The sequence below is a fragment of the Aphelocoma coerulescens genome, chromosome 21 (genome assembly GCF_041296385.1).
Source record: "Aphelocoma coerulescens isolate FSJ_1873_10779 chromosome 21, UR_Acoe_1.0, whole genome shotgun sequence".
Taxonomy (NCBI): domain Eukaryota; kingdom Metazoa; phylum Chordata; class Aves; order Passeriformes; family Corvidae; genus Aphelocoma; species Aphelocoma coerulescens.
In genome coordinates this window covers 2,101,929-2,383,257 of record NC_091034.1, presented here as the reverse complement: position 1 = coordinate 2,383,257, position 281,329 = coordinate 2,101,929, and the positions used below count along the sequence as shown (strand labels likewise).

General features: G+C 53.3%; 5 protein-coding genes and 1 non-coding gene across 11 annotated transcripts; 5 read left to right on the top strand and 1 right to left on the bottom strand.

Moving 5' to 3' along the window:
* Positions 1–23,111: 23,111 nt before the first annotated feature.
* On the top strand, positions 23,112–25,209 carry C1QA (complement C1q A chain). Its single transcript, XM_069034772.1, has 3 exons — positions 23,112–23,189; positions 23,937–24,107; positions 24,237–25,209. The coding sequence occupies exons 2-3, from the start codon at positions 23,945–23,947 to the stop codon at positions 24,803–24,805; spliced, it is 732 nt and encodes a 243-aa protein (XP_068890873.1). The 5' UTR covers positions 23,112–23,189; positions 23,937–23,944; the 3' UTR covers positions 24,806–25,209.
* A 1,111-nt stretch (positions 25,210–26,320) lies between these two features.
* On the top strand, positions 26,321–28,439 carry C1QC (complement C1q C chain). Its single transcript, XM_069034726.1, has 3 exons — positions 26,321–26,414; positions 27,064–27,253; positions 27,471–28,439. The coding sequence occupies exons 2-3, from the start codon at positions 27,073–27,075 to the stop codon at positions 28,025–28,027; spliced, it is 738 nt and encodes a 245-aa protein (XP_068890827.1). The 5' UTR covers positions 26,321–26,414; positions 27,064–27,072; the 3' UTR covers positions 28,028–28,439.
* Positions 28,440–29,407: 968 nt separating this feature from the next.
* Positions 29,408–31,811, top strand: C1QB (complement C1q B chain). Of its 4 annotated transcripts, none has more exons than XM_069034732.1 (3): positions 29,408–29,492; positions 30,647–30,806; positions 31,108–31,811. In XM_069034732.1, exons 2-3 carry the CDS (start codon positions 30,647–30,649, stop codon positions 31,674–31,676), a joined length of 729 nt encoding a protein of 242 aa, XP_068890833.1. In that variant the 5' UTR covers positions 29,408–29,492; the 3' UTR covers positions 31,677–31,811. The 4 variants fall into 4 exon arrangements, with proteins under 4 accessions (XP_068890833.1, XP_068890834.1, XP_068890835.1 ...); XM_069034733.1 differs by having other exon boundaries at positions 29,414–29,492; positions 30,573–30,806; XM_069034734.1 differs by having other exon boundaries at positions 29,433–29,492; positions 30,559–30,806.
* Positions 31,812–57,220: 25,409 nt separating this feature from the next.
* Positions 57,221–187,280, top strand: EPHB2 (EPH receptor B2). 3 transcript variants are annotated; one of them, XM_069034626.1, is made up of 16 exons: positions 57,223–57,413; positions 97,046–97,110; positions 101,292–101,976; positions 141,897–142,052; positions 142,847–143,182; positions 161,935–162,059; positions 169,663–169,825; positions 170,413–170,521; positions 170,679–170,743; positions 173,263–173,385; positions 173,743–173,990; positions 174,633–174,848; positions 177,410–177,559; positions 181,507–181,700; positions 182,524–182,679; positions 186,007–187,280. In XM_069034626.1, exons 1-16 carry the CDS (start codon positions 57,329–57,331, stop codon positions 186,113–186,115), a joined length of 2,985 nt encoding a protein of 994 aa, XP_068890727.1. In that variant the 5' UTR covers positions 57,223–57,328; the 3' UTR covers positions 186,116–187,280. The 3 variants fall into 3 exon arrangements, with proteins under 3 accessions (XP_068890728.1, XP_068890727.1, XP_068890726.1); XM_069034625.1 differs by having other exon boundaries at positions 170,676–170,743; XM_069034627.1 differs by lacking the exons at positions 169,663–169,825; positions 170,413–170,521; positions 170,679–170,743; ... (5 more) ...; positions 182,524–182,679; positions 186,007–187,280 and adding an exon at positions 162,497–162,849 and having other exon boundaries at positions 57,221–57,413.
* A 77,920-nt stretch (positions 187,281–265,200) lies between these two features.
* LACTBL1 (lactamase beta like 1) lies at positions 265,201–278,147 on the top strand. The gene is made up of 7 exons (XM_069035015.1): positions 265,201–265,236; positions 265,345–265,489; positions 267,784–267,893; positions 270,295–270,452; positions 271,828–272,075; positions 275,169–275,274; positions 277,105–278,147. Exons 2-7 carry the CDS (start codon positions 265,384–265,386, stop codon positions 278,081–278,083), a joined length of 1,707 nt encoding a protein of 568 aa, XP_068891116.1. The 5' UTR covers positions 265,201–265,236; positions 265,345–265,383; the 3' UTR covers positions 278,084–278,147.
* Positions 271,288–271,361, bottom strand: TRNAN-GUU (transfer RNA asparagine (anticodon GUU)). Its single transcript has one exon. It is a non-coding gene; the product is annotated as a tRNA-Asn (tRNA).
* Positions 278,148–281,329: the final 3,182 nt, after the last annotated feature.

Below are 281,329 nucleotides of genomic sequence, written 5' to 3'. Positions count from 1 at the left end.
TCTCTTTGTCAGGTCCTGCTGGCCACCTGCAGGGCCAGAAACCTTCTTTGCCTTTATATTATCTTTCTTTCCCCTAACACAGTCTCCGGGTTCTTTTCCCTGCTGAAGCCCTGAAACAGCTGGAATGATGCACAGGTTAAGATCAGTCAGGCCTGACATATCTGTCATCGTAACTGAGGTCTGGATGAAGCTCCCCCAGCCAGAGATGCTGTTATTTTCCCTCTGTACTATAGGTTTTGTCCACTTTCTCCTGGGATTAGCTGGAATTTTCCCCAGAGAAATTGCCTGCTGTCAGTTCTTTTCCATGATACCTGTCAGGCACTGCAAAAATATCTTCTTTGCCTTAATATTTTACAAGTCCATGTGCAGTGAGTGTGCTTTTGGAGCAAACATCCATGAGGAGCAGCCTGGTCTAGTGGAAGGTGTCCCTGCCCATTGTAGGGGGGTGGAAGGAGATGATCTGTAAGGTCCCTTCCAGCCTAACCCATTCTGGTATTCAGTGATTGCCATGACTGCAGAGAGCTGGGCTTAGCTCAGGTGGTCCAGTCTCTCCTTAACCCCTGGTTTCTTGTGCCTTGACCCCTTGACCCCTTGGTTTTTAGGCAGTTTTTGGTGGAGGAACCTCTGAGGGTAAAGGATGACTTTGGGGGGCCTGGATGAAGCAACCAGGGATGAATAGGTGGACAACAAGAGGGGAGAAGTCACATCCACAGGTGGAATAGGGTGGAGCTGCAGCCAGTGTCCTTAGGGATAGCTTCTGCAATCCAAAATGTGGAAGATGTTTAAGGCCTAAAGAAGAGGAAAGGTGCCACAGGAGAAGCTGGAGAAGTGCAGGACTTGGCTGGGCACACTGAAACTCCAGCCAGCTCCTCTCTGCACCCCACACCTTCATTAGACACCAAAATAAGCCCACAAGACCAGGAAGGATCCCCCTGATACTGCTGGGGAAACCTTACCAAAGGAACATTAAGAAATTAGGGTGACCCAAAGACCCACTTTGTCTAAAAGGGTCTCCACCAAGCGTGGGACAAGACCACAGATTGTCCCCTGGAGACTGATGGAAACCAGGGGACTCCTGAACCTTTCTTCTCACCCATGGGAGTGGTCCAGGCGTGGAGCTGCTGTACTGGGAAGGCTCCCAGAGTGCAGTGGAGATGACCCAGAGCAGCTTTGTGCCTGCAAAGGCTCCTCTGATGGACGAGTGCCGGGAGGGGGCTGGGGTAGGTCCTTGGCACTGGTGGAAGGGGAAAGCTGTGTTGAAATTCAGTGCAGCACACCTGAGTGCTTCTTCTTAAATTCTCAATTTAGCAGCACCCACATCCCAGCAAATGATATGAAAGCCACAGAGAGCAGTTCTGCAAGGGGAGTATTGATGGGCTGTCAGGACACAGGGGTCTGTGCATCAGCCCTGCTGCAGGGACTCCCTCTACAGCCTGAAACACGGGCAACTCAAAGCATGGAGAAAGATAAAATCACAGAATCCCAGACAGGGTTGGGTCAGAAGGGACCTTAAAGATCATCTCGCTCCAACCTCTTGCCATGGTCAGGAGCACTGCAAATGTGACAGCACCCACTAGTACACAGCGGGGGTCCTCCAGCTTCCAAGGAGTGCCTGGCAGTGGAGCAGCAGGACTCAGCACCTGTGTTTGGGCCAGGAAGTCCCACCATCTGTTTGTGACTGATGGATGGTGGCCATGGCACAGCTCTTCTGGAGGTCTGCTGTGTTCACCTTCATGGGGAAGGCATTTTTTTCTCTGAGCACTGGAATAAATTAATATAAATCCAAGTGTCCACGCTCAGTAGCATCTGTCTCCTGTGAGAGCCCCAAGGGACACAGGACATATGTCAGCACAGGTTGCAGAGGTGACTTGCTGCTGCCCTGGCTCACAGCAGGGCATGGCAGAGTATAAAAAATCATAAAGAATCACAGAGTCAGTAAGGTTGGAAAAGCCCCCTAAGATCGAGTCCAGCCATTAACTCAGCATCGATGTGTTCACCACTAAACCACGTCCCCAGGTGCCACATCCACATGGTTTTTGAACACTTGCAGGGATGGTGACTCCACCACTGCCCTGGGCAGCCTGTGCCAGTGCCTGAACACCCTTTCTTAGATCCAACCTGAGCCTCCGCTGGCCCAGCCTGAGGCCGTTCCCTCTCCTCCTGTCCCTGTTCCCTGGGAGCAGAGCCCGACCCCCCTGGCTGCCCCCTCCTGTCAGGGACTTGTGCAGAGCCACAAGGTCCCCCCTGAGCCTCCTCTTCTCCAGGCTGAGCTCCCTCAGTGGCTGCTAGTGCTCCAGACCCTTCCCCAGCTCTGTTCCCATCTCCGGACATGCTCCAGCAGACAGAGCTTTTGCTGGGAGAGCTGACAGCATCTCAGAGAAGCACTTTCCAAAGGCAGTAGAGATAGGAGGAGTGGGAGAAATACTCCAGCCTCTAAAGAGGATCCAGAGATGAGCTTGCTCTGGCAGCAGGTGGTTCAGTCCATGTGTCATAGAGCACGCCAAAGACTGCTGGAGACTCTCAGAGGCCACATGAGAAATGCTCTGGCTCTTCTCAGCCTTGTTCACAGTCACAGGCAGTGATGTGCTTTGACAGAAGATGTGTCACACCATTGCCTTCCAGGTGTTTCCTGGTGTTTGTGTCCCAGCAAAAACTGCAGAGCCTGAGGGAATGACAAGCAGCCACCATGCTGGGAGAAGTGGAGTGGGGTCTCATGGAATCCATCCTGGAGAGGCCAAACACCCGGGAGGAATGCAATGGCACAGTGAGAGCCGTCCCTTTGCCTTCCCTGCTTCAAGACACACTGCCCAGCCCACTGCAAAGTCCCCACAGGCCTCCAGCAGTCATGGAGGGCCCAGGATCTGCGTGAGGACCAGCCCGTCTCTTTTGATTACCAGCAGATGGAAGATGCATGCAAGAGAGAGATAATTAATTAATTGCAACTTTCCCAGCCTCCAGACTTTGGTTTCTATTGATCTCAGTTTTATCTGGAGTAATAGAGACAATTAGGAGGGAACACAGCAGCAGAAGTTAATTACCAATGGAATGGAAACTGTGTCTTTCAATTTGCCAAAGTTTTATCACAAAGCAGCGCTGCTGCAGGAGCACAGGCAGAGGCAGCCTGTCTCCCTGCGTCCTCCATGTCCTGCAGAGCACTCCCCACCCCTGACAATCAATAATAAATTACAAACCCGTCCTGCCCTGTGCAGGGCCCCAGGGAGCCAAGCCCCGAGGAGAACACCCGGGCTGTCGGGGCTGCGCTGGCTCTTGTCCCTCTGCGGGGCCGGGGACAAGGCATGGCTGTTCCTGTCCCGAGGCTCCGTGGGAGGCAGCCCCGCCTGCAGGCACAGCCCTGCGTGCTGGAAGGGATGCTGAGGGCAGAGAGGCAGTACAGACAGCTGGGGAGGGACCGGCCACCTCTGAGAGTGTTGCTGCTCACAGCAGGGTCGAGATGTGCTCTTGGTGTTTCGAGAGCCTCAGGGACACATCCCCCTTCTAGACTTACAGAATCATGGAATCCCAGAATGGTTTGCATTGGAAAGGGACCTTAAACCTCATCTCATTCCAACCCACCTTGGCACAGGGACACCTTCCACCAGACCAGGCTACTCAGAGCCCTCAACAAGAGGCAGCCAGGAGAGGTCCTACCTCTGCCCCTTTGTGCCATCATTACTGACCTCCTTCCCTTGGCAGGAGGCTGGGATGTCAGTTAGGGATCAGGGATGGACCTCCCTTCCTTCTCTCCACCTGCCCACCTTCATCCCACCCTCCCCTCTGCTCCCTTCTTGGTGCTTGGACTCAATGATCTCAGAGGTCTTGTCCAGCCTGAGTGATTCTGTGATTCTCCTGCACATCCTGGCCCAAGTCCAGCTCAGAAATGCCAGCCCACATTCCCTGAGAGACCCTCTGCACCTGTGCAGTTGAGATCACTGAGCACTGGGTCACTCAGAACCTTGGTGAGGGTTCTCAGAGAGCCCATAACTCACAGCCAGTTCCTGCTGCTGTGTAGCCGTGGACAGGGCAGGGCTGCTGTGACAGTCCTCTGTCACTCACTGTCCCATGGCACACAGCACTGAGCATCCCCCAGAGCTGGCCTGGGGATTGCAGAGCAGCAGCTGGCTCAGAGGCTGAGTTCACTCTGCTCTTTCCACAAAACATGGAAGGAAATGATTTGTTCAATATCACGCAGGTCTCTGAAGGTGATAGCACAAGTGATGGGACACAACAGCTCTGGCTTGGGCCCATTTTTGGTAGTACCAGCCTACAAAAAACTGTGCCTCTCTCCTCCTCTCCATGCCTGTCTCCTGCCTGCTGTCCCCACAATGTCCTGCCCTTGAGGTTTTGACTGGATGATCCTTGTGAGTCCCTCCCAGCTCAGGATATTCTGTGATTCTTTTAAATGAGTCTCTACTGCTGGTGCAGGAGCAGTAACTAGATTGCTGGTTTGCTCTTGTCTGTCTGTCCAACTATTCCAAAGACTGTGTTTGCCTTGCACTCCCCCACAGAGCTGGAGGTAGCCCACCTAAGGACAGCCCTCACTGCTGGCTCAGTCCAACCCAACCTGACCCACACAGCCTTGCCCAAACTGGAGATTTCAGCAGAAAACTTTCTCTGATCCTTTATGAACACATGGTTGCTCACACGCTGGAGTGGACCCAGTCAGTAACCTCTCTGATGAAAAATGACTGTTTAATTGCATTTATTTAATTTGGTTCATTTTCTTTAAGATTCTTTTTTGAAGCATCATGTCAGAAGATTTTGACATGGCATCACTGACTGCTTCACTGGGGTCACAGGTTTAGGATTCATGGTCCCAGTCCTAATGTGAGGTGACACTGCACTGGACTGCAAAGGGAAAGGGCACTCTGGAATATCTCCTGTCTGATGGCTGAGTGTGCAAGCTATTAGAAATTAGGCAGTTGTGAGTCTGACCAGTGCTTGAACAGGACACAGGTTTTAAATCCCTTGTATGGTAGGCACAAGCCACTTAGTCATGCTTAAATACTTGGGAGATTGCTGGAGCCCTGAGCCTCAGTGAGCTGTGAGGCTCAGCCCTGCCCTGCCAGTGAACTGATTCACAGGGAAGGAAGGAAGGAAGGAGATATTTTCCCACGGTGAAATGGATGTTCTTGGAGGATATGTGGTTTTAGCGTTAGATGCTTGGCAGATTGACTCCCCAGCCTTGGTTAGCCCTGCTCTGGCATTCCCAGATGAAAAGAAACAATCTATGATCACAGAGATTTGCAAAATGTGACTTGCTGTGGCAGCTTAACCAGTTTGGATGCTCATAGAATCACAGAATCCCGGACTGGTTTGGGTTGGGAAGGACCTTAAGCTCATCCTGTTCCACCCCTTCCATGGGCAGGGACACCTTCCACTGTCCCAGCTTGCTCCAAGCCCCATCTAACCTGGCCTTGGACACTGCCAGAGAGGTGCAATGTGATGCTGCAATGCAGCCTGTAGGAAAGAGAGCCAAAGTGGAGGCAGGGCAGAGGTAAGGCCACCCAGGCCAAACCTGTACCAGGCTTTGCACCAAATTCCTGTCATCCCCACTCCTGCCCAGTGTGGGGTCTGGCTGCATGCCTCAGGTGGGTAGGTCCAGCCTGGATACCTGTCCCTTACATCCACTTTTGCCAGACCTTTCCAGGGGAATCTGCTCAGCAGCCTTGTCCCTCCCAGCCCAGCCAGGCTGGGGCATCTCTCATTTCCATCACAGCACATCCTCCTGCTTACCCACAAGTCCTAAATTCAATCTGATTTCAGTCTGATTACTTTCCCCTCCACTTGAGAGAATTAATTAATATCCGGCTCTACTCCAGTTTTTTTTTCCCAATCGATAAAAGGAGGAAGGAAAAGGTGGTGTACCTGTCATTAATCATCATTAAATTAGTGACTCCAGAATTAGCTCGCCATGAAAGTTTGTGCAGGAGCAGAGCTGTGCTGTATCCCCGTGCACAGAGACCTGGAGCTCTGCACAGCTCAGGCAGCAAGAAACAGGAGAGAGAGGAGAGACCTGCACGTGGGTGTCACATGAGGGAAGGGATGCAGATCCTCCTTGGTGGCACAGGAGGGACTCCACCTCTGTATGGACAGGTGCTTGCAGCTCCAGGTGCCTCAAGCCAACGCTCAGGCCAAGCCAGAGCTTCCCAGTCACTGACCAGTGTCACCCACGTCTCCCTGCAGGTGACATCCTGATCCTAAGTGCTGGCTCCATGCCCAAAGAGCCACATCGATGGTTTCCCTGCACCTAGCACAGCAAGGGGCCTCCAGCTGCACAGGCAAGATAAAGGGTTAGGAAGGAGCTTCCCTGCATGGCCTGCATCCCTGCATCCATCCAGCCATGGGGATCAAGTGATGCTGTCCCCTGCCCTTGCTCTTGCCTCTTTGGTTTTCCCTCACCCATCCTGTCCACTCTCTGCTCTGACCTGGAGCAGGAATCACAGAATCCCAGACTGGTTTGGGTTGAAAGGACCTTAAAGCTCATCCAGTCCCACCCCCTGCCATTTGCAGGGACACCTTCCACTGTCCCAGGCTGCTCCAAGCCCCATCCAACCTGGCCTTGGACACTGCCAGGGATCCAGGGGCAGCCACAGCTGCTCTGGGCACCCTGTGCCAGGGCCTCCCCACCCTCGCAGGGAACAATTCCTTCCCAATCTCCCATCCATCCCTGCCCTCTGGCAGTGGGAAGCCATTCCCTGTGTCCTGTCCCTCCATGCCTTGTTCCCAGTCCCTCTCCAGCTCTCCTGGAGTCCCTTTAGTCTCTGGAAGGGGCTCTGAGGTCTCCCTAGAGCCTTCTCTTGTACAGGTGAGCACCTCCAGCTCTCCCAGCCTGGCTCCAGAGCAGAGGGGCTCCAGGACCCTGAACATCTTTGTGGCCTTTCTCCGGGCCTTTCTCTTTCTCCAACAGTTCGATAACCTCCTTTTACTGGGGGCCCCAGTACCCCTCGAACTGTTATGGTGGCAGCACGTGGAGCAAGAGTAGTGGGGTCAGAAGAAGAAGGTCACATCACCTGTGGCAGTGGGTGAGTAGCACACAGTGGTTTGTAGGAGTAAATGGATCTGAAGATAAGAATATCCATATTTACATGGTATGTTTTGTTCCCCTGGGCACATTTTAGTTCCAGGTCCTTGAGCCTCTTCCTGACTGTGTTTCGATACCATTTTATGAATGAGCACCTTCTTTGCTCTGGCTGTGCTGTGGATGAGGTGCTGGTGGTGGTGGGACAGCTGGGCAGCGGGTCTCAGATCACACCTCTGTGGACCTGGTGTCTAAGTGACACCTCAGGGAATATGCCCGGGTCTGGAGGGTCTGTCTTTATAACAAAGTCACTCATACCTGACTTTCACCAGCCCATCTGCCTGCAGCGCCCAGCACAGCACCAGAAACATCCTCTGCTGGACACTGAGAAAGCCATCGGCCACATCACATCTTTCCAGGAGCGCAGTCAGACATGAGGACAGGGAGGTCACCCCCTTCTGTGGCACCTCTTGCTCACACCAGCTCCTCATTTGCCCTGGTGGCCACACCAACAGCACCTTTGTGATGGGTGCTGTGCCCTGCAGTCCTCTTCCACAGGCCCTGCTCTCCAGGACACAGCCCCTGGGACAGGTGTGACCTCCCCTCCCCACGTGTGACCTTGCCTCTGGCCCTGTTGAAATGCCGCTTGTGAAGCCGAGCGCACTCGGCTCTCTGCTGTAAATAATGGATCTCAACACTGAGCACGCAGCAGCAGCCCCCCCAACAGACACCGCCATGCTGAGGAGACGCCTTCACTGCTGCTGTGCCTCAAAGCACTTCATTAGTACCTCAGCAAAGGCCAGAAAAACAAAGCAAATATTCCAATCAGCCTGTGCTGTCGGGTTTGTCATCCCCACAGCCTGGCTCTGCTGGGTCCAGAGCATCTCCTTGTGCCCAGTGCTGCTGCAGCTGCAGGTCTGAGCCTTTCTGACCAACTTCCCTCCTCTTTGAGATCCCTCTCACAGGGCCCATGCCCGTTCCCAAAGCCCTGTGTCTATGGGGCTGCAGGTTTAAGCCCCAGTGGAATGCAGGAGGTTTCCCACTCCCTCCTTCTTCTCCTCCCTTCCTCCTTAGCTGCATCACTCTGGTCTTGGCTGGGATCAGCTGTCCCTCCCCTGTGACAGCTCTGGTGTCACTCAACCAACCCTTGGGGAAATCTTCCAGAAGCTGCTCCCTTTTCCTATGCAGTGCTGGTGTTGCTGCTGGCAGTGGGGGACCAGGCTGGATCATCCCCCCTGCTGCTGGGGTGATACTCCAGGCAAAAAGAGCAAAGCATGGAGCACATGGGAGGTGCCGTCCAGGGCTGGCCTGGAGAGATTGGGCATGGACACCCTGCTGCTACTATCCAAAATCCTGCCCCTCTCCAAATTCCGGTGTCGGGAAGCTGGTGTCCCTGGGTTGCCATTAAATTTTCTCTCCAAGGCCTGTCCATCAAGGCTTGCTGGCAGAGCAGTCTGGAATCAGGCAGGAAGACAAGCTGTGGGTCAGCTGCCGAAATACCTGCGCCAAACACGCTCAGGGTCGTGGGCACATTTCCCCTGGGCACATTTTGTGTTAAAAGTACAAAAGCTCACTCTGTTTTGAGTTATAACCGTCAGTGACAAATCCAGAGAACAGTCAGTGGTATATCTCTGCACGGGAGCAGGGGCCTGTCCGTTCTGTACCTGTATTTATCCTGTTTGCGTGTCTGGGTGCCGCAGCTCCTCCCACGCCGCCTGCTCCCATCACACATGTGCAGCCTTCCTGCTGTGCCCTGCACTCGTCCCTTAGTCAAGGGACAAGGGATTGGGGTCAGCACAGGGCCAGGATCCATCCATGGTACCAGGAAGCCCTACCTATGGAGTGGGAATCTCCATGCAGCCTCCACAGGATGGGGGGCTGGGCTGGGGGGCACGCCAGTGTTTAACAACCCTTTTTTATGTGCTGCAATCCGTGAAATGAGAGCTGAAGGAGGCTGAAAAGGCTGGAGGAGATGATCTGAGATGTTCTGTGAATATCCATGTCCGTGAGCCATCCCTGCCTACAGGGTCACAATGACTCCACCTCTGTGCCCAGTAACTGCAAACTGTGGGATGCAAAGGCCACCATCCCTGCCAGGGTCCCAGTCAAACCAGTACCACTCCACTCTGGCTGTGCAGGCCAAGCCTGGAGCTGCACTCACTAAGCTCCTTCCCACAAGCCTCTGTCCCCTTGCACCAAGTGCCTAAAGCAGCCGAATTTGCCACAATTGAAGGTATTCTTCCAATGAATGTGAGCAGGAATTAATAATGGCACTTTGAAGGCTCTCTCTGTGCTTGCTGCATCCCTCCTGCTGCATCCCCGGCTCAGAGCTGCTGAGGAGCCGCATCCACGCTGATTCATTTTGCACTAATAACAGCCTTCCCCCTAAGAGGGATAAACAGCACGCTGAAGTTTCTGCTGGCAAAACACATCTCCAAATGAACTGCTAAAAATGGTTAACAAAAGGCTATTTCCAGCTCCTCCACCCAGCTGGAGCTGGCTCTCCTCCCTGGCTGGTGTTGTCTGCATCTGTCACAGGAGGTACTGTGTGGGGAAGGGAGGCAGGGAGGGGTGCAGGCACCAGGTGAGGAGGTTTGGGAGAGACAGGAAGGGGCTGCAGGCAGGTGCCTCAGTGCCCACGCAGCAGGCACAGAGAGGGGACACAGCCCTGTTGTGCACATCACCAAACAGCATTGCCAGCACAGCCCATCCAGGCTGGGAGCAGTGTGCAGGTGTCCTGGGCACCATCCTCATCCTCCAGCTGCTCCCTGGTGCTGCCAAGTCCTGGGGTCTGCAGGGAAAGCCAGTCCCAGCAGTGCCTTTCCCCACTGTGGCTGCTCATTCACACAGGAGTCCTTTACTTCTGGCTGACTCACAGTAAGCACTTGTCAGACACTTCTCTAATCTCAGGTATAATAAAACCTCCCTGGCTCCCTGACTCCCGGATCTGTCATGTGAGCCAGCTGTGCACAAGGAAAGCACTTTGCATGCAGATGATTTATCTGTCCTCAATATGATCCAAAAGCAGCCCCTGAGCACGATCTGGCAGCAGCAGCTCCTCCTCCCAGAGCCTGGTTCCAGGACACTGGGGGGAAGAGCTTGCATTTGCAGGGATCACAGAATCCCAGACTGGTTTGGGCTTAAAGCTCATCCAGTCCCACCCCTGCCATGTGCAGGGACACCTTCCACTGTCCCAGGCTGCTCCAATCCCTGTTCAGCCTGGCCTTGGACACTGCCAGGGATCCAGGGGCAGCCACAGCTTCTCTGGGCATCCTGTGCCGGGGCCTCCCCACCCTCGCAGGGAACAATTCCTTCCCAATCTCCCATCCATCCCTGCCCTCTGGCAGTGGGAAGCCATTCCCTGTGTCCTGTCCCTCCATGCCTTGTTCCCAGTCCCTCTCCAGCTCTCCTGGAGCCCCTTTAGGCCCTGGAAGGGGCTCTGAGGTCTCCCTTCACTTCTTCAGACTGAACAGCCTGATCCATGATGATCCCATGTTCCTCTCATGGTTCCATCCCATGAAGGACCATTTAGGACAGCAGCCTTCCTGCAGGGCTCTGGTGGGTGCACACAGCAGGGCCGCCTGAGAGCACAGGGCAGTGAAAATCTGCCATGACCAGTAATGAAAAGGGAGGTGTCTGGTGAAGGCAGATACCTCAGAGTGCTTCCCTGCAGCCTGCAGTCTGGCCAGCTTTCCCCTGCACGTTGCAGTCATGGTTCCCATCTGCTGCTACCCTGCAGACACCCTGTAGAGCTGGGTGAGAAAGCAGCAAGAGTGTAAATTTAGATTAAATACTGGGGAGGAATTGTTCCCTGCGAGGGTGGGGAGGCCCTGGCACAGAGTGCCCAGAGCAGCTGTGGCTGCCCCTGGATCCCTGGCAGTGTCCCAGGCCAGGCTGGATGGGGCTTGGAGCAGCCTGGGATAGTGGAAGGAGTCCCTGCCCATGGCAGGGGTGGAATGGGATGAGCTTTAATTTTGCCTCCAGCCCAAACCAGTCTGGCATTCTGTGACTGTCTGATAGCTCTGCTGAGGGCACAGCTGAGGCACACGGGCACAGCAGAAATGCCACCTCAGAGGTGCCAGGGACACAGGATCCTCAGCAGTGCAGCCCTGGGGGCTTGGAGACAGCCACTGTCAAACAGGTTTGATTAGAAATTAATCAGCATCCGAAGCAAAGTGTGATATTTAATAAAGGGTGAGGAGCTGCAGCAGAGCCCAGGGGCCAGGCTGTCAGAGTTCCCAGGCTGTGCCCTGAGGCACAGCATGAGGGAAAGGTCCCCATCCCCACCCAGCTGAAGGACAGGGCTGACAAAAGGTCACAGCTGCTGCTCAGGACACGTCTGGACCCCAGAGGCACCAGGGGAATGCTGCCACCCTACATGACATCCATAGTCGAGTGTCCCTAAGTCTCCCAGAAATTTAGTAAGGCTTCTCAGTGTCACCCTGGGGGTGCTGGTAAACCACGTGCTCTGCCCCAAACCTATTCCAGCTTCAGATCAGGTCTGAATTAAAAACCCATTATTGATTTTGGATTGTCACTCCCAGCTTTTGATGTCTAAACTGGCAGTAGCCTTTTAATAATGTTTTTGAGGTTCTTCCTTCACCAGATGGGAAAAAAATACACCTCTTTTAGGCAGAAACTGAGTATTATGCTTAATGTCATCACTCAGGGAAGTGGAGCTTTTAAAAATACATTTTTATCAGAGTTCCTGAAAGCAAGGGAGCATCCCTTCCTGATTCTTGTCTGGCCAGCGAGGGAATAAGAACTTTGCTGCTGAGGAGCCAGGTATCAGTGAAAACTCAGGCAGGTACCACTGCAGTTCTGCAGACAGCGGTGTCTCACCTCCAGCTCCAACCCACAGAGTAACTGGGATGCTGAGAGAGGCTTTGCGTGTCATGCACTGAGCTGGTGCCATCCCAGAGGAGCAGCAGGATGCTCATCTCCTGGAAGAGCAACATCGGGGCAGAGTTTCTTGGTCTTCTTTCCAAAAAGGTTCTTTTTTCCTCCTCCTGTCTGCACACCCAGAGATGCAGCACTTCAGGGTCTGCAGCAGGGACACAGCAGAGACAAGCATGGGTAGTTCCTTTGCTGATTCCCAATCCTTAGTCACTAAATTGTTGTCTTCAGTGTTTTTTGTTAGTGGGAGCACATTGTGCTGGATCCAGCAGCTGAGGGACGTGAGGCTGCTGCAGCTGCCTGTCCCCAGGTCTGTCAGTAGTGAGGCTGAAGATGTGTGTTCCCAGCTGCTGGGAGAGCTCTGGAAGGGGCCATGGACAGGGTGGTTGTTCCTCGGGAGTCCTCAATCTGGATTCCCACCCGGCACCCTGTGCTCCCCACGGCTTCTGGACATTTGATGGGCTGATGGTTCTCCTTTGGGGAGTCTCAGGGTAGCCCCAGGGTAGTGTTTGGGCTCCCCCTCCTGCTATTGTCTCTTCGCGCCTTTGTGGATGTGCAAACGAGCTTTTATCACATCCTCTGGTCTCTAAATTGATAGTTATCTCTACCCTAATGCCCCAGGAGCTGGATGGGGGGACGCTTTGGCACAGCTCCTCCAGCAGGCAGAGAGCAGGCAGGGTGCAGCGTCCACGTTCAGACTCAGCAGCAGCTTTTTGGCAATGCAGGAGGCTCATCCCCCCTTAATTCACGTTTCCATGAGCAGCTGCACAGCTCCACTTGTGCATCTGATGGAAGGTCTTCCCTCAGCATCTCAGCACTGGGAAATGCTCCTGGTGCCACCTCAGGTGCGATGGCACTGAACACTCTTTGTGTCCCCCGGGCTGTCCAAGCCCTGCAGGGATGTGCATGGTGCTTTGCAGGGGCCTGAAGTGCAATTTCTTGCCCACTTAGCCAAGTTCTTCCCTCTAGTGGTCTGCAAAGCCTGTTTTCCACCAGCCCTGGCTTTTGGCACAGAGTTTAAATTCAGGGGAGTTGTCCTGTCTAGCACAAGAATTGCCACTCATTCACTTTCTGATAAAGCACCTAAAACCTTCCAGAATGGTGCCCAGCCTGGATCTGGAGGCAGCAGGCAAAGGGACAGGTCCTCGTCAGGGATGCCAAGAAGGGTGACAGAGCTGCCATCAATCACAGAGCCCGAGCAGAGGCTTCCAAGTATTTAAATCATTAATTAAGATTAATGAAATGCACTTTTGCAGTTTATTTAAGTGCATGTTCTGAACCTGAAACCCAGTCGTTAATTAGTGAGGGAGACAATTTGAAAGGCTCAGTAAATCCCCTCTTAAGCCCCGGCGAGGCACATCCAGCTCCAAGAGCAAGGATGTGGCTCTGCCCAGGGGGTGCTACATCAGAGCAGTGTAGGAGACACTTGAGAAGAGACACAGACCCCAATAATATGGGCTTTTAGGGAATTAGGGAGATCCATCCAGCTCAGGACCGAGAATGGGAGGCACAAACTGTAATCTCCTTGCACCATTGTGGCAAATGAGAGGCTTCATTTGACTTCTCCTAATAAATTAAATTGAAAAAAAACAGGGATTACTGGAAGGATTAGAGCTCCTTAGAGATCCCACTGCCCATCCCAAGGCTCCTGAATCCTGCTCATGAAGGCTAATGCAAACAAATACGTCCTGTTACGGGATGAATCTGACCTGGCAATAAAAATGCACTCTTTTTGTCATGTGAAATGCCGCATGAAGCCCAGCTGTAGGGTCCTGCATGTATCACCTTGTGCTTGGCCTCATGCTGGGACCTCTATGTCCACCAGATCAGATCATGGAATCATGGAATCCCAGACTGGTTTGGGTTGGAAAGACCTTAAGCCCATCCAGTGTCACCCCTGCCATGTGCAGGGACACCTTCCACTGTCCCAGGCTGCTCCAAGCCCTGTCCAACCTGGCCTGGGACACTGCCAGGGATGGGGCAGCCACAGCTTCTCTGGGCACCCTGTGCCAGGGCCTCCCCACCCTCACAGGGAGCAATTCCTTCCCAATATCCAGAGGACCAGGACCCACTGTCCAGAGGCAGCCACCTTCCAGGATGCTCTGTGGTTCCCCACTCTAGTGACATACACAGGGCACAGGATCTGTTATCTTCTGCCACCAGTGCAAATGTCCCTCAGGATCTGGAGTGTGGACCTGTTTCAGGACTTTGGGCCACTCACTGGGGCGTTTGGAAAAACAGTGTTCAGAGTGACCTTCCCCACAGTGCAATAAACCAGACACACTGGCAGTAAATTGCATCAATTACGGGGAAGTCAGTAATTAATTAGAAGCTGGGATTCTTCTCATCCCTCATTGCAGCTCTGAAATTAAAAGTCCAGGTGAAGAATAACTCCAGGCCAAGGAGTCAGTGCTGGGGCTGCCACAAAATTGCCCCCACGCAAAGGGTCTGGAGTGGCCTCTGAGGTGTTGATTGATTTGCTTCTGAGTTGGCAGCAAGGACATGGGTTTGCCCTCTGCATATGGGAGAGGATGTGGACAGGAGTGAATCCTGAATGGCTCATGCCACTGCGAGTGGAAGTGTCTGTCCAAGCGGAGAAGGGGCCGTGTCCTTGTCGGAAGCAGTGGAGGTGGTGCGGGACGGTGAGCTCACAGCAGGAGCAGAGAGGTTGGGGTGTGCCCATGGGGGCAGGGGGTTGTTGAGCTGATGGAAGTGCCTCAGAGGATGTCGGATGCATGTGGACCACCCCAGGACTGAGGATACAGGTACTGCTGCCCTCTGCTTGGGGAACAGAGCCAGAGAGCTGCCAAAATCAGAGCTGCTGAAGGTCTGCATTCATCTGACCAGGATTGTCAAATCCCAGAATGACTTGGATTGGAAGCAACCTTAAAGACCACCTCAGCCCAACCCCCTGCCATGGGCAGGGACTCCTTCCACTCAAGGTGTCCAGCTCTCAGAGCACAGGAACGGGGAGGCATCGTGGTGTCCAGCCTAGTGCAGGCTGAACACCTCCCTGCCTTGGAAATGTCCGTCCCAGCTGTGCTTGGCCCTGCTGCTGGGATATTCCCTGGGAAAGCTGAGTGCCAGCTTGGCCGATGGAGCCTGAGGCACACGCCGGGGCCCCGCTGGCCATGGGCAGAGGCAATCAGAGCCTCAGGAGCAGCAATCGGCCGCCCTCCAAATTGGGCAGATGTGAGAAGTGAGCCTGGGAGCTCACATCGATCCGGCAGCCAAGGTCAGGTAGAGGGAAGCTGAGTTCCCAGAACAGCCACTGTGGAAAGTGAGTTTTAACAGAAATGAGGTATAATCGGCTGCAGCCAGCACAGACCTCCAGCTGCCATGACCCACTTAACACTGATGCTTGCCTGCAGGAAACTTGCACTCCATTTTCAAGGCCTGATGTCAGGGAAAGCAAGTTATGGCATGGAGATAAGTCTGGGAAGGGGGCACGATGCTCCGGTAGCTGTCAGGATCTGTCTGGGTGCAGGGTGCAGGAAGAATCTGTGTTGGTCATCCCAGCCCAGTGGGGAAGCACAACATTGCTACAAACCTGTGCCTGATGGTTCCCAATCCATTGGGATGAGAACATCCCTTCCTGATGGTCTTGTCATGGCCTAATGGCCCCAAAGAGTGCAAACCCCACAGAACCAGAATTGAAGCACCAAAACACACAGCCCAGAGAGGGACACCCTGTGCCTCCCCTCCAGTGTGGCCATCACATGGGATTTGAAGGGAATCCCACCATGTCCAGGCTGTCTCTCCGAGCCTCATCTCCTGAAGCTGTAGCATAAAGCTGAAAGGAATGAGGGACTCATCTTTACAAACAAGCTGTGGGCCTGCTGGTAGATAAAACTAGCACTGAGAGATAAAAGAAACAATGGGAAGGATTCCACTGATTGATGAATGGAAAGAAAGAAATTTCTCTTTACAAATAAACTACAGGTCTGCTGATAAATGAAATTGGATATTGAGAGATGAAAGAAACAATGGGAAGAACCATAAATTCCATAAGAATTAAAATAAAGGGGGGTTATACATTAGCAGGGAGTCTTAGGCGTTTTGGGAAGTCTGTACCTCTCAAGTACCTCAGCCAATGGGGAAAGAGAGAGGGAAATGTGGCTGGGAAATTAGGATAAAAAGGAGGCTGCGTCCTCTAGCAATTTGAGAGATGCCAGGGGAATGTGCCATGGCCTCCCTCTTTATTCAAATAAAGTAACGGGACTCCTCTGTCTCCTTTTTGGACATAAACCTCTGGTGTTTGTGGATTATTTTTCCTGACAAAGCCAAGAGGGAAAGGAAGGACAAGAACTGGGATTTTTTTGTTGTTGTTGCCTTGTAAAAATGGCTCTTCAAGCTATTTTTAAGCCTTTAGGGGTGTTTAGAAGATACCATGGACTCTCCTCAAGGGGTGAATGTTGCATGAAGGCCTTGTTGCCTTTGTAAAATCATGGTTCAGGCCTGTTACTTTGGCTAAGCAGAAAAGGACTGTGGGAAAGAGACACAGCGGAATTAAGGGTAGAAAAACACTGCATGACCATCGTGTGCTCACACTGTTGTGGTTGGTTATGTTTGTTGTGCTTTAAAACTCTGTAAACAGATAACCGGCTAAGTGCTTAAAAAGGCCGGGTTTTTGCAAGAAAGCGGCTCTCCTTTGCACCTGCCTGGGGAATCTGCTTCGCTCCTTATCGCAACAGGCGAACAGGCTCAGGACTCACTGCTGGAGTAGGGAAGGGGCTGGGGTGGTGAACACCAGGCTGAATGTGAACAAAGAACAGATGAGCCAAACTGCTGCACTGGGGGGATTGTGGCCAAGGCAAGGGAAATTGTTCCTCCTTATGATCAGCAGTGGGGAGGCCACCTCACTGTCAGCCAGGGGAAGGGGAGGGTGATCTCTGCTGCAGCTGCTTGGGAGCAATTGCAAGGAAAGAGAGCTAAACACGCCTCAGTGATGCCAAATGACATAACTAGGGATGGTGAGCACACAGGGCACCTTCACAGATTTGGGATGGACATCAGGAAACGTTTCTTCACCTGAGTGTGGTCCAGCTCCAAGACAGGTCACTGGAGTGATGGGGATCTCTGTCCTTGGGAAGGACAGAATCTCATCCTGGATGCATCCACTGACTTTTGATGGGGGTGGGAAGACACCAAACATGATCCATGGTGGCAACCAAATCGGTATCCTATGCAAGAGTCCAGAGGCTCCCTTCAGCCCATAGTCCTGTGAACACTTTCTGGCTCTTCAGAGACCAGTGTGAGCAGCTCTTGGTTCCCAGCCAGGCCCTACCATTCCCAAAAGCCTTTTGCTTCCTCTGTTTGCCCTTCTTCCCTGTGGAATGAGCCAGCCCTGCCAGGACAGCTCGGATGTGCAGGGCAGGGACTCCTGCTGCTCGCCCTGGGGCTCCAGGCGTGTTGTCAGCACAGCTCAGGGCACCCTGCTCTGATACCATCTTATTTATGGCACATCCTTCCTGTCTTCTCCCTGCTATTATTGCCTGAAATGCTGTAATTTAGATTCCGGCTGTGTTTGATTGCAAACTCCCCCAATCTACAAATTTCAGTGACAAGCACTAGAGCAGCTCATTTACATGCCAAAGTGATCAATCTGGAACTGCTTGTTACACCAGAGAATAAATAAATAACGGATACATTAAAGAATGGGGAACAATCAGCCAAATTAACCAATAGATGACGAATAATGACAAGCCCTGACATCCTTAACAGGGAACAAGAGAAAGAGGGATGAGACAAGCTTTCCCAACATTGCCCAGGGCTGCTCAGCACTCATCTATCTCCTCTCGTCCCATGAGCCAACAGAGATGTGCATCAATGACAGGAGACAGCCAGCAAGGGCTGGAGCCTGAAATCCTGGCTCTTAAACCACATACCTGTGTTTATTCCTCACACCTGCTCTGTGCAAGCATCCGTCATAGGAACACATCCCCTGGGACAGCAATTAAAGTGTTTCAGGCGTGTGGCAGTGTGCCACCCAGTGTTACACAGTGTGGCAAGTGGCTTTGCAGCCCGGTTTTCACCTGGCATCTCACTAAATCCTTCCAGGGCACCATCTTTCTCCACAAGACCCTGACAGGAGGATGGATCCATGTGGGGGTGAGTTTCTTCTCCCAGGAAACAAGTGACAGGACAAGAGGAAAAAGCCTCAAGTTGTGCCAGGGGATGTTTAGGTTCAATATTAGGGAAAATTCCTTCACTGAAAGGGCTGTCAGGCACTGGCACAGGCTGCCCCGGGCAGTGGTGTTGTCACCTCCCTGGAGGGATTTAAGGGACATGTGGATGTGGCACTTTTGGGGCATGGTTCAGTGATGGACCTGGCAGTGGTGGGTTAATGTTTAGACTCCAGGACCTTAGAGGGCTTTTCCAAACTTTATGCTTCCGTGATTCCCTGATTCTATTTGGGACAGCCCAGCTCAACAGCTGCAACATCCATCTGGGTGGTTATTCAGGCACCATTAAGCCACCAGTGGCTGCAGAAAGGTGGATGCTGTGAGCAGTCCTCACCTCCCAGTGGGTGCAGGTGGCCGACTGGGATGCTGGTGACTGGCAGCAGAGGGGTGTGTGGTACCTGCCAGCACCACTGATCTCCATCACTGCCTCCCGTTCAGTGACAGGTAAGTGCCAGCTGTCTGATTTATCCTCCTCTGGCAGCTCCTGCCTGTCAGGCTCGGCACCCCGGGGATCCCCAGCAGGGAAGGCAGCGCAGCAGCATCTCTCCCTGTTGTCTGCTGTCAGCAGCTTGTGTGTGCCTGCAGGCACTGGGGACGTGGGAGGCTGTGCAGGGGTCACTTCCTTTCCATGAAGGGCTGCAGGGCTGGGAGGGCACTGTCCCGTCTCACCTGGCACCCCAAGCTGGGAGGGCAGCCAGAGGTGAAGGAGCTGCCCCATGGCCCATGCTGAAAGGAGGAGGGGTGCTCGGGGTAAAAGTCATCTGTAGCAGAGTTCCTGGGTGTGCAGCAGAGCCAAGAGGCCATAACAGGTGCCCTAAATCATGTGGATGCTCACCTGAGTGTTCGGATTCCCCAAATACCAAGGCACCGTCCTCTTTGGGGATGATTTTGTGACACCTGGGGCTCCGCAGATCATCTACATCCTCTGGCTATTCCAGGTAACCTCTGCATTGGGCCTGGCCCCACTCCATGCCATCTAGGGGTCCCCTGCATTGTCCCAGCTCCTGCTCCATGCTCAGCCTGCCCGCGGTGCTGCTGGAGGGCACCTGGACCTGCCCCACAGGGAGAACCCGGCAGGGCTGTAAGAGCCCCCGCACCTCCGCCACGGCCTGGTCCTCGCCGAGCGAACCCCTCTTGTCCCGCAGTCTCAGGGAGGGCCGAACTGCCCCAGCCCGGGGAGGGGGTGTTTGGGGCCACTGGGGAGATGGGCTGTCCCGGCTCTCACGTGCAGGGTGCCGGCACAGGTGTCCGAGTGGGCGCTCTGCAGCTGGACACGCCGTGACCCCTGGGGACGCCGGGGTCACCCCGTGCCCGCGCTCACAGGGCAGGGCAGGGCAGGGCAGGGCAGGGCAGAGCAGGGCAGGGCAGGGCAAAGCAGGGCAGGGCAGAGCAGAGCGGGGCAGGGCAGAGCAGGGCAGGGCAGGGCAGGGCAGGGCAGAGCGGGGCAGAGCGGGGCAGGGCAGGGCAGAGCAGGGCAGGGCAGAGCAGGGCAGGGCAGGGCAGAGCAGGGCAGGGCAGGGCAGAGCAGGGCAGGGCAGGGCAGGGCAGAGCAGGGCAGGGCACGGCAGGGCAGGGCAGAGCGGGGCAGAGCGGGGCAGAGCAGAGCAGGGCAGGGCAGGGCAGAGCAGAGCAGGGCAGAGCAGGGCAGGGCAGAGCGGGGCAGGGCAGAGCAGAGCAGAGTGGGGCAGGGCAGAGCGGGGCAGGGCAGGGCAGGGCAGGGCAGGGCAGAGCAGAGCAGGGCAGAGCAGAGCAGGGCAGGGCAGGGCAGAGCGGGGCAGGGCAGGGCAGAGCGGGGCAGAGCAGAGCGGGGCAGGGCAGAGCAGAGCAGAGCAGAGCGGGGCAGGGCAGAGCAGAGCAGAGCAGGGCAGGGCAGAGCGGGGCAGGGCAGAGCAGAGCAGGGCAGAGCAGAGCGGAGCAGGGCAGAGCAGAGCGGAGCAGGGCAGAGCAGAGCGGGGCAGGGCAGGGCAGAGCGGGGCAGAGCAGGGCAGAGCGGGGCAGAGCGGGGCAGGGCAGAGCAGAGCAGAGCAGAGCAGAGCAGAGCAGAGCGGGGCAGGGCAGAGCAGAGCAGGGCAGAGCAGAGCGGAGCAGGGCAGAGCAGAGCGGAGCAGGGCAGAGCAGAGCGGGGCAGGGCAGGGCAGAGCGGGGCAGAGCAGGGCAGAGCGGGGCAGAGCGGGGCAGGGCAGAGCAGAGCAGGGCAGAGCAGAGCAGAGCGGGGCGGGGCAGGGCAGAGCAGAGCAGAGCAGAGCAGGGCAGAGCAGGGCAGAGCAGAGCAGAGCGGAGCAGGGCAGGGCAGAGCAGGGCAGGGCAGAGCAGAGCGGGGCAGGGCAGAGCGGGGCAGAGCAGAGCAGAGCAGGGCAGAGCAGAGCAGGGCAGAGCAGGGCAGGGCAGAGCAGAGCAGGGCAGAGCAGAGCAGGGCAGAGCAGAGCAGAGCGGAGCAGGGCAGGGCAGAGCAGGGCAGGGCAGAGCAGAGCGGGGCAGGGCAGAGCGGGGCAGAGCAGAGCAGAGCGGGGCAGGGCAGGGCAGAGCGGGGCGGGCGGGCGGCACCGCGCTGCTGAGGCAGCAGCGCCATCTCGCGGCGCGGCCCCTCGCTCCGGGCCGGCCGCGTTCGTTGCCCGCTGCCGGCGCTGCCCGGGGCGGGACCGCCGGTGCCGGTACGGGGACGTGTTTGTGCTGGCAGCTGCGGTCTGCAGAAACCTCCGGCATGGCGCCGTGCGGTGCTCGTGCCTGGCTCCCTGCCGCCGGCACCTCTGGAGCCACGGCTGTCACTGGAAGTAGCTTCCCACTGCCGGAGGGGAGGGTCAGAGGGGATGGTGGGGACAAATCCTTCCCTGTGAGAGGGGAGGGCCCTGGCACAGGTGGCCCAGAGAAGCTGTGTCTGCCCCATCCCTGGAAGTGTCCAAGGCCAGGCTGGGCGTGGAAAGTGTCCCTGCCCGTGGCAGGGGTGGAACAAGAAGAGCTTTAAGGTCCCTTCTAACTCAAACCAGTCTGGGATGTCCCAGCTGCAGATCCAGAGGAGGAGAGGTGCTCAGAGGATGGGAGAGGAAGGCTTGGCTTGACCACAGCAACTCTGGAAGTCAAGTGAGTGGGGATAAACACTTCTCAGAAATCTCACAGACCTGGAGGAGGGAACACCCAGGCCAACACCAGCTTCCAGGAGATGCTGGAAACCCCCAGCCAGCCCCTGTAATTCAACATTTAAATGGGGTTAAGGGGACAGCAGAAGACAAAGGACACAGAGCATGAGGACACAGCCATCAGTCAATGCTGGATGAAATGATGGAGTGGTCTCATTTGAGCTGTATATTAAGAAAGGGCAATAGGACAGAAATACAATTACTGTCCAGAAGCGCTGTTTGGTGGAAGGTAGGTTCTTTAAACTCACCTGTCATCTTGTCTTGACACTGTTACAGGTCAGGTTGATAGGGGTACTCTGCTGATAAAATAAAACCACATTTCTTCTGGGCATCTGATTTATTATGGGGTGACATTTTGATTAAAAATGTGTAATATGTTACATGAAGTGAGCATCTAGTCAATGAATTAAAGACGAACTGAGTGACAGATCTCTGTTGGCAAAGGTCTCTGGACTGAGTTTTGGTCATCACCTTTTTCAGCTGTTTTGGAAATGATGCAACACCTGCCTTGAGGATGCAACGCCTGCCTTGGGAATGCAGGAAGCAGAAGGCAGGAGGGATAGGGGGCTTGCCAACCCCCCTTGATTTTGGAGTCACCCTAATCCCAGGCCTGCTTACTGCCCTCTTTCCTTGGATATCCTCCCCTGAGCCCCAGCTCCAGCTCTGGGGCCTCTTCCTCATGAAGGTCAGGGCAGCTGTCACACGACTCCTGAAAGGACACTCCAGGGGATATGGATGAGAAGGCTCCTCCTCACTGCCCGCTGTGTCCCCCATGGGGTGACCTGGCTGGTCCCCAGGGTCCCAAGGATGTCCACCTGCTGGAGTCACTGTGGCACCTCCCATCCCTGATGTGATGGGATTTGGGGACTGGTGGCGTTTTGGGGCTCTTTTTTAGCAGAGCTTAATGTGCACCCCTGGACCCACTCCCTGCACTCAGCGATAGGAGGTGCTGGTGTTTCACTTGGCAGATCTCGAGGCCACACCCAGCTCCTGGGATTGCCCAGATCTGGCTGGTGCAAGGCACAGTCACCCAAAGGGGACTGAGAGCATCGTCAGTGCCAGACACCCTCATCTTTTCCCACTCTACTACAGACACCAGGTGCCCAAAGCCCTGAAGCAGGGCAGCGGGAAGGAGATCATTGGACCATGGACTATGCTGAGTTGGAAGAAACCCCCAGGGATCATCTGTCCCACTCCTGGCCCTGTACAGACACCCCAGCAGTCCCATCCTGTGCCTCAGAGCATTGTTCAAATGTTCCTGGAGCTCTGGCAGCCTCGGGGCCGTGCCCATTCCCTGGGGAGCCTGGGCAGTGCCCAGCAGCCTCTGGGGGATGAACTTTTCCCTGATATTCAACCTAAATAATCAAGGCCCAGCTGAACCACACAGGCACTGATGATCCCTTTGCTGGACCCTGCTCCATCAGAGTGCAGTGCCAAGGTGGGCACCTGGAGGGGTCAGCACCCAGCAGCACCATGACAAAGCTGGGTGCCAGTGACAGACACACACCACCCATCACCCAGAGCAGAAACCTCCAAGGGTGATCCCTGGGCTGCCCCAAGCATCCCTTGGGTGGCTGTGACACCTGGTGCTCCCATCTCTGTCCCCTCCTGCCATCTCAGCAGCCTGTGGGTGTCCTGCAGTCATGTTGCTTTGTGCCCAGTCACCACCAGCTGTGGGGACTGTGCTGCTGGGCCACGCTGGGCACCCAGCAGTCCTGCACTCTTGCTGACCAGGCTGTTTCCAGTAAAGCCAGAGTCAGGCGTGGAAAGGGGAACAAGTTTCTTTCCTGTAGAGAGAAAGCGAAACTCATTACATCCCTTCTCCAGCCAGGCAAATCACAGCGCATGCAAGTTCATCCTTCCCACCCCTCTCCTCTTCCTCCCTACTCCCAGAGAAGAGCTTCCAGCAAACCGAGCTGCTGCTCACACTGCTCTGTCTTCAGCCCCTGCACCGAGGTAAGTCGCCACTAACAGCTGGGGACACTCTCCTCTCCTGCCACCGCTTTCCAGTCCTTGCTCCCTGTCCTCCTTCTTTCTTCACTGCCCCCTCCACAAGGGTTCAAAGTAGGAAAACAGGGAGAAGATGATGGCAGGGGAGAAGATAGGGAGCTGCAGGAATCTGTCCTTGTTCTGTGGTTGTGGACATCACTGGGCTCTGCAGGCTTGTCCCAGGCTGAGAACCTCAGGTTCTGGGATAGGTCGGTGTCCTCTCTCCCAGCTCTGCGTCTTGGAGGTTCTGATCCCATTTGCTGTTTTGCCCTTTCCTGTTTATCCCTGTTGTGTGTCTTTGCATCCTTTCCTCCCTTGTGCTCTCTATCCCATGGGACCACTGCCCCCCACAGCAGTGCTTCTGCCCCAAGACTGGAATAAACTTCCTCTACAGGCATATCAGGTGCCCCCACTCATGCCCAGGACATGTAGCAAAGGGTTTGTGTCATGCTCCACATCCTGGGCTTTTCAATCCCACAGCTCTGCCATGAGCATGCCAGAGGTTTTCAGTGACATCAGTGATTTCAGATCACACGAGGAAACAGTCTCAAAACTCTTCCAGCAAGTTATTTCCACCACTGCATGAGGTGTCTGCTTACTCATACTGGACAATGCAGTAGATCTGTGCATGCATCTGATGAGGGCACCTGCATATCTGTGACTAAGGTTCATCTGTGTGTTTGCCTCCATCCCCAATTCATCCCTGTGCTGCAGGAGGCAGGATGCAACCCGGATTTTTGCTGGCAGCCAGCGCCCTGGCAGCAGTGCTGGGCATGGCCCTGCTGGAGGATGGAGTGTGTAAGGCACCGGATGGCAAGAATGGCTCCCCTGGAGCCCCTGGCCGTGATGGGAGGCCAGGGCAGAAGGGTGATGTGGGAGAGCCAGGTAAGAGGAAGCCAGGGATGTTGGGTGCAGGGGGCCTGGAAGCCTCTTACAGGAGCATTCTGGGCTGTGGGAGCAGCTCAGGAGATGCCAGATGTGCATGAACTCCATCTCTTCCCCACTTGTCCCCAGGGAGACCAGCATCAAGCACAGGCACCAAGGGACCCAAAGGGGATACAGGCGAACCAGGGCTTCCTGGCTTCCCAGGCATGGTTGGCGCACCTGGCCTACCTGGCCCTAGGGGAGTGCCAGGGCCGCCAGGGATGCCGGGACAAAAAGGGACAGCTGGTGATATTTTGGAGCACCCGCGTCCTGCCTTCTCCGCCTCCAGGTTGTCACCCCCGCGCACAGGCACGACGGTGGTGTTTGACAGGATCATCACCAACCAGGAGAACTCCTACAGCCCCCGGACCGGGAAGTTCACCTGCAGCATTCCCGGGCTCTACTACTTCGCCTACCAGGTGGTGTCCAGCGGCGACCTGTGTCTGAGCATCACCAAGAACAGGCTGCGCGTGGTCAGCTTCTGCGACAACAACAGCCACGGCATCCTGCAGGTGAACTCGGGCAGCAGCGTGCTCAGCCTGGCCGTGGGTGACCAGGTGTCCCTGACCACCGACCCTGCCCGGGGCAGCTCCATTTACAGTGGCTCTGAGGCCGACAGCGTCTTCAGTGGGTTCCTGGTGTCCCCAGAGACAGCCTGAGGGACTCCCACAGCATTGTGGGGTGTCTGCCTGCCTGGCTGTTCCCCTGTGGGTGTGTGGGATGCTTTAGTGCCACAGCACATGGGGATGGTCCCAAATTGATGCGTCCTGTGCTTCCGCCAATGTCACAACTGGCCAAGCTGTGGGTCACCACTGCAGCAGTCACCACCACGCTGAGCCTTCCCGCACTGTCCTGGAGGCTGTGGACTCTCATCCCTTTCTCCTCCTGGGCATTCAAGCTCCACTCCCAGCTGTCATCAGCTGTGGGTCTTTGCTCCTGAGTGGGAAAATCACTGCCTGCCACTGCTTCTGCCCCACTAACCACTGCAAAAGCCTTCCTGGCACAGGGACACGTCCTGTCACATCCTCCCCATCAGTATAAATAAATGCTTCTCCTACCACTGCTCCTTGGGTTTTCTTTTCTACTCATGCATCTTCCCCAAACCATCAATATCCTGGACCCCTTCCCAAGCTTCCCAGGGAGAGAAATGATTCCAGCTTGTCCTTCAAAGGCAGAAGGACAGGAGGGAATGGAGTGTCCAATCAGAGCTGACACTTCCAGGGAGGAATAAGAAACCTCCGGGACAGGGCTATGTGTGTCCTTCTCTGCCGAGCCCAGGGCAGCTGTCCTGGAGGGGAAAACACAGGCAGCAGATGCTGCACCTCACCCACATGGTCCCGTGCTGGCACCCAAACTCTCCCAAGAAGACAAAAGGCAGCTGTGGTTCTCTGGCATTACAGCAAGGAGGGACAGGGACAATGGGGCACTGATGGGGTTGTGGTGTGATGGTGGTGGAGCTGTGAGGTTCCACCAGCTGTGAGCTGTTGGGGTGACATGAGAGGGAGGTACAGCAGGCTGGGCTGGTCAGGAAACATCAGATGCCATACCCTGGGACTGCTCCTCAGGGGAGCTGCTCCACAAACGCTGGGCACTCAAATATCCCTGTTCCTGGAGCAGCGAGGAGGAGGCTTGGTCACCTGTGAGGAGCAACACCCCAGTGAGGGACCTCGGGGCCTCACCGAGTCCAGCACCCAGCAGAGCTGGTGGGGCATGGGGAAAGGTGCAGATCAGAACCTCTCAAGGGGAAACATTCTCCAGTCCCATTTAGGGGTGCAGCATCTTCCATCAGAGCCAGGCAGTGACCTTGCAGCAGCCCTTCCGTGCCACAGGCATCTCCATCCTGCTGGAGTTGGCCCGAGGCTCTGCTCCCAAGCTGCCCTTCTGCTCAGAACCAAGGGAAGTTAGAGGCAAAGCAGGGGATTTGGGGGGGGGGCTACTCCCTGCAGTGGCTTGGGGGGTTGTGCCGCATCTCTTTGAGCTGTGTCCTACCTCTCTCCTTCCAGCCCTTTCTGTTGCAGTGGCACCAGTACAGGTTTCGCTGGACAGCCAAGAAAGCGCTGGCTCAGCAGAAACCATCGGGCGGGAGGATGTGAAATTTGGGTGGGAACAGCTGGGGGTTCTGTGTTCCCAAGGGCCCTTTGCCCTTTCCTAACTCTGTGACTTCCTCTGCGAGGGTGTCAGGGAGCCGCCCCACCGCGCTGTGCTGGCAGTGACCACGCAGCCAGCGGGACCAGCAGCACGGATTCCCTGCCCTGGTCCCCAGCAAAGGTAAGAGATGCTGCACTGCCCGTGTCTCGGGGGTGGGACTGGGGGTCCAGCAGCATGGCACGGTGCTGGAGAGGGGGAGAGTGGGAGGAGGACGTGGATGGGAGAGGAGGGGAGGAGGAGAGGAAGGAGACAGAGGCACCATCAAGCTGCACACAGGCTCCATGTTATGGAGACAGACTGCACCAGCTGATGGAAGGGTTGCTCCTGATGGACAGAGCCAGGACAGTCAGGCTGCTGCTGGAGGAGGAGGAAGCTGTGTGCCAGGAGCTCCAGCCTCAGTGCAGCACGGGGTGACGGTCTGCAGTGGCATGTGCATCTCCAGAGTTTGGGGACACTGGACTCGGAGGGCTGGGGCTGATCATGGGCTTGGGGCTGGCCATGGGTACCACAGACCTCATGGCTCCATCCAGACTGTAAGTCCAACCACCCTGTGCCATCAGGGGCTGCCCTGGGGTTGGAGATGAGCCCGGGGCCCATCTCCACATATCCACCTCCCCACTGCCCTGCAGTGGGAATGGGTGGGACATTGAGGACACACCCATGGCAGCCAGGTGTTCCTGCTGCATCCAGTCTCCTTTTCTCCATGTCCTGGAAGCCGCCCTGCCCTGGCCCCTCACTCCAGAACTTTCTTTCTCTTTCTGTGCTACAGAACACCAAAATGGAAAAGAGATTCTGGGAGCAGCTCTGTCTGGCTCTCACCCTCCTCCTCCTGAATCTGGGCTCTGCTGTGACTGCAAAAGACCCTCACAGCTGCTATGGAGCTCCAGGACTGCCAGGCATGCCGGGTATACCAGGCAGGGATGGCCGGGATGGGCTGAAGGGAGCCAAAGGGGAGCCAGGTGAGTGAGCAAGAAGGGAAACCACATGGGCTGTTGCAGGGGGACACTGAGTCCTCCATGGCTGGTCTGCCTTGGTTTGCAGGCTGTGGAGAGCATCCTCTGTGGTCAGGTGGAGAGAGGCAGCAGCACTCTCCTGCCCAAGGGAAGGGGCTAGAGAAGCCTCTCCCCACACCCTGCCATTGACACTGACTCCCTTTCACCCCTCACCACCCCACAGGTATCTCAGCTTCTTCTACACAGCTAGGGCCCAAGGGCATGAAAGGGGAACCAGGCTTCCCTGGACCTCCAGGCAAGCCTGGCCCCCCTGGGGCCCCTGGTCCAAGGGGAATCCCTGGGACTGTGGGCATAGCCGGGCCCCCAGGAATGCCAGGCAGCTCCAAACAGAAGCACCAGTCAGCGTTCTCAGTGACGAGGCAGACCAGCCAGTACCCCTTGAAGAACGTCCCCGTGGTTTTCAACACCGTCATCACCAACGCCAACCACGACTACGACACCACCACGGGCAAGTTCACCTGCAGGCTCCCCGGGGTCTACTACTTCGTCTTCCACAGCTCCCACACAGCCAACCTCTGCGTCATCCTGCACAAGAACCAGAGGAGGATGGCCAGCTTCTGCGACCACAAGACCAACACCATGCAGGTCAGCTCGGGGGGGACGCTGCTCCACCTGGCTGCTGCGGATGAGGTCTGGCTGGGAGTGAATGACTACAACGGCATGGTGGGCATCGCCAACTCCGACAGCATCTTCTCAGGGTTCCTGCTCTTCCCGGACTAGAGGATCAGCAGAGCCCACCCCAGCACCCCGACTGCTTCTACCTGCCCTGAACACACTGCTCACTGCTGGGCTCTTCCTGATGTTCCCAGTTTCTCTGCAGGGAGGGGGTCAATGCCAGCAGCCAGACCCACCCCCAGGGTCTGGGGGCTGAGCACTGGTAGCTGCTGCACAGGGGGAACAGGCACATCTGGATGCATCTGCATCCAGAGTGATGGTGCTGAGCTCCTGGTCCTGCTGGCACTGCCATGTGCATCCCCCTTGATAACCCCACATTACCTCAGAGGTCTCTCTGTGTTTCTCCCCTCCCCACCTGGGCTGCCCCAGGTTCAGCCAGGTGTCCTGGCACAGGCTGCAGCAACCCCTTTGCCATGACCTGGCTCTGGAAAGTGTCAATAAAACCTTCCCCAGTGCACCTGGTGCAGTGTGTTCTTTCCTCAATGTCCCACCTCTCTGTGGTGTGCACACGTGCATGTGACATCTGGCCATCTGCGTGGCATCAGTGTGTCCCTGAGCCTCACTGGCTGGGCCGTGCTCAGCATCAGAGACCATCACACCCCACCCACAGCCGGCTTTGCATGGGGGGTGGGACCCCTGGCTGCTGCAGGAACTGGATGGTCCTCATGCCCCCACACCACACCTACCAGGATGGCACCAAGACTCCTCCAAGCAGGGCCCTGATACTCCCCTTCCCTCCAAAGCAATCCAGCTCCACGGGGGCACAGACTGCAAAGGAAACTCCGGCACCATGGCTGGGATGTCCCCGGGGTTCTTACCAGGATGGGGCAGGGAAAGCACTCTGGCCTTCCTGAGCCAGACTAAAGAAGCTCATGGTTGTGGAGGCTGAAGAGCCCACCAAAACCCAACAGGGATTTCTCCTGATGTCACACACTTCAGGGTGGAACAGGAGGTCACCTCTCTGAACATCCTGTGCTTCGCCTCCACAAGGCAGTAGCCAGAGCAGGACTGGGAATGCTTTTCCCACAGGGTAAAATCATTTCCCATTCAGGAGAGTCAGGGGCAGGGACTCAAGGTGATGGATGCTGAGACCCTGCAGTAGCCCCTGGGCCTGCAGAGCTGGAAGTGTGTGGAGCAGCCTGAGGGGTGCTGGCTGAGTGCATGCACAATTCTGCAGCCCTGGTGGGTTACCCCAAACTCGTCTGGAGCTCCCAACAGCATTCCCCATAGCAAGCACCCCTGAGCAGGACCCTGCAGGGCAGAGCCGTGGCTGGAGGGGCTTGGGGTGCTATTTGGGGATGGCTTGTTCTGCTCAGCTGACAACAGCATCCGTGGAGGATATGAAACTGCCACAGAAAAAGGGCAGGAGCTAAAGATAAAAAGGGGATGTGTCCCAGATCCTTTCACAATAACCCTTGCAGAAAACTTCTGCTTCTCCTCGCGGGCATTTCCGAGCAGGACGCTGGTGTGTCCTGCTCCATCTCCCCACCGGAGCAACAAGGAGCCCAAGGTAAGAGAGCAAGACTGAGCCCAAGCTTTCCCCCGCAGGCAGGAGCACGTAGGGAGCCCAGCTCCAGCAGGGTGACAGTCACCTGCATTGCTGGCCCTTCCCTGTGGCCTGGGGCAGAAGAGAAACGGGGGGTGGAGGTGCTGGGCTGGGGGTGGTGGAGGTACCTGATGGGACCCTGACCCCGCCTGCTCCACCTGGAAGAAGGAAAACATAGAAGTAGAGATGGCAGAGTTCCAGAAGGGTGATCGGGGACTGAAAGGTGCATCAGTCTGAACGGTGCCCTGGGGGTGCTCTCCTGCTCTGAGAAGCTCTTGTCTTCCGATGGCCCTGGGCTGGGAGCCAGTGGATCAGTCCTTATACCTGCTGCACCCAAATCAGAGCAGCTGTGGCTGGAGAATCCAACTCACCAACCTTTTGTCCTGCTGGCACCAGAGCTTCAGCACTGGGAAAATCCACCTGAGGTAGGGGAGTTGTGGCTGGGTGATGTGATGTCCAGATACAGCCCCCAAATGCCCAGTGCTTGTCCACATGCACCCACACCAGGATCTGGGGGAAGGAGTTGGGCAGGGAGGGCAGGAAGAAGGTGAGTCCCCAGGGATGGAAGCCCAGATGACTGTCCCAGTAAGGCTTGTTAGATACAGAAATGCCTCTGGGATGGAGCAGCTGTGGGACAGGACACAGGGGGAGCCTGTGGGATGGAGGTTTGGGGGCTCATTGCCATTTTTAAGGACTAGTGCTGTCCCTCAGACATGCTGGTGGAAGGCAAGAGCCATTCCCTTGCAGATGACAAAACTGCTCTGGTGGGGGAAAGATTTTACCCTGCAAGTGTGGTCCTGAGATGGGATGGGAAATTTCTGCCCCAGGGGAGCAGCACGGCCACACTGGATATCAGATCTCTGAGATCTGATAATACTCACATACGTCCCAAATACTCACATGGCTGAAGCTGTGGGCACTTGTAAACTGGGCATTTAAGAATGACGAGAGACTGACAAGCCTTGCCTTGCCCAAGACTTCTGGTCTTTTGTTTTCCCTCCCTGATGGTACTACCCAGACATGCTTGCAGTCACCATTTTTCAGAGCAGCACAGAGTGCCTTCCCCAGCCCTCCCACCACCCAGGACAGCCCCCCGACACCATTCCGTGATCCCACAGATGTGGACCATGTGGGCCATGCTGATCTGCCTGGCTGGAGGGCAGCTTGCCAGTGCCACGCTCTGCAGGACCTACGGCACCGTCCCAGGCATCCCAGGATTGCCAGGGCAGCCTGGCAGCGATGGCAGGGATGGGGAGAATGGCCCAAAGGGTGAGCAAGGTAAGGAAGAGGCTGCAGGTGGGTAAAACATTGTCTTGTGAATGCCAAGAGCGGGGAAAGAGTGCCAGGCACATGGGCCTGGGAAAGCAACCCATTTCCACCAGTTCTTTGAGGTCAGGTGGGGGTGAAGGAGCATCCCAAGGAACCTGGGGAAGGAGGGGGATGACAGCAAGGTCTGTCACACCTGTTCAGCAGGGGTGTCCACTGACCCACACCCAGCACAGGTTTCCTTGCCTGTGGTCCCTCTGCAGACAAGTGGGGCTTGGCTGTGACCACAACAACTCTTCCTTCTCCTTCCTAGGACCTCCTGGCCAGGGTGGAGCAGAGAGAGGGGAGAAGGGAGACCCAGGACTACCGGGGCATCCTGGGAAGTTCGGTCCCATGGGCCCCCCAGGTCAAACTGGCTTACCAGGTAGCAGGGGAGCGCCTGGCCCCATGGGGGAGCCTGGTGACTACAAGGTCACCTTCAAGTCTGCGTTCTCCGCTGCCAGGAGCATCAGCTCCTACCCCCGCCGGGAGCAGCCTGTCCGCTTCGACCGCATCATCACCAACGAGAACGGGCACTACGAGAACCGCTACGGCCGCTTCACCTGCAGCGTGCCCGGCATCTACTACTTCACCTACCACGTCACCTCCCGGGGCAACCTGTGCCTCAACATCAAAAAGGGCCGGGGTGGCAGCAGGGGTGACAGGGTGGTGACCTTCTGTGACTTCGTGCACAGCAGTTTCCAGGTGACCACGGGTGGCGTGGTCCTCAAGATGGCCATGAACGAGTCTGTCTGGCTGGAGCCAACAGAGAAGAACTCCCTAGTGGGGCTGGAAGGGTCTGACAGCATCTTCTCTGGCTTCCTCATCTTCCCGGAGGCTTAGCCCACTGAGCTGTGTCTGCAGCCCACCTCTGCAGACCCTGTGGAGCTGAGGACTCCCCTGGAAACTCTTTGCTCCCAAACTGGTGCTCGAAGCACATTGCTGCCATTCTTGCACAATAAATGACAGCTCTTCGCACTATTGGTCTCTTTCTGTCTTGGATTTACCTTTTTCCTCCCAAATAATGCTCACATACCCAGGGCACTGGTTCTTGCCCCCTTGGATGCAGCCCAGGATTATTAGCATGTCATTACTGGTGAGCAGAGCCAGACAAGCCATGCAGTTCCTGCTGCAGACCAGGCCGAGGATCTCCCTCCAGAGACACCCAAAGGGTCCCAGCCCAGGGTTAGGAAAACATGGAGAAGCAGCTCAGCCTTTAGCAGGGGGTAGGACAAATGACATAGTGGGAAAATTTGGGCCATGGGGTACTGGTGGTGTGTAGGGACATGCTGGAGATGGTGCTGTACTGGAGAGTCCTGACAGTGGCAGGGTCTGGGGACACCAACCTCTCTTGGACATTTTTTTGGGGTGGTGGTGACAGAAATACCCACAGAAGATTGTCAAAGCTTGTGACAAGGTGGGGCGGGTGAGCGTGGGCAACTGGATGCCATGATGGGGTGTGGAGGACACCCCCATTACAGCCTCCAAACCCCAGCACAGAACCGACACGTCCCAGAGCACAGCCGAGCCCTCCCAGACTGCTCCTGATCAATGGCAGAGCTGTGGACCCAGGGATGTCCAGAGGAATTAAAGCTGAGGAGCCCAAGGACACCCCTGGCCCCGGGGCAGGTGACAACCCAGCATTGCACCTGCGTGGGTGGGTTGCCTGCAGCCCCCAGCCCAGCCCGTGGGGGTGGACATGGGGCATTCAGGAATTTTTCTGGCAATCTGGGATTTTAAAGGGTCTGGATGGAAAGGATGATGATAAAAGGTCTTGGGGAGGTGAGTGTGTTATGGACAGAATTTTACGGAGCATCACCCCTGAGCTCTCCGGGTTTGCTCGTGCGTCCAGGCCCCCCAGCTCCGGGCTGCTCAGCTGTCCGTGCCCCAGCGCAGGACAGTGTCCGGGGCGCTTTGCCGGCAGGTGGCACTGGAGACTGGCTCAGCCCTCACCTGGCAGCGGCAGCAGCCTCGCTCCCCCGTCCGGGCGGGCACAGCTCCGGCGCCGGGCAGCACGAGGGGCTCAGCTGTGCCCACAAGGTCTGGGAGGAGGCAGCGGGCAGGATTAGCCCGGTTCTGTCTGCTGCTCCTCTTCCTCACCACCTCGGAGCTTTATCCTTCGTGCGGCACAATCTGTGGCTTCTGTCCCCCGGGGTGCAGCCGCCCGTGTCCGCAGCCTTTGCTGCTCTCGGAAGGACTGAGCAGAGGCGTTGGGTGTCGCATTCTGAAGTTCCCCCGCTGCCGGAACACTGGATGGCCTTTACAGTGCAGCCACCAAAGCCACGGTGTTTCACAGCTGGACATGCAGCACCACAAATAAAACTGAGTTGGGAAAGGCAGGTGGAGGAAAAGAGCAGGTGTTTGACCCGCAAAACAGGGCTGGTAACACACACTGGCTGAGCCTCCTGAACCCTCAGCAGGTAGGAGACACTGTACCAAGGGGCAGGGATACACTGGAGGTCAGGGCTGCCATTCCAAGAGCTCTGAAGGGCTGGAAAATGAGCTGATGGAAGCCCACTGATATTTGATGGAGGCAAATGCAAAGTTCTTTTTCTGGCATGGGACAACCCCATGTGCGAGGCACTGGCAGCAGAAAGCTCTGCAGGAAGGGACCTGGGATGTTGCTGGACACCAAGGAGAAGCTTTCTGCCTTTCCAGGTAATGGATATAATAATTTTTGATTTTTGAAAAGGTGTAAAGCTGGTGTTATTTTTAAAATTGATGTCTGACCTAACACCAGTACGAGCCGAAGGGGTTCTGGGGGCTTGGCTGTGCCTGGGGAAAGTCAGAGGGCAGTGCAGGTACCAGGGGTTGTAAGTGCAGCTCACAGTGCTTACACAGCTGGGAAACAGAGGTACAGAGGGAATTGCTTCCCAAAGATGCAGAGGGAATCGCCACCTACAGGTGCAGAGGTGCAGAAGGCACTGCTGCCTAAAAGTGAAGAGGGAATTGTTGCCCAGAGGTGCAGAGGGCATCGTTTCATCCCACGAGTCTCAGCCAGCACCCAGCAATGCCACCTCTGGCAGTGGCTCCATGAGATGGCAGCTGCCTGCTCCCCATCAGCTGCCACTAAGCACACCCGCTTGGGTATCCAAAATGGATGAGGAAAGGGGCCCAGAATGTGCTGGGACTGGTGTTGGTCCATGCAAGACCACCCTTCAGTTCTTCCCAGGCAGCTTGGGGTGGGCAGCACGTTCCTGACCCTGTAGGAAGCCCCAAAGCCCCAGCCTGCACCCCCTCAGCTGCAGGGGCCCCCTCCTCTCAAGCTGTTACAGCACTCACTGAGGCCAGAGCCAAAATGTCCCTTCCCGTGGGACCCCGCACAGGAGCTGGGACTGCTTCCTCCTGTGTGCAGCAATCAGTCCCTCTGCCAGACCCCTGTGCTGCTCAGGGCCATGCTGGGAAAAATCAAAGCACCTGGGTGGTTGGGTGCTGTGCTGGCAGTCCCACCTGTCCTGCCTGGTGCTCCCAGGAGTAGCAGGACCAACCCAACCCAGCCCTGCTTCTGAACCTCCTGCCCTGCTCTTTGGCCCAGGATTCATTATTCCATGGAAACAGAGCAATCTTGGAACAACACAACCATTAACAGGAGAGCTGGAGAGAAACCCATGCAGGGTCAAGTGCTGTGGGTGGTAAGGGTGGGTCAGGGCAGTTCCATGGTCACTGTCACTCAGGAAAGGGCCAATTTGTATATTTAATTAATTCCTTACACCTTCCCCATGGGTGCCTGAGCCCAGTGCTTCAACCTGGCATGGCTGCACCTGGGAATAAACCTGCGGGGTCTGTCCTCACCCAGGATGGACAGAGCTGGTCTGGGGCTCTGGGTGCGCTCCTGCTTGTGCTGTGTGTGCGCACTCACCCCTCTGTGCACACTCACCCTGTCTGCACCCACCCTGTGCACATTCCTCCTGCCCTGTGCATGCTGCCCCTGCTCTGCGTGTGCTCCACAGCTGTCCCCTGACATGCACATTCTGCTCCTCGTCGCTCCCTTTGTGGTTTATTTTCAGGGCAGCTGCAGTCCCTCCCCAGGGCCCAGCCATGGCCCTTCCTTCACCAGGCGGTGCTGTGACCCTCACCTGTGGTGTCAGGCCACCACCGAGGGCTGGGCTGTGCCCAGGCCAAGGCCACCAGATGCTCAGCAGATGCTGAAGTTGGGGCAGGAGGTGTTTCAAGGTGACTTTAGCAGTTTTAGGGATGTCAGTGTTTTGCTGAGAAGCCAGGGGGTGCTTTGGTCTGTCGGTGCTGGAGGCCACTGGGGGGGACAGAGAGCAAACCAGGAGCACAGCTGTGGGCAGAGACACCAACAGAGCTGGCGGGTGGTTAAAATAAAATCTTCCTGCTCCCAGGCACAGAGCAATAGGGATCAGCAAGAAAATCACATGGAGCTTTCTCCTGCATTATCTAACTGAGGGTTTGGAGGTTTTCTCTGTGCCAAAGCTCCAGTCTCAGCATAAGCAGGACTCTGGCAGATCTGATATGGTAGAAAATGGGTGTGCCTGTCAGTATTTGTGGAAATTAAGCTGAGCTGGAGGAATGAAAGCATGACCATTCTGTTTGTCAGTGAGGCGGAGCCAGGGATGTCAGTGCCACGGTCTGCTCTAACACTACCAGCAAACACCACGGAGTTGCCGAGGTGTTGATCTGTTTGCACTGAGCCCAGGAGTTCCCAGTACCTGCAAACCAAGGAAGAGCCCTTCCTAAACCATCCTTGCCTGGCCTTGGTCCTTGCTGACAGCACCAGCCAGGCTGCCCAACAGGGCCTCCTGGATCAGCCTCCCATGCCAGCCCCTCCAAACAGCCCTTCTCCCATGTAGCTCATGATGCTGCTCCTCGATGTAGGGAGGCTTTTCCCTTGGCAGCAGCTCCCTCCTGAGCAGCCCTCGAGCATTTCCTTCCCTTCAGCCTCCCAGCTCTGAGCCACAGTTGCTGCTGCCAGGCTGGTGGCTGCTCTCCACAGTCACCTCTGCTCTTGGGCCAGGCTGTGCAGTGAAATACTGGGGGATTTTTTTGTGTTCTTCCTTCCCTCCCCTTCTCCAAACCATAATAACATGCAGGAGCCGCATGGGAATCCCTGCGTGGGTTCAGTGCTGTGCCAAGATGCTGGAATGCTTTGGGCAGGGGCATTACTGGGACAGGGCACTGGGTTGTGCTTGCTGGGATGTCACAGGCACCAACGGGATGCAGCAGCACCAACGCAGCTTTGGTGGATACTGAAGTCACACACGGTGGCTTCACCGTCAGCAGGGTGGGAGCTCCCTGCATGGATCCCCTGGGTGCACTGGTTCCACTGGAGGGCGATCCCAACCCCAGGGAAGCTCCTGTGGAGTTTAATACAACAGAAACCAGTCTGGGACGGGGAAGGGAGTTGAGACACCAGCTCCAAATCTCACTTCAGGGCTGCTGGTAAGTTTGTTTCCCCCACCCTCACCCAGGCTTGCATTTGAATTTGAATGGGAAGGAGCAATTGCTTCTTTTGCCTGGAGCAACACAGCCTGGCTTGTCTCCCACTTAGAGCTGCGCAGGGAATTCCTTCTTTTCCTGGCCCTCTGCAGGGACCGGGAGCCGGGAGGCTCTGCGCTGGCTGGCCACCAAGGAGTTAAATCCCAGGCCTTTTTTTTCTGCTCTGCCTCCTTATGAGGAACAGCCTTCGCGGGGCTGCAGAAAGGCTCTTTCTTTCCCCAGCAGATCTCTGGGAATGAAAAGTCTGTGTTCCAGATATTAAATTACTCATAAAATAGTTGGCGTGTCCCCGAGGCGGCTCCGCACCCCCCCAGCCCCCGCCGCCGCTCTGACGGGCTGCTGATGTGCATCTGCATGTCACCTCCTGCTACAAGGTCAATCTCTCCAATTTAAAGCAGCAGCGTTGGAAAGCAAACCAGATTTCAGCCGGAATTAGCTTCAAATGGAGCATTCAGGGGACTCGTGCTGGGAGGGGAGCGCAGGAGAGGAAAGACCACAGAACCGGGGTGGGGTGGGGGTGATCCTGCGGCTGCAGCCCCCCGTGGTGGGGCACCCCACGCACTCCGGGCTCGATCGAGGGGCTGGGATGCTCCCAGGGCTGGACCAGGGGGGCAGAGATGCTCCCGGGGCTGGATCCGGAGGCGTAGGGATGCTGCCTGGGGATGATCCCCGGGAATGCAGCCAGGGGATGCTGCCGGGGATTCCTAATGCTGCGGAGAGGGGTGGGTGCGGGCGGAGGTGGGAGGAAGGGCTCAATCCCTCCTTTCGCAGCTTTGGCAGCCTGGGCAGGTGCCCGTGGGTGTCAGGGAGCCCCCCCCGGACAGTCCCCCTGGCCCCCCGGACCCGCGCGGTCACCGGTGACCTACAATCGGCGCGGTGCGAGGCGGGGCGGCAGGGCCGACGTTTCCATGGGGATGTGCGGGATGAGAAGCCTGGCCTGGTTCAGCTCCAGGCACAGATCGCCTGGACGTCGGGGCTCGGCTCCTTCCGCTCCGCTTCCCGCTGCCTCCCGCCCTCCTGCGCCCGGCGCCGAGCGGCTTCTCCCCGATGCCGCCCTGGCGCAGCGGCGGGAGGGGATACGGGAGGGGATGCAGGAGAGGCTGCGGGAGGCACGGATGGGAGCACGGCCTGGGCCGGCCTGGCCCCGTGCATGTCCTTAACCCCTTGAGGGATGCACCGCAATGAACTCAGGTTTGTCCCTCACCCATTGAGACCAGGAGCCATGCGGGATTCTCTGCCGCGCTGAGGATCCTCTGTCACTCCGGGAACGCTCTGCCATGATGGGGATGCTTTGCCATGCTGGGGATCCTCTGCTGTGATGCAGGACCGGGCTCTTGGCAAAATCCCCAAAACAGCTGGAGCTGTGACAACGCAGGTCTGGGAGAGCCTCACACAGCCCTGCTCTCCTCTCCAAAGGTTTTCTCCAAGAAAAAGGAAAGGCAAACGTTTTTTTTATTCCACTACTGGCTCCTGGCAGTATCCGGGGACAAATCAATGACAGGGGACAAATCAGTGACACACCCACACCCTCCCCCGAGTGCCTCAGTTTCCCCGCAGGGGGAACAGCCCAGCTCTGTTCCACACCCCGTCCTTTCTGCCCCGCTGGAGCCGTGTGTGGGTTTCAGCCCTCGGTTTGCTGTACAGGCTGAGAGGCTGAGATGAACCCCAGCCCCACTGGGTCACAAACAGACCCATGTGCCTCACACAAGGCAGGCTGGAGGCTCACAGGAATTGTCACACGGGGCACAGGCACCAACACAAAACACACAAACACTGTGCAGAGCACGACATGCTTCCAGCAGGCAGGGCCCGAGCTATGCACAGGCTGGGCAGGCAGTGCCGGGGTGGAAGAGGCCGGGATTGCTCTTAACAGCCTCACTCTGCCCTAAAATGTTGCATTTACATACAGAGGGGAAAAAAAAATCAAGTAAGGCATCTTGAAGCCCACAGCACAGGAAGACACAGCCATGTGCGGAAGAAGGGTCCCTAGGGAAATGCGTGAAGCATGCATGGACACATACCTGGAATTCCCATCTGGTTTGTGAACAAGGAATATCTGTGAGCCTGCTGCCCTGGCTGCCTCGGAAAGAGCAGGGGCTGGAGCTCTGGGGTGAGGGCTTGGGTGGCAGCTCTGCAGGGGCTGTGTGGTACTGCCCGGTGCTCCCTTCTGTTCCCATCAAGTGCCAGGAGTGCTTTTGTCTGGGATGTTGGCATGTGTAGTCACCAAGGTGACAGGAACAGCAATGGGCCATCGGTGGCATTCCCAGGGGAGCCAGGAGAGAGCTGGACAGCCCTGCACATCCCTGGGAGGGAGCTGGACAACCCTGCCCTTCTCTAAGTGACTCTCGGGGATGCACCCCTGCCATGGGCTGCATGGCCTGATGTCCCCTGCTGTGTGAGGTGACCCTGTGTCACACATCCAGTCCTGCAGCCTGGGGGTGTCCATGAGGGCTGGGCAGAGAGTCAGGCTCTGGGAACATGAGGGCTCTGTGCACAGTTTTGGCTCCTGGAGACCTCCAGGCTATACATGGCACCAGCAATGGGAAGGCCCCAGCAGCCACTGAGACTTGGGCTCTGCTGAGCTCCAGGGGGGGTCCTGCCACTGGTGTCACCAGCTGCTTGCAGAGGAGCATGGTCCCTCAGCGTGTGGGGGAAGAGCATGGGTCACCCTGGGTACCTCCTCCCTGGAGAAAGACAAGGATCAGCTGGCCCTCCCCAGCACTGGATGGTTTCCTGGGGTGGGCTGGATGGCCAGGAGTAGATGGATTTCTCTTTTTGACATCCATGCGAATCCATCACAGTTGCTCCAACTCTGCCCCAGGCTCAGGATGAGTCCTGGCAGTTCTGCCTCAGTCCTTCAGCCTCCCCCTCCATCGCACAGGTCACTCAGGCTGCTGGAGAGCAAGGAGCTGACACTACTGGTGTTTGTTCAGACCTCACTGAGCAGGGAAAGGGAGGGAAGAAAAGCCTTTTCGAAGGAGAAACTAATGCCAGGAGAGTTTGGGAAATGCTGTAGCAATTCTGCCTTCCCAGCTCCAACATGCAGCCACCAATGACTGTCCCAAAAGGCCATGGAGAGGGATACTCCTGGCATTTGCCAGGCTGTGACCTCAGAGGACAACAGAGAGCATGACTGAGAAGGAAGAGGTGACCTGAAGGTTATCCAGGAGGCTTGTCCTCCTTGTTTGGACAGGCTTCTTCATCATCCTATGGCCCCTAAGGGATGTGATCTCTCATGGTCTCTGTGTTCTCTCTCCATTTTTTTCTGCCTTTTCCCTTGTTTTATTTTACCTCCCATAAAATTCAGTACAGGAACATTGGATGCGCCTGAACATTATGCAGTGGTGAACCCAAGGACCTCTACCAGAGCACTCGAGCACCCTGAGCCCAGGCAGACAGAAGCATCACCAATTTATTATAAACACATTTTGGTCTCAGTGACTGTGGATTCAATGTATTTCATTTTTAAAGTTGTTTGTATGCTGTGTTTTGCTCAGTTTTTCTCTCCCAGCATTAAAATGTGGGTGGGCTTTTCCTTGATCGTGGTTTTGCTGTGGCATCTCTTGTGTATAGGACTGCTCAGAGGGACTGGAGTTACTGTCACAGGAGACAGGGAATGCCCTCCCAGGTTTCCTTTTGCAATTTTCAGCCTCCAGCTGAAGATCACCCTCCAGCCCAGCGGGCTGGGCTCAGCTGCACGTCCAGCTGCTCACGGTGTGGCACAAGCTCTGGGCACAAGCTGTAAGACTCCATGAAGGTTACAGCTGCTCTGCCTCTGCACAGGACCACCAAAGCCACCTCCTGCATTTGTATTTCTGGTCTCTTCATCCTGCTGTCGGTGTGGTCCTGAAGCTCTCGCTCCCTGTTTCACCCTCAGGTGCATCCTTCATGTGTGCCCTGTGTGCCAAATAACAGAATCACCAAATGGTTCGGGTTGGGGGAGAACTTGTTCCACCCCCTGCCATGGGCAGGGACACCTTCCACTTGACCAGGTTGTTCCAAGCCCTGTCCAACCTGGCCTTGGACACTCCCAGGAATGGGGCAACCACAGCTTCTCTGGGCACCCTGTGCCAGGGAAGCCAAGGCGATCTGCTGCAGAAGAGGCTAGGCGAGAGAGGATTTAGGCTCCATGGTCCCCTTTGGCTTGGGACAACATCCATCAGCAGTTCATGTCCAGCAGTGTGGGTGCTCTGGTGTGTAGTGAGCAGTAAGAAATGGCTCTGAAATGGTGTAGAGGGGACATTAATGACCAACCTCTCCAGTGTGTGCTTTCCAGAGTGGGTTTTCCAGGGTCTGGTGAAGTACGGAAGCTCTTCCTAAATAAAAGCCAATGCTGTCATTTAGCCTTGGCCACCCCATCACCGCCCTGCCAAGACCACCATAGGTCCTGGGAGCCACCTTAGCTGGGGTGAGATGCCCTGGGAGCATCCCTGGAGCCATATTCTGTGCCGCAGGATCACTGCCTGTGGCTGCTGCTGCGAGCACTCTGCCTGCACTGGGAATATCCCCAAGCCTGCCACGTGTGTCACATACCTTCTGAGCAGCTGGCAGCACACACGGGGACGCGCTGGAGCACCGACCCAAGGAGGACAAGATCGGGGTGCTGCGGTGCACCTCCATTTCCAGCCCAGACATCTGCTCCAGGGCCCCTGAAAACCCGGGACGAGGCGCAGGGAGCAGCTCACGTTTCGGGGTGGGCTGGCTGACATCTCGGGGCTGCCGAGGCTGTTGTGCAGCTTGTTTGTGCTTCCCTCTTCACTGGGGGCTGTCTGCTGCCATACAAAGGGCAAAATGCCGCAGCGGGAGGTGCCGTGCTTCAGCCAGGAAAACCCAGCCGACGTTTTCCTCCTTCCCTGGCTTTACCACTAGGTGTCATTGGAAAAGCAGCGTTGCCAGTCCTGTTCAGCTCTCCGGCATGGGATTTGGGGGGGGTAGCAGGTCCTTTACCCACTGCTGGACACGAAGCATCTTCCCAGCCTCCTCCTCCATGGCTTTGTCTGTCTGCAGAGCCTCTGGAAAAACCATGGCCGGGGATTCAGGGTTCAATGGACATTGAAATGCAACTGAAACCTTTTTTCCCAGCGCCTGGCTAAGCCTCCCGCTCGGACCCTCCCAGGAGGGAGCCGCACGTCACCCGCTCTCAAAGGGGCGACGCTGTCACGCCGGGACCCGCGGCACCTACAGCAATATGGTCCTCTCAAACAAGTCGGACAAACAAGGCCTTTATAGGCACTTTCTTTTCTTCTGGAGTGGAAGAGAGAGGAGCCGGGGGAGAACTCGGGGGCGTCCCACCGCAGTGGAGCAGCACACAAAGGCTCGCAATGAAAGGGGCACCAGCAAATCCTCTTAGGGGCTTCACTGTGTGCACATTCATATCCCGGCCCCATCTGCCGGGGGGATCCCCGGGAGCGAGGGGGGAGAGGGGCTCTCCCTGCCCCGCGCCGCCAAAGCAAGCAAAGCGCATTCAGGGAGGGAGAAAGGGATGAAAAGGAAGAAAGGCCGAGCCATGCCCGTGCAGAGGCAGGCGGGAAGCGCAGCTCTGCCGGGGAGGGGGGCTGGCTTATGAGGGAGGGGGAGGCAGATTTGGTGGGGGCTGTGTGAGTCCTGAGCCCCCCTGGGTCCCCAGGGATGAGATGGGAGCAAGGTGGAGATAGCCTGGTGCCTCCGGGCAGGAGAGCCATGCTGGCACCCTGGGCACACCCTCCACGGAGGTTCCGTCACCAGCGCAGACCTGCTGGGAACTGGTGGGGCTGCAGGAGGATGGAGGTGACCTGGCCAGGTGGGCAGCCAGTGAGCTCATAATGGTGCTTGATCCCAGACAAGCTGAGCCAAGCCAACAGGACCGCAGTTTCTTCCCAAGACGGGGGAAAGCCAGGGATATTTTGGTCTGGTCTGGAGGAAACACCTGTCCCTTCCCGGCAGCAGGTGCTGACTGAGTAAATAACACACATTGATGCCCAGTTCTTGGTGCTGCAGGATAGCAAATGTCCTGTCTTCCATGGGTTTGCCTCTTCTTTTTCCTGCCCATCCTGCAGCCTGTGTGCATTGGTGAGCACAAGGATGTGTCTAACCCAGGTCAGTCTACACCAGGAATTCTCTCCTGCCTCCCCCAGGCTCAGGACAGCCAGGCTGAGGTGCTCAGACACGGGTTAGCAGATCCAAAAGGTTAGGTCAGCATGGTGGGAGTTTTTGGACAGCTGACCCAGAGGAGCTGGGAGCCCCGCCTAGGCTCGGACACAGCAAGGACAGAGCCCAAGCAACTGAAGTCCAGCCTAACCCACCTGGGGGATGACTGATGTGCTTGCCTAGCGATGCCAGGGACTTGCACACTGCAGCACTGTGGGGGAGTGGGGAGGATGGGATGTTCTCTCTCATTTGGGTGAAGGATTTAATTACTGCAGCCGAGGCAGCTTGTCTCTCCTTCCAGCCTGGAGCAGGTCCAGTACAGGGAGTGGTCCTTCCTCTCCAGTGGCCTGGCTCCAGGAGCCCTTCCAATTCTGCTGAGAGGTGGTTGGGTCATGCACTGGGAGAACATCTTTTTCCTGCAGCTGCGTGGGGGTGTCAGGGAAGGAGGACAAAATGCTGGAGAGGCAAAGAGGATCAGGGTGTCCCAGGTCTCTACAGGAGTGGGGCTGAGGTTGGAATGTGGCTGCTTTGGGCAGTCCCATCAGGGTCCCTCAGGCTTCCAAGCATGTGGCTGAGGAAAACGTGCAAGAGTGAAGCAGTGGCAGCCAATTCCCACCTGGGGAGCTTCAAAGCAGCTCCCAAGCCCTGTGATCTGGGTGGATGGCAGCAGGTACATCCATTTTCTGGAGGCTGCTGCTCCCGGCTGCGTGCAGAGATGATTCAGGAGCAGGTCAGGTAACTCCTGGTGCCAAGCTGGTGATGAAGGTCAGACAGTCTGTGTGAGGCTCTGCAGGGTGAGACAGTGCGAGACACTAAACAGTGACAGACCGAGGGAGAGGAGGGTGCAGGGCACCGCCTCTCCAGAGGCCACCACGGGCCACCCACACCAGTCTGCTGAGTGATGCCATGGGAAGGGCTGCACAGCACCCCACCTGAGCTCCTGGTGGCATCTCAGGCTCTGAGGACTACCCACACACACAGCCAGGTGCCAGCTGGCTCCCCAGCACAGCCCAGGCCCTTCCAGTTGTGGCAGGAAAGGTCTGTGGGAAGGGCTCAGGGGCTTGGCTAATGAGTGTGGCCATCAGATAACTCTGAGCTGTGGCTGGCCTGGCTGGGAAGAGCCAGCTGGAGCAGTTCTTGCACGGGCAGGGAACAAGCTGTGTTTGTCCCGCCTGGATACTCCAAAAATTTTGTGAGGTGCGTGGGAGAAAGGAGGGGTGCAAGAACATCATCAATGAGTCCACTGGGGATCCAGCATTAGTGCAGGGAGCAGGGAAGGAATGTTGAAAAAGCAAATGAGGAACATGTGGACATGGCACTACCTCACAGTCTCTGACTGACCACTTCTGCTCCAGTCACCTTCACCCTTGTCCCAGCCACCACTTTCTCCTCAGCAAGGAGGGCTTGTGATGCCCCAAGGAATGCAACCAACATGCTCATGAAAAGTGCTGGCATGGACTTACTTTCCAATGCATGCAGGTGTCCACATGCATCATGGGCTCAGCTTCCAGGGAAGCCTCGTCACCGCAGAGTTGCAGGAGTGTGAGGACTCATGCCCTGGAGAAGGTGCTGGTCAGGCACAGGGGTGCCCAATGCACACTGAACAGTGCTCTATGCACCAGGAGATCCTCTCTGATGAGGGCAGTGTGAAGTGCTTCAGAGTGAGATACAGCTTTTGGCATAAAGCACTGCCACGGAGCTTTCATAGAATCACAGGATGGTTTGGGTTCAGTGAGACCTTAATGGTCATCTTGTTCCGTTTCCCCTGCCATGGGCAGGGACATTCTCTACTAGACCAGGTTGCTCCAAGCCACATCCCACTTCCTGCCCATCACCCAGCTAGGAGCCCTTGACACATGGGAAAAAAAGGGTTCAACACTCATCCAGGCTCTGGGATGGATTTTTTTGCCTCTGGCAGAAGGCAGCATATGTGATTTTTAAATTTCTATTATTCTGAAGAGAGTACTTTGAGTGTCTTCAGTCCCCACCAAACGCAGACACATTTTGTTGATCCCATGGAGCCCGTATCCTGTGTCAGGGAGCTTCCGGGCAATCACACAGTGTGTGAAAGTGTATCCCTAACATAAAGGATCGGGGATTGCATCAGAAGACCTCAAACATCCCCTCCTGGAGGCCAGCAGAGCCTCTCTGAGAGCAATAAACGCTGCTGACATTTTGTCGTGTGTGATGCCAGCAGGATGTGGGAGGCTGAGCGGGGCCGGCGTGCCAGGTGCTGTGCTGGCTGACACACATGGCAGGATCCGCTTCCCCCGGGCGGGATCCGAGCAGGGCGCTCCGATCCACGCCAGGTGCCAAACGCAGAGTGCCTGATGCTTCCCGACAGCCCCCTTCTCCCCTCAGCCTCGCAGCAGCCCCTGGCTCACACTTCTCTCAGCAGATCGCGCACTGTCGTTACACGTATTTCTCCTCTTGGCTCTCCTCCCCTTCCTCCGACAGGCCTGGAGCTGCTGGGAGGAGCAGCTCCTTCCCGGAGCTCCTGGAGGTGGGTGGGATGGGCTCCTGCAGGCAGCCACAGAGGTCTCTGGGCTGCCGAGTGATTCTCGCCTTGCACGCCTGCATCCGTGCGGGGCTGGGGTGACAGGGACAGGATCCTGCAGGACTGGAGCCCGGAGCAGGGGATGGGAGAGCTCTAACTGCAATCCCAGTGGCTTCCACGCCGCCTCCGAGATGGACTTGCGGCAGCTCCTGGAGATTTCTGGCACTGGCCATGTCCCTGTTGGCAGCGCTCCTCCCGCTCCGGGGCCGCTGTTTGCTTATCTAGAGCCATGATTTAACACAGACGCAGGAACTCACACACTCTCTCCCAGTCTCTTTCAAATTACTTTATTGCTTCCTGTCAACCAGCCGAGCATATCCTGTTAATATACAATCCCCAACGAGCCGTTTTCTCAGCGTAATCCCCCTCGGGCAGATAACACGGCTCAGCTCCCGCAGGATGCCTGGCTCTGTCTGAGGATGCAGGATCCCAGCTCTGGGCAGGTATTTTCCAGCAAAGTGGGGCTGCTGCCGTTGTTGTTGTTGAAGATAAACCCCAGTGCGGTGAGAGACGCTGGCTTGCTGCCAGTCCTGTGTTATTCCCTGTGTTATTCCATCCCCTGGTGACCTAGCTCAGCCGGCACCGAGTGCTGTCCCATGCTGGATGGCAGTGAGGGTCCTTGTGCTGGAACCTTTCTCTCAGCTCTCCTACTTCTGAGATCTGTCCTGCTCCAGAGATACGCCTTTATCCACCTGCTGCAGTGGGACAGCAATAGAATCATAGAATCACAGAATCATTACGATTGGAAAAGACCTCCAAGATCATCAAGTCCAACCTTTGACAGAATACCATGCCCACTAAACGATATCCATATCCATGTCCATGTTCATATCTATATCCATATCCATATCCATATCCATTTCCATATCCATATTGCTTCAGGGACTGCAGGTTGTTCCTTTTGCTGCTGCACAACCTGTGTCCCAGAGAAGGTCAGTTCAGGAGATACCCATAAATCCTGGAGGTGGTGGTGGGGAACGTATGTGGGGCCTCTGGTCCAACCCCCTGCCGTGTCATCAGCACTAGGTTGGGGTGGATGTGGCTGTGTCTGCCCAGGTCCTGGAAACCATCCAAGGGATTTCCTGCAACCCCAGGTTTCCTTACATTGAGTGAGTGTTGGAGTTGACAGTGTTCTACCATCTGCCCCGAGGTCCTGTGGACCTCTCAGCACCACTTGGAATGTCCAAAGCAGGACATCTGCCACAGGTTGCTGTTTCAGGCAACCTGCTGTGTTTCTCCCACATGTGTTTCTGATCCTGCCTGCTCAGGTCCCTTGCTAAGACATTTATGTGTCCTGACACTGCATTTGTAGGACATTGACACTTCTCTGCCCCATCTGGTCTCCTCCAGCCTCCTCACGGGCTTGGACCCTAACCCTGATGTCCATCTGATGGGCCAGCTGAGCCTGTGTCCACAGCAGAACACTAAGAAAGTCCCTTGCAGAGACTATCACCATGATTTTTGATTCTGTGGTGTGGAAGTGTCCTGAAGACCAGGTCACTGTGGAGCCTGTGCATCCCCTCTGTCCTTGTGCCAGGTGGCCCTGCTGCTCCTGGGCTGCCTGTTCTGCACAGAGGCACGAGGACAGAAGGAGGTGGCTGTGCTGTGGAGGGGCGGACACCAGGGCTATTGAGTGTGAGAGCAGCTGGGCCTTCGGACTGCTCCAAAGGCAAACAAAGGGGACAGATGATAAATTTGGCTTCAAGGGTCACCCTGTTCCTCTCAGCACTGTGGACACTGCAAGGCACAGTAGCTCAGGCCCAGGCAGCATCCCTTCTCCCTGGGAGCAGAGACCTGTGCTAAACCTCCCTGACAGGATTCTCTGCATCTTCTGTGGACATTTCTTCAGCAAACTGTGGGATTTCAGGACTCTCGGGGCTGTTCCCACTTGGGCCCTTGTTGCTGGCTAAAAGCCACTGGTTCTGTCTCTGCCTTGTCATCCTCCATTGGCCCAAGGAAAGGGAGCATGTGTAGCCACATGATGCAGCTGTAGCAGGACATATGGCTGTATTTTTGTGGTTCTATTTCCCAGGTTTTCCCTCGATCCTGCCCTCAGTACAGTTTTATTGTCTGAAGTTGTTCCTGGAAGTTGAGGACAATCTTGGTGCTGGTTGTTGGTTTTACTACCAGCTGGATCCTGCCCTCAAGTACTTGTGATTCTCTCTACACTTAACACCTCATTAGCTGGAACATCCACTTGCGGAGCACAGCTTTGCTGTCTGAGAAGAAGGAAAATCCTGTTTGACTCAGATGTTACACAGATCACTTATCTCAGAGACATCTGAACAGCCGGGCTTGGAAATTGAGTCCAAATTAAAAACCAGTTGAGAAGAAGTATCTGTCCTCCCAGGTAAATCAGGGGCTGATTTATTTCCTCTCCAGAATTCCTGCTGAGCAATGCATTCAGCACAGTGCCAGCCCAACACAGGCTGGAAGGCTCTGTGCTTGCTGTGCTCCCAGGGCTGGAGCACCCATGAGCTCAGCTCCCCTTAGAGCTGCCTCCTGCTCCCCTCCTGCTTCCTCTCACAGGGCCCCGCGCCAGCTCCCTCAGCTCCTGCTGAAGTCCCCACGCCAGCACCGGCATAGCAACTCCGGCTCTTGACATTCCCAGCTCTCCAGACAGAAAAAAACACACCTCGAGAAAGGAAAAAGCAAAGTAAAGCCAAATTAAAGACCTCTTGGGTGCATGAATGTGACTGGCAGGGACGTGCTGGAGGTCCCCATCCATGCACTGGTGCCATGTTGATGGCAGCAAGCACCTGCAGTGGCTCAGTGCAGAGGTTGGTGTAGCCTGTGGACAAGTCTCCAGCATCCACAACATCTCCCGAGGGGCCAGGAAGGATTTCAACAGAAGAAAGGGGACAGACTGGGGGGCTGCAGGAGTCCAGGAAGATCTCTACTGAAGGCTTTCCAGCTATTTTAATTTCCATGGATTTCCCTGTGTGTTCTAAATTCCTGGATCTCTGTACCAAAGACTTCTCCAGCCTGTACTTGAATCCCTGTGAGATTTGTGTGTCCACAGCTCTGCTGAAGAGGTCCACAGTTCACCTCCCATGTGTAGGAAGAACCACCTCCTTTGTTCCCAAACGCCCAGTCTTTTAGACCCTGGCCCTGGAGCTCACACAAGTGTCATTTGATGGCTTTGGTTTGTTCCTGGGAGAAGATGGAGAAGGGAGCAGCCTTGTCTCTGTGCGAGCGAAGCTATGGTTGTTTTCCCCATGGCATCACTTATCTTTTATCACCTCCCTGCTCATCCCTATTCCTGCCACTTCTGGGGCTGTTGGAGAAGACAACTCAGACCATGCAGGACAGGCTGGTGACCTCCCTCTGCTTACTCCTCTCTGCAACCATCTCTTATGCAATTAAAATGACAAGAAACTCCCTTGACTCCCCCTGGCTTCCTGCTTTCCTTAAAAAACTCTTGGCAAGGAACTTAAAGGAAAGCCTTTGGAACCCCCAGCAGATGCCAGGAACAGATGGCACTGACCATGTGTGTTTGGCCACTCTGGAGGGCTCTGAAGGCTTGTGGAGCAGGATTCCCCTTTGGAGAAGCTCCATGGACTCTTTCCTGGCAGATAGCACTTACCGAGGGGTCTTCAGCTGCCCTCTAATACATGGGGTTTATGTCTCCCAGGGACTTTTCATATGGCCACCACAGCACCCCTCAAGGCACCCCATCCCCTCCTGGTGCCAGGACAGGATGGTGAGGGCTCAGCCCAGACGCTGTGCCCCTGATCCCTGCAGGAGCAGGGACACCTCGGTGAGTGCAGGAGGAATCAGCAGTCCCAGGCACTCATGAGAATCCCCAAAGGAGCACACAAAGAGAAGTCCCTCAGGGAGCAGGCAGGATGCTGATGCCAATGGGCTAAGGGGATCTCAGCAGCTGCAAGGACCAAGTCTTGGAGGGTGTCTTGGGGTGACTTTATGATGCGTATCCCACCGCATTCCTATGCCCAGGAATTAATTTTTATGCCTTTCTATGCCTTTAAACTGAGCCTGAGAGGGGAAAGGAAAAACTGAGCAAAACTTTTTCAAAGCAGTTTGCAGCTTGTTCAAGGTCACACAGAGATAGGGACTTTTCTTTCCAACTGTGGCTGGGGAGGGAGGAGGCACCCGGCTTGCGGCTCCCTGGGTCAGCTTTTGGCCAGTGGTTCAGTTTCTTTTTCTCCGGAGAGAGACTGAGAGTTGAACTTTTTTTACTTCCCTGGAATTTTGAATTTTCTCCCTTTTCCACTGGACGGCTTCAATATCAGAGCACATTGGGAGGACTTTCCATCGGGCACAGAGGGCCTGGCCCTGGGCCAAGCCCCAGCTCCGAGGAGACCAAAGGGAGGACTCAAACACTTTCCCAGGTTTTTTCTCCACAGCGAGAGATTTTATTATTTAGCATTATTATCCTTTTCCTGTGTGTTTGCTAAATAAATAGTTTTTATCTCTTTCACTTTCCTTTGAGGAAAATTTATTTTTCCCCAAACCTGGTGGGGGAGGGGTGGTGACCTGCCTTCTCTCAGACGATATATTTTTAAATTTGGCCAAACTGGTACAGAGGGAAATCTACAAAGAGCCTCCTCAATGGGTCACATCTCAGGGCTCGAGGAAAGGATGATTTCTGTGACCCTCACTGTCCGCTGTCCCCAGTGTTCCTGGCAGGGATCTGTGCCACGGCCTCTTCACCAGCTCCATCCCAGCAGTGCTGTGTCAGGGTGCCAGGAGTCACCTGAGCACGTTTTTGCTGGCAGGTCCCAAGTGTTGCCAGGTCAGCAACCCAAAGGGCAGCTGGACAGGCTGTTCCAGGGGCAGCTGTGCTCCATCCACCTTGGTTAACTGGGCACTGCTTCCTCCCACTCCCTGCCAGAGCCATGGACAGACATGGAGCAGGTCCTGCTCCTGTGCCATGGCCAGCACTCCTCAAGCCATGAATGGATGTGTCCCCTGCCTCTGCCTAGCCCCAAAATGACCCTCCAAGCCGGCTCACATTTTGAGTGCAAGCCCCCTGCCTCTCCCTCCTCGAAGATATGCCCACCACCTCCACAGTGCTTGTGCATCGTAAGTGCTGCCTGTCCCCTCCCACCCTGCTCCTGCCCCTGCAGCCCTGTGCTTCTCCATCACACCCCATCTTCATTCCCCAGATGTCCCTGGGCAGGAGAGCTGGGGGGTTCAGCCTGGAGAAGGGAAGGGTCCAGGAAGACCATACCCAGGCAGTACCTGAAAGAGGACTGGGGGAAACCTGGAGAGACTTTGGACAAGGCATGGAGGGACAGGACAAGGAGGGATGGCTTCACACTGGAAGGGTTAGATGGGATATTGGGAAAGAATTCTTCCCTGGGAGGGTGGTAAGGACCTGGCACAGGGTGCCCAGAGGAGCTGTGGCTGTCCCATCCCTGGAAATGTCCAAAGCCAGTTTGGACAGGGCTTGGAGCAACCTGGGGTAGTGGAAGGTGCCCCTGCCCATGGCAGGGGGTGGGATGGGATGTGGTTTAAGGACTCTTCCAATCCAACCTATTTTATAATTCCATGATTCTATGATACCTTGCTGCTAGAGATTATTATTCTCATGAATCTTCAATAAAATAAAAGGTAGGCCAGTTAATATCAGCATCAGGAGCCTGTGCATGCATTTGCCATCACTCTGCAGGAATTGTTCCAGTTCAGTCACATTTCAGCCCAGACCTTAATGACATGGATATTCCTAGACCCAAAGGGAGAATGGGAAATGCTAATCATAGAGCATGAGCCCCGCTCCTGCTGACTCCTGACCTTTCATCTCCAGACCTCAGGGGGTTTTGCCTGCACTCAGCTCTGCTTTCTCTGTGCCACCACATCTCCCACAGCTTGCTTCCCTTTGGAAAGACGTGGATAGAGTCATAGAGTCATAGGATGTTTGGGTTGGAAGGAATCCTAGAGATCACCCAGTTCCAACCCCCCTGCCATGGACAGGGACATCTGCTACAGCGGCTTGCTCAGGGCTCCCCCATTCAGCCTGGCCGTGATCACCTGTGTGTTTTCCACCCTTCTGCTGTGGAAGGAGGTGTGGTTGCCTCCTTCAGGTCTGTCTTTCTGTAGCACCTCTGAGGAGCAAAGAGCAGTTTCACACCAGGCCGTTGCCTGTGATCCTGTATTTGCCTTCTCGTAAATCTCTGCCACTTCAGAGCACTGAAGGATTTTGCTCACGAGTGCCTTAAACGTAACACATAATGTTGCATTTTTTCATAGTGTCCATAAGCATTTGCAAAGCTCCTATATTTACCACCAGCACTGACAAAACCTGGGTAGTTTTCTCCCTGGTTTCCCTGGTTTCCTATTAAATGCCATTTCAGCATTCTCAATTTCAAGGATGCCACCCTGTAATTTTATAGTATTAAACACAGACATGAGTTTGACTTTTCAGCTTTTCCACCTTCCTTTGAACAACTTCAAAACTATTTTCTGGAAGACTTCTGGACCTTGGGTTCCCTGCCACGAAATAGCTTGGGTTACATCCTTTTCTTTTACAAGCCTTTACAAATGACAGCAATTAAATCGAGCATCCTTTTATGTCGTTACCCCTGTCAGTAGGTAATGCCTGGCAGTTTTTCATCACAGGTTATCTCCTGGGCAGATTTATTCTCTAACATTGTTATTTCTGGCTATAACTAAGGACTAAAATGAAAATATTTTCCAGAATAAAAACCCCATCTTCTGCTGGTCATGCCTCATGGCTGTAAAGTATTTTGGATTAAGTTTCTATATATAACATGATATTCTGGTGATGGTTCCACCTTTTCTTTGCTGTATATCTAAATACCCTTTTTAAATGTATTTTTTAAAAACACAGAGTAATAGTTTATATTCTTGATTGTTACATTTCTCTACATTCTGGAAAAGTGGTGGTACTCGGTTGAAGGTTGATGGACTCGATGATCTTGGAGGTCTTTTCCAACCTTAATGATTATATAAGTCTAAATCAGGAAATCCTTGATTTTATTGAAAAAAAGATATGGTTTTATTTAAATTTGCCTTCTTTTTCTGATTCTTTTTCTTTCTGCCTCTCAATGGTCCTGCTTATTTACCCAAACAAATTTTTCAGGAAGATCTGATATCTTTGCAGTCCCCAAGGAGATAGTTTTATGAACTTTATTTTTCCAAAAGTTACTTTTAATTCTAAACCTGGGTTCAAATTAGCTGTTGAACAAAATATCCCAAATTTCCAGCTCAATTCTACAGTTCTAAATCTATTTTAAATGCTTCAAAAGTGCCTCTTCTCTTTAATTTGTTCCCATGGCTACCATTCAAAAGTTTCATTCATTTTCCGAGCGGAGAACTCTCCAAATCGTTACTGCAATCTACCAGTTGACTTCTCCTTCTTAATTTAGCTGAAGGCTCTAAACCCTCAGACTCCAGACATTGCAACAGCAGCACAAACAGCGTTACCTTCCACTCCTTGATCCTCCATCCTCACTGCAGCCCCTCCCTGGAGAGATTAAATCCTCCCTTGGTGCTTTTCTGCGGCTCTGCCTCGTTGCCGGGGGTCCCAGCGCACGACGATGCTCGGCTGCCCAGTGCCATCCTCTTACCTTCCTCCTCTCTGTTTCACCTGCCCTGGTACCAGGGAGCTCAGGGTTTGTGCACAGGAACCCCTCAGGCAGAGAGCTCAGAAATGCCGGAGGAAGGAGCGTACGGGGAGAGGGAGCCTCTGGTTCCCCCTCCGCAGGTCCCTGCAACAGGATGAACAGGTTGAGTGAGGTGGGGCTGTCCAGTGTCATGTTTCAGCACGAGCCACCCAGGGCCAGGTACCCTCACCAAGCATAAAGGGATGTAAAAGCTTTATCTTTATTTAACTCTGTGCAGAGAAACCTCCTCACAGTGTCCCCGGTGGGGTGGGGAGAGTAGGGGGCTGCAGCCAATGCCTGCTTGAGTGGTGGCCGGTGACTGGTGTAACTGGTAAAGGTGCTGGTTTGCTCTGGGATGATTCAGGAGAGGTCTGAGATCCCTGAAAATTGTGGATTTATGGTACAGATCAGAGTGAGGATGTTGAGCTGAAAGGTGCTGGGCAGCACCTAGGGCTCAGCCTGGAGGTGGGGAGCCCCTGCTGCTCTCACCCTTCCTCCTGAAGGACCAGACCTGCCTGTCCCCAGCCTGCAGAGCACTTGGGGTGACTGGGAAAGGTAAAGAAGGACAGAGGGAGGCCCTTGGTGGTGACAGGCTGCAATCACAGATATCCATGGGGTTTCTGGCTGTTCACACACCCTTCACGGAGGTTAGAAAAACCCACTATTGGGAACAGTTCCTCCATCCCTGCTGAGCTGGGGAACATTAAGTAGGTGATAATAAGCGGTCCCTGAGTGGGAGGGCCTGCTCTCCTCTGGAAAGTGCTACTCCAGACAATTTATCATTCAAACAAAGGGGAAAAAGGGTTAAACACTGCCTGGCCTCCCCAGCCATCGGTGGCTTTGGTTATCTGCAGCATGGCTGCAGGGCTACATGGTGCCTGTACATGTTCGGGGATCAGGAGTTAAGTGTTTAAATGATAAGTGATATCTTAAAAACATAAGTTTAGCAATGAATCTTTACCGACAATACTATACTATTAGTTAATAGGCAGAATTAACTCACTGGCCTGGGGCCAAGCCCGTCACAGCCAGAGCCAGAACAGCTGAAGCTGCTTTTCACTTGGGTTTTGCTTGTATGGGATTTTCTGCTGCAGGGAGACTCCAATTTCTGTAAAAATATGCTCGTGTTTTCCTCCTCCCAACCTGCCCCTGGAAGCTCGAGGCTCCTTGGAGCCCAAGGGATTCAGCCAGGAGGTGGAAAGCTTTCCTATTGCATGCAGAGGTGTGACCAAGTGTGCTGATTCAAGACCAAGGGGGCCAATTCAGGACCAAGAGTGCTGATTCTCTGCAGGGCATCTCTCAGTGGCCCTGGACCACCTCCCTGTCTGCTCTTGGTGGAACTTTACAGGCAGATTTACTCTTGGTGCCAGCATGGGACTCACTCCCCATCCCTCCCACCCCAAAGAAACCTCCCTCTCCCTTAGCTGGGGCATTGAGATTGACCAAGTATCTTCCTTGGACCAAAGAAGCATCTCCTGAATCTTTCCGGTAGCTGAGGCTCCTTGGAATTACCAAAGACGACTGCACTGACCCTTGAGTGTGTGCCTGATGGCTCCGTGTCACCCCTTGCTGCTTTCCTTTGTGCCTCCCTTGACTCCCAGCTGTGACCTGCTGCACCTCTGTAACCTCACAGAGAGTGAGAGGGAGCCACCTCCTCCAGGTGTGATGAGCCAAGGGCTTCACATGCAAATGGAACTTTTTCTTCCTGCACCAGGAACTGAAAATGCAGCATTAAATGTGTCACCATCAAACTTGTTTTAATGTCTCCTAGATGTCATCTCTCCTAGCTCTGTCAGCCAGGAAACCACCTTTTGATGTAAACCAGCAGGTGGGTGCAGCTGGAGGGGTGGTTGTCCCATTTTTGGGACCCCATCAGGGCTGTACCTGATGTTCCTGATGTACCTTCTGCAGCAGGGTTTGAGTGTCCTGTGGCAGTGCTGCCCAAGGGCAGCAAGGACCAGCAAAACCAGTATAACTTGACTTCCAAGGTGGCCACATCCAAGCTGCCTGATGGTGGCTATGTCCACGTGACACAGTCCCGCGACCACTTGTCACCAGATGGCAGCAAGGAGAGCATCAGCTCACAGTGTGGCTGAGGACAGCAGTGAGGATGCACAATGCTCCCTGGCCCATGGCCATCCTCCACTGAAGCCACTAAACCTGGTGCAGAGTGAGTGGAAGGTGCAGGGAAGGACACTGGAGGAGGTCTGGAGTCACTTGCCATGGCCTGGTGCTTTGCAGCACTTGCTGGTCTGCTCAGATATTGTGACATGGTGCCCAGAGGAGCTTGTGGGATTCAGGTCAGAAGGTGGATACTGGCGACACCGCCTGCACTGGGAACAGCAAGTTTGTGAGGGTGGCAGTGGAACCTTGGCAGGCCTTCCCAGGGATGCCAAAAAGATGCAACAGTCATAGAAAACCCTTCCTGGGAGCAGCGTGAAGGTGTGAGGTGGGACCAGTGCTCACAGTTCGTGACTGGCCCTGAAGAGCATCTTCAGGGCACAAACCAGACTCCAAGGAGCATGTAAGAACTTCAAAGACAGTGCAGCAGCCAGACAAGTCTGCATAGTCCAAAGTCCATCTCCATCAGCAACAGCCTAAGGGGGAGCTCAAAAGAGAAGAGAGAAGGTCTCCAGTGACTGTTCCCTTGGGACAAAATTCCCATTGTATGTGGCAGTGCAGTCCTGGAGAACTTCAAGAAAATCCTGAGGGTCTGAGTGGGCAGTGGCAAACACACAGAGCTGCTGCTCTTGGACTCCAGGCTCCCGTTTTGGAGAACTGATGGATCCTCAGGGACATGCCTGTCTAGGGCATGCAGGACACAAGAGCCCTGGGATCTGGGACGACTGAAATGAGGGTATGAGGAGTTTGGAAATGGTGAGTGCTTTCAGACATCTCATGGGAAATGCTGGGTGCTCCAGAGCAGCGGGAGTGAGGGGAGGGCTGGGAGTGGGGGAGCTTGGGACAGTGCAGGAGTGGTGGGTAACTGCTGGGAATCCTTGGGTTTTTTCTTGCCCTGGAGAGGAACACATCTGGAGGAAGGAGCAGCAAGGCCGACGGCTGTCCTGGCCCTTCAGCCTCCTTCCTCAATGCAAGAGTGATGCCGAAAGAGGCACTAAAGATGGAAGCTTCTCCACACACGGTGGAGCTGGGCCACAGGGTTCTCCAGGGATTCCATGTTGAATGTGGGGCCAACCTGGATGACCAGCAACATCTGCAGTGACAGGAACTCCCAAAGCAGATCAGAGCCTGCGGCTGGCCACACTGAACTGGCTCATGCACACGGCCAACACCATCACAGAGCCGTGACCTCCTCTAACCACTCCTGTGGAATTGTTTCCTGTGGTGGGTCAAGGCAGGGAACCCAAGGTGCTCAAGCTGCTGATGCAACAAAGGGATAAGGAGGAGCACAGTGGAGCCTAGACTGGTTTTTCCATGCCTTTCCATGGTGAGTTGAGGGATAGGAATCCATCCTCAAAGTCCAGTGGGTCTTTAGCTCCTGGCCTATGAACCTGGCACAACTTGTGTAGAGATCCATGCGCAGGGTGTGACCTCCCTAGGAAGATCTTCCAGGACACAAGTGCTTCCTGCAGGATGCACCTGAACCTTCTGCCCAGCCAGCAGAAATTGGGACACAGCTATGGGGGGCGAGCAGAGGGTACTGCTGGGTACAATGTGGATGCTAGAGGGGTGAGGAGGAGATGTCAGGGTGGTGGCAGAGGGACGTCCTGGGGCAAAGAGTCCCGGTAGCAGTCACAAGTCATAGGTTCACTGACTGGTTTGGGTTGGAAGGGACCTTAAAGACCATCTGGTCCCAATCTCCCCGCTATGTCCTGAAGAGGGTGTGGATCATGAGGTGCCCACAGGGCAGATGTGGTTCCCAGGCACCAGGGAAGTCGGGGCTGTTGCGTGCTTCGATGCAGAATTGGAGCTGGGTCTCACCTTGCACCTTCTGGGAAGGTCCTGCTTGACCCCAGGAGTGTCAATGGGGCTTGTGACCAACTCACAACTGCTCCACGTGGGAAGTGGGGAGATTCCTGTTCTCTCCTCCCGAGGCTGGCTCCAGGGGGATGGGGGAGGAGAAGGGTGTGGGGGCTCAGGGCTGCCCACAGCAAGCCTCGGATTTACCAACTCCTTGGATTTTTGTTTCTTTTTTTTGTGCTGCTGTATGCGTCCCCTTCTCCGGACGGGAATCTGCTCATCGCCCTGGCCCCCCGGCTCCGGTGGGCAGCGGCGGGGGCTTAGCCCCGCGGGAGGGATGCCCGGCCCGTGGCCGCGGGTGGTGCGAAGGGCGGCGGCGGGGGCATCCCCCCGGGACCCCCCCCGCCCCTCCGCCCCTCGCCGGTGCCGGCGGCGCAGCGAGCCCCGGCGAGGCGGATTTGGGTTGAAATCACGGCTTTCTCTGGATGATCGACAGCTCCGGGAGAAACCATCGGCGGGCCGGGGGGAGCCGCCGCCCGCTCGCTGCCCGCCGCCCCCCGCCCGCCGCCGGCCCCCGCCGCCCCCCGCCCGCCGCCGGCCCCCCCCCTCGCCGCCCCCTCCGCCCCCGCGGGCAGCGCGGCCCCGGGGCGGGGCGGGGCGGGCGGCGCGGGGCGTCCCCCGCGCGGCGGCGGCGGTGGCTCGGCCCGGCCGCGGCGGCGGGGCCGGCGGAGCGCTCCGTGCCCGCGGCCGTGCCCGCGCCGGCGGCGGCCCCAGCGAGGGGCTCTGGGCTCTGCGCTCCGCCGCTCCGCCGCCTCCATGGAGCGCCGGCCGCGCCGCCTCTGATGCCCGGCCCGGCGCGCACCATGGGGCCGCTGTGGCTCTGCTGCCTGCCCCTCGCCCTCCTGCCCCTGCTCGCCGCCGTGGAAGGTAAGGGGGGAGCGCGGGGGGCGGGGGCCCTGCGGGTAGGGCGAGCCCCCTCCCGGTTTTCCCCGCTTTTTGGGGGGTGGCACTTTGCCCCCTGGCCCCCTCCCCGCCGCACGCCCTTCGGAGGGGAGGCGAAGTTTGGGGAAGTGCTGCCCCAGCTGGAGGTGTCGCCGCCGGAGCCCGGTGTGTCGTGTGTGCCCCCCCCCACGCCCCCAGACCCTCCCGATCGCTGGCCGCCCTTCTCTCCGCCATCCCTCCGCCAGGGTGGGCATCCCTGGGTACGGCGGACGGTCCCCCAGGGATGCCCGGGATTCACCGCCCCGTGCCCGCCGCTGCTCTCGGGAGAGTCTTTGGGGTGCCCCTCCACCAGGCCTTACCGGCGTTCTGGAGCTGGTGGCCGGCTCCCCGTTGGCGCCGTGGCGTTCCCGGCGTCCCCAGGAGGAGCCGAGCTCCCCGCCGAGGTCCCCGGTGCTCAGACAAAGCAGAGCGAGGCGGCAGGTGGGGAGCTCCAGGGCTGGGTGTGCGGGGACGGCGCTGGGTGGGAGCCCCACGGTGGGGTCTGGGCAAGGGGAGACTCGTTCTCGCGCTCCCCAACCATCCCAGCCGTTCCTGCCTGCTCCCACCCGCCCGCTGCATGGACACCCTGGGAAGTGCCGGAGAACTGGGTTGGGCAGGGGCGAGGGCCAGGTGTCAGGCCAAAAACCGGCACGTCCTGGAGCGGCGTGGTCCAGGGATGCCTGTCCATTGTGGAAGAATCGTGTCTGAGCGGCTGGGTGGCTCCACTATCCCTCCGGCTCCACTGGACTGGTGGGCAGGCTGGGTGGCCGCTGCTGGCCCTGTGTGTGCTGGGTGGTGGGAGCCACTCGGACGGTGTTTGTCTGGAACATGGATGAGGCACCATTTATTAAGTTGGAGTTTTGAGAGATGACTCATGGGTTGGCCAGCTATACATCGTGATATTTACAATATGGGAGCTTGGCATAAATAGGACTATTTACGTTGCAGTGGAGAGCGCTCGCCAGCTCTGCTATTCAAATGAGCCCAGCATGGTTTTAATTATGGGGGGGAGGGTTGGGGTGATGAGCGTGTTTGTGAGAGCATACGTGTCCATGCAGGACGTCTGGCCCCATCCGCTGGTGGCCTTGACACTTCCAGCGGGGTCTGGGCTTGGCCAGTGGGGCCCACACGCACTTGGCCATGACGAGCGAACGGTGCCAAGTGTGGCCTGCCAGGTGCCTTGGGCAGGGACAGAGCGACACCTCCACCCCAGCCTGCTCCTCCTGCTGCCTGAGAGGTGCTGCCGGGCAGTGCTGTGGGTCAGTGGCCAGCTCCCGGGGCTCCTGTGCATGTTCTTGGAACGTGAGTGACTTTCCCACTGTCATGGCAGGAGCAGCGGGCACTGGATGCATGCGTGCCAAGGGATGGGGAGTATATTTGGGAATAAGGGGCTGGCCAATGCTGGTGGGGTGTTTCACCCACCTGAGATGATCTCTCTGAGGTTTGCTCCTCCACAGATGGGGAGGCTCCCACGGAGATGGTCAGTGGGCTTCCAGCGGCCATTCCCAGCCAGGGCTGACCATGTTGGTTTAGGTTCGGTGTGGTCCCCCCATATCCTTGCTGTTGCCTCTTGCCCTGTGTGTGTGCGTGCGTTGCGGGGCTGTGATGGTCACTCTCAGTGTTGGTGGGGGCAGCCAGCTCCCATGTCCAGCCTCTCAGGAAAAGGCTTCTAGAGAGCTGGCAAGGTGAAAGCGTGTGGGATGCAGCTCCCTGGGCGTGCCTCTCCTCCTTCCTTTCTGGAGCTGCCTCTTCCCTCCGCTCGCGAAGTGCTTGGATGTGGTGTCCACTTGCACCTCAGAATGCTCTGGATCCCTTCGGTGTGGACAGACAGTAGCCGCTGGCCATGGAGGTGGTGGCTGGACCCACCGTGTTCCCGTGGCTGCAGGGAACCTCCACAGTGGTGATGCCCTCCATCACCAGCTCCAGCGGATTCCTAGGGCCAAAATGGGGGCAGAAAGGCTTGTTCAGGGAAAACCCAAAATTCTGGAGGATCCTGCCTCTTGAGTCCTGTATTTGGCTCTGCCACAGAGCGTTTCTGTACTGCTGCTAATTTCACTTGTCTCCTCTGTGCCTCAGTTTTCCTAATTACAAGGCGTAAAATAATCCAAGCGTCTTTCCCAAGGGAGCCGCGAGGTTTTGTTAATGAACATGACAAAGTGCTTTGGGATCCGTGGTTGAAAGCGCTGCCTTAGTCAGTGCGGCTGTGTGTGGGGTGTTTATTTATCTACATGCTTTATATTTCTCTGTGCGCTATATATTCACTTGCATTTAACAAACCTTAATTAGAAACAAAGCCGATAGGGAAGGAAATATAAACAGGAGTGTGCATGAAAATTGGAAGTTGATTGCTCACTGGCCAGCAGAATGCATGGCTCGGGCTCGGGCGGGAAGGCTGTTTGGTTAAAACCGGCTCTGTTAAAAGGAAATGTGAAAAGAACGTAAAACATAAATCAATATGGAAAACAGGGAGGTGGATGACAACGTACATAAAGCAGAGGTTAGGAATTGCCTATAGTTGTGAAGGCGGTTGGAAGGTAACATGTCTGCAGCTGAGAAAGTTCAGGCTTCTCAAAGGAAAGTTTTTTGTGTGTTTTTCAAAAAAAAAAAAACAAAAAACCAAAAACCCAAACCAGAAAGTCAAGAACAAAGGAGTCCTGGAAGGGTCTGGATCCCACACCGGTTGGTAACGCCGCTATCGCTAACGGCCCCGCTTTGTATTCCTGCTGCGTAGGCTGCGCGCCGATCGCAGGACTGACGCTCCCGAGGTATTTTGGGGGGAGCTGGGAAGGACACAGAGGTATTTTAAAATCAACAGCCTGGCTAACTCACGTGTGAGGAGGGAAAAGCAACCCGATGGTGCTCTTCACCCCGGTGGAGTTAACTTTTCACAAATCTTGCGGTGCTGGCAAGCTTCCCGAGGGCTGGAGGAGAGCCAGCCCTGTGCCAAAAATGCGAAAGGAGACACGAGATGGCCCTGCTATCAGTGAGGGTGTGGGCAGCACGGAGCCAGCAGCACGGAGGCAGTGACGGGCTCCAATGGGCGCCGGAGAATCGCCCGGCATGAGTTTTGCTGGGAAGCAGGATCACGGGTGAGGGGACTCGATTCTGAGCATCAACTGTGCTGGGCAGTCCTAATCCTGAGCCCAGCCTTGGGCTTGGAGAGGGATGCTGGGGCACAAGGGCTGTAGCCACTCTTGGGGTGGGTATTCCCAGGGCGTGCTGTGGCTGAGGTGCTGGACACAGACATCCCTGCCCATCCTCCAAGCAATCTGGAGACAGGACTTTGGTGCTTCTGTAGCTAATAGTTAATAATTATAGTGTACATAATATTTATTGCACTCTCGGACACATGGTGGGATTGTTGGGGGGTCCTATGCAGGGCCAGGATTTCAACTGGATGATTCCTGTGGGTCCCTTCCAACTTGGGGTATTCTGTGATTCTGTAATATGCAGTATATTTAATTTCATTTGTGCTATAATATATTGCAGTGTTAAAACATAGTCCCTTCTCCTGTACCACGTTGAGCACCCCCACAGCCTCCTCCAGGCTTCCAGGGGTGCAGGGAGATGCCAGGGACACAGGGCTGGTTTGGGCCTTTTTGTATCCATCTCTGTGGCCTCCATGGAGGAAGTCTTGAGCCATCCCTTCAGGGTTATGTTCACACCAGGGCATTGCTTTGATCTTGGTGCTCCATGGAGGTGGATGTTCCAGGTGTGCCAGGACCAAGGGAGCTGCAGGAGCCTCCCAGCAAGCCTAGCATGCTCCAGAGGGATGCAGCAGAACAGCAGGTCCAGGGAGAAACACAGGATCTGTCAAGAGCTGATCCCTCCTGTGGGCTTGAACTCCAGATCTGCGAACACTCTCCTGAGACCGGGAGGGGAGCAAATGTTTTGGGACAAGTGGGGCTTAGGAGCAGAGCAGAGACTGTGGTTTTGGCCTGGCCCTGTGCCACCCGTCTCCCTCCTGCTGCTTTCCCCTCCCCTCCATTTCCTGGGTTAATTTTTGACAAGGCACATTCCTTGCACCCACCTGCCCTTTGCATTACAGGGGCAGCAAAAGGGAAAGCTCCTTTTGGAAGCCAAATAAGTTGGTGCCTCATTTAAACATCCATGCTGCTGCCCTTGCTGCTCTGTTCTGTGGCTTTTCCAGACGGGAGCAGCAGTCCTCTCAATCCCTGCTGACTTTCCAGCTTCTCTGGGTGACAAAAGCATAGGAAGGAGATGCTGTAGGGGACAGGGCTGTAGGGGACAAGGGCTCAGGGTTGGTGTGGCCACTGATGTCCCCCAGCTCCTGGGGTCACCCCACAGAGGGTGTGAAGGGGACGTGGCTGTGCCTTGGGGATGCTGCCGAGAGGTTTGGGCTGTCCCCAGGGATGGGAGCAGCGATTCCCTTGGAGACGGGCTAAGGACCTGCCTGCACTAGTCAGAGCCCTTTGTGTGCACATACCTGAGCTGCTGGAAAGAGGGGTGGGCACCACGAAACTGCCCGAGGAGCTGGGCAAATACTGGAGGCTGTGACAGCTCTCGAGGCCTGAGCGAGGGATGAACGAGAGCCTGACCCTCCACTCCTGCTCCAAAACACGCCTGCTCCCCACACACCGGCCCTGCTGGGATAGTGCTGAGGGTGTCTCTGGCTGGGAGCAGGAGCGGGGTTCCCATCCTGCTGAAATCCCATTTTTACTGAGGAAGAGCCCCGTCAGCTCCCGCCCTGGTTTGCAATCCCTCCCAAACCTGGGTCTGGTTTTCAGAGAGACCAGGGCGAAGTACAGCTGCCAGTTGGATCTCGTTGGGATGGGGGGAGCGGGGAGATCCTCAGAGGCAAAAGTTCAGCCGTTAGATAAGGGTAAGGATGGGGCCTCCTGTGATAAGGGGCTGACGTGCAGCGTGGGCCGGACGGGAGGGAGAGGCAGCGCGGCGGGGTTCGGGAGGGGCTCTGCCCAGCCTGGTACCCAGGGATGCAGGGAGCATGGGGGATCACTGGGAATGCTGGAGGTGGGCAGGGACTCCTTGGAGTCCAAGTGACAGCCGGAGAGAGGGTGTGAGGAAGGAGAGGGGCCTGGAGATTTGCAGGGGTATATAGTTAATATCTTTATATCAATGTCAGATGTTTCAGGAACGTGCTGGGTGGATGGCAAGTTGTGACAGGGTGCAGACACAGGGGTGCCTGTGCAGGGCATGCCAGCCCCCTGAGATAATCAGGATGAGGGGAAGGACTAGGTGAGGATCACACCATGCTATTTGCCCCTCCCTGAGTTTCCTTGCTTGGGATGAAGGGAGCAGCATCAGGTCTGACAGGACATGTGGCACCAATTGCCAAGCATTAAAGGAAGATGGAGCAGACTACGAGGGCAGAAAACACAACTGTAATTGGGGCTGGTCTGTGCCTCCCTAAATGTCACATTCAGAAATGATAGTTTTAGTGGCTAGGAACGGTTGTGGTTCTTTGTAGAGCCCACAGGAGCTTCCTCTGGATTTAGACCAGAGCACCACACACAAGACATCAGACCTGCCTCCATGGGAGCAGATTCAGTCCCCACTGGGCATGAGGAGGGGCTGGGGAGCTTCAAAAGTTGGTGCAGCTTTATCAGTTGATCCAATAAATGATGTTCTTTCCGCCTTACCTCTCTCAGAGTCAGACCATGGCATCCATAAAGCGACCAGCACGTAAAAACACCACATAGTAATGGTCTGTGAGTAAAGCAAAGTGAAGGAGTTGGCCGAAGGGAAAAGCTAAAATAGGAAAATACTTGCCCACGATGTAGGAAATTAAATTAAAGCTCAGAATAAATTCATGCAGCCATTTAACATGAATTTTCTAAAAAAAAAACCAAACCCAACCAAACTTGATTAAATGGCAAATTGAAGGAGGTCATTGGAGGTAAAAAGATGTTCTTCACAAAGTGGAAGTGGTATCTAAAAGGAGAAAATAAAAAAATCAGAAACTGTGGTCTGGTGAATGTGAAGCCATATAAGGCAGGCTGAGAGGAGTTTGAAAAATAACTTGGGAGAAGAAATTGTTTATCCCCCCCCAAGTATCCCCTCAACAAATGAGTATTGGGAAGTTAAATGTGCAGGACAGAGCCCTTGGGGAGGAGGGGGATGACTTCAATGTAACCCCAACTGGCCAAAGGGACTCCTGCCAAGGAGCTTTGCTTCCCAGGGCAGGGCTGGGAGACTGCCCTGAAGCGATGGCAGGAGAACCCATATTTTACAATAAGGCAATAAAATGAATATTTGAGCCAGAGTAAATGGGACGAGCATCCTTTAAGAAGATCTCCCTGGGTGATCCAGGAGACTCCAGAGCAGTAATTTTAGAGGAAGGGCTCTCTTATGGATTAAAATCTGCTTAAAGAAGGGGAAACAAAGAGTCAGTTTTCCCACTGGACGGGGTCAGCATGAGGCTTGTGCTGGGTGATGTATTCATAAAGTAGAGAGGGGTGGGAATGGGAAGGCGAAGAGTGTTTGCAGATTATACAAAATTATTCAGGATGATAAAAACAACAGTTGTCTTGAAAATATTGCAAAAGGCTCTCATGACACTGGATAGCCGGGCTATAAAGTGGCAGATTAAATGTAGTCAGGGATGAATGAAAAGGGATTCACATGGAAAAAATTACCCTAAACCCATGCATGCACAGTGGCAGTCTTTAAATTACTTATTAGCATTTTGAGAAAGAGATCTTAAAGTCATTGTGGATGGCTCTTTGAAAGCATCAGCTCCGAACTGGGAGAGACTGGGAATGGGAGTGAAGATGCTTGTACAGGAGAAGTACAGGGGAGGGGGGCTCCGGGAAAGATGCAGCTTGGGGAGGGAGGGGGCACAGAGGTGCATTGGACTGTGGGAGGTGTAAAGAAGAGGCTGATGAAAGGGTGATGATCCTTTATTTTCTATTTTTTCCCTCGCTCTGGAGTTCTCAAGCAGAAGGTTTCACACCAGGAGCGATGGAGGGTGGAGGCAGGGCAGGGTGTAGCCCAGCCCTCCCCAATCCTGGGTACCAGGGGCCTCAGGTACCCTTAGTTCTGGTGTGCTCCCTGAGCATCCTGGCGCACTGCTGGAGGTGGGATGGAAACTGGGAATCCCTTTGGCTCAGCCTCCCGTGGCAGATGTGGTGTTTGGAAGGGAACAGGGAAAGGTGCCTTCTGTGAGCTCCCACACTGAGTGCCCAGGCTCAGTGGGGTCCTGCTGGCCCCCGGCTCCCAGTTTGGCTTTCAAGGGCATCTGCAGCTTCCAAGGCAAAGTGCTGGGGAGGTCCACATTGCTCTGGGTGCTCATGGCCTTGGTGAACCATGAAGGTGAACCCTCTGTGTCTGGGGACACCTTTAGCCTTCCACAGGCTCTTAGTTTTGGCCGGATGGCCAGGCAAGGGGAAGGTCCCTTGGAAAATGCTGGTGCTGCCTTCGCCCTCCTCGGAGTTTCAGAGGCCAAGAGCATCTGGTTGGAACTGGGGAGGAGGGGAGCTTCCCTGAGCCCTGGGTTCACCTGGGGGGGCTGGTGGCTGGGTATGGGGATGTGCTTGGCCCCTCGCCAAGTGGGTTGGGAGTGGTGAAGGTGGCTGAGTGTGTGAACCTCCCTGGGCAGAGGGGACGCCTCAAGCTGCGGGCTGGTGCTCCCAGGGCCAGACAAAGAGAACAATGGGCTCGGCTGCTGGGCTCCTGGGTAGCCTGCGGCTGGCTCCAAGCCCCCAGCCCGGGAGAGGAGGGGCAGGCAAGAGGCCTGGGATCCCCTCCACTGCCACCCAGGCTTTGGGGACATGGGGATCCCCAGCCCGCAGCAGGCTGAAGGACAAGCTGTGTCCCTGGTGAAGCACAGGCTGGGCAGCTCCCTGGCCGTGCCCGGCTGGGCTCTGTCTGTCCAGCAGCAGGCTGAGGTGAGTCCTGCTCCATGGAAGGTGTCATCCCAGCTCCCTAAATATGTCCCCAAAGTGTGTGGAGCCCTGCTGGAGCCTGGTGAGCTCTGGTTGCATGGCTTGGAGGGATCTGTGCTGGGAGGCTCCTGCAGCACTGCTCTGCTGAGAGGCAGAGGAGAGGGCAACCAGGGAGGGTGAGGAGGGTCAGAGAAGAGGCTGGACACTCCAGATCTCCTGTCAGGACCCTCTGTGAGCCTGAAAAAGTTCAGCAGAGGGATACAGGAGAGAGAAGGCGTCTCCATCCTGTGCAGTCATGGTGCACAGGCTGTGGGTGAGAAGCACAGTGGCGAGACCATGCAGGTTCTGCCTGTCCTGGAGCCTCTCGGGGCAAGGGAGGACTGATCGGAGCACTCTGCCTTGAAGCAGGGGACAGGGAGTCAGTCCATGGATGCTCCTTGGTGTCCAGAGGAGTTCCTGCTCTTTGAGCCTCCCAGGAGGCCACTAGTTCCTGCAAAATGGCCACTGAACCCACGGTCTTTGGGCTGCTTGCTGAGGCTGGAGGGTGGGACAGGATGTGTCTGAGGACAGACCAGGCAGGAATGGGCTGCTCAGGTGCCTCCAGGTGTGTGGTTGGTTTCACCCAAGACAGGTGTGTGTGTGTCCTAGCAGGACCCATATCTGCCTGCTTCTGTTGCTCTCCACTTCTTCCAGGCACATGCTGGTGGCCGTGGCAGGTGCTCCTGGATGGAGCTGGCATCATCATTCCCTGCTATTGGCTCCCATCACTTGCAGGTCATTGTCCCTGGGTGAGTTTGGCTTCATGACATCCATCTTTCTCACAAGCTCTGCCTTTGTACAGCCAGCAGGAGGCTTTTGGGTGGGAGCGATGCCTCAGGAGGGAGGCTTGGTCCTAGAATCATAGAATCATTGACTGCTTTGGGTTGGAAGGGACCTTAAAGCTCATCCAGTTCCACCCCTGCCATGGGCAGGGACACCTTCCTCTAGACCAGTTTGCTCCAAGCCCTGTCCAACCTGGCCTTGGACACTTCCAGGGATGGAGCAGCCACAGCTTCTCTGGGCAGCCTGTGCCAGGGCCCCACCATCCTCTCAGAGAGGAATTTCCTCCTAATATTCAGTCTGTCCCTGCCCTCTGTCAGTGGGAAGCCATTCCTCGTTGTCCTGTCACTCCATCCCTTGACCAAAGTCCTTCTTCAGCTCTCTTGGAGCCCCTCTAGGCACTGGAAGGCTGCAATAAAGTCACCATGGAATTATGAGGATGTGTCCAAAGCACATGTTTGTGGTCTTGAAGGAGATCTGGGAGTGCTCTGCTCTGACAAGTGCCTGTGCAGCTGGTTTGAGGCGAGGTGTGGCAAAAAGTCTGCTGAGGATCAGGACTGTGGCACCCCAGTGAGCTGGGTGCCATGGAGGGGAGGTCAAGGAAGCCCTGGGCCATCACAAGGAGGTTTGTGCTGGCCAGGCAGCCCCCAGGCAGTGCACACCACATGCTGGGAGTGAGCTGGGCTGGAGCACGTGAGGGTCACGTCTCGCCGTGCTGAGGTTACGATCGCGTTTCATGATTTGCTTTGCTTGTAATCCTGTTTCCAGGCTCCACAACTGCGACTCGGAAACCTTTACGGTGAGCCTCACTTCATAAATCTTGGCCTTGTTTTACTTTTAAGCCTGTCTGGTATCAGGGGACAAAGCGAGCAGGAGAAATGCGTGACCTGGGGGCAGCATGGATGGAGTGAAACAAGGTGTCCAGGCTGGATAGAGCCTGCAGGGATGGGGGCTGGCCAGGCTGCAGGGAGTTAACTGCAGCATGCCAGCCTTGGGAAAGCATTTCCTGTGGATCTCTTCCAAGGGATCTCTCCTGCAGGATCCCAACACCTCCAAGGCTGCTTGCAGAGTGCCCTTGCAGGTGTCTGAGCACTGCTTCTGTGTCTCCAGCCTTTGTATGCGCATTGTGACACCTTCGTGGTAAATGGGAGCAGGCTTGTGGCTCCCTGGGCATTGCTCTGGGAGGGAAAGGCAGCTGGGGGTGTTGTATTTTCACTGCCTAGGGAGCAGAGAGCAGCTGGTGCCTGGACACGGGGAATGGCTGGTGGCAGGGTATTGATCACCCAGTGCTGGAGCGTGCTGGGAGGTGGGATAGAGGCGGCAGCTCCCCCGAGCTGGCTGCCGGCATGGGGCACTGAGGGGTTGGATCAGGCAGGCAGAGCAGCCCCACCAGGGATAGTTTCCAGCCAGGGAAATAGCTGCAAATGCATGGATAGGCAAATGCATTCCCCAGGCAGAGCCTGGATCTGCCCTGTCCCTGCCCTGTCCACTCCCTGGAAGTGTTCAAGGGCAGGCTGGACAGGGCTTGGAGCAATCTAATCTGGTGGAAGGTGTCCCTGCCATGGCAGGGGTTTGAAGGAGATGGTCTTTAAAATCCTTTCCAACCCAAACCATCCTGTGATTCGATGCAACTCAGACAAAGCCCCACTCCTGCTGCCTGCCTTGCAGGGGGGATGGATAGTCCCAGAGGCTCAGGGAGGATAAACTCAGGCATGTGTGATGCTGTGTGGAAATCCCTTGGCAGCAGTCTCACAGCAGAGCAGCGGGGCTGCCGTGGGCCAGAGGGGACAGAGTGCCCAGCACCTCCAGGACTTGTCCCCCTCCCCTGTCACCTTTGGCGAACCTCGGAGCGTCTGGACAGCTGCAGAGCAGTCGGGAGCAGGGCGGGCACAGGGAAGGTGCTAATTAGGATGTTGGCAGCATTAGTAGGGGTCGGTGTCTGGCTGGAGGGAGGTGTTGAAGAGGCAGCGTGGGCTCTGCTGTGTCACACTCAGTGCAAAGCTCAGGGCAGCAGGAAGCTCGTGAGTCTGCGGGGGGGACAAGGCCAGATCAAGGCTGATGGAGCCATCCAGGGGTAGGCAGATGCTGCTTTGAGCCCACCTGTGGCAGCTGGGTGAGGGTCATGATGTGGCTTTGTGCTGGGGCTGCTCAGAGCATCCCCAGTGATGGGGAGCTGCCTGCTTTGTGTGGCTGTGCTGCTGCTGCACAGAAGCAGCCCTGATACACCTGCTTTTCTCCTCCTCTTGTCTCCTCACCTTTCTTTTCCATGGCTGTTGGTGAAATAGAGAGTAGAGGAGCTGCTCACATTGCTTTTGGGTTTTTTTTTGATCTGATGTCAAACTTATGCCATCACATTGAATAGCTGCCATGAGATTTTGGTGTGACTGACACCTGTTCTGGCTTCAGAGCAGCAGCTTTCGGCACAAACAAATCCTCTGGAAATGCTGAGTTTACTGTCAGCTGCTCCCATGTGTCGCCTGGTCCCTGTTCCCAGGTTTGGCTAAACCTTGCACCACTCAGGAGGCTGCTGATGCTCTGAGCAGTGGCTGGGTGGGTCTCTTGAGCTCCACTGGTTTATGGTTTGTGCGACAGGCAGAAGGTGCAGACACGTGCAGGTGAGGCTTTGCCAGGCTGGTCCCTCTGGGCTGCTGAGGAAGTGGCTGTCCCCATCCGGTGGGACATGGCTCATGGGTGGCACATGGCAGGAAAATGGGCACAAGCCAAAAGCTGAGTGAGCCAACTCGACGGTTGCGGCGTTCCCTTTCATCCCTGTCTGTTCCAGGAGCCCATCCTTCCTTATCTGGGGGGTTGGGGCTGAAGTTCAGTCTCTCCTGGCTGGGTCCCACGGTGCTGCTTTGCTTCTCCCGGTTTCTGCTGGTCCCTGCGTAAGAGAAGGTGGGGCTGCAGGGAGGGGAGCTGAATTTTGGACTGGAAAATAAGGGATGTGTAGGGGACACTGGCAAGGGCTGCGGTAGGTTTGGGAGTAGCACATTTGGGACCAACAGGAGGGACCAGTGGAGCCCAGACATCCCTGTGGCGTCTTGCATGGGATAGCAGGGGCTGCCCATGGGGTTTTGTGCTGGGGGAGGCCAAGCAGGTCACCCTCCAGCAGAAACCTTGCCCTGTAATTTGGGTGGCCTAAATATGACCTGAGCTCCTGCTTGTGGGTGCTGAGCCCTTGGAAAGCTGACCTGGCATTTTACTGTGTGTTTGGGAGGTCCTCAGTGTGTGGGCTACAGAAGGAAAAGGGAGAAAAATGGGATTTGTGAGGTCAGCCCTGGGTGTGTCATCCACCAGCCCTGAACTGCTCGGTGGCCAGAGGGGTGGAGAAGGGCTCAGCCCTCCACAGGTCTCCCAGAGATGCCAACAGGTCGTGGAGCTGTGGAGATGTGCCCACCCCGTGTGTCACCATCAAGGTGCCCATTTGCCTGATGGCGTGTCGGGGTCTGTGCTGAAGGAGGAGCCCTGTGAGTGCACAGGCTCAGGTGATGCACCTGAAAACACTGGAGTCTCCTTCCCTTTGGTGGCAGGAATGTGCCATTCACTCGCCCAGGACTAAAATAAAACTGCTGCCGAAGTCCCATCCCAGAGAAAAATCCTGGGGAGAACAGACTCCCCTCCTGGCTGCTGTGGTGGGGTTGCTCAGTGAGGGGTTCTGAGGTGCTGGTGGCTTTTATTCAGTGCAGAAGAAGGGGTTGATGTCAGTGGTCAGCTGTTGCGCTCGGCATGCTCCAGAGCTGGAACTCTTGAGAGGGCTGTGGGCTGATGTGGGTGGTGAGAGCCCACCTGGGGTGGACGTGTGGTGGCCATGAGGGAGATGATGCATCGTGTCAGGGAAGTGTCATGAGGGTGTACAGACAAACTGATGGATGAGTCAACAGAGCCAAAAAATAGAAATGAAAAAAAGGCAAACCTGGCTTCTGTTCCAATTCTATAAAAATAAAATGAAACAAACTTCATGCTCACATTGCCTGAAGAAATCCCACCCACCAGTGGCGCCGGGGAGACCCTGCTGGTCCAACATCGAGCGATCCCACTCCGAGGCTGCAAATCCCCTGTGCTGTCCCCATCGATGTGTTACAGCCCTGCCCTTGCCCCAGCCCCCCAGTCTTTTCCCCTTTCCAGCTAGGAAGAGGGTCTGGAGCAAGGCCTGGCTTTGCTGCACCCGCCTGTCCTCCAGCGTGGGGTTGGTGTGACGCTGTGCCCAGCCTGGACTGGGATTTCCCACCCTTCCAATCTCTCCGCCTCCAAATGTTTGTTTCCCTCTCAGACAGTTAAATTTTCACACCCTGTGAGTGGTTTGGCCCAGGTGGGCATGGTTCCTGGGTCAGTGTCTGCTGGAACGTTTGGATGTCCCCTCCCAGGGAGGACTTTGCCCGTGCTGGGGACTGCAGTCTTAGCTACAGCCATGGAGCGTCAGCCTGGTAGAGACAGCGGGTGATCCACAACTTGGAACATCTCAGTTCAGTGAGGCTGGCTCAAAATCAAGTGTTTTAACCAAGCAGCAAATGTTGCTGTGAGATTTATCCAGTGTTTTAGGAGGGTGGTGGAGGGCTCCATGCTCATCCTGGGGCTGCTTCTGGGAGAGGAGGACATTGAAGCCCACTGCTGAGAGCGTGGTTTTGTTGCATCTCCTGCACCCAGACCAAGTCCTGCAGGGGTGGTTACCCTTTGCCCTGCTCTGGGCTGCAGGAGTAAATATTCACTAGAGATGTTTTATTTTGGTGTCTCAGGCTCACGAGGCCGGTGGAGGTGCAAGCAGGGATACCCCACAGTGGGGCTTGCCAGCCTTTAATACTTGGAATACTTCTGCCGCCTGCATTTGCAGGACTCTGGTAGAGATGAGACATGCTGGTCTCCATGGTTTTATGTGCCATGGGACCGTGCCAACAGTTTAATCACAGCTGAACCCTCACAGAGCAGCATAAAAAATGTTGTAGTTGGGATTAGGTTACCCATCCTTCCTATAAAAGACTCTATAAACAGTCCATCAAGCCTCAGCATTCCTGTGTTGGCTGTGAGGTCCTTCGCACTTAATGGGTCTGGCATTTGCTTTGACTAAGCCTTTTTGGGGGGGAGGCAATGATATAAAGCAGCCCCCAAAGAATGGGCTTTCTGCTTGCTTTAGTGGGGGAACCCAACTGGGCTGGCTTGGCAGAGGCGGTGTTGGATGTCAGAGGATCCGGCTGGGGAGGCAGCGGGTGAGAGGCAGCCGTGACAAGCCCAGGGGGCAGTGGCAACAGCAGCTGCTCCCTCCTCATCACTGAGGGCTTTCTCCATAGGGATTTGCTGCTTGCTGGGGTATCTGAGAATTTTCCCTAATCTTGGGGCAAGCAGGACCTGGGACTTCCTCTCCCATCTCCCAGCACACTTCAGACCTGTCCTGTCTCTGCCATAGCTGAGTAATGCTCGGGAGTTAAAGCTCCCCAAACATTTTGGAAAACCTGAAGCTCGGTCTGGGGACCAAGTGGTCCCTTTCTAGCCACGGGTGCACTCCCACCTTCACCTTCTTCACCATGCCCTTTATGTGTGATGCCAGCCATGGAAGAGCTCCTAGTTTAACACCATCCATGGGACTTTCTTGAGGTGCTTTGGGTTTTGTTCATCCTTTGGGGAGCCAGAGGGACAGGGGATGGATGGATACCCAGGTGGGAAACCTTGGTGGTGCCGAGGGTGTTCCTTATCCTGGTTGCTGCATCCTTGAGGCAGGTGTGCACGCCTTGATCATGCCTTGGGGCTGCTGATATGTGGGACAATGCAGGCGCTCCTGCCTGGGACAGTCATCTCTCTCCTGGAAACCATGAAACTGTAGTTATGCTCCTGCTCTCCCAGTGTAGGGAAGGAAGAGCCCTAATCCTCTTGGCTGCCAGGAGGTCCCAGCTGTGGTGGCAGTCCTGTGGGTGACACCTGCCTGCTTGGAAAGGGATTGAAGCCATCCTGTTGTTTCATGCACAGTGAACGTCTGTTGGGTGGGAACAGCCTCTGTGCTGTGGTGCCAGAGCTCGGCACGAGGGGCTGTCCCTGATCAGTGCCACCATGTCACTGGGACCATCTGGAGCTTTTCCCGGCTGCTGCTTACATCTGTTGAGCCACACCAGCTCCAGGAGTGGTTGCTGGAAGAGACTAGTCTTTCCAGTGCTTTTCACAACTGAGTTTAATTTATTTTAAGGTTTTTACCCCCCTAAATTTTCTTTGAAGATGATTTGAACAATTTAATCATTATCATAAAAGTGGGATTTCTAATGTAAGCTGGGAGCAACCTCCCCCTCAGTATCCTGCTGAGGGCAATTCAGCCCACCTGCCTGGCTGGCTGGTCTCGATCATCAGCCTGTCCTCAGAGCCCCTTTTCTCTCTGTCGTTACTATCTGGAGAAAATTAACAACTGCATTAAAGTGGGAGCATTATTTTTTCATACAGTGAACGCCAAGGGAGGTGAATCCCATATCCTTCACCTGAGAATGCTCTGCAAGGCTGCAAGGGCATTACCCACCTCAGCAGTGGTTTCCTTCATCCCTCTCCGTCGTGCTAAGGCAGAAATGAACCCAGGGCTGGTTCCTGCGGAGCCCACTGAGGTCCAGCACTGGGAACTACTGCTTGGAACCTGCCACCTAATCAGTTCTTAACCCCTTTTTTAGCATGTTTTTTTGGTGATCTGGTGTGCAGGCAGTGGCTGGCACAGTGGCTGTGTTCCCCAGGCTGCCCTCATATCTCCTGGTTCCAGCACTCAGACAGACCTCCCCTGCCTTGTACATGGCTCCTCTCACCAATCAGACTTGTAATCTCAGTGAAGAATGAAATCAGATTTGTTTGACAAGACCTGTTTCTTGTAGAAGTATGTTGACTAGTGCTAATTATACTCCTGTTCTTTAATTCTTTATGATTGGAATTACATCAGCTTTTCCATTATTTCCCCAGAAGTGATTTCAAACCGAGCGAGACCTTGAGTGCCTGCCATTCCCTCACGTTGTAGTCCTGGTGCATCCACTAGATGTGATCCTTCTGCTCTGAGATGCTCTGCATTAGCGCCTTCAAGGACTTCCCAGCTTTGTTCTTCTCCAGGCGTCCCCTCATGGGCTCTTGCTTGTTAATCCTTGGAGTCTGTTGGGTCTGTCACTGTGAAATGTGTTGGATTTTCTTAGTTCTCCCTCTCCCTTTTGTCATTGCTAAACCCCAGCTGGCAGCTCTTCCCCACACAGATATAATACACAGGTAGCATTCCCTGGTGGAGTCACTTTCCCTGGAAGTGCTCGAAGGCGTGTGCGTGTGGCACTTGGGGACACGGGTTAGTGGTGGACTTGGCAGTACTGGGGTAGTGGTTGGAGTCAATGGTCTTGAAGGCCTTTTCCAGTCTTGGTCATTCTATGATCCCTTAGTCTGTGGGCCATCCCTGTAAAATGTTCAGAAAATGTCCATTGAGTTCATTAGGTCTATGACTTTGAGCTCCGTCCATTGTGGTGGTCACTCAGACAGGAGAGGGGACAGAGGGGATGGTGATACTCTCTGGGAACAGTGCTGGAAAGAGCTACCCAGGTTTATTCCACTGCCCAGTTAGTTACTCCTGCAAACCTTGACCAGTACAGGACCCAGGCTGTGAAGTTTTCTTGTGGTTTTCTCCCAGTTTCATAGTGGCTTGTCCCAGAATTTGATTTTTCACGTCTGTTGTGGAGGTGTCGCACAGGAATTTGATGTGGTCATGGTTCCATGGGCTTGTTTATAGAAGTGTCATCACTGAATGGCCAGAAATGAAGATAAACGATGCCTGGGGCTTCTCCCACCTCCACAAGGCCGTTGTCTGTGGAGAAAACAGCCGAGGTTGTTTGGGCACCACGTGGCCCCATCGCATCCGTTCCAGTCTCAGTTATTTGCTAAATGCTTGCAAACGTGTGTGATTTTTAAGGAATTACAGCCAGACATTCCCTGGCTTGTTAGTTATGTATGAGCTAAGGAATCCTGGTTACTCGGGGGAGGAAGCAGCCCTGTCCTCTGGAGGGCTGTGGAATAACATCCCACTTTCCTAATAAAGACACAAACTGGCTGACCACGGCCACCCTTCACACACCAGGAACTGCAGTGAGGGAAGCTCTGACTGTGTGTAGAGTAAAAAACCCTGTTAATCGCCCTGGGAGTGGAGCAGGACTGAAGCAGGGCTCGAATCAGTGGCAGCACCTCCAGCCCTGGGCTGTCTCAGTGTTTTTCTCTATGTTTCTATGAATTTTAACGTTTTTACTTAGCATTTTTTCTATGTGCTGAAAAGAACATCATCATAACTTTTCCTTGTCTTCAGACATGGCTTTTCCAGAGGTTTCTTTTATTCACTTTCTGCCAGTCAGGATAAAATATGGATTGTGCTTATTCTCCTTCCATTTCTCATGCATTGCCTTTGTGTGTGTGGTTGTCACGAACACTTTGTTCCTCTGAGGCTGGTTTTGGTTGAAGCTGTTGTTTTCCTAGATTGCCTTTACATATATATATATATATATATATACACACATATACACAATAGTTTAAACTTTTCTTACAGAATCATAGAATGGTTTGGCTTGGAAGGGACCTTAAAGATCTAGTCCCAAACCCCTCTGGTTCCCATTTGTACTTTTTGCTCCTGTTTCCTGGTTGACTCTGATTGTAAATTTGATGAGATTTTGGAAATCGATACGTTTGGATCAACAGTCAAAGCCATTTCAGGTTTGGCCTGCTCTCCCTTTGGCCCACACACGCTGCGGTCATCAGTGCTGGGGCAACTCCATGCTTCCAGTCCAGTGATTCAGCCCTCATTCTGTGTCATTACGAGGTCCAAAACTTGAGACCTCGGGGTCTTTAATGCACTTTGTGCATTAAAATTATGTAATGAGCCTGTCCTCACGGCTGGCAGGGTGGGATACAGCGTAGCAGTGACAGATATTGACAGTGTCTCCAGGCAGGGGGAGAGGCAGAGACCTGGTGGTGAGAGCTGGGTCCCGGGCACTGTGTTGGCTTTCCATCACGTGTGTCATTGCCCGTCGTGACAGCCATGTCCTGAGCATGTTTATGATTTATGTTGGTGCAGTGGGGGCTCAGCTGAAACAATGTGAACTGAGGGGTCTTCTCCAGCATCCTCTTCTGCTGAACTTCCCAATTCATAGAATCACAGAATCACTGAGGTTGGGAAAGCCCTCCAGATCATCAAACTCGGTCCTTAACCCAGCTCTGCCATGTTCACCACTAACCCATGTCCTCCAGTGCTGCATCCATGTGGTTTTTGAACACTTCCAGGGCTGGTGACTCTACCGCTGCCCTGGGCAGCCCGTGCCAATGTGTGATCACACATAAAGATCCATAAAGAAATTTTCCCAATATCCACCCTGAGCCTCCCCTGGCCCAGCCTGAGGCCGTTCCCTCTCCTCCTGTCCCTGTTCCCTGGGAGCAGAGCCCGACCCCCCCGGCTGCCCCCTCCTGTCAGGGACTTGTGCACAGCCACAAGGTCCCCCCTGAGCCTCCTTTGCTCCAGGCTGAGCCCTTTTCCCAGCTCCCTCAGCTACTGCTCACAGGACTTGTGCTCCAGGCCTGTAGAGCAGTCCCAGCTCTGATGGGTTGATGTGCCAGTGATGGTGTGGGTGGATCCCATCCTTTGCAGGGAGCTGGAGGAGATGTGGTGTGGGGAGGTGACAGCACAGTCTGCTGTGGCAGCTCAGGCCAGGCATGCTGGTCACCCTGCACTCACCTCTCCTTGCTCTCACCATCCTCCTCCTCAGGAGCCCTTCCCAGATTTCCTGCTGAAATGGAGAGGGGAGTCCAGGACTTCCTCAGCCTCAGGTAAGGCAGAGTATCAGGTGAGCTAACGGGATGTTTTAGGACTGAGGAAAGAGCACTGATGGTGGATTTGAGAGGACATGCAGTGACCTTTGTCAGCAGGAGTCGTGTCCTGCTTGGCTGCTGGAGAAGGACCCCCTGCCCTGGCAAAACCAGCCGTCACCTGTGAAGGTGGCACCTGCCAGGTATTTGCAGGTGTCACTTCATTTTGGGATGTGTGAGCCCTGCTGTCTCAATGCATTGCTGCTGTTTAAGAAGGGAGAGTCTTTTTGGCACCACTGAAGGGTGGCTGAGCCTCTGGATTTTCGGGATGGAATGCCAGGGCACAGACTCACTTGTGTGCCTGAGCCTGGTGTTAGTCCAGGGAGCCCCTGCCTTCCTCCTGCCTTGCTGGCTTAATGTATCTGCTGGATTTTTGCTCCAAAACACAATAAAGAGGAAGCAATGCTATTTTTCCCCCCCACAAAAGAATTCTGATACTCAACAGATGAACACCCTGGGTTAGGCTGAGGAGAGGCATTAGTGGGTTGTGGGGACTCCCACATCCTCAGGTGGTTAATGTGGAGATTGGTAGGAACCGTGTTGTTCCCAGCCTGTGCTCCCAGCCAGCCTTCCTGGGGGCAAAATGTGGAGCTGCAGTTATAGTTCCACTTGCCAGAAAAAGGGAGCACTGGGTGTTTGAACGACATAGTGGCTGGGATCGTTATACAGCAGTGATTTGGGATCCTGCTGTGTCTCACCTTCTAGATTGATCAGCTCCATCTGTGATCAGAGCAGCTGTTCAGTTCTGCCTCCCTGTCCCCAAGGTCCCTCTGTCCCAGCTGTAGCAGTGATCAAGGTGACTGTGGATTGGGACAGCCAGCCAATGGAAACCTCCAGTGCTAGAGATCCCCCAGATCCCTGGTGGCCAGACTCAGGTCTGGACAGCCCTCCTGGGGAAGCAGTGTCCTAAATTATCTGTTAATATCCAACTTGAACACCCCAAGTCACGATTTATATTTTAAAACTGTCTCTCGTGGGTCAAGATGTCCACCCTGAAGTGACTTGCTGTTCTCATTTTATGGGATGAGTCACTGTTCTTGTTTTATGGGATGAGATCCCTTCTACGTAGCTGAGCGTGGGTGAGGGCTGTGTTTTCCCTTCATTACTTCCAGCTTTTTCTTTACGAAATTGCATCTCTCTGGGAATGGCCATGTTCAGGGTTTAAACCGTGGTTTTGGTTCTCATTCTGCCCCAAGTGTCGGTGGTACACAAATAACTTTGCCTGATGGTGCCGATCCCATTTGGCCGTGGATCCCCATTGCCGCAGAGATCCTGTCGCCAAAGGCTGGGGAAAGAAGCACCTGGGAGGAGATGGGAAAGGAGCTAATCCATATGTTTATTTGTCTGTAAGGCATGGCTCACAACCTTTCTGTGTGCACGAACTGGAAATGTCTGCACACATCCAGAATTCCTCACCAGAGTGGTGCTACACTAAACACTGGAAGCATCAGAGGGTCTGTTCACAAGGGTGTGGAGTGATGGGACAAGGGGAAATGGCTTCCCATTGCCAGAAGGAAGGATTAGGTTGGATATTGGGAAGAAATTCTTCCCTATGAGGGTGGGGAGGCCCTGGCACAGGGTGCCCAGAGAAGCTGTGGCTGCCCCTGGATCCCTGGCAGTGTCCAAGGCCAGGTTGGACGGGGCTTGGAGCAGCCTGGGACAGTGGAAGGAGACCCTGCCCATGGCAGGGAGTTAAATGGGATGAGCTTTGAGGTTCCTCCCAACCCAAATGATTCTGGGATTCCATGATTCTTTTTCCTTGGAGCAGTGATTTGCAATCCTATCCCAGCTTCCAAAATCTTCTGACTCAGATGAGGGTGATAATTTGCAGGTAGCAGAGCTGCCTCCTCCCACATTCCAGAGCATCTCACACGTGGAGGATGTGGCTGTGAACGATGACCAGGTGTGGGAGCAGGTCCATCCCGGATCTGGGAATGCTCCTCCCATCCCTGCTCCCACCTGGTCCCTCCCCGTTGGCTGCAGCAGGGTTCTTTAACAGCCGTTTCCCTGTGAAATCAGAAGGATTGCAGGCTGTGAAATACAAATGATTCGTACTAAATGCTGTGTAATGGATTCCACTTGCAGCCTTTGGTGACTGTGTGTTTCTAATAAAAGCCTCTGGAGCGAGGCGGAGGCTCCCAGCTGGCAGGGGCCAGGGTGGTGGGGAGGGTGGGTCCAGCCTGCGTGGTCCCCACGAGGCTCTTGGGCATCTGGGCTGGCTCCTGTGAGGTGGAGTGGCTGGCTTGGGAACAGTGAGCTCTGGAACCCCATGGGGATGTGAACCAAGGGGAAAAATAAATTCACAGAAATGCTCTCCAAGGGGGATTGTGCTTTCTCTGTGCTGCCAGTGGAGATGTAGGGTTCACAAAACCATGGAATCAGGAAATTTCCTGAGCTGGAAGGGACCCACAAGGACATCGAGTCCAACTCCTGACCCTGCTCAGGACACCCCAACAATCCCAGCCTGTACCTGGCAGTGGTGTCCAAACACTCCTGGAGCTCTGGCAGCCTCGGGGCCATGCCCATTCCCTGGGGAGCCTGGGCAGTGCCCAGCACCCTCTGGAGGATGAACCTTTCCTGATATCCAACCTAAACCCCCCTGACACAGCCTCAGGGTTCAGATGTGGGGTTTGGGGGAACAGGGCAGCAGCAGGACGTGTTCTGCATCATTGTGGGACACAAAGCTGCCTTGAGGATACAGCTGCAGCTCAGGCTGGCTGTAAGGATGGGGATTCCATGGAGATGTGGGATACACAGGGCGTCAGCCTGCAGAAAAGCACGTGGGCAGCACCTGGTGCTTTCAAACCAAGGAACAGATGAGTCACCCCAGAGCTGTTGCAGAGGTAAGCAGGGGGTTCACACCTTTTATGTGCAGTTCTGCAGTGTTAGGAGTAAGGAGGGGTTCCCAGTGTGATCCAGCAAGAGATGGATTTACAGGTGTGCACTGGAGGGGCTTGAAATTGGCTGGTCAGAGGAAAATACTCCAAGTGGGAGATTCCCATCTGCAGCAAGTGCCAGTGTTGGGAGAGCAGTAAAGGCTGGAGGGGATGGTTTGGTTACACCTGAGGGAATTTGGCACATCAGGGAACAGAAATGGGTCTGAGTATGGGCACACTGTGTCTGGGTGGTGCACAGCTGTGGGACATAACCAGGACAACCAGGGAATCGCTGGCTCTGAAAACACCTCGGAAATGGGATACTCCCGGAGTGAAAGAGCTGATCAGGTCCTTGATTGGTGAGCCAGGACATACCTGCATGTCCTGTCCTTGTGGTCCCAAGGCCAGCCCTGGGGGCCTCTGGATCTGTTTCTGGTGTCTGCAGCCGAAGGAGAATCAAAATGAAAATAAACCAGTTTAATGGTCATGACTCAGGGTGTGGAATCCTGCCTGGTTTTGGCCTTACTCAGGAGATAGAGGAGTGTCTGCTGCCTTGTCTGTTGGTAGCGGCCTAGAGGAAGAACTGTTAATCGGGAAGGTCTGTTTAATTAGACAGGGCAGGACTCTGTGGCTTGGAAGCCGGACTAATTCAGCCTGGTAGAGGAGCATATTTTTAATAACGTGTCTAATTAACTGTACAGCAGATCACCCAGGGGTGGAGTTGATTCACTATTGCTCGAATCTGTAGATCAAAGGTGACTGATTTCTCATAAACTGGTTTTGACCTCTGGGGCTCTTCCCTCAGGCTATTGCTGCTCCATCTCCAGCTATCCCGGGCACATTCTGGCCAGGCAGCCTAGGTGACACCCTCTGCCATGGGCAGGGACACCTGCTATCCCAGGTTGCTCGAAGCCCTGTCCAACCTGGCCTTGGACACTTCAAGTGGAAGGCTGGAGATACCTGGACACAAGCTGCTGATCTGGGTTATCCTTCTGGCATCTTCCAACCACATGGATCTTGGCCACTACGGAATCACTGGCACTTACCCTGTGCTGCTCCTGGTCCCTCCCCAGGGGCACAAACTGGGGCTGGGGCTTTCCGTGCTGGGAATTTTAACAGCAGTACTGGCTGCTTCCTTCTGAAAATTCACCCTTGCCTGAATAACCGCGGGGAAATCCTTGGGCCGGAGCTGGGCAGGGTCGGAGCAGATGTTCCCCCCTCACCCGTCTGACCTTGGGATCGATGGAGCCGGGAACTGGCCTTTGTTCCCTGGTCCTTGTGGCTGCCACTGGCCCAGACAGCCAGCCCTGCTGCCAACAGCTCCTGGCCACAGGGATTTGGGACCTGCTGCCCCTGACAGGGGGGTCAGTGCCTGGAGCTTCCCTGCCCCCTCCCATGTAGCACAAAGGGGGTAAAGCTGTTCTGTTCATGTGTGTTTGGGGGTGCTCAGGGTGGTGTTTTCCAGGGTCTGATGTTTCTCTGCTCTGCAGGGAGCAGAAACATCTTGCTTTTGGGGTGGCTGGCCAAAGCAAGTGCTTCCCTCAGCACTGAGTGGGAATTTGCCAGCCTTGTGCCATCCCTGTAGGGAATGCTGGGGAGGGCTCTGCTCCCGGGCACCACCTGCTCAGCTCCATCCCAGGTGCTACCTCACAGTACCCACCTGGTTGGAGGTGGCAGAGCTCTTTGGGTGTCCCCTCCTGTCACCAGTGTCTCTGTGATGCAACATTTTGCTTTGGTAGCTTTGTCACAAGAGTGACCTTGAGCAAATCCGTGATATCTGCAGGTAGAAAAGTTACCAGGGATGAAAGGCACCAGAGGTCTGATGGCCTTGTTTGACACCCTCCCAGCTGCTCCGTGCTGGAAGCCAGCTGGCTCCTACAGGCACCACAGCTGACTCCTGCAGGGATGCTCCCCCTGCCCCCCACGTCTCTCATCACACCGTGGCTTCTTTCCCAGGCTCCCCAGTGCAGGGCTTTGCTCCTTGCACAGCATCGCTGGGATCAGTCCCAGCATGGGGACATCATGACATGGGGACAGTGAGTGTGTGGAGCTGAGGCTGGGCACTGCCGTGTTGGGATACAGGGAATATTGTAATGTGTGCCATGCTTGGAGTGGGACAGCTTTAAGGTTTCACCAAGTTTCTTAAATCACAGAATCCCAGAATGGTTTGGATTGGATGGAATATTAAAGCTCATCTCATTCCACTCCCTTGCCATGGGAAGGGACACCAGAACTACGTTAAGAGTTCATTATTTTCTCTGAGCAAAGTAAACAAAGGCTCAGCCAAGGGGTTTTTATCCATCTACAAATCCCGGGCAGCGTGAGCGGGTGGATGGGGCCAGCAGCCTAGAGCATCCCACCGGCCCTGGCGCCTCTTCTCCCGGCAGGATAAATCAGGAGACACGGAGGAGTGCTACATCCCCTGCAGGAGGGAGGGGTGCTGCTCGTGGATTAAGGAGGTGTTTTTCACCCCATGGACATGTTTTCCACTGCTCAGGCTGCTGCAGTCCCATGGGGTGCAGCCATAGAGTCTCAGAATGGTTTGGGTTGGAAGGGACCTTAAACTCATCCAGTGGCACCACCTGCCATGGGCAGGGACACCTCCCACTGTCCCAGGCTGCTCCAAGCCCCAATGTCCAGCCTGGCTTTGGACACTTCCAGGGATCCAGGGGCAGCCACAGCTGCTCTGGGCACCCTATGCCAGGGCCTCCCCACCCTCACAGGGAACAATTCTTCCCCAACATCTAATTAAATCAACCCTCCTGGCAGGGCTGGGACTGGCTGGTACCTCCTTCTCTGCCTACCAAGCACATGGGGTTTGGGGAGCCCTGCCTTGTGCATTTGGGGTTGGTTATGGCATGAGGCACCTGCTGTGGGCCAGGCAGCATTGGCAGCCCCAGGCTGTGCTCACCTTGTCAGCACCCTGCCCTGGAGACAGGTAACCAGAGGGTCACATCTGAGCTCTGTGACACTGCACCTTCTGGGTTCTCCTTGGCACTGGTGGCTCATCAATGTTTTTAGGGCATGCTGTGGTGCCAGTGATGCCCACACAGGGAGCTGAGTGCAACCTCCTGCTCTGCCTGGTTTTGAGGACATCAGTGTGGCTGCTCAGCCCAAGCTACACGTGTTCCTGCCACAAATTCCCTGTGCGTCCCTGTGCTCCAGCATCACTGACAGCAGTGCAGTGTGCTGGGGGTTCCCATGGCTTGGCCACCATGGCTGGCTCAGGCCCTTGTACAGCAGCAGCAGGACCTGTGGGATGCTCCCAGGGGCTCTATGTCCTCGAAACACAAGAGGGGAGAGGGGTGCAGAGGGCTGAGTGTGGTGCCGGGAAATGGGAGAAGAGCAGTGTCCTTTTATTGCTCCCTGAGATTTGGGTGCATCCCTGGGTGCTCAAGCACATCCCACAGGTCGCAGTCTCTCCCTGAGCAGTGAATGAGGCATCAGTCCTGGAGAGATCCCTTCCCATCACACTTGTGGAGTTCAGGGATCACCAGGAGTGCAGCAGCAAGGGGAGGATGAACTTGCTGCTCCCTCACGTGTTTTCCTCCTGCAGACATTGATTTATAAAGGCTGCTTCATGCTGAGTAGGGAATTTGGGGGATGGGGCATTCAGTGCACAGCACTTTTCGCCTGATTTCCCATGTCAAGGCTGATGTCAGGTAACGCCTCGGTCACCCTGTAAACTAAATTTTGGAAGTGTGGTACTTTTATGAGGCTCAGGCAGCAAACCCTAAATCCCACAAAGCTGTTAGAGGCTGGCTGTGAATCGTTTGCATCCTCAGAAGATGCAGGGATGCTCTCTCTTGGCAGAGTGGGGAGGGAGCAGGGATGCAGCTGGAGGATCCTTCCAGGGATGCATCCATGCAAAGAGTACTGGGGGTTTGGGGTGCCAGGGAGAGGGTGCCGACACAGCCTGGCTCAAGGACATGTTGTCCCAGCAGGAGCTGCAGGTGCTGGGTGTCTCTGGGCGCAGGCAGTGCCAACTCCTGTGGTGTCACTTCAGTGTCCTGTGCTGGCAGGCCCCAGTGGTGCTGAGGGTGGCAAGGGGGCGGGGTGCTCTGTGCTCACCGATCCCCCAGCCTGACCCAGGGCAGGCAGTGCCGGGGCCTCCGTGCCTCAGTTCCACTGCCAGCCTCTGGAGAAGAGCAATCTCTCCTGGCACAGATGTGGCTTTTACCCACAGTGAGAAAAGGCAGTGAAAGAGGGACCTTCTCCACTGAGGAACGAAAGAGGGACCTTGCACAGTGGCTCCGGTCTGTCCTTCCCCAGCTTGGCTCATAGGACACTCCTGATGGCCTGTCCTTGCTATCCTGTGTCTGTGCTACTGGGGGTGGCCCCAGCCACACTGAGGGATGCCACAGGTTCATGGCTGCATCTGATACCTCTGCTGCTTTATCCTCAAAGCTTGTTCGGGGTGGGGGGCCCATTGCTGCACCTCCACAAAACGTTCGAGATGCAGAGCAGGGAGGTTCCAGTGCAGCCTGGAGGGTGTGAACCACCTGGATTTTGGCCTGCAGAGCTCTCAGCACTGGATCTGCCCTCCCTGATGCTCCTTCTGCCGTCCTGTATCCTGGCTAATACCCTGGTCATCTCTCTGGTTTGACCCCTGCCAGTGTGTTGGCTGAGTTGGCCGGGCGACTGTTGTGGCTTTCACGGAGCTGTTGGGCTGTTTCTCCTCCCAGGATTTGGTGGTCATTCCTGGGGGAGCAGGATGGATTCTGCAGCAGTGCTTGTAGAGCCACCATGGCCTCTCTGCAGGCAACACCTAGTGCTTTAGGATCCTCCTGGTCCTGGAAGGGTTTGCTGAGCAGCTGGATGTGTCCACATCACTTGGCAACAAGTCCTTGAGGCACTGGGACTCCATCCTGGAGCTCTCCCAGAGCCCATCTGCCCCAGTCTCATGGTGGAGATGGGGTTGAACCAAGACCCCCATGCTCCTTTCCACCAGTCCTGTGGGATGCTACAAGATCATTCCCCATCCTTGGAGTCCCCTGTCCCTGCTTGGTGCACGGCACAAGGTGTTGGAAGGGGAGAGGGGAGCTCTTGGGCTGTCCTTGTCCCACAGGTCTGTAGGGCTCTGTTGACCACACCATGTTGCTGCTGGAGAGCAAATCGTTGTCTTGGGGCTGATGTTGCCCTCAGGAAACAACTCCAGAATTGCTGTCCTGGCCCCACCACCTTGCAGCCCTTGCTCCTGGATGGGGCAGGGTGAGCAGCTGCCCGAGGCAGTGGGATGCTGCCAGCCAGGGGTCTCAGGTGTGTCCGTGTCTCCAGGCATCTCCTGGGTACTGCAGGTCCCTGGAGCTGCCGCGGCTGCTCGTCCTTCCTGGCTGTGCCCTTGTTTCGGTTGGGGTGTCTGTGTTTGCTGCCTTCACACTTGAGTATCCCCATGGACTCGCCTTTCCACAGCTCTGGTTGTGTTTGCTTTTGGTGTATTTAAAATTTCCTTTTTCCCCTCCTTTCTGTCTCCTGGCAGTCAGTTTTTTCATTGATACATCCTTTTGCAACTGTCTGCATCTTAGAGCTGCTAATTCGCTGCTGCCAACTTCCCCTGGGTTTAATTTATACAATATGTTTATTTTTACTGCAATTTTTTCCTTTTATTCCAAGCCAAGATAATTTTGAACTCAAGACGCCTTCTTTTATGATCGCAGATTTATGAGATTTTGGCAAAGCCGCCATAAGCCATAATTACTCTTCATTGTTTTTGTTTACATTTCCCCCCCGATCAATTTTTGCTAATAATCCCTTTCAACTTGTGGAAATTGCCCTTTTTCCACCTCCGGGTGTGTTTCTTTTTGCTGCATGCAAAAATCCCTTCCCACAGCCGTGGAACTGGATTCGGGCTGTCTGTACCTGTGCGAGCGCTCACCCTCTGCTCACAGCTGAGCTCTGCTCTGCCGCTCCCCACATCCATTGTTCTGTGAAGGAAATGAGGCTCCACAAGCCTTGGGGTCTCCAGGACCCCATCCCAGTGGCAGCCTGGACCCCAGCATATTCTCTCCTCCAGCTCCAAGAGCCGCACAGGTGGTTCACAAGCTGCTGCCACCTTCTCCAGGCTGGCCTGCAGAGCTGTAGGTGCATCCCAGAGTGGACATTCCCCACTCCCATGCCAGTCCCTGATCCCCCAGCTCCTTGCTGCAGCCTCTGTGGGTGATGGCAGAGGGGCTTCTCTCTCCTTGTGGTCCCACAGCCCATCTCCTCCCTGCTCCAGGGTGCTTCTTTCCAGCGGAAGGCAGCTGCTTGGTGGGCAACACTAGGATGGATGGATGGATGGATGGATGGAGGGAGGGAGGGATGGATGGATGGATGGATGGATGGAGGGATAGATGGACATAGGGATGGATGGAGGGAGGGAGGGATGGATGGAGGGATGGACATAGGGATGGATGGATGGATGGATGGATGGATGGATGGATGGAGGGATGGACATAGGGATGGATGGAAGGAGGGAGGGATGGATGGAAGGAGGGAGGGATGGATGGAGGGATGGATGGATGGAGGGAGGGAGGGAGGGAGGGATGGATGGATGGATGGATGGATGGATGGATGGATGGATGGATGGATGGATGGATGGATGGATGGATGGATGGAGGGATGGAGGGAGGGAGGGATGGATGGATGGATGGATGGATGGATGGATGGATGGATGGATGGATGGATGGATGGATGGATGGATGGATGGATGGAGGGATGGAGGGAGGGATGGAGGGATGGATGGATGGATGGATGGAGGGATGGATGGAGGGATGGATGGAAAGATGGACAGATAGGTGGATGGAAGGGAGGGGGGGAGGGATGCAGCACATCCCTTGCCCAAACAGGACCACCAGTGAGCAGGAGCACAGTGGCACCCACCAGCAGAGCCTCCCTCAGTTCAACCCACTGCCCTTGAGGGGGAACGAGCGTGTAAGGGGAGGAGGGAAGCCGTCTGCATGGTGAGGTGTTGAAGATGGGGTTTTCCCAAGGAAGGAAACATTTGCCTTTCAGTAAAAATTCCCACCACCCGCAGCTGCTGGCTCCTCTGCGGCTTTATCTGCCGTGGTGGGGCTGGAGGGGATGCAGGGTTACATTCCTGGCAAGCCCCTGGAGATAGAAAAGTGGCAGTGGGAGATGCTTTGGCCCTGGGAGGGACTGGAGGGAAGGCAAGCTGCCTGAAGGGGTTTTGGACTTTCCTGCATCTGACCTGGGGAGAAGCTTCCTCTGGCCAGGAGCCTGAGCTGAAGCCCCTTGCTACCCTCCCATGCTTGACAAAAACAAGGCAGCAGTTCCTCCCAAGCCATTCCTGGCATTCCTGTGCCAACCAGAAGCACATTTCCAGCTTGTCAGTAACAACAGGCAAGAGAAGTCAGGTAGATCCACAGAGCAGAAGTGTGTGATAGAGGGCATCCTTGCTCACCCCATGCCCGAGTTTGGGAGGGTGCACAAGGGGGCCTGGCTCTGCATGGCACCAGCAGTGCCAGAGGAGCAGCAGCACCCACAGGCTCTGGTGTTTGGGTGCCTGGGCTAATGTGGCACGAGCCCAGAGCTGTTTGATGCTCGTTGTTTGCTGGGGGACCTAATCCTGGATCCCTGGTGCAGGTATAGCCTGGTGCCTGTGGCACTGCCTGTCCCTGCCTGTCCCTGCACTGCCATCACCTCCACACCGCTGTCCTGAGCTCTGCTGTGCACTTCTTGCAGGGGGTGGCTGGAGTCAGGGATACTTGGAGCAGCCGGAGGGGCTGCAGGCAGGGGCTGGCTCTGGGTGGGGGGACAGCAGTGCTGGCAGCAGCTTTGGGCATCCCTCTGCTCTGGGCAGACACAGAGGAGGTTACCCAGGTCAATCTGAGAGGCTTGGCTGTACCAGGGACCCATCCTGCTCTTTAATTCCCCCTGGTCCTGCCTCCCCCCGCTGGTGGCTCTGGGTGGCCTGGGCAGGGCTGTGGGGCACAGCTGTGTGTCACTGCAGGGTGGTGGGGCTTCTGCTGCAGCTTTGGCTGCTTGGAGATAACATCTTTCCCTGTAAATGTTATTATCCTGTATATGTTCGGGCCAGGAGAGTGGGGGGTCACCATCTGTGTTTTCCAATAAAAGCAAATTAAAATTGAAGCCTATTAAGGGTAGCTCAGTTGGGATTCTGAGCAGGGCTCTGGAGCCTGCTGGGAATGAGTTGCTTGCAGCCTGTGCCACCAAGCAGGGTGACAAAACCTCATTTAGTGCCAGCGGTGCTGGGAGGTGGCCCTGGCTGCGTGCACTGTCCCCACTGCGGGTGGGGGTGGCCCCAAGGGGAGGAGGGACAGAGCTGGCCATAAAGCCATGCCCTGGGCTTGTGTCACCCCTCCTGGTCCCCTCCATGCTCTTCACACCAGATGATGGGCAGGGGTTAGTGAGGAAAGGGATGATGTTGTCCAAGAGCCAAGCGTGTGCTCCTTACCCAGTGATGCTCTGCAGCCTCCAGGCTTCCTGCTGCATCCCAAATCTCCTGAGGTCACCTTGCCCCTGTGCCTGAGGACACAGACAGTGGGGCTGGGAATACAGGATGATGTGTCTAGGATACAGGAGAGTGGCTGTGGGTATCAAAGGGGACTGAGCAGTGCTGCCCTGCACCCTGGACATTACACCCTGTACCAGTGGCCCCAGGGCACGGTGGTGGGAGCAGGTTGTCATGTTTATACAGCAGCTTTTTGCAGGGATGCTGCAGCCAGGAGCTGCACATGGCATCTGCTCCTGCACACCAGTGGCAGTGGCTCTGAGTTTGGGCACCAGTGGTGACACCAGTGTCGCTCCTCCATGTGGTGGCTGTGCCACGCTCAGCTGCACCAGGGCAGTGCGTGGTGGAGGCTGATGGTTCCTTTGGGGCTGGGGCACCTCTAGAAGGAGCTTCTGGGCATGGGACTCCAACCTCCCAGAGCACCCCTGTGTCCATCCCCAAGAGAGGAAGAGAGACCTGGAGGCACTTGGGGGGGACATGGCCCTGTTCCATCCTCTTGGAAAAAGGCTTGGTGGGGAATTTAGTCTTGCTGGGCCTGGATGAGACTGGATGCAACACTTTACCGTGGGACTCCGTCCCTCAGGGTATCTCAGAGCCGATGGGGTCAGTGCCATCACAGAGAGCCATCAGCAGTGCCAGTAGCAGTGGCTGCTAAACGCCTGCATCTGTGTCTCCTCTGTGTGGCTCCTGCATTCCCAGCAGCAGCAGGAGGGCCTCTGCTTGCTGGCATTTGGCATCTGCATTGTCTCTTCCCAGCAGCCTGCCCTCGCCTGAACTCAGACCACCTACAAGTCCCTTTCGGGACAGACGCTGCCGGTGGGTCCCTGGTGCTGCTGGAGCAGCTTCCCAGAGAGCTCTGGTGGGGTTATCCTGTTTCTGCTGACCTCTGGAGCAGCTGCTGTGGGGAAACTGGGACAGACAGGATGCATCCGCAGCCATGACTGGGATAACGTGGCAGCCGGATGGAGAGTGGTCCTGCCTCACATCCAGCCTCACCTGCTTCTTCAGCAGGGGCTGAGAGGTCACAAAATCAGAATTCCCTGCTGAGACCTGGAGTTCTCATTCTCCTCTCAGCCGGGTAGGTGAGGGGGACTATCCTGGATGGGCTGAGGGTCAGTTGAGTGCTTGGAAAGCCGGACACATGCTGGGGTGACCTGCAGGACCCCAGGCTGTTGAGTTTGCCTTCTCCTTGTTTTGAGCTTTCCAGCAGTGGAGCAGTCAGCACACCGCAGGGCAGTGCTTGCACAGCCGGGGCCTTCACAGGGAGAGGAGGAGCTGGCAAGAGGAGCTGGAAGCTGCTGGATTTGGGCTGTGGCCGTGCTCAGCCCTGGCTTCTGGCTCACCCATTGGAGTTGCCGTGGTCCCCATGGCCAGGTGCAGCTCTGCTCCAAGCCCAGCTTTCCATATTTCCTGGTCGAGCAAAGCTGGGAGCCAAAGGCCTCAGTGGTTTCTCGCTGCACAGCACTATCAGCCCTGGGTTTGGTCCCCTCAGGATGGTCCAGACAAGATGTGGGCGAGCAGAGTAAGCGAGGGGTTTTGGTGGGAATGGGAAAGCATAGCCCAGCTCATGGCATTTCCCTCATGGAAATGCAGGGGGAATTTCACCTGGCATTGCTGAAATGCTGTGCCAAGGGCATTGTCAAATGTCCCCTTGTTTGACACCAGTCCTGACCCCCAGTGTCACAAGCAGCTGAGCACCGCCCAGTAGCAGGTTCTGCTGAGCCCCACCGGCTTCCATCCCCTGCTCCTCTGCTGGCTCTGGGGCTGGCTCCTGTCTCACAGGGCTTGCAGGAGCCATGACTGATGTCCTAGGGAAGTGAGGAGCCAGGAAGGCTCCATGACTCCCCCAAAGTGAGGACATCTTTCCCTTGCCAGTGCTGTGGGGTGTCTCTGGGGTCAGCTCTCCCTGCTCCATGGACTATCAGCCTGGATTCTGCTTGGCAGGTCAGAGGCACTGTGTGATGGAGTGATGGAGATGATGGACATCATCCTAATTCTTAGGTCTCTCAGTCTGGCTGGACCTAATTTTTCAGGGAAAGGCATCAAATGACCAGGTTCCTCAGTGCTGGGTCCACAGCACTGGGACCACTGGCATGACCCGCTGTGCCTGACCTCGGGGTGGCCTTTGGGGCTCTGGGAGTGGGGCGTGCTGGGGTCCCCATCCCAGCCCAGTCAACTGCCTCTTTTCGCTCCCTATCAATCACTCTCCCTCTTGGAGTTTAAGTGGATCCCTGAGTGAAGTATCCCAAGTATCCCGTAGCCGCCGGCTCACAATGCAGCGAGCTGTTCCCGCGCCAGCGGCTCGGCCGGGGGGGGGATTGGGTTTCAGCTTGTTCCGCTGGCCCCCGGCCAGGCAAAGCAAAGCTCGGGGCTGCAGGGAAGGGCCACTGGGTTTGCTCAGCCCCTCTCAGCTCGCGCTGGCAAAAATATAATCAGGCTCCAGTAAAGCACAGGAGGCAGAGAGGGGCCTTTCAACTTGGGGAAGGGTAAAGAGATCTGCAGCGAGGGCTCCTCGGGCAGGGACAGACGGCTTTCTCATTAGCCACCCCCTGCCCCGGGATGTGGCGGCTGTGCCTGAGGCCAGCATGGGAACATGGTTCCAGGAGCACGTGGAGGAGTTCATCCCGACCTGTGGTGTCTCCAGTGCAGATCTTGGTCTTGCTCCACCTGGCTGGGCTCTGACACTGAGTGTCCCTCCAGCCTGGAGCTTATGTGGTGTTTTAGATGGGATTCCAGGTCACGTAAGGGACATGGTGACAAGGAACGATCTCCCACTGTCTCTGCCTTAAGATGACTTTGCTCCCAACCCATCAGAGTGGGCTGGGATCTTTTTGCCTGCTTTGCATATCCAACACTGGCCACAGCTGATGTGGTCATGGGTCCACAAGAAGCTTGCTCCCTGTGTTGATAATATTGGACCAGGATTAAAATCCTGGCAAGTGTCCTACCCTGAGAGAGGAGCTGGCGTGAGGAGTGAAAGGGGAAGGGAAAAAGTTGTGGGTGGAAAAATGAGGGTGGAGGCTCCAGCTATCTGTGGGGCTATTTATTTGTCCAGCTGTTTCTTTATCTGGATGAGCTTGGAGCCTGTGAATGTGAAGGATTTGCCAGGACTTCTGAGAAACTGAGGTCCAGATGCTCTAAATTGGTCTGAATTGGCAAAACGCCATGGAAGTTATTTTTCCGGATGGAGAGAAATGTGTCTGCAGTGTGCACAGCTCCTCTGTTAATCCCCTTCACCTCCAGCCTCCGCCACTGTCCCTTGGTCCTGCCACTCTCCATCCCCACTCCTGGCCAGCCCATGCTGGTGGCCTGGCACCACCAGTACCCAGCCTGATCCCAGACTCATCCTCCCATCCCAGTTCTGTTCACCAGTCTCATTCCTGATCTGACCAGATGGGAAAAGCTGGTGCAGCTGCGAACCCCACACTCATCTCACTTGTGGTTGAGCAGCAAGAAGACCATGTGGAAGCACAGGAACCCCCACCCAGGTCATTGTCACAGCATATCCTCAGCGTGACACTGTCTTAGCCTGGCTTTGAGCATCTGGAGGTGGTGGGCTGGTGGTGATGATGTGACTGGAGATGCCAAGCATCCCTCCAGAGCCATGGCGTGCCCTTGGAGAAGGCAGCAGTGCCGGGGACAGGCCCTGGTGCTGGTGGGAAGCTGCCCAGAGAAAACAGCTTCAAAGTGAAAAGGACAGGCACTGGTCTCCGGGTGTCCCGTGGGGAGCAGCGCGGTTCCCGGTGGGAAGCGGGCCAGAGTTGCGTCTGCTGGTTTGGAGCAGCTGCAGATTTATTTAGAATGCCGTGGGCAGCATGTGAAGCGGCAGATAAACACGCGGGAGGGGAGAACAGAAACAACAACACTGAGAAGACGCTGCTGTGGAGGGAGCGCCGCACTGAGCTGCAGCTATCGCAGCCACCAGAGGTGGGCCAGGGGCCAGGCTCCCACCCCTGCTGCTCCCACATGGCTTTGCTCCATGTCCTGGGTACCACGGGGATCTTCATGGGGCTGCCGAGGCATCAGCCTCTGGCCCTGTTATGTGGTGCTGCCAAACCAGCAGGACGGCACCGTGAAAGTGGCTGTGACAGTGAGTGAAGTTGCCGAGGTGGTTGTCAAGGCATTAACAGTTGGGCTCGGGGTTGCCCATCCAGGAATTGGTCTGTGTTTTTGTCCCCAGCACAGGAGCTGGTCCTGTTGGGTGCCCACATGCTTGTATGAGCATGGGGCAAGCCCCAGGCAGGACCAGGGAAGCTGCTGGGGGAGATATGGCTGTGACAGCCCACCACAGGTCACCATGGGCACAGAAGTGGCTGCAGCAGAGGGCAGCCTGGTGGGAGCTGCAGGTGGAGGAGCTGCCTCAGGAGGGTGATGGGTTCCCGTGCCTTGGGGCTTATCACACCTCGTGTGGAGCTTGCACCTGTGGCAGAACTTTGTCCAAATGATGTCCCTGGGCCTGGAGTCACCTGTCACTCAGAAATGTCCATGAGCATCTGGAACAGGTTGCCCAGAGAGGTTGCCCAGACTCCCCATCCCTGGCAGTGTCCAAGGCCAGGCTGGATGGGGCTTGGAGGAACCTGGGACAGTGGAAGGTGTCCCTGCCCATGGCAGGGCTGGGATGAGATGGGCTTTAAGGTCCCTTTCAAACCAAACTGCTCTGGGATTCTGTGATTCATCCAAGATCCTCAGAGAGCTGCTGACGTCATTGCAAAGCCTCTCTTGGTGACTTTTGAGCAGTCTTGGGATTCCAGAGAGGTCCCAGCTGACTGGAAGTTGGTGAACATTGTCCTAATTTTCAGGAAGGGCAAGAAGGAGGACCCTGGAAACTACAGGCCTATCCATCTCACTTCATTGCCTGGTAAAATCATGGAGAGCATTATTCTGAAAAGTATTGAAAAACACCTGGAGGACTACGTAGTCATTGGTCACAGCCAGCACGGCTTCATGAGAGGAAGTCCTGCTTATGAAACCTGATTTCCTTCTATGACAGGATAAACCCACCTGGCTGATCAAGGGAAGCCAGGAGATGGAATATTTTTTGATTTCAGCAAAGCTTTTGATACTGTCTCTCACAGGATCCTTCTGGACAAACTGTCCAGCCCCCAGCTGGATAAACACATCATGTGATGGGTGAGAAACTGGCTCACGGGTCAGGCAGAAAGGGTGACACTGACTGGGGTGATACCAGACTGGTGACCTGTCACTGCAGGGCTTCATCAGTGCCCCGTGCTCTTCAGCATCCAATGACTTGGAGACAGGACTGGAAGGAATATGACACAAGTTCACAGAAGATGCAAAACTGGGAGGAGCTGTTGCCTCTCACAAAGGCAGGGAGACCCTGCAGAGACAAAACAGAGGACTGGGCCATCACCAACCGTGTGAAGTTCAACAAGGGAAAGTGCCGGATTCTACACCGGGGATGGGGCAACCCTGGATGTGTGGATGGACTGGGGAACGAGAGGCTGGAGAGCAGCTGCAGGAAGGGACCTGGGGTCCTGGTCAAAGGCCAGTTGGATCTGAGTCAGCAGTGCCCTGGCAGCCAGGAGGGCCACCCGTGTCCTGGGGGACATCAGGCCCAGCATTGCTGGCCAGGCAAGGGAGGGGATTGTCCTGCTCTGCTCTGCAGTAGGGCAGCTTCACCTCGAGTCCTGGGGCAGTTATGGGCATCACAATATTAAAAAGACATGAAGCCATTAGAGAGCATCCAAAGGAGGCCATGAGGATGGGGAAGGGTCTGGAGGGGCCATATGAGGAATGGCTGAGGTCACTTGGTCTATTCAGCCTGGAGGTGACTGGAAAGAGACCTCATTGTGCTCTTCAACATCCTCCTGAAGGGCAGCAGAGGAGCAGGTACTGATCTCTTCACTCTGTGACCAGTGACAGAACTTGAGGAAATGGCTGGAGCTGAGTCAGAGGAGGTTTAGGCTGGATATTAGGAAAAGGTTTTTCACCCAGAGGGTGGTTGGGCACTGAGCAGGCTCCCCACGGCAGTGGTCATAAGCCTGTCTGAGCTCAAGGAGTGTTTGGACAATGCTCTCAGGCACAGGCTGGAGTTGTTGGGGTTTCCTGTGCAGGGCCAGGAGCTGGACTCAATGATCCTTGTGGGTCCCTTCCAGCTCAGCCTATTCTATGATTCTATAATTCTGTGTTGGACAGGGCTTGGAGCAGCCTGGGACAGTGGAAGGTGCCCCTGCCCATGGCAGGGGGTGGAACTGGATGGGCTTTAAGGTCCCTCCCAACCCAAACCATTCTGTGGTTCTATGACTCTGATTCACACCCACTTGTGCTGACCCTGCAGGGTCACTGTGATTCACGGGGACCAGTTATTCCCAATTTTCTGTAATTCAGGCACCCTCTGCTCAGTATAACTCCATCTCCAAAAGGACTTCAGCCCGGGCACCAACTTGGTGCAAAAACTGCCACAAAAGGGGCACACTGGAGTGTTGCAACTGTGTGCAATGGGGACCACAGCCCTGGGACCCCCTGCACAACGAAGGGTGATAAACAGGAGCCTCAAAGACAGGAACCTGGTTTAGGGAGGAAGAAGAAGGAAGCTGATCTAATTTGGCTGTCTTGGAGATGGATCGTTTGCCACCCGTGAGCACCACAAGAGGGAAAGGTTTTGGACTGCAGAGTCTTTGTAGAAGGAAAAGGAAATCCAACAGCTGGCAGCTGAACGGTGTAAATCCAGACGAAAATTAATGGAATATCTGGTGTTTTTTATGGGAAGATAATTTGCCATTGGAAAAACTTGCTTAAAACCTGCAAATTTCTTCTCCTCCTTGTCCCTGGGCCAGCCGGAGTGGATGCAGAGCTCCAAGGGGATCCTTCAGCTGAGAATAAGGGGTTGGGGGCAGTGGCGTACTGAGCACGACATTCCCACTGCACTGAGTTTTCATTAAATAAAAGGCTTTTAAAAATGCAAAATGCTTCAAAATATGAAGTTTATTTGGGGAATTATTTGTAATGGCTTAGAATAGATCTTCTTTTCCATTTTAGTCACTGCTATTAATGTACTTACTATGCGCCACTGTCATTGATAGTTAAGATAAAGTAACAAATTCAGGGGGTTTTTAAAGCTTCTTGCTAGCACTGGGTGAAAAATGTTGTTTTCCTTTCAGATCAAACGCCACTGGTGTTTTAATGAAAAAGCCAGATCCTCTGATAAAATAAACACTATTATTGCCCTATGTAAACAAATATTCCGTTTAAAAAGAAATTTCGTAAATCTGACCCACAACATTTCGGGATTAGCTGTTTTCCAGAACTCTTCCTAGTGGGAAAAATTGAAAAGAATTATTTTTTGCCTTTTACTCTTGGAATAAAACCAAATTTTGAAATCCTGGTTTCCTGTGAACTGGAAACTGCTGGCTCAAACCAGGAGTAATGAACAAGCCACAGTCTGAGGAGGATTTACTGCCAGGAGTAGGTGCAGGGAGCACAGCACTGCCGAGGCACTTTTTGGGGTGCCAGTGGGGAAGGGGGGGTCATGTGCACTGAGCAGTTGTCACCTCTGCATCCAGGCCTGGCTCTTCTGTGATGGGTCTGCTCAAGGCTGAGCTTTTCTTCCATTGTTTTTGTTCAGTGGAGTGAAAGTGGAGAAGGTGGAGATGCTCTTGGGGGCTTTGTGGCAGAATGCTTGGTTTTTTGGTGGGGAGGACGACAGCAGAAGGACATGGTTACATCCAGTAACTCTCCATTCCCATTCTGGGACTACCCCTGGCAGTGTCCAAAGCCAGGCTGGACGGGGCTTGGAGCAACCTGGGATAGGGGAAGGTGTCCCTGCCCATGGCAGGAGGGTGGGACCAGATGTTCTTGAAGGTCCCTCCCAACCCCAGCCATTGTGGGACTCTAAGTGTGTGTGGGATGGACACTTTCCAGCATCCCTGCAAGCACAGTTGGCATCCCCGGCGCATGTGCTGAAGTCAGGGGCAGATTCACATTCTCCCTGCAGAGCAGAGGGACAGAATTTCCTCTCTGGGCATCACCCTGGTCTCAGCACAGAATCACTGGCTGTGTGCTGCCCTGTGCAGTCTGTCCCACCACGCTCTCCTCGTGTCCAGCCTCGGTGTGCTGAGGCCTTTGGGCAGAATTTCTAAACTGCATTTCCCAAACTCTGGAATATTTTCCTGTTCTCTTAAACTGTCAACCTTGGGGTGGTGCAGAAAAATCCCTGTATTTCAATGAGCATGTGGCTGCAGACCTGGAGGACAGAGAGTTACCCAGACTATGGAAACCACTTGTGGAAGTGTCCAAAAAACACCTTTGAGCACTCCCTGGGAAGCGTTAAAGAAGTGTGTAGATGTGGTACTTAGAGTCGTGGTTTAGTGCTGAACATGGCAGTGCTGCAGAAATGATTGGACTCGATGATATTCGATGGCTTTTCCAACCTTAACGATTCCGTGATTCCAAGTGTCTGTCCCATTTATTTCCGATGGGGCTGGCTGGCCCACGTTCACCTGCTCATGTTGGGCCAGGTATTGGGGTGCCATAACCTGAGCACCCCTCTTTGTGCCATCAGTGGAGTTAAACCAACCTACAGCTATTTGGGATGAAAAGAGTTCCAGTGCTGGAAGTACAATGAGCTGCAGAAAGGGCAAGGAGGCTTTGCTGTTGGGTGCCTTAGGAGGACTTGTCTGTGCTGGTTGGTGGTAGCATCACCTGACCTATTTCAACCCAAATCATCTGGAAAACCAGCTTTAACAGTGGTTTAATTTTTTAGTACTTTTAAGTCCTAAAAGTGCTGTTCCTTCCCACATCCTACTGCATCTGTGAGGATTCTCCTTACTGTGCAAAGTGCTGAGAAAAAAATATCGTGCTTTTGGGAAACTAGAAGGTGATGGAGGATCCCTGCTCAGGCTGCTCCTCATCTGCAGGGCTAGAACTGCTCTAGGCTGGGGGTACCTGGATTTGGGATTCAGAGGAGGAAAATCCAGCTGAGCTGATGGATGGAAGAATCCCCATTTACAGCAGGAGACATTGCCTGTTCTGGGCACCTCAAGGTCCCACCTCAAGTCCTGGGGTCAGTTTTGGGCCTCTCATGAAAATAAAGACATCGAGGAGCTGGAGTGTGTCCAGGAAAGGGAACGGAGCTGGGAAGGGACCGGAGGACCAGAAGCAGCTGTGGGAGCTGGGAAAGGGGCTCAGCCTGGAGCTGAAAGGAGGCTCAGGGGGGACCTTGTGGCTCTGCACAAGTCCCTGACAGGAGGGGGCAGCCGCGGGGGGTTGGGCTCTGCTCCCAGGGAACAGGGACAGGAGGAGAGGGAACGGCCTCAGGCTGGGCCAGGGGAGGTTTAGATTGGATATTAGGGAAAATTCCTTCGTGGAAAGGGTGGTCAGGCATTGGACCAGGGCAGTGGTGGAATCACCAATCCCTGGAGGTGTTCAAAGGGTGTGTGGATGTGGTACTTGTGGACATGGTTTAGTGATGAACATGGTTTTGGTGCTGGGCTAATGGTTGCACTTGATGATCCTGGAGGTCATTTCCAACCTTAACATTCTGTGATTCCATGATTCTGCATGGGGGCCAGGGAGCAGTGGGCAGTGGGTGGGGAGCAGTTGGGTGGAGGGACCAGTACATGGCCAGGAGCTTCAGTGTGGGATGGACTCCATCCCTGCAGCTCTGGGCTGGCTCCTCTCTGCCTTTTTTCCTGTCTCCATCTTCAGTCCTTTCATCAGCATGCAATGACTCCTTGTTTCACCTTCCTTCCACAGAGACACTGATGGACTCCACAACAGCGACAGCAGAGCTGGGCTGGACGGTGCATCCTCCGTCAGGGGTAAGGCATCACCTTATGGAGACCTGGAGCTGCTCTGGGGTCTCTGCTGCATGTGAATGTGGCAGGCTTGGCCCAGCAAAAGTCAGGCACTGAAGCAAAGTGCCTTGGCCATGTGGGAAGAGCAGAGAAGAAGGTGACAGTTGAGGTTTCCAGTAGTTTTCTAGATGATACTCCAAAAAATACCCCAGTGTTGGAGGTATGTAATTCCCACCCCACAGAGTCAAACCAGTGTGCTGCTAGAGGAATCATACTCTCCATAGAGCTGGCCTGCAGCCACCTAAAAATCAGGACAGGAAGAAACAACATGCCAAGACCACCATCACTTAACCCCAGTGTCTCACTTGTTATTCCATTGCCTGTCACTTGTAGCAACGTGGGGGCATTAGGCTCTGGTCCTGAAAGGACCATCCAGCATCCATGGTGTCCCACAGAGAGACGTTTGCTGGCTCAGCAGAATTATCTCTCTGCTGTACCAGGGCCAGGAGTACCCTGAGACACATCCGAAGACCACCCTGAAGAAGCTCTTTTAAAGAAGAGCTTGGACAAGGCAGTGCGTCAGGTTCACCCCCCAGAGGGTGCTGGGCACTGCCCAGCCTCCCCAGGGAATGGGCACGGCCCCGAGGCTGCCAGAGCTCCAGGAGCGTTTGGACAGCGCTCTCAGGCACAGGGTGGGATTGCTGGGGTGTCTGTGTAGGATCAGGAGTGGAACTGGATGATCCTTCTGGGTCCCTTCCAACTCAGAACATTCCATGATTCTGTGATCTCTGCACCCTTCTGCTCATGAGAGAAAACCAGAGTGGAGGTAGCTCTGTGTCCCACATGAGGCATCAAGGTGCTTCAGAGCATCCTGCCCACCTCTGGCTGTGCTGACCAGCAGCAGCCCCAGTGCCCGACCCCCCCAGAACTGCTCCCTTGCACTTGGGTGGCCCAATCCAGCCTGGCCAAAGCCCGGAGATGCTTCCCATGCCCGTGCGTGGCAGTGGCTCAGGCTCTGTCCTGCTTTCCATCCAGCCTCTGCAGGGGCTGGATGAAGACGTTTCCGTGGACCTCACCCCCCGGCTGACAGCATGCCCCCGATCTGAGCCGCCTTGGCAGAAGAAAAGAAACTGCCAAGAAAAGCCTCGTCTGAGGAGATTAAACCGAGCCGGGGCAGCGTGGCCTCGGTGTCGCCGGGCGCGGGCGCTGCTGGCCGGGCCCATCACCATGATAAAGGGCAGAGCTGCCCCAGCCCCGCCAGCGCCCGCCGAGGGGATGACGGGCACACAATGGGGGGGAGCAGAGGTCAAGTCTTTTTCTCTCCTGGCCCAGCCTTTCTTGTTTGCGGTGTTTCCATATGTAAAGCACGCCCTGCTCCTGCTCCCCAGCCCGGCCGTAATGAGGCCGGGGCCTGCTGGAAGCCGTCTCCCTGGGTTATTGTGCTGCTGCCTTCTTTTGAGCTCCCGGCATGTTAATTAGAGAGCCAGGAGAAAGGGAGAGGCTTCTAATTAAGCGTCGAGGAAGCGCAGGGGCTGGTGCACAGGGGTGACTTTCTCTCTCATCTGGGAAAAGGGAAGTCGGGAGCCAGCCGTGCTGTGGCAGCGATGTGGGAGGATGCTGGGGGTCCCGAGCCTGGCCCCCAGGGTGCTCCCAGGTCCCCCATAAGGATGGAGATGCCCATCTGGACAGTGCAGTGCAGTCCCAATCCCAGTGGTTGGTGGGATCACCTCCTGTCTCCACATCCGGGCAGGGCCCTCAGGGGGGATAGGGGCACACCATGCCCTGCTCTGTGCTTGTCATGGGTGACAGTGCTGCGGTGTGTTCACAGCCTCATGTCCACGAGCAGGACAAGGCAGTGCATCCCTCCCAGAGGTGACTGGCCAGGTTGGGTGCAGCCAGTATCACCTGGAAGACAGAAGCTGCTGTGTGCTCCTTTTTGGGGATTATTAGAGACCCAAAAGCCCAAACAGTTGCTTTATGTCTGGCTCTGAAGCTCTTGTGCCATTCAGAGATGTCCCCGAGCTCTGCCTCCACCATCTCTTGTTCATCCCAAGCCCTGGAGACCCTCATTCCACCATGTGCTGCTCCTGCCTGTCCAAGGCTGAGCTCTCTGGGCTCATGTCCTTACCCTCCCTGGGGGCTGGGCAGGTGTGGGTGAGGGGTCCCTGGGTCTTGGTGGCTGCCAAGGTGTGTGTCTGGAGTGGTCCAGGTGCCTTGATTCCCTCACTCCCCTCCCAACCAGTGCCCTGAAAAACAGGGAGATCCTGCAATTTTCCACTAGCACACCAAATTTATTTCTGGAAAACAAAGCAAATGCTCCCGCTGTGTTTTGCGAGGATGCTCTTCTCGTCCCCCAGCCCTGGCAGCAGATTTACAGCCACTGCCAATCTGAAGTGGTTGGAGTTGTTGGGGATCTTCCCTGACAGCCTTCTGTTAGGCTGTGAGCCTTGATGTGTGAGGAGCAATCTGTCTCCCATCTCCTGAGCCTCTCTCCCCAGTCCTGGGTGCCCTTGTGAGGCCGTTTGCAACCCGAGGGGCTGGGGGTGCTCTGCTCCTGCAGGATTTCCCCTGGATTTGGTCATGGCATGGGTGCTGGATCTGGGCTGTGCTGCTGCCCTGCCCTGGGTGTTGTGCTCCTGCATCCAGGGCAGGGTTGTGCTTGGGGTGTCACGTGAAACAGCTCGGCTTCCACTTGAGCAGGTTTATGAACAAGTTCAGAAGGAGCAGTTCCAGCTGGCCGGGACTGTGTCACATTCCATCAGGACTCTGGTCCCTGATGCCAGCATCACACAGGTGCCCTGGGTGGGGATGGGACTGCAGGGAGATGCTCTGCTCTCTGGCAGGGGCTGGGCTGGGGGAGATGCTCTGTGAGCTGAGGGTTCTCCTCTCACAAAGACCCTTCCCTGTTGGTGCTCCCCACAGAGGAGCAGTGGCCAGTTACCAGCTGCAGCTCATGCCCTGCATCCTCTGCCCTGAAGTGTCCCCATCCTACACAGGATGGAGACAACAAGCACTGGAGGATTTGGGAAAAACCAGCCTGGGAAAAGGGCAGTGAGATGGAGGCCAGGGGATGTCAAAGCAGCCGTGAGGTCTGTGGGGACCCAAGGGAACATCTGGAACTGTGTCAAGGGGGTTTAGAACCGGGTATTTGGAAAAGGTTCTTCCCCCAGAGGGTGCTGGGCACTGCCCAGGCTCCCCAGGGAATGGGCATGGCCCCGAGGCTGCCAGAGCTCCAGGAGTGTTTGGACACTACTCTCAAGCACGGGGGGGGATTGTTGGGGTGTCTGTGCAGGGCCAGGAGGTTGACTTGATGATCCTTGTGGGTCCCTTCCAGCTCAGGATATTCTCTTCTGTAATTCTAAGGAGCTTCCTCCAGAGCTGGTAGTCAGTCAGCTGTGGGGAGCTGGGCAGAGCTTCCCATGGGGAAATCTGTCAGCTCCGAGCTGTCTTGCTGAGAAGGATGTTGCTGTCATGGCATGGCTCATAGGCATGTCTGCATCCCGTAGATCCAGTTTAGGGGAGCTGGGGCTGGGACCTGAGCACACCTGCTGGAGGCACCCAAAGCATTTGACCCTCAAAGGGGCAGGGATGAGGGCTCCAGTGGGACCTACCCAGCATCTCCCTTTCTGGAACACGGTGGGATTGGCCATGGTCCCATCCTGTTCCTGGGAAGAGGCACTGGCTGCAGCCAGCCAGGAGGTTTTATGGCTTGTGAGGGAGCGGGTCCTGCCTGTCATGTCTGTACCCATCGTGGGAATCCCTGTGCTAAGGGCACTGTGTTCCTGTGCCAGGGGCACAGCTGTGCAGCGCGGCCGTGGGCACTGCCCCTGCTAAAACCATTTCTGCAGAGCAGTGGCCTTGCTGTCCCACCAGCAGCACAGAGGCTTCACCCTGAATCCAGGCATGGAGCATGGTGCTGGTGGCAGTGAGGTGGCCCCAAGGGGCCACTTTGTCCCCACAGTGTGGAGCCTGCCTGGGGCATGGTGTAGGTCAAACCCTGCCCAGGCAGGTACAGGGCACCTGCAGGGGGGTGCTGGGATGAGGTGCTGGGCACTCTGGGGCAGCCTGTGGGATGAGGTGGGCACAGGGTGGGGCAGCTGGTGCTGGCAGAACCTACTTGGCACATAGTGGGGATGGGAAGAGGCGAGGAGGGTGGGGAGCATCCGTTCAGTGCAGCCCCTTGACTGTGTGTGTCCTGCCCGCAGTGGGAAGAGGTGAGCGGGTACGATGAGAACATGAACACGATCCGCACCTACCAGGTGTGCAACGTCTTCGAATCCAGCCAGAACAACTGGCTGCGGACCAAGTACATCCGGAGGCGAGGAGCACACCGCATCCACGTGGAGATGAAATTTTCTGTCCGGGACTGCAGCAGCATCCCAAACGTCCCAGGCTCCTGTAAGGAGACTTTTAACCTGTACTATTTCGAGTCGGACTTTGACTCGGCCACCAAGACTTTTCCTAACTGGATGGAGAATCCTTGGATGAAGGTGGACACGATTGCTGCTGACGAGAGCTTCTCACAGGTGGACCTAGGTGGACGGGTGATGAAGATCAACACTGAGGTGCGCAGTTTTGGGCCTGTCTCCAAGAATGGTTTCTACCTGGCCTTCCAGGACTATGGGGGCTGCATGTCCCTGATCGCCGTCCGTGTCTTCTACCGCAAATGTCCCCGTGTGATCCAGAACGGGGCCGTCTTCCAAGAAACCCTGTCGGGAGCGGAGAGCACCTCGCTGGTGGCAGCCAGGGGGACGTGCATTGCCAACGCCGAGGAGGTGGACGTGCCCATCAAGCTGTACTGCAATGGCGACGGCGAGTGGCTGGTGCCCATCGGCCGCTGCATGTGCCGGGCCGGCTACGAGTCGGTGGAGAACGGGACCGTCTGCAGAGGTAACCACGGGCCCTGGGCTCACTCCTGTGCTCACCTCACTGCTGGTGGGGGCACTTGGGATTTGCATCTGGGATCTGCATGAACCACCTGGGAGGGACCTCCTTGGGTGGGGTGGCAGAGGGGCGTATGTGGAGGCTGACTCCTTCCCCAGCTCCTCACTGCCTGCCCCAGGCTCATCCATCCGTTGCACAGGCTGTGCATGACCTCCAGATCCCCAGAGCCACTGGGTTCAGGGCTGGCACCTGTTGCTGGTGCCATCTGTGCTCTCCAGGTTTTGGAGGTACACACGTGTGGTGCATGTCACCAATCTGCAGTTGCCTCCCAAAATACTGGGGCTGTTCTGCTGTTGGTTTGTGCTGTGTGCTTTGGCATGGGCTGAGTCGCTTCTGGGATGAGGGGAGTGGGAATGCAGGCTCCCAAAAGGGTGCAGCGGGAGGGAGCAAGTTTGTTGCTGTTGTACCAGGGATGGCGAGAATAACGACATAGAGTTCAGGTCCAGGAAGAATGGAATCATTTAATAATTCACAGACTCGTTTATATAACTTGGTTCACTTGCATGGCATAAGGTTGTTGGTCCTTTGACCATCCACCTCCCAGGATGATTGGTTCAGACCCTACAACACCCATTTCAAAATATTTTCTCTGGTCAGTATCAACAGACCATGCATAACAAACAACAGGTGCAAGATAGAGAATTAGTTTACAAAAACCTCTCCACTGTTTTCAGCTAGCCTCCATGAGAAAGGCAAGACTTTCACAGGATGCTGGCAGAAAGCTGGAAAATTTCTCCACTTCAAGCTTTTCAGCATCCACACAAGTTGTCTACAGCGTTGTCCCAGTGAGGTGCAAATGGCCCAGGGTGGGACATGGTCCTGGGCTGTTCAGAGCTACCTGGCCCCTGGGCTCCTCAACAGCCTGAGGTTTCCTGCTTGTGTAAATGTTCTGCCTCTGTAGATGTTCTCCTGCCCCTGTAGATGTTCAAAGCAGACTCCATGAGTGCCTGCTGAGCTCAGCTGAACACCATGGAGCCGGTGTGGTCCCTCCCAGGCCAGCAAGAGGCTTGGCACCGCCTCCCTGAACTGATATCTGTGCCCTTGTCCAGTCACACATGGGCTTGGGAAGGTTGAGAAAGGCACTTCTGGGGTTGCTGGGAGGGAGGTGGGGACCCCAGAGCTGTGTGATGGGCACCTGCATCTGTGCCATGCATGGAGCAAACCACAGAGTTTGGCAAACAGGATCTTTTTCCCCCATTTGAGCATCCAAATCCCTCTGCGGTTCCGATAGCATCGGCACACTCCGAGCAGAGCCAGGGCTTCTCTGAGATCAATTATAGATACATCGGTGGCCACTGCAGAGCCAAGGGAGGAGCTGTGTCTCCTCTCTTCTGGCTGTGAAGGGGTGGCCAGGTAGAACCAAGCATAGGGAAGGTGCTGGTAGTGGGAGACAGACAGACTGGAGAGAGGGACGGACAGTCTGACTGCTCGGTAGGGACTGCAGGCTGTATGGTCCCTGTGGAGAGGGCTCCATGTCTGCTGCTGGTGGCTGGGCTGCTCATGCACCAAAATTCAGGTCCTGGTGTGCTGTGGGGATCATTTAATATCCCCGATTTCAGCTACTCCTCACTTAGCCGCTGAACGCCTCTTCCCACCGAGCTCGGGCAGATCAAGTGTCTTCCAGCCTTAGCAGGGATGGGGATGGGGACAGCAAGGAAGTACTGCTGGAAACTGAGCCCGGCTAATCCCTGCCTCGGAGGGCAGACGGGGGTTTTACAACTCCCAAGTGAAGCATCCGTAGCAGCACCAGAAAGCCCCAATGATTCATGGCAGCTTTTCCATCTCAGCCTGTTTTTTCCCCGAGCAGACCCAGCCCTGCACAGTGCTTTGCTCTGATGCGGCCAGGCTTTCTTGGGGAGCTCCCCGGTGCCACTGCCAGCCCAGCCAAGGGACAGTCCCCTCGCACGTCCCGGGGCTCCCAGGACTCCTCCTGCAGAGCCCTGTCCGCGCAGGGCCGGGGGGGAGCGGAGCAGGCAGGAGCGGGGCCGGGGTGGAGGGGGACGCCGGTCCCCTCTTTGTCTGGGCAGCAGCAGGATTTTGGGAGGTCCGGTACCTCGGCAGCTGTTTCTGCAGCCGGTGCTGGCGCGCGCCGGCCCCGCGCTCCCCGCCCTCATTAATCACGCGGTGGCCGGCAGCCCATCGTCTCCATGGGGCAGCTGGCTCCGGGGCTGCCTCCCTTCCCCTTCCCCTTTCCCTTCCCTTTTTCTTTTCCTTTTCCCTTCCTTTTCCCCTTTCCCCTTCCCATTACTCTTCCCTTTCTCTTTCCCCTTTCCTTCCCCTTCCGTTTCCCCTTCCTCTCCCTCTTCACCTTCCTATTCCCTTCCCCTTCCCCTTCCTATTCCCTTCTTCCCCTCTTCTTTTCTTTCCCTTTCCCTTCCCTCTTTGCCTTTGCCTTCCCCTTTCCTCCTTCCCCTTCCCCCCCTTCCCATTCCCCTTCTCATGTGGGGTGGAATCAGAGCTGGATGGGACCCCAGGATTGTGCCAGACTGGGACAGCCTCTCCATTTTTCCCTGGCAGCCCCCAGAAGAGGAGTGGGGACTGGGAGGAGAGCCAGCCACAGAGTTGGCAGGACAGCCATGGCATCCCCATCCTCTCCCAGCCCTCGCAGTGAGCCCCACAAAGGGCAGGGAAGGGGCCGGTTGCCCCAGCTCTGCTCGGGAAGGACCGCAGGATGTATCCCTGCATCCCTGCCCTCCTCCCGCCGGGTCCCTGCCCCTGCTCCCTGCGGAGGCAGCGGCGGAGGCGCCTGGCTTGGGGGACTCACTCCTACATGTGGCTGGCAGGTTTGCTCTTGTTTCCAGGGGTGGGAGGGAATCTGGGCCCCTTTCCAGAAGCAAAACAAAAGCAAATCCGAGCTGGCTTTCGGGGTGAAGTTCTCTCGCACACTCAGGCGCCCAAATACGACGTGGCAGGGAGCGTGGGGGGCTGTGGTCCTGCCCCACCAAGGGGCCCAGGTGGAGAAGGGCATCCCAAGGAATGGACAACCCCTCTGTGCAGCTGGAAGGAGTTGCTCATTTTCTCCGCTGGGTTTTTCATCTGGCTAATAGCGCGCCAGCCTGCTCGCGGCAGTGTGCACAAGGGATATTTATGGAGGAAGTTCATGCATCTAACAGCTTAAGCTCTTCTAAGCTCGCAGCCCCAGCACAAAAGGATTTGGGGGCAGTTAACAATTCTGTGTGGTTAAGAGATTTTCATTTCGCTGGGCCTGGCTTGCCGCTCCCACAGGGCCCTGCAAGAGGCTGGCTGCCCACTCCTCTCCTCTCCGCTGCTCTCCGCTTGCTCCCCAGCTCCTCGCTGGTGAGGGGCTCCACGCACGCGCCTCCCCCAGCCCCGTCCTCCCCGCTTCACCTTCTGCTCCCTGCCTGCGTCTTTTCTCTCCATCTCCCTGTTCTTTGTCTGCGCCTCCCCCCTTCCCTCCCCTCCCCGTCCCTCCCATGCAGCACATTAAGCGCATTTCTCCCTCTGCCTCCTGTATCCATTGGCTCTGCTCAGCCACAGCGGAGGCAGAGCCATTGTGCTGCCGCTCTCGCCAGGCTGGCTGGACAGCGGATGGACGCTGCAGCACGGCCTGTGCCTGCTCAGGGACAGCAGCTGATGGCTGCTGCTCCCAGCAATTCGACCCTTCATCCCTTCTGCAGCTCCTCTCCATCACAGCAGAGTATCTCTGCTCCCTGCATTCTCTTTGTTGTGCTCCTACAGCACCAAGCACCGGGAGTCCTGGTCGTACTGGGGTGACAAGGGACGGTTTTGCCCTTCAGAAGCTGGTGGTGACACTTTCTGGCTGTCAGAGACATGTGGTGTCATCCCTTGGGGTCATAGGCCTGAGGAGGAGAGGAGCTGGTGACCTGAGAGGAAGAGGAGAAGCCAGGTCAGATTCAGGCTGGCAGCTGTCTTCTCCTTGGCCCTCCTCTCTGTTCTCTGCCCCTCTACTCCACTTTTGTGAGACACCCCTGCAATGCTGCCTCCAGCTCTGGGGTCCCCAACATCAGAAGGACATGGAGCTGCTGGAGCCAGTCCAGAGGAGGCCACAGAGCTGCTCCCAGGGCTGGAGCCCCTCTGCTCTGGAGCCAGGCTGGGAGAGCTGGGGGTGCTCACCTGCACAAGAGAAGGCTCCAGGGAGAGCTCAGAGCCCCTTGCAGGGCCTAAAGGGGCTCCAGGAGAGCTGGAGAGGGACTGGGGACAAGGCATGGAGGGACAGGACACAGGGAATGGCTTCAAATGGACAGAGGGCACGGCTGGATGGGATATAGGGAAGGAATTCCTGGCTATGAGGGTTTGGAGGCCCTGGCACAGGGTGTCCAGAGCAGCTGTGGCTGCCCCTGGATCCCTGGAAGTGCCCAAGGCCAGCCTGGATGGGGCTTGGAGCAGCCTGGGCTAGTGGAAGGTGTCCCTGCCATGGCAGGGGTGGGGCTGGATGAGCTTTAAGGTTCTTTCAACCCAAACCATTCTGGGATTCTCTGATTTTCCAGCTCAAGCTGGAGCTGGGCCTCCCCTGAGGGGAGCCCAAGGGCTCAGCAGTGTTCCCTTCCCTGCCACGATTTTGATGTGCAGGCCAGCAGACCGACCACCACCCCACTGTGTGTGGGGGACACGGGCGCAGACGTGACAAGCACGTGTGACAAGGACCCTGAGCCATCCCTCCAGCACAGAGGGTGGGAAGCAGCCAAGCTGTGCTTGGGATTTGGAGGGGGCCAAGTACGTGCTGAGGGCTCGGAGCAGCTTCCCAATGTGCCGGAGCAGGGCCTGTCCGAGCTGTCTCGCAGTCATGGCCCACAAGGACGTGATGTTTTCATGATAAGAGGCTATTTATGGCTCCGTGCCTGTTTCGGGTCTGGGCCTCCACTGATAGCGCTGGACCCAGCCAATAAATTGTGCTCTAGGGGTAATCGAGTTCTTCCAGGAAGCATTCCTGGTTGAACTGGAGCAGATACAGCCAATTGTGCTGGAAATGTTTCCAGAGGCAGAGAACTGCCCATTAAATGCTTCCAGAGGTTGTCCCTGCCCTCTTACCCCACTGTGCCTGGCGCTCCCACCTCAGAGAGCTTCATCTGTCGCCACACCTCTGTGCTCAGTGTGCCTGTTTAAGGGTAATCTTTGGCCCCTGGTCCTCTGGTAAGGTTTTCAGCCAACTTTTTTGGCTCTTCCCAGCCCTTGGCACTGCTTTAGCCTTTCCCTTGGCAGATCTAGCTCTGCACATACAGGCTGCTCATGGTGATCAGCTGCATGCCAGAGGGGATGCTGAGATTCCCTCTGCCTCCATCCCCGCTTTGTTTAACCACTTTGGCAATGGCATTTCTCTGGGTGCTTTTGAAGGATCCTTGTCCTTCCTTGTGGGACTGGGGGGACTGGGACCACATCCCTGTCCGTGTAGGTGTCATTTGACACATTTGTACTGAAATGCACATTCCTTGCTTGTGCCCAGCTCCGCAAGGCGTTGGGATTGCTGTATCAGGAACCCATCATTCTCAGTATTTACCACACCACAGCTTCCATGTCAACAGCTAACTTTATTGGGAACGCTTTGGGCTTTCTCCTGGGTCATTGATAAAAATGTTAAACAGCCCAGAGGCACGAACCACATTTGTTGGCTGCAGCAGAAACAGCCCCGCTCAGATCTCCGGCCGCGCCGCCTCTGCCTGCCAAGTTTTAATTCATCGAGGATGTCCCACGGTGTCGGTGGAGCCACTGATTTCAGAATCAAAGTATCCCATGTGTTAGCCAGGGGAAGGCTCTGCAGAGGTTTGGGTGTGTGACATTAATGCCATCACCCCCCAGTCAATCTCATAATTGCATCAAAAACCCGTACAAGGCTAATTTGCCTTAATCTATTTTCCCTAAGTGCACACAGGTTGGCTGCACTATCCCTACCTTCCTTTAATCCCTCGCTGACCCAGTCCTGGAGCTGGCACAGCCTTGTTTGACTGGTACTGACATTGCAACCCTAAAATAGCCACAACTGCCTCATTTAGCAAGTAGCTTTTCCTCCGTCTCTGAAACACCCTGTTGCCTCACGGTGTGTGGAAAGTGAATGCTGAGTGTGCCCTGCCCCATCAGCCCTCTCCCTACACCCCCTTAGGTAGGTGCTGCCCTGACAGGCTGATTTAGCAATGTTTAACTTTAGTGGCTGCTATTTAACATCTTGAGTTACTGCTGGAATGGAAAGTATTCCACCATCATCCTCGAAGATGATTACATCACCTGGCTCCTTCCCAAGTACAAAACAGGAATTTGTCTGCCTTTTCTACAGGCTTGTTGACAATTTGAATGCTCCCAGCCGGCCAAGGCTCGGTGGCATTGTTGGATACTGCTTTTGGGGCTTCTCCCTCTCCTCCCTCTCTGTCTGGGAAGCAAGAATACAGCGTCTTTCTTTCCATGGCTTTGATTCTTCTCGCTGACCTCTCCATGTTGTGAATCCAATTAGGGCTGTGGTGGAGACTGCAGCTGCTCACTGGGAGCCACTCCACACCTGCCTGGTGCTTGTCCTCTGCACGTTCCTGTTGGAGTTTGGGCTTTGGGAGGCTGGAATGGGACCCAGGGGAGCTTGACAGACCAAGGGGGTGTCAGACAGGGGGGTTGAGGTACTGATTTGCTGGAGCTGTGAAGCCCCAAGAGATGCTGATCTCACAGGGAGGGTCACAGATGGTCCAGGAGTGGGGCAAGAGGTGTGCTACTGGAGGAGGGAGATGGACCACTCACCTTGGAATAAGAAATGCGGCTTCTGAGGAAATACACCTTCTTGGGAAACAAAGGAAATGAGAGTTCCTTTCTCGTTTTGCTTTCAAGACAAGGAATGGACAGAGACCTTCCACAAAAGTATTTTCTGTACAGAGAAAGGGAGGAGATGAGGTTTCCCAGGACATGAGAGTGGGTTTTGAGCAGTAGGAGGTTGCAGAGCTCTCCCAGCCCTGCTGTGATGGTGTAGGAAAGACCTCAGCAGGATGCACAAGGTGACCCGAGAGCAGCCCATGGGAGCCCAGAGGGGAACAGCACCTTCTCCTTTATCAGTGCGGGCAGGTCACGAATCCCTTGGGTTGGAGGGAGGGATGGAGATCTCAGGTCCAGCAAAACCCAGTGGTAGTTTCCTGATGGAAATGATGGCCATACCCAGGATTTCTCAGAGAAACATGGTGGAGTTTTGCATTGCCACTGTCTGCCACAGCTGCTGCTTCCCAGTCCCTTTGCCCCAGCCCCTTCATCCCTCTGCTCTAGGTCTCGCAATGGTTTGGGTTGGAAGAGACCTTGAAGATCACACAGAGCTGCAGGGATGGTCTCTGCCCCCCTTCCTACTCTGGGACAGGCTGCTCCCTCCACCCCATTGTGCTGGGATCGGCGAGGAGATGGGGGAGGTGGGTGAAAGCAGACCTGGGGGTGGTGTCCCCTCTGTCCCTCTGGGCACAGGGACACGCAGTAACACGGTGCTTTCCTGGAACTGATGTGGACCAGGAGAAAATCTCCCCCTGACTTATTTTTACAGATGAAACAGCATTTTGGATCAAACACCACATTCCTGGTGTTACACCCATGTGAGCAGGGAATAGCAGCTCTGGCAGCATCCTGTGCCGACGCCGGTGGGAGAGCAGCATTTGTTCGTCTCTCTCCTTCCTTGGCCTCCCCTTCCCCCTCCCCTCCCCCTTTTTTTTTTTTCTGAGAAAAGTGGTAAACATTAATAGGAACTGGAATGAATAGCTGGGATTCAGGCCCAGGATTCCAGGATTTTAACTCATTATTGCCTTAAAAAGAAGGGAATGTGTTTTTTGCCATTAGTTTTTTCCTTTGATTGAAAGCAGTCAGAGATGTTGGCGGGGGGGGAGGATTTTTCCTTGAATTCCTCACAGTCCTGGATTTTTATGGGGCAACAGGACAATATCCTTCATCATATGTCACTTGAGGAAAATTGGAGAAAATACTGCTTTTGAGGATTTTTTCTTTTTCATTTGAGATTTTTCAGCAAGTCCGGCCAAAGCCAAGAGATTGTGTTGAACATTTAATTTTGGGAAATACCCTCAGACATCCTCTGCACTGATTTAAAGTTTTTCTGATGTCAGATGACTCAGATGTGCTCAGTAAGAGCACAGCTCTTTGATTTTAGCCACACAAGGTAAAAACCTTACAGAGAATTTAATCTAGAAGCCATGATTAGCTTAATTAGCTCCAGGGAAACTCATTATTGTTCCCCATATGCCTTAGAAACATAATCTATCACTGGGAACTGTACAGAAAAGTCCTCATAAAGGTTGGGAAATGGAATCAAAGTGTTCATAGCTCATACAATGGCTCTGTTAACACAGGCCAAACTTCAAACAAGGTTTAATTAGGTTTGGCCAAGCAAAATACACAATATTATCGTGTTTTGAAGGAGACCTTAAGTTTGGTGACACTGACCTGTGATGCCCAGCCTTTGCGTGGGTGGTTGGAACTTAAACACCTCCTGCCTCCCCCTCCAGACCCTTCCCCATCCTCGTGGACCTTCTTTGGGTGCTCCCCAAAGAAGCCAGAGTCCAAGAGGTGGGGAAACTGGCTGTAGTACCAGAGAAACTGGTGATTTGCAGGATGGCAGGTCTTGAAGACTGGAAAATGGGGAACAGGGAACAGCATGAGGAAAGAAAAGTCACTGGGTCTGGAAAGCAGCCTGGGAAGGGGAGGCAGGAAAAGGTCGTGGTCAGACCTGGAGCCACCAGCTCTGTGCCTTGGCACCCAGAAGGGGACCTGTGTGAACACATTGTGACAGCCTGTGAAGCCTTTCCAGGTTTCTGCAGCAAGATCTTCAAAGATTGAGATCTCTTCTTCTCAGCATGTTGAAATGACACCTGCCGAGGTGTTGGCATCTTCACGGAGCCCTTGGAGGTAACCCAGGGATCTTGGCTTTGCTCCTTGTGTCAGAAACCAGAGAGACCTTTGCAGAAAGTGATGTTTTCAGCTGGCCAGTGGGAATCTTGATGCTTGAGTGTAGGGTTCTGCTCCCAAACACATCCTAGGCACCTGGGCTGGCCCCTACCACCGTGAAGGGCTGCGGGTACCACAGTGATGGTGCAGCAGCATCCCTGCACCAGCAAGGGAGGGTCTCCTTGGAGATCCACAGGCTGGAAATAATTCCTATGACCAGGAGCAAATTCAAATTCTGCATTTTGAGAGAATATCTTCAGGAGCTGGGTGCTGACAGTTTTCAATGATGACAACCTCCTACTTTTAGAGTCTTTTGGCACTTTCAGACTATTGGCGCTTCTGGAGCTCACAGAGACCCTGTGCTCAAGACCATTTTTAAGGCTGAAACCACAGCCAGCAATTTCCTCCAAACCATTATGATCCCAAGAGCCCTGTGGTTGTTATGCCTGCAGCTGGACAGGAAGAGGAGCAGAGTGAACAATAAATGGCCACATGAGAAAGGCTTTGTCATTCAAACTATCGAAGTGCCCAAACCCTCCAGAGCAGTCAGGATTACCGTGAAGTGGAGCCCATGGAGCAGAGTAGCACTCTTGCTTTGCTCCCCGAGGCATTTCTCCCAGCCTGGATGGCTTTGGAAAAGATCATCTTGACTTCTGCAGTGGCTGCAGGAGCAGCAGACAGCACACTCCATGGAACTCCCCAGATGTGCCTTTTTATGGCTCTTGGGCTCTTGGGAGGCTCCAGGGGGAGGCAGGAGGGGCTGTGCAGCGCCGGGGCCCTGTTGGCTGTCGGGCAGCAGGGAGTGGTTACCATCACACTGTTCCTCTTTGTGCCTGCCCCTCAGGACAGCCCTTCCTGGGCAGGGTGTCTGCACCCCCCGGGCCGTGCCGAATGGATGGATGGATGGGGGCTGCTGCTCCAGGCAGGGGCCTGAAGTGCCCTCGCGTGTGGAACAGGCAGGATGCAGGACACTGCTGGGCATCAGACCCGTACCTGGGAATTTCTGAGGGGCTGATCTCTCTCCTGAGACATTTCAGTAGAACCAACTGTTTTTCCTGAGCCTTTCTCTGCCCCTTTCCTTCCTCTTCCTTTTTGCTTATCCCTCATCTCATGTGACAGTTCTCCAGTGTCTGTCCATATTGCTGTCGCCACGATCCCAGAGGATTGTTTTGGCAGATTCCCCATTCACCCCCAGCTAGATGGTTTGGGATCCTACAGAACCACCTTTGGCTCTCAGGGATCTCAAGGAAGGAAGAGGAGGAGGAGGAGGTGATTCCTCAGGCTGCCCAGGCTGTGGATGCTGGAGCTGCTCCCTCATGCCAGCCATCACCCAGAGGATTCCCAGAGCTGGAGGCAGGAAGCTTAGGAGGGTTTATCCCAGTGGAAATGCTCCTGCTGCAGACCTTTCCTTGCAGCACAGCGAGCAAAATTAATTCTGAGCCTTTCAGTGCATCCATGCAGCCTCATTAATAAAACAGAATGAGGAAAAGCGAGGAAAACAGGAATAGAAGAAACATTTGGGGAATGACTCACACCCAGAGAAGCTTCTCATTCTCCTTTCCCTACAGTGCACCCCAATGATGGATTAAAGCCTGCCTTCCTTTGCCCTTTCAGTGCTGTTTGTCCTGGTGTGGGGACAGTGAGCACTGCCATCCTGTCACCTTCACAGGCACCTGCCTCAGCTCCCACATGGATCCAGGCAGGAATGGTGGTGTTTTACTCTCAGTTTACACCCTGGGAGTGAACCTGTGGCACCAACTGAAGAATAAGAGACGAGGGAGCCATTGCAGGAAAAATAATCTCCAGGTTTTCTCCAGCTTGCTTTTCCATCCAGGCAAATCCCAGCCTGAGAACCTTCCTGGAGCATGTCCAGAGACAGGAATAGAGCTGGGGAAAGGTCTGGAGCATGAGGAGTGGCTGAGGGAGCTGGAAAGGGGCTCAGCTTGGAGCAAAGGAGGCTCAGGGGGGACCTTGTGGCTCTGCACAAGTCCCTGACAGGAGGGGGCAGCCGGGGGGGGGTCGGGCTCTGCTCTCAGGGAACAGGGACAGGACAAGAGGAAACGGCCTCAAACTGTGCCAGGGCAGATTTAGTTGGATATTAGGGAAATTTCTTCATGGAAAGGGTAGTCAGGCATTGGCACAGGCTGCCCAGGGCAGCTGTGGAGACCCCATTCCTGGAGGTGTTCAAACAACGACTGGATGTGGCACTTGGGGACATGTTTAGTGGTGGATCTGACAGTGCTGGGTTAATGGCAGGACTCGATGATCCCTGAAGGCTTCTCCTACCGTAGGGATTCTATAAAAGGAAATGGCAGGAGGCACTGGCTCACCCTTGGTGAGAGCTTACTCTGGTCCTGTTCCTGCTTTCCAGCAGGGATTGTGAAGCAGGAGAGGAATGTCACTCTGCCCGGTGCTCAGTCACTCACGTTGTCACCGTGTGTACGGCTAATCGGGAACAGAGTGACAAATCTGAGCGTGTGTCTCTTCATGATACCCTATAATTAGAACTGGTCTTTTTTTTTTTTTTTTTTTTTTCCTTCTTCTTGAAAGTTTTTTTGCTGTCTGGCACAGATGGAAGTGATCCCAGTTTGTTTTCGTTTCTCTTGAATTAGAGCGCGGCTGCTCTTTCCAGGATTTCCCAGGCAAAAATATTCGCGTGGGGACCTGCCCAGCACGCAGGGTGTGTCCTCTGGGATGTGATTTTGGGTGTTTCTGGCTCTCTGCACCTCTGCAGGAGCCATGGTGGGGATTTACCCTTGTCCAAGGGCTGGTTTTCCAGCACTTCCAGCTGCAAGGCAGACATGGAGCGGGTGAGAGCATGGGATGAGGGGGGACACGTGGGAAAACAGTTGGAGCAGAGTGTGCAGAGCTGAGCAGAGGGTTCAGACTGAAGCCAGGTGCAGGTTTGCTGCTCAGTCCTGCCTAAAGAATCATGGAATGGTTTGGGTTGAAGAGACCTTAAACAACCTCACCCAGTGCCACCCCTGCCACGGGCAGGGACACCTTCCACTGTCCCAGGCTGCTCCAAGCCCCATCCAGCCTTGCCTTGGACACCACCAGGGATCCAGGGGCAGCCACAGCTGCTCTGGGCAAACAAGAAGAGAGGCAGTGATGTTTCTCTGGAAGTAGAATTCCTCCCTCCTCCGGGGTTTCCTGACCCCAGGGCTCAGAAGGGCTGTGGGCGAGCCCAGGAGGGCTTTGCCAGGGGGTTGCCAGGCCAGGGGTGGGGGAGCAGGACACGTGGGACCACCAAAGCTGTGCCAGAACGACTGTTTAATACATTTTGGGGGTGCCCCCCCCCATGATGGGGTTTCCATGGAAACCAGAGTACTGATTTCCTGCATGCTGATGTGCTGGAAGGCCAAAAGCAAAGGTGGGAGGGAGGAAGCAGAGGATGGCAGGCAACAGGCCCTCCCTGGGGAGCCTCAGCCCTGCAGGATGGAGGAGAGGTGGGAAGGAGGACATTTTGCTACCCTGAGCTGCAGTACCCTGAGCTTCAGGAACACACTGTGATCCCGCTGGTGCTCAGAGCACGGCTGGGAGCAGGGGCCAGCCCTGGGAAGGGCTTTGTGGGGACAGTGTCCATGCAGGTGGGGTCTAGTGTGCCAGCTCAGGCTGTGGGCCGGGCTGTGGAACCCAACGCGAGCTTGCAAGGATGCAGCACCATGACAGAGCTCCATGCCAGCCCAGGTAGCTCACTAATAAGCAGGATTCATTAATTAGCCCGGGAGGAGCTGCAGCAGCAGCGCTCTTGGTGTCTGGTCTGTGGGCCGGCTGGGTGCAGCACCTCCGGGTGCCACAGCAGGGGGGACCAGGGAGACCCCAGCAGGGCTGAGGTGACAGCCCTGGACACAGACATGTGCAGCCAGGTCCACCAGGAGGGTGGGATGCTTCAGGCAGCTGCTGGGTCCCCACACAGGCACATCTGGCCCTCATCTGGTGCCAAGCACGAGGTTTGTAGGGGTCCCAGGTATTACATCCTGCTGACTGACTGCATCCTCCTTGGAGTGAGGGTGTGTCCTTCTGTCGTGCCCTGCGGGTGTGTGGCACTGCCCTGGCACTGCTGCATCTGCACCCCAGGGCTGATGTCCCCGTGTCCCCACCGTCACCCGCCGCCTTTGAACCCCCGGCCGGGTTGCGGCTGCGGAGGCACTGAGTGCTGGAGCTGCTAGCAGACTGGAAATGTCTTTTGTCAAAGCTTGAGATGCCTCCAACCTCCTTTAATTAAAGACAATTACTGCTTTCAGCCCCTCTTCACAGCTCAGCTGGGTTGTTTGCAAACACACAGCTGCGGGAGGCTTTGTGCCCCTCTCCGAGTCCCGCTTCCCTGGAGACGCACAGAGGTTTCTTTATGATCAGCATGAGGCTGGCGAGCAGCTGAGGGAGGGGAGGGGGTGTCCCAGCTCCTGGGGTGGTTCGTGGTGCAGCCTGGAGCAGCCCTACCTGCTCCTGTCCAGCTTTTCCTGCCAAGCCTTCTGCCTGGCGAGGAGAGCGGCTGTTGCCAGAGGCGTGGAGGGGGCTCGGGGGAAGGTGGCAATGGACGTGTTTGGGCTGCGGAGAAGGTGCCTCTTGCCCCCGGCTGCAGAGCAGACCCGGGAGCTCTGAATACATGCTTTTAAATGACTCTGCTGACTTCGCCATGACTCTGCATCGCCTTCCTGCAGGAGCTGCGCGGGCAGCCCAAATCTGGGCTTCCTCACCCGAACCACGCTCGGAAGAAAAAAAATCGGAGCCCCCCTGTAAGCAATAACCCCCTTTCTGTGCTTGAATAACTCAGAGGCAGCCAAACGGAGCTCAACCAAACTTTCCAAAACAGTCAGGGCTGGCAGGAGAACAAGCAGCATCCACTGCAGCCCTCTGGGATGCTGTTTCCAAAAATACGAGCCCCGGCGCGTGAGGCTGTCTCGCAGCCCTGGCTCTCGTGCAGCCCCCGCCTCGCTCGGCAGCACCGGGGCCAGCCCCGAGCGCTGCCAAGGCCGTGGCTTCTCCCTTTCCAGGTGCTAATGGTGTCCTCGGAGACGGGTCGGGCAGGGAGAGGTGAGCGGGGAGGCCTCTGCCTGCCTTGGAAGCATTTGGTTGTTAAATGTGAATGGTAAGTGCTCAGCCTTGGGGCTCAGGGGAGCCAAGATCCTTTTTGAGCCTCTAACAGCCTGACACTGCTCTGTCTTCTCAAATTCATTTTGCAGCTCCGATTCCCTGGCGAGCACTAATCACTGGGCTGAGCATGAAGGGAAACATACCCCTCAAATGGGAAGCCCAGAAGCTCTTTCCCCTTAAACAGGCTCTCTGTGGACATCTTTGATCTGTTTGGGGGTGGTTTCTTATTCCACAGAAGGCTCTGGGAGGCCAGCAGAGGATTGGAGCAGCCTCCTAGGACAGGTTTAAATGCACGTGCAGGCGCTGTGATTTAGCACAGGGGGTGGGTGGGCAGGGTCAGGCACAACAGTGCAGGGGCAGGGACCAGGGCTCCAGAGATCCTGCTCCTGTGGTCATGTCTGTGGTGACAGGTCCTGTCAGAGGTGACAGGGAAACAGTCCACACTCCATGCTGGGACATCACAGGATGCTGAGGGCCACAGTCTGGTCCATAGTGTGACATCATGGGAAACTGGAGTCCCAGGGACAGAGTTCACGGTTCATGGTGGGACATCAGGGAATGCTGGGGGGCCTGGGGATACAGGCTGCTCTCCACAGTGTGACATCATGGCATGCTGGGGTTCCAGGGACACAGTCCAGGTTCCTCAGTGCAACCTCCACAGTGCTGCTCTCGTGGGGAGGTGGCATCTGTCCCTTGCCCCACAGTCTCTGTTTGGCAGCCCCTCCACATTCAGTTCCAGGTGTTGGCATTGTTGACATGGTTCACCGGGAGCTGTGTGTGGGGCTGGAGCATGGAAATCCCCCAGCTTGTGTCTCTTGGAAAGCTGTTGGCTGCAGCTGTTGGTAGCTGGAGGTCCCAAGGGTGCCAAGCAGTTGGTCTGGGCAGACCCAGAAACATCCAGGAGGTGTCCAAGGTCCCCATGTGTTGGGCAGGACGATGTGTGAGGGGTAAACGTGACCTTTCCAGGAACACCCTGGTGTTGGTTGGTCTGTGAAGCTCTGTACTGGCCAGACAGGAGAGAAATAAGGGGTGGATGAGTGATGATTCCTCCTGTCCCCTGCCGTGCTGTTCATATTTCCAGTGCCCAGGGTGCCTGTGGCAGTAAGTTATGCAATTTAATTATGCACCATGTTAAAAAATATGTCCTTGCACACTGTATGAAATTGGAAGCAATCTATTCCCATTCATGTCTCCCATATTCCTGATGGCTTTATTTCCCTCCCTGAGTGGCCTCTTTTCACGTGGAAGCTCTGAGTTGATTGACTCTCCATATGGAGGCTGCTCTGTGTCCCTAATCATTTTTATCAGCTCCCTCACGCCCTTGTCTCGGGGTGACCACCACCACCAGCACGTTCGAGCCGTGGCTCCACACATGGCTTAATGACATTCCTGCTCTGCACTGGGCTCCTTTCTTCATAATTCCTTACATTTTCTCATTTTTTTTGATGATGGATGAGCTTTGAACTGATGTTTTCAGAGCATTATCTCTAGTGCTGCTGAGATCCCCTCCCCGCATGTTAATAGCTAATTTAGTGCCCATCATTGTGTTTTTATAATTAGGGCTCTTTTCCCCCAAGTGCATTCATTTCCTTTTGTCACCGCTGAATTTCTTCTGCCGAGTTCTTGCCCAGTCATTCGGCACCTGGAGATCTTCTGTCACTCGCCGCCAGTGACTGCAGCTCTGGCAAACCCGGCTGGTCTGGGGATGCTGGGATGTCCTGTATCACTCGTCACCCCCTGCCCCAGCCCGTGGGCTGCTCAGGGCAGCTCCTTGTTCAGCGTCATCAGGGTCGACATCCTTGGCATCCACCTCAGCCTGTGCCTGTCTGGGGATGTCATCCACGCTTTGTGCAGTGGGGGGTCACCCTTGGTGGGCCTGATGGATGCCACTGGGACAGGAGGGGACTGAGGGGACACTCAGCACAGTTTCCTCATGAGGGCAGAGGAGGGGCAGGCACTGATCTCTGCTCTGTGGTGACCAGGGACAGGATTCAAGGCGATGGCTGAGGCTGTGTCAGGGGGGTTTAGGTTGGATCTCAGGGAAGGTTCTTCCCCTGCAGGGTGCTGGGCAGTGCCCAGGCTCCCCAGGGAATGGTCCCGGCCCCGAGGCTGCCAGAGCTCCAGGAGTGTTTGGACAGCGCTGCCAGGGATGCCCAGGGTGGGGTTGTTGGGGTGTCTGTGCAGGGCCAGGAGGCTGACTTGATGATCATTGTGACTCCATTCCTGCTCAGCATATTCTGTGATTTTCAGGCTGGATGGGGATTTTTGGAGGGGTTGAGCTCTGCTGCAGATCTCAGTACTCTTGGGCTGCCAGAGGCATTTATCTTACGTCTCAGGAGGCTCTTTCCCAACTCCTGAGCAGCAGGGTTGGATCATGTGCTGTATGGAATGGTGGAGGGATGTGGCTTGAACTGCTGCTGCTTTGGCTGGAGCTTGGCCCAAGCTGATTTCAGCGCAATGCAGGGAACCTGGGGAAGGAAAGCTAAGAAGGGATCTCAGCACAGCCACAGCTCTGTGTGGGGCCGTTAAAAAAGGAAGGAGCCAGGCCCCCACTGGTGGTGCCAGGTCCTGTAGGAAGGAATAGCAGCCACAAGCTGCGGCTTGGGAGGCTCAGGATGGGCTTTGGAAAAGCAGAGAAGTTCCCAGAGAGGTTGAGCATCACCATCCTCAGGGACTTCCAAGGCTTGGCTGCAGGCAGCTGCCCTGAGCCCTTAGGACTGAGCCCTTCTGTGAGCTGGGGAGTGGCCTGGACACCTCAGAGGTGCCTTCCCACCATCCCTGCTGGGATGCCATGGGTGCTCCTGTGCCAGGACCATGATGCCAGCTTGACCCAAGCACCACCTCTGCTCTGGAGACAGAGTGAGCCCTGGTAGGGTGCTGGGGCCATCTTGAGGTCATGGGATTGCTCCTCAAGTAACAAGGGGTGAAACGAGGGGAGAAAGCCTCAAGTTGAGCCAGGGGAGGTTTACACTGGATATTAGGAAAGATTTAATCACCAAAAGGGTTGTCAAACAGGAAGAGACTTCCCAGGGCAGTGGTGGAGTCACTGTTGGTGTGGCACCTGGGGACATGGTTTAAGTGGTGGGGCATGGCAGTGCTGGGTTGGACTCAATGATCCCGCAGGACTTTTCCAACCTGAACTATTCTGTGGTTCTAAATGTGATCTTTAGGTGCATGAGAGGACAGAGGACCCTGGCATGGGTCAGCAGCACCCAGACCTGCTGTAAGTGGTAGGGAGTGGAAAATCTCTGCTGATAAAACAGTGAGCAGCAAGTGAGGAAGTTTGGGAGGTTGTGCCAAGCCACATCTCAGATGAAGAATTTAAATGCAAAATTTGTCTGTCCTGTAGCCTGAGGTCATAAAAATGCCTCCAGATGAGCAAAAATGCCTCCAGGTGAGCAGAGCACCCTGCTCTGCAAGGTTCAAGTGGGATATGAAAAATAGACCTGGAGGATGCTGCTGGGAAAGACAAATGTGATCCCAAGAGCTGTGGAAAATGCCCTTCCATTGGGGACTGAAAAGCTCTGTGGCTCAGTGACTTCTTCTAATGAAGATTAGGTGAGATGATTACCAAGAGGAAAGCCCAGCCTCTAAAGGGCTTTTGATCTGCCAAAGGAAGGGATAACAAGAACTGGTAGGGTTAAACTGAAGCTAAACAAATTTTAAAAATTAGGCATGTGTTTCTAAGTGATTAACCACTAGAGCAAGCTAATGAGATGAGGGACTTCTCCACGTTTTGGAGCATGTCAAACAAGATGGTTCATTGCTGGCTGTTGGGCTTTAGCTGAGGACCAGCCACCAGGGTATCAAAGAGCAAAGGGATGAGGGGCAGGACCCTGAACCCCAAATCTGTGCATGGCTGGGGAGGGCCCAGCCCCAGGGGCGTTGAGAAGACCCAGCAGTGCCTGTGAGAGCGTGGGCGATGTCCTCTCTGCCCTGGTCCTGCTGGCAGCAGCTACTGAGGGGACCTTTGTGCCAACAGCCCATCCCGTGCCTCCCATCCCCTGTTGGCACCACAGGCACTGGGCTGTCCAGCTGGGGATGCTGGTGGAAAAGGAGGGAGGTGTCCTTAGGGTGTGACCTGTGTGATGGCCTTGGCAGCAGTGGTTCCTCCCTCTGGTGCCAGGGTGGAGAGATGCCCCCCTCCACTGCCTCCTGGGCTGCAGGAGGGCCTGAGGACAGCAAGTCCCCAGTGCAGCATCCTTTGGATCGTGGACTGGTTTGGGATGGAAGGGACCTTAAAGCTCATCTCATTCCTTGCTCTGGTGCCATCTGTAATGCATCCCAGGACAGCCCTTGCTTCCCCCCCAGCCCTGCTGCTGCATCCCTGCCCTGCCCAAGGATCTTTGCTCCAGCCAGCCCCACCACACCCACGCCAATTCCCCGTGTCCAGTCCTGCACCCAGGGCCTGGCAGTGTCTCCTGGGTGGGATGGGGCAGAGGCCAAAGGCTCCTGCAAGCCCCAGGTGCCTCTTGCCACATGTGCTGTCCTTGCCTGCCCACTGGGGCGGTGACAGCCCAGCCTGGCCCCTCGGGACGCTGCAGCACCAGCGGCTCAGCACTGGGAGCCCCGGGCTGCAGCAGGGCTGCAGAGCTCTGCTCCGTGACCCCCGCCCTGCTGCAGGGAAGAGCAGCAGCTCTGGACTGATTTGCCTTCATTAACCAGATTAGCTGCTTTAATCTGCTGAAAGTGAGAGGCGCTCGGTGCCGCCCGGGAGGGCCGCGCAGGGGATGGATGGATGGATGGATGGATGGATGGATGGATGGATGGATGGATGGATGGATGGATGGATGGAGGGATGGATGGAGGGATGGATGGATGGATGGAGGGATGGATGGAGGGATGGAGGGATGGATGGAGGGATGGATGGAGGGATGGATGGATGGATGGATGGATGGATGGATGGATGGATGGATGGATGGATGGATGGATGGAGGGATGGATGGATGGATGGATGGATGGATGGATGGATGGATGGATGGATGGATGGATGGATGGAGGGATGGATGGATGGAGGGATGGAGGGATGGATGGATGGATGGATGGATGGATGGATGGATGGATGGATGGATGGATGGATGGATGGAGGGATGGAGGGATGGATGGATGGATGGATGGATGGATGGATGGATGGATGGATGGATGGATGGATGTCAGTGGGAGCGGGGTGGAGGCAGCAGGGAGCCTCTGCCTGCTGCAATTGCTGCTTGCCCTTGCAAGGACAGATTTACCCCTTCTCCTCCCACCCCTTCTCCACCCCTTTCCTTTGTGCAGATGGAGAAGCATGCGAGGGATTACGCTGTTCCTGTGCTGTCCCCTCCATGGATCCCTCCGTGGATAGATCCTGAGCCTGAGTGTTTGACCACCCTCAGCTTTTCTGCATCAGACAAGGAGGTGTGGGGTAATGGGTCAAATCCCTCCATCGCTGGGTCAATTATTTCAATCTCCCCACCAAAAAAATGCCCTTTCTTGCCCAGCCATGTGTGTCCAGCTCCGGTAAAGGGGTCTGTGGTCAGCAGGGTGGTGCCCTCAAGGCAGGAGGTCTGGCAGGGCATCGTCTGCATCTGCACATGCAGGAAATGTCCCCTGGCTGGGCAGGACCCCATGCCAGGACCAGGAGCTCTGTCCTTTAGGTCTGTCCCCAGGTGGGGACAGGTGTGCTCATCTCCACTTTACAAACCATGGGTGGACCAAGCGTGCTCCATCCTGGAGGATGAAGGCTCCTCCCTACATCTATCTCCACATAGAAATCACCTCTCCAGATAAAAATCACCTCTCCTATGTGTTTCATTGCTGTTACCCTGTTTCCCCCCCACCGAAGGAGAGCAGGGTTGCCTAGGACTGACCCAATCCTCTTTGGGTCATGGAATGCCCTTGAAGGATATGAATTCCTGCCCACCAAAAGTGAAGGCTGTAGTTTCCAAACTGGGAGCGTGGTTAAAAACAAAAGCCTGGGAGCAATGTGAATGTGTCTTGGGTTTGAAGATTTTTCTTTTTTCCCTTGTGCCATCTGTGGTTTTTCTGGAGGAAGCCAGGGATGAGTGGAAGGTGTTCCTGCCCATGGCAGGGGAGTTGGAATGAGATGATCTTTAAGGTCCCTTCCAAACCAACCCAACCCATCCTGTGTTTCCTGTGGCTGTAAGGGACACAAGGAGTCTGGGGCAAAGCTGGGATGCAAAAGCCAAATCCCAGCCCTGAGCTCTAACCCTCCACTCCCTGCCTCCGCTCTGCATCACTGCTTTTCATTTCTTGGTGCACTCCAGCTCTGTTTTTGCCCAATGAGAAAAGGATCATGCAAATGATTTGCCCCAAGGGATTCCTGGAAGCTGTTTAAGCTAGCAAATGCCGCCTTCTCCCCAGCTGTGCCAGGCAACTCCGTGTGCTCATGAATTTCCCCTCCCCTAAGTGCAGGAAGGGGCTGACAGATGTTAACACACGATCAGTGTCTCAGGAGAGAGGAATTAAAGCCACACTGGACCCTTCGAAGACACACATTAGTGTCAGAAATTTCTAATCAATCAGCTGGGAGCCTCCTGGGGTCAGAAGCCTCTTTGAAATTCAAATGGAGAATGGCTCCTAATGGGTTTTATTTTGATTGCTATAAATTGATTAGCGTTAAGATAAACAAGTTTTGTTTCTTTCTGAAAGCTCTAAATATGCTCTGGGGGAGGAGGAGCAGTGGAGTCTGATTGCTTCCCATTAGGATGTCCCCTCTTGGCTCCCACCCATCACCCATTTGCACACCCACAGGAGACACCTTTTTCCTCCAGAGCTGGCTAAAACACAGAACCACAGCATGGTTTGGGTTGGAAGGGACCTTAAACCTCATCTGGTTCCACCCCCTGCCATGGGCAGGGGTGCCCTCCACTAGCCCAGGGTGGTGGTGTTGGAAGCATCATCTGCAGGGTTTCTTGCGGTGCTGGAGCAGGGTACGGGTTAGAGAAGGCCTGAGCACCTTCCTGTGTTTTCCACGGTGAGAAGTGAAGGTGCAGCTTGGTTCTGGGTTTGTGGGGGGAATGTGGCCGTGTTTGAGGGATGTGCAAGGTTTGGGGGCTGGTACAGCCCAGCAGCTGGAATATCTTTGGGAGATGCTCCATTGCAGCTGCATTTCCTCTGGGTGACAGCTCAGCGCTCAACACTGTGACTGTCACCAGGCACAGGAGCACTCCCGTGTCCCAGGACCCTGCTAGGGGCTGTGTGGGGCAGGCAGGCCCTGTGGCTGGGGTGATACCAGGCAGCCAAAGAGCTCACGGGGGGCTGAAGTCAGCAGGCTGGGGGTGCAGTGGGGTGCATGGTGCCCATGGCTCGTGCTGCACTATGAGTGGGAGCAGCCCGAGAGTCACTGGTGGCTCCCTCAGCTCCCTCTGTGCTCCTGCAGCCTGTGTGAGCTCCCTTCAGCCTCCCTGTTAGCCCTACAGCCCTGTGTGAGCTCCCTTCAGCCTCCCTGTTAGCCCTACAGCCCTGTGTGAGCTCCCTTCAGCCTCCCTGTTAGCCCTACAGCCCTGTGTGAGCTCCCTTCAGCCTGCATGTGTCCCTACAACCTCTGCTCCCTACACCCTGTGTGTGCTCCCTGCAGTCTGTTGTGTGCTCCCTATGGGCTGTTGGAGATCCCTACAGCCTGTCTGTGCTCTCTGCAGTGTGTGTGTGTTTCCCACAACCTGTTTGTGCCCCATACAATCCTGTTGTGCCCCACACAACCCTGTTGTGCCCCACACAACCCTGTGTGTGCCCCATACAACCCTGTGTGTGCCACATACAACCCTGTGTGTGCCCCACACAGTTGCTGTGTGGGCTCTCTACAAGCACGTGTGGAGTTCCTACAACCGTGTGTGGAGTTCCTACAAGCACATGTGGAGTTCCTGCAGTGTGTGCTCTCTGCAGCACCTGTGTGCTCCCTGTAACCTTTGTGTCCCCCAGAACCCTCTGCCTGCCTCGAACACCCATGTTCTGATCCCTGCAGCCCTCATGTGTTCTCCCAGCAGTTGCTGTGCATGTTCCATATAACCAGGCTGTGCTCCCTGGAGTACCAGGTGTGCTCCCAACAGTCCTGAGTGTTCCCAGCCAAGGATCTCAGTGGTTTTCCAATGTCCTCCAGCCTTATTCTTTGTGTCCCAACTCTGGCCACAATGGTGGGATGAGAGCGTGTCCAGGGAAGGAAAAGGACTGAGGAAGGGTCTGGATCCCCAGGAGCAGCTGAGGGAGCTGGGAAAGGGGCTCAGCCTGGAGCAAAGGAGGCTCAGGGGGGACCTTGTGGCTCTGCACAAGTCCCTGACAGGAGGGGGCAGCCGGGGGGGTCGGGCTCTGCTGCCAGGGAACAGGGACAGGAGGAGAGGGAACGGCCTCAAACTGTGCTGGGGAAGTTCAGGCTGGATACTGGAAAAATTTCTTCATGAAAAAGGTGGTCATGTACTGAACCAGGCTGCCCAGGGCAGTGATGGAGTCACCATCCCTGGAAGTGTTCAAAAAACATGTGGGTGTGGCACTTGGGGACATGGGTTAGTGGTGAACACAGCAGAGCTGGGTTGACAGTTGGACTCAGTGATCTTAGCGGGCTTTTCCAACCCCAACAACTCCATAATTCTATCTCCGAGTACCTTTTCAAGGCTTAGGATGAGGAGAAACAAGGTCTGTCTATCTTGTGGGAGTCAGTGGGTGCCAGTTTTAGGAAGTGCTGTGGGTGGATGCTGGGCACTACTCAGCTTCCTGACAGTGACACGGGGCAAGGTGTCCATGAGGGACATGGCCAGCGCTCACAGGGGGTGCTGGGGTGTCCTGCTGTGCATGGTGCTGTGGGGGGGCCCTCCTGGCTACGGGGCACAGAGTGGGGACAGCGTATTTCTGTCAGTGGTGGCTGCGTCTCTGTGCTGGGTGGTGGTGAGGGTCTCTCTGTTGGTGGTGGTGAGGCTCTCAGTGTTGGTGGTGAGGGTCTCACTGGTGCTGGTGGTGAGGGCCCTGCTGGTGGTGGTGGTGAGGCTCTCACAGTTGCTGGGGAGCGTCTCGGTGGTGGTGAGGGTGACACCGTTGTTGGTGACAGTGTTTCTGTGGGGTGGTGACAAGGCGGGACACGCCCCCGGGGGAGGTGACCGAGTGATCCCGTGTGCTCTGCTGCACGTGAAGCCCAGGAGATCAGCAGTTCATATTTCTGTACTGAACAGGGAGCTGACATTAATGAACAGCTAATTAACATCACAGGGCTTGATGGTTGCAGTGTCAGCGTCCCTAATTAGTCTCGCACTAATCTGCTTTAATTAACTGTCCCTGTCGCGGTTTTAATTTAATTTTCAGCTCTAGACCAGCGAGAGCAGTCCTGGGAGTATCTGGGTTCCAGTTCCATGGCACTGCCTGTGCTGGGATGGACTGGAGGGCAGTGGTGGCCAGCACAGGGCCCTGCTGTGCTCTGTGTGCTGGTGCTTCCCAGGGATGAGCAGTCCTCAGGGCACAGCCCCAGCCCAGCGTGTGCCCCCAGGACAGGCTGCGTGGGCTGGACCAGGGCCCGTGGTCAGGCTGAGGGACACACCATGAGCTGCCTCCAGCCCTCTCCCGCTGCTGGATTGTGCGTGCAGCCTGTTCCGTGGTTTGGTGATCCCTGCTCTGGGGCACGGGGAGAGCCAGGGGTTCCCTGGGACAGCTGTGCCTGCTTGGATTTGCTGCTCACTGCCTGGAGGGACCAGTCAGACCCCATGGTTTGGGTTGGAAGGGACCTTAAAGCTCATCCAGTCCCACCCCTGCCGTGGCAGGGACACTTTCCACTGTCCCAGAGTGTTCCAAGCACTGTCCAACCTGGCCTTGGACACTGCCAGGGATCCAGGGGCAGCCACAGCTGCTCTGGGCACCCTGTGCCAGGGCCTCCCCACCCTCACAGGGAACAATTCCTTCCCAGTCTCCCATCCATCCCTGCCCTCTGTCCATTTGAAGCCATTCCCTGTGTCCTGTCCCTCCATCCCCTGTCCCAAGTCCCTCTCCAACTCTCTTGGAGCTCCTTCAGGCCCTGGAAGGGGCTCTGAGCTCTCCCTGGAACCTTCTCCAGCTGAACCCCTCCAGCTCTCCCAGCCTTTCCTCATAGAGGAGCCCAGGACCAGTGATGTGAGGTCTCCTTGAGACAGAGACACAAGGAGCTGTCACTGCTCCGTGCTTGGCTGGCAGCTGTGGAAGGCCCATGGCTCTCATGCCACTGGGCACCTTCATTTGGCTTCGGGCATTTCTGTACCAGAGCTCCAGTCGAGGACTTCTGGCTTTAAAGTGAAAGAGAAGAGGTTTATATTAGAAATTCTTCCCTGTGAGGGTGGGCAGGCCCTGGCACAGGGTGCCCAGAGCAGCTGTGGCTGCCCCTGGATCCCTGGCAGTGCCCAAGGCCAGGTTGGACGGGGCTTGGAGCAGCCTGGGACAGTGGAAGGGGTCCCTGCCCATGGCAGGGGTGGAACGTGATGATCTTTAACGTCCCTTCAACCCAAACCAGTCTGGGGTTCTGTGAGTTTTCTCATCATTTTTTTGGTCCCCCCTCCCAGAGGTGCCATCCATCCATACCTCATGTTGGACCAGCCAGAGAGCAAGAGCAGGGCCAGCAGGGCAGGAGGACAGCGTGAGGGACCAGCACGGGAGCAGAGCAGTCTCCACATCCCATCCCACCGTGATGATCACGAGGGTTGCTGAGGTCCCTGTGTGGAAGGATGGCAGGGCACCAGCTGGGGGCACACGTACCCATGGTTTGCCATGGGAGCAAATCACAGGAAAATCACAGTGAAATCACAGGAGCGAAAGCAGTGGCCTGAGGTACCCCAGAGAGTGGGGGGAGGAGAAGTCACAAGGTAGGAAGAGTCAAAGCATCCTAAAGATGCTGGAGGAGCTTGTGTTTAGTCCTGGCAGAGTTGCTGATGGCAAAACAGGGTCTCTTGGTCCTTGTCCTGCCAAGCAGAGCTCTGCCTTGCAAGCTGCCTGCAGTCAGTGTGTCCTTGCCCATGACATTGCCTTTCTGTGGAAACCCAGGCTCTGTCGTATTGCAGAGGGAGCCAAAAGAAGCAGGAGCAGGTTGGAAGAGTCCTCTAAGACCATCGGGTCCAACTGTTCATGCAGCACTGCCAGGTCCACCACTAAATCCTGTCCCTGAGCACCACATCTAAACCTGCTTTGAACACTTCCAGGGATGGTGAACACTGCCCAGGGCAGCCTGGTCCAATACCCTTTCCATGAAGAAATTTTTCCTAATACCCAATCTAAACCTTCCTTGGCACGACTTGATGCCATTTCCTCTTGTCCCATCACTTGTTACTGGGAGAAGAGTCCAGCCCCTACCTTACAACCACCTCCTTACAAGCAGTTGTTGAGAGCAGTGAGGTCCTCCCCTACTAATAAGGCAATTCCTTGTTAACATCCGTGCGTTGCAGCACGTTCCTGCTGGGATGAAGGATGGGGATGTGTCAGGTTGGGGAATTTCAGGGGTTTGCACTCTGCTGGTGAGGATTACAGCAGGAGAGGGCTGGGATGTGCACTCCATGCTCCAGCCTGGCTTTGCTCGCTTCTCTCTGCTCCAGTCCCACATCCTTCATCAATCAGAGCTCAAATCTTCCCAAACAGGAGTGTCTCCCCACGGGACCTTCTCAGGGCTGGGTTAATCTGTACGAGCCAGTGGGGCCTTGCAAGCGGGAGCTGGCGCTTGGCAGCGTCCCAGGGAGCTGCACAGTGCTGGGCTTGGCTTGCCCGTCTGGATTAGTGGGGCTCTGCCATCTGTCCTGCTCCCAGCTCCGCCTGGAACTGCTCCAGGAGTCTCGTGCTTTGAAGAAAACCCTTCTCCGACCGCAGCCTCTTTTCCAACTATCCCAGCTGCTTCCCACTGAGGCAGCGTGGCTGCCTTCCCCCTCTCCTCTGCAGACAGAGGAAATCCTGGTGTCAGCCCCAGCCATGCCATGGGCTTTGGGAGTGGCTAACCTTGGGGAAAGGCAGTGAAGGTCCCTGGAGGACGACTGGGACCCCTCTCAGCCAAGTGAGCTCAGTGCTCGGGCAGCCTGAGGATTAAGAAGCCCAAATCTCTCTGCATTTTGGCGGCAGAGGGAAATTGTTGTTTGTGCCACACTGCCTGTGCAAGTTCTCATATCACATCCAGGCCTGACCCAATGCGTTGGGCACTCTCTGTCTTCAAAGGATCCCAGAATGGTTTGGGTTGAAAGGACCTTCAAGCTCATCTCGTTCTACCCCTGCCGTGGACAGGGACACCTTCCACTGTCCCAGGTTGCTCCAAGCCCCATCCAACCTGGCCCTGGACACTTCCAGGGACCCAGGGGCAGCCCCAGCTGCTCTGGGCACCCTGTGCCAGGGCCTCCAAACCCTCACAGGGAACAGTTTCTTCCCAATATCCCATCCATCCCTGCCCTCTGTCCATTTGAAGCCATTCCCTGTGTCCTGTCCCTCCGTGCCTTGTTCCCAGTCCCTCTCCAGCTCTCCTGGAACCCCTTTAGGCCCTGGAAGGGGCTCTGAGCTCTCCCTGGAGCCTTCTCTTGTGCAGGTGAGCACCCCCAGCTCTCCCAGCCTGGTTCCAGAGCAGAGGGGCTCCAGCTGTTGGAGCAGCTCCGTGGTCTCCTCTGGACTTGTTCCAACACCTCCATGTCCTTCCTGTGCTGGGACCTCAGGGCTGGGGGCAGCTCTGCAGGGGCATCTCACCAGAGCAGAGTGGAGGGTCCTCTCCATCTGAGATCTTGTGGATCCATTGCTGCAGCTCCATGCTGGGCCCTCACACTCAGCCTGTTCTCTGCAGCCCCCTCGCTGTCTCCCATCCTGGTTTCTCTGTGGCACGTAATGCCAAGAACCACGTTGTGCAGAACAGGGCTGGGAGGATGCTCCAAGTGTCTGAGCCCACTCTGCAGAGCCAAATAACACCAAGAAAAGGTATCAGGGGACTTTATTTCAAGTCACTTGTTCCACTCTTCACCCCTGGCAGTGGTGCCATCACCTTGGCCAGGAGAGCTGAGCACCTCCTGCCCTTGGAGATCCTTTGGCATGGCATGATCCATGTGTCTGCTTCCCTGGAATGGCCTCACAGTGCCGGATTTCATAAACACCAGCAGCCGCATCACAGAGTTCCTTGGCTGAGCCTTAAAGCTCTTGGGTCCCAGTTATCTAATCCTGCTTGGGCAGCCCATAGCTGATGTTCCTCCTACACCAGGAGGAATGGAAAATTTTAGGGAAGTGTTGGTTATGAAACAATCCCTCTCCATGCACACACTATGTGATTAAATATCCCTTTCTTTCTGTGGCACAGTGGATGATTTTCCCATATTTTGGGGGCAGGCCCATCTCTTGACTATGGCTTCATTTTTCTTGTGTTCTTGATTCCCATCTTGTTGCTGTTAGTCTTAAGGACCCTGTTCTTTCCACTGCTTTTACCAGCTGCTGTATTTCCTGCTGACTAATTTAAAGCCACTGCTGCCAGTTCATGACTTTTTAAGATGCATTTTTACTCCTTCACTGTCATTTTTGGTTCTGAATTAATTTTCATTATAAAAATATGAATTGCCTTTTCCTGGGGGCAGCAGCAACTTTATTTGAGGCTATTTTGGTTATTATTCATGGGGGTTCATTTGTACTCTCTGTCCTTGATGGCTTTGTTGGCATCTCTGGGAATCTGTTCCGTGCTCACGCCAGGGCTGGCAGCCAGCCCTCGAGCACAGTGGGAGAGCCTGGAAATCTGGGAAGCAGGGAAGACCCTGATTTACAGAGAGTCACTTTAAATGCACAGAGGCAGGGGCTGGGTTCAACCTTCGCACGGCTGACACCAGCCAGCATCTTCCAACCTTCTCTTTGAGCAACCTCCCATCTTTTCTGTCTCAAGTTCCTTGCGCTGCTTTCCAGCGGGAGTAGGAAAATCTTGACGTTTGGAAGTATGAAATCTGGTGGAAGAAAGCTTTCAGATGTGGAAGGTGCATTTTGATGGATGCAGGCAAAACCCACCCAAATAATGGGAATTATGAGCTGTTGAAAATTGCCTCTTCCCATCTGTTTTCCGGCATGCTCAGCTCTCAGATCCCTCCATTGAGCACTGCTCCTGATGGATTTAGAGAGATAATTATTTGCTGCTGGTTTTCCCTCATCAGAGCATCCTTTCAGAGAAAGTTATCAGTGGAATGGGGGCCTGGGGACTGAGGGCTCAGCTTCCTCCCTCTGATGTTGATCCCTCACAGCCCTCGATGCTGCACAAGCACTGCAGCCCAATGACACATGGAGTGCACAGGGAATGTAGACAGTGGGAATTGCTCCTGGGTGTTTGTACAGCCATGAATTGTGGCAGTCGTTACACTCCTGCAACACAGGGAGGCTTTATAAAAGATTTCCTAGGAAATAATGTCTAAAATCCCTACTTTATCTTTCCTTACATGCCCGTCCCTGGCACAGGGTGATCTTGACAGGGCCATGCTGGTGGTTCTCATGTGTGGGATGATTCAAGATGCTCTTTGGGAAGAGTTGGAGGTGACAGTGGTTTTCTCAGTCTCCACTGTACAGCCCCACATCGTATTTCCTGTTTTCTGTCAAAAATTCCTATGTTGATTGTGGAGATGTGTCTTCTTTCCTTGGACTTCCTTGGTGAAGGGGCTGGATCACAGGTCTCATGAGCAGTGGCTGAGGGGCCTAGGGGTGCTCAGCCTGGAGCAAAGAAGGCTCAGGGGGACCTTGTGGCTCTGCACAAGTCCCTGACAGGAGGGGGCAGCCAGGGGGGTCGGGCTCTGCTCCCAGGGAACAGGGACAGGAGGAGAGGGAACGGCCTCAGGCTGGGCCAGGGGAGGTTTAGATGGATATTAGGGAAAATTCCTTCACAGAAAGGGTGGTCAGGCATTGCCACTGGCTGCCCAGGGCAGCAGTGGAATCACCAATCCCTGGAATTGTTCAATGTATCTGTGGATGTGGTATTTGGTGGTGGCCCTGGCAGTGCTGTGTTGGCAGTTGGACTCAGAGGATCTCAGAAGGCTTTTCAACCTTAATGATCCCAGCCATGAGGAGCCTGTTTCAGTGGAGCCACAGCTTTTTGGCAGCTCAGGTGCCTGTGGGCACAGCGATTTTGGGTTATCCTTGCAGTTCACTCTGCAAGAACAAACACAGTGTCCCAATGTCAGCTCACTGCTGGCTGGAGCTGCTTCAGCTCAGGTTGCTGGGGAAGCCCTGAAAACGTCTGAGCACCAGAAGTGTGGCTGTTGGGATGTGAGGGAATCCGAGGTGGCAGGGACAGATGGAGTTGTGGAGCTGAGCTGGAGTCGCAGGCTGGCACTGCAGTCCCTGAGCCATGGTGGTGACAGCACCGAGGGGCTCCGCTGTGGGGAAGAGACCTCGCTTCCACTGGGATTGCTTTAGCAAAGGGGAAGGTGAATTTTTTCCCAGTCTGCTCCTACAGACCATTCCTGGACCTTGAGAAGTGGAAACTCAGTTGGCTGTGGGCAGCTGGAGTGGCAGGAAAGCATCTCAGTTCCCAGGGAGAGGCTGTGACTGTCTCCGAGGATGTGGATCCCTGTTCTGGTCCCTCCTCCCAGTACTTGACCTCCCTCGTGGTGAAAAACGTCCTTGTGTCAAGCTGGAATTTTCCATGTGCCAGCTTGAGTCTTGCCCTCCTTCTGAGGTCTGGCTCCATCTTCCTCACACCCCGCAGGCAGCAGCAAAGTCTCTCCTTCGCCTTCTCCAGGCTCACATCCATCCTCAGCCTTTCCTTGCCCACCATGTGCTCCAACATCCTGGTGGCCTTCCCTGGAACAGCCCTCCATTGCCAGTGCACTTGGGAGCTTTTTTTGGAGGAAGGTTGGTTCTCCTGAGGTTTTGCCTTTCCTAAGCCTCCTTCGGGGCATTTTGGCAAGCACAGGTGGGCAATGTGAACCGTGCTGCCTCCCCGCAGCTTCTCTACTCACTGCAGGCCAGGAAGGAAAGGTTCTGTGCAGCTCCTCCAGTGACTTAACCCACCATAATGGCCCATTTTTAATCACCCCTCTGCCAGTTCCTCTCAGCACCGAGGGCTGACACAGAGCAGTGTTGTCATCTGGAAAGTGGCTGCTGGCGCCAAACCAACTGGCGCTTTGAACCTGTCCCAACTGGGTGCTAAGCAGCATTAAAATGATGATTAAACATGCCTGCTCCCACTCCAAGGGTTCCTGGCAACCCCCAGCTCCACCTGGAAGAGCTGCTTGTGCCCTGGGAAGGAGACCTGGAGGGGGTCTGCAGGGCTCTGCTGGAGATGGGGAAGGGAGCATGGGGTGGGAGGGCTCCTGGTGCAGGGGAAGTCAAGGCAGAGCGATTTGGGAATAGTGCCATTGGCTGCACACTGGACTGGGGCCTCTGGGTCAGGTGGGGGTTCCTTTAGAGACCCCATTGCAGGCTCTGAAACTGCTCCTCCAACATCTGGGACAAGGGAGTGGAGATGAGACAGGTAAAAACATTGAGCAGCTGCAGATGCACGTGGAGTACCTGGAGGGGGAGGCACAAATCCATCCCGGGTCTGATCCTGGCTCTGCTCAGACCTGGGAATGTGCAGACACTGCCTGGTCCATGCCTGCTCTGGTGCCCCCAGTCCATGTCTGGTCCTGGGGGTTCTGTGCCTGTCCCCAGCACCCCCACAGTGCCGGGGTGTGTCTCCAGGTTGGCACCAGGGCCGTGGGGGCTGGGGACACTTGAAGGGCTCTTGTCCAGGAAAAGATCCCTTTTTGCTTTCTTGTTTCCTTTAGGATTAAAGTTGTTCTCCTTGGGCTGGAAACACAGAATGTTTGTCAAGTTTACGAGGGCTTCTAGAGAGGCTTTTAGAAAGAACATCCTATCCCTTCTTTTATAGGGCTGAGATAGTATTATCTTTGTTTTAACACCAATTAAAGCAGGAAGGGTTTATAGGATTAGGGGATTTCCATCAGTGCAACTTTGATGTCACCACTTGCCTGCTTGGTTTGTTCCTTTCCCTGTGTTAAACCCTTGGGAAGTGTTCCTGTAATGGTTAACATTGCCCCTCTCCTGAGGCAGAGCTTTCCCAGGCACAAGCTTGGGGAAACAATTAAACAAGACCAAACAAAGTAACAAAATGTGAAGGTCCTGAATTCTTTGGGAGACCTCTAGGAGAAAGCTGGCTCAGAATAGTCACTGTGTGAGTCCGCAGTGCTTCAGCGTTTGCATCAAGAGAAAAGGGACGTGCTGCTGGCCTGAGCAGCGTGTTTGAAATATGAAAATAAAATCGTAGACTCCCAGAATGGTTTGGGTTGGAAGGACCTTAAAGCTCATCCCAATCCACTCCCTGCCGTGAGCAGGGACACCTTCCACTATCCCAGGCTGCTCCCAGCCCCATCCAGCCTGGCCTTGGACACTTCCAGGGATCCAGGAGCAGCCACAGCTGCTCTGGGCACCCTGTGCCAGGGCCTCCAAACCCTCACAGCCAGGAATTCCTTCCCTATATTCCATCCATCCCTGCCCTCTGGCAGTGGGAAGCCATTCCCTGTGTCCTGTCCCTCCATGCCTTGTCCCCAGTCCCTCTCCAGCTCTCGTGGAGCCCCTTTAGGCCCTGCAAGGGGCTCTGAGCTCTCCCTGGATCATTCCCTTCTCCAGGTGAACCCCCCCCAGCTCTCCCAGCCTGGCTTCAGAGCAGAGGGGCTCCCGCCCTCAGAACTTCTCTGTGGCTTTCTCTGGACTCGCTCCAGCAGCTCCACGTCCTTCCCGTGCTGGGACCCCAGAGATGAAAGCAGTGCCCCAGTCCTCCCCCGCTCCATGCGAGTCACCCCAGGGCTCCCAGGCAATGCTGTTTTCCAGCCCCTGGAGCTCTGGTTCCTCCTGTGTGTGCCAAGCTGCCAAGACAAGGTTTGGAGGTTGACACTGTACAGGCGCTGGCAGCGCCCTGCTCCCCCTGCGCCTGGCACTGGGATTGCTCCTGGGCCAGCAGCACCTGGCATTCCTGGGGTGGGGAATGTCCTGCTTCAGGAGAGCACTGAGCTGCTGAGCTTGGCCTTGGAGCAGCTACATCCTGGGCTGCTCTTCAGGTGTCTGCAGGAGCCAGGAGTTTGAGGCATCTGCTGCCACCAGCACTGCGCTCCTGAGCTCTGAACTCACCCCCTGGTTTCAGCTTCCCACAGAGGCCTCTGGAAGTGTGCAGTGAGCTGAGCCTTTGGGCTGCATCCAGCCCTGGTCACAGCAGCATGATGGACACGCAGATCCACGTCTCCTTGGGACAGAACCAGAGAATCATGGAATCACTAAGGTTGGAAAAGCTCTCTAAGGTTGAGTCCAACTGTTAACCCAGCACTGCCAGGGCCACCACTAACCTGCGTCCCCAGGTGCCACATCCCCATGTTTTTTGAGCGCCTCTGAGGATGGTGACTCCACCACTGCACTGGGCAGCCTGTGCAAGTACCTGACCATTCTTTCCATGACAAAATTTTCCTTAATATTCAATCTAAACCTCTCCTGGCACAATTTGAAGTTGTTTCCTCTTGTTCTTTTGCTTGATACCTGGGAGAGGAGACTGACCCCAAATAGGGACAGGGAGGTCCTCTCCCCTTGTGTATGGACAGCCCTGACAGGATAAAAATGCTGGATTATGGTCCTCTCCATCCGTACTCTGAGGATGTTGGTGACATCCCAGTCTCCCATGCTCAGGCAGGAACAGAAAATTTTCCTTTCTCTTTAAGAACCCGTGACACGCTGGGGAGGCTGAACCAGGCTGACCTGGCAGGTAAGAAATTCCAGGCATTTCTCTCTGACAGCCAAATCCCATCAGCACTGATGGATGTGCCCTCCCCCCAGCAGGACGGGGGGGACTCGCAGGTGTGTTGCCCACAGGTGTGCTGGGCTCACCAGATGCCTGAACTTGGGAGCAGTGCTGGAAGGGAGGTGACCTTGTGAACCCCGGGAACCTGCGGGGGGGAATTTGTGGGGAAGCGTCTCCCAGGTGAGAGCTCAGCTCTGCTGCCGGAGCACAGCACTGGGAGGGAGCTGCCAGGGCTGGGATGAGGCTGGTCCTGCCCAAGGCTGGGGATGCTCTCAGGAGAGCATGGAACTGTACCTGCCTGGATTTGGTGTGTGAGGAGCACCATCGGTTTGTCCCCTGGTGTCCAAAGGATGGACCCTTGGCCCTTGGTCTGTGGAGCTTTGGGCTAAGGACAGCCTGGCCAGAGGTCAGGGTGTATTTATCCCTTGCAGGACCTTCCAGCATTGTGTGTTTTGGGGAGCTCCCAGAGCAGGGCATCACTCTGCCCTGCCCTGTTCTCTCCAAACCTCTGTGACACCCCAGCACTAAGGTCCTGTCACAGCCCCACGCTGTCCCAACACTGTCCCTCTTCCCAGGGACCAAGGGACACAGGAGATGATGCTGAGAATGAGATGTGAGCTCTTAAACCACCACGAGCTGGACACGTAGGGCACTTTTGAGGGAGTTGTGTCTGTGGGAGCGTGGGGTGGAGCTGGGGCAGGTGAGGGGGCTGGTGGGGAGCACCATTGCAAGGAATGTGGGGTTTGGAGTGCTGGCACCTCCAGCTGTGAGGCCGGAGCAGTGGTGCCCGTGGGCAGGTGATGGGCCCCAGGTGATGTCCTGGAGCTGCTGGTGAGGTGCAGGGTGTTGGCCCTGTCAGTGGGGACGTGTCTGTGAGCCAGGATGCTTTTGCAGCCTGTCCTGTCTTGCTTCCATTCCCATCCCATGGAGAATGATGGGGTTAAACAGGAACATTTGAGTTGGGACCTCTCCCGCTATTGACAATTCTGTAATCCACATCATGGAGGTTCCCCTCCAGTTAATCTCATTTAACCCTGTTTTCCCTCCTGTATTTCCCTCCCCTGCTCTCCAAATGCTGTCAGAGCTGTTGGCAGTGACAGCACCTGGCAGTGGCATTAATTGCTTATCTGAGGATGAGGTAACAGCGTAGGCTGCCAATTAAATTTATCCCTAAGGAAACCGGAGGACCCGTGCGGCCCCGGGAAGGGAGAGTGCAGAGAGCTGGCACCTACAGCTCCCACTCCTCGCTCTTTGCAAGCTAGCAGCCAGCTCCAGGACCCAAAGGGCTCAGGTGTCACCTCCTGCCTCCTCAAGGCCAGACCGAGTCCTTGTCCCTGCAGCACTCTCCAGGCTGGGGACACCGGGGAAGAGTTGGAAGTGGATCCAAAGGCAGCATTGCTCCTTTGGGTTGTCCAAAGGCCACCCTTTCACTATGAGGACAAACACCATCAGGTGAGGGACAGGGGACAGGAACAAGCAGAGGATGGACAAATTTACAAGTGAGACAAAGTGAGACCTGTTTGGATGCAGAACTGAAAACAAGGCTCAAGGTGCAAGGGACAGAATGGAGCAGAATATGGGAAAAGTGACAATGTCATTGTAACACCCACCTCATCTTCCAAGCAGGGTATGGTTGATGAAAGGAAAAAGGAGGAAATTCAGAGCTGGTTGGACATAATAGTTCTGCACAGAACATCATAAATGGCTTTAAACTGTAAGAGAGTAAATTTAGGTGGGAGATTGGGAAGGAATTCTCCCCTGTGAGGGTGGGGAGGCCCTGGCACAGGTTGCCCAGAGCAGCTGTGGCTGCCCCTGGATCCCTGGCAGTGTCCAAGGCCAGGTTGGATGGGGCTTGGAGCAGCCTGGCATGGTGGAAGGGGCTTGGAGCAGCCTGGCATGGTGGAAGGGAATTGAACCTGAGATGAGCTTTAAGGTCCCTTCAAGTCCAAACCATCCTGTCATTCCATGATTCCATGAAATACCCCACACCCCACAAACAGTGGAGAGCCAGAAGTGCTGGTGAGGGAGGGTCTGGGGTCTCATGTCCAGCCCCCATTTGCACTGGGGCTGCCACCAGCATGAGCTCAAGGCAGCCATGGAATTCTGCTCCATCTCCCCCAAGGGTGGAACTCGACCACCCCTCTCCCAGGTCAGCACCATCTTTTGGAGAAGGGGATTTTCCTAATGTCCTGTCTGAACTTGTGGTCCTTGTCCTGTGTTGCAGGGTCTGGCACCCTGAGAAGTGTTTGGCTCTGTCGTCAGCAGGTGCAGTTAGATCCCCCCTTACCCCGGTATCCCCAGTTACCCCATGCAGCTCTTCCCACCTCCCCTATGTCCTGTGCCCCAGGGATGACCATCTTGGTGACCCTCCACTGGACTCTCCTGCTTCTCTCTATCACCCTGGGCAACCCTAGTCCAACCATGGCAGCATCCCCAGTGCCTGGCAAGGGAAAGGAAAACACCTTCCCCGATGTCCTGGCCATGCTCCTCCTGGCTTGGCCCAGGACATTGTTTTCCTTATTCTCCATAAGAGCATATCTGTGGGACTCATTCCATGTGGGGTCAGAGTGGGAGCAGCACTGTGGGGTAGGGTTTGTGGGGTGATGAGGGTGCCTGTGGGACAGGGACCCCAAGAGCATGGAGGGGGGATCCCAAAAGCATGAAGAGGGACCCCAAACCCACAGAGGAGGGCAAGGGGCAAGATGTGGCCAGGGCGACCAGCCCTGGGTCCTGCAACAGCAGGGAAGCTGCAGAGCCAGCCCCCAGCCCCGGCCCCGCAGGGAGAAAGGAGCCAGTGGGGAGATAAGGCTGGGGATTTAAGGCTCCTGGCAGATCCTGACAGAGCCAGGGCTGCCTGGTTTCCATCAGCCTTTAAAAATGCCTCACTGGAGTGCAGGGATCCTTGCTGCCAGGAGAAACAGGGCCAGGCAGAGGGGGCGAGGAGAATCCTTCCTTCCTCAGAGCCCTCAGCACAGGCTGAAGGTGCCATTTTAGGAACTTTATTGCAGGAGGGAGCTGTTTGCTCAGAGCTGTTTCCAGGAGGGGCCTGGGCTCTGAAGGCCAGGGCAGTTTGGGATGCAGAGGAGCCTGTTTGGAGCCTGCCCAGCTCACACTGGATTAATTAAACAGTTGGAGAGAGGCAGTGAGACACGAGGGAACAGGGAACCCCTCTGTGGCCCCTCCTGCACGTTTGGCCAAAGGCTTCTCCTGAGCCATGGGATGCCTTTGCCTGCTGAGCTGCCCTGGGACAGGAGGGCTGGAAGCTTGGTGCCAGCAGCAGAGGTGGCCTTGCCTCCCACATCCTGGCGTGGTCCTCTGCAGGGAGGGCAGGATCCCCCGTGGGTTCTTCCCTTCAGGAGCTGGACTTGATGATCCTTGTGGGTCCGCTCCAGCTCAGTTTGTTCTGTGGTTCTGTGATTCCCAAAGCACGTGCCTTCCCAGGCATGATCACCTTTCCATGCCCTGGGAATGAGTGAATGGGAAGCAAGGACCCCTGGTGCTGCTCAGCATTCCCAGCCTTGCTGGAGAGAGCCACAGCCAGGACTGCAGGCTGCCTCCGAAGCTGTACCCCAGCGAGGCAGCCATCCAGGGATCTGTGCAGCAGTGAGGCAATTAAAGGTCCATCTGTTCCCTGTGAACCCCTGTTAGCGTCCCATTGGTGCTGGAGGTGTGGGAAACTGCTGCAGTGATGGGGCCAGAGACACCAGCACCGTAATTGCCCTCCAGGGATGAGGGATGCTCAGATAAAGTAAAAATTTCTGTGCTTTCGCTGGTTCCATTCCCTCTTTCCAAGCAGGAATTTCTAGGGATGTCCTTGCTGCAGGCCTAAGGAAAAGCAGCAATGTCCTAAAGCTGCTGTCACCTCCCAGGGCAGAAAACTGGGGTGTCCTCATGTCTGTGCCAGGCTGGACATGAGGAAAAGGTTCTTCCCCCAGAGGGTGCTGGGCACTGCCCAGGCTCCCCAGGGAATGGGCACGGCCCCGAGGCTGCCAGAGCTCCAGGAGCGTTTGGACAGCACTGCCAGGGATGCCCAGGGTGGGGCTGTTGGGGTGTCTGTGCAGGGCCAGGGGTGGGACTGATGATCCTTGTGGGCCCTTCCCAGCTCAGGATATTCCGTGATTCTGTGATGCTTCCAGCACATGGTGAGAACATTCCCATTGTTCAGGCAGAAGGGGGTTTAGCCCCTGTGTGAAGATTTCACTTTTGATTTGCTGTTTACTCTGGAAACAAGAAATTGGGTGGATTCCAAAAGAAAAGCTGTTTTCTCACCCAGGGGATGACCTGGAGGGAGCAGAACAGTTTTGAACACAACGTTCATTTATTTTACTTTTGGAGGTTGTCATTACTTGAGAAAAATAAATCAGTAAAAAAAAAGGGCTTTGCGTCAAATTTCAGTGATTTTCCTGTCTTTCCGCATGATTTCAGAACATTTAACTTTGGAGAAGTCCTGATTTTTCCAGGATTGTTTTATCCCATGCGGGATCTACTGGGGAGGAGGGGACTTGCCAAAACTCCTGGCTGTGTTTTGGTGGCTCATGCAAAGAGTTTCAGCATCCCAGCTTGGTATTTTTGAGGAACAACCATTGAGTCCCAGTTTTTATCCCTCTTCAGCCACTGACCTGTGCCAGGGCCAATGTGGGGAATGTTTTTATCCCTTGGAGTAGTCACTACATTTCGCAGCCTGGGCGCTTTTTGGATGTCTCTCTGTCTTGATGCAGAAGAAGCATTACAGGAAAGTAGCTATTTTTAAAATAAACCTCAGGAAGGTGAAAGAGGCCCCTGTCTGAAACCATCCTTGCAGCGATGACCCTGCATTTCACCCAGGCTGCCAGATGAGAGCAATTTTATGTGTTGGTCTTTTTGTGTGTGTCAAATATTGGTATTAGTGCAGGAAGCCTGTTATCATGTCCCCATTGCTGCTGGGGAATGCAGAACTGCCCAGCCATCACCTCTCCCAACAGCTTAACACGCTCCGAGATGGGCTGGTCCCGAGGGAACTGGGTCAGGAATGGAATCGAACGGGTGAGGGATCGATGGAAACATCCAGGAACATGAGGAGAATCCCGTTTTTCAACAGCTCCTTTGACCATTACAGGAAGGAGGGACTGTGCAAATGGGAAGGCTGATGGAATTTTTCTGTAGAGCTTTTCTCATTGGAAACTCAGGATAATTCCAGAGGAAGGGAGATGAAAAGTGAAAAAAAAAACCCTTCTTTTTTTCCTTTTTTCCCAAATGAAAAATAGCTACTTCTTAGCAATGGCTCTTGCTCACAGCAACCCCAGTGAATGCTTTTCCCAGGCTGTTTTCTGATCTGCCTCATTCCTGGGAGCCTTGGCAGGCGACTGAAGGAGAAGTTTGTTAAACTTGTTTCAGCACAGGAACCACCTGGCTCCCCCCAGGCTCTTCAGGCTGTGTCAGAATGAACAGCAGCAGAAAGTCACAACAGGAGTAACCACAGAGGAACGCTCCGAGCCAAGCTTTTCCTTGGGCACTGGTGATCCCTGGGCTTGGAGGGGACTTTCTGGTGCTGAGAGCTTTGCAGGGCTGTTTTTATCCATGAGTGCTGGATCTGGGAGTGCTGGATCACAGCGTGGTCCAGCCTTCACCACCACTGGCTGTAGGCACCACACACCCCCACGGCCCTCTCGCCCACCCTGTGGGACTGGACACACGTGGGGTTGAAGGCCTGCTGCTTATGGAGCATCTTCTTCACCTGTGAGGGGCTCAGAGCCCTGGAGGGAGAGCCCAGCCTGCTGCTACTGCTCAGCAGAGCCAGCAATTCATTTGTAATATTGAGTCATAAAATCATTAAAGTTGGAAGTGCCTCCTAGGATCATCAACTCAGCACTGCTGTGTCCACCACTAAACCATGTCCCACATCTACAAAGTCATGAAGACAAAACTCTGTGGGGAGTTGCAAAAGGACCCTATGAGACAGCGTGACCAGGGAGTGAGAAGGCAGTTGGAATTGAAAAGACTTGAGGTGATACAAATGGGAGAAAACAACCCCAGGTTCATGGAATGGTGGAATCACAGAATGGTTTGGGCTTGGAGGTGCCTTAAAGACCATCTGCCATGGGCAGGGGCATCTTCCAGTTGACCAGTTCACACACACCTGCACAGAGATGAGCTGGGAGTTGGCCCTGTGTCCCTCACGACAGATCTTGGGGCTTTCACAGTCAGTACCATCATGGTTAAAAAATAATGTGAGCACTGCTGAAGAAAGAAGAGAATAAAACAATCAATGTCATTATGCAGTGTGGAGCATGCCAGTGGTTTGGACAACCCTAGAGGTCGTGGACAAGGTGGATGGTGATTGAGCATCCATTGGCAATGGAGGTGTGGGATGGCATCAGGAATGGCAGCTTTGCTTCGAAGCAGAGAGCAGCAGTTTCTTCCTGCAGCAAGTGGTTACAGCACAGGGCTCTTTGGGGCTCAAACAGGTGCAGGACATTTGCAGGGAATACAAAAATGAGTGGGTAACTTAGTGGGAGAAACACCCATGTGGGGTATTGAGTGCAAGGAGCTGCATCTTAGAAAGGAGTGGGGAAGTGTTGAGGGCAACACGTGCACCTGGTTCATGCCTTGCTCTTTGGGTGGTCATGGAATCGTGGAATATCCTGGGCTGGAAGGAACCCACAGGGATCAAATCCAACCCTTGACCCTGCACAGACACCCCAGCAATCCCACCTTGTGCCTGGCAATGGTGTCCAAACGTTCCTGGAGCTCTGGCAGCCTCGGGGCCGTGCCCATTCTCTGGGGAGCCTGGGCAGTGCCCAGCAGCCTCTGGGGGAAGAACCTTTCCCTGATATCCAACCTAAACCCCCCTAACAGTTGCTGTTGGGGGGAGGATTCTGGTGTCTGTGGTCTGATCTGGTACAGCCACTCACATCTTCTTATGTGGCAGTGGCTAAAAATCTGCTCTGTAGGCATCCCTACAACCCCTGTTCTGCACTCATGGCTGGGGAGTGGGGACAGAGGTGTCTGCATGGGGACCCATCTCTGCAGGTGCCTCCTCAGGGCCTTCCAACCAGCTGCTCCTTCTCCACTGTGTTCACTTCCAGTTGTCAGGATTTCCTTTGAGCTCTGCAAAGCCCCAAGGGTTGTTTTGGCAGCAGTGCTGGGCTCTAGGCATCCCCCCAGCCCCCTTCTTGTTGCTCACACTGCTCTCCTTCTCTTCCAGGCTGCCCCTCGGGGACATTCAAGGCCAGCCAGGGGGATGAAGGGTGTGTCCACTGCCCCATCAACAGCCGGACAACCTCGGAAGGGGCCACAAACTGCGTGTGCCGAAATGGATACTACCGAGCCGACGCCGATCCCGTGGACATGCCGTGCACCAGTATGTGGGTCTGGGCAACTGGGAGGGGACCATGTGGTGGGGAAAGGAGATGATCATCAGTCAAAGCACTGAGGGATGCTTGACAAAGGTGTCTATCCCAGTGGGGTGTTGGGGGACACTACACAAACTGACTGGTAAATTTTGCCAGGGCTGTCGTGATGCCTTGAGAGGCCACCTAAAAACAGAGACTAGACAGGACTAAGGGAATAAAGGTAGTTATTTATTTGAAAGGCCTTCAAAGGTACACCCTGGGGAGGCAGAGGCTATTGCCAAGATGGACCCCAGGATGGACAACAGGTCATGAGTTCTTCACACTTTTATAGGTTTGGTTCATTTGCATATCAGGGTTAATTCTCCAGTTAAAGCTTCAGTTTAATTATGTGGTTTTAGTTTCCCTTCAGCTTGCCCTGCTCTCAGAGGCTTTTGGTTTATACTTTTCGGGCCCAGGACAGTCTGAGTGTCCTTGAAGAGCAGGCCTGGAGAGGCTTTGTTATGTCTACCCAGCATGAGAGAGCAGAAATTAACAGCTCCAAGAAACTCCAGAGTTACATACCAGGCAGTGCAGGATTCGAAAAGTAAAAAAGTTAAAACCTAAGGCATCAGTCACACAATCCAATTAGCCTGGGATAAGAGGACTGGTTTTATTCCCACTCTTGCCTTTGGTTGTCCAGCTTGCTGCACACATCCCTGACACCAAGAGAAGCATCCGGGTCAGCTCATGCAGAGTCCTGCCCAGGGATGGGGAGGAGGGGGGGTGCAGCTGTCTCACACCTTCCTGTCTGTTCCCTTTCCAGCCATCCCGTCCGCCCCCCAGGCCGTGATCTCCAGCGTGAACGAGACGTCCCTGATGCTGGAGTGGAGCCCTCCGCGGGACTCCGGGGGCCGGGAGGACCTGGTGTACAACATCATCTGCAAGAGCTGCGGCGCGGGGCGTGGGGCCTGCACGCGCTGCGGGGACAACGTGCAGTTCGCCCCGCGCCAGCTGGGCCTCACCGAGCCCCGCATCTACATCAGCGACCTGCTGGCACACACCCAGTACACCTTCGAGATCCAGGCCGTCAACGGCGTCACCGACCAGAGCCCCTTCTCCCCGCAGTTCGCCTCCGTCAACATCACCACCAACCAGGCCGGTAAGGCCCAGAGCGGTGCCTTCAGCAGAGCTCTCCATGCTGGGTGGGGTGGGCAGCATCTCTGGGCTGTGCTGGCTGAGGCCCTGTGGGCTGGAAGGGGACAAGAGGTGGGGTGAGGTGTTGCTTATTCCGTAATGTCAGCGGTGCTGAAAGTGCCTGGCAATTTTCAGGTGAATCCCAAGCCTTGGGTGTGAAAATATCCCTTATTTCAGCGAAAAGCTGGAGCGTGCCCCAAGGCAGAGCTGCCTCCCCATCATGGCAGCAGAACAGCTCATGGCACTGTCCCCTGGTGTCACAGCATCACTCTCCAGTGCTGGGTGTGTGGCTGGGCCTGAGGTTGTTGCCTCAGAGCATCGTTGCAGGCACCGTCAGAGTGTTGCAGACACACTCCCGGTTCCTGGGGAGGGAAGGTGAGGTGGCTCCAGCATTTCAATAGGAGCTGCAACCCCTGCTTGGACTGTAGAGAGAGCCAGGACAGACTGAGAAAGCCAAGGAGAGCTGCACAGAAGAGGGGCTGGGAGATGAATATTTGGGATAATGGTCTGGGAATCTGCTCCAGTTCCTGTGCCACTGCAGAGTCACTTGGTGAAGCAGCTGGAGCACAGAGCTGGGAGGGTTTCATTCAGGATCTCCAGCTCTGTGCAGGGTGTCTTTGCTGGGGGAAGGGGTGGTCAGAGTGGCTGGCAGTGCTGCTCCCAGGAGGGTCACCAGCAGCCCCCTGGCAGCTATGCTGGTGGCAGGGAGCCCCACCAAGCTGCTGGCCAGGGGCTGCCTTCCCAGCCCACCTGGAAGCCATCTGGAGCTGGGCACGGCTGGGGCTGGGGCTTGGCTTGATGGGATTGAGGTGGAAGGATGCCAGTGAGGCACAGCCCTGCTTGGGAGCAGGAGAGACTCTGGTCCCTCTGAAGCTGCCCTGGACACTACCTGACCTCCAGGGCTGAATTTGGAAGCTGTGGGTGAATTGCCTGGAGGCCGTGGTGTGTTCTGGCTGCAGGGGATGGTGGGTGGGGTAAAAGCAGTGGGGCAGGTGGGCATCACCTGAGCATCACTTCCAGAGGGAACCTGCAAATGTGTCTGGGTGAACCATTACAGTGCCCTCTGATCTGGAGTTAGCTCAGGAACAGGGTCAGGGTTTTTGAAGCCCCGAGAGCAGGTCTGACACAGGCTGAGCCATGCTTTGGCTCCAAGCCAGGCCAGGTCTGCCCCCGGGGAGGAGAGGGGAGCAGGTCTGGGTGACCAGCTTCCTTTACCTGATGGAGATGGGGTGGCTGTAATGCTGCCTGGAGCTGGGAAGGGACTCTGCACCCTCCTACCGTGGTCCTGCACTATGGATTAATAATTGGATGCTCATATTTCGTACTTGCATTTCTCTGCTGTGCTTGAACCTTCATGTATCACCCGTGGCTGCTCCCACCTGAGCAAAACCAGTGAGCTGAAGCACAGGCGAATCCTTTTCAGTCCCCTGGATCCTCCTCCTTGTGTTTTCCTGGTTTGACACTCCTTTATTATCAGGGCTCACACTTCCCAGCCTGTGTGATGTCTCTCTTAATGTATCTATTCATTAGCACTAAACACTAACTGTCTGGTTGCTAATTCCTCTGTAATTAGAGGCTCTGAATTCTTCTGCTTACACTCAGCACCGCCTGGCAGCCTTGATGTAGATCATTAGCAGTTGGTAACAGAAGCTGCAGACACAAAGGCAGAGCTGGGACAGGAGAATGGAGGGTGTTGGGGGAAAGGAGAGGGAGCAGAGGGAGGATGAGCCTCCCTCTGCCGTGGCTCTGGGTGGAGCAGCCAGCTGGGGCTCCATCGTTCAGCATGTGATGGGGTTGTGCCACAGCTGGACAAAGCAAAGTGCCCACCACCCCTCGGGGTCCTGCAGCCCTGCAGAAAGCAAGGAAAATCCTCCTGGTTCCCCCAGGGGCACACGGGGACTGCTGGGGACCCCTGTGCTGTGGGACTGAGGAGAGATGCCTTGTCACCAGCAGCATCCAAAACCTTCAGGTGTCAGCAGTTCTTCAGCACCCACATGTACAAGGACCTGGAGTGCCAGGACACAGGGAATGGCTTCCCAGTGCCAGAGGGCAGGAAGGAATTGTTCCCTGTGAGGGTGGGGAGGCCCTGGCACAGGGTGCCCAGAGCAGCTGGGGCTGCCCCTGGATCCCTGGCAGTGTCCAAGGCCAGGCTGGACGGGGCTTGGAGCAGCCTGGGACAGTGGAAGGAGACCCTGCCCATGGCAGGGGGTGATGAGCTTTAAGATCCCTTCCAATCCAAACCATTTTGGGATCCCAGGAAAAATCTGTGAGAGTAAGAAAACAACCCCTCTAGAGCAGCCAGAAGGAAGGTCCTGAGTGTGGCCAGGTGGGTGGCACAGGGTGGGTGATGGTTTGGTGACCATCATCATCCCATGGCTGTGACCCCTTCCAGCAAACTGGATCCCCATAAACATGATCCAGCTGCCTTCCTGAGCAATATCTTCTGTCACCTCTGAGCCCGGTCTGTGTTTGCTCTTCTCAGCACCTCATCCTCAACCTCCAGCTCCACACTGCATCTCCAGCTCACCTGCATTCCTGCCTCTCACACCCTGCAGCTGAGCAGCACCTCATCCCCCAAAGCTCAGCATCCCTCCAGGAGTGAAATCCAGGACTCTCCATGTGCCACAGTCCTGTCTGAAGGGACCGTGACAGAGCCTGGGTGCCACCAAAAGCCTTTTCCCAGCCGGTCCTCAACAAAGGATCTGTGCAAAGAGGGTGGCTGAGAGCCATGCCAGCATCCCAAGGGGTCAAGGAGCTGAGCCTGGCCCGAGGCTCTGGATAACAACACTTGACTAATTGAGAGCCATGCCAGGCACCAGCTCTTGCTGGCAGCCCCTGACTACTAATTTGTGGCCTTTCTTTGGGGAGGGGTGGGGAGTGGGGAGAGTCTTGGTGCTGTGAGGATTTGCAGGCTCCATCCACACCGTGGCCAGGCTGAGTGCCTTGGGAAAGCTGAAGGAAAGGGCTCCGTGGGCAGGGCTGAGTTAATAGCAGTGGGAAGGGCACTTCTTGGTAACTGGCTTCTGTGACCTGAGGAGAGAGGAGGAAGCCTTGGGCTCTGAGTATCCAGAGAGAAATTCAAGACCTCCCAGTGGTGGGGGAAAGAGAGCATCCAGGCTGTTGGGAATGGGTCCCTTTTGTGAGCAACTCTTGTCACAGGGGATAAGGAGGGAGGATTAGTGCTGATGTCAGAGGCTCTTGGCTGCAAACAGAGCCACAGAGAGCCATAAATGGCCCTTACAGAGGGAATACCAGGAGTGTGTGGTGGAGGAAACTGATCCAAGGTCCCGATAAACCCATCAGGATGATTTCTCACTCTCTGTAGATCCAGAAAACTTGTTATGATTATTTGCATTGTTACTCTGGGTGGCATTTTACAGCAGTAGGTCATGACATGGTGATAGGGGTTAGTGACAAGGTGGCATTCAGTCAAAGGCTGGGCTTGATGATCTTGGAGGTCTTTTCCAATCTTCCATGATTCTCTGGGTCCCTTGGGGAGGAAGATGTGCAGCCTGCACATCTGCCCCAGGCTCATGCCAGGCATCAGTAGGGTTTGAGTTTTGGTGGCTGTCACAGCCCAGGTTGTGTCCCAGCCACGCAGGGTCTTTTGGGCAGGGCTATCCCAACAGGACTCGGAGGAGCCCATGAGCTCAAGGACAGGAGACCACGGTCCAAAGCAAGGACACAGGCCATGGCCCTGCTCTGCTGGGGGTCTCCTAGCACTGGAGTGAGCCCAGCCTGATCCTGTTGCAAACCTTGAGAAATTCAGCCATGAGCGATGAAGCACAGGTGAGACAGATCCCGGGATGTGCAGAGCACCAGAAAGGAGGATTTTTTCCCTCACCTTCAATCAAAACAATTCCCTTGCACCCACAGTCCCAGAGCTCTGCTGGTGAAGGCAGCAGGGGGCACAGAGAGGTCGGGGGGCAGGTGAGGTGAAGGGATGAGGTGGGTAGGACCAGACCTCACCAGCCATCCCAGCCTGCTGTTTGCCTGTCACATTAGTGATGCTGCCGGCTAGACGGGGACAGGAGAGTTGTACTGCCTGGGGCAGGGGAGTCTCGCTTTCATCTTCTCACTTTCACTGTGCATCAGAGGATGTGTCTGGCTCCCTTCTTGTGAGGGAGGCACAGCAGAGCCCACGCTGCTCCGGACACGAGCAGGAGCTGTGGCTCCTCCTGTTCTCTCACGTGCTGCTCAGCTGGGCCCTGTTGCAGCCAAGAGTGAAACCAGAACCTGGGAAAGTGCAGAAACTACCTCAAAGGGCTGGACTGAGCCTTCCAGAGCTTCAAAGCTCTGAGTGTTTGTTTATAATAGAATCCCAGAATGATTTGGGTTGGAAGGGACTTTACCCAGTCCCACCCCCTGCCATGGGCAGGGACACCTTCCACTAGCACAGGTTGCTCCAAGCCCCATCCGAGCTGGCCTTGAACTTCAACAAGATTTTGACACTCTACTTTCTTGTTTCTTCCAGAATAAAAGGCAGGGGGTTGTAACATTTGAGCATCTCAGATGTCTCATGTGACTTCCACCTTCAGCAGGGCTGCTGCCAGCACTGCATAAGGGAAGCCATGGCTTTGGGTAGACAGTTGTTGGTTATCTCCAAAGGCAGAGCTTTCCCCATGGTCCCACTGACTTGTCCCAGATCTGCACCATCTTCCTGGGGAGGGAACTTCTTCTGATGTCCAACCTGACCCTCCCAAGTTATGATTTATGGCCACTGCTCCTTGTTCGACTAAGTTTCAAAGGTTCTAGCGCAGAGGTGTTTTAGATCAGCCTGAATACCCATTAGAATCCCAGAATGGTTTGGGCTGGAAGGGGCCTTAAAGCTCAGCTCATTCCAACCCCTGCCAACCTTCCACTAGAGCAGGTTTCTCCAAGCCTTGTCCAGCCCAGCCTGGGACACTTCTAGGGATGGGAATTTTCTTCCAATTCTGTCCTGTCTTTAGCTAAAACACCTTTCTGGGAAGCCAGCAAGGGACAGGCAGCCCATCGGGTCCTTGTACATGAGCCTGTGTAGCTCACTGCTTTTTTCCCTAATGAAATCACTGATTTTCTAAGGAAATACAGGAGACTCTCTGTCTGTCAGGACACCAGTGGAACATTTGATTTGGAGAACTGCAGGCTGGAAGTGGTTCTGTGAAGTCTGTCCAGGAACTGCATAAATGGGGGACCACAACAACCCGAGTGGGGAAGCATCAGCTGAACTGAAGTGACTGAGGTCCATGAGAAGCATGAGAAGCAGTCTCATACTTCTTGATGTTTCAAGACCTGGTAGGGTACTTCTTGTGCAGAAAACTGACACAAAAGGGGGAAAAGCAGAAATTTCCTGAGCTTTGGAGCCATCTCACACAGGGAGGAGCCAGCACAAAGCCTGTTTGCCTGTGTGACAGAGCAAGCTGGGCTGCTGTCCTGAGGTCACTGAAATCCCAGGTTTCATCTTTTCAGGACTTCACTGGATGTGTTTCTTGATAATTTGGGCTGGTCCCAGGCTCCAAACCTCCTGAAACCTTGACATCCCCAGGGCTGCTTCTCCTGCCCCAGCTAACATCCAGACCTTGCCTTCCATGGACCCATCTCACCATGCTGGTTCCATAATCTGTCTTCTCTTCCATTCACCCACAGCTCCATCTTCACTCTGACTGTCACCAAAATGTGATGTGGCTTGGCATTTGGTGCCCTCCTCCCCCCTCTTGTTGTCCCAACCTGTTGCCTTCACTGCATCCCCCCAGCCTGCAGGAGCCGGCAGTGAGTGCCCAGGAGGGATCCTGCCATGCCCAAATCCCTTCTCCTCTGCCACTGGAGACCGTCTGCAGCAGATGGAAGGAGCTTTGCCAGCTGCTGGCTCTTCAGGAGCCTCTTCCCACTCCTGTGGTGGGCAGTTGGGGGGTTGTTGGCAGGGCAGGGGATGGGCTGCACTGCTGGAGCTTCCCGAGCAGATGCCCTTCCCTGCCCGCCACCATCTCTGTGGGCTCCTCCTCCTGCTGACTCCCAGGCTTCCCCATTGCATAAATTACACCATGAGTTTGAGGATCATTTTTCCCACACCTGCCTGGGGCTTCAGAAACCTGTTCCTGTGCATCTGGAGCTGACTTTGGTCAGAAAACAACAGTCTGTCCATGATGGATGGGGTGGAAAGTCCCTTCTGCTGAAGCAGGGGCTCCCCCAGTGTGCCACCATTCCTGCTCTGTGCTGTGCTGGGAGCTGATGGGGAGGCTCCAGGACTCACCTTTTCCTCCTGTGTTGGTTTATCTCTCCTGCTGCCCTTGGCAAACACAGCCCTGGGGCAGTGCCCTGGGGCAGGTGGGGAGGCTGGAGGTTGTAGCAGAGGGATTGCTGCAGCCTCCTAGCTGGGTGTCCCTCATCCTTCTCAGGGTCCCTGGGGGTTAGTGGGGTCCCTGTGGGAAGGGATGAGTCTCTGTGTGACCCTGTGCAGGCAGGAGGATGCTCACTGTGCCTAGGGCTCCTCAGCCTGGTGCATGGCCATCCCTGCCCTGGCAAGGGTGCAGGAGGCAGTTGCATCGCTGGGGCTGGGCAGGAAATGCTCTTCCCAAGGGAAAAAAACAGTATTTCCAAAATCTTCCCCTACACACAGGGAACTGGTGGAGTTTGCCATGCAAGAGAGCAAGGGAAAAAGTTCAGTCACAAATTAGCAAGACTTAGTGATGCTCCAAGGGCTGGAGCCCCTCCACAGCCAGGCTGGGAGAGCGGGGGAGGTTCAGTCTGGAAAAGAGAAGGCTCCAGGGAGAGCTCAGAGCGCCTTGCAGGGCCTAAAGGGGCTCCAGGAGAGCTGGAGAGGGACTGGGGACAAGGCATGGAGGGACAGGACACAGGGAATGGCTTCCCACTGCCAGAGGGCAGGGATGGATGGGAGATTGGGAAGGAATTGTTCCCTGGGAGGGTGGGGAGGCCCTGGCACAGGGTGCCCAGAGCAGCTGTGGCTGCCCCTGGATCCCTGGAAGTGCCCAAGGCCAGGCTGGATGGGGCTTGGAGCAGCCTGGGACAGTGGAAGGGGTCCCTGCCCATGGGAGGGGTGGAAAGGTCCCTTCCAACCAAACCATCCTGTGATTCTATGGATGCTCTGCAGCAGACATCACTCTTTCAAGGACTATAGCTCTAAGCTTTCTGTGTTCGAAATTTTGAAGTCAGGTTGTTCCTAAGGACAGTTATCGTTGCAGTTAATTGGCACCTTTTGGGAAAGTATCATTTTATGGAAAATCTGGGGGGCAGGTTGGAGGTGTGGGGGTCTGGCTCCCACCATGTTCCTGCTTCCCAACAGCCTTTGCTGGGGACATCCCATGATCCGGAGCAGATGAGTTTTCCACGTGCAGAGGGGGCCAGGAGGTGGGGACACCCTTGGCATCGTGTGACCCCAAAGCTGCTCTGGCAGCGGTGTGGGGGGTGCCAGGATCCTCTGGAGCAGCTCCTCTGTGTGGGAACAAAGCCCTGCAGGCTGGGTGGCACATGCAAATGGGGACTGCAAACCCCACTGAACAAAGAGCTCAAACACAGCCAAACCCTCCACTGCCCGGCCAAGTCACTGGGCTTGTGGCATTAGCAGCTGCTTTAAAGGCTGTAATCTACACCAAAGCCTGCCTTGATTCAAGTGGGGCCACAGCCAGGACCAGCTTTGGGCTGCTTTGCCATGTTTTTAAGATTTTCCAGCGTTTGTAGTTACAGCCTCAAGGAGCTGCAGGCTGGGCCCACTGGGAAGTTTTCCAGACACTTGACACAGTGTGAGTACCAGCCTGATGGGGCCACCTTGCCAAGAACCTCTGAACAAAAACCTCACACACTGTGAAACACCAATTTTCCAGAGCTCCAGCAAGTCCAGGAGTATCCCAGACTTGAGAATTTTTACTCCTTTAAGGGCAAATGTTGTTTATTAAAGACCCCCAGTGCTGCCATCCCTTGCTTTCCTCAGCTTCTGCTGGAGAGAATTCGTTCCAAAAGCGTGTGGCTCCTGAACTTGCCATCAGAGGGGCAGAACTGGGAAAGGAATTGGGGGGATAAATGTTCTAATAGCCCAAGGAATAGCAAACCCTTTTAGCAGGAAAGTCACACACACACAAGTGCTGGTGGAGGGGCTTCTGGAGGTCTTCAGCCCAACCTGCCATGCAAAGCAGGGTCACCAGGGTCCCCATGGAGGGCAAGTCAGGAGAATCCTCCCTTCTTCCCTTCCTCATCCAGGTATTCCTCACTGTGGTGCGTTCAGAGCTCGTGTTGGAGGAAGGCATCTGAATTCAAATCCATTCTCCAGGAGGGCCTGTGGTGAGCCTGTGATGTTTAAATGGCAGGAGAGAGCTTTACCCAGAAAAGCAAAAAACGAGGAAGGTTTTAACCAGAGAAACTGATTTTCAGTTTGATACCTGGATGTGTTTGGACTCTGAGCCGAACAGGGGCACAAAAAACGGGGGCCTTGGGGTCAGTGGTGAGACCTGGAGTGGGGACAGCTGGACCATTGTACAGTGACAGTCACCTGCTGGGGACCATGTGGGGCTGGGGTGCTGTGGGGCAAGGAGGGAAGGCTGGTCTGGCCTAGGTGTCCTGTGGGGGAGTGGTGTGAGACATCCAGGTCTCTGGGAATGCGGGGGTCAGTTGTCCTGGCTGTCCCCTCTGCCCGTGCTGGAGAAACAGAGGTCGCCCCCACCCCTGTGCCTACTGCACCTGCCTGAAGCTTTGCACAGGGGCCCTGTGTGCTCCTGCCACTTCAAACACAGCTTTCCAGACTGCTGGAGCCTGGATCCCAGCCTAGAGGTCTCCAAGCCCTGTGGATTGAAGGTCAGGACAGCCCTTGCTCCGTGACTGATCACAGCACCGTCCTGGCTGCTGCACAATGTCACTTCCAGCCTCACTGCAGGGTGTGGGAAGCCTATCCTGGGGGATGCCCTGCTCTGGACCCACAGGGAATCCTGCTCCCCACATGTTGGAGCTGCCTGGGTTACCCAGGCAGACTGGGTCCCTGGGTGAAGGCAGTGAGAGGGAAGCTTGCCCCCTTCCCCCAAGGCTTTCCCAGTCTCCGCCTTCTCTGCAGTGGCAGGACAGTCACAGGCATCTCCTGCCAGATGCTCTGGCAGAACTTTCTGCTCTGACAGAACCTTCTCCCCACATCGCCCCATTCCCTGCCCTGTCCCGTGGCCTCTGGACTGGCTGGTGCCTCACAGCATCATGGTGCATTTCCCTGCCACTCTGTCTTCAGCCGCGGGTCAGGCAGTTAATCCTGACCCCGATCACAGCCGCTGCTGCACGGGGTAATTGAAAATGCCAGAATTCCCTGCTGACTCTCCTATAATAAAAGCAGTTCCCCCCCCACCCCCCCCCCCCGTCCGGTAACCTGACACTCCAGGGACCGAGATCTGTCAGGAGGGCTCCGAGGAGATGCTGGAAAGCTCCCAGCTGTTCACCTCGCTTTTTCCCCTGGGTGATTTCAAAGTGTAGCCGGGGAGAGGCCACGGGCCGGGCTGGCTTTGCTCTCTCTGCACTGTGAGTGTTTTCCAGAGCAAATGTTGACTCTGTCTGACATGACACGGGTTAGTGGTATTAAAGTGATCAGAGATAGGGGGTTTGCTGCCTGTAACCTGACTCTCGCAGCTAAGCCAGCAGAGGAACGGGGTGCTTTGATTTTACCGGGATCTCAACAGCGCTGCCCCACTGGCAAGGAGTAGGGCTGAGCCTTGGGACTGGCAGGTGAAGCGGGGCTGGCTGCAGAGTGGGGGCATGGCAGCCTTTCAAATGACTCTAAAGACGATGAAAGAGAAGCTGTGGAAAGATCCTGGTGTCCCCCCTGCAGGCTGGAGCCACGCAGTCCCACCAGACACTCCCAGAAGATGCTGCCAGCAGAGTCTAAGCCCTGGGCTGCTCCCTGCAGTGCTGCCCTGGCTGATGGCAGTGTCTTTTCCAATTTTTTTCCTTTTACAGCAGCAGTCCAGCTTCCCAGCCTGCACAGTGTGACCTCCCACAGGCCACAGCAGCACCGAGGCTACAAAGGGGCCCTGGAGTGCCATGGACATTGTCCAGTGTGTAGCTGGATGTGGGCTTGGTTCACTGGGAGCCAGACCTCCTAAAAACCACTGGCAGTGGTGGTGGCCCAAGAGTCAGGACCTGACACAGAAAATTGGCCTCTGCTATCACAGTCTGTTAGACAAGGATGCCCTGATGGGTCCCTCGGGATGGGATGAACCAGGATATACTGAATCATAAAATCACAGAATCCCAGACTGGGCTGGGTTGAAAGGGGCCTTAAAGGTCATCTAACTCCACTCCCTGCCATGGGCAGGGACATCTTCCACTATCCCAGCTTGTTCCAAGCCCCATCCAACCTGGCCTTGGACTCTTCCAGGGATGGGACAGGTAGAAGTGGGATAAGAGGGAGGTGACCTCAGGATGTTGAAAAAGCAGGACTGGGAGAAAGGAACAGCTCCCAGATGGAAGCTCTTGTTGAATAAAAGAGGACTATGTCCTAAGAGATTTCCTGGGGCTCCTGGAACTGCTCAGAGTTGTGATATTGTGGGGATGGGCTGGAGAGAAAAACACATGAGCTGCCTAAGAACCCTCAAATCAACTCAGAGACATAAAAGCAAGGAGAAAAATGGGCCTATTTCTTTCTCATTGCCCCAAAACAATTCTTCATTGTGTCATGCCCCCCTGCTGCTTTTTGTCAGCTTTCTCCTAATGAATTTCCCTGGGCTTTAGAGAGAGTTCTACCAATTACACGAATTTTGGATGCATCAAGGATCTCTCACCCCGCTCCCAGCAGGACTGGGATGATAGGAAATGCACGAACAGCCTCATCCCCCTCTTCAGCAGGGAGGTGCAAGGAGTGAGGAGCCAGCAATCATCTCCTCCCTTCCCTGAGCCGGGGGGCACAGCCTAAAAAACCCAGTGGAAGTGCCCAGTGGAGAACGAACAGCAGCTCTGCAGGGCCGGGCTGAGGCAGGGCAGTGTCACCTTGGACACACTCAGAGGAATATCAGAGCTCAGCGAGGAGGTGGCTGCTGTCTCTGCAGCTGAGAGATGGATCCTGGCTACTGAACTCAGTTTAGAGGTTTACGTTTGGAAAAGAGATTAACAAAAAATTGGGAAAGGTAGAGGAGAGAGTCATCAGGCTGATAAATGTGTGAAGTGCTCAGGAAACTACTTGGATAACAGAAAGGAATCACAGAATAATTGGCTGGTTTAGGTTGGAAGGGACCTTAAAGATCCTCCAGTTCCAACCCTCCATGGACAAAATTTAAATATTTTCATTATCTTTCAGTTCTTCCACGAGGACAAAATTATTTTTCTAGACTCCTCCTTCATTTAGTTACAAAACCCAGAAAAGTTCCTGCAGTTGGAAACTGAAGTCCATAAATTTTAACCTGAAAATAAAAGGTGCATTTTCAAAGAGAGCTTGAGGGAAACCTCCCCAGAGGCATAGTGGGCTCAGCATCATCTGAAGTCCTCAAAGGAAGCAGGGGTGTGTCTATGTGTAACATACTCAGGGGGTCAACCACAAGTGTTTCAGCTGGTTTTAGCTCTGCCTGGCTCTGTGCAGATGTTCAGGCCTGGGCGTTATGGAGCTTTTCCCAATTCTCTGCTAGACTGCTGTGCTCTTGCGCTGTCTCATCGCGCTGCCCTGGGTTTGCTGTGACCTTCTGCAAGTTTTCCCCGTGATTAAAATGTCATTGTTTCTCCTGGAAAACTCACATTTTGTTCCTTTTTGTTTTCTTCCATTTCCTTCTTTCCCTTAATCCTTTTCATCATTTCCAGCAAGTCCCAAAGAAGCAACTATTTGTGTGAAAGTTGAATTCTGGCTATGCCAAGCCTGAGGCTTCGCGGTGTGGCCAACACGCGCTTTGTCCGTACAGGAGATCAGGCAAATCCTTACTTACAGAACCCAAAGCCGCTTGTGGAGGATCAGTGCTGGTTAAGCTGCCTCTGTGTGATGGATCTGTGCCACCTGGGGTTTGGTTTCCCTGAGCACGGGCTGCTGAAGTAGCCTCGAGGTGCTATCTGGAGCCATGGAGCTCCCTGTTTCCGTGCCCAGGGAGGTGTTGTCCTCATGTCACAGCATCCTCAGGGAGCAGCTCTGTCACAGGGAAACCTGGACATGCTTTCAGTCAAAGATGTGAAGCTGTAAAGAGAGATGTGCCTGGTTGGGATCTTTAGCAAAAGCTCTTTAAAAAAAAAAGGAAGCTCTTTCATAAAAGTGGCTTCAGCCTCATAATCAGAGCCCAGACCATCACTTGTGATCTCTTCTCCTTTTTTTTTCCTTCAGAAGACACGCTTTAAAATGCTGGATGTGCCTCAGCTACAGTGCCTGGGAGGCAGGACATGGTGGGGCTTGTTTACAGGGACGTGGCAGAGAAGGACCATGCTTTGTGACCAGAAATTGGGATTTTCTATCTGGAGCTAATCAGAAAGACTAAAGGGTGCTGATACAGAGGGGCTGCTGAGGCAAGCCCCATCCTTCAGAGGTTTAAAGATTCATCTAACACAGCTTCCCTTCCCTGGTGTGGTGTTGGACCAGAGGCTCTGGGGGTCCCATCCCAGCAGCGTTCCCAGGATTTGGTGCTCTAGGGAACTGAAGGGGGCAGTGGGAGAGGAGGGCTCAGTCCTGTCAGCCTTCACAGCTCTTCTCTGTGCTCCGTGTGGAGGCACCTGGGCCTCTTGGGTCATCCCTTTCCTCAGCACAGTCTGTGGAATGGAATGGAATAGAATACAGAATATTGCAGTTGGAAAGACCTGCAGGGATCATCTAGTCCAGCTGCTTCACCTAGACATGGATAATGAGCCTGGGAGAGGCCAGAGCAGCACAGCCTGGGCTGTGTCTGTCCCGCTGCTACTGACTCCACACCACGGCTCTGGGACCAAGCCCAGCCACAAGAGGACAGGATGCATTTCTGTGACTGTTACCCTTTTGTTAGATTAGAGCATCAGGATGTATCAGGCCCACCCTGACACAGGCCAGACCCACCTCGTGGTACAAGAAGCATTGGCCTCTGTGAGGCTGAAGCAGCTACACTGATTTCCAGATACTCCTGAACAGCCTGGTGGCTTTGGTGCTTCCTTTGCCAAACCCCACTGGGACCGCACGTGTCCTCCCCAGTCGGTGTTTGAGCCTTCCTGGGAGACAGTCAGTCAAGAAGGACGTAAAATCCCACTTTTTCCATAAGGATGCCTTCATGGAAAATATGCTGTGTAGTGGGATCTGAGACCTGCCTGGCTATGTCCACCTTGTGACATTGAGCCAGCATGGTTTGAGAGGACACTGTCTTGAGATGTCTTCAAATCCCAGACTCATTTGGGTTGGAAGGGACCTTAAAGCTCAGCTCATTTTACCCCCTGCCATGGGCAGGGACACCTTCCACTGTCCCAGGCTGCTCCAAGCCCCGTCCAACCTGGCCTTGAACACTGCCACAGCTGCTCTGGGCACCCTGTGCCAGGGCCTGCCCACCCTCACAGGGAACAATTCCTTCCCAGTATCCCACCTAACCCTGCCCTCTGTCCATTTGAAGCCATTCCCTGTGTCCTGTCCCTCCATGCCTTGTCCCCAGTCCCTCTGCAGCTCTCCTGGAGCCCCTTCAGGCCCTGCAAGGGGCTCTGAGCTCTCCCTGGCACCTTCTCTTCTCCAGGTGAATCCCCCCAGCTCTCCCAGCCTGGCTCCAGAGCAGAGGGGCTCCAGCTGTTGGAGCAGCTCTGTGGCCTCCTCTGGACTGGCTCCAGCAGCTCCACGTCCTTCCTGTGCTGGGACCCCAGGGCTGGGGGCAGCTCTGCAGGGGCATCTCTCCAGAGCTGAGCAGAGGGGTAGAATCCCCTCCCTGCACCTGCTGCCCACATGGGGGGTCAGCCCAGGACACAGATGATTTTCTGCCTTTCCAGCCTTGGCAAAGCTCAGCTGTGATCCCTTCAGGGAGGTGATGGCCGTGCAGCTCTGCTGGTAACACCTGAGGATGGGGGACCTCCTGAATCCCATCCTTCCCAAGTGTTTCCAGTTCCTGAGCTCAGGCAGTGCCCTGTGTGTGCTGCAGCTGTCAGCACCCCCACTCTGACCCTGCTGAGCTGCCCCGAGCCACAGAAGTCTGCTCAGCTCCCTGGATTAAGATAAACTGCCAAAACGCCAAGCCCAGCCTGGGCAGGGGTCTGGCTGTGATCGGTGTTGTGTGGCTGTGCAGGGCCTCGGGGTGGTGACCACGGAAGTGTCACTTGCATCCCTCCTGTGCCTCTGCCCCAGAGGGGTCACCGTGTGGGACACGTTGGCTTTGTACATTAGTGGATTTTCATTAAGCTTGTTTTACACTCCAGTGGTGGTTTTGGTGTGGTTTATTTCTCCAGCAATTCGGAGAAGCCACAGGGCTCCACTCTGAGGAATCTGAGGAATCTGAGGCCATCCCTGATCAAGAGGATGCAGAAAGTGCCTTTCAAGGACTGCAGTGACTGGGTTTCCCTCAGTGCCCAGTGCTGATAATGCCAGGGGTGTGGGTTTGATCCCCATATGGACCATTCATTTCAGAGATGGACTCAATGATCTTTGTGGATCCTTTCCAACTCAGAATATTCTGTGAAATCTGTGAAATCCAATGACATTGAGGTTTAAGGGATTCCGTCAGGATCAGTGTTTTTATTGGCTGTGGAATGAAGGTCTGTTTGTTTTTTGTGCTGGTGGGACACACCTACCCCTGGAGACCCCATCAGGATAAATCCACCTCTGTTCACACCTTCATGGTGACATCTTAGGGTGATCACGGCTCTGAGAGAGGGGACTCTACATATCTGATCTCCTCTGTGTGTCACAGAGCACAGTCAGCTGCCTGGGGCCTCATGTCAGGATCCAGCTGAAGCTTTTCCTCCTGACTGGGCCTGGGAGAGTCACTCTGAGGTCTGGCTGGCTCCTCTGAACTGGTTTCAAACTCAGACATCCAGTGCCAGCCCATCCCTGATTCACAGGACTGGGAGCCTCTCTGCACCCCAGGCCCTCACCTGGGGTGAAGGGTGTGACAAAGGACCATGTTCTTTGGCATTAGCAAAAAATCCAGGAGAGGGATTGTTTCCATCTGCTCGGCACTCTTCGGCCACATCTGGCATCCTGAGCCCTCCCTGGGGCTCCCAGTATCACAGTCAGGGACAAACCGGAGCAGGTCCAGCAGGACAGTGAGGTTGGGCTGGGGCAGGGGCATGAGAGGTGAGGGCAGCTGAGAGCTGGGTCTGACCAGTCTGGAGAGGAGGAGGCTGAGGGGCATCGAGGGAGAGAATTGTGGAAATGTCCACAAGACACAACCAGCAAAATTCCAGTGGAATGTGAGGGAAAGTTTCTTCCCCACAAGAGCAAGGCAGCTGGGGGCTGCCACTCAGAGAGCCTGTGGGATCCCCATCCATGGGGATCAGATTCATTAGGTCTCATCTGGACACAGTCTGAGCAAAATAATCTGATTTTGAAATTACTCTGCCAGCATGTGAGACCAGAAACATCCAGAGGTCACTTCTGACCTAGGCCTTGCTGTGATTTTATTCCTGTGCAGTCCCCTGGTGTCTGTGATAAGAGGAGCAGTGACTGAGGACATGCCGTGGGGAGGTTCCTGCCCTTCCAGAGCCACCCCCTTGCCCCAGGTGTAGGAAAAGTGCTGAGGTTGCGGTAGTCATTCATCTCACCTGCAGCACATTTGCCTCATTAAGCTCGTTAGATGAGCCCCACCTCATGCATTTGGGTCTTTTGCTGAGCCAGACAAGGGCAAGTTCACCAGGTACCAGCAGCAATGAGTCACCCACGTCTTGCTGTAGCTGTTGTCTTGTACAGCTCCCACAGGAGCTGCCTTGGAGAAGTCCTGTACTCCCAGGCTGGGGTCAGTGCATGGGACTGGAAGAAGAACATCCCAGAGACCTCACTCCTACCAGGAGGAACCTGAAGCTGAGGAGCTTCTCCAGCTGCCAGGCCACTGAACCTGTGCCTAAATCAGGGGATGTTGCCACATCCTGGTGTTGTGGTGGGGCAGTTCTGGCTCTACGTGGCCGCTGCCCTGGAACAGCCCAGTGTGTGAGTGTGGGATCAGTTCCCAGAGCAGGTGGCAGAGACATCACGGGCTCTGTGCTCCGCTCAGTCCAGTGCCATCCCTGCCTCAGGGCATCCGCAGCACGGTCACATCTTCCTCCTCAGCCTTGTCTCCAGAGACAGAGATGTTTGTCTTGAAAATCACAGATGTCCTACAGAATCTGTGTCGACAAGGAAGCAGCGAGCTCTGGCAAGAGCTGACAGGCTCCAGAAATGTTACCTGTGTTTTGTCTTCATGCCAGCGTGAGAAACTATTCCCAGGAGTTTGGAAATATGTAGCCTGAAGCAGTGGGACTGGGATGTCAAGGCGGGAGGGGAGCGGTGCCACGGAGCAAGAGGAGGGCTGAGGTGACACAGAGGGTTTCAGACTGTTGGGTAATGGGGCTTGGCTTAAGCAGAAGTGGATGGAAGGACTGGCCTCAGGATCTGTTAGAATCATGGAATGGTTGGGGTTGGAAAGGCCCTTAAAGATCTCATCCCACCCCCTGCCATGGGCACGGACACCTTCTACCAGACCAGGCTGCTCCAAACCCCATCCAGCCTGGCCTGGGACACTGCCAGGGATGGAAGCTCTCTGCTGTCCTTCTAGTTTTGTTCTTCTGGACAAAACTAGAGCTCAACAACACTGCTGAGGCTAATCCACATCACACCTTCCTTCAGGAGTGGAGAAACCCAGGCAGGTGAAGCGAAATGGTGCAGCAGTGTGGTGGCAGATCTTGCACTACCCAAACCCAGCCCCTTGGCACCCAGACATTGAACATCCTGGGAGCTGCAGTGCTCTGAGTCAGAAAAGCAGCAGTGAAGAGGCAGACGGTGGATCAGAAAAATGGCTTTTGTTGGTGTGTTGGAGAGGAGTTGCTCAGTGGTAATTCATTGGGATGTGCAGGAACATGCTGGGGCCATGCTTGTCCAAGCACTATGGTCCTGCCACTGCCATCCCAGCTGGCACAGCTCCTGTCACTGCCCACTGCCCAAGGCGAGCCAGCCTGGAGCTGGGTGAGAGGTGCCTTCCTTTGGGTGCTGCTCCTCCAGGCTGTTTCCCAGAGCTGTCAGAGGAGTTGTTCTTCCGTGAAATATTGCAAGGGTTGGACTTGGGAAAAGCCCATCTGAGTGCAAATGTCTCTGCATCCATTTGGCCTGGCATGCAAGTGATGGGGGAGCTTTCATGCTGCCACTCTCCAGTCCTCTCCCACCCCTGAGGCTTCTGCTGTGCCCTGAAGCTGCTGCAGTGGTGAGCCTGTGCTGGCAGATGTGCCAGGGCTAACGCTCAGCTGCAGCTCGCGCTCTCCAGGGCTGGGCTGGGCTGGGCTGGGCTGGGGGAGGCCTGGGATGGCCCCGCACTGACGTGGATGTGCTGGCAGTGCCAGCAGCAGGCTGGGATCGGACACGTGCTCGTCTCACTGGTCGGGATGCGGAGAGAGGAGGCAGCGCTGGCACCCGTGGGTGTCAGCCCTGCAGCAAGGGTGGGTGGGTGTCGGCTGCTCTGCTGTCAGCACCTAGAATCAGAGAATATCCCAGCTGGAAGGGACCCACAGGATCATCCAGTCCAACTCCTGGCCCTGCACAGACACCCCAACAACCCCACCCTGGGCATCCCTGGCAGCGCTGTGCAAACGCTCCTGGAGCTCCGGCAGCCTCGGGGCCGTGCCCATTCCCTGGGGAGCCTGGGCAGTGCCCAGCAGCCTCCGGGGGAAGAACCTTTCCTGATATCCAACCTAAACCCCCCTGACACAGCTCCAGCCGTTCCCTGGGTCCTGTCCTGGTCACAGAGCAGAGATGAGAGCTGCCCCTCAGGAGGAAGCTGCAGACTCCCATGCGCTTCCTCATGCCGCAGGACTGAAGGCAGCTCCGCTGCCCCGCTCCCCAGCACGGCGGACCAGAGGCGGCCGCGCTTTCCCAGGGCAGTGGCACTCCCCGCCCCGCTCCCTGCCCCGCTCCCTGCCCCGCTCCCTGCCCCGCTCCCTGCCCTGCTCCCTGCCCCGCTCCCTGCCCCACGGCCTTGTCAGCACAGGTCCCTGGGCGGCTTTCCCACGGCGTGGCACGGCCGGGCCCGGGCGGTGCCCACCTGGCCGAGTGTCCGGCCGCGGCCGTGGCAGCTGCCCGGGCTGTCTGCGGGCCTGGCAGGGCCCTTTGTGCTCGGTGGGACCCGTGCTGTGTGCGGGGGCCGGCGGGCGGGCGGCTCTCCATTGTCAGCGTGTCAGGTCAGCTTTGCGTTGCCTGCTCAGGCTGCTGGATGCACCTCCCGTGATTGGCATGTGCAACTTGCAGCCCCAGCCTGCCCGAGCCTTGGGAAGCTGCTCTGTGCAAACGGAAAAGTACAAACCCCTCCGATTTCCGCTCGGCAGGCAGGGAGGAGTGCATGGTACAGGGCTGGTGGGCCTTTTTCCAGTGGAACAATGCTGTGATTGCTTCAATCTTGGGCTGCTTTTGCCTTGGAATTGCCCATTTTCCTGCTTGAGACACTGTCCTATGTGTTTTTTAACTACCAATTCAGTAGAACCATTTTTTTTCTCCCCTAACTGCTTTCTACAAACAGCAAAATCCAGGATCTCCTGACCCCTGGACAGCCCTCTCAGTGCAGGAAGTGAATTCCGAAGCCTCAAACAGCAATAACCCACCTGCCCACCTCCTGCCAGGGTGAGGGCCCTACCTTTGCAGGTGTCTGACTGTCCCCCTCTTTCTCTCTCTTCCAGCCCCTTCTGCTGTGTCCATCATGCACCAGGTGAGCCGCACTGTGGACAGCATCACCCTGTCCTGGTCCCAGCCCGACCAGCCCAACGGAGTCATCCTGGACTATGAGCTGCAGTATTACGAGAAGGTACTGAGGGACCTTGGCAGGGGTCACCCACAGGTTTTGGGGAGAGGAGGGGGTGCAGAGCTTCACTTAAGGGCACACAGTGGTTGGTTGGTCAGTAGGAGACTTCTCTTGCTGCATTTGGTCACATGGGTGACAGTGGCTGTCAGCCCTTCGGGTTCCAGTGGCCCAAGTGCAGAAAATCCACTGGTCATTCAGGAGCTTCTCCTGCCACCTCCGCAGCACTGGTAGCAAGTGGACCCATTGCAGGGAGAGCCAGATAACCAAGGACTAGGATCTAATTTTTCCTTTTCATGTATTGGGACATCAGTAGGAAATGGAAATGACAGGGAACATCCAGTCCCAGGCTGGAGTACACGCAGTGGGTGTCCAGTCTTGGAGATTTTATGGAGTGCTGTCCCTGGGTGCATTTACACCGAAGGTGTTTGGCATCTCTTTAGCATCCTGATGTACAGGGAGAAGGTGTCCTATGCTCCCGTGGAGGGCCCACGCTGCGCCATGGAGTCAGTGTGAAGGGGTCCCGCAACTCTGGCTTTCATCCCTGAGGAACCTGCTCCTTCCGTAACCTCCCTGTCCAGGCAAGCAGCTGGATTTCAGTCTGGACTGTGCCAGGGTGTCCATCCCACCAGTGGCTGCTCAGAGACCTGAGGACCACGTGAATGTTGGTCCCAGGACCTGCCAGGCCCTGCCCAGCTGAACTTCATCCGTGCAGCCCAGGGGAGATGGGGAGCAGGAGACTTCTCCTTCCAGGAATCTGCCCCCTTGCACAAGAGCTTATAATCTATACATTATAAACTGCAAACTAACTAATTAAAAAGCTTTATGATTAAATGGAACTGAAAATATTTTTCCCAGCAGTTGCCGGAAGAAATGATTAATCCCCCCCATTGCCTGCCTGTGACCTATTTTCTCATCACCAAGAGCCAGAGGGAGAATGGGGAGGAGGGGGGGCTCCTTTGTAAGCTGTTAAATAGGTCCTGACCTATATTGCATAAATCACAGCCATTTATTTTGACCCTTGGAAATGATCCCAGAATACGTAGCAAGATGGATGAGTAGATAACAAGACAGATCTGGGAAGCCAGAGGGGTCCTTTCCCTGGGGACCCTCGATGTAGAGGCAGAACATCTCAGGGAGTTCATTCTCCTCCTCTTACTTTATCTGAGTCTCTCACCCTTTCTTTCTTCCCTCTCCTCTGTTTTCTGGGGGAGGCTGTAGATAAAGGGAATTTTTGTCTAAAAAATGGTGCTGCTGTTGGTGGCCAGTCTTTGCAGGCAGCCACATCTGCCTGTCCCGTTGTCAGAGTTAGGGCACAGCATGCCCCTGATGATGGGGACAAGTGGCCCCACTCTCAGGCAGTGCTGTTCATGGAGCACTGAGCCTGGCACAGAGGGCAGAGCTGGGCTGAGGTGCTCCCTGCCCTGGTATTTCGGAGAACCATGGAATCATCCCAGAATGGTTTGGGTTGGAGGGACCTTAAAGCCCATCCAGTCCCATCCTCTGCCATGGGCAGGGACACCTTCCACTAGCCCAGGCTGCTCCAAGCCCCAGTGTCCAACCTGGCCTTGGACACTGCCAGGGATTCAGGGGCAGCCACAACTTCTCTGGGCACCCTGTGCCAGGGCCTGCCCACCCTCCCAGGGAACAATTCCTTCCCAATATCCCATCCAGCCCTGCCCTCTGTCCATTTGAAGCCATTCCCTGTGTCCTGTCCCTCCATGCCTTGTCCCCAGTCCCTCTCCAGCTCTCCTGGAGCCCCTTTAAGCCCCTTAGGAAAGGGCTCTGAGCTCTCCCTGGAGCCTTCTCTTCTCCAGGTGAATCCCCCCAGCTCTCCCAGCCTGGCTCCAGAGCAGAGGGGCTCCAGCTGTTGGAGCAGCTCTGTGGCCTCCTCTGGACTCTCCAGCAGCTCCACGTCCTTCCCGTGCTGGGACCCCAGGGCTGGGGGCAGCTCTGCAGGGGCATCTCTCCAGAGCTGAGCAGAGGGGCAGAGTCATTTGAACCCCCTGGAACCTTTTTCTTTGCTGGTTCTTGGTTTGGAGAAGGCCCAGCTCTCTCTCCCAACCCCGATGTTTGTATGTGCGCAGGACACTGGATCCTGCTCTGGCTGCTGGGCACAGCTGAGTCCCAGGCTAGTCCAGCCACTGTGATGCTGAGTTTTGCAATGAAAAGCCATTTACTGGGTCCCTGGGAGCAATCCCAAAATGCAGGGCTTTGGCTATGCCTGCTCTTCCCCTGCTTCCCATCAATCCAGCAGTTGGATGTGGTGTGTGACACATGCCAGGTGCGTTCTCACTTCACTGCCAGTCTGTGCAGAGGTGATTTCCTTCCAAATATTTCATTACAAACTGTCCCATGTGCTTCTGAATGCTCAGCAAAGATCTCTGGAGCTGCTTACGTTGTTTCTGGTGGACTTTCTTTTTCCACAGTAGAGAATTATATTTTATTTTCATGAAAACAGCTCAAATGAAGAATAGCAGCATAAGCATTGTGTATAAGAAGCACCTTGGCTCTTCATTTTGAATACATCCTCTACTATATAAAGACATAAATTAAATGAAAAAAAATAGAAGAATTTATTTCGGCGTTGACAGAAAAGAGCTGTTCACAATACCTGAAACAAAGGTGTATTTTTGTTTCCCTTTCCCAGATTATTTATAACACTGCTATTCTTAGATGCCATTAAAAGTGCCTGTACAAAGGCAACATTATGCGTTTCTTCCACGTGGAGTTGGAGCAAATCCACGCAGATTGTTGCACAAACACTGCCTGACGTGGCTGCTCTCTGCAGCCCTCGCCTTAACATGCTTTTTTTTCACTTCCGAGAGGCACCTGCCAACATTTGTCTTATTAAAAAAGTCTCTTGTCTTCATTTAGAAAGGGCGTAGCAGTTTGTATCCAAAGTTGCCAAACTCATCCCGGAGTGTGGGAACTGGAGACTCACTGCAGTGTCAAGCACTGCAAAGAGTAATTAGCTCTCCTCATTATGCAAAATGATTGGGTTTGATGATGCTCAAAGTCACCCATTTGGTAATTGTTCTAAGACATCCAGCCCAGTTTGGTCACCAGTGCAAGATTTTAGGAGGCAAAGGAGCCCTTTGATGTCTCCAGACAGTGCTTGATGGAGAAGGGGCATGGGCTGGCTGGGGGATGGAGGGTGGGGGAGAAGTGACCTGTGAAGGTGGATGTGGAAGTGGAGGTGGAAGCAGAGCCCTCCTGGTGCCCAGGAGCTTCTGGCCAGAGCCCAGCAGCCCCAGGACAGGGGGTCCCCAGGGCTTGGACCAAGGATGATGGAGGTGCTGCTCCTGGGCTGACTCAAGGGACATCCCTGCCCACGTCAGGGGGTTGGAACAAGATGGTCTTTAAGGTCCCTTCCAACCCAAACCATCCTGGGATTCCGTGATTCTCGGATGTTTTGGACGCTGTCCTGCAGTGTTGGACACCAGAATCCCTGAGCCTGGAGCCAAAGCTGCTGCCTGTCCTGAGGTGGGGCTGCCCCTCCACCTGGTGCTGCCCCAATCCTTGGAGGGGGCTCTGTCCCGAGAAAGCTGTGAGTTCAAGGAGATGGAGAGGGAACCCTGCCAGGGAGCCCTGGGATAGCCCACTTGCTCTGCCAGTCCCTGCCTTGGGCCTCGCTGGCACTGGGCACTGTCCAGGACTCAGCTGGTTTGGGAGAGGCATTCAAACGCTCAGAGAATATTCAGAGAATAATGAAGGTTGGAAAAGCCCTCCAAGGTCAGTCAGTCCAACCTTAACCCAACACCCCGATGCCCACCAAGCCACACTGCCAAGTGCAACATCTCATTTTTTGAACTCTTCCAGGGCTGGGGGCTCCACCACTGCCCTGGGCAGCCAGTGCCAATCCCTGACAACCCTTTTAATGAAGAAATGTTTCCTTTCATCGAGCTTGCACTTCCCTTTGCCCAACTTGAGGCCATTTCCCCTTGTCCCGCTTGTTGGGGTACCTGGCTGGGAGCACAAGTGTTCTTGAGCTGCCCCCAGAAGTGGTGGATCCCTCTGAGAGCCCAGGTGCTGTGGTTCCCCCAGATGCAGCCCCAGCGTGGCTGGCAGGACCCTGCTCCCCCACGTGGGCATCCCGAAGTGCAGCTGTGTGATGGTTTGGCAGCCGGCCCTGGCGTGGCTGTGCCCTGCTGTGTTTGCCCCCAGGGCCATGGCAGATGCCACTGTGCAGGCTCACAGGAGCTCTGCCAAATTCACTCAGTTGGCATTTTTTCCTTGGCTTTTTTACTTTTAATTTTTCTTTTTTTTAAATGCGACTTTTTAGAAGCAATTTTTGTAAATCCTTTGGGTCTCTCACAGCCTCCCCATGTTTCAAGTGACTCTTTCTTTGTTGATCAGACTTTGGTTTCAGCTTCAGTTTGACCTGTGGGAAGGGGAACCAGATGAGGACTCAAAATCAAACCAGTGTGTTGTTTTGAATCAGGATTTCCAAACTCAAACCAAAATCAGCAGCGGAAAAAAGCCCCAGACACCACAAACCTCTGATTGGACTTGGGCTTTAAACCACCCGGGATGCACTGGGCCTGCTGGAGGAGCCCAGGAGGTGAAAGGGGAGAAGTGTTTGAGGTGAATGTGCAGGTTCTGGAGAGGTGATGCCAAGGAGAAGGAACAGGTTCGATAAGGGAGGGTGGGGAGGTGTAAATGCTTTTTCCTTGTGGTCTGGGATTAAAGGAGAGCACCTCACAAGCACACCTTCCTCAGCCAGGCAGACATCAATTTCCCAGGCTGTCAACCACCTTGTAGGCTTGGCCATTACATTCCATTTAAAGTCCTCCAGGAGCAGGGATGAGGTTCTCCAAAAGAGTTGGACAAATTATTTTAAAACAACTGTGTTGTTAGTGCCCTCCAAGGGCCTGGGAGGATTCATGCGAGCCCTTGAGCTCTAAAAGTGTAAACATTTCCTGACCTGTTTCTCTCCTGGCCTGCCTGGGAAAGGTCCAAGGGAGTGCTGAGGCCTGATCAGACAAACAAGGCCATGAGTTTGCTGTGTGCTCTGCTTTCCTTGGTCTGTGTGTATCTGAACTTGAGCTTTCCACTGTCATCAGTCTCATTACCAGAGACCCCAGTGATAACCACGAACCTTCAGCACCAGGTCCAGATGCATAAAACAGATATTACAGCTTTTAGAAAAGTGTTCCTGAACACTGTTAGTAGTGGAGGTCTCCAAGGTGTTTCATGGAATCATAGGATGGTTGGGGTGGAAGGGACCTCAAAGCCCATCTCATTCCACCCCTGCCATGGGCAGGGACACCTTCCACTGTCCCAGGCTGCTCCAAGCACTGTCCAACCTGGCCTTGGACACTGCCAGGGATCCAGGGGCAGCCACAGGTGCTCTGGGCATCATCCAGGGTGCTCTGGGCACCCTGTGCCAGGGCCTCCCCACCCTCCCAGGGAACAATTCCTTCCCAATATCCCATCTAACCCTGCTCTCTTTCAGTCTAAAGCCATTCCCCCTTGTCCCATTCCTCCATGTCCCTACATGTAACGCAGAGCTCCCCTGCACTCCCTGCTGAAGGATTTGCCATCAGCATTTCCACCCCTTGGATTGGGCCACACACTGGAAGAAACACATTCCTGCCAGGCCCCTCTCTTACCACCATCCACAGCAGAGTACTGCTCAACCAACAGCTTGAGGCAAGAAATTAACTCTGTTGAAGGCCAGGTTGGATCGTGTGGGGAGGCCCTGGCACAGGGTGCCCAGAGCAGCTGTGGCTGCCTCATCCCTGGAAGTGTCCAAGGCCAAGTTGGATACTTGGTCTAGTGGAAGGTGTCCCTGCCCATGGCAGGGGGTGGAACTGGGTGAACTTTAAGGTCCCCTTCCAACTGAAACTGTTCCATGGTTCTATGACCACAAGATCCCTGACAGGAGGGTGCAGCCAGGTGGGTGTCAGTCTCTTCTCGCAGGAAAGAAGCAACCGGACAAGAGGACATAGCCTCAAGCTGTGCCAGGGGAGGCTCAGGTTGGACAGCGGGAATAATTTCTTCATGGAAAGGGTGGCCAGGCATTGGAAGGGGCTGCCCAGGGAGGTTTGGAGTCCCCATCCCTGGAGGTGTTCAAGAAATGGCTGGACATGGCACTCAGTGCTCTGGGCTGGGGACAAGGTGGGGATTGGTCAAAGGTTGGGCTTGATGGTTTGGAAGGACTTTTCTAACCTTAATGCTTCTGTGATTCTGTGGGACCTTCCTTCTGCCCGATTGCCCCTTCGTTACCCTCTGTCCATCAGCACCCCACTGCAGAAGTTGCTGAGGAGAAGTAGGTGCTTTCTCTTTCCTGGGAGTTTCTCTCTGACCACTGTTCCCGTGGGAAGAGCAGAAATGTCTCCACGCCACCCATGTCATTTCAGAGCTGGGACACAGGTCAGTCCCTTGGTCACACCCTCAGTCACACTTACGGGGCTCCCCAAACCTCATGTCTCACTTTCTGCCAGTCCCTGCCTGAGTCTCACGAGGTAGCCCCTCCTCACTGAGGGTGCAGTGACTCGAGGTCAGCAGATCTCAGGGACTCAGTGGGAACTTGCCAGCTCAGATTTTGAGCTGCTGCTCCTCTGTTCCATCTGGTGATCTGCCAGGGCAGCCTGATCTGCCAGACCCAAGGTGCAGCCAGGAGGGATGAGCACCTTCAGTGTCACTACAGGCACTGGATTCCAAAATCTCTGCCTGCACCTCCTTTTCTCGGGCGCTTGCTCACAGCTGGGCTTTCCTGAGAGCTCTCTGTTTCCCAGAAGCATTGTGCTGTTGACATTGCTGTTTTGCCCTGACTTTTGGGACTTCATGGCAGCCAGGCTCCCAGCCACCTTTCTCTGGCCACACTCAGGACCCTGTGTCATCCTCCTCTGTCAACTCCATGTCCCTGGGAGACAGGGACTGCCTGTTCTCTTATATGAGGAGACCTTGCCTGTCCCCCAGTGCCAGGGTTAAGGGCACAGTTCCTAAGGGCAGCGATGGATCCATCGCCTACACAAGTGCAGTGCCATCTGCACCAGTGTGTGACTGCTCCAGTCCTCAGCTACAAAACTGCAGGCAGAGGGCAGAACAAAAGTTTGGAAATAGTCTTGTTATCACTTTGAAATATGCTCTTGGGGTCTCCAGCCTTGGAAACTTGGCTGTGGCCTCTGGAGAAGCAGGCCCTGGGCAGTGAGGTGGGAGCAGAACTTCTCCTGAGGTCCAAAACCCAGTGTTCAGGTGGGCTTTACCTCTTTGGCAAAGGGAGATGGGAGATGGGGAAGAGCAAATGGAGTGTGCTGAGGCTGGATAAGGCACAGCAGGAGGGGTGGGGGAGGAGGACAGTGCTAACAGAAGGCACAGAAGGTGGAAGAAGTTCCCATCTCCATTGACCTCAAGGCTTAGAGAAACAATGTGGGTTTTCTAGCTACTGCCTTCTTTAGAGCCTTTCCTGAGAGGTGGTGAATAGCCCAGGGATATCCACCCTCACATCCCTGAGTCTGTGTCTCCCTGCCAGGAGGAGAGACCTGTTTGTTCAGAGCTTGGTGGTTTCTCCACCCTGGTCTCCTGCCCTTCCTCTTTCCAGAAGTTCAGCGCCTGATTCTGGACTGATTTTTCTGATGACAGATCTGTGTTTTCTCGGCAGGATCTGAGCGAGTTGAACTCGACCACAGTGAAGAGCCCCACCAACACTGTGGCAGTGCAGAACCTCAAGGCTGGCACCATCTACGTGTTCCAGGTGCGGGCGCGCACCGTGGCCGGGTACGGCCGCTACAGTGGGAAGATGTATTTCCAGACCATGACTGAAGGTGAGTCTGCAGCTGCCTCTGTCAAGGTGGCTCAGGATCTAGAGAGACATGGAGATGGACGTGCAGCAGTGCTGGTCCCCTTGCTGTCAGTCCCTTCAAGGGTGTGATGACAAATCGCATTCAGGACCCGGAGAGAGGCCTGGGTGCTTGGTCCATGCAGGGAATGCCCCAGTTTCTGCCCAGCTTTTGTGCTGTGGGGGTGTGTCTGCTCAGCTGGATATAGAGGAAGCAAAATTTGTGTTTTCTACCTGCACAGCTGTTGATGACAAACACAGAGCCATGTCTTAATTTTCTAAATTTGTGCTGCTAAACAAAACAGGCCAAGCCAGTTTTCTGGCCCTGGGGCCAAGAACAAGGCACAGCACGCATCCACAGGACTAAACTTTTCTCCCAGAAGGAATAGCTCCATCCAACCTTCCTTCTGGGACACATCCCCCAACCAGAGGGGGTCCTGACTGTCCCAGACCAAAGCCATGCCAAGAAGCAAACATGGCCCGTGCTCAGGGCTGTCCTCTGCCTGTGATGATCTCATGTGTGATGGCCCATCCCGTGCCACAGTAACCTGTTCCCTTGTCCCTGTGTGCCAGCCGAGTACCAGACCAGCGTGCAGGAGAAGCTGCCGCTCATCATCGGCTCCTCGGCGGCAGGGCTGGTGTTCCTCATCGCCGTCGTGGTCATCGGCATCGTGTGCAGCAGGTAGGGCAGGCTGAGACACAGCCAGGGCCGGGCAGGGCCGGGCACTGGGGACAGGGCAGGTGGGGGGAACACGGTGAGGGGACAGAGGTGTCCCCGCAGCGCAGCCTCAGCCCCGAGGGGCCCATGCTGTGCTCAGGTCTCCCTTCCCTTCCAGAAGACGGGGCTTTGAGCGGGCTGACTCGGAGTACACGGACAAGCTGCAGCACTACACCAGTGGCCACAGTACGTACCGGGGGCCCCCCCCGGCCCCGGGGGGCCGCCCGCTGCTCGGTTCGTGCTCCTGTTCACTCGGGGCTTGCGGGGAGGGTCCGGGCAGGGTGTGCATGTGTGTGTGGGCAGGCAGCTCCGGATCCCCCCAGCCCCTGGTCCCTGCGCTGCTCTCAGCCCTGCACGCTGTCAGGTGCCAACCCCTGGGCATGTCCTCCAGACCTCTGTGACAACCGACACCCCCTGAAGCGTCACCCTCTTCTGTGCTGCAGCCTCTGCCACCACACCCTGTCTTGCTCCTCCAGCTCCTGAGCTTTGCCCATCTCCTGGGGAGCAGTGAGACCCCTTCCCTGACCTATCCCTATCCTGCACAGTGCTGTCCTCCTGCAGGAACCCACACACCTTTGCTAGAGCTCATCCCAGTGTTCCCAGATTCCCAGAAGATATGGGATATAGCTATATATAGGTATATAATACAATACCTAACATGCCCTCTCTTGCAGCCTCCCTCTTCCAGCATCCCTGTGCAAGGCACTCCCTCACATCCAGCATTCCTGCTCAGCCTCACTGCACACCCTGCCTCACCCTGATGCCTTTTCTTGGTCTTAAAATCAAGAGTCAAACATGGTTAGAAGGGAAAAAGGGATTTTATCTCGGTATTTATTTTAAGGATCCTTAGGTGCACATGTCCAGGTCAAATGCACCGAAATGCACCCCGCAATGCCCACCCCAAAAGATCTGGTATAACATTATAGGTGTTACTAATTAGCAGATCTATCAAAGATTCCCCAGTGAGAGGCTCGAGTGAGCCCCCCTCCCCACGGAACCTTCCCCTGGATGGTTCTGTCTGAGTTTACAGAATGTGTTCTGGAGGGGACCTTGGGGTCTGGGACACACTGATCCCTAACTATGAAGCTTCTAAAATGCTGAGTCTCCCAGCTGAACAAACAAGTCCGAGAATGTAGGCAAAAAGAAGTTGTAAAAAGGTATAACAGGGGTATGAAAGAAAAGGCAAAAAATCTTCATGGCATCACCCCAGTGCATGCTCCTTCTCCCATCCCTGGAAGCATCCAAGGCCAGGTTGGACGGGACTTGGAGCAGCCTGGGATAGTGGCAGGTGTCCCTGCCCATGGCAGGGGTGGAATGAGATGAGGTCATTTAAGATTCCTTTCAACCCAAACCATTCCATGGTTCTATGATTAACCCCTGCCTACATGTCCCTGAAATTCCTTTCTCCCCCTGTTGCTCTAATCCTGCTTTATTCCAATCTCAGTTGTGATTTTCCTCATGTTCTACTTGCAGCTTCAGGATTTCTGCTCTTTTAATACCTTGTTCCTGTACAAATCCAGGCCCTGCTCAGAGCATGGGAAACACTAGTAGTGTTTCCACTCAGGACTCACTGTTGCTCCTGCTTTTACCTGGGAAGCATGTCCCAAAGGGCAGAGCTGCAGCCCTGTGCCCCAGCAGCCTGTGCTGGCTGCCTCGTGATCACTTACCAGGAAAATGACACTTTTCAGGAGACATTATGTAAATGCAGCTCTGGGTTGTTTGTCAGTCTGGGCTGCAAACACACATTCACACGTTCTCCCGGGCCTGGTGTGGGACATGACAGCTCCAGGCTGGGGTGGGTTTAATCACTGTGCCTGCACCACTCAGAACAGGCCTGGTGCCATGGGATGCAGCAGAGCTGGTACAGCCTGGGGTGCCTCTGAGCCCCTTCCTCACCCAGCACCCCATGCCAGGGCTCAGTCCCTGCTCAGTCCCCAGCAGTGATTGCTGTGCAGACACTGCAGTGAATTGTCAAGGCCCAGGGAGCCTGTGAGCACTTCAGAACCCCTGAATCCAGCCAGCACCCTGGAGCTGGCAGTCATAGCCTGGTGCTGTGTGGGGCTCCTCATGTAGGGAGCTGTGAGCTCTGCTCTCCGAATAGCCCATTTTGGAGTAAGCCAGGGGCCACAAAGTGAGTACAGAAAGGGGACAGCAGAGGTAAGAGCTGTCCCACAGTGCAGGTGGCTGGGATGTGGCAGCAGCAGTCCAGCCTCACCAGGTCCATGGCCACTGCCTTTCCCATGACGCGTCACTGAGGCCCCTGCTCTGCCTCGCAAGAGGAACCTGCCCTTTGTGGTTTTCCTGGTGTGCCCCACTACTTGTCTTGGGGCTCCCAAGAGGGAGCCCAGCCTTGGGCCCAGGTACCAGTCAGAACAGGGCAGACTGGACTGTCCCTCCTGCTTGCACAGCTCCTGGAAGGGTCACAGATCCCCCATGGAGGAGTCTGTCTGCAGTTTGTAGTCCAGGCTCACGATGTAGCTCCCCACTGCCCCAACAATGACTTGTGGGCCGATGTTCATGAAATCCAGCTTTAACCGTCCTGTGAAACAGGTTCTTTCTCAGACTGTTTCTCTGTCTGCTTCATACCTTGACTATGCAACTTGCTGAGGTGAAAAGACTGTCACTCAAACAGGTTTCTCTTTTCCTTGGTGCCAACCATTCCAGTTGCATCCATCTGTCTGACTCTCTCCCTCACCTTTACGCAGTGACTCCAGGGATGAAGATTTATATCGATCCTTTCACCTACGAAGATCCCAATGAGGCTGTCAGGGAATTTGCAAAAGAAATCGATATCTCTTGTGTCAAAATCGAGCAGGTGATTGGGGCAGGTAGGTGACCTGGGAATGGCTGGCTGGCCCTCAGCAGGATGGGCTCCTTCGTGGTGCCTGGATTTGGGAGGATTTAGCCTTACCTGCACTGGGGAGACTGATGTCACTAAGATCTCACTAAGCCCCAGGCTGGACTAGAAGGAGCAGGGGAGTCCAGTGCGGGAGAAGCAGAACCATCAGTTCCCATGTGCACATAATGGCATGTGCAGTGCTCCTCACGGATGAGTGCAGCTGGAGGGGTGCAGAGGGGAGGGAACATGGATCAGGGACGGGCAGGGCAGGCACAGCTGGGACCGGGGGTCCCTCAGGGCACGGCAGAGGTGGGGGAGGCTGACGGGCCCTACCTTGCATTCACAGGGGAGTTTGGCGAGGTGTGCAGTGGGCATCTCAAGCTTCCTGGCAAAAGAGAGATCTTTGTGGCCATCAAGACCCTCAAGTCTGGCTACACGGAGAAGCAGAGGCGCGACTTCCTGAGTGAGGCCAGCATCATGGGGCAGTTCGACCACCCCAATGTCATCCACCTGGAGGGAGTGGTCACGAAAAGCTCTCCAGTCATGATCATCACTGAGTTCATGGAGAATGGCTCCCTGGACTCCTTCCTGCGGGTACGAGATCTGGGAGTGTGCAGCTCCAGAGGCTGTGCTAGGACAGAGGGGATTTGGGGGGAAGGTGCCCTTCCCAGAGGCCTTCCCTGCCCGGCATGCCCTGCCACTGGGGCAGCTGCTGCACAGTGCAGAGGACTGTGTTTCAGAGCAGAGGTGGGGGTGGCAGCACCAGGGCTGTCATCTCTTACGTGCCTGTCCACTCATCCTAGCGAGAGGCTGTGCCTACCTGCCCACAGGTGCACATCCAGGCTGAGCCATGGACACGGAGGGACAGTCTGACACAGCTTTAACCCAACAGGACTCCACCTCCAGCCACTCTGCCTAAATATTTCTGGTTCTGGGTTTGAAGGGGATAATTGACTCTGTCGAAGGGAAGTAACCTGGTCAATAGGAACAGATTGTCCCTTCTGAGCTCTCCTGTGCAGGGTGGGTGCATTTTGGGGTGACAGCAGCTGCCGTAGTGGTGCCCTCGGGGTGTGTGAGGTGACTCCCAGCCCCAGTGAGCTCTGCACTCCCCACCCTCCCTGGGAGGGAACGTACTCATGGCATATCCTGCCACGGGTGTGGAAAGAGGCTCCTGGCTTTGCCTGGCCACGAGGGGCTGTGAATCTGCTCCTGTCACTCTGTCCCTGTGTCCCTCAGCAAAACGACGGGCAGTTCACGGTGATCCAGCTGGTGGGGATGCTGCGGGGCATCGCCGCGGGCATGAAGTACCTGGCGGACATGAACTACGTGCACCGGGACCTGGCCGCCCGCAACATCCTGGTCAACAGCAACCTGGTGTGCAAGGTGTCTGACTTCGGCCTCTCCCGCTTCCTGGAGGATGACACCTCTGACCCCACCTACACCAGTGCTCTGGTAATGCTGCTTTTCCAGCGAGGGAGGGACAGGGGTGAGGGAAGGAGCGGGAGAGGGAAAGGGGGGACCTCCCCCTGGGCAGTGGGGAGCACTTTTTTAGGGTGCCAGCAGTGGAAAGGTCCCAGATGAGAACGTCCCTGAAAAGCCTGTGGTTGGGATCATGTGCTGCACCCTCCCCATGTGATTCAGCTGGGATCTTTTGGGGAGACCCTGCCCCGACAGATTTGTTGCCAGGGCAGCAAGTCTGGGTTTTTTACCATCACTGTCCAGTTGTGCTGCCCTGCTGTCCTTCCTCATGTCATCTCACTGGCTCAGCCCCAGGAAGGACAGACTGAAGTGTAGGAAGTGTGGGTGGGTGCCAGATACTGGATACTGATCTTCCAGAGAGTATTCAAATTAACCAGAAAAAGACTCCTAGAAATGACTTCATGATCATGTAACAACCTCCCAGGAACACCTCGGTGCCACAGACACAAGTGCCACCAAGAACTCATGGCTCGTGTCAGGCTGCAGAAGGTGCACCAGGACCAGAGGATTATTTGGTTTTGCTCAGTGAAATCTCAGCCAGGAGTCGTCATGCATACCACACAGCATCGCTCTGCACAGTGCATCAGGATCAGTACCCAGGACAGGAATTCTTGGAAATAAGTGCTGATAGAGCTGGGGCATGACCTGTAGGAAATCACCTCTCCTGGGTCTTTTGAAGCTGGCAGCAATGAGATGCCTGGCATAGCTCTTAGTGAGTTTTATCAGTAGCTGAATACCTAACAAACACCTAAAAATGTGTGGGTTTATTCTCATCTGTGTAGCTTCAGACATCAACTTGTCCATCTCACGCAGCCATCAATGGCTTTTACAAACACTAATAACATTTCTTTTTCACAACATGTTCCTTACAGCCAATTAACTTTCCCTTCGTTAACTAAATACATGGTGTTTACTGCTGTTCTCTATCCCTGGTTTTGTGCCTGTAGCTTTTCTCTCTAATAATAAACTCGTCATCCCTAATTTATTCTCCTTGAACTGTGGGCACTGTAGCAGGACATTTATCATCCGTAATGACAGATTATGTGCACCTGCTGTATCAGAAGTATCTTCCTCTGCAAAATGGTTTTTATCATCATTCTCCCAGTGACCTTGTGTCCATGGGTGGGCAGAAGCCACAAGCTCTGGCCTGGGAGGTTCATGCTGGACCTTAGGAAAGTCTTCAGAGTGGTGAAGCTCCAGGTCAGACCCCACAGAGATGGGAGGTCTCACTGAAGTGAGACCCCACAAGGATCCCCCAAAGTCTAATTTCTACTTTAGGGCTTCTTTTTAGCCATTTTTAAAATCCACTGCTTGCCAGGAGCTCTGTCAAGAGTCTGCCTGATGGAGAGGACATCCTGTTTAGTGTGGGTTGCTTCGTCTTCCCCTCTTGTGGAAAACATAATATTTTGTCTGAGGTTTGTGGCTGTGAGAAGATTAAGGAACATTATCTTTTTTCATTATTCTGGCATGTGCTGGGGCTGAGTCCTGGGAGACCCTTAATAAGACATGGCAGTTGTTCATTGACAAAATATAATGTTCTTTAATCTTCTCACAGCCACAAAACACAGACACTTCTGCTTATTTTTTCAGCACGGGGGAAGATTTCCCTCCAGAAGGTCCCTTGAGTGAATGGCTCAAGTCCAAAGCCCCTGGTAGAAAATCAGGAGGCAGGAAGGGCTTAAGCAGTCTTGCAATCCCTGTGTCCCCAGTTGTGTGTGCCACTCCTGTGCTTAACTCCTCAGTGGGAGTGGAGTCCTGATTTCTCCAGAGCTGGGTGACAGAGACCCCAGTGCCCGCCCAGTCCATCCCATTTCCCACCAGTGACCCCCATCCCATGCTGAAGGATCAGAACCTGCTGGATCAGGTGTATATCCACAGACAGACTGGGACACCAGGACTCAGCCCAGGAACGGTGTATTGCTGACTTCAAAGAGAGGAAGCTGTAGAAGGCTGAGGAGGAACATGTTCTAACTCCCTTTATTCTGCTCTGGAGGTAGCCAGGTGTCAGCAAAAGGACGGAGGAAGATCACTTTGGGTTTTTTACATGCCTGGCCATTCCCTTTTCTACCAGAGACCCTCTTAGCACCGTGGGCATTTTGCCATGCTGAGGATCACTGGAGCAGGAGGCAGGGGGAAGGAGCTGGCCTTGGTTAAGGTGATGCCAAGGAGGCTGAGGGGACACCTCCAAGTGACCTGCGGGGCAGTAATGAAGAGACAGAGCCAAACTATTTGCAGGGGCACCAGATGATACAAGAAGGGGCGATAAATAAAAACATGGCTGGGGAGGTTCAAGATGAACAACAGGAAAAGCTCCTTCCTCAGGTGGTGGGGACAGGTCACCAAATGGGGAAAACCATCAGCATTGAAGGCTTGCAGTGTGGCTGGACAATCCACATCCACCCTGAGGGATAGATAGTCCTGTGCTCCCTTCCTTCTGGGATTTGACCAGAATATCACAGGCAGATATTGTGGGCACTGCTGGTTTTCAGCTGCTCCTGCTCTCTGTGTCTCCATGGCCTGTTTTTATCCTGCAGGGTGGGAAGATCCCGATCCGATGGACAGCACCTGAGGCCATTCAGTACCGGAAGTTCACCTCAGCCAGCGACGTGTGGAGCTATGGAATAGTCATGTGGGAGGTGATGTCGTACGGAGAGCGGCCCTACTGGGACATGACCAACCAGGACGTGAGTTCTTGGGAAACCAGGGCCAGAAACACTGGAACGGGGAGCACTGCAAGGCCAAAGAGTGGCCACAGCCTGTCCCAGCCTGTGGCATGTCCAGAGCCTTCTCTGTTGTGGCGAGGTGTCCAAGGTCAACAGCTTTGGAAGCAGTAATGGGGATAATTTTGGGATTTGTTCTGGCCCCGTGGTGCTGCTGTGGCAGAGGTTGGGGATGGCACAGAGCACCCACTGCGCAGGGTTAAGGGGAGCACCCCTGGAGTGCTGGCAGGTGCTGAGAAAGGGAAGGAGCAGGTGGGTGGAAAAGGAGATCTCCCTGAGCTGAGAGCCCATGGAGCAGAGCTTCATCTGCAGGGATCACAGGCACTCCAGGAAAGTCTGTTACAAAGCCACAGAGTGGCTTGGGTTGGAAGAGACCTTTAAAGATCCTTTGCTTCCAACCCCCTGCCATGGTCAGGGACATTTTCCACTAGATGGTCATTAAATCTCCCATGGGAAGCTCAGACTGGGGTCTGTAAGAGGCCAAGTAACTTAGACACAGCTAGAAACCAAAACCACGAGGTACTTCAGAACATGTTCAGTTTTAAATATTTCATTCCTCTGCTCTAATTCAGGTCAAACAGTTACATGCACTCCTTGCTCCCAGGGATCCAGCAGTTTCCCTGCCTCCCTGCAAGGATGGCCCGTGGCTGCAGTCCCTGCCCTCAGCACAGCAATGCCATTCCTATTCCCCCTGCTCCTCTTGGCCTGGAACCTGGGGCTCAGAGCCCGCCTGGCCGGTGGCAGTGAGTGCTGTGAGGATGCTGCACCTGCATGTGTGTGTCAGAAGGGCTCTTTTAACACTGTCTCTCAGAAGTGCTGCCCTTCCTCCCCTCATGAGCACTCAGGATGTAATGCCAGGCTCCTGGGTGGACCATTGGGACACAGAAAGCTCGTCCTGGCTCTTGCAGACCTGCTCATGGCAGTATCTGCCTGGCTTCCAGTGTGTCTCAGAGCAGCCTCTGGGCAGTCCCTTGGAAGCCTTCAGACATCCATCTCCACCATCCTGCGGGCTCCTAAGGCCTTGCCTTAGAGGGAGAGAGTGAGAGCCAAGCTCCCACCTGCCTCCTGTCCCTCCTCCTGTCCCTGTGAAAGATCAGACCTTTTCCATCTCAGTAGATCTCCATCCATGCCACATCAGGTTTCTCCAGAGTGGGATGGTTTCCTCCCTAATGCCTGGTGGGAAATTTATGAGCATGAATTCCTAAGCCCGGAGCAGGTGGATGATGCCTTAGAACCTTTGGCTGATCACAGCCTTGCCCCAGCCCCTGTCACACCAGAAAAATGTTTCCATCAGTTCTTTGAGGCAGAGGGATGGGACTTAGGGGTCTGCCCTTCTCAGCAAGGACAATTCCCTTCCTGCTAAGCCTTCGTTGTCACCTCAGTTTCAAGCATGTCCTGCACCAGATGTCCCTGTACCTTCCCCTCCCTTGTCCTTCTCCTGGAGCTCTTCCCTCGCTGGTTTCTCCTGCCTCAGCAGCGGCAGCCGCGGTCGCTGTGCCAGGATGGCAGAGCTGTGCCTGTGCCCTGGCACCTCCCGCTGCGCGTTGCTGTCCCCAGCCCCTGCTGCCCCTTTCCCTGCCGCGGGACACGACGGCCCAGAAGCTGTCACCACTTAAGCACAGCTGGTCCTGCTGCGGAGGAGCGTGGCGGATATTGAGGGCAGATTACCCTCCTGACCCTGGGGTGTGAGCGCCTGGGGCGGCTGCTGGGAGAGGACACGGAGAGAGCTGGGGCTGGGGCTGCCTCTGGGATGTGGCTGATGGCAGCGGGACTGGCTGGGAACAGCTCAGCCTGGGCAGAGATGAGTGCTTGGTGCTTGTGTGGTGCTGGTCCCCACCTATGCCTCCCCTGCTGCTGTCCTGGGCAGACCTGACACCCCGGGAGCTGGGCTGGGGCTCAGCATCCCTTGGGAGGATCCCTGAGCTGCACAAAACACATCAGGAGCCATGGAATCATTGAGGCTGGAAAAGGCTCTGAGATCGTTGAGTCCAACCATCAACCCAGCTCTGCCACGTTCACCCTAAACATGTCCCAAGTGCCACATCCACACACCTTTTGAAGCCTTCCAGGGATGGTGACTCCACCACTTCCTTGCACAGCCTGTTTCAATGCTTGACAGCACTTTCCATGAAGAAATGCTCCCTACCATCCAATCTAAACCTTCCCTGGTGCAACTTGAGGCCGTTTACTCTAGTCCTGCCACTTGTTACCTGGAAGAAGAGACCAACCCTCCCCAGCTCCACCCTCCCGTCAGTGATTTGTAGACGAGTTGCCTCTGGTCAGACCTTCACAGGCCCTGTGGGGCACCACCGTGTCCAGCCAGCGCAGCAGAGCTGGGGAAGGACTCTTCCGTCTGGCAACATCTGGCAGCAGCAGTGCCAGCCCTGTGTCTGAGGTCAGCCTGCCCAGCACCTTGGCCACACATGACTGCAGCACCTCCCAATCCATTCCCTGCCTGGAGCCACAGGCCATCTCAAGCCCTGCCAGATGCCCCACCTCACACTCTGGGTTGTTTGGCATGGATCAGCCACCAGCCCTTCCCTGCTTCTCTCCTATTCCCATTCCCAGTAATTTTCTCTGTGTAGTCTCCCTGCTCAACAATATATCCACCAGCACAAGTATGTCTAGTCCTTCCGCAGGATGCGGGCACAGCCCTGGGGAATCCCACCAGGAAGATCTCTGTCCTTGGAATTGTGCAAGACATGGCTGGACAAAGCCATGGCAGCCTTGATCCCATGGTGAGAATAGCCAGAGACATCGAGGTCCTTCCTTGGGATCCCTGAGGGAGGTTCTGTCACTCTTCCTCCCCTTTTCCATCATTCCCAGGAGAGTTGCTCATTTTGAGATCTGCTCCTGATTTCTGCAGTGTCCTCAGTTCTGGTTTTTGTCCATCCTTCTGGGTTCCATTGCCATGCATGAGCCCATCTCTGGTGTCCAAGGCTCCTTCTGCTCATCCTTCAGTGCCTGTGCTGTGCACAGCCAAGGAGGCAGGAGAACCCTGCCTGCACACGCCTCTGTCGGAGGAACAGATGTTCCTGGAAGAAGTGGAGCAGCTCCATCCTCCTTTGTCACCCAGGAGAGGATGGAGGGCTGCAGAGTGGCAGGAAGGTGGAGTTCCCCGTGAAGAAGATCCTCCAGCCCTTGTTCCACTGGACACTGCAAGACCAGACATTTTCCCGGATTGTGTGGAGCAGTAAGGAGGGACCAAAGCCTTTTTGGATGAGCCTGGAGCTGCAATGGGGCTTAGGCAAGCTGTGCTGCAGCCCTTCTGTGCACACTGCAGCCAAGTTCTCCTGGGCCTGGCTCTGCTGACTGGGAACTGAGTCCTCCCCATGGTGTTCTGCACTTGCACAGCACTGCAGGAAGATCCAGCTGTTTCTGCTGACTGAGCACGCCCAGCCCATGGCACAGCCCTGTCACCTGGACGAGCTGGTTTGTGTCAGGAGCAGAAAACACCACTGGAGGATGGAAAACACAGGGACAGGTTCCCTGTCTGTAACTCCCCCCTTTCTCTGGGTGGGGATGTTCTCCCAGCGAGCTGTTGTGCTGTGGCCTGTCGGGAAGCGCGATCCCTTCCCTCTGACTCCCCTGCCTGGAGCTGTGGGATCACACGTCCTGTCAGGGCAGCAGGGACGCTCCTTTCCCCAGATCAGGAGGCTGATCATGACAATCAGCCAGCCAGGCCGGATGGCTGAGCAAGGCTGGTGTCACCTCCCAGGACACCTCACACCTCACCTGACCTGCTGAGGGCTGGAGGTTACCGTGTGAGGTGGGGGTGAGATGGGAAGGCAGCGGTGAGTACAGGCTGCAGGATCAGTCGTGTCAGTCACCCTCAGGATCCAAGAAAAGGCACATTATGAATTAAATAGGTTTTATCACAGCTGTATTGATGCCTCTTTCTCCTCCTGCAGGTGATAAATGCCATCGAGCAGGACTATCGACTGCCACCACCCATGGACTGCCCAAATGCCCTTCACCAGCTGATGCTTGACTGTTGGCAGAAGGATCGAAACCACAGGCCCAAATTTGGGCAGATTGTCAACACCTTGGATAAAATGATCCGAAATCCGAACAGCCTGAAAGCCATGGCACCTCTCTCCTCTGGGTATGTGTCTCTGTCCTCCTCTTGTCCTTTGGCTCCTCTGAACAGGTCTGGTGTCCTCTGGGTCCTGGTGGCACCATCCCTGCACCTCTCAGGAGCTACTTTAGAGCTTGGCCCATGTTTGATCCCTTATAGGGAGGGCATTGAAAGATCACAGAATCACAGTGTGGGGTGGAAGAGACCTCAAAGCCCATCTCATTCCACCCCCTGCCATGGGCAGGGACACCTTCCACTGTCCCAGGTTGCTCCAAGCCCCGTCCAACCTGGCCTTGGACACTTCCAGGCTTGGGACATCCACAGAGCAGGGATACAGATGTCAGGGTCCCTCTCCTTGGACAGCTCTGGTGAGCACAGGCAGCTCATGGACAGTGCACTCTGCACACAGAGGAGCACCTTGGCTTCATGGACATGGGGATGCTGGAGCAGTGGGATTGTCCTGGTATTCCAGTCCCACTGCACTGGAAGCAGATAAAGCCCCATGAGGCAGTGTGGAGTTTCTCTGGGCTGGCTGGGATGCACCAGCTTGTGGGAAGCACTGGTCTTGTTAGGAGAATGAGCTTTCTCCCCTTGCGCAGCCAGGATTTAAAGCTGCATCCCATCATCTCTGATGGCTCCTGCCTGCCCTGCATGAACTGCTCCAGAAAGGCTTCCCTGCTGCTCTGCACAGTCCTTCCCTCTGCAGGACAGGTTTCTGGGTGGAATTCCACCATACAGGGCAGTGCCTGCACCGTGACTGATGCTGATCCAGGTCTTCCAGCTGCTGGAGGGCTCAGGAACAGTCGTGCTTGCAGCTCTTGGTCTGTCATTGCCCATTTCTGTGTTTCAGGATGAACCTCCCCCTCCTTGACCGCACAATCCCAGATTACACCAGCTTCAACACTGTGGATGAGTGGCTGGATGCCATCAAGATGAGCCAGTACAAGGAGAGCTTTGCCAGTGCTGGTTTCACCACCTTTGATGTAGTATCTCAGATGACTGTAGAGTAAGTGCCCAGGCTTTGAGTCCCAAAGGGGAAAGTCCCAGCAGTTTTACAGCAATTGGTATTGAATTAGATTTTATTTTCATACGATGTAGTTTTACTTTTATAGAATTGTTGCTTTGTTGAGCCACTTCTAATCTATTCAGTCTCCAGACCATGTGTCTGTCACTCTGCACCTGCAGAATTCCTCTCCCCACTGCCACATTGTGAAAATGAACACCCCCCAAGGGTGTCCAAACCCCCACACAGAACAAATGGAGATTTCAGGCCAGCATCAGACAATTCTCCAGAGCACTTCTCAACTCTGCAGTCCTCTTGGATGGCTGATGTACTGATGGAGACAAGCATGGTGCAAAGTTCTGCCTAAGAAAGGCAGAATCACAGAGTGGTCACAGTTGAAAGACACCACTGGAGGTCATCCAGTCCAACCTTTCTGCTCAAGCAGGGTCTTCTAGAGCTCTTCACTCAGGGTTATGTCTGTGGGAAGAGATTTCACCCCCTCTCTGGGCAGCCTGTTCCACCCACACAGTAAAGAAGTTCTTCCTCGTGTTCAGGTGGATCTTTCAGGTAGACTGCTGATTCTTTGTCTTTCACTGTGAGAGGACTATACCAGCAAGAATATAAACACTGATTGTTTAAATCCCGTTTGCATTAAACTAACATCAAAATGTTGTGACAACATTAAGGAAAGAGAGAAATAGCGATAGGAAATTTAAAATCTCCCCTCAGAATGCAATTAACCTGCTGGTCACCTTCTCCTCTATGGACTGTCAGAAGGAAACTTTCCAGTATTTATGTCATGCCAACATAAGCATTTTTTCTTTCTTCCTTGTCATATATCAAGATCCAAACAGATTTCTGGTGATACTGAGCTGTTGAGTTCATTCTTGTTTTAAAAAAGACCTTGACATCGATTTCTTCCCATTGCCTCTCATGCCATTGCTCTGCCACATGGAGCAGAGCCCGTCTCCAGCCTCAGGCACATCGCCTCACACACCTTGCTAAGATCCCCTTGTGGGGGGTGGTTTCCAGTTTGTGCTGCATCCACTAAAAATGTCCCACACCCACTAAAATCATCCTGCAGTGACAAATTCTTAGCAAGTTCTTCAGAGAAAGCAGGGAGCTGAAATGCCACTTCTGGTGGGTTTTGAAATCCCTTGGGGCTGGCTGGGGCTTTGATGCCTCTGGTGAAAGATTTGTGGCTGGCTGCAGGTATCTGTAGAAACCCTCCATCTGCAAGGGCTACAATGCCTCTGAGCCTGGTGGCCAGAGAGGTTTTTGGATCATCCAGATCTTAAATGTACCAGTGAGTCAGAATCCATTCACTCAAACAGCCACTGTGACCTTCTCTGGCTTTTTGTTCTTATTTGCTGCTGGGAAGTTCCCATGGCATTTCTGACTTTCTTGGGACATCTGTGGTACAATCCCAAGGCTCTGGGGAGGATTTTGGCACAGTATTTGCTGTGTTTATACAACAGAAAGAGAGAGAGTCCACAAAATCTGAAGGCCAGGGAAGAACTTCGACCACAGAGAGGTATCAGGCCACAACCCAGCCCTGCCTGGATTCTGCTATATGCAATATCTGACAGCAAGCAGGATGCAGACAGTCCAGCTAATGCTGGCTGTTCTTTCACAGATATCCTCTGTGTCCCTTAAATGCCACTTCTCCCAGTCCCTTACCATGGCCCTCAAGTCCTCTGCAAGAGCCTTCACCACAATTCCAAGGGCATCCTCAGCTCATGTCCCACCAGTTTTGGCAAACTTCCATTCTGCGTTCCTCACCTGCTTGGCTGGATGTAAAATAGAGAGGACAGTCCAAATCCTTTTTCCTTGGAAAATTGTGGTGTAACAGGACTTGACACCACCCCCTGATGTTCACTGGCCTTTGCAGAAGTTGAAAGGAATGTCAGTGCAGCTGCTGGTTTGTCCAAATTCGGAGAACTGGCAAAGTGTGAATGTTTCCTGAAAACTGATTCAGTTCACCAAATCCACATGGTCTCAACAGTGACCTGCTGGGAGGGGCTCTCACTGCTTTGTCTGCAGCCTCAGACACCTGGCACACCAAATTGTCTTTTGAGAATCACAGAACCAGTTGAGTTGGAAGGGACCTTAAAGCTCATCTTAAAGCCATGGGCAGGGACACCTTCCATTATCCCAGGCTGCTCCAAGCCCTGTCCAACCTGGCCTTGGACACTGCCAGGGACATAGGGACAGCAACAGCTGCTCTGGACAGCCTGGGCCAGAGCCTCCCCACCCTCTGAGCAAAGAATTCCTTCCCAATATCCAATCAAATATTTAATGTCCAGGGAAAAGCTTGGAATCCTAGGCTCGTGCAGAGCCACAGTCTTATTCTGGTTTACAGACATGAGTGAAGAATTTTTTGCACCCTTTGGAGCTTCTCTTTACCCTTCTTTACCCAATAACCTCCACTCTACACATGGCAAAGGTTTTGCCACTCTTCCCCTTAAAAGTCTGCTCCTAACACTCGAGGACAAAAGGCACCTGAAATTCCTTCCAGTCAGGTATGGGTCATGTGGCCTCCCATCCCCTGATGGGAAGAGGAAAATCTGAAGATTTCGTGAGTGAGGTTTGTTCACCAAGGGGGAGATGAGAGCAAGCTCAGCTGGAGACACGGATAGGACCAATTTAGAGCCACACTCATGCTCTTGGCATGACCTTTATTTCTCTCAGATGTCTGAATCTATGAAAAATAGAAGCTGTCCAAAACTGAGATTGCCATGATTTAACAAAAGGGTAAGTGCAAAAATTGATCACTTCATGGTCTTAGCAGCAAAAAGAAAAAGCATCAAGAACATCATCATCTGCATATGGAGGGTCAGATCCATGCTGAGGAGGGGCAGGACAACCCTGTCCTGTGTCTCCAGGGGTGGAAAAAATGGGTTAGTGTATCACAAAGTGAAAGAGCATCCAAAATCCAAAACAGTACAAGGGTAAAAAATTTAAGACAAATTGACTCACAAGCAGAGAGCAGAGCCTGTGGCATTTGCTTTCCCACTCTCTGTTGAGGCTCAGGACTCTGAGGGTGCTGCAGGTAGGTGGGAAGTGCAAGCATTGGACCATAAGCAAGAAAAAGTGAAAGAGCAGAGGTTTCACAGGGCTTGCATCTGTTTGTTGCATTCATGGAAGAAATCTGTGGATGCTTCAGCTCCCTACTGTTCTCATGGACTCCTGGAATCAGGGAGTCATAGAATCGCAGAATGGTTTGGGTTGAAAGGGACTTTAAGGATAATTTTAAATACCATCTGTGATCTTGTTCTGCTGTGAGAAAGTATCTCCTGATATTTGTGTTTGTTTCCTTTCCTCCCCAAGGGACATTCTGCGAGTCGGGGTCACTTTAGCAGGACACCAGAAGAAAATTCTGAACAGTATCCAGGTGATGAGAGCACAGATGAACCAAATCCAGTCTGTGGAGGTTTGATAGCTGCCTGTCCTCCCACTCCTCCTCCTCGAGGCCCTGCTCCCCTTTGCCCCTGTATGTCCAAGCTCCAGTTCCTGAGTGTTCTGCATGGACCAGAGACAGGCAGCTGCTCTGAGGATCATGGCAGCAGGAGGGAACACCCTGTCCTCAACGAGAAGTCGCCAAGAGCTTCTAGAATTTAAGCAATGGAAAAAGGGAACAAAAAAAAAAAAAAGACAACTATTTTGGAAAAAAAAAAACGAACTACAAAATATTTTTAAATAATAATAAAGCAATTGCATTCTTGAAAAGGGCTCCAAGGCCAATGGGAGTCTCCAAAGGAAGAGAAAAGAGCAGCTTCATGTTTCCTCTTGCACAAGGCTGCTGCAGCTGGGCCCAGGCACCTCTGGAGCGGTGGGACTTCTCCAGGAGGAGGAATGCAAGGAAAGGCCCCGAGAAGCACATCTCTTCCTCCCGTGGGCTCTGGGAACGCCGTGAGCTAGGTCCTTCCCCAGAGCCCCTGTGAGCAGATCAAACGGGGAGAGCTGAAGCTCTTTGGTGCTGTGGAACCAAGTGCATCTCAGAAACTGATGGACTTCTTCAAAAGCTGAAGACTTTTTTTTTTTAAAAAAAAAACAAAAACACAACAAATAAACTAAGACTCTAGAGGAGGCTGTTTCCGACAAATGAGAAGGAATCTGTAACGCCTGGGGGGGTGGGGATGGGGAAAACCAATCCTTTTTACATCTCTTATTTTCTCTTGTCATGGAACAGTTTTGTGAGTGACAGTTTCCTAAGGGTCCGTCCATCCACCCTCCAATGGCATCGTGTCTCATACATATCATTGCTCAAGACTTTTAGTGATGTCCTTTCTAGATGCCAATGATCTTTTCCCAGAAGACTTCCCAAGTACAGTATGTAGTAGTTTTTGATTACAAATGCTGACGTGTACCTTTATTTTTCGGTTGTCATTGTTGGGAGATTTGTCCTTTTACATTGTTTTGTTAACACCAGTTTGTGAGTTTGGGGTTGGAAATTTTCGGTTGGTTGGGGGTTTGGTTTTTTTAATGAAAAAGAAATGACATCTCCAAGCATCATATCATCCAAGAACTTAGATCCTTCCCTGGGGAAGGAAAAACTGCAGCTTATTGACCATATGCCAGGAGAAAAAGGTTTTTTATATGCACATTTCCTCCCGTTTGCTTATTTGTTCTTTCCAATTGGTCGTGGCACGACAGATGTTTGTGGCTCTCGGGGTTCCAGGTGTTGGCCAAGGCGAAATGGCCACCAGCTCAACTCGGGGGTGAGCAGCATCACAAGGGGGTTGGGAGGGAAGGAAGGGAGGGTGGATGGGTTTTGTGAGGGAATGATGACTCCACAGCTGGCTGTCAGAGCCCTTTGGAAATGTCTGGCTGCTGAGGAAGGCGTTGGATTGGTGCGGGGAGCACGGAGAGGCAGGGCAAGCCCAGTCCTCTCAGAGGAGCTTGTGGTGCAGCATTTTGGAGTGAGGGTTGTGTTATCTCCAGGTGGGGATGGGCCCCTGCAGGTGCCAGGCTGTGCAGGTGGGCTCTGTGCCTCAGGGATCCCGTCCCTTCGCTGGATGATGCGCTGGGGGCTCTGAGGCAGCTTCAGGCTCAGCCCCTCACCTCGAAGAGAGCCTGGGACAGCAAAAACTCCAATCCCAGCTGTCCAGAGGCAAAATGCTGTGGCTGCAGCTGAATGATCATTCAGCAGGTTTATAAATAACTGAAATAAATTCTTTAGTTACTGACCAGGTCTGTGGGATGTGTAAATGCCACCAGCCGAGCGCAGGGAGGTGCAGGTGGGAGTCAGGTTGTTCTCCCTGCCCAGCACCACCTCGCATCCTTTGAAACGTTCCACACGTGGCATTTTTCCACCCATGTCCTGGCCATGGCCTCAGGACTGGTGTTTACAAGCCCTTGTCTGCCACTGCCATGTCATTCCTGGGCTCCTTCTCTTGTTTTTGGCAGCAAGGAGTGTCAAAGGCACGTTCACTGCGAGCTGCCTGGCTGTATTTTCCAGGAGCTGAATCCAAGGGGAAGTGTGTCTGCTGTGGATGAAAATCCCAAGCTGTCTAGACCTCTGTGGCCAGACATCATCTCCCCAGACTGCTTGTAAAATATGAGGCCATTTATAAAATACTTTTAGCATTTTCTACTGCCAGACCAGATTCAGCAACAAAGCCCTGGCTAGTGGCATCAGAGCAGTCCCTACAAGCGAGACTTCCTTCTCTCCTGAGCTCTTGCCCATCCCAGGGTTTGGTGCTCCAGCAACAGGGGCTTTCACTGGGGGAATTGTCCTCCAGCCCCTGTTCATCCAAAATCCCCAGTGCAGTGTTGTGTTTGTGCGCAGCCCAGCCCTGGGTGGGCAGCCCTGGGCACGCCTGTAGTAATGGGAACACGGCAGGAGGTGTGTGCTGGGTGCCAGGGCTCAGCGCCCACAGGGCACAGTGCCCCTGTGGCAGCCCCAGCATTGCCCCGCATGGCTGGCAGGTGGCACAGAGTGGTGCAGAGCGAGGGGCAGTGGGCATGGGGTGTGCAGGTGGTACCTGGATGGGTCAGCTCTCAGCCCTAAATCCAGCCTGGTTTAGCCTGTGTGTCCAAAGGGATACTGGGAATGCCTTTGCATCCAAAAAGCACCTGCTCCTGGTCAGGTGATGGGCTCAGCTGTGGAAGGACATAAAAAATCACTGGAGCTGATTAAACCACAGGAAGTGTTTGCAGAGGGCACACAGGGAAACCAGGAGCTCCCAGGTGTGCCTGGTCCCTGCGTGGCGTGGGAGCCTCCCCGGGTGCGTCTGTCCCATGTGGTGGCCGCTGTGCTCTGGCAAGGAGCGGTTGTCCTTGTGTCCCAAAGGCACATGAAGCTGTCTGGCGGCAGCACAGGGTGAGGGCAGGATGCTGCTGTGCCAACTGTCCAGCCACAGCCAGCAGTGGCCCTGTGCACCAGAGCTCTGCCAGGAGAGCTCTGCCTACAAAACTCACCAGCAGATTCCTGTGGGGCAGCCATGTGGAAGGAGCACATGATGCCCCTCAGTTGTCCTCCCCAGACAATTCCTGACTGTTCTCTGCCGTCCCCTACATTCCTGCAGACACTAAGGAGGAGCAATGCCCAGGCAGCATCCCTTCAGAGCCACCCAGGCCTTGGAAGGGCACTTCAGGTCTTCTTCATTTGGAGACGTTTGGTCTCAATGCACTGAATCTCCTCGCTGGCTGCTTCAGACACATCTACCTGCCAGAACCAGCGCACTGTGAAGGACAGGTCCCAGTGCCACAGCCCCCAGAGCTGTGGCAGCCATCTGCAGGACAGAGAAAGCACATCCTTGTCTCCTCTTCTGACCAAAAATCACATGGTGGTGGTACTAAAAGTAACACCTTCCCATCTGTTTATTCCAGACATGGCTGTGACATCTGTGTTTGCCTGTGTAGGACTAATGGAGAGCTGGACTAAAATAGACATGGTTCAGAAAACACTGCAGTTTTCTGCATCCCTCAGCTCTCCTGAGAGCACGAGGAACCGAGTTCCCGTCAAGTGCTTTGGTTGTAAACGCCTCTGGCACACGCTGCAGAGTGAGGGCAGAGGCACTGCAATGACAATGACATATTTATTTCATGGGTCTCCAATGTACTGCTACGAGATGGGAGTCTAGTGGAAAAACTCGGTGTGTTCCAAGGGGAAAAGGCACTTGCTAACATTGACACTGTGAAATGCTGTTGTGCATGTGCATGTGTGCATGTGTGGGTACTTAACAAAAATCATCACATGGAGATTTTCAGGCAGCTCATTGCTATTTTCACATTTCCCCTCTACCTTTCAAGCTACCTCCCAGCCCTTCCCTTCTCCAGTTCCCATCTCCTGCTGAGGGTCTCCCTGTGGATGGCATTTAGTGGGAATGCTGAGCAGGTTGGAAGTTCTCAGTTGGTTGGACAGTGATAAGTTCAAATCTCGCAGAGCATCACAGGGCAGAGCAGAGGAAGCAAAGCATATGTGGATAGTAAAGAGTTAAAATATACTTAGTGGGTCATTTCCAGCTGTTGCCACTAGACCATTCGCTGGAATTGCAGCCCAGGGCTGTGAAGGAAAAAGGAAAACACAAACCTGTGAGATGCAGCACTGCCATGAGGAATCACTTGTCCTTGTGGCTGTGGGGACACAAAACAGGGCCCTGTGAGCTGCACGTCCCCTCCCTGAAGGATCTGCTCTGCTCCCCAGCGAACCCTCAGAACTGCCTTTCATGAATTAGTGGAGATTTGTGCCTTTCAGCAGCTGAGGAGCTTCTCCTCTCCATAGTATCCTCACTGCTGAGCAGTAACTTTCAAAGGCAGCGATCCATGCTTGGGGCTTCCATGTGATGCAGGTAAACGTGGCTGTCCCAGGATTTCCCACTGCTGCAGTGCTCCTCCCGGGCTCTAATCCCAGTGTGGGCTGTGATCCATCCCATGGCTCCACTGCAGCTGTACCGCAGGGTCAGCTCGGGGCATCACACCAGGGTGAGGGAGAGCCGTGGGCAGGGCAGGGCAGGGCAGGGCAGGGCAGGGCAGGGCAGGGCAGGGAGGAGCAGGGCAGGGCAGGGCAGGGCAGGGAGGAGCAGGGGATTCGGCAGAGCGTCATCCTTGTGAGCTCTGCCTGCCAGATCAGCCACAGGAACTGTTGGCTCCTGTCATTCCCTTGCCCAGAGCAGGATCCTGCTCTCTTCGCTGCCTGCTTGAGCACTACCTAGAGCAGCTCCCTCCTAGCCTGGCCTGAGCTGAGCTGAGGAGAGGGACCTTCATCAGTGTCAGCTGCTGGCTGGACTGCAGGGCTTTTCCCACACTCCCCAAAGCCGTTCCTGGAATTTGGGTTAAAGGAAAGGTTCTTTCCCAGGAATCATCACCCAGGCTGCAGATTAGCAGTGGCCTGTAGAGAGAACCTCTTGGAGGGTTTGAGCAGCTGAGGAAACTTCTTGTTATGTTTTCCTGGCTGATTTATATGAATCCTGGAGTCAGGGCTTGAACTCTGCTGCATCATTAACAGTTGTATCCTCTGATGATGCAATAAATCTGGGACTGCCTTGGATGTACAAATCCAGAGTACTGGAAGTGTCACTGCTGTCTGGTTTGGTTTAGTGGAGTTCATTGTTTTAATGTAAATCATCTTCCTTCCTGCATGTCTAACTAGAGGCTGATTTAATGTAGGTCTTTTTCCATCCTCAAAAATGTTACATATTTGCAAGTTCTTCACATACAGGATTCAACTTTTTTTTATCTACAGTCACGTTTTGGCCTTTTTTATTTAAACTTGTTCAGGATGGCTTTGCTTCTTTGAATTCTTTGCCCTTCACAAAGACAGGACACAACCTTGGCCTGTGTTTGCTTCCATATGTGTTCCAATCTTTCACTGCTCTCCTAGAAAACTCACTGCACTTTCCAAATATTTCCTGGAATTTTCCTCCTTGCTGTCCCTCTGTTTTTCCTGCCAACTCCACTGACGAATGTTATTTGCAGAAATTTGGGACTGGAAGCAAGAAGTCCTCTCTCCCCACAAATCTTTTCTTGAATCTGCATTCCTGCTGTCTTACAACTGATTCAGCAGTATCTCTCCCTTTTTTCTTCTTTTTAAATTCTGCAAGAAATTCCTCTGAGCTCTGCAGGAGTGCAGCAGCAGTGCCACTCTGTCTCGCTGTCTGATTCCCCTGGGACACCCCGGTGCCCCCCTTGCCATCCCTGCAAACAAACCACAAGGCTCTGCCTTGCGTGCCTCATTTTTTGTCAGGAGCCCCATTTTGCCTTCATGAAAAAAAGAGCAGCAAACACTTGGTTGATCCATTTCCAGCTCTTTCATTCCAGTAAACTTCAGGAATTTTTCACTTGCCTCAACTGTAGCTTCTACCTCTGGGGTCAGTCTGGAGATCTCGCACAGATTTCGTGCCATATCCTTTGGTTGTGCCAACCAAGTCTGGGAGGGAAGGATTAAATTTTGTCTTTAAGAGCCAAACAGCTGTGTTAGGATAAACTGATGGAAGGGGTTTAAGCAGGAGTCCTGCCCATGGCAGGGGGTTGGAACGAGATGATCTTTAAGGTTCTTTCCAACCCAAACCATCTCAGGATTCCATGAGGACTGGACGTTACTCTGCCTGAGGATGAAGCTGACGGTCAGATCCCCTTTTCCCCAAATTGCCTTTGGTCTGCACTTCCAGCTCACTGACTCCAGGCTGAGTGGGCTGGGCTGGGAGATGGAGGTTGATAAAATCACCAGCCTGGGACAGATGGTGTGGCAAAGCCACAGCCTGGCTTGGCCTTTGCTGGTGGAGAATAAATGTGAAATCTCTGATTGCTATCAAATGTTGGCATCAGGAGCCTTCACACAAGGTCACGAGCCAGTGAATTTTTGATGTGCTGGCTCTGCAAGTGCTGGCGATGCTTTTGTTCTCCTCCGCTCAAAAGGGATGCACAGAAATGAAGAAATAAATATACAGATAGGTGCAGCCAGATCAGGGCTTCTGGAACAGCCAGAAGTCTGTGGGAGGGAGGTATAAAAGATAAATAGGTTTTGATTCTTGGTTCTGGCAGAGGCAAACCACAACAATAAAAATTCCATGCCCTTAAATCAGGAAAGATGTGAGAAAGGTGAGAAGGCAGCAGTCACTGTTTCTGACAGTAATAGCTTGAAGGCAGGGGAAGCAGAATATTCCTTGGCACAAAGCACAGTGATCAGAGGGTGGAACTCATGGCTGGAACATGGATACTCAGCATTAGATGGATTGGTAAGAAAAGGAGGAATGACTTTAAGCTAAAGGAGGGTAAGTTTAGATTGGATTTTAGGAAGAAATTCTTCCCTGTGAGAGTAGGGAGGCACAGGTTGCCCAGAGCAGCTGTGGCTGCCCCTGGATCCCTGGCAGTGTCCAAGGCCAGGCTGGACGAGGCTTGGAGCAGCCTGGGACAGTGGAAGGTGCCCCTGCCCGTGGCAGGGGGTGGAATGGGATGGGCTTTAAGGTTCTTTCCAACCCAAACCATTCAGGGATTCAAAAGGTGACTGGACAAACTTTTGAAACAATAATCTCCTTGACACAAAAATACCTCTTCCAGTTTTTCTGGGTCATGGATGCCCATGGGCACAGGGTGTACAACAGGATTCCTGCAGAAATTCTTTTATACTGTCGTATTCTTGGGACTGACACATTCTACATCTCTTGAAGGCCCAAACACTCCATCAAGCATCATTGATTTTCCATTTTCACTCTTTCTGGGGAAGGATTTCAGTGTGGAGCCAGAGGGCTTCCCATGTCAGAGGCTTCCTCCTCCCAGTTCCTTGTGTATCCCAAGGCATCCCTGGGGCTCAGAGCTGCAGTGGGACACCAGTGCCTCAAACAGCTGGAAAAGCACAAAAAGGGAGATTGACTGGGTGATCCATCGTGTGTTGGATGTGGAAGCTCTGTGGAAGCATTCTTACCTCAAACCTTCTTCCATGACCCAGAGGACCTTAGGAGTGCTGGGTGGGAGAGATCCCTGTCCTTCCCTTCCTCTGCTCTGGGGTGGTTTCTGACAGTGAGATTTGTCCCTCTGCGTTGGCTAGCTCAGCCCTGGGACCTGCTGGTTGTTTGGGAATCTGGCCAGGAGTCCAAATGAACCCGTCAGAGCTGCCTCAAGGGTGAAAATGCAGGAAAGGAGACTGGGACAAGCTTCTAAAATGGGCAGAAAGCTCTTGGTGCAATGGAGCAATTCAGGGCTGGACTGGGAGAGTGCAGGGAAATCCCAGAGGGGCCCCAGAGCAGGCATTGAGTGTTGGGGGCTCCAGGACAAGATCCAGGCAGGGATTAAGTGCAAGGTTTGGTTTTGAGTGCTGGCCCAGCTCTGAAGATGAATTTGTTGTTTATGTCCTAGGGACAACTTAGATCCAGACATTAAAACCCTTCTGTTGCTCGGTCTGCCTTGATGGCACAAGTGCAAAGCTCTCTGGTGCAGGCAGGGATTTGTGTCCCTCTGCAGAGCAGCCCAGCAGTGTGGGAGAAGGGCCAGGCTGGAGCTGAAGGATCCCTGACTGTGTATTCCTGGCCTGGTGAGCTGTGGGGGACCTGGGAAGGGGCACTTTTGGTGGTCTCTGATGGTTCTTTTTTCCTCTGAAAATCCTGGCTTCTGTGTCTAGGATCCCAGGAGCACTGGGATAATAGGAAAATCCCAGCTTTAGTGAAGGACAGTCCAACCCTCATGTGAGGCAGCCAAGTTTCAGGGCTGTGGGTTTCATGTTGGCCAGCCCAGCTCCCAGTGACCACTGTGTCCATTCCCACTCTACCTGAGCACCTCCCAGTCTGTCCTAGAGCCCAGCCCAGGCTTTCCACAGGACTGAGGTACAGGGAAATAAAGTTCAGATTGCAGGAGTTCCCAAAATCCTGCGGGGTTCTGGAGTGAGGACTTGCTCGGGGCAAGGCTGTCAGGTGTGGCTGGGTTCCTCAGGTCTGCAGAAGCACTGACCGTCCATCCTTCAAGCTCCAGAGTTTTCTTTCAATCTGGTCAACAGTGGAGGGAAGTGAGACAGCCCAGCTCCCCCTGCCCAGGATCAGCCATGGGCAGAGGGACAGACAAGTGTGGTCATCCATGTCTCATCCAACAGTGGGATCTGAGCAGTGAAAAGCCTGGTTTGAGCAGGGGGGGAAGGAAAAACTCCTTGGAGGGTGAGGGAGTTGGAGACACTAAGCAGGAGCTGCAGTCTGTGGATGCTCTGACAAGGAGAGCAGTCCCTGGAGCCCGGCTGTGGGCGTCACCCAGGTGCTCCTGCCCGAGTCCTGCCTTCGCTTCTCCCCTCATGATGGTCCTCCAAGACCCCACATCACAGCACATCTCCTGCATCTGCTGGAGCTGGAGGGGGAGAAATCAATGATCAGAGATGGGGGCTTGCATCTGCTGCTTCTTTTGTGGATCCATAGCCCCTGCATTGGAGGAGCTTTCTGTTGGGTGCCCCCCTGCAGTGACTTCTCCATCCCCTTTTCAGCCTGTGACTCTTGCACCCTTTTCTTTGTCATCACTTGGCCTCCACCTTCAGTTCTCTCTCTCTCTCTCTCTCTCTCTCTCTCTCTCTGCTGTTTCTCTGCCCTCTGTCCCCTCCCCAGCACGGAAGGGCTGGATGGTTTGTTCAGGTTTGGGCCATCGCCAGGGATTCCCTTCCTTGGAGCTGGCTCAGCACGCCTCTGCAGGGAACCTGTGCTTAGCTACATCTCTTCCCATGAAAAAATCCCTCCTCTGCCTCCCGTTCTTTCTGGAAACATCCACCTCACGTCACAGATCTTCCTGGATGAAGCAGTAGGAAGTTGTGTGAAAGCAAGTCTGGCCTGTCAGGATCCCTGGCCAAGGTTCCCATGGGATAGTTCAGGAAAAGGGTCCAACCCTGCCTCTTGCCACGAGTGAATGAGCACTTCCATCAGTGTGAGGACACGATTTGTATTTCCAGGTTTGCTTTGGAAAGGCTTTGCTGACCTTGTGTCCCTCGCTGCCGTGCTCATCGGATTGCGTGTGAACTCTACCCAGGGAGTGCTTTGAGGCCCTGGTTTAAGCTTGGGGAGCCTGGGGATGCTCCAGCACCTGAAGCCAGAGCTGAGGTGTCACAGTTCTTGATGGATAAATGAGCCTAGTGCTTCCAAGCACATCCCAAATAAAGGCATGACCCCTTTCACTTCCCCAAGCCGTGGTCTGAGAGCGTTGGGGAGCAGGACTCAGGAGTCTGGGAGCTCAGAGGGGCCCTGGGGTGCAGGACAGGTGAGCTTGGGAGCTCAGAGATCTCATCTCAGGATGAGCTGGGCACAGGTATCCAAACCTCCCTCCTGTGCCATCATCTACCCATGGGCTTCTGAGGAACTGAAGAGCCAACGTCCATGTTCCGTCCCAAAAGACTCCTTGCAGGGAAGATCTTTTCCTAGCTCAGACACTAAGTCCCAGGAAGGTCCCAGAGGGAAGGGAGGGTGACAGTGAGGTGGCAGGTTATAGTGAGGTATGGGGGGAAGTGTGGCAGGGAATTCTCTTGTCCATCAGGGCACTGGTTCCTGTGACCTGCTCATGGGGTTCTCCCACAGGACGTGGTGTGGCAGCGTCTGCTGGAAAATGTCCTTCCCTGGAAGATTTGTGGAGAAGCTGCCAATGTCACAGGGAAGGTTTGCAGGGACAGGAGGCTTTGCTGGGCTCTGACCTCGTGGTCACTGCTCTGGCAGGAGCTGGAGAATGGGGTGAGTCCTTCAGCACCCAACGACAAGGGTGTCGAGTCAGCACTGTGTCCTGTCCTCCCCTGCCACCAGTCCCGGGATGCATCAGCTGGGCTCCAGGGTGTCCCTAGCCCTGGGTTCCTGCTCTTCCCGTGTGTTGGCCGTGACCCTGTGGACAACAGAACACTTTTCATGACAGTATTTGTATTTTTTTTAATTGTGAATGGGGAGATCATGTGCAGGTCCTTGTTACACAGGGATGTGTCTTCCATTCAGCCCAGGGCTTCCCTGGCTTTGTCAGATGTCTTTCGATGTTACTGAGAAAAAAAGAATAAATAAATAAATCAGATGTATTTATAAAGGAAACAGAAACCTGCTGCTCCAATACCTTTGTAGGAGTATTTTTAACAAAACATTTTTTCAAAATAAATGTGAATTGTAAAGTTTGAAGCATTTGCTTGTGGCTTTCCTTTCTAGGTGCTTTGTCCAACTTTTCTGCTTCCCAGTAATCCTGCTTGGGGGTAAATATGAAGGTAAAGAAACAAGAGGGATATTGATTTCTTAAAAAGGGGGAATGCCCAGAGCTTGTTTAGTGCCAGGTAAACAGATATCATTGTTACCCTCCTTACACCGTTTAGTCTGAATAATTAATTGACAAGTGTAGCAATAAATCATCCACTCTGTTTGCCACTAACTTGTTCTTTAGTTAAAATACTGCAAATTTATATGTGCACGTGTTTGAGTATTTTAGCTTAGATTTTCCTTTTCTTCATTATTCATGGAGGTGTCAATGCCCGATGGATTGACAGTTGTAAGGAGGAGAAGGAAATTCAAGGCATTTCAGTGTCTGAGCAACCACCCTCCAGCTTGAACCCCGTGTTGGGAATAAATCACAGCTGTTCTCATGTTTTCATGGGAATCTTGTTCCCTTGACAATCCTGTGTGTAAAAACTAAAAAACAACAAAAAACAACAACAACAAAAAAGGGAAATCACATATGTGAAGGATTATTGTCAATCAGTGAAAGGATCAAGTCCTATAGAAATGAATTTGATTTTATTTTAATTAGTATCCACAAATTCTTCTCTGCAATGATCTTTCCACCCCAAAAGAGCCCCCATCAAGAGAACAAGGTGTAGCTCAGATGATTGATATAAATAATGCAGTGAACAGTCTGCACAGACCATTGGCTGTCATAATCCAACATTCAGCTGCAATAAAGAGTTCGACTCATAAGAAGAGAACATCAATAATTTAGTTCATAGTCACAGATCTGGTCTGGTTCTGTCACCCTCCTACTTCTTTTCCAAAGGAAAGAGGAATTTTTGCGTGGATTTGTCAGGAGAAGCTTGGGTTTGATGTTTGTAATCGAGGCAAATATTTCTGCAGCCGTAAGACACTTCAGTGCAGCTGGAGCTGGGGCGCAGGAGCTGGGGGTGCTCCTGGATCTTTGGGTCAGGGCCTGAACCTGCCAGCTCTGACCCCTGCTCAGGATCAGCCCACACAGCCCCAAAATGTCAGCAGGAAAGACGGATGGGAAGCCTTGGACAGAAACCAGTGAGCCCAGCGAGGCTTTTACTGGGCTGTGAAGCAGCCCCAGTCCTTCTGGCACCCCACAGCGGGGCATAGGTTTTCCTTTTTCATGGGGCCCTGGAAAGGCCCTAAAGGTGCCTGGGGAGGGAGGGAGGGAGCCTTGTTTCCTTCAGGGACAGCTCTTCCCAAGAGCCCTTGGTGAGCAGCATGGGGTACAAGTCACAGGAGCAGGAGGACTGGAAAAAAAGGATCCCTGAGAGGGACCAGGTCATTCTGACCTGTAGGGAAGTGGGTGCAGCTGATGTTCACCCACCCCGACACTGGCCCTTGAGCCCACAAGCAGAACAAGCACAGAGGAGGGTCTAGGAAAGCAGCAAAGGCATTAATTGCCTTAAATTAGATTAAAGCTCCCCTCTCACCCTACTGGTCACTTCAGACTATGAGGGAAGAGTGTCGTCTTCATCTGGGGTAAGACCTGATCTCTGCTGGAAACCTACTGAACAGCTGATGGGGCCAGGATCAGCTCCCAGGGACTTCTTTGGGCACACCTGAAACCCTTCCCAAGGAAGCCAGATGTTCAGCAACAGTGGTGCCAGGTTGGCCTGGGGCAGGCAACTCCTCCTGCCTCTCCTGTTGGACCATGAGCCCTCTCAGCTCCTCATTTCCCCTCCAGGCCCTGCGTGAGCCTCAGGTCACTCCCTCTCCCCAGGTGTCTTTGTAATGTCCAGTGCTGCGAGGCCCTGGGCACCTTCCTCCATCTGCACCAAGTGTAGGAGGAACCTGAAAACAATTCAGGGAAGCTCCTGAGCCCAGAACCATGTGACCAGCCTGAGAGAGGTGACACTTTGAAGGACATTCTGGGAGGGGGAACACTTGTACTCGAGGCTGGTAATAAAAAAAGAGCAATGGGTCTCTCATTTAGCTGCAGGCAAAATGTCTGGCACAGAGATCAAGGAGGGTTTGGACAAAGTTCTTGGGCACAGAGTGGGATCACTGAGGTGTCCTGGGTAGGATCAGGAGTTGGGCTCCATGATCCTTGTGGTCCATTCCATGATTCCATGGTTCTGTGGCGCTGGGGAGGGGATTTGCTGCTGTCCAAACATGAAGCTGATCTTGCCTGGGCTGTTTCTGGACTGCTTCCTTGCTCTCAGAGCAAACCATTAAAAACGAATCTCAGCTGAATGGGTCTGATGTAAAAACTTGAACTTCCCAGGCTGTAAACTTTTCCTTTCCTGATCCTGGAAGAGAAGGTGGCAGCACAGTGCTGTTCTGGCCCCTACCATCCCTGCTTTGAAAACCAGCTGGTGCCAACAGCAGCCCCAAATCCCCCCCAGGCTTCTCTGCTACACCCCAGGAAGACAAGCAGTGAGTGCTGAGTAGTTGAGAATTCCCTCCCATTGCACTGATGCAAGTCAGGCAGAACTCAGTGGGAATCAGTGGAAAAACACTGAGGGGAAACTGCTGTGTAATCAGAATCTATCCTGGGAGTGGAGGGCTGAAATTTCCAGAAGTTACAGACACCTAAAGAGTGAATTTGAAGGAGATCCAGCTCAGCAATCCCTGCCTGAAACCCACTTGTGGGCTCAGGCCCCAGAGGGCTAAATCCTGATCCCCAAAACTGCACAGTCTTTTAAGCACCTGCGCTTCTGCTCCAGGAGAGCCTTGATCTGCTGGACTTCAGCTCCACCCAGTATGAAGCCTGGTGGGCAGGGACTCATTGATGGGGTCAGTTTTACCTTTCATAATCAAGTCCACCCTGAGGGTCAGCCTTCAGCTTGGAATGGTTTCCCTGTACTCCTGACCGAGTTCATCTTCCCAGTCACGGGGACCTGGGGATGTCTTTGCCAGCCCTGAGCCCTCGGCGTGTCTTGGTGTTTGTGCTGAGATGTGGTTCACGGAATCACAGAATAATCAGAGAATCCCTGAATGGTTTGGGTAGGAGGGGACCTCAAAGCTCCCCTTGTTCCCACCCTCTGCCATGGGCAGGGGCTCCTTCCACAGTCCCAGGCTGCTCCAAGCCCTGTCCAGCCTGGCCTTGGACACTGCCAGGGATCCAGGGGCAGCCACAGCTGCTCTGGGCACCTCTCTCAGTGTTTTACCACCTCTGTAGTTCCCTGAAAAGATCCCAGCAATGCTTCTGGTGGGTTTCCCAGGCCCCTGTGCCACAACTGCTGTGGCTGATGCCCTCTGTGGTATCAGTTCCTGCCAGGTCAAGGTTTTCACAGCCTCGTTCAGGGTCCTCTCTGTGCATAAGGAAGTGTGGGAGGTCAGTTCCATTTTGGAACTGCTGGCTCTGAAGTTACACCGATATCTGCAGTTCTGGGTAGCAGAAACAATTTCTCCCTTGCTGGCAGATGCATCATCCTGACTGAATATTTTATGTTTGCTTACCCATTTCACTCCTGTGGGTTTGTATGGAATATTTCTCTCTGATTTCATGTCAGCATTCCTTTAATTTACTGCTGAAAGTAACAATTCCTGTGTTGTTTGGCCGATAAATATCCTTTCTGGTGTGTTTGTGTCTTACACTGCCTTAGACCTTGCATGAAATTTTAATTTCTCTTTGCTTAGCTCTGGGTTTGCTTTCTCCCTCGGCACAATGCAGAGAAGTCTTTGTAGCTCTGCTCGTTCACAGAGCATTGATGTCAACTTCCCATGCAATTTCCTGCTTGTTTGTGTGCCTCTGCCTGGTTTTTTTCCTTATCTGGTGCTAGTCAGAGCTGTAAAAAAAATATGTCTGCCTTTTTGGAATGTGCTGGTGTCATAAATGTATAAAATCTGATATTTTGAGGCAGTGCTTCTATTGTGTTTCCTTTCCTTGGCTTTTTCTGGTCTGCAGACTCCTGTATAACAGTTGATTTTCCAATGATTATTAGATACAAGGCATTTTTCTTAAGGCATTTTATCCATTGTCTGCACTGCTCCTTCTTTGCATATTTATCTCCCCTCTTGTATATTTTCTCATTTGCTTTTCGCAGTTTTGACACTTTTTTGCTGGCTCGAATCCCAGAATGGTTTGGGTTGGAAGGGACCTTAAAGATCACCCAGTGCCACCCCTGCCATGGGCAGGGACACCTTCCACTGTCCCAGGCTGCTCCAAGCCCCATCCAACCTGGCCTTGGGCACTGCCAGGGATCCAGGGGCAGCCACAGCTGCTCTGGGCACCCTGTGCCAGGGCCTGCCCACCCTGCCAGGGAGCAATTCCTTCCTAACACCCAATATTTTCATGTTTTCTCCAGTTCACTCTGGGTCTGCTCCACTTTATCTTGTGCTTACCAGCCTCGGTCATCCCTCCGCCGCAAAGAGAAGTCAGTGAGAGCCTCAGTTCTTCTCATCAAGGCCTTGCTTGTTCTCATCAAGGCTTTTTTATCCTTTTTGCTTTGCATTCAGGGCATTCAGCAGCCAAACCAAATACAAGGAGCCTCTTGGCTCATTGTTGGGCCAGTTCCACCAAGAGCTCACCCTTTTCATGATGTTCTTGCTCAGGGACAGACCAAGTGCACATGAATTTCCTACAACCTCCAGCAGCTTTGGGAGCTGTAACTCCTTTCCAATGCACTTTTAGTGGCAAAACACGATGAAAACTTTGACTCTTCAGGTCTTCCCAGGCACACTTGTAAGGGACTCTGCCATTTCCCTGTGTTGAATGCGAATTCCCATATATTCCCAGGCATCCCAGTACTGTGAGACACACAGGAATGGGAATGGGGAGCAAGGACTGAGCTGCTGCTGCACCCACAGGACTTGTCCTCCATCCAGGATGCTCAGCCAAAGGCTGCCTCAGTGTGTTTCTGGTGGAATAGCAAAAGGACCCTGGCAGGGATAAATACGCTTTGCCAGCCATAAGTTCTCGGCCTCTTGGGCTGACAGAGAAGCAGAAGAAACCCTCAGGGAAAAGCCATCCCTCGTCCGTGTTATCTCATTGTTCAGAGAGCTCAGTGGGATGGTGGAAGGAGCCCCAGGTCCAACCCCCTCCCACAGCAGAGACCTGGGGCTTTGTGCAGGTCAGTCTGGGAACCCAAATGGGGTCATACCCCCTCTTTGGGGCTGCAGCTCCCCCTCGGAAAAGACCCTTTTCCAACTCCAACTGGAGCCTCTGAGGCGTCATTCCTTGGCCACCAGCCTTAAGAAGTAGATAAATATCTTTCTTTAGAGGGACTCAAATGAAGAATTGTAGTGTTCTATCAACCTTCTTCCTTCCACACTTTCACTGATTGTTAGCACTGAATTTGGACTTTCTTCCTTGGTTTTTTGGGGTTTTTTGTTGTTTTAATTCCTAGCCAAGTTGTTTCACAGTTCTGACTATTATTAATTTCATTTTCTGTTCTATCAAACTGCTTTTTGTCATTGTTGATATATATTTATTTTAGTAAGAATTTTAATGGTGTTGCTTTGCATTCTCCTCTCTTACTCCTTTATGCCACGTTTTGTTTAACATTTTAATATCTAAATAAGGTTCTTTCTTGTGATTTAATGGAAAATCCATCAAAGTATGAAATGCAGCTCAGCTTAAGTGAAGATCCAGGCTCGCTACACTCACAGTAAAACCAAACCACAGCTCTTTGGAATTGTTGATAAAAATCAATTAAAAGTGTATTTCAGGTCAATCTAATATATATAAACTGCCAGGATGAGATAACATAGATAATAGGATGTTGTGAAACTCGATTAATCAGATCAGGCCACATATATGAAAGTGTCACATTTATGCTGGTTAGTACATTATTCATGAGAATTTATGGAGCTGGGAATGCTCTCAATGGGAAGATTTGCAGAGAGGGAAATAAATGCAGTGTCAGTAGTCGTGCAGCAGAAAGGGAATAATCAATTGTTCATTTACCAAATCAAGGGGAGAGGGCAGGATGCTCAAATCAAAATGAAATAATTTTTTTTGGCTGTGTTTTGTTGGTTTTGTTAAATAAAATAAAAAAAATAAAACCACGCATGCGATCTCTGAGGAATTTAATGAGGCTGAAAATGACCCTTTTTGGTTCCACAAATTCATGTATTCCACAAATAAGAGTGAAATAAAATAAAAATTCCAAGTGTCATTTCTTCTTCTTGTTTTCCAAATGGAAATGTCTTACAGGTGTTATTCTGAACCAAAGGTAAGATCATTCCATGTGGAAATGTCACAAGTCAGTGGTCTGGCTGGTCAGGCAGATGATTCTCTGTGCAATGGTCAGAGGAGGATTGGTTGGACTTCAGAAAAATCCCATTTCTTCTGGTTGAAAAGATTTGCCACATAACACGATTTTTTTGCTAATTTCCATCCCTCCTGAACTCTTCCTTTTTCCTTTGCAAATGTGTTATTAGCAGCAAATCTGGACACATAAGGATGTGTGTGCTGGGGGCGTGTCAATAATTGCATTTACTGAGTGCAGCCAGCCCCCATCCTGCACCCCCAGCCCGCGGTTCTGGGCAACCCTTGGGGGAAACAAAGGATGAAGTTGCCATTAGAAAAAAAAAGCAATGGGAATTCATAGAGAATAAATAATGTCATAAATCCCGGGACGGTGTAGAAAATGGCAGTGGATTATTACAAAGAAAACATGCTCCGAACCCTGGTAACAGCCAGCGAGTCCCAGAGAGCTGGGGCGTGACAATAAATCCACATGGACAGCACAGCCTGCTGGAGTGGCAATGGCAGGAGGGAGTAAATATGGGAAACCCTTTTGTTCAGATTAAAATCTCCTTTTTATATCTATTTATGGGGGAGGGGGGGAAGAGGAGGAGGATGAAACAATAACTAATTTCTTTCACTGGAAAGATGTAAACTTAGTTCATTTTTCACTGGTACATGGAAAGAAAGTTTGTGTTTGAACTTGGTTTTCAATAAACAAAAGATGTCTAAAATACCTGAAGATAGGAAATAATTATTTGTATATATTTCTGGTTTTTTTCTGCTGCCTTGGTGTCTGGAGGAGATGCTGCTCTGACTTCATTTCCTCCCTAACTTAAGTTCTGAAACTTTTCAAAACACCTAAAAAGGTGTTGCATTCTGTATCACTCAGAAAGAAGCTGGTTTTCCCTCTTGGAAATCTCCTGCTCACTTGTTTTGCCACTCCCAATCAGATATAATGCTTTAAGATGTCTTGCTTTTTATATCAAAATATTAAATTTATTCAAAGCTCTGTGTCCCCTTTCCCACGCCTTGTGTTGTACATCTCTGACCAAGTTCAGCATCTCCATTTCGGTACTTTGCTTGTTGAATATCTGCCAGATAATTCTCTAATAATTTAGTTTTCCACACTGAGCCTCAGCTTGCTTTCTGCTGCATTGGTATCCTTTTATATTTCTCTTTTTTCCACTGCCTATCTTCATTATGGTGCTTTGAATGTCAGCTGGGTATCCCAGGCTGATTCCATGAATGTGCTGGTGGCCCCTCTCCCACAGCAGATTCTTGTCAGAGCTGCCTGGTCTAGACTGGCACAAAGCTCAGGCTAGAGGGGAGTTTTAATGACCCCACACAATTTCTGATCACATCCTCAAGCCAGCACGTTGATACTCCCACAGGAAACCTTGCCTGGAGCTGTTCCCTCCCCTTTTACAGACGCTCTCCCTCTGAAAGTGGAGCTGGTGGCTGACTCCCAGAGAGTGGAATATTCACACCTTGTGGGTAAGATTTCCATGTTGTCTTTTATGTTCCCCATCCAGATATATTTTGACAAGACTTGGGAGCTGGGTCTGGCAACAAGGCAGCACCGTGGGGCTCTCTCCAGCTGGGGCAGTTTCTTTCCTCTCTTCCCTCTCCCCCTGTATTCCCACACAGGTTGATGGGAGGGAAGTTGTACAAAGGGTAAATGTGCATTTTCACCAGCAGGAGCAGGAGCTGTGGCTGGCAGGGAGTACATGGAAGCAGCAAAGGGGTCCCTCACCAAACGGTCCAAGCAGCAGTACAAAAACGGGGGGTGCAGTAATTTCAGCCTTCTCCAAGTTCCACGTGATGGTGCTTTACCCACATTATTTAACATGTGCGTGTTTGAAAGCAATAGAAGAGTCTCTCCAGGGATTGAAGACCAGGAAGCCTTTAACTCTCTTCAAATTTACATCTCCCACAGTCTGTTTTAGACTTGAGGCTGTCAGAGTCATCTCATCCTTAGTGCAAGACCAGGGTCAACATCCTCCTGGGCTTCCCTCAGCCTCCCTGGCACTGTGTCTGTGACTGGAATCTCTGCCCTGCTGGGATGTCTGTGATGGAGGGTCACAGAGGGGTTTGAGATGGAAGGGACCTTAAAGATCATCATTCCCATTCCATCCATGGCCCTGTGGGCAGCACTTTTGTCTGAGAGCCTCCAGAATCTCCCACCACAGACAACATTGGGCCTGTGTAGCCTGAGCTTCTCCCTTGCATGTGTTGTGGGTCATCCCTGACAGAAATCCTGGGATAGCACTGGAAGTGCTCCGGAGAATTTTCCTTGCACAAGTATTGGCAGCAGCAGTGGCTCAGCACCGTGGTCCCAGCATTGTCTGTGGCAGGAGACTTTGGAGACTCTCAGACAAAATTGCTGCAGGGATGTGGCCCACAGGCTGTGGATGGAACGGGAATAATGATCTTTAAGGTCCATTCCAACTCAAACCACGCTGTGATCCCACACCACAGACACCCCAGCGCAGCAGAGATTCCAGACACAGCGCCAGGGAGGCCGAGGGAAGCATGGGAGGATGTTGACCATGGACTGGTCTTGCACTAAGGATGAGATGACCCTGACAGCCTCAAGTCAAGAATAGACAGTGGGAGGTGGTAATTTGAAGAGAGCTAAAGGTTTCCAAGTCTTTAATCGCTGGAGAGGGTTGGGGTTCCTCCCACCCATTTCCTCCTGCTGCTCCTACCAGGAAGCTTTTTCCATCAGCCTTTGCCTTACTCAAAGAGTACACACCCGCTGCTCCATACAAAGGGTAGGAAAACCTGATGTTTGGTGATTCCAGTGGATTTTTCCACCCAACTTGTGTTGGGAAAAACATTTCAGGAAAATAAAACCACAACAAATCAAGATCACAGGAGAGCTTGCCAATTCAAACTGCTCAGTGGCCTGGATTTGTGATTTTTTTTCTTTTCCAATTAACTTCACCTTCCCTAAGTGGGGATTTCACACCCCTCGTGTTAAGCAAATTGGTGTCTGGATTTTTATGAGCTTTGGCAGGAAAAAGTAGCCAGTGAACCAAGAAAAATCCTGAGCTTTTGGATGGGGGCACCCAGGATTTTCAGGCTCACATCTGAACCAAAGGAATGTTTGTGTGATGCCCTTTGATGAGTAAAGACAATCATTTTGATGTAATTTATAATTAAATATTGTTGTGTATCTCCGTTCTTCCAGAACCTCCCCCTGCCACTGGAGTTTCGTGGGGGTTATTTATGCATCGGTGATATATTCTGAATGCCTCACTAACATTGACGGATATTACACTTGATGTTTTTCCTTATGTCCCTTTGGTGGTGCAAATGTGAGAAAGGGCAATGAACTTTCGATGACTCTCTTGTAAAAAAAAAAAGATTTTTTCCATCGGGTTCAAAAGTTCAGCGCGTCAAGAGAAATCATCTTCTTGGCGCCATTGCGCGAGGGGCGGGCGAATTTTGGGGAGGTTTTTGTCGTACAGTGAGAGATAATTCTTGTGGGGTGCAAGTTTGGTAATTGTCACGGCCATTGGCTTTCACACGACCACGTTGATAAATTATTTGTTGTGTTTTTATCGCCCTCCATGACCCACAGGGTGGGTTTGCCGTGCTCAGAGTCGCTTGCGTTGAAGGACAAAGAGCTCGTGGTGCGCCATTCATCGCGGTAAGAGCGCCTCGGGGTCCCTCAGTCTGCGCTTTGCTGAGGTTGGTAGAGTCAAAAAAACAAGGTCTTTGCCTTGACAGCAGAGGGCATGATGGGAAGGAAGCATGGAGAAAGAGCACGGCGGAAAATCCCACCAATTCCGTCCCTCTCTGCAAATTCTGGCTGAACTCGGGGCTTGGGCCTTTCCAAAGGCGGTGTTTCCTCAAAGCACGCTCATCAGGAGGAACTGAAGAGCAATTATGTCTAAAAATAGATGTGTTGGCAGGAAAAGTCCATTCTGGAAAAAGGCCATCATTTTGGGTGGCCAAAAAAAAACCCCAACCAGTTTCTGTGTGTGAGGAGAAAAAAAACCAACAAAAAACCCAAATGCCAACTTCAGTGCAGTTAATAGGATCAGCTTTTTATAGAAGGTGGCTTCTCTGGATGATGGGCCATGGACATAAACAGAATCATAGAATCCCAGACCAGTTTGGGTTGGAAAGGGACTTTAAAGCCTATCTTGTTCCACCCCCTGCCATAGGAAGGGACACCTTCCACTATCCCAGGTTGCTCCAAGCCCGGTCCAACCTGGTCTTGGACACTTCCAGGGATGAGGCAATCCCCATCCTGATGCTCAAATCTGGGCAAAGACCCCCTGGTGGTGCCTTTGATCATCATCCAGCCCTGTTATGGGACCTCCTCAACAAACCCGAGGCTCCTCCCCAGCCCCTGGCATTTTCTCCACAAACCAGTCCATGTTCAGGGTGTAGCAGGGTGGTTCTGTCCAGTGATATCTGTCAGGGCAATGTTGCCCCACTGCCCAACGCCTGTTGGACAAGGGGATGTGGAGAGCGGTATTGGGGCAGAAGTGTTCTTCCCACTCCATCCTGTTCTCCTCCTGATTGATCCTTCCTGTGAGATCCTTGCCACTGACCTTTGATGAGCCCTGATGGAAACGGCTGCAGCAGGATTATTTGTGACAGGAGCATCCTGGAAAGCCTTTGGCAGCAGTTGCATTGTCCTGTGTGCACAACAGCTCCAAAGGCACTCTGCTTCCTGCTCAAATAAAACATGCAGCTGATGCCACATCTGAGGACCCTCAAAACCTTGAAGTAACTGGCAGAGACAGCCATCTGTCCCTTCACAAGGGGCTGGGATTGAGGCTCATCCCACACCACCACAGACGTGTTTGCAGGCACACACACTAATTTTAAAGAGGAAGGTAAAGCCAGATGCACTTGAGCAGCCTTCTCCTCTTGGTCCAGTCTGTCCATGCACCGTAACATCCCAGAGTCTGGATCAGCCCAGCTCCCTCGTCTGACAGCGCTGGATTCTCTCAGTCTTGCTGAAAAGTCACAGGTCCTTCTGAGGGAGCTGTGGATATCAGGTGGGATGTCTGCCAAGAGCTCGATCCCACCGCAGACGAGGCAAACCATGGCCTGGGCAACATCAGAGGATTGTGCCCAGCAGATGAAGGGAAAGTAACTTCCTCTCTCATCAGTGCTGGGGAAGACAAATGGACTTGTTGTGGCCAGTTTTGGGGACGCTCTCCTGCTTCCAGAGGGATATGGAAAAAAAAGAGAGAGGCCAGAGGGTGATGAAAAGGGTCAGACCCAGGTTCCAGGCCCACAGGCCAGCACAGAGTTGGGTTGGGTCGGGTTAAGCCAGGGGGCTCCAAGGAGCAGCTGCAGTGACCCCAAGGCAGTGACAGAGAGGATGGAACCCAGTTCTCAGTGGTGTTAACAACACAACAAGGGGCAGTAGCCAAACATTGCTGATGAGGTGGTTCACTCTGGACATCAGGAGAAGGGCAGCTCATTCCACTGCACTGCAGGTGGGGCCTCACCCCATGACAGGCAAAAACTCTGATCATCAAAACCTTCCTTTGGCTACTCACAGGTGTGAAAAAGCCTTGTCCTGGCACTCCCTTCCAACACTGTGACTCTCACTCTGATCCCCTCTTTCTCCCTGAAAACTCCAGAATGTCACATTTGTGACAAATTTACCATTTCATCCCATCTCCTGTTTTGCACTTCTCTTTTTATCTTCCCCAGTGCAATCCTGTGCAAATACCCAGACCTCGTATCTCTAACTTGGCTATCTCTGCAGTCTGGGACACATTTTTCAGTCGGATCTTCTTTAACACACCAGCAGTATCCTCCAGACCCAGCTGAATGTGCCTTGGCCACTGTACTGGGATTTCTGTCGGGCTCTTTGCAGTATCATCCACACGTCACGGCGTTCTGACCAGGAGCTCAGCAGCTTCCTTGTGTTGATCTAAATCATTCTGCCTCTGTGAGTGTTCTTGGCTGCACGGGAAGAGACTGTGCTGTTCCTTAGGGATAACACATTCCTACATTTCAACTTCCAGGTCATAATACCTGCAAACAAAGCCTCCTTCAGTGACAGCAGCAGAAACACCAACAGTAACGGGGATGTTGTGTGGGCAGCAGCTCAGCTCCTGTCAGCTCATCAGGAACATCTCTGCAGCCAGGCAGACCCAGATCTTCCCCAGGACAAAGGGTGGCTCCTGCTCCCTTCTCTGTGTTTGTTCTCTTTGTGATGTGCCTCAGACAGCCCTCCCAGCCTTTTCTGAGCTCAAGGGGTTGCACTTGGATCTGGCACAGGTCATAGGCTCGAGCACAGGATCATGTATGTGACCCTTCAGGAGCCTTTATGTCTCCCTTGATATGAATCCTTTTGCGACACTGCTCTGTGAAGGGTCTGCAGGTATCTGCTGGTACCCAAGTGTTTCAGGGAAAGGGGCACTGGTTGGATGTTGCTTCTGTGTTTCCTGGTGCTGCATTTCTTGAGAAGAGCTGGAACATTTGACTTCCACGGTGACCCTCCCTACATAAGTTAGTGTGGGTCCTCCTTGACTCCATTGAGGGATGAGGCATCCTGAGACAGACTTCAAGACAGCCCAAACACACAGTGCTAGCGTGACTGTCCTTGCCACAGCTGGCCACGAAAACACAGTTTAGGAGTGACTTTGGGAGACGTGCACCCCTTTGGACTCCTCCACCTGGTTTGGCTTGTGCAGAAGAATCCCACAATCCTATCACAAGATCATAAAATGGTTTGAGTTGGAAGGGACCTTAAAGGTCACTCTTAGCTGGAACTTCCACAGTGAGATTCCCTCCACCTGCACCATTCCAGGTGAGACAGCTCCTGTCCACAAAGCCTCACACCTCCCTGAGAGAACCTGGTGTCCCAGTTCTTTGCAGTGTAGGAAAAACTTGATCTTCTCCATCATACCACCAGCCAAACCACTCATCTATCACTGCATGAACCCCGTGGAAAAGCTTAGATGGGAAAGAGAAATCTTTGGATTCAGGAGATTTCAGATTTCTCTGGGATGTTCTCTGTTATGGCTGAGAAGACATTTCACGAGTGTATCAACAAGGGATGTGTGGAGACAGCTGTCTGTTTGCATCCCTGGCACATTAGGGAAAGCTTTTCCTGGGAGATAGGTTCAGCTGCTGGTGGTACCGCACTGGCTCAGCAGAGCAGCAGATTGCCTCTATTTGGAAAGTGGGAAAGTCACTCCCAACACTTGCTGAGACATTTGCAAAACGATTGTGCTCATCTTCATAAACAGAGCTTTGAAGGGTTTTTGGCTGGAATGAGCCAGTTGCAGGGAATGTGAGTGCCAGTGAGGGAGATGGAGTTTAAATTTTTGAGCAGCAGAGTGACTGGGCCAAAAAAGAAAACCAAACAACCAAAATGATTTTGAGGACTGCGTTTGCCGGCACCAAAGTTTAGCAGTTTCAGAGCAACCTTTGTTGGTTGCTGTTCAGGGGCCAGCTCTGTCCCTGGTCATTTTTTTTCTTCTTGGTTAGTGCTCCGTGACTGATGAGGATCTCAGTAAAACACAAATTGATTTGCTTGGCTTTCATGGTCACCTCTGGACTGTAATTACTCAGGCAGGAAAAATTAATTAGTCCAGTGTGGGCCGACTGCTGCTCTCCAAGCGCTGCTGAATCTTAATTGGAGAGCTCCTGAGAAAGGTGCTGATTCACACCATGGCACGATGGGGTGGGGATTTTTCCAGGGACAGAGGGTGGAGGGGTGAAGGGGGCTGAAGGTCAAGAGGAGATATGTTGTCTGTTCCAGCATCAGCAGCTGGACTTTCTTTCCTCTCCTCAGCTGTGATAATGAGCCTGTTAAAGCCAATTTGCCTCTTTCAAACAACAGCTGAAACAAGAGACTGTGGATTTGGTCATAAAATATCTGCACGGATCTTCCTGGAGGATGCAAAGCTCTCCAGAAAAAAAACAGGACAACTCGGTGGGAGTTGATCTCTGAGACACAGCAGTGATTAATCTTGTACCACTTTCCATGATGATGCCATCTGTGAGGATGGTGTGGCACTGACAACTCTTAGAATCACAGAATCTCAGAAGGGTTTGGGTTGGAAGGCACCTTAAAGTCCATCCCATCCCACCCCCTGCCATGGGCAGGGACACCTTCCACTGTCCCAGGCTGCTCCAAGCCCTGTCCAGCCTGGCCTTGGACACTTCCAGGGATCCAGGGGCAGCCACAGCTTCTCTGGGAATGGTGTGCCAGGGCCTCCCCACTCTCACAGGGAGGAATTCCTTCCCAATATCCCATCTAAACCTGCCTTTTACCAGCATAAAGCCATTTCCCCTTGAACGGCTTTTGAGACTCACTCTGCTGTGGTTGGGACTGTGCAGACATGAGCTGCTGGCACAAATTCCCAATGGTTCACAACGAGCTTGTGGCAATGGGATTGGCTTTGCTGCTGCTGAATTATTTCCATTTTAGCATCTGTCTGTTCCTCTCTGTTCCACAGTTATTTGGTGCAATCTGATGCAGCAAGGTGCCTTTAGCTGTGCAGTGAAAGAAAAACTGAAGGAGCTGGTTTGTGGAGGATCGAACAGTGAAACATTTCTCAGCCCTCCCTTGAAAACTGGCGTGGGTGACTGTCTGAGAAAAAGATGGGGAAATGAAATTCATCAAAGACCATTTTCCAGACAGTTTTCAGTGATTACTGCAGCTTGGCTGTGGGCTTGCTTCACTTCCCTGGTGTTCCTACCCGACAGCAAACATCGGCACAGTGAGAGCCAAACAGGATTTTCTCACAGCAGATCAGCCTCGCTCACAGATTTGCTAATTAAATGAAGTCTTGTTAGCAAAAAATCCTTTACTGAGCCCTAAATATTTCCATTTTGGATTTTGTTTAGGAGGATCTGAGGCTTGCTGCACTAAATCTCTAGCGAGGACATGGTGCACCCTTGCCTGGGTTCATGATCATGGCACAGAGCCTGCCATGTTGCTCATTAGTGCAGCAGACACCTACATCACCTTTACTGCTCCTGTTCACTCAGAAATTTATTGTCTCAGAAGCACAGTTTTATTGAGAAAAGATAGAAATCCTGTTTTTCTGGCCAGCTCCACATCTAATTTACTGCTCCGGGCTGACTGCTCAGGCTGCAATAGGTAACAGGGCTTGTGTCCCTCTACATTGAAGTAATTGCCAGGTGGGAGGAGGGGGTCACTTGTTGAGCTTTTGTCGGGATACCCTTCCTTCTCGGACCAGGGTAAGAGAGCAGAGGAGGCTGCTGTTCTGTTGAGTTCTTTATTTCATAGTCTCACAGCTGTCTTGAAGGCAGAGTTTGAAGGGGGTTACATGATAAAGCCAAGCAGCGACAGCAAACAGCAGGCAGAAAACAGCTTCTTCTTCTTCTATATGCTCTATATGCTCTATACTCTATATGCTCTATACTCTATATGCTCTATACTCTATGTGCTCTATACTCTATGTGCTCTATACTCCATACACCATATTTTTTCTTACAGAAGTGTGGATTATATTTGTTAACTGACCAATAAGATTAACACACAATTCTAGTTTTCCTAAGCTATCCTGGTCTAATTCTAACAGTCATAAGCCTTACACAGGTGTTACACAGGTATTACACAGATTTGTGTGTACAGTTTCTATCAGTTCTTATTGTTTATGTGAACACTCCATCTAAAAAATGTCAACAGGATAATTCTATCTAGATTTTATCTAAAGTAAAGAATTCTGTGAAAAGGTAACACTGCTGCAGCAAGAATTGTGTTTAAGGCCTCTGCTGCAGCTTTTTCATGTTTAAGGCACTTAGCATTTATTTCTACTAAAAGTTAAAAATCTGTATTTCTATTTCACTTTGGTGTGGCTTCATGTATCTCAGCTTGTCCAAAGGTTTTCATTCAGCCCCTGTGCCTGAGTCCAGAGGAGCTTTCACTCCAACAGTCACTCCTGGTTTGTCATTCACAAATTTCTGAACTTTGAATCATAATCATTTTAATCCAGAGACCAAATCTACCCCTGGTTGCCCATTTTCAGTTTAAATCTTCCACCAAAGCCTTACATTTCCCAAATGAGAATTTATCTTCAGCTAACCAGCGTTACCGCATCTTCCTCCTCTGCCCACTCCTTTTGAAGGTGGGGAAAAAGGCTTAAAATTCAGCAAAACCCTGAGAATATGGGAAAAGGGCCTGAAAAACGCAGGTCTGGTTTGATACACACCAATTCAACTTGCTGTTCTTTCCGGGTAAGAATCAATATTCCAGAAAACATTGGGCAGGAAAAATGAAGCTTGGTGACAAGAGACCTGGGAAGCAGCAATGGGTCCTGAGACACATGAACACATTGCTGCTGGAGGAGAACACAGGGGGACAAAAGCATCCATATATCATAGAGTCATGGAACCACAGAGCCCCACAGTGCTTTGGGTTGGAAGGGAACTCAAAATCCATCTCATTCCACACCCCTGCCATGGGCAGGGACACCTTCCACTGTCCCAGGCTGCTCCAAGCCCCGTCCAACCCGGCCTTGGGCACTGCCAGGGATCCAGGGGCAGCCCCAGCTGCTCTGGGGGAGGAGCTCTTTGCCTGTCTTTAGCCGTGGACAGGGATCATCGTGCTGGGCTCGGAAAGGGCAGGATCACAGCGGAAATGATATTGCCAGTTTAGAGAGCTGGGGGAGAGGCAGACCAGTTGGATAGAGAACTATGAGGGGGAAAAAAGGGATTTGAGATGTTCATCCAGAGGAAGAGCTGATTTACACAAATAGCCTTGTTTCCAAACCCATTATGGATAAGAGAGAAAGGACTCGGTTTCATTTGCATAACAGGATTTAGGTCAGAGTCAGCAGGGAGATTGTGGAATATTTTGATGTAGAGATTAGATGAATATTTATCCAGGGAGATGAATGTGCAGAGCTGGAGCAACAGGCTATGGATCCCCACAAATTCCTACTCTCTGATTCCAGGGCTCACCGACCCCTTGCAGGCTGGAACAGGAGCCCTGGGGTGGCCTGGGCCTGGTTGCTCCCATGGATGTGTTGGTTTGGCTTTGCCTTTTGCCAATGACCTTCAGTTTCATCCCCGAGCAGTTTGTCAGTCCTACAGGAGAATTTTCCAAGCAAGTTGGCTTTATTTGGGTATCACCCACATAATAAAACCCTTCTCTTGTGGAGGGGGATCTACCCATATTTCATCTGACAGAGATGGGCCCCTTTTCTGTCTTATAATGATACAGCTGGGTCAGCAGATTGACCTCAGCTCTGCTCTGGCTCCATTGTTTGAGTGCCTGAAATTTTTATATGAAAAGAGCTTTTCATTCCAAATCATTTGTGCAGAATGAAACTATTTCTTGAAGAAAAATTCATTATCATTTAAACGCTCTGCTTTTCACAAACTTACTGGTATCTAAAATTGATATTTTAATCAAAGCATTACTAAACATCTATCAAACTAATTTAAATAATTACTGCTTTGCTGTCTTTACAGTAGACAATTTTCTGTAAGCAAATGCAAATGAGCAAAGAGTGAATATTTCAAAAATGGTTTTATTAGCTTTAGAAGAAATCTTCCTTAAAATCTGATAGATTGTGTAGAACAAGGAGCATATGTTGGATCCAGTTAATGGAAAGCATTTCATAATCTTGATAAAGAGTAATTTTCCCATTTTTGCCAGTTTCCCTCTATCTAAAGCATTTTTTACATTAAGGACTTGATAATGGCTTAACCACCTTGTACCTCGTTCTAGCAGTTCTAAAATACCTCTCTATTATTGTGAACATTTTCACTCAAACATTTCCTCCTGCTTCGTGACACCAAAAGTGACTCAAGAGGGAAAAGCATTTTCTCCAGGTTGATGGGCTGAGCAGAGCAGCTCCTGTAGTGGTTTCTCAGCAATGGTGAATTATAAAAGCTTCAGAAAATGTTCCAGTATCAAAATGAATGGTTTTTATTCCATCTCTGCCAGCAGCTCCACCAGGAGCTCTGCTTCCCTGGTATCATGTGTGTCACAGAGGATGACTGAGCCACAGGACTCTGATTCATTAAAAAAGGCACTAATTGTTCCACACGAGGCAGGTGGGGCAGAAGGATGAAGAGATGCAGAGGGATGGGACAACCAAACCATCTGTACCCCACAAGACACAGGGATTGCAGGATTACTGCCAGGTTCCCTCAAGGAGGAACTCACAGAATCACAGAGTAATGAAGGTTGGAAAAGACTTCTGAGATCATTGAGAACTGCCAGCACCACCACAAAACCATGTCCCCAGGTGCCACATCCACACACCCTTTGGACAATTTCAGGGACAGTGGCTCCAGAACTGCCCTGTGCAGCCTGTGCCAGTGCCTGACAGCCCTTTCCATGAAGAAATTTTCCCAATATCCGATATAAACCTTCCCTGACTCAGCTTGAGACTATTTCCTCTCCTCCTGTCCCTGTTCCCTGGCAGCAGAGCCCGACCCCCCCCGGCTGCCCCCTCCTGTCAGGGAGTTGTGCAGAGCCACAAGGTCCCCCTGAGCCTCCTTTGCTCCAGGCTGAGCTCCCTCAGCCACTCCTGGAGCTCCAGCCCCTTCCCCAGCTCTGTTTCCTTCTCTGGACACGCTCCAGCCCCTCAATGTCTTTCCTGTCATGAGGAGCCCAGGACTGACCCAGGATTCGAGGTGCAGGGCCTCAGCAGCGCCCAGCACAGGGGACAATCACTGCCTGGTCCTGCTGCCACACCATGGCTGGGACCACCCAGGTGCCCTTGGCCTTCTTGGCCAATGCTGTTGTAATATTTTAGCCATGTGAGGAAGACCACGCTGCAAGAACACCCAGCTGCTTCACTGACTGCTCTGAGACCTCTGCAGGTGCTGAGGGAGTTGGGAACTTCTCTGGGACTCTGATCCCAATGTTTGCCACTGCCGTACAATGCATTGGCCACCGGATTTTAGGTGAATGCTGACTTGATGCACTTTACTCTTGAAATGGGAAGGTTCTCCTAATTTCCAGTCCAAACTGGCTCATGATCCACCTCCAGCCATCGCTGCAGACCCACCTCCCAGTTCCTACTGACACGTGCATGGGATTTAGGTTCTGTCTGTCACGTGAGCGTTTCCCCCTGGAGGAATTATGAACACAAGGGACAGAACATGGTAGAAGGTGTCTCTCCCCTTGGCAAAGGGTGGAATGAGATGGTCTTTAAGGTCCCTCCAACCCAAACCATTCTGGGTTTAACTGTACATGAAGTCTCAAATAAGCATCAGAGCTGGTTGGGCCAGTGTTAAAAATAAAAACCCATTTGCAATCTATAAATGCTTAAAACTTTTCCACCTCCCTTATGTCTGTAGTTCATGCATTTTTATTTAACTCTTGGCCCCCTATTTTAGAGCAAATATCAAAAAAATACAGCCTTTGAGAAGCTCTAAGGACATGAGTCTGATCTGTGCTCCCAAACATCTCCTCATCTGAACCGTTCCAAAGAGTGAGATCCAGTTCCTCTGCCAGGCCTGGTAGCACTTCCCAGTTTGGTGTCACATTCCAATCATGAAACTCAGACTTAATTTTTAGTCTTTGCTCACCATCCCATATTAAAGAGATCTCCCTTTGCAGTCAGCTCTGCCCTACGAGAGTTTTCTCCCCAGAGATCCCTCCCAGCAGACATTTCCCCACAAGTCCATGTCCTGTTGGATACAGAACGACCTCTGAGCACCAGCATTCCCTTCTCTGGTAATTCCCGTTTCAGTGGGAACACTTGCAGACTCCTTTTATTCACTTTCAGCTCCAGAGCCCAAATCCATGGCTAATTTATTAGGATCTCACAGAAAGTGAGAGGGATTTAGTTCATGTATGCCCTATGCATGGCAGCACTGATCCTGCCAGGAAATGCTGCTAAATTATCCAGGAACGATTTAGCTTTGTTAAATTTTCTTGTACTTTATACATTTCTCCCTGCTCCCCTGCCTTTATCTGTTCTTGTTCCATAACTTTGACATCCAGCTAAGAGCCTACATTTGTCTGAGCCGTGCTTCACCCTCTTCTTGACAGAGGTGTTTTATCTGTTACCCCTCTCATTATGGGGACTTTCCCTGATTTCCATGATCATTATTCATGGTCCCCACTCGATCTGTTGTTCAGCCAGTGCTGTTACTGGCCCAGGTAGAAATCAGTGGTTTATTTTTCACTTGAATCAGGCCAAATTGTGGCTTCTCCTCAGATGATGTCAGGCCTCATGACCCACCCTAATTTACCCCAGGATTTCTGCTAATGCCCTTGATATCACCTTGGTGCTGCTGTTAATTGTGGTAAATAAGATTTTCAGGCTTGGCAACAGGTAACTTCTGATCCATTTTTGTCTCAAGTGTGCAACTGTCCTAATTTTCTCTTGGCTCCCCTTGCTTTCTGTGGCTTAAGTGCCATTTACTATTATTAATTTTAATTTCCTGTGTGAGGTGGGTTTTGGTCATTCTAACTTTCTTTTTCAGCTTGTAACCTCTCAAACATTCCTCTTCTCACTGCTCTCTCTCCCTTTTGAATTTTGAATTTTAAGTACCTGTGCCTTCTCTGCTCACAGATCCCAGAGCTGCTTAGTCAGACTCAATAATTCATTTCCTTAGATTTCAAAGTTTGCCTTTCTAAGCTTCCAAACCTTCATTCTAGACCTACTTTTGCCCATTTTGAAAGTTAAAGTGAGAAAAGGCAGCTCAAGATCACACTTTATTCAAATTTTACTACTTTTATAACCATACAGGAGCGAGGTTTAAAGCAGTGTTATACTTGACTTTTGCAAAGAAATCCATCACCTAAAATACCTGAGCCAATATAAGCAGTGATTACCTTTCAATCCATTTTTGAGACGTTAAAGGCTCCCATAATTCCCGTCAATTCCCATGCATTTGATATCTGTAGGGGACTAATCATGATTAGGTTGGAGCTGGGGCTGCAGAGGAGGCTGTTGAGACTTTCCTGCCCTGCCCAGCCTTCCCCCCTGGCCCTGTTGTGCCCCTGCCATAACTCAATATTTAATTTCTCCACACTCTTCTTGCTGACACAAAGCACCACCTCCCCCCATCCACTGGTTTCCAGCATCCCTGAGGTTCCCATTACCTGTGAGCCTTCCATGGCTCTGTTCCACCCCTCCACCTGCCACAATCCTCTGCCAGATGCTGCAGGACGACCCTGCTTAGAGGGAGGTTGGCCCAGGTGACACCACAGTGGTCCCTTCCAAGCTGACCCTCTCTGGGGTTCAGAGCCGTGACTGCTGCAAGTCCTGTACAGGAGCAGCTCCAAGTGTCCCTCAGAGCTGGGTCTGTCTTACATTGCCACCAAGTGTCACTTTTAACAGTCGTGGTCTGTTGGGTTCACTTCTCAACGCTGGCTTTTGTGCTGGTGCTCCAACATCTCCTCAGTCCACACCACGGCCATCGCCTGAGGCCTCGTTCTGCCCATTTACCCTCCTGGGAATCAGAGAGTCCTACAAATCGTTAAATGGTTTGGGTTGGAGGGACCTTAAAGCTCATCCAGTCCCACCCCTGCCATGGGCAGGGACACCTTCCACTATCCCAGGCTGCTCCAAGCCCCAATGTCCAGCCTGGCCTTGGACACTTCCAGGGATCCAGGGGCAGCCACAGCTGCTCTGGGTCCCCTGTGCCAGGGCCTCCCCACCCTCCCAGGGAACAATTCCTTCCCAATCTCCCATCCAGCCCTGCCCTCTGGCAGTGGGAAGCCATTCCCTGTGCCTTGTCCCCAGTCCCTCTCCAGCTCTCCTGGAGCCCCTTTAGGCCCTGCAAGGGGCTCTAAGGACTCCCTTCTCCAGGTGGACACCCCCACCATTCCCAGCTTTTCCTCACAGGAGAGGTGCTCCACATCTCCAACCATCCGTCCATTCTGAAAGGCAACTTCCATACCTTAAACTGCCATTGGCTTTAGAACATTACACAAAATTCAGTAACTTTTATCTTTTCAGCCTCTTCTCTCTTAGAACAGGGAAGGATTTTCCTCAGCTTTCTTCCAAAGCTCTGAAGTCTTGTTCCATCTTTTGCAATTTCATGGTCTGTTATATTCTTATTTCCAGTGCAGAAGTCACCATGAATAGCGTCAAAGAACCAGAAACATGACCATGAAAATGATATTTTGGTACAAGAAATGTTCACCTTTTCCAATCAGAACAAGGAGAGGAATGATCTAAGCCCTCAAATGCCAGTATTGTGGCCAAAGAATTGGGAGAATTGGCATTTTTTTCAAAGCTGGGATGTCCATTCCCCCAGCTGGGTGGGCAGAGCACTGGAGACCTGGCTGGCTTCAGATCACAGCTGAAAGCCTGAACGACCGACAGGAAGCTCTTCTTCCCCCTGTGCCTCGGTTTCACCTCTCACTCTCCCTTCTCTCCCTGTCCCTTTAGATCCCTGTCTCTCAAACCGGTTTGGACGTGTCCGTGCAGCACCACCTCAATGTGGTTCCGGGCTCCTCCAAGGCATCCCCACCCCACAAACAACGAGCAGCGATCGTGAGTGGAATTCCTACGGTCAAACTGCTGCAGCCCTGCATCATTAGCTGTGCCCTGAGAGAAAGAACCTTTTAATCAGTCTGATGTGTCAGCTCTGCCTTCCCTCACTGTCACTGGGGATCTGACAAACCCTCCTTCGTGTTGCTTGATTAGAAATGCCATGGCAGGCACTGTGACTCCTGGTGCTGGGGCAGCAGGGCAGTGTCTCACCAGGTCTCCTGTGGTCCATTCCACGAGAGGAGAACGCCTGACAATCTGTCACCTCTAGAAGGCTTGGTTCCCTGGTTATTGGTTCCCAGGTTGCCCCATTCTCTTGGTTCCCTCTCAGCTAAAGCTTAGTTTGGTATGGGTTTGGTTCTGCAATTGTGTTACTTCTCCAGAGAGCACCCAAGGAAGTTACCAGTCTTCTTATCCTATTTGAAGTCCTATTCATCATCTAATATTGGGATATTTCAGGTGTCAGACTGTGGATGAATTTCAGACAATGAGACTTGCTGTAAAAACACCACTGTGAAGGGGTAGGAACAGCAGTCACATAAACTTCTGGTTTCTCCAAATCCCTGTCACCTCAGCCTGCCAGGACCAGTGAGGAAGCAAACCCTGGCCAGGCACAGGGGTTCAGCGAGGCCGTGGATTCTCTGTCACTGGGGGTGGTCAAGACATGACTGGACAAGACTCGAGCAGCAGGATGGGTCTTTAGAGACCTGCTCAGACTCTGGGGTAATCCACGAGATCTCCATGGGTCCTTTCCAACACAGGATTTGTCTATTCTTACATGAAATGACAATAGATTGATTATTTGTCATTATTCCTGGCTTGGGAAACATCTTTGACATCTGAGAATTGTCATTACAGTGCTGACAACCTTCATGAGAGGGCAGTGGCCCCATATTTACACCATTTCTACTAAAACATTTCTCAGATATATCCCTGGAAGTGTCCAAGGCCAGGCTGGATGGGGCTTGGAGCCACCTGGGACAGTGGAAGGAGTCCCTGCCCGTGGCTTGGGGTGGAATGGGATGAGCTTTAAGGTCCCTTCCAACCCAAACCCTCCTGGGATTCTTTTCATTGTTTTGGTTTTGTTGCGGTTTTTTCCCCAGGAATTCCAAAAGTTGCACAACACCGACCTGGATGGAACACCTGAAATAATTCAGACTCATTGGGCTTCCGTTATTTGCCACAAAAGATGCTGTGCTTGAACATCGCCCCATCTCCAGTGAAGCTAAAAGGAAACGGGTACCAGCTCCTCAGTGAACCTTGCTTTTCTCCACGAGTGGCCAGAGTGCAAATAATCACACATCTTTCCTGTTTTCCCAATATTCAGAATATTCTGTTTGCTGAGGTGAACCCACAAGAAACTGCAGTACCCAGGACATTTTTGTGTGTGTGTCTTTCAACTTTTGTAAAGCATGAATTCATGGACAGCCCTCATTCCCCAGAGCTCCCGAAGCCAGAAGGGGACATCAGACTCAGTGAGTGCCATGACTTTTCCTGAGCAGGAATATCCCAGCCCAGAATAGCATCAGGTTGCTGGATCTGAAAGGCAGTCTGGAAGAAAAAAGTCCTCCCTGTTCTTATCCTTTTTTCAGATAAAATCTGTGTGGTTTGTTGTTGGTTTTGATTTTAAGGGAAGTTTCTTTGGGTATTTATGGAAAGGGACCAAGGAAATCCATTTGAAAATTATGGACAGTTCAGAGCCTTGTTACAAAAGACAGTTGGACATTTGATATTTCCTATATTTTAAATTTATGTTTTCCACTGACAATATAATTAGCATTGGTTTTAATATTTAATTAAAGACTATAAAAAACAACACTGAGAAAACCCTTTCCTTACCTCTGCTCCTCTGGGGAACAAACTTCCAGTGCTGTTCTTTGGTTTGTATCTTTTAATGAAATCAGTTATTATGACTCATTTCTCTCTCTCCTATATCTATTTATTTTCCTTAAGTCTTTTATGAGGAGCCTTATAAAAATGTGTTTTCAAAATCCAAGGAAATGACACGCACTTGGGTCACCTTGCTCTCGGATTTTATTAACTTTTCCAGGTTAACAAGACACGCTTCTCCCTTCAGCAGCTCTGATGGTTTGACCCAATCAAGCTACTCTGCGTTTATCTAAATGCTGGATTATTTGATTCTTAATTAGACTGTTTCTCTGGGACTGCTGTTCCTGACACCAGTGGGCAGCTTTCTAATCTCCTTGGTAATTGCTGCTGGTTTGGATACAAGGGCTGATGCAAAGTCCACTGGAAAAGCAGCCTCAGGAACTACTGAAAACCTGGGTGGAAATATCTTTTGGTCCTGGTTAGCAGCTCCTTTCACAGCTCCACAGCTTTGGTTTTAATGGTCGAAAGTTCTTTCAAGGTCAGATTCACCTTTTTGGAAAAAAAACCCAACCAAAATTAAAAAAACAACCAAACCAGAACAAGCGCAACAAAAAAACCCAACCCAGCCAACCAAAACCCCCACAAAAATGCCTGAAACAATCAACACAGACCTCAAAAAACCCAGAAAGTTCTGCTTGCAAAGGACAATTACATTTTTTATCATTCCCCCTATGGACTGGGTGACTGTTTCCATGTTCTTCTTCCCTTCCCTATCTCCAGGTGCACCTTTTGTTTGCAGGAGTCTCTTCCTTGTCCTACTTTTCAAAATGCACAGGGTTTTTGGGACTAAACAGCCAAAAAAGGAACCAACCCCCCCCCCCCACCCAACCAGTCAGGGGATGGGATACAGCTTTCTGCATGTGGTTTTCCATGGAAACCTTTCCATGTGGAAGGTTTGCTCTCCTGTGCATTTGCTGTCTTCTGGAATTTGCAGAATCGTGGAATCACTGAGGTTGGAAAAGCCCTCTAAGATCAAGTCCATTGCCCCAGCACTGCCATGGTCACCATTAAATGTCCCCAAGTGCCACTGTCACAAATTTTTTACACTCTCCCAGGGATGGTGACTCCACCACTGCCCTAGGCAGTCTGTCCCAATGCCTGATCACTCTTTCCATGAAAAATATTTTCCTATTATCCAGTCTGAACCTCCTCTGGCACAACGTGGGGTTGCTTCCTCTTGTCCTGCCCCTTATTACCCGGGGTGGGTCCTCATCCTAAGAAAGGAGACAGGAGCAACATGTGCAGAATCCAGATGTTCCATGAACCAAATGATGCTTTTCCACTTCCCATTTCCACAATTTTATGCTCAAAGCTGTGGATAAACAGTCTGAAAAGATAAAAAAGAAGTAGCTGAAGGTATTATTTACATAACTCACTGTGTGTGGAGCTGTGCAGGACCAGGCACAACAGGCAGCAGGTGCAGCTGGAACAACTCTGAACCCATGGGTTTTGGTTGCAAGTTCCAGTTTCTGGCTCAGTTCCAGGTGTGCCACATTCCAAGCAGGATTTCCTGGCCAGAGGTGTCTCTATGACAGATTGCTTTGCTGGATCAGGGGCTCACCACCCCTCGGACAGGCTCACATGTTGGTGTTCCCCTCGTAATCTCTTGCAAGGAAAATTGCAGAGGGATGTTTGGTAGTGGTGGGAAAGGGTACGGATCTGTGCAGGAGAGAGGAGCACCACAAGAATGTTCAGAGAAGCTGTGGCTGCCACATCCCTGGCAGTGTCCAAGGCCGGGTTGGTCAACCAACCTTGGAGCAACCTGGAGCAGTGGAAGGTGTCCCTGCCCATGGCAGGGGATGGAATGAGATGAGCTTTGCAGTCCCTTCCTACCCAAACCAGTCTGGGATTCTGTGCCTCTAAGGAGGAGAAGGCATTAGGGAAGAAGACAGCCACTGGCCTTAGAGCATAAATTCCATCTCTCACTGTGGGGAATGGGGGGATTGGAGCTCTGGGATCCACAGGGATGGGCTCCACATTTTGCACCAAGTGCTGCAATGGCTTCCCTGGCTTTGGGCTGAGGCTTCTCATCTTCTGCAGTGGGCTCCAAAGACAATTCCTTTGTGGGGCAGGGAAAGGGAATGTGCTCCAGAAACCTGGCAAGGGCAGGAGGGATTGTGCAGGAGTTCCCCTCCTCGTTCTCTCATTAGATAGGGGCATTCATTCTTAATTTGAAGGTTTGGAGGATGGGAAGGACACCACTGATGGAGCTGTGCTTTCTCCCAGACCCTCTCACACTTCATGAGGCTCGTGCTTGGCTTTACTTTCTTTAACCTCTGGATATTTCTCCTCTCTACGAGTGTTTTGTGTTTTCTGTCTTCTCTCTTTGTGCCCAACACTGATTTTACTGCTCCTTGAGCATCTTTCTCCATTCCCTCTCCTTCTTCCCCGTGTTTTGCCTCCCTTCCCTGCAGCTGGCCAGCATTGCCTTCATCAGTGAAGTGACAACATGTCACCAACCCCATAAACTGCTGAGCTCCTGAGTGGCCGGAGCAGCTCTGGAGCACAGCTGCAGACCAAGGGGAGACCACCCATGGCTCGCATTTGTAAACTGCTTGTCGCAGTTCCTCACTCTCCAGCCTGTGATGCTGCCAAGAGCAATCTCATCTCTTGGGCACCCATCCATTTCCTCTCTTCCCAGACCCTCAAGGTATCCGAGTCAAACCACCCCCCTCCATCCTGCCCCGTCTGTCTGTCCCACATTCCGCTTTCCTCGGGGCTCATCTTTTCTTTCCAGCAACAGTAGCTCCTGCTGCTCAAGTCCCCACCTCCCAGGGACTTGGGCTGAACTATTGAAAAAGAAAAGCTGTAAATAATAGGAGGAGGGGGTGATACCTGACAATCTCTGAGAAGGAGACACTTAACAGAATAGAAAACTGATAAAGGGGTTTAAGGTCCTCAGTGAAAAATCCACAGCTGCAATCAATAGGGAGAAGAAGTTTTTCGAGTACATTAGAAACCAAAATTCTGGTAATGACACAGATCCAGTGTGAGGTGAGAATTGCTCAATAAGGATGAAAAAAAGTGTGTGTGTGTGTGGTTTGTGCTGCATTTCAGGAAAAAGCAGCTTAAAGAACACTATGTCATTGATGAGATTACTTTATTGTTGGCAAAGAGGATTGTGTGTCTCTAATAGAGAGTTCTTCGAGAACTGACTTGGAATGAATAGCCTTGGTGGTAGAAAAACTTCCTGCATGCGATATTACTGGAATCTTCATCACTTTAGATTTTGGCCAGGTTGGACAGGGCTTGGAGCAACCTGGGACAGGGAAAGGTGTCCCTGCCCATGGCAGGGGTGGGACTGGATGAGCTTTGCTGTCCCTTCCAACCCAAACCAGTCTGGGATTCCATGATTTAAACCAAGTTGACAGATCAAAGTTGATTTCTCCAATAAAAGCCGTGTAGGATTTTCTGCTGGACATCCTTGTGGTCAGCTCTGGGACCTGAAGAGAGAACTGAAGCCAAGCTGGGTGTTACAGCTCAGACCTGTGGTGGGTGAAGCACTGGCTGGAGTGGTAATTAATGAATTACACACTGACGAGCAGGTGCATGCAGAAAGGAGCAAATAACATTTGACAAAGTCTAGTGAAAATGTTTTTTATGTAGGCAAACTCACACCTCCAGGAAGAAGGAGTGGACATTGGTGTGCTGGTCCTAGTAAGTGGCCAAATTCCTGACGTGATACAAGTGCTCGCTCACTGCTCCCTGCAGCAGGAGGAGAGAGGGTTTGGAAGATCAGGTTGCGATAAAGATGGAAGACATCTTACCAAATATCATAGAAATCATCCTAGAAATCATCCTAGAAATCATCCTAGAAATCATAGAATGGTTTGGGTTGGAAGGGACCTCAAAGATCATCAAGCAGGGATGGCCCCCACTAGATCTGGTTGCTCAGGGCCCCATTGTCGTGGACTAAGCAGACTCAGCCTGGGGAAATTAATGTAGTGCAAAATTATATATACAAACATAAAAAAAAAATATTTTTAGTATTTTAAATTATTGATTCAGGTAGTGAGAATCAGAAAGACAATTATTAATGCACATAGGGAAACAATCTTTCCTCCCTCCTTTCCTTGGCTGACCTCACTCCAAGTCCCGTTGTGCCCCTGTTGTTGCCACCAAAGGTCACACCCAAGCCCCTCATTACAGAGCAGCAGGGTTGCAGTCAGGACCAAGTGGCTCCTTTCTCTCTCATTCTCTTCCTCTGCTCTGGCCTGGCTCCTGCACAGGCAGTGCTTCCTGCCGGGAATATCCATCTGCTCTGGGGCAGGTCCTGCACAGACTGCAGGGAACCCCTGCTCTGCCATGGAGCTCTCCCCGTCACAGCCTTGGCACAAACACCCCACGGACACCTGTCCAAAGGGGGTCTGTCTTTTGAAACAGTGATTTGGGATCCAAGTGGGGAAAAGAGGTTTCTTTTATGTTTCTCTAATGCTGTTTTGAGGGCACAGAGATACAAAAAGGTGCTCTTGGGTTCATTTGCTTTGGCCCAATTTGCAAATTATCCCAAGTCCAGTCTAAATCTGTTTTGATTTCGTGGTACTAGAACCATCCATCAATGCAGACAAGTCTTGTCCACTGTTATTAATGTTCAACTCCTTCTTCCTCCATGCTCATCCCTCATCATGACAATGTTCTTCTGGCTAAATTCACGATGGACTCCTGCTCTGTGGTGCGCAGCACTTCCCAAACTGAGGAGCAGCAGCCCAGTTCCAGGAGTGGAATTTGCAGTGCTGAGCTGGGGGGATCTGCACACGCTGCAGTGGAAATGGACAGCCCAGGCTCAGAGAGCAGGGTTTGTGACAAGGATGAGGATGAGCACAGGAATGTCCACGGCCCTGCGCTGGAGATGACAATGACACAGGTTGTGTGGAGCTTCTTCCACATGAGTTCACGTGTCTATCCAAGAGCAGCACTTAAGCAACTTGTGAAATTGGGATTTGGAGCATGAAACTTATTCCTATGTTTAGACACTTAGACCTCTGTCTTCTTATGAAACGCGTACGGCTGTGTCGTATGCTGCAATGAGAGCACCTGCCCGAGAGACCAAGGGCAAATCCTGCATCCCAGCTGGGATCTGGAGGGATCACTGCAATTATCTGGGAAAGGGAGAAGTACCTCCCCCCACCACCCTCACTCACTGTGAGCACTCGAAATTGGGAAAGGAGTATCAATACATTGTGTGTGTGTTTTGAAACTGAGCATAAAACCCACAGGTGTATGGAACAAGCAGGTGGGAAATCTCATACGTGGGACCTGCTGGAAAAAAACTGTGCCTTGAGGTTCTGCTCTGACTGTTTAGGTGTTTTACATCTGACATTTACTGGGTAAGGAAAAAAACTCAATATCTAAAGGGCAGAGACTTGACAACAGATCTCTGGCACGAGCTTGGCTCAGTTCTGTGCTGTTGGGTGAGAGCAAGACATGTTCTGGATGTCCAGATCTGTGCCCAGCAGCAGCAGCTGCCCAGTTTGAGTCCAGGGAAGCTGAGAGCAGAGGATGTGCCATGGGATCTCTGTGTGTGGCTGCTTGCTTGTCCAGGGCTGGGCCCTGCGGCAGCTCAGAGAGATGCAGACCACGGGTGGTGAATGAAACCGCGGCTTCAGGGAACCAACACCTGAACCCTCCAGGCATGGAGGAGAAACACGAACATGGTAAGTACATTAAAGTATCATTTCAGTTCTTAGAGAGTGTCCAAAGGAGGCCACGAGGATGGGGAGGGATCTGTAGGAGTAGCCTTGTAAGGAGTGCCTGGGGGCACCTGGCTTGTTCAGCTGGAGGAGACTGAGGGGAGATTCATCACAGTTACAACTTCCTCTGAGGGCAGAGGAGGGGCAGGCACTGATCTGTGCTCTGTGGTGACCAGGGACAGGACTGAGGGAACAGCTGGAGCTGTGTCAGGGGGGTTTAGGTTGGATATCAGGAAATGTTCTTCCCCCAGAGGGTGCTGGGCACTGCCCAGGCTTCCCAGGGAATGGTCCCGGCCCCGAGGCTGCCAGAGCTGCAGGAGCGTTTGGACAGCACTCTCAGGAATAGGGTGGGATTGCTGGGGTGTCTGTGCAGGGTCGGAAGCTGGAATCAATGATCCCAGTGGGTGCCTTTCAGCTCAGGACGTTCCACAACTCTATCTCCCCCTGCTAACAGAAGAAAATGCCTCTGCTCCGCTGTTTTCAGGAACGCTTATCCTAAAGGTTAATCTTGAGCAAGGTCATGGCATGAATGTAAAATAGAACGTCGTGGTTTGGATCCACCTGTTGGTTTTTGAACTTCCCTACCTCTCCACATGCCACAGTGTGGAGTAACAGCGGAAATCGCCAGCTTTCCTGTGGAAAGAGGTAACGTGAGAACACCTCTGGCCAGAAATAAACACCATCAGAGTCCACAGCCCCAGTCCCAGCTCCAACCCCAACCCCAGCCCCAGCCCCTGTCCCAGTTCCAGCCCCAGTCCCAACTCTGGACCCAGCCATAGCCCCAGCCATAGTCCCAGTCCCTGTCCCTGTCCTTGTCCCAGTAGTCCCATTCCTAGTCCCAGTCCCAGTAGTCCCAGCCCCAGCTGCAGTCCCAGTAGGCCCAGTCCCAGCTGCAGTCCCAGCCCCAAACCCAGCCCCAGCCCAAGCCCCAGCCGTGGCTCTCTCTGCTCCATCCTGGTTTGCTTTAGAGGCTCCTCGGAGGTGCTGCCTCAGCGCCGTGACTTTATGAATGTGACACATCATTCAATATCGTCAACCATAAGCCACTCTGTTGCCATGGCGACTGCATCCTTAGCCCAGTTCCTGGGGCTCCTCAGGACTGTTTGATATTCACCTTGACACCCTCGCAGAGACCCTGGGGAAGCGCGTTAAGAGCGAGAACCCCTCGTACTCCCGGGCCAAGGTGATTCCTCCTGAGCCGTGCCCATGGTCCCAGTGCAGGAGAGGGGCTCCCACCCCTGGCTCCCGTCATTGCCCCCTCCCTCTCTCCCTGCAGGGCTGAGGAGCTGCAAAGCCAAACCTGGGAAGAGCCCGGGCTCCTCTCTAATTGGAAATGCTGAATTCTCAGAGCTCTGCCCAGGCTCCTGCTGGAAGAGCCAGGCAGATGGGATTAGGGAGGGGCGTGGAATATTGACCCCAGCCTACAGGATTTCCCTGTATTCTGAGCCGTGCGTGTGACTGGCTCTCCTTACTTTGAGCATCCCTTCTTTCTTGTTCTTTTTTCCTCATTTTCTGGGCTAGGCATTGAGTTTTCTGATTCTCCGTCCTTTCCAGGGAATTTTCCTGGTAAGTTTTCTTACACGTTGTTTCACTCTGCTCCTGTGCGTGTCTCTCCACTGGCTGATCCATCGCCCACAGTGTCCCCATTCCATAATTCCTGGCACCTTATGGGACTGGCATTTCCATACACTGCTGCTGGACCCTGTCCCTGGCTCCTTACACCCATCACAGAAGGATCATGGGGAATAAGGGTGAAAAAATGAGCTTTAATAGCAGGCAAGATGCTCAGTCAGGCAAATTGGGGCTGTCCTGTGCAGGGCCAGAAGCTGGACTCAATGATCCTTGTGAGTCCCTTCCAGCTCAGGATATTCCAAATTTGATGATTCTAAACTTTCAGGAGACATGGTCAGTGGGAATGATGAATACATTTGTTTCCAGCCATTCCCCTGCCTTTCCCAACAGCTACTGCTGATGGCACCTGGGCCCTTCTGCTCTATCCCATCCTGCCAGGTGTCTCCCCAGCACTCCTGCCTATGGATAATTTGGGTTTCCCTAATGCTGTGCACCCACTGGAGATCTCCAGAGGTCTGCTTCAAAAACCAGTCCCAGAGGGAGTGACAGCCAGAGCTTTGCTGTAAGGCAGAGATACTCTGGGAAGAGGAAGACTTCATTAGGAATGGCTTCTTTTCTTAGTGGTGGCCCTGGCAGTGCTGGGATAATGCTTGGACACAGTGGTCTTGGAGGGCTTTTCCCACCTAAATGATTCCGTGATTCTGTGAAAGATCTCATCCTATTTCCTGTTTCCTCTTCATTTGGTACTTGGTTGGATGAGAGATCTCCACAGAAAGGCTCTAAACCACATGGAATCTACAGCAGAAGTCAGGAAGCTGCAGCAGGGGAGGATTAGGTTGGATACTGGAGAAAGTTTCACCACAGAGAGGGTGGTCAGGCATTAGCACAGGCTGCCCAGGGCAGTGGGAAAGTGTTCAAAAGCATGGGGACATGGCACCTGGGGACACCATTTAGTGATGGCCTTGGCAGTGCTGGGGGAATGGTTGGACTCAATGATCTTAAAGGACTTTTCCAACTTGAACGATTCCGTGATTCTGTGGAAGGCGGGGGAGTTTCTGTGCCCAGGTTTGGAGCACAGCACTGATGCCAAACAAGGCTTTTGATTTTGCCTTGTTTGGAGATTGGGAGTCCTGTGTGCCAAGCAGCCATTCCCTGTTATGTCCTGGAGCAGAAGGATGCTATCCCACTTGTTCCTCAGCATGCAGGAAATTGGGAAACTGAGGCACATGACCATAAGAATAGCACAAAACAGCACTGTGACGTCCACACTGCTGTGGGGGAGCTGGATCAGGTGGGGCACCATGGATGCAGGGGCAGAGGGTCTTTGATGATTCCCAAGTGCTCCCTCGTGCTCTGGGCTGGGGCTGGGAGAGGAACAATTTAAGCTCAGCACCAAGGAGATGGAGCTGCCCTGAGATGGCCTCACAGCCAGTCCTTCAGTCTCCCCCTGTGATGTTTGAGCTACTGCAAAGGTTTGCAGTTTGCTGGGAAATAATCAAGGAAACCTTTTTGATGGGAAATGCTATTTGAGCACAAAAATGCCGTGCTTTTGATGGCGCTCTCCCCAGGAAGGTGTCCGAGGGCAGGAGAGCCTCCTCTGCTCCGTGGCTGTGTCTGCTGACCCAGCGGGGGTGGCCAGGCTGGAGCCTGTTTTCCAGCTCTGGAGAAGGGAATTATACATGAGCTTCCCTCGCAGCAGCCCCTCCACCCTCCCGTCCTGCTGCCAGCCCACTGCTGTTTCCTCTGCTTTCTGCCTCCAAAAGGTTCCGAGCCATGCTGGATTTTACTCATATTTCACCCATCCCAGGACCGTGTTCCTGTATCCCCCTGCACAGTGGGACTGTGAATTCTGTGCTGGCAAAGCACTGACAAGGGAGCTCTGCACCAGCCCCAGCAGAACACCCTCCTTGTAGGTGGGACACTGTCCTGGGGAAGGGCAGCTCTGGATTTGGGGATCACACACAGCTTTTTGGTGGTTTTTCACATATCCTGCCCACTGGGCTTTTCTACAAGCCACTGGGTCTTGTTCCCACCTCCAGCTAAACTTAAGTAAGGCACAGAGCCAAGCCCTGGCACCGGAGAACTCCAGTTTCAGGAGGATGTCATAAATCCAGGCAGACAAGAATTTAAGTCATGTTTGTGCTTACAACTGGCAGGTTGTGCCGCCCCCACACTCCCCATGAGGCTACTGTGACTCCCATCCCACACAACTCACTTTCCTGGATCACAGAAACACAGAATCATGGAATGGTCTGGGTTGGACGGGACCTTAAAGCTCATTTCGTTCCACCCCCTGCCATGGCAGGGACACCTTCCACTCTCCCAGGCTGCTCCAAGCCGTGTCCAGCCTGGCCTTGGACACTGCCAGGGATCCAGGGCCAGCCACAGCTGCTCTGGGCACCCTGTGCCAGGATCTCCCCATCCTCACAGGGAGAAATTTCTTCCCAGTATCCCATCCATCCCTGCCCTCTGGCAGTGAGAGGCCATTCCCCCTTGTCCTGTCCCTCCAGCCCTTGTCCCAAGTCCCTCTCCAGCTCTTGTCCCCTCACAGACCCTGAGGACAGGAAAGTGCCCGTCCTTGCTCCATGCTGTCCGAGGCAGCCTGGGGATGGACCCTGGCATGGAGCCCTTGCAGAAAACCCTTTGCTGACAATTGCATGGACTCTGTAAACTGCACCCACAGGGGAATGGCAACAACAGTGGGACCACAACAGCCACAGGCAGGATGGGGAAATCAGTGCTTGGCTTCTGCCCTGGAGAAGGAAGGGCTGGGTGGGCTGGGAGGGCTGGGAAATTCCTGCCAAACCCTTCTCTAGTGGTTCATTACTTCTGAAATACTTCGTGTACCTCTGAGAACATTTGATCTCCTCTGATACCAGCAGGTTATCAGGAGACATTGTCGGGTTTTGGGGTGGGTGTTGAGCAGGGCAGGCTGTGAACAGTGAGGTGTCCCTGCTGCCGGGACCGGTTTGGGCTGCGATGAGATGTGAGATTGGGATGTGCTGTCGCAGGGCTTGATCCCCGGCCAAGACAAGTTTTGAGCAATTGCTCAAGGGCATATTTGAGCAAACAGAGCCTGTCTGGATTCAGACCAGTCTCAGGAGCTGTGCTGGGAGACCCAGAGGCTGTGTTCCTGCAGGTGGGAACACTGGAATGCTGGAGGCACTTTGTGATGAGCAAAGGAGGTGATAACATCCCCCCACCCCCTGCAAGCCTCTGGACACTGTTCTGCACTCACACCACATCCAGCAATGCCTCATGGCCTTGGAGACATTTGATTTTAAACCCAGACCCTTCAGACAGACTCTGAGGATCCCTACCCCTGTAACTGCCCAGCCCTGAACTCCCAGCAGCTGCTTGATGTGTGCAGACCCAAGAATTGACCCAAGAGGGCACAGAAAGACAGAATGTTCTTGTCACCTCTCCTTCCAAGCTTTGCTTTCACTCCATCTGCTCCCTCTTTTGGCATGACTATTGGAACCAGAGGAAGACACGGATGTTCTTCCCAGCATGGCCTCTCCTATGAGGTGGGAAAACAGGGTCAGGCAAAGGTGTGGTGTGCAGGCAGAACTAGGGATGGTCCCTGCATGATATGGCAGTTCCTGCTGGCACAGGAACCTTGGCAGGAACCGCTGGGAGAGCTCAGGACAAGAATGCAAACAGCCCATCTTGTAGGAAACAGGGAATCATGTCCCCAGAGGGTGATCACCTGGTGCCTTCCCTTGGCTGAACTTGTAGGAGAAATGACCAGGACTGGTGCAATCCTTCGCTCCTGCCAGCCCAGGGTCAGACACCTGTAAGGAACCAGAAGCTCTGGAGTAGTGCTGTGTCACACCTCCAGCCAGGCACGCTCGGGGTGACAGAGGGTGGAGAACCAGCTGTGAGCAAGAGCTGGGAAGGTGCATCTGCAGGGGCTGAGGAGCACAGTCTGCCCTAAACCTTGGCTTTGACTTTCTTGGAGTCACAGAAAGGTGGAAAAACCCTCTGGGGACCTTTAACATCCTGGTATGTCCCCAGGGCTAACTTCAAAGTCAAAGCAGGCTGCCCAGAGCAGCTGTGGCTGCCCCATCCCTGGAAGTATCCAAGGCCAGGTTGGATGGAGCTTGAAGAACCCTGGTCTAGGGGGTGCCATGGCAAGTGGGTTGGAACTGGATGATCTTTAAGGTCCCTTCCAATGCAAGCATTTTTCTGATTCTGTGATTTCTCATGACCTTGTCTAGTCATGTTTTGAAAATTCCCAGGGCCAGAGATTTTTGTTCACACCTTTGCCACAGACCTTCCCCAGCCAGGCCAAGCAGCCCCAGCTCCCTCCCACACCACACACTCAGTACTTTGGGATGTTTCAGTGACCCTCCACTGGATTTTCTGGCCTCTCCAGAGTGTCCTCAAACTGCCCACAGTTCTCCAGACGCAGCCCCAGGAATGCTGAGCAGGTGGGAACAGCACCATCCCTCCAGCTGTGCTCTTGCTGACACAGCTGGGGCTGTGCTGCCCTTTGGGGGAAGGAGCATCTCTGGTGCACATAAATTTAGTTTTGTGATCTGCATCGGTGCAGGTGAGGATACCTGTCCAGCCCATCAGCATTCCCAGTGCATCTCCCAGCCAGGAAACATCCCTGGGGAGGGCTGTCGCCAGAGCAGGGCTGACACTCAGGGGAGCAGACTGGAGGACATCGCCCAGAAGCAAAATAATGATCTGAAGGAGATGGGCTCACTCTCTGTAAATGTTTTGGGGGACTCAGACTAGCTGGGGAGCAGATGCTTGAAGCAATTGGACGGTAGTGGTGCAAGGAATGATAGAGATGGATTCACAGACTAAGTTTAGACTGGAAACTTGAGGTGGTGGAAGGTGCAATGGTAGTAACAGCCTAGAGAAAACCTCCACTTTCACACCAGGAGGGAGAAAAATTCTGCGGAGGTAAAAAAAGGGTGGCAAGTTCCAAAGAGATCTGCCTGGAAGCAGGTGGAGGTACCCTGGAGAAGGTGGGCAGAGTTGTTGTCATGGGTGAGAGGGAGCTGGCAGGACTTATGACAGACACCCAGGTGACTTAACAGAACCCAACATGCCCCGTTTGGCCCAAATTACTCACACCTTTCACACCAGAAGTGTGAGCCCCTGGATTATTTGGCCTTCTTGGAGCTGCATCAGGTTCCTGTGGGCTCAAGGGACCCAGCACAAATATGGGAATTTAACAGTTTTCTCTGATCCTGTAACGTAGGAGTTGGAGGCAAGGAAAGTGAAAGGGATATTCCATGGGTCACTGAGGTGATTCTGGCCAGTTCCCCAGCTGCAAATTTGTAGATTCAAACTGGGGGCAAATAGGAGAAGAATGAGAAAATCAAAGGCACATCTCCAAAGCTACATAAAAAAAACCCAACCATATATATATATATATATAAAAGGAGAGCATTTCATCCATCTGCTTGCATTTTCCTTGGTGCTTCTTTCCTACTCTTTGATAGGCAAGACTCTTAAAAGAAATGTTATGGAAGAAATTTCCTTCCCCCAACAACCACTTTCCCTTATCAATTCCCCCCAAATGAGAAGATTATTTAAAAAAATAATAGAGAAAGAAAGGAAAGAAAGGAGAAAAGCCACAAAGGTTTCTGTGATTTAACAAGGCCATTGTGGGATATATGAAAGAAACTGAGGAACCCACGGGCTGACTTTGATGTGGAGCCTTTGAAAACCTGAGCAGGGAGAAACAGCCCTGACCCAGGCACGGCCTGATGAAAGGGGGGAGCAGGACTTGTCACACCAAAGCCAGGACTCCGTCTGCCGAGATCCCGCGGAGGTGCCAGCTCCAAACACGGCTTTGCTGGCGCCGGCTGTGCGCAGTCCCACTGCTCCATCCCGGGGCTGGAGGATGGGCTGGATGGTGGCAAGAGCAGGGAGCTGCCGGAGTGACCTCCCCTCCTCGCACCCCCATCCCTGGGCAGGCAGCGGGATGGATTCCTGTGCGCGGGGGAGGCGGAGGGAGCTGCTGGGCTTGGCCGGGCTGCAGAGCCTCCCCTGGCAGCCGGGGTTGGTCCCGTTCCATCAGAAGGGCCCTGCAGGCTGGCAGAGGGCGCCCACAGGAGGTGTGGAACTCAGGATACACTGCCCACAGGAAGTGTGGTACTCACAGGATACACACAGGAGTTGCGGTACTCACAGGACACACTGCCCACAGGAGGCGTGGTACTCACAGGATGCCCACAGCAAGGTGTGGTACTCACAGGATACACACGGCAAGGTGTGGTACTCACAGGACACACTGCCCACAGGAGGTGTGGTACTCACAGGATACACTGCACACAGGTGTTGTGGTACTCACAGGATACACTGCACACAGGTGTTGTGGTACTCACAGGATGCACACGGGAGTTGTGGTACTCACAGGATACACTGCACACAGGTGTTGTGGTATTCAAGGGATACACACAGGGAGGTGTGGTACTCAAGGGATGCCCACGGCAAGGTGTGGTACTCACAGGATACACTGCCCACAGGAGGTGTGGTACTCACAGGATGCACACAGGGAGCTGTGGTACTCATGATGTGCAGGGGGTGCATTCTGAGTAATGCACCTCACTGTGAGCAGTAGCACACTGCATCCGAGAGGCGTGGTACTCACAGGACATGGTGCACACAGGGAGGTGCATTACTCATGGCTTGCACTGCACACAGTGAGTTGCGTTACTCAGAATGCATTGCACACAGTGAGGTGCATTACTCACAGGATGCACTGCATGCAGTGGGCTGTGTAACTCACAGGATGCATTACTCACAGGATGCATTGCTCACAGGACGCACTGCATGCAATGGGCTGCATTACAGGATGCATTACTCACAGGACACTACTCACAGGATGGACTGCATGCAGTGGGCTGCATTACAGGATGCATTACTCACAGGACACTACTCACAGGATGGACTGCATGCAGTGGGCTGCATTACAGGATGCATTACTCACAGGACACTACTCACAGGATGCACTGCATGCAGTGGGCTGCATTACTCACAGGATGCATTGCACTGTGAGGTGCATTACTCGTCGCTTACACTGCACAAACGAATGCACTGCTCACAGGACGCACCCCCTGCAGGGAGAGGGAAGGACCCCACTGCGGTGGCCACGGGGACCCTGGAAGGTGGTGCCAGGCCCCTCGGAGCCAGCGCTGGCCGTGGCACGGAGCCCATGGACCGTGGGATCTGCGGTGGGAGAGGGGAAGGACAGAGGGCACTGTTGTATTCCTGGTGAGCAACGTCCCTTCCCAGAGCTCATGGGAAAACCCAAAGGAGGCATGGACATGCTGGGGAGTCCAAAAAAGGGCCATGAAGATGCTGAAGGGACTGGAGCAGCTGAAGAGGAGGGCTGAGACTGTTCAAGCTGGAGAAGGCTTGGGGGGATATCCCCAGTGTGTGTGAACACCTGGAGGAAAGGGGCAGAGAGGACACAAACTCAGGTGGGATGAACTGGGAGCATCCTGCTCCAGCGGTGCTCAGAGCGTGAGGCCAGGTCACAGAACAAAGTGTCCAGAAAATCCCCCAGGGAAGGAGTGGAGTGCTGGGAAGTCTCAACAGAACGGGGGGGGGGGGGGGGGGGGGGGGGGGGGGGGGGGTTCAGCTCACTCTGCTGGAGCTGAACTCTTGATTTGGAAGGAGATGTTTTATTTCTAGACTTCCCTGAGAAGTCTAATTTTCAGATGAATGATATTTGTAGACACCCTTCAGTCTGACTCCCAACCCTGCAGGACTGTCCCCCTGCAGGGACACTCCAGGTGGCCACACAACTCCCACCAAGACCAGGAGTGGAGGCCTCGGGGTGGATGCAAAACAGAAGAAAACTATTCTTTAAACCTCCTCTCAGGATCTATTTTTTAAAAATAGGTGGTATTTATTATTTTATTATTTTATTATTTTATTAAACCACCTAATGGTGTTTTGAATGCAAGACAACTTTCAGCACAAAGGTGCTCTGTGGTGTTGAGTTCTGCAGCTGAATTAATTACGTGTGGCACTGGGCCACTCAGGGTTGCTGAGGCGAGCCCCAACCAGCACATCTGTACACAGGGCTGGGCTGGCAAAGGCTCAGTGAAACTGCAGAAAATCGCAGAATCACGGACTGGCTGGGGCAGGGAGGAATCTCTGGGGGTCATTTGGGTCTCTGCAGGTCATTTAGTCCAATGTCCCTGGCTAAAGCAGGGCCACCTGGTTGCCCAGGACCATTTCCAGACAAGTTTTGGTTATCTCCAAGGTTGGAGATTCCACAACTTCCCTGGGCAACCTGTTCAGTGCAAAGTGCTAAATCCTTCTCATCGGCAGGGAAGAATCCTGTGTAGAACATCAGGTGTGCCCAGGGGCAGCTGTGGCACCTGCGTGCAGGGGGCTTTAACCCGAGGGCTGCGGGGCAGGGTTGGATTGCACGTGTGTCGTGCAGGTGCCTGTGGCTGAGGGCAACCCCAGGAATACAAAACCACAGGCACAGCGATGCTGCCGGAGTCAGCTCCAGGAGTCTGTGTGTGACAGCAGGATCAGAGCTTCCACCTCACTGCCCACAGCCACCAGCTGTGGGGTCTGGGTATCCATTAGCACCAAGGTGATGGGGATAAGTGGGAACAACAGTGGGATACAAATGTGGCAGCAAGGCATCCCCAGGAGTCGCAGCCCAGCGACAGGGAAGTTCAAAAGTTCAGGAGCATGGCTGACAGGGAAACGTGTTGGAAAATAAAGACCTTAATTACAGTGACCATGTGTGATCCTGCCTTTGTCAGGGACTGGAGTGCCACTCAAGCAGGGGCTGGTGCCTGTGCCAGCAGCCCTGGCAGCAGGGACAGAGCAGGAGCACAGAGGGCCAGGGCTGCAAGGCACAGCTCCCCTCTAAAAACCCCTGTTCAGGCCTTTGGGGATGAAAGTCCCCTGGGCTGCAGGTCTGTCTCCAGGGGAAGAGCTGGAGTAGCAGGGGCTCTGCATGAAAATGTGTCAGGGAAACACAGGGATAGAAGACTTCACTGGTGGAGCACGAGCAGGAAGCCACAGGGGAAATTTGTTGAGATAAGTGCCTGATTTTCAGGTACTTACACAGAATTTCTGTGGTGCCTCTAGCAGTGACTTTAAGTTACAGTTTGACTATGTGAGAGACAGCAAGGCTGGAAATAACGTATTCATAGAAACAGAATGGTTTGTGTGGGAAGGAACCTTGAAGGCCATCCAATGCCACACCCCCTGCCATGGGCAGGGACACCTTCCACTGTCCCAGGCTGCTCCAAGCTCTGCCCAGCCCGGCCTTGGACACTGCCAGGGATCCAGGGGCAGCCACAGCTGCTCTGGGCAACAAATCTGTTCCTTTTCCTCCTTGAAAAAGTAAAACCAAAGAAACCATCGGTGCCAAGTGCAGTATTTTCCTGAGCTTCCCCAGTGAACCGACAATCAGGAATGGGAAGTACTGGACTCTACACCAGCCAAGCAGAGCCAGGACTGGGCCATGAGAAGGACCCTGGGGTGCTCTGATGGCTCAGCAGCCTCTGCACTCACAAAAAGCTCCACTAAACATTAATATTGATTACCAATTTACAAACGACCAGAGGACATGGGCTGAAACCCAGAGCTGGCAAAACCTCTGCTTCTCAGCTGTCACAGCTCCCCCACATTCCCCACGAGACCATCGCTTCCCACCCTCATCCTCCAGACCTCAGTAGCCCTCGGACGTGCTGGGCGGCTCCAGGCTCTGTGTGCACAGTGAATTATTTGGGAGGTACCTTCCACATCCTCACTGAGTCCCTCGCAGAGGGGGTGCTTATAAATAAATTATCTCCTTGCAGCTCTGAGGCATCCCTTCCCCTTTTCCACATTGTTTAGGGTTTGGTAAGCCAGCATAAAACTTTATTTCCTTAACAAGTGATTTTGTATGATCTAAGGTGTCCTGGGTCTGAAATTCACCTGTCACAAGGAGAAAATCTACAATTATGTCACCCTCCTGTCTGCAGTGTGCAATTTATCCAGCAAATTGATCTCCTTTTGTCTTAGGCTGCTGCTTGCCAACATGCCTTTGGAACTGGTTTCCTATGGGAAATGGCTTGATGAGTTTGTTAGGAGAACAGTTTCCTCTGCTGAGTGAGCTGATTCCTGTCTAAATCTTTTCCCTTGACTGAGACAGATTTTATTAAGCCATAAGGCACTTCTGAGCTCTGTGATGAGCATTAGAATTTGTGCAAGGCAGGGAGGGGTGGGAGGGACTCAGTGCAAGAAGCACAGTGGGGTCTGGGGGAATATTCAGGGTTAAATAGAGGTTTAAAAGGGCCGGTACAGGAGGGAGGCGATCTCAGAGTTCTGTGCAAACACAATGCAGCTGGATAATGACCAGAAGGGGTCAGGAGGAGCAGCAGCACTGACAGACAGTGGAGGCTCCAGCCCCTCTGCTGCCATTAGCGGTGCTGCTAAAATTCCCACAGATTCGCAGCTGACCCAAGGCCCTCGCTGATTTACTCCAAAAGTAATTGAGAGTACATCAAAATGTTTCTGAGCAGCTTCTCTGGGCTGCCTGGGAAACAAATCGCCTGTACCTGAGCAATCAGCTGGCCCTAGTGGGGCATTTGGGTAAGCCCAGGTGTGAATGGATGCAGTTCCTTCCTCAGCACCGAGCTCTTTATTGCTGTAAGCAGGAATTACTTGTCTCCCCTGCTCCCTGGTGCTGAGCCCTGGCTGGCAGCACTGATGGCTGGGTGAGATATTCACCTGTTCCCAATTGCAGGTCATTGTTCTGAGCCTCCTTGGCTGAATTTTGATCTGTGTACCATTCTCCCCCCATCCTCAAGGGATTTGTTCTCCCTTGATCTCACCATGGTGGTGAGCAGCAGGATGTCCCACCATCACCTCACCTCTGGAGGAAATTGCATCTTTTATTTTCACTGTTGCTGAACTAAGGATCAGGATTTGTGATGGGAACTTGTTTAGACAAACTCTTTTACACCCTGTTTTTCCCTCGGTGTTTTCCCTGGCTCTTGCATGATCCTCTTGGCTGGGACTGCAGTGTTGGGAAAGAGGGAAGTGTTTCACAATAAGGAGCATCTGAGTCAGTGGGAAAGGCTGAGGTGGCCTTTATCAGAGTGCTCTGACCTGTCCTGAAAAGGGAGTTCCCAGATGCCTCAAGCCCAGGTGAAAGCATCGTGTGACAGGCCAGTGGTTTCCCACACCAGCGACAAAGCTCAGCACAGAGAAAAGTCAGTGTTGGCTCCCATTAAACTGGGTGAGCAGCTGGCAACCAACTGTGGTCAAGCATCCAAAACATCACCCAGCAAGGAGAAACTGGGTGTTTGGGGCTGAAACATGGAATCATAAAATCAGAGAATCCCACACTGGTTTGGGTTGGAAGGCACCTCAAAGTTCATCTCATCCCACCCCCTGCCATGGCAGGGACACCTTCCACTGTCCCAGGCTGCTCCAAGCCCCATCCAACCTGGCCTTGGGCACTGCCAGGGAGCCAGGGGCAGCCACAGCTGCTCTGGGCACCCTGTGCCGTGATAGGGAACATTCAAGGTGACATTCCCAGGGTGCAGCCAGACTGGCATTGCTGACATCCTCTGATTCTCTCCTCCAGCCTCCTCAGCACTCTGCACCACTGTGGGAGGGTTTAGTGACATGACTGGGATAACTGGGGCTCAGCTCTGTTGATTACCAGCACTGAGGGGTGTGCCCGGGGCTTCCCACAGCAGCTTCCTCCTCCTTCAGAAAGTACCCTGCTCCTTGTTCCGACTTCTGGGGTTATTCCATAAGTCAGGAGTAAGTCCAGAGAGGGAAGGGGACCTGAGGTGAGAGCTGGAACACCTCTCCTATGAGGAAAGGCTGGGAGAGCTGGGGGTGTTCACCTGGAGAGGAGAAGGCTCCAGGGAGAGCTCAGAGCGCCTTGCAGGGCCTAAAGGGGCTCCAGGAGAGCTGGAGAGGGACTGGGGACAAGGCATGGAGGGACAGGACACAGGGAATGGCTTCCCACTGCCAGAGGGCAGGGCTGGATGGGATATAGGGAAGGAATTCCTGGCTATGAGGGTTTGGAGGCCCTGGCACAGGGTGCCCAGAGCAGCTGTGGCTGCCCCTGGATCCCTGGAAGTGTCCAAGGCCAGGCTGGACGGGGCTTGGAGCAGCCTGGGATAGTGGAAGGTGTCCCTGCCCATGGCAGGGGGTGTGGAATGTGATGGGCTGTGAGGCCCCTTCCCACCCGAACGACTCTGTCATTCCATGAATTCTGTGAGGACCTTCCACCAGCGCTGCTCTGGTGAAGGTGTTTTCCACATCAGCTCCTCCTGGGCTGCCTCTTGCCACAGAGCCACTGGGTTCATCCAGGAATGTCTCTGAGTGATGCCCTGCAGGGAGGAGGCCTTGGCTGCTGGTTGGACATTGCTCTGTGCCCCAGACCATCCGTGGGGCACAGGAGTTTGCTCTCTGCATGAGAAAAGGCACACTTGGAGACTCTGGACAGGATATTTGGGTGGGATGCCACAGTCTGTCCCTGTAGCTGAACTCCATTCACTCATTGGTTCCCTCTGGTCCTGAGGGGAGGGAGGAAGGCACAGGAGAGCAGGAATCTAAGCTGGATTTGACTCTAATTTAGTCACAGCACTGCTGCTGGTGACTTCTCCTACCGCCATCAGCTCCCCTGCCCTTTCTGTACGAGTGAACCAAAGCAGAGCGTGCAGCATCTTGCAGGAAGCAGAGTTCAGATGCCCAAACTCCTGTGCTCAGGGGTGCAGAGGGAGGATTATATGGGTCCCCATGACCCCACTTAGTCATCAGGGAATGCCAAGGCACGTTTCCTCCAGTGATGGACACTGTGGGGAGGACGCACGTAAAGCCCTGCTGACCTGGGGTGAGCAGACCCAGCTTCCCAGAGAGCTGAGCCCTGCTGGAGCTTTGGGAAGTGCAATTAAACACCTCCAGGTCTGTGACTTACAGCCTTTGGCCCCCTCCCAATCTGCCAGCTTATCAGAGAAAATGATGTGTCATTCTCAGGTCTCAACTTGTCCCTTCCTGCTGCCTGCAGACACTGATTTTTGGCAGTGTTTCCCCCTTTCCCAAGCCCTCTGTCTCTCTTCCTGCTCCGCAAGTCCTTCTCTCCCATCTCTCCCATAAGACACTTGCTGTCTGCAGAGAAAGGCAAATAGGAGTTTGGAATCAGGATTTTTGTCCTGATTTTTAAAATTTGTTTTCCCTAGGGACTGAGTCCTTCCTCCCATGCTGCCAGGGACCTGCAGACCAGACAGCCTGGCCTTTTCCCAACCCCCTGGGAGGCTCTGGGGCTGCTCACCCCTCACTTTGCACAGAAAACAGCTGCAGAAATACATCTTCCCTGAGATCCACATGCAGGCTGGGACAGGCACCCCGTGGTTCAGGGAAGAGGGACAGAGCCCTTTGTGCAGGAAATCTCTCCATTCAGCCAGGCAAAGCAGCCCCGAGGAGCTTTTGCAGGAATGCAGGAGAAAGGCTCTGTCCCACAAGGGAAGAGTCCGGACTGGCTGTGGTGCGGGTACCAAAACCCTGTGAGAAACCATCAGGAAGCAGAAAAGGGTTTGATTTGATTTGATTTGATTTGATTTGATTTGATTTGATTTGATTTAACTTCCCAGGGAGGCTGATCCTGCCCCCCAACATCCTCACATGCACATGTACCAACACCAGGACGTGGTGCATGGGTGGGGCACGCTGCAATAAACTGTTACCCAAAATCCATTTTCCACACCGCTCCAGAGCATGCAGGGAGGGATCGTAAGGACACGGCCGCTGACACCCTTTCCCAATGCAGCACAGACAGGGTGTCAGCTGCTGGGCCCTTACGATCCCTCCCTGGATGCTCGTGATTGTCAAGGATAAGAGGGTTTTGGGCAGTAGTTTTGACCCAGAAGTCGACATTTATTGCAGGGTGATCTTTTGCTTTAGACTTTTCTTGCTTCACCCTGAGTAAGTCTTAAGTGAGATTGATTTCTGCTGCCGGTGTTTCCTTGTTCGGGGCCTCCGGTGGATCTGGTGTATTTGTTGGGATAACAGGATGAGAAATGGCACAGATGCTGTGATGCTTGGCTGCCAGGGCTGCTGGGGGACAGGGTTCTGCTGCCAAGCCACCTGGGCCTTGGGCTTTGTACAAGCAACACTCTTCTCTTTTGCTGTCACTCACTGCTTGTGCTTACCTGGAGACAACCCACACAGTTCTGTGAGCCAAGGCAGGAGGAACACCACGGAGGGTGGTGGATCTCATAGAATCAGGGCATTATTAGGGCTGGAAAAGACCTCCAAGATCATCAAGTCCAACCTTCACACAAGTTAACCCCCATGGCCACCAAACCACAGCACAAAGTGCTGGTCTACTGGTCTTTTGAACACTTCCAGGGATGGTGACTCCACCACTGCCCTGTGCAGCCTGTGCCAGTGCCTGACAGCCCTTTCCATGAAGAAGTTTTCCCTAATATCCAATATAAACCTCCCCTGGCACAGCCTGCGGCCATTTCCTCTTATTCCCTGGGAGCTGAGCCCAACCCACCCAGGGCTGCCCCCTCCTGTCAGGGAGTTGTGCAGAGCCAGGAGGTCTCCCCTGAGCCTCCTTTTCTCCAGGCTGAACAACCCCAGAAGGAAACATTTCATTTGAAGAGCAGCCTCTGATTTTCTTGGCTCACCTGTGAGCCCCCAGACCACGTCAGGGGAATCCCTGTTCAGCCCCTGCCTGGCTGGACTTTGCCGTACGCCGGAGTTTCGTGAGATGTTTTTGATTCTCTGTGACTTTCGGGAGGAACTTTGACAAAGGCTTTTGAAAGACTCAGTAAATTGCATCCTTCACAACCGCTTTGCTGACACACTCAAAGCAGGCAGAGGAACACAATTTTCCTTTAAAGAGGACATGCTGGGTTCTCTGTCTTATGTGCCATAACCAGTAATGAAAGTCAAGCACGTCCCCTGCACACTCCCAGGCTTGTTTAACCCTTCTTGCTGCACTGCCTGCTGTGAGATGCACAAGGAAAGTCAGCAAACTACTGAAAACCTGAGCAAATCTGCAGGTGAAGTGGGAAAAAAAGACCAAATCCAAAAAAGTCTGGTTCCAGAGAACAGGAGGAATGGATTTTGAGGAGTGAGTAGGGCTTTTTTTCTTGGATGGAGATCATATTCACAGTTTGCCCTCCTACAGTTTTAAAAACAGCAGAGCAAATTGCTAATTGAAAGCTATAGCTTGACAAACTAACTCTAAACATCTGTTAAATATTGTTTGTAGCTAAAACTTGAGTAGTTAACTATAGGATCAGTAGTTAACTGATCCTTCAGGATAATCCCCAGTCCATCCTCCCTGTGTGGCAATGGAATAACTCAGCTGCTCCAAGAGCCTGAGCCCCCCAGGTGAACACTTGCACAGAGCTCCCTGTGCCAAGTCCCCTGGCTCAGAAGGAAGCCCTGGCTCGGAGGGCCTCACCTCTTCATGCCGGCATTTCTTTATATGCCAGGTTTGGAGCAATCTTCCTGCTTTCCTCAGGAGTTTGATTACACAACTCAGGTACTTGATTAGATTTGTGGTTTACAATTAATAGTGAGCACAGCCACAAATAATGATGTATTTCAGCTATGACTTAAAAAAGCCAGCAAAGAGCATCTCTTGGCACGGCAGCAATGTTATATAAGGGGGGAAATAAGAGAACATCCCCACCTCTGTCCCACTGACTCTAAACAACCCTCTCCTGGTCACTGAAGATTTTCCCTCTCACTGGTTGTCATGAACAAGCCAGGTACAGGAACCTTTGGAAAAGCTCCTGCCTGTTCCCTGCTGCACATAAATCAGTGTAAGGACATCCTGCCCTGCACTGACATGACAAACAACCAGGATAATGCCTCACCAGACAGAGAAGATCCACATGGGGATGCATTCCAGCTTCCCAAACCCCAGCCAGCCCACTGCTGGGCAACAAACATCCCCCCGAACCTGACCGTGCCTGGGGACACCCAAGACGGGGAAGGGCCTCGGGGGTGCTCGGCAAACCCATCTCCTGCCAGGACAAACAATCCCAAAGCACTGGAAGAGGCAGGGAGGCCAGAGCCACAGACCATGTTCCAGTGATCCCAGCATGGGAAGCGTCAGACTCAAGCCAGGAGGTGCATCCAGCAGGTGGGAACTCAGCTGAAGTGGAAGGGAAGCAGTGCAATAGGAGATGCTGGAGGTAACTTGAAGGTGGTAGAACAGAAGACTAATTTCAGGAAAGACATGGAATCATGGAATATATAATCATGGAATGTCCTGAGCTGGAAGGCACCCACAAGGATCATCCAGCCCAGCTCCTGGCCCTGCTCAGACACCCTAAATCCCACCCTGGGCATCCCTGGCAGCGCTGTCCAAACGCTCCTGGAGCTCTGGCAGCCTCGGGGCCGTGCCCATTCCCTGGGGAGCCTGGGCAGTGCCCAGCAGCCTCTGGGGGAAGAACCTTTCCTGGTATCCAACCTAAACCCCCCTGACACAGTCTGAACAGCACTGAGTTAATACAGTGAAAACCCTTGGGTTAAAGACTGTGGCAATGGACCATCCCTAAGGAAGGGCAGTGGGTACAGTCGGACTGGAGTTTGATTGACTTCAGGTGACAATCAGAGTATCCCAGGGCCCAGCAGTGGCCTGGGGTAGTTCAATATCTCCATGTGCTCTCTGGGTGACAATTCAGGTGCAGCCTCACCATGTTTGTAGGTAACACCAGGGAAAAGGAAGCTTCTGGCACAGGAATAGCAGAGTTTTAGTCCAGAAAGACCTCAACAAACTTCAGATCTGGGCCAACAGGAACCTTCCAAACTGCTCCGGGCCAGGGCAGGATAACCCCGGTCATCAGTGCAGCTTGGGAAGGGATGGATCAGCCTGCTGGGAAGGACCAGGAGGACAGATGGAACATGAGTCAACAGTGCACTCTCATGGCAAATCAGGGAAACCACAAACTGGGCTTCACGAGGACTGGGACCAGAAGGGAGGAGTTACCAGTTCCCTCCACTCGTTGCTGGGATCCCCTGTTCTTGTCCATCCCCCAAACCCCCTTCTCCAGCCAGAACAAGAGGGTGTGACAAAAATACACACAGGAGATGTGGCAGGGGGTGGCTGAGGTGTCAGGGGATGGCTGAGGTGTCAGGGCTCTGACACATGGCCCCAGGACAGGTGGAAGGGCTTGGTTTGTGCTGTCACACAAAGATGATGCTGAGGCGCTGGAGATCACAGCCCACAAACACTGGGAGGGCACTTAGAGAACGACACCAAAGAGACAACAAGGCTCCAGGTGGGATATTAGGAAAAAATGCCAACAAAGCATTAGCTCTCACTCCATCAGGTCCCACAGTGACCACATTTCCCAAAATATCTGCTGCTCCCCAGAGCCACAGTGCTCCCTGCAGAACGAGCATTCCCAGTCCGTGATCTTCCACACAACTCCCTCATCTGCACAGCAAAGAGCTGTCAGGATAATTGTTCCTCAACATTTAATTGTGTGGAATTCTATTTACCTAAAACTTCTCACCAAGCAGATGTCAGTATGGAGACCTGTTCCTCCAGGAAAGGAAATGAGAAGTGGAGCATATTAAGATCATCTGTGAACCATCAGTGTTGTGCAAATTGGACAGTCCCTGCCACAGTTTGGGATATTGCCTGCTTTGTGCACAACTGAGGGAATGATTTAGGATAACAATTTTCATATAATGTAAAAAAAGAAGAATAGATTGCTCTGGTAGCTGAGGGTGGAAGGGAGGTGGGAAAAGCAATAGAAAAGGAAGAAAATAAATTAACCACATTTGTGTATCAGCAAAAAAGAAAACTAAAGTAGAAAATTTGACTCATTCAGAGCAGACAATGTTTTACTTGTTCTTAAAGGCATCGCGGGGAATGAATGCAAACTGAGAGGGAGATGTATGCAAATTCATGCAAATTCATCTGCAAATCAGCACATACCATCAGTCTCTTGGCACGTTCCCAGCATCTCTGTGCCAGAGGGACTGAGGAGGGACTGAGTAGGATGAGGGGCAGTGGAAGTGTTGTGGTCCCTCCCAGCAGGACCCACAGCCCTGGCATGGGGCTGGCTGCACTGGGGCTGTTTTCCTGCTGCCCTTTCCTCCCTCCTGCACTACCAGCATCTCCTCCCTGTGTCCAGGGACACACGGGAAAGCTGGAGCACAGGAGCATGGCAGGGACTGACACCTGCAGTTCAATTTGCTGGCCATCATCCTTCTTCCTCCAATAATTTTACCACTGAGCTAACAGAAATGTTCTGTATTTTGGCTTCTCCAAGCCCTGCTCAGAAGAATCTGTCTTTGTATTCTCACACTCACGTTTCCTTGAATTTTAGGCTTCTCTGTATTTAAGGATTCACCTCTTCTGTTTGCCAGCATTGTTCCTCACACCCACATAAAGAAATGCTCATAGTTGTTTAGTCTTTGCTTTTCTTTCTAGATCACTTATTTTTAAATATTCTCTCAGAATGAAACATTTATGAGTGTTCTTCAATATGGGCTTCATCCTTATCTCCTGACACCACTGGTCCTTACTGACATCCAAACAGTACGGCTAAATTATTTCTCTTTCCTCCAAAGGAAAACAGCAATTTATTGTGAGCTTTTGGGGTGTTTTGTAGGGGATTCTTTTCTTCCTTCTGCTTTGTTGAAACAGCTTTGTATGATTTGTTCTGGGAAAGGAAAGTATTAAAATGGATTAAGTTACTCATCATTTAGCAACAAATCAAATCCACCAAGACACTTTTTTTTGGGCAGTGTCTGTCAGTAGCAACACCCAGCTTTGAAGGTCATCTCAACATCTTCCCAATTCTTTCCACCATCCCACCCTTACCTGTTGCACTCCTCACCTGCAGAATTTTGTCTGTTAGGACAGGAAAAGGGACTGGAAGTAGCACAGGGCAGAAACCAGGATTTATAGTGGCAGTCAAATGTTGGACTTGATGATCTTGGAGGCCTTTTCAAAACTTAATAATTCTGTGATTCTGTAAAATAATAAGCACATTTTTAGGGCTATATTTTTATATAGCCCCATATATTTTTTTTTAATATATGTATTTTTTATTTTTAGGGGTACATTTTCATTAAATATGCTGTCACGCATTTAGGAGTTCCACAAATAAAGGAATAATGTGCAGCTGGGTTTATGTGTAGAATCAAATGTCAGAAGAGGTTGTCCAGAGAGGTTGTGGAGTCTGTCCTTGGAGGTTTTTGAGGCAGAACTGGAAAAAGCCCTGAGAAGCCCCATCTGACCTCCTATCTGTCCCTGCTTTGAGCTGGAGGGTGGAGCAGAGACCTTCTGAGGTCCCCTCCAACAAATGACCCTATCAATTTGTGGATTGGAGCATTTCCCCAGACAAGATGTACTTGAGCTGCTGGAATGTCGGGTTTGAAGGTGTGTTTCCCGAGTCTCAAAGCTTTAACCCAACGCCCTTCCTCTGTCTCAAGTTACTGGACAAAAATCCCAATCCTCTCCAAATATTGGGGACACTTTGTGCTTTGGACAGCACAGGCATGAGCCCCAGTCCTGTGTCACCTGGCACACGAGGCTGCTCGTGGGTGCCAAGGGAAGGTGTCAGCCAGGCTCTGCTGGTGGCTCACACGTGGCTTGGACTAAGCTATTTTTAAGTCCGCCCCATCTTTGGAAATGCCTGTGAGTTCCCAAATCAAGAGCCACAAGCTCCCCTATTCCTGCCCTTCCCCGAGATACTGACCTACAGCCTCTATGTGCCTCAAAGTGGAGTCCAGATCCAGCCCCACTGCATTGGATATCATGGAATGGAATCACAGACTGCTCTGGGCCTGGAAGAACCCCTGCTTCCAACCCCACTGACAGGCTGGGATGCCAGCCACTAGATCAGGTTGCCCAGGTGTATGATCCAGATACAGCTATTTTTAGATGATGGAGGGTCACAAATGTATCAGCAATTTTAAAATTAAACGGTGCTATTCCTTCACCTCCCCTTCCCCTGTATTGCTTTTGTTCAGAACCCCACAGCTTCCATTTAAACCTGTTCAACTTCTTCCATCTGGTAGTTCCTGGGATATTACTTCCAAACCCTGGAAGTGTCCAAGGCCAGGTTGGACAGGTCTTAGAGCAACCTGGATGGTGGCAGGTGTCCCTGCCCTGGGCAGGGGGTGGAATGGGATGAGCTTTAAGGTCCCTCCCAACCCAAACCACTCAGACTTTATGATTTGATGATATTTAAATTACCTCCCAAGCCAGCCTGTGGTTCAATGACCCCCAGACTCTGTGGAAGCCCCAGCTCTGAGGTCTGCAGGCACCTGGGAAGGTCTGTCCTCCATGGCTGAGGATTAGCCTGTGACTGGGCTCCTCTTTCCTCTGCACCAGTTTTCTGTATTTCTGTATTTCTGACTTTTAATAACCCGTGCCAACAATGAACAGCTTGGTGTGGACAGGCTGGAGTTATACTTTCCCTGTTAGACAGGTGAAGCACGAGGATTCAGTGGGAGTCTCACAAACACTCCATATGCTGTTCCTGAGGGTTTGGACGTGGTGTCAACACCTTTACTGGCTTAGGAGAGAGGGGATAACCCTGGTGAGGCTGTGAGTGCCAGGACAGCCCAGTGTGGTCAGTAGCACCTTGTGACAGGCTGCAGAGGAGCCCAGCACTGCTCTGGGACCTCAGGAACTGATCTTCATATCTCAGCACTCAGCCCTCCTGAGTCCATGGCTTGTTTCCTTCCCATGTGCCACAGGCAGAGCAAACTCAAGAGAAATGATAAAAGAAAGAAATTGAAAGGACCATATTTACCATAAATGAGGAGAGCAAATGCGAGAGAAATGATTAGAAGAAAAATGTGGAAAGGGCCATATTTACCATAAATCAGGATAATTCCATTAATCATAGAATTCCAGAATGGTTTGGGTTGGAAGGAATCTTAAAGCCCATCTTGTTCCACTCCCCTTCCACTAGATCAGGTTGCTCCAAGCCCCCTCCAGCCTGACCCTGGACATTTGTTAATAGTGAATGTTACTCTGAAGCTTTTGGAACAGCTCGAACAGAGCCAAGGCTGGCTCATAAGTGCTGGTATTCCTTGCCCAAGACATATCAGGAGCTGTGGGAAGTATCTCAGGGTCTCAGTCATGCTGCTTGACCAGCCTGCAGTGGAACTGCTGCTCAGAGGTTTTCCCCATTTTTGATGTTTGTGCCACCTGCATCAGGCAGCACGGGGACCTCTGGGCACACAGCCTGCTCCTGCCTGGACCTGTCCCGTGGAAAGCCTCATGTCAAGGAAGCAAGTCCTTGTCACTGGGCCGTGGAGCCCCATCCATGCCACAGTGGGAGCAGGGAGACCTCCTCTCCCCTGTGCCTCGGCTTCACCCGTGTCCAACAGGATGGACGTGGAACAACGGTGTTCCCCCTCTTCCTGGGCTGGGAGCCAGGAGAGGCCACTGCTTGCAGTGCTTCATTAGCACATTCAGGCCATCACCTGGACAAGACAAGAGGATTTTAAGTCATGTCCCTGAAGGCCAGACCAATGGGACACAGCAGTCAGTGGCTCTCTCGTTCAGCAATTCATCTTCCTTAAGGAACCTTCCAACGGGCCAAAGTGGCACCAAACCAGTTCACCGAATGCCCTGAGCTGGAAGGATCCACAAGGACCATTGAGTCCAACTCCTGCCCTATGGGACAATCCCAAGAATCGCACCATGCTGTCAGAAGACCAGAAGACTTTGTGGGTTTCCAAGACCTTACCTAGGAAAGAGCCATAGGTAGCCTGGTGTGACCTCAGAGCTGACCCTGGTTTGAGTCGTAGGTTGGACTAAATCACTTCCTGACCTCAGGACATCCTTCCATTCTGAAGGACATCCTAGGAAAAAATAAATGAAAAAGCCCAAGCACAGCTCATGGAGGAGCAGTGCCTCCCCCACGCTGTTCCAGGACATGAGTGAGTTCATCCTACCTTTTGAAGCAAAAGGAATTTTCTTCCTTGGGCTTAAAATCCCATTCCTTTAATAATCTCATACCTGCAGCATTTGTCCAGAGCTGCAGCTGTAAATCTGCTGTGACAGCTCAGCACAAGGGGGAGGTCTTGTCTTACCTTCCACTGCTCCAGAGGTGCTCAGCACACACCTCTTAGGTGCTGGGATCTCCTGGAGCTGGTCTGGGAGCTGCAACCCCTTTTAGAAAAGTGGAAAAGCACAAGAGATACTGGGGGGACAGGGACTGGTGTCAAGGAAGAGTGGGAAAGGTGGGAAGAGGAGCAAGAGGAGAGGATGCCACCCCTTGTCAGTGGCAGGAGCTGTTCCACTGGCTGAATTGCCCTTGTTTCATCCTCTTTCCTCTCTGCTTCGGGGGTTAGCTACTGGGACCTGGAGTGTCCCAGTTCCAGAGCCGGTGGATCACCCCAGCACAGCTGCTCTCATGGTCTGTTCTGGCACTGGGACCACCTCAAACACCGTCACTCCACTGGCCCTGCTTCCAGTTGGAACTGGGCTGCCCTGCACTGGCCCTGCACACTCACTGTGGACCTTGTTTGTTCTCAACAGCAGAGATGAAAAAGCACCTGCCTGTGTCAGCCCTGCTTCTCCCAGAGGGCCTGCTGGGGGCTGGGGGCAAGAGCAGGTGGATTTAACATCAGAACTCGGGGCATAAAGAAGAGTCAGCCTCCTTCAGTCCCACTGTGGTGGCTCACTGTCCTTCCGCCCCATGCAGCTCACTGAGCACCTGACACCACAAGCCAGCTCCAGCTCTGAGTTCGTTCTGAGCCCTCAGCCTGCTTTTTCCCCAGTGGGACAGCCCTGCCCTCATGTTCACCCACAATGTCACATCATTTTCTCCATCCCCCCAATCCTGCCTTCCCCACTGTCCTGCTGTGTCCTGTGTCCATACCCTGACGCTCAAGTCATGCCTTTTAGTGCCTGACAAATAAAAGTCCACTTGCACCCAGTGACACATGGAGAGCTGTGTTGCTCTGTTTACCTCCAGAAATGGAGAGATTTTGATCCCTGGGCTAAACTGGCACTTTGCTGTCACAGAGCTCCCCAGCGGCTGCTGGGCCCTGCACTGACCCAGGGGAGCACAGAGAGAGGCTTTGGACTTTACACAAAGTCCCAGAGATGGGTTTGTACCACTGTGGCCCACGGTGGTGTCTGGGACGTGTCCCTGTGCACATTCAGAGCAGTGGCATCATCCTCCCGACCCGGCTGGTGCCGCTTCATGGCGAGGGTGAACCAGCACAGGCCCACGGCGCGTCAGGAGTTAATGAAAACTGCTGGATTAAAATCATTACATTGTCACTGGCAATCCCTGCTGTTAGCCACGGGGAAGGGCCTCATCTGCAGCTCCCTTACAATAAAATGAAGGGTAATTTCATCCAGTCACCTGCTGCTGACCTATTTTAAGTACCCGGAGCAGGGCAGAGCAGGTCGCTGCTGCCTCAGCCACCGGCAGCCGGGTCAGGCTGCAGGTGACGCGTCCTGGGGCCACCTCTTTGGGGGCACAGGGCACCCACAGCATCGTCTCAGTGTGGGCAGTGTGAGCAGGCAGCTGGTGCTGCTGGCACGGCCCTGGGCGGGCTCTGGGCTGGGGTGGCAGAGGTGCCTGGGGAGGAAAGGGGCTGCACAAACCCAGCAGAACCTTGGCCCAGGGGTCACAACCCAGCACAGGCTTTGGGGAGCCCTGTGTCTCCTTCCTCAGCTCCTGCCCAAATCCTGCCGTTCCCCTGTGAGCTGAGGAAGGGGAAGCTTCCCAGCACTCACTGCCCCTGCAGCCACAGCTTTCCAAGCTGGGTTTTTAAGACTTGAGTCAACTCTTCTTTCTTGCGGTGACTTGGTTTGCACAACCACGGTGGTGGCTGCAGTGGTGAACTGCATGCTGGTGTCTCCTTGGCTTGGAAGTCAGGCTGGGAGGCACCCAGACAGCAGCTCCAGCATCCTGGGATATGTCAGAGGATACGGCTCTGCTGAGAAGCACAGCTGTGCTGAACCCCCTCCCTGGGCTCACACTGCTCCCCAGCAGGGATTGCCTGGCTAGGCTGGGTGGCTCTTCAGGGAGACACAGAGCTCAAGCCTCCTGTCCACTCTACAGAGGATGTACAATGATATTAGAAGGTTATTACATCTCTTATAATATTCAGTCTTTTTCAGCTCTTGGAGTGCCTTGATGACTGTGGGAGAAATGCTGCTTTCATCCAAAAAAATCAGAAAGCTTTTGCAGCCCCACTGGCACAGAAAAAAGCAGTGGATGAGATCCCAAGGGCTTCAAAAGGCAGCTGCAGGGGGAACCACTCTTAAAACCCTCAAGGCCCTGAGCCAGGCATGGCCAGACGTGTACCCACCAGTACCTTCTCTGCTGGTTGCCCTCAGCCCTCTCCAGGGTCTCTCTAACCCATGCACACCTTCCCCTCAGGCTCCCGTCTCCCTGCCACCCCAGAGCCTCTCTGACCATTGTCTCTCCACCCAAGCAGACTGATATTCCCCTTTTCCCAGGCCACTCCAGAGCTCCAAACTATTCTGGTTTCTCCCCGCACTGGTGACAGGGTTGGGGAAGGCAGCACAGGGGAGGCAGGGAAAAGGAGTAACGGGGTGGGTGATGCTGGGCACGTGCAGGGTGAGGCCACCACTTGTCACAGGGACATCTGGGGCCACTTCCAGTGTTAACTCATCCCCACTGGAGATGGTCTAGGTCTTACCAAGCTCAGCCTGATCATGTCCTAGGAAGCTCAAAGAAAGCCACTGCTGGCCATGACAGGGGTGATGGCGCTGCTGGGTGGGTAGAAATCATGGAATTAATTAATTAACTAATTAATTAATAATTCCAGTCATTAAGGTTGGGAAACTCTCTAAGAGCTCCAAGCTCAACCATCAACCCAGCACTGCCAGGTGCTAAAACGGCATCCCCAAATGCCATATTCACATGGGTTTTGAACACTTCCAGGGATGGTGACCCCACCGCTGCTCTGGGCAGCCAGTGCCAGTGCCTGAGCACACTTTCTGTAAGGAATTTTACCCACTATCCAGCCTAAAGCTCCCGTGGCACAACTTGAGGCCATTTCCTCCATTCCTGTCACTTGTTACCTGAGAGCGGAGCCCGACCCCCACCTGGCTCCACCCTCCCTAATGTTGACAAAACTGCACTAAAAGGCCTTTGCAGTGACAAGTTGTGTATTTTCTTAAATTGATGGAGAAGGAAGTGGTGAGAGCCACTGGCACAAAGGTCATGGGGTCAGGGCTGAGGCGAGTTGCTCCAGGGCTCCCTGATGGATCTGGAGGAAGGTCACAGGGATGGATGGACCTGGAGAACTGTACCTGTGAGGGAAGAACTCACTGCACCTTCCACTGCCTGAAAGGGCTGGAGAGAGGATGGAGCCAGATTTGGGTGTGCAGAGAAGGGTCAGTGGCCATGGGCTAAGGCTGTCCAGAGCAGCTGTGGCTGCCCCTGGATCCCTGGCAGTGTCCAAGGCCAGGCTGGATGGGGTTTAGAGCACCCCGGGATAGGGGAAGGAGTCCCTGCCCATGGCAGGGGAAGATGAAATGAGCTTTAAGGTCCCTTCCAACCAGTCTGGGATTCTGAGGTTCTGTATTACTCTACAGTGGGACACACAGGAAAACTTCAGCTTCAAAGTGGACAAGGACAAGCACAGAGTGCCAAAAGTCTCTGCTGGAGACCATGTAAAGTGGGTTCTGCCCTTGAAAACAGGTTTCCCATTTTTTCTTGTAAGGAAGATTAACACCTTTCAATTTTTAAAACACGTGAAGATTTCCTGTGTCTTCACCTGACTCCATGAAAAAAAAATTTTAAAAATTAAAACTCCAGTATTTTGAGATGTCAAAAACTGCTCAGCCAGGCCAGGCCTTGCTGTTTTAACACTCTTGTGACTGTGTGTGTTTTCCTGCCTTACCTGCAATGGGAAATCATCATTTCCAAGGCCCTTTGCCAGAGGCACGAGGTGGATTACCAGACCTGTGTCCTTCGTTTAGGAATAATAGCCATTAAACTCCTTGTTGCTATGGGGCTGCAATTTCCAGAGGCGATCCCCATTATCGGAGAGCTGGCTGCTGGCAAGCAGTTAATGAGAGAGCTTTGAAACGGCTCAGTGAAAACCCAGCTCCCTGCAGGCTTCAGAGCAGCTATGAAAGAGGAGAAGGAGCCAAAGCTGGGTCCAGCTGTGACAGCCCCGGTGTGCGGTGGTGGCGGCTTCGCTGTCACTGCACAGACTGAGGGAAGCCCCTGTTGGACCCAGCACGGGAGATTTTCTGCAGAGATTGATCACAGAAATACAGAATTCCAGAATGGTTTGAGTTGGGAGGGACCTTAAAGCTCATCCAGTCCCATCCCCTGCCATGGGCAGGGACACCTTCCACTATCCCAGGCTGCTCCAAGCCCCATCCAACCTGGCCTTGGACACTGCCAGGGATCCAGGGGCAGCCACAGCTGCTCTGGGCACCCTGTGCCAGGGCCTCCCCACCCTGCCAGGGAACAATTCCTTCCCAGTATCCCATCCATCCCTGCCCTCTGGCACTGGGAAGCCATTCCCTGTGCCCTGTCCCTCCATCCCTTGTCCCCAGTCCCTCTCCAGCTCTCCTGGAGCCCCTTTAGGCCCTGCAAGGGGCTCTGAGCTCTCTCTGGGGCCTTCTCCAGGTGAACACCCCCAGCTCTCCCAGCCTGGCTCCAGAGGGGCTCCAGCCCTTGGAGCAGCTCCCTGCTCACAGTGCCCAGAGGCAGCCTGGAGTTTTGCACAAAGACTGAACTCTCTCCTGTGTGTTAACGACCTGTGGATAATTAGGGAGGTTGTGGCATTGAGGGCAGGCCCATCTGCTGTCTGGGTGCAGGTCCAGGAACAGGGGGAATTTTTTTCTCAACATGTGGGCAAGTTGAGAAAGATACAAAAATGCATTTCCTGTAAATGTATTAAATAAATGAAATTTGTAGAAAGGAGTTTACTCTTGTCAAGGAGCCAGAGGGCTCTGTGCTTCCCGGGCAGAGCCAGGGATGTGAGCCAGGGATGATGCCGTGGCCAGAGGGTCAGGGATCCCAGCAGCCCCATGGTACCTGAGAGAGGGGAGCAGAGCAGCTCCAGCCTCATGGGGAGGGGCAATCAAGAGTCTCCATCGTCAGGGGGGCTGGGGACGGTGAGGCAGATCCAGCGTCAATCCACACACCAGGGTCAGGATCAGTGGAATCCACGGCCAGGGAATGGGCACTGCTGCACTGGGGACCAGCAGAGTTACAGCAAACCCCAGGCAAGGGCCAAAGGCTCAGGTTTGGAGCTTAAACGCAGCCCTTCGGGCCAGCAGGCAGGGCAGGGAGAGTGAGGCTCCAGGTGAGGCCAGCCCAGACCTTTGGTGCTCCCAGGGCCTTGGCAAATCCTCCTGGAAATGAGGCATATCCAATCCTTTGCAGCGAGCAGCATTCCCCCTTTTGTTTGACTTTATCACAAATCTGTTTTCAAAAATCCCCAAATCCCAAGGTCTTGGGATCATGACATATCGAACAAAAGAGTAAAACTGTTGTGCCCCTGTATTACTTGTTTTGAAGAAACCTTTGAAAACATGTCCTGGCTGTCTCCGACATGGAATATTTCCTCTCAGGCTTCTGACTCTTGCTTCCCAATTCCCTGAGTGAGGCAGTGACAGCACGTGGCACTGCTGGCCACCTCCTCCACTGCCACCCGAGCCACGCCATCGCTGCTAATCCTGGATACAGGAACGTGCAGCCGGAGCCCCTCTGGAACTCTGCTCCATCTTTTGACTTTCAAAGCTCACTTCAATCACACAAAACCATCAATAAAATGAACCAGCTGGTAATGGGACGCAAAGGCTGACAATGGTGCCTGGTAGGACACAAAGCACACCCAGTGGGACAACAAAGTCCTGGCTGGGCTCTGCAATGTGGGGCCGTGGGAGGGGGAGAACCCCCCTCACCCCCCTCCTGGTTCAAAGGGCTGCAAGGAGAGAAGGGCAATTAGAGCTGGCAATTGCCTTCCCCCAGCAGCCCCCCTGTGAGAGACTGACAGCCCAGGGAGGAGGGGACAGTGCAGCCGAGGCCCTGTCCCTGGGACGTGTCCCTGCTCTCCCGGCATCAGGCGGTGCCTGCACCGTGCATCTGAGAGCCTCCCTTGTTCATTTTCTTATTCCTTCTTTAACTGCTCAAACACCTGGGCCTGATTTGTCTGCTCGGACTGTTTCATTTGAGGTGCTTTTTCTTCCAGCCAGGAGAAAAATCTGATCACAAAATATCCCCATCAGTCCCCTCCAGCCAGCAAAACCACACCTTGCCATGCTCCCTGCACAGGGATCTGCTCTGAACCAGGGGCTGGGCAGCAGCTGGGGCCTTCCTGAAGACCTGTAGGTGCATCTTTTGGCAGGAAAATTCCAGGAAAATTGCAGGAATACCCTTCAGGGCAGAGAGATTGAAGAACAGTGCTGGGGAAAGCCAAAGGGGAGAGCTTTTCCTTATGCAGTGGAACCATGGAACCCCAGAATGGCTTGGGGTCAAGATCATCTCATTTCAACCCCTTGCCACAGTTGTGGTGATGAGAGAACCTTGGGTGACAGCAGAACTCCCACCCAGCTGCTCACTCCCTCATCAGGAGTGGGGGAAAAATTGGGGGTAAAAAGGAGCAAGAAAACTCCTGGGCTGGGATGAGATGAGGAAGTCACTAATTACTGTCACAGGTTAAAACAGACACAGCTGGGGGAAAGGTAATTTAATTTATTGCCCTAAAATCTGGGGAGTGGGAAACAAAAAGACAAACATTAAACCAACATATTTCCTCACCACTCCCCACTCCTTTCTCAGATTCAGTTTTTCTTCTTCCCTCCAAACTCCCCTAATAGCTCCTCCCCCCCAAAAAAACGTGGTGTAGGGGAGATTGAGGGCAGCATGTCAAGGTCAGCACAAAGCGGATTCTTCCTCTTGCTCCTTCCTCCTCCCCTTTCCTGTGCTCCAGCATGGGAACCCCAGAGGCTGCAGTCCTTCAGGAAAACCTCCCACAGTGTGGTCCTTCGTGGGCTGTGTTTTATTCAGGAATATCCATTTGCCCTGGAGTGGTTCCCCACGGGACACTGTGTGAGTATCTGCCATGGCATGATCCCCTCCACAGAGCAGGGAACATGCGCCCTGGTCTGAGTCCTCCTCGGGCTGCAGGGAAAATCTACACCCCCATGGAGCCCCTCCTGCTCCACCTTGCTGCTCCTCTCTCGCTTCTCTCTTTGCTTCTTTCCTTCTCCTCCCACCTGGCATTTTCTTCCCTTTCTGAAATGTTTTCACAGAGGCACCATCAGCTTCACTGGTGGGCTCAGCCTTGGCCACGGAGCTGACTGGGACCAGCCCCCTGAGACCACTGCACACCCCCGGCCCCCCAAATCCTTCCTGTCAAAGCCCATGCAGGATGGCAAGCTGCATCCCCAAATTCAGCTAGGGAAATGGGGTGGGAGAGGAACTCAAGAAGAGGGAGGAGTTTCTGGAAACAGGAAAGGTGTGGGGGCCCCAGCAGGTGCTGCAGGAGGGAAGGGGCTCTGTGTGGGGGGAATTTCCCACCCTGCTGATTTCCAAAGGCTCTGCATTAGTCACGTTAGTGCCAAGAGATGTTTCTGGGCAGGGATGGAAAAATAACTCAGCTGGAGAGAGCCTGGTGGGCATTCTGGCTCTCTGCTCCAGGACAACCTGTGTAAAATACCTGGGAATGCAGCATTCCTTGGCTGGAAATGGAGACAGGTGCAGCCAGACTGGGCAGCTTGGGACCTGGGCAGGTCTTTGTGTTGACGTGCAGCTGAGTGGGGGGAGAAGCCTAAACAGCCCCCAGCCAGCTGTTTGTTTTGGTCGTTCCCTATCCCACTGACTCCTGGTCAGAGCTATTCCACGGATTGACCTTTGCCGCCCCGGGCTGTAGCCGGTGTTATGAAACACAAAATCCCGCAGTGCCCGTTCGATGCTCGCTCCTGGCTGTGGCTCCCTGGGTCACAGGGATGCTCTGGGAGCAGGAGGGAGAAGCTGCCCTGGAAAACACAACCTCTTCTTACGCCCCTTCTGAGGTTTCTCTAAGCTGGGGCCCAGTGGAAAACCATTCAGTGGAGGCCACTCTCAGCCCCCCCGCCAAGGACAGGATTGAGAAATATCAGTAGTTTGGCTTAATAAGTAAGTTTTAAATCAGAATAGGCCACTTGGAGTTATAACACTGTGTGGTTTAGCTGCTTGCTTAGCTTTCCTTTCTCAGTCTGAGTAGCTGGATTTGCAGAAGCCTCAAGTCACAAGCTCTGAACTCTCACCCAGATGTGCGTTTGGGCGGAATGGAGTTCATCTTCTCAGTAATTTTCCTCGTAGCTGGTACAGAGCTGTGCCTGAATGCAGTAGGAGAACAGTGCTGATAACACACTGGTGTTTGAGCTGTTTCTGGGCAGTGCTTTCCCTAAATCAGGAATGTTTTGGGCTCTCAAGCTCTGCCGACTCAGCGAGTGCTAGGAAGCGCAGAGCAGGAGATGAGGAGGCTCCAGCTATCAGTGGAAGCTGCAACTCCACAAGATAAAAGAAGTCAATGGCCTTTGTCTGTGTGGAGACAGGAGGAGTCCAGCAAGGTGTTAGCAGACTCCAGAACAAAAATCACCACTGGAGGCATGAAGAGCACATGCACGAACTGTGAGGGTAGAAAAACCCAGGGATCTCTTTGTTCGGGGTCCCTCTGCAGAGACACCCAGCTCAAGGTGTTCTTATTGCTGTAGCACTCAAATATTGGGGTTTTTACTGGAATAGTATGTCTGAGACTCTGCTGCAGGAAGCCGAGGATGAAGAAACCTTTTTTTAACAGTTTCATGACCCAGGTGGGACCCAAGACCACAACCTTGGATCCTTTCATCTCCAAACATCCATTACCAGCAATGTGTGAGCTCCCCTGGGACCTTTGACGTGGGAGGCTGTGGCGGTTTAAGAATGGAATTCTCCAATTTAGTGCTCCCACGCTGCCCCTCGCTCCCCTCTCCCCCTCCACCTGTGGGTGGCTGAAGAGGAGAACTGGAGGCACAGAAGATAAAGATCGTGGGTTGAAATAAGAACGATTTACTGGAAACAGCGATGAGATAAGAAAATGAACGGTAACAGCAACAATACAGAGGGTGTAAGAAACTATTCACATGGAAAAAACCAACTGATAATAGACATCACCCGACCACTTCTTCGACTGGAAGGGACCCCTTTTCCCCCTTCTCCCAGAAGAGTCCCTTTCCCTGCTCCCAGCAATTCCATGAGGTGGCACAGAACATCCTCCAGGTCCTGGCCATGCCCCTTCCCAGCTAGTGCAAAAATTAACCCTGTCCTGGTCAGAACCAGGACCGAGGCACCAAAGGACGAGTGTTAAAATTCCATCAGATTTGGTGAAAATACTGGAGTGAGTTTCTCTGTGTTAGGGGGGGTTTGAACTCCACTCCTGCTGCATAAAGCACACATAGAATAGGATTTATATCCCTCTTAGTTCCTGGAAATGATGGGAAAATAGACCCAGCACTGGGAAAGGGACGCCTTTGACTGCAGTACTACAAAACTGTGAAAGAATCTTTGGCACAGCAGGTGTATCAAAAAAGCACCCAGACATTTTATAACCAGAGATAGAGCCCCAGCAGAGCAGTTGCCACCACAGGGGACCTTTGACAGCACAAACTCACCTTTCTGAGGCATCGACTCGGTTCCCAGGACAGAGGGATTGTTGGTATGTGTGGGATAACTGGGCATGAGACCACCATAAAGAATGCTGGTAGCAGGGACAGGAGGAAATCAGAGTTCCCAGAAATGGGGAGTGACAAAACCATGAGGAGCCTGATCTACTGTAATTAGCGAGGAGGTCATCAGCAGCCACATTCACCAAAAGTTGGGCACAGCTCTGGGGCACAGACACGTGGCTGCACAGGCTCCACTGGATATTTTGGGCACTGTCAGATTCTGGGCTCCTACTGGAGATACTGGAATGAAGGGGTGGTACTGAGGAGAATGCCCCTACTGATGCCTTTTCCTGGTCTTAAAATCAAGAGTCAAACATGGTTAGAAGGGAAAAAGGGATTTTACCTCGGTATTTATTTTAAGGATCCTTAGGTGCACACGCCCAGGTCGAATGCACCGAAATGCACCCCGCAATGCCCACCCCAAAAGATCTGGTATAACATTATAGGTGTTACTAATTAGCAGATCTATCAAAGATTCCCCAATGAGAGGCTCAAGTGAGCCCCCCTCCCCAAGGAACCTTCCCCTGGATGGTTCTGTCTGAGTTTACAGAATGTGTTCTGGAGAGGACCTTGGGGTCTGGGGCACACTGATCTCTAGCTACGAAGCTTCTAAAATGCTGAGTCTCCCAGCTGAACAAACAAGTCCAAGAATGTAGGCAAAAAGCCTACAGAAGTTGTAGAAAGAATACAGAAGTTGTAGAAAGGTATAAAAGAAAAGGCAAAAAATCATCATGGCCTCACTACCTGTGAAGATCTGAAGAAGGAATAGGATGGCAGGTCCCCTGAATTGCATAACCCCCCTGGATCTGGAACGTGACTGGGTGCATAACCATGGCCTCCTCTTTGGGAGAGCAGTCAGGATGTACTTTATATATTATATTATATTATATTATATTATATTATATTATATTATATTATATTATATTATATTATACATCCATTAATTATGAGCATGTCCAGCTCACAGCATGTTACAGATACTCACACCCCAGCTCCCCGTTTTCCACTCTGCGGTACTGCTGGAGCCAGGAAATCACCAGCAATCCTCCCTCTGGCTGCATCCCTGGACAGATGCTGTGCTGCTTGTGGAGGAGTGAGGCCTGACCTATTAATCCATGCTCAGAGAGGCTGGCAGCTGGATTAGTGCTTCAGAAGCTCTTAACATCTGCAGCTGCAGGACAGCCCCAAATTCCTCAGCTGGAAGCCGGAGGTAGCAGCAAGGCTGGTAAGAGCTCTTTTTGGGGGGTTGGGGATTGAATCGCCTCTGCCAGGTAGAGGGATGAGGGAGATTTTATGGGAGATTTTATGGGAAAGATGGTGGTGGTGGCATTATCTTGGCACTTCCAATCCTGTCACGCAGTCCCTTGGCTGTGGCTGTGATTCCCAAGGCTAAGGGGGTGTTGTTGGCTGTGTAGAGGGAACAAGGCAAAGGAGGCTTGCAGGGGGCTGGAAGGACCCTTTGGAGGAGCCACAGTGAAAATGTGCCAGCCCTGAAGGTCTCAAAGCTCCAATTTCTTGTGTTTGGAGATGAGGTGAGGATGGTCAAGGGGAATGGGAAGTCCCAGAGCTTGGGGGTAAACCCAAGCTGCTGCCAGACTAGGGGCAGAGAGAGGGAAGGTGTTGCTGAGGACTTACCTTGTGTGATTACTGTGCTTTATCTCATAGAATGGTTTGGGTTGGAAAGGACCTTAAAGATCACCTCATTCCGACCCCCATCTCCCTATCCAAAGCCAGTCTCCCTGCTGCTCTGCTTACCTGAGCTGGGCTTCATTACTCGGGCCTTTGTTACCTCCTTGCTCTGACTCTGCTTTTTTCCTGCACCAACTGCTTGTTCCTCTCCTTCGCAGGGGTTCATGAGCCCTTTATTTGTGGGGACCAGCACCTCAGGGGATGAGAAGAGCCACCTGAGCAGCCATGGAGGGGTTACAGCTGCGGGTAAGGATCCCCTCCTTCACCTCCCACTTCAGAGTGCACGGCAGATAAGGGGGAAGAAATCCCAGCTCCACCTCCATCCTGTGAGCCTGGGAGCTGGGAATGACTCCCTTGTCTGTCACTGGGAGGGAACTCCAGGAGGCTGTTCAGGATTAAGCCCAGAGAGTGCCTGAGCTCCCAGCTTATCTCCCCACGTCCCCTCCCCTCGAGCAGCTCCCGGGGCTGGCTGGAGGCACTCAGGGACTGGCCCTCTCCTGCTTAATCGCCTCCTGTTCAGATGTCAGGAGGAGATGAAGCTGCTATAAATAGATGGTGAAGCCCTCCTGGTTTCAGCTGTGATTCACACACATGGCACAGAAGCTTTAGGAAGAATTAACATCCAATCTCTCAGGCACTTTCCTGTGCAAATGCCATCCTGTCCCTGTCATTCTAAGCTCCTTTCCTGGGGGAGATCAGCAGCACTCTGTGGAAGGCCTGGATGGGCCAAATGGATGGGGAAACCCAGAGCAGGACTCCTGGGGAGATAAAGCTGGAGAAGGACTTTTGGGGAGATAAACCCGGCCGCTCCAGCCGGTGACAGAGTAGCACCTGCCCGTGACACGGAGCTGCCTTTGGAAGATGCCGAGGGCTCCTGCTCCCCCCTGCCCAGGGCTGAGGCCGGCCAGGATGGGGCTGTTGAGGTGCCCACACACCTGGAGGAAGGACAACAGCCTTTGGGACTGAGGCAGCTCCTGGAGATGGTACGTGAGGGGCTGGGGGTCTTTCTGGCTCTCCCTAATCCGTGCTGAGCTGCTCCTTGACCAAGCAACCCTGGTGGGGCAGGACAGTGACCTGGGTGGTCCATGGGGAATCCCCAGTTTCTCTCCCCATCCTAATTTTGCAAAGCTCAGGGGAAAAAAATGTATCCTACTGCTAAGCTCTCCCCACGGGAAGCTGTGTGCACTCATTCCTGCATGTGTTTGCATTCATTTGCATGTGTTTAAGTGCTCAGCATCCCCCTCCCCCTGCCTTGCTGTGTCTGTGCTGTGAGCAGTGACGGTCACAGAGACATGGAGTGAAGGGGAAACCAGAGGAAGGTGAGACCAGACAGGTCCTGGAGTGGGAATTGTGTGAGTGTTTATAGGCATCTATCCATCTGCTTGCCTGACAGCCTCCCCAGTACAGGGGGAAAGCGGTATTTCCCTGGAAGGTAGTTTGGAGGGTAGAGCATCTCCTCAGGTGGATGAATATTTCTCACACTTTCGGGTGTCTGGTGTCCCATTAATAGAGGAGAGATCCATGTCTCTAGTCCATAGTATTGCCAGGGTTTCTTTGCATTCCCACTGCATCACAGGGCAGAGAACGAAAAAGAGCCATTCAGAGCACTCATGATCCACAAGAAATAAAGGGGAGTTTGGACTGAAGGATGAGTTTGGACTAAAAGATGAGCTCAAAGTTGGTATCTGTGTGCTCAGTTAGTGGCCCAGGGAGTGTGGAGTCCAGGAGATGAGGAATACACCAGAAAATACTTGTCCTCTCACCTTGTTCTTCGGGACTCGCGAATCAGGGCTTCTCAGTGAAGCAAAGAAAGAGGCAGAAGGAGGGTCAGAGGAACTGAAAATTGGTGGAGGAGTCAATGTTGTTAAGATGGGACTAGATCCAAGAAAGTCATGCCATGACCGCTCCAGGGCAGAGGGCCCTGTCCCACTCCTCGCTGCAGGAAAACAGCCCCAGGTGACATCCTTGAGCTCACACTGAGCCCTGCCAGCATAAGGGGATTAAAGAGATCTCAGCACAGGCTTCTCCTTGAGTGATGGGATCTCCTGCCTGCTAAGGCCCTGCGGGAGATTGGTATAACCAAACAAAAATATGTCAGGATGGCATTCCCGTATTTAGAAACACACCACAGGCAGGAATATGGACCTGGAGTGCTCGGGCAGGCTCAGCTGCAAGTGGGTCTGCAGGCACCTGCCCAGTCTAAAACCATCCTTGAATTTTAATTGTTAGGGAAGAACCTGATATAAGCTGCTTTCAGAAATTCCTGTAGGAATGCCCGACCAGGCTGAAGGGCTTCAGGAAAAATTGTGATATATTTCTGCTATTATGCAGAAAGTGGAACTGCAACCCAGAGTTCCAGTGAAGGCTGGGAAACCCAGCTGGATCCACAGAGTCATGTGGGAGTCTGGGAGAGGCTCTGCAGATTCCCTGGCTGTGAGTGACAAGGCTCAGTTGATTTGCAGAAGCTTTTGCATGAACTATCCCATATCTCAAAAGCAGGGGGGGGAAAGGGCTGTGTGGAAATCTAAAGGGAATATTTCAATCTGTCTATCCTACAAGTGAGTCCAGACAACCTGAAACAGCTTAGGAATGTGGAGCATATTGGATGCAAATGGCAGGCCATATGTTTTATAACATTAATTGCCAAACTTTCAAAAGCACCCTCCTGACCTCCTGCAGGCAGTGAAGGAGCACAGCTCAGGCTCAGGCACCTCCTCATTTGTCATCTGTTCCTTGTTTTTCTTCAACATTGATCTGGTTCTCTCACCAACCTGGATGGTCTCCAGTGTTGTGAGAGCTGCACACACTCAAATATCAGCCAGTTTCCCAAAACATGGCATCTGTAAATGCCAAGCTTACAGATGGTACGTGATAGAATGGGATTTGCAGGCACAACAGAGAAGGGTAAGGGCAGCACAGAGTGAATAATTCCATCATTCATCTAGAAAAGCTGGATCTGCTCAGATGGTCTGGCTGGTGGCTGCCATGAACAGATGCTGGACTCTGGAAAAAGGGGCTGGAAAGATATCCAGGAATAAGTCATGGTGGTTGAGAAGGGAGGAAGTGAGAGCTGTAACTGAGACTCCTGCCAGGCTGGGATGATGAGCTTCACCTGCAGGGAGGGGAGAAGACAAAAGGAGTGGTTGATGTTCCACAAGAAACACCGAGGAGAGGAGAGTTATGGCTCACAGAGCTCATTGAAAGCCAGGAAGGCATTTCTGCTTCCAGTTACCCCAACATGGGCTGGTCTACCCTACCCTGGTGCAGCAATGGTACTGAAATTATCCCAGAATCCCAGAATAGTTTGGGTTGAAGAGACCTTAAAGCCCATCCCATTCCACCCCTGCCATGGGCAGGGACACTTCCACCAGAGCAGGTGAGTCCTGTCCCTGCAGCAGCTTTATTCTCCAGCACAGGGGCCTCTCTCACAGCTGACACACACAGGTGTTTTCTCTCTCAGAGCCCATTTCTTTTCCATTCCCAGCAGGCACCCAGCAGCCAAAGCTTCCTCAAACTCGCTGCCATGGAGGTGAAGTGGATCCACGTCTTGGTTGTCTTCCTCTTCCTGCTGTCTGTGGCCATGACCGGCTGCTTCCTGTGGCAGTACAGCCTCCCCAAGGTGGAGCCCAGTGAGTAGTAGGTTTTAACCTTGGTCATGGTGTGGCACAGGGATTTGGAAGACTAAGAAAAGCTTTCTTCCCATTTCTCCCCAAAGAGCACTTCCCCAAACACAGATTTGCCCAGAGAGCAATAAAGTTTTCTCCTCCTTTCTCGTGCAAGGCCACAGAGGAGGTGAAGGCTGGGTTGATGGAGGTACCATGTCACTCTGCTGGTGTCCAGAGAAGCTCCATCAGTCCTGGCTGAGCCGTGGTTAACTGCTAAGGCGGCATTTTATTTTAGATTCTTTATCTTGGTTTTTTTCTGTTGTAAAAGTTACTCCAGTTCAGAACCGGCTTTGTTTCATACCTTACCATGTGCTTCAGCTTCAGGGTTTGCTCCCTTTCCTATTCCCCAAATCTTTGCATTGGCTTAAGCCAATTCACATTAGAATTCATGGAACCACAGAATCACAGAATGATTTGTGCTGGAGGGGCCTTAAAGCCCATCTCATCCTACCCTTGCCATGGGCAGGGACACCTTCCACTGTCCCAGGCTTCTCCAAGCCCCGTCCAACCTGGCCTTGGGCACTGCCAGGGATCCAGGGGCAGCCACAGCTGCTCTGGGCACCCTGTGCCAGGGCCTCCCCACCCTCCCAGGGAACAATTCCTTCCCAGTATCCCATCCATCCCTGCCCTCTGGCAGTGGGAAGCCATTCCCTGTGTCCTGTCCCTCCATGCCTTGTCCCCAGTCCCTCTCCAGCTCTCCTGGAGCCCCTTTAGGCCCTGCAAGGGGCTCTGAGCTCTCCCTGGGGCCTTCTCTTCTCCAGGTGAACACCCCCAGCTCTCCCAGCCTGGCTCCAGAGGGGCTCCAGCCCTTGGAGCAGCTCCGTGGCCTCCTCTGTTGATTATAGGAAACTCAACCAATCCACTCAAGGCACTGAATGCACAAGGATTAAATATCCACAGTGTCAATGCGTCAGAGCTTTAAGTAGCTGAAAGGTGGCATAAAATCCACGATGAAGATGCCAGAGGTATTTCAGAGACCAAGATCTGAAAAGGTTTCAAACCACACATTTTTATCACAGAGTACCAGGCTGCCTGTAGGCTCTGTCCACCTCCATGACTTCCTAGTGCCATTTCTCTCCTCATGCCTATTTCTGATGCTTCATGTTCCCCTGGTAAGCAAGAAGATGGCATTTTGTTCCCAGCTGTACAGGGTAGCTGTATTTATGAACACCTTGGGATCAGCTGGGAAAATAGTGCCTCCAAGTAAGGGAGTTCCCATCTCTCCCTGAGTTTAAAGATCTTTTCTGGCCACAAAAATTGAAGCTGTCTGTGGGATATGCAGGATGCAGCTGATTCAGGAGGCAACTAATAGAGTAGGTGTGGGGCCTACCAAGTGTTGTTGGTGCTGGATTTCAGGTGGCACTCACAGGTCACTCGTGCCCCCACTTCTGAGGTGATGATACACAAGGGATGACTCTTGCTCACTGTTCTCTCAAACTCCAGCTCAGACGTTCTTCTAGACACAGGCAGGCCCTTCCAGGGGGGGCTAAACCCACTGCCAGGCACCCCAGAGTCTTCTGCAGCCCCAGTTCTTTACTCTCCCAGGTTGACACCATGAAGATTTTTTGCCTTTTCTTTTATACCTTATACCCTGTTATACCTTTTTTACAACTTCTGTATTCTCAGTGCTTTTTGCCTACATTCTTGGACTTGTTTGTTCAGCTGAGAGACTCAACATTTTGGAGGCTTCGTAGTTAGGGATCAGTGTGTCCCAGACCCCAAGGTCCCCTCCAGAACACATTCTGTAAACCAAGATAGAACCATCCAGGGGAAGGTTCCGTGGGGAGAGGGGCTCACTCGAGCCTCTCATTGGGGAATCTTTGATAGATCTGCTAATTAGTAACACCTATAATGTTATACCAGATCTTTTGGGGGTGGGCATTGCGGGGTGCATTTCGGTGCATTCGACCTGGGCGTGTGCACCTAAGGATCCTTAAAATAAATACCAAGGTAAAATCCCTTTTTCCCTTCTAACCGTGTCTGACTCTTGATTTTAAGACCAGGAAAAGGCATCAGCCGAGTTAGTTGAAGTATATCCTATGTCCATCCCATGTCCATCCCACGTTGGAATAAGCAATAACAGGGCACGGTGCTGCTGTTTTACACGAGACAGAAATAATTTGGGGTTGTCCCTTCCCTGTGCAGAAGCGTCCCTTAGGCCAACGCAAGCAAGAAAGCTTGTGGTGGCTGCTGGGTGAGGTTAAAGCTTGTCCACGTGTCTGTTGAAGGCCCCTGTGTCACCCTAAACTGTTTTCCAGGTCCGTCTGTGATGGAGGTGAGGTCAGAAGCTGTGCAGATGTGTCCCCGCTATCCTGAGCCAGTCCCGCTGGACCACCCCCTCCCCATCCTGAAGGAAGCGTTGGAGAAGGTCTGTGGGGAGGAGGGACCAGAGGGACACACAGCTCTTGGCTGCTTTTCTCCAGGGGTACAGGGGAGATGGTGGATTTTGTCCCTGAACATCCCTGGGGAAGGAGGTGGGGAACTGAGGAGGGGGAGAACGCGTGAACCTAGAAATGGATGTGTAAAACTCCTTCAGTGAACAGGTCAGTGAGCAGCTCTCTTGCCCAGAGAGTGAGCTGGGATGGACAAACATCATCACTTGTCCATCAGAAGGCCTGGTGAGTTTCCACCAGCACGAAATGGTGGCTCTTGGCACCTGGTGCATTATGAGGCAGCCTTCATGTCCTGGAGAGTACCTGGCTCAGGTTCTCCCTTGTTCCAATTCATCAGCCAGTGCCAATCCTGATTTTCTTGCTTTGCTGGCTTTCCCCAAGCCTCAGTTTAAAAATTAAAAAAATGTTTGTATGTAACTCCTGAGAAGGAAGTGGAGGGGAAGGGGAAAGAGGAAAGAGGAAAGGGGAAAGGGGAAGGGGAAGGGGAAGGGGAAGGGGAAGGGGAAGGGGAAGGGGAAGAAGACCGGAAGTTGAATGAAAGAGGGTGCGATTCACTGTCAGTATATCCTCAGTATGAGGTGGACCTGACATTTAGCACTGCCTGAACTTCTGGCAGGCTCCATGTGCTCTAAGGAAATACTGCAACATGCCCTGACTGTCTGGACCATAAGGACAGTCGTTCTCTGACAGGACATTCCCGATTTTTAGGCCCCTATCACCTGCTCTCTCTCTCACTTGTCTCCTTCTCACAAGTAGAAGGCAATCAGCACTGTGAACAATATTCAACATGCAAATGCATCAGGGATTCATACAGTGAAAAAAATATATTTTATGTTACTTCTCTAATAATCCCTCCTATTTTATTTGCCTTTTTTTCTGCCTTAAGGCATTGAGCAAATGTTTCCATAGGAACATCCACCTCAGCCCTGGGGTCTTCTTCCTGAGAGCTCAGGACCAGCTTTGGGCAGTTTCCCTGCACACACATGGCTTTATCCACACTGAATTTCAATTCTCATCACTTCACATCCACTTTTACAAAGTTTCTGCCTGTACCTGGAATCTTGAAGAGCATCTCTTATTTCTGTCAATTTCCTGCAGGTCCAGGCAGGTGTAAAGGACAGACTCTCTCTGAGAAAAGGAGGACCATGATTGTTGGAATGAATCTTAGAGCCACATGGGTTGGAAAAGGATGTTAAAGCTCATCCAGTCCCACCCCTGCCATGGGCAGGAACACCTTCCACTAGCCCAGATTGCTCCAAGCCCTGTCCAACCTGGCCTTGAACACTGCCAGGGATCCAGGAGCAGCCACAGGTTCTCTGGGCACCCTGTGCCAGGGCCTCCCCACCCTCACAGAGGAGAATTCCTTCCCAATATCCCATCTAACCCTGCCCTCTGGCAATGGGAAGCCATTCCCTCTTGTCCTGGCACTCCAGGCTCTTGTCCAAAGTCCTTTTCCATGGTCTCTGTGAGCCCAGACCCTTCTCAGGAGGTGCTGGTGCACCAGATGTACACATCTACAGATGTACCAGATGGGCCACTGGTCCATGGCGAGGGAGGGCAAAGGACTCCAACAGAACGGCTGGACACAAGCTGGATGTTTCCACTTGTGGCTCTCAGTGCCCTTCCCCTGGCCATCCAGTGAAGAGATTCCAAGGACATGGCTCAGCTTGGCTTCTCTTGTCTCAAGTGCTGGGTCTGGAAGAGCATTTCTTATGTCTTAACCACAGTGTGCAAAACAAAACGGGTGCCTGAAAATGCAAATGATATGTGCAAGATGAGGACAGAGCTTTGAAAAAGTCACAAAAGGGCGAGATTGATTCATTCTGCTTGCAGAGGTGGGTGGGACACAGCTGGATGAGGGGTTCTGCACAGCCCTGGCACAGCAGGGAGCCAGGAGCAATCACAGCCCTTCAGTTACTCAGAGCTGTTCCTCAGGTTGTGGTTTAAACAGGAGCCCAAGCTCCAGGGTGTTTCATGGCATTAGAAATGTCGTGGGATATCTGAAAAGTCTTTCTCTCATACATCTTTAGCCCTAAAATACCAGTGCAAAGAACAGATGTGCAGAATACAAATTAAAAAAGAAGAAATTACAGTTATTACGCGTTGGTGTTTGGTTTTAATCATAAATATTACAAGCATGAGCACACAGTGGACATGTAGACTGAAAAAGGACACAGGATAACTCAACAGAAGCAATTCTAAGAAACAGATAAACATTTAAAATACTTCTTTTTGCCAAAACACCACTCACAGGATCACTCTCGAGTGCTTGGGAGTAACAAGGGCTGATGGTCTGGGCTTTCTACTGCCCAGTACAGACTGGAAGCATTATAAGACTCTTCTTTTGGATGCTCATGATCTCCCTTCCTTTCCCAGGTGGATCTGATGCTGCGGCAGAAGATGCACAACTCCGGCCTGCCAGCCATGTCGGCCATCGTCATCTACAACGACACCGTGCTCTGGACGGGCAACTTCGGGAAGAAGAACGGCTCCGACCCCACCTCAGGGCTGCCCAACGAATACACCATCTACAGGTGAGACACCTGGCACGGCTGTGAGAGCCAGGAAAGGGCGGATACCCCTATGGAGAGCCGATATCTGGGAACAGAGATGTCGTCACAAACTGCTGGTCCATGCAGGAACCTCTGCTGGCTTTTGCTGGAACTTTGTGAGACAATGCTACAGCAAGTTCCTAGATTATTACATGCTGGTGGCTTACTGAGACGCTTTGGATTTATTTATGTATTTTTTCATTTAATTCTGACAATATTTTTAATTGGAATGGCAATGACCCTAAAGAACCTGAAACATACTGCTCCTTACACGGGAATGGCTTCACGTCCAGGGCACAAACCTGAAGACCAAGAGATGGCACAGATTTGGAGAACAGAGAGGAGACAGTGCCACCGGATTTACAAAAATAATAATAGACATCAGTTTAGGAAAAACTGATGTTTGGGGTGAATATCTACTGAACACATAAAGTAGACCCACAAACTTATTCATCGTCCCAGTGAAGTCAAAGTCATATTGGTCGTTATATTTTAGGTTAAGACAGAATCAAGCTCTTAATGTGAGCTAAAAACCAAAAAAAAAAGAGATGAAGGAAATGCTTCCTTTCTCTAAAGACCAACTTTCAGTGAACTGTAACTGTGTTATCTGAGAAACACGGGCTGCACTCTGACTATAAAATTGTGTCCTCATAATGAACAATTTTGGAAAGTTTCGGCAGCTGTGATTATCTGTTCTTCCCCATCTGTATAATGGTAAAATGACCTCCTGCTATTTTCCTTCCAGAATCATTGAATGATTTGGGTTGGAAGGGACATTCAAGGTCTTGTTCCAACCCCCTGCCATGGGCTAGTTCCACGTCCCTGGGTGGGCTCGAACCACCAACCTTTCGGTTAACAGCCGAACGCGCTAACCGATTGCGCCACAGGGACGGCCTGGATAGACCCAAAAACTGTGGCTATCTGGCATTTAGGGACAGTCTGGTGTGGGCCCAGCAGTGCTGGGTAAATGGTCCAACTCGATGATCTTAAAGGTCTTTTCCAACCTAAGCGATTCTGTGATTTTAACCTTTAAAATTCCAATAAACTACTTGAGAGTTTTTATGGTATTTACTAAGCAGTAATTTGCAATTTACGCCATTTTATGAATGTCAAGTGAATAGAAAGAGATCTGCAGCCCACTGCACTGCCGGGGACAGACAGAGGTTATGCTGCAGTCTATAAAGATTCAAATTTAAGCATATTAATTCAAACTTCCTACCTGTATTTTAGGCATTCCCTCTGGAACGAGCAAAGGTGTCGCACGTAAAACCACGGTGATCTCATGTGCTGACCTTCTTTCTCCTTGATTCATGGGCTTCTTAATGCTAAATTTCTCCAAATGTTTCTTCCCCAACAGAATTGCCAGCGTCTCCAAGATCTTCCCCACCATTATGTTGTACAAGATGTGGGAGGAAGGAAAAGTCACGTCCCTTGATGACCCATTGGAGCGTTATGCCCAGAACTTTGTTATTAAGAACCCTCTGGGGAGGCTCAAGGACTCAGAGCAGAGATACACAGCGGACGGGCTGGTTTTTTTGGAAAAAGGCTCGATGCCACTGAAGCCATCCCCGGTCACCCTGCGCAGAATGGCCAGTCAGCTCTCAGGTGAGGCAGCTCCCTGCGTGTCCCTGGGCCTCTGTGACCCTGGAAAGACCCCACAGAGAGAGCAGATCATATTCCAGGAATAAAACAAGGCTGCTGGGTTGCTGCTCCCCAGTCTGGACCCCGCACCGTGCACTTCACAGGGATCAGGCAGGGCCCTTGGAAGCAGGGTGTCAGCAACTTCATGGAGTGCTCAAAGGGAACTCTTGTCCAGGACACCTGCGAGGACAAGGGCTGAGATGAGGAGGTTTTATTCCCCTGCAAGGTGACCAGAGATTCCTTTCAGGTGACCACAGATTCCTTTCAGGTGAACACAGACTCCTTTCTCCTCGGTACCATGAAATCAGGCTCCAATTGCACAACACTGTTTTGTACTCCAGTCCCGAGTGCTCTCATTTTTCTGAGATGTAGAGTTGAGGGTCAAATCTCTTTGCTTTGAATAGAAAGACCTTGATTGCTGAGCTAAATTTAGCTGTCAGTGTGGTTCCTGATCCGGGATTCCTGGGCTATTAATAGCTTGGCACTTGCTGTCAGAGGAGTGTTAATCTGCTGCTACCTTCAGAATTGAGGAATTCATATGTTAAGGGAGAAGGAGCTCGCAGGACTAAGAACTTTAACCTTTCTCAGAAACAAACCTGCTAATACTTGACTGAGGAATTATAAAATGTAATGGCCAAAAAGAGTGTGCTGATATCACACGTGGTATTTTGGTTAATCTCTGTAACCCTTGCATTATTCCAGACTGGAATAAATGCCCTAAAATTAGGACCTAAAATCAAAATAGCATGTCTGCAACTTGCAGGACCTCAGGATGGGATACAGCATAAGCTGAAGCAAGCCAATATGGAAATGAGGGCCCCTCAAAACTGAATTATACTGAAACCTGGAAAGAAGCAGATAAACAACCCAAAGTGGCCAGCGGCCACATCCCTGCCCAGCCACTCTCCCTGCAGACAAGGTGTGGCTCTATCCAGCTTGATGTTGTCTTCAGGGGCATCAACTGTGCCTGGTCCCCTCTGACACATGAGCACCTGAAGCTGCTCTGACTGCTCCTTTCACCCAGGGAGGTGTGAAGTGCACCTCAGAAATGTTGTAAGGAGCATAAGTCAAAAGGGTACCTGGTCATGGCATAACTCCTGGTACTGTGCAGCCCTTCCATTGCTTCCATCACTGTGCTGGATTTGTGCCCCTGCTCAGGTCCTTTTATGTTCTAATGTATTTTTGGATTTTAGAATGTGGCCCAAATTTCCCAGACCACCCCAGCAGGACCACACCAACCCTTGGACCCTAACAATTCAGGAGAAGGAGATGCACGGTTTCAAAATCGCAACCACAAATCAAAGGAACGTTCCGGTTCCACTTTCCCTTTGCTGTGTGTCAAACCCCAAAAAGGAATAAGTTCTGCTTAGCACCAGGATCAAAGCCACGGCATGACACATTGTAAAGTGGGTTTCATCTGAATACTTCTAGTGGAAACTGATCTGTAATAGATCCTCATTATCTGGTCTCTCCATTGCATATTACAAAAGTAACTCCAAAGGTTTTTCTCCTCAGCACTCGACAGGCCCATTGCTGGAGGGAAGCTCCAGCTTGTTAAGACTGCGATTTTCAAATCCACACGAATGACAGGATGGGATGCGATTGTAAATTATTAACAACGTGCTTGTCACAACAATTAGCAGCCTATGAGGTAGAAATCAATGACTCTGGATTATATTATGCTCTGGTTTATCATTTCCAATGAACCTCAAGGAGACACTGCACTGCTGTCATGGAGCTGGTGAATTCTCCCACTGCTCCAAAATTTTCTTCGCTACCATTGGGGCAAGTTCATAATGAAGGAGCCCACTGTCCACTGGAAGACATCAGTGCTTCTCTTATCTGGTCACACAGCTGCACAAATAGCCCCAGAGCAGGGGCAGAAGCAGTGCTCTCACTCCAGCTCAAACACCAAGCTCAGGCCAGCTGAGAAAACCAAGTGCTGCTGCCACAAAAGAATGGGGCCTCATTCAGCTTTGCCAGGACGCAGGACAAGAGGAAAAGGCCTCAAGTTGTACCAAGAGAGGTTTAGATCAGATATTATGAAAAAAATTTCACAGGAAGGGTTGTGAAGTATTGGCACAGGCTGCCCAGGGCAGTGGTAGAGTCACCATCCCTGGAGCTGTTCAAAAAACATGGGATGTGGCACTTGGGGACATGGACTAGTGGTGGACATGACAGTGCTAGGTTAATGGTTGGACTCCATGATCTTGGAGGGCTTTCCCAACCTTAGTGAACCCATGATAAAGATGTGGTCACTGAGCACACAGCTGTGAGATGTTTTTCTGTCAAAAACATGAGTTTCCCAATTTCCTCCCAAACCTCCACATCAAAGCAAGCAGCAAGGATTCCATTCCAAAAGTAGTCCAAGTTCTGGCCTAGACAAGCCTTCGATCCTGTGCAGAGGAGCTGGGGTGATTTAAAAAGTACTGATCAAAAGATTTTAGGGAATCCATGTTCAGTGAGGAATTAAAAGTGAAAAGAACTTAATTATTTTCTACCTTTAGAAACCCTGAATAATTAAAAGTGGAAAGAACCTTGGTTTTTTCTATATTTTGAAACCCTAAATAAATGTTGATATAGAGGAGGGGGAAGATAAAAATACTTTAGGCCAAGCCTGGAGTTGTCCAGAGAAGTTTAGGCCCTCTGTGGTGAAGCGTAAAGAATGAAATCCTGTTAAAAGGGACTGTTAAACACATTTGTAGTCAAGGGAATGCAGTCACGTGGAAATACAGACAGGGATTCCCCAACACCCCTTCTGCCCCTCTCTTCCAAACCACACTTGGAGATCCAGGATATTTTCCATCATTCATCGAGGCATTTTCACAGAGATGCAGCAGCCCAGAGTTAATGTTGGGGTAGGACTTGTGTAACCCAGAGTCGGGAGCCCATTACTTGATGCCATGTCCTGCAGCTTGGCAGGAGCAGGCCCTTGCTGTGTCTCCAGAGCTCTCGTGTCCACCACTGGTGCTTCCACTTTGCCATTGAATCTTGCCTTTGTTCTCTCTTCACCAGAGCCATCATTTCCATTCTTTCTCTCCCTTTCCCACGGCACAGGTCTGCCCAGGAGGCTGCGATCCACCAGCCTGCTCTGGAAGGGCAACACACAGGATGCCCTCGCGCTGCTCAAAGATGACGTCTTGGTGGCTGACCCAGGAACCAGGTCAGATACCTTCATTTAGGAGCTTTTGGTCTGGATGTGTTCTCCACTCTCAGCCTCATTCCCAGCCTCCATGGCCAGTGGCTAAAAGGCAGCCATTCCCAAAGGGAGCTTCAGCCATCTCCCTACAAACCTGTCAGAGGCAGAAAAAAGTGACTGTTGGAGGTGTCAGGGTTGCATTTAATTTTTTAAGCCCAGATGAGCCAAGTTAACTGCTATCATTCATTTCATGAACCTTAAATGATGCAGGTTTTCAAAAGTGGGAAGGCACTTTAATTTAAACAGTTTAAATCATCACAGATTTCAGTTAAAATCATGTCTGTGGTGAGCTGTGTGTCTCTAAATTATCTAAAAGGTCTATGAATGCTTGTTACAGTTCCTGTAGCCTGTTAAAAGTCTCTTACCTGGGTTGCACTCAAAAATACCATGGAATCATAGAATCCCAGACTGATTTGGGTTGGAAGGGACATCAAAGATCATCTTTTTCCACCTCTCTGCCATGGATAGGGACACCTTCCACTATCCAAGGTTGCTCCAAGCCCTGTCCAACCTGGACTTGGACACTTCCCCACAGGATCCAGTGGACAGCAGATGAGGGAAATGATTCAGACTAACTGGGAAGAAACTTTCTAAGAATTGTTCGGGAATTAACTACGGTCTGAAATAATTTACCCAGGATGGCCAAGGATCTACCACGGTCACTTGTGTTTGTTCTGTCCCACACCATGTAGGAGGCTACAACAGATATTCCTTAAAGGATTTTAGGATTTCAATATCATCATCTTCTCTGGTATTTTTATATCTTTATTGAAACTTATCTCTATTGGTATCTCAATGATCCCCACAAACATAAATAGGGACATACCCTCATAGTCTCCCAGTGTCTTATTAATTGGTATGTTGATAGTTTTCAGTCTCTGTCCTTGTTTTTTGTTATACTTCCCAGCTAACAGATCATTCTTCCCAAAGGAAGTTCCCATTCACTGATACAGATGTTTTAACGTATTTTTGTGTGTTGAAATTCAGCTCCATTTCAGATACAAGGTTTTACATACAGAATGCATTTATTCTTAGGGTAAGAATAGATATGCTCATCATGCTTTTATTCAACTAAATGAGTTGGAAAAGGTTGAAGTGGTACAAATTTGTGATCTAAATAGGCCTTAATTAGATGTGTGGCTTCACACAATTAAAAAAAAAAAACCAACAGGGTTGAAAATAAAATGAATTTTGAAAATGTGTTTTAAAAAAATGCCCCTTCATGTCTTCATGCCATTAAACTTCATTCAAGTGTAAAGACTTCAATCACTTGATGGATATTAAAGACTGGAGCACTCAGGTTTCTTTAATGACTCCACGTTGCTGGATGCTGCTTTGTGGGCTTTTATGTGCTCTTTAAGTGCTTTTACCATCTTAAGGTAGCTTAGGTATCTAAGTGATTATCCCAAGGCAAATCCCCAAAGAGGTTTACCTGGGATTTTGAGACCTTTAGGGCGAGCACCTGGAACTCTCCACACTGCTCTTAGAAAGAATGGATGGTGAACAATTATAAACAGCAAGTCAGGTTATGCAAATACAGAGGGGTTTTTCTCTTTTCCATCTCCAGCTCTCTCTGCACATCAGGGTTAAACAGCTCTGCTGATGTTCCCATAAAACATTTCTCTTTCTTGATTTAACAACAAATCCTGGCAACTACACGCAGCTTTTCTCTGTCTCTCCTTCATCTGTCATTCTATAAAATGTGAATTTTTCCCTAAAGAAGAGAGACCCAGCCACTGGTTTTGCTTATCACTGATGAACAGCTGATCCCAATATATTCCTCTTCCTTCCCAGATGCCACTACAGCAACCTGGCCTTCTCCCTGATGGCCCATGTGCTGGCTGACCACGCAGCCAACGGGCAGTACCAGCGCTGGATCTCAGAGAACATCCTGGAGCGCCTGGGCATGGAGGACACCGGCTTCGACATCACGGCGCCCATCCGCTCCCAGATGGCTGTGGGCTTCTACGGCAGCCAGCAGCCGGCCCCGCTTTACGACCTGGGCTGGTACCGGCCCTCTGGCCAGATGTACTCCACAGCTGCTGACCTGGCCAAGCTGGCCATGGTCTTCTTGGGCACCTACCACCGCCGGCTGCTCGAGCCCGACACGGTGAAGACGATGCTGACGCCCCTGTTCAAGTGCTCCGTTGAATACTTTGCTAACAAGACGGGCACACCCTGGGAGATTAACGAGCAGTTGGGATACGATGTCATCAGGAAGGATGGGGACCTCGATGGTTATTCAGCAACCTTCTCTCTCATCCCCAAGCTCCGCCTGAGCTTCATCGTGCTGATGGCAGGGCCCAGACCTCAGGGTGGGGACATTGTGACTCAGACATACGAGTATCTCATCCCTGCCATGGAGACGGCGTTCAGAGAGGCCGACAAAAGCTTGGTTCCTCCTCCAAACCCAATCCCTTATGTTGGCTACTACACCTATTCCAACCTGACTTTCTATGAGATCAAAGTTGGAATTGGTGGGGTGCTGGTCATGCAGCAGTTTGGGCCTCATGTGGAAGAGCTGATCCCTGAAAAGTATAGGACAATCAAGCTCCACCACCTGGAAGATCGTGTTTTCCAAGTCGTTTTTGACAAGGAGTTCCCATGTGTTCTGCACCTGGGCTCTGCCTCCATCTCGCTGGAGACCCAGAATGGGCAGCTCTTTAACTTCTACCCCTTCGACCGCAAGGGTTTGTCCCCTGGCTTTGACGCCCCGGGGCTGAACACCTACAACGTGGTGCGTGTCCTGCGCAAGCCCGTGTTCTACAGCTAAACATTCCTTGCTCTTCCCACCACTCCTGGGAGCTGGCTCCAAATCTGTGTCTTACCAGACTCTCCTGCCTGTGAGGCTTTGTGGATGCCATTCAAAAGGGAAGGATGGTGGCAAATGACTCGTTTGCCGAACAAATCCTTCCCACTTCTAGGACAACTTTAATGACTTGTCATTGGCCCCCAGCAGTGCACAACAGGCCAGCTGGCACCTGGAGATGCCTGCAGGAAAAAGAGGTGGGAATGTGCTGGATGGATGTGTTTGGATGGCATAAAAAAAAGCAAGCACTGAAGAGTCCACTCTTATATTGTCTATTTGATGACCACTGTGGTGACAAACTGCTATCATCAAAGGGCTGACAATTCCCTGGGCTCTCAGAAAATGTCTCTTCATCAGTCCAAGGATTTTTCCAGGGTTTTTCGGGAGCCTGTCTATCACAAACAAGATCCTTTATCTGGGTTTGCCAAAAGCATTATGTGCTGAAAAATGGCACCAGTCTGACACCAGGCTCCACTTGGGATTCCTGGGATGTGAGGGTCTGTTTCTTTCCTGGGTCATAAACTTTAAAAGTGCAGAGCAATGTGGTTCTGTCTTGGCTCCTTAGATTGCTGCAGAAGTGCTGTTCCTTCAAAGGATGTTGGAGCAGTGTCGAAGCCGAAGCTCACTTCTGTGAACAGGGGCACAGGAACATAAGCTGAGATGTTCCAGCTGGACTCAGCTCTGTGACTGTCTCAGTATCCAGGAAAGTGTGAGCGTGGTGTGGAAGTTCAGGAATGGATGGGAACCTTTCTGTGTGTTTTGGGCAGGATGTCTGGATGCAAACACACCCACTGTGTTTCTGCAGCTGGGAGTGCAGATGCTGAGGAAAAGTGCCTCAGCCTGGGGAGCACCACCTTGGGGACAGTGCCCCTGCACCTACAGAGCCACTGATGCATGTTGTTATCCCTTCCTGTGCCCACTCCCTGCCAAGGCAGGCAGGACAGGGCATATGGGTCACACCAACCCCAGACAGTGCTCCAGGTGTGGGGCAGAGTGACTGGAAACCTGCCTGGGAGGAAAAGGCCCTGGAGGTGTTGGTGACAGTGGCTGAACATGAGCCCAGATGTGCCCAGGTGGCCAAGAAGGCCAATAGCACCTGGCCCCTCCCAGCCATGGTGTGACCACAGGACCAGAGCAGTGACTGCCTCCCTGTGCTGGACACTGGTGAGTCCCCAGCTTGAATCCTGGGTCAGTTCTGGGCTCCTCACGACAAGAAAGACATGGAGGGGCTGGAGCGTGTCCAGAGAAGGGAACAGAGCTGGGAAGGGGCTGGAGCACCAGGAGCAGCTGAGGGAGCTGGGAAAAGGGCTCAGCCTGGAGAAAAGGAGGCTCAGGGGGGACCTTGTGGCTCTGCACAACTCCATGACAGGAGGGGGCAGCCAGGCGAGGGTCAGGCTCTGCTCCCAGGGAACAGGGACAGGACAAGAGGAAACGGCCTCAAGTTGCACCAAGGGAAGTTTAAGTTGGATATTGGGAAATTTTTTTCTCAGAAAGGGTGTTCAGGCATTGGAATGGGGCAGTGGTGGAGTCACCATCTCTGGAGGTGTTCAAAAGATGTGTGAATGTGGCACCTGGGGACATGTCTAGTGGTGGCCCTGGCAGTGCTGGGAGAACAGTTTGACTCGATGACCTTGAAGGTCTGTTCCAGCCTCAGTGAATCAGTGACTCTGTGCTGCCAATGGCCAGCACCACCTCACTGTGATGGGGACAGTGTCAGACATGAGGGCAGACAGAACCATCACAACTGCACAGTCCTGGCTCCTCAATGCCTCTTCAAAATTAGGGGATATTGTGTTTGCAGCCCTGGCTGGAGATGAAACAAAAGCAAGCAGAAGGGCAGGGCAGGATAGTTCTGACCTTAAAGTGAATACCCAAACTGCAGGGCATGGCAGAGGCTGCACAGCATGGAAATCCAGAGGGAAGCGTGACAGGGGCACTGCACAAGGGGTTATAGAAACCTGCACAATCAAAGACCCTTCCAAGTGCATGTTCTGGTATGAGGTGGATCCTCTTGCAGAGCAACATCCTTCTGGCTGCTTGTCCACAGATTCTTGGACGTGGACATGTCTCAGAGAGGATGAGAAAAAACCCCTCTCTGCTCCCTTCTCACTGGTTCTCTCAGCGTTTTCACTCTGCGGGCTGTTCTTCGGCTTCAGTTTTGAGTAGAGAGACTGAAAGCCCAGAAATTCCCTGCCTTTTCTCAGATAATTTCAGTTCCCTGATCAGCACATGGAACCATGCAAACCTTGCCTTACAGAGTTGCTTCTGTGTCGGTTTCCTCTTGGACTTTGTAGATGATCACATCCCACACCTTGCACAACCCCATATGCTCAAGTATTTAGTCTGGGCTATAGCAACAGCAATAAAACCTATGGAAATGCCCTGTCCTGTGTGGTCATGCCCAGAGGGATGAGTGCAGGCACATTTGGTGCTGATTTCCTGGGGACAATATCACTGCCGTGACATTTCTGACACAGCCAAGCCCATGGGATGGGATGTCTGATTGCAAGATTGTGGAGTTCTCTAATTCTGGTTCTTTTGAGTGAGGACTATGAGCCAGTGTGGGGCTGTTCTTCTTTCTTTGACACAAAAGAATTGATTGTTTACCCTCAAAAGCTTCCAAGAAAAATTAGGATTTATATCCCATGTCACTCGCTGGCCGGGAGGAAACCCCAGACTGGACAACCTCCATCTGTGTGATGGAGAGCTGGATATGGTTTAGTTTTCCATCAGAAATGCAGACACCAACAAGTCTTTTCTAGTGAGTCACCCTCACACCTGTTCACCAACATTTTGGGGGCTCTAATTCATTCTCATTAACAGCAAATTGTGCTCTTTGCCACTCCTGAGTCAAGTTAATTTCCTGAGCTGCAGCAAAGCTTATCTCCCCAAAGTCCAGCTCACCCTGGGAAGGTGAACAAGAGCTCTGTGTGGGCAGGAGAACCCTTCCCTGACACAGAGGGGGAAAGAAGGACCTCAGAAGATCTGTACAGAGGATTTGGGAGAGGCCATGCGTGGCAGACAGGACAAGGTGGAATTCTGGGTGGTCCAGTCACTCATGGAGAGCAGCCAGTCACAATCCTGAGTCCAAACTTCTTTTTGTCACTTTTTGCCTAAACAGCATCCTGAGAAGAGCAGAACCAGCTCTGTGACCAGGGGTGACCCGACTCAATTAGCAGGTGTTTTACACCAGCTTTAACAGCTCTTTGT

Coding starts and splice junctions, on each gene's coding strand:
- LACTBL1 (XM_069035015.1), top strand. CDS start 265,384: ATGGAGGTGAAGTGGATCCACGTCTTGGTTGTCTTCCTCTTCCTGCTG. Junction 270,453..271,827: donor AACGAATACACCATCTACAG/GTGAGACACCTG, acceptor CTTCCCCAACAG/AATTGCCAGCGTCTCCAAGA. Junction 272,076..275,168: donor AATGGCCAGTCAGCTCTCAG/GTGAGGCAGCTC, acceptor CCCACGGCACAG/GTCTGCCCAGGAGGCTGCGA.
- C1QC (XM_069034726.1), top strand. CDS start 27,073: ATGGAAAAGAGATTCTGGGAGCAGCTCTGTCTGGCTCTCACCCTCCTC. Junction 27,254..27,470: donor GGGAGCCAAAGGGGAGCCAG/GTGAGTGAGCAA, acceptor ACCACCCCACAG/GTATCTCAGCTTCTTCTACA.
- C1QB (XM_069034731.1), top strand. CDS start 29,814: ATGGCCCTGGGCTGGGAGCCAGTGGATCAGTCCTTATACCTGCTGCAC. Junction 29,954..30,546: donor ACTGGGAAAATCCACCTGAG/GTAGGGGAGTTG, acceptor GGTACTACCCAG/ACATGCTTGCAGTCACCATT. Junction 30,807..31,107: donor TGGCCCAAAGGGTGAGCAAG/GTAAGGAAGAGG, acceptor TCTCCTTCCTAG/GACCTCCTGGCCAGGGTGGA.
- C1QA (XM_069034772.1), top strand. CDS start 23,945: ATGCAACCCGGATTTTTGCTGGCAGCCAGCGCCCTGGCAGCAGTGCTG. Junction 24,108..24,236: donor GGGTGATGTGGGAGAGCCAG/GTAAGAGGAAGC, acceptor ACTTGTCCCCAG/GGAGACCAGCATCAAGCACA.
- EPHB2 (XM_069034625.1), top strand. CDS start 57,329: ATGCCCGGCCCGGCGCGCACCATGGGGCCGCTGTGGCTCTGCTGCCTG. Junction 170,522..170,675: donor ATCGGCATCGTGTGCAGCAG/GTAGGGCAGGCT, acceptor CTTCCCTTCCAG/AAGACGGGGCTTTGAGCGGG. Junction 182,680..186,006: donor GTATCTCAGATGACTGTAGA/GTAAGTGCCCAG, acceptor TTCCTCCCCAAG/GGACATTCTGCGAGTCGGGG.